Raw genomic sequence first — 288358 nt, 5'->3', positions numbered from 1 at the left:
CATCGATGAACTAAAATCTTTGTATGGCTATGAAGCACCATCCTATAGCACTGTGAAAAACTGGTACAGCGAATTCAATTGTGGCCGACGCTCGCTCAAAGACGAATTCCGTGAAGGTCGTCCAAAAACAGCCGTTGTGCCAGAAAACATCGATGCCGTACGTGAACTGATAATGCAAGACCGTCATGTAACATACCTTCAGATAGAGGCATACTAATATACCGTCGCATACTACATTAATTCTTCGTGAGTTTTTCGTCAAATTATTAATCAATATCGTGCCACAACCACCGTATTCGCCTGGTTTAGCTCTGCGTGACTTGTGGCTATTTAGCAAACTCAAACGACCGTTCCGGGGAAATCGGTTGGAGTCAATTGAAGACATTAAGCATGAATAGCTACGTGCGTTGAAGACTATTCCATTAGTAAAAGGGTATTGTGACCAGGGGGGAACGGCATAGACTTTGAGGAATGGATTAAGAATTTTAATATTATGAACAAAGTCTTATTATTTATTGCTCGCAAGGTATTATCCATTTCAGGACTGCTTTACTGCCTAAGATTGTCACTCTCTGTATAGTATTTTAGAGACAAACATTATGAGAAGTTGCTTCTTTGATCTGAAGTTTTACTTTTACGTTGTCTACTCGTTACTAATTCAATCTCTTTAATGCTAATTAAACTTTTCACTCTAATGTACTCTAATTGAATTCATGAATATAAGACTTTCAACTTTGCTATCTAGTTCCAAACTGGACATAATATCTGTATAAACCTGTTTTGATATATTTTTTCCTGTGTAGAACAAAGTAGTTGCAATATCATAAAATTTATACGGATCAAAATTTGGTTGAAAGCTGGAACTACGTAACTGAAAAGAAACCGTCCTAATATAGCAGGATAGACGGACACCTTCGCAGCGTATCTGAGAAAAATAACGTAATATGTCATTCTATGACAAAGTTCGATACTGGGTGCATAGTAATATATCAATTATTTCGTGAGCTATAGTACTTTTATACATATGTATATCCTTTTGCGAAAAACGGTCAGTGGTTTTCAATATAAATTTTATAAGAACACACCAAATGTTTCATACCCTTAAGCTGCAGTATTCTTTCAAATTTCGAGCCTCAGTACACTCAACTGACGAAGGGACAGATTCGCTGTTAGAGTTTTCATGGCATTTTATTTTTTCCAATTCTCTTCCTGGTTCTTTATATTTTTATCTCTCGCAACAATGTTGCTAACGAGAGTATTATAGTTTTGTTCACATAACGGTTGTTTGTAAGTCCTAAAACTAAAAGAGTCAGATATAGGGTTATATATACCAAAGTGATCAGGGCGACGAGTAGAGTCGAAATCTGGATGTCTGTCTGTCCGTCCGTCCGTGCAAGCTGTAACTTGAGTAAAAATTGAGATATCATGATGAAACTTGGTACACATATTCCTTGGCTCCATAAGAAGATTAAGTTCGAAGATGGGCAAAATCGACCCACTGCCACGCCCACAAAATGGCGGAAACCGAAAACCTATAAAGTGTCATAACTAAGCCATAAATAAAGATATTAAAGTGAAATTTGGCACAAAGGATCGCATTAGGGAGGGGCATATTTGGATGCAATTGTTTTGGAAAAGTGGGCGTGGCCCCGCCCCCTACTAAGTTTTTTGTACATATCTCGGAAACTACTACAGCTGTGTCAACCAAACTCTATAGAGTCGTTTCCTTCAGGCATTTCCATATACAGTTCAAAAATGGAAGAAATCGGATAATAACCACGCCCACTCCCATACAAAGGTTATGTTGAAAATCCCTAAAAGTGCGTTAACCGACTAACAAAAAACGTCAGAAACACTAAATTTTACGCAGAAGGAAGCTGCACTCAGGCTTTTTTTCAAAATTGAAAATGGGCGTGGCCTCGCCCACTTATGGACCAAAAACCATATCTCAGGAACTACTAGACTGATTTCAATGAAATTCGGTATATAATATTTTCTTAACACCCTGATGACACGTACGAAATATGGGTGAAATCGGTTCACAACCACGCCTTCTTCCAACATAACGCTATTTTGAATTCCATCTGATGCCTTCTCTGTATAATATATAGTACATTAGGAACCAATGATGATAGCGGAATAAAACTTTACAAAAATACGGTATTTGAAAAATATGTAAATGACGTATAATGAAATCTCGATTATCACTTTCTCATGCGAGAGTATAAAATGTTCGGTGACACCCGAACTTAGCCCTTCCTTACTTGTTTATCTTTGGACTCAAATACCCCACATTCACGGGTCATTTCACTTCGAAATACTTCTTCGCAGGTTAAAAAAATTTTAACAAACCGTATTACTAAAGGCCAATTAATACACTTGGTTGCGCATATCAACTTAACACCATTTTCTAAATAAGCTAATCTCGAATATGCCAAACAAATATGTATTTCTGCTGACTCAGCGGACGCGCCAGGAGGTCGTTTTCGGGTACTTTGCCGGCGCACAATTGTAAGCTCGTACTAAGTAGACGCCTTTATTGTTGTATTGTGACTCTTGACTATTGGCAAGGCAGCACTTGTTTTTGCTGTAAAACAATGATAAACTCTTTAGCAGCGCCAATAATAAAAGTGAGCTGATAAATCAGTGAAAGAAATGTGTAAATCTGTAATTGTTTCAGAGAAGCTATGGAAATTGTGGCCAAGCGCTGTGGAGCGATTTCGCGTCTAGTGGCTTCCATCATTCACTTGCACCCTTTGAGGCGATGAGTTGTGTTACTTTATGTTTGGTTTTTGATTTGCGGGACTTTTTAATCTATTTTCGTGGGTGAGTTGGCATTTTGATTGTTTCAAAGTGAAAAAATAACGCTTTGTATGAAAGTGTTTGAAGCATAATTAAGCTTTCGCCTTGCGAAGGTAAAATCCGAATTTTTTGTATAAAAATATAGACAAACAATAGTCATTATTTACAAACTCTTATCTCCTTCAGTTAATCTTTAGAGTTTCGGCTTTGTTGGAAAAAGCATCGAGCAATAAATTCTTCACAGCTTGTTAGCGAGCGCCGTCTTTTAAATCTTAATTTTCTTTGATTGTCAAGCGGATAACATTTATATTATTATTTTTTCACTCACTAATTTGATTTGACAAGCAAAACCAATTTTGATAAATCATTTAATGTGACAGCATTAAATTTATTTTAATTTTTTAATTTCTATATTTCTTTAGAACTTGTTGAATAACTTAAAAAGCTTTAGAGTAAGAATTGTGCTAGAACTCATTTTAGTTAGATAGGTGGCTGTCTGACGACGCTCCTAGGTCTTTAGGAGTCCCTTTGTGAAATCACCGGGACTAAAATCTTCTCAGTTTATGGTCTTCTATTTGAACCCCACCGAGCTTCTGATGAAGTTTACCAGTACAAATACACTCCTCTTTTTTACCTTCTGACAATTTCTACAAGTCATTATATGGTGTTCTTAGCCTGTTGGCCTGTCTGCCAATTTGACAGAGCTCTTACGCCTTTCCTTTTGAACTTTAATAGTCGGCATGTGCGGGAAGATTCGGCGTCGAGAGCGATTTTCTACTCGGCCTGCACTCCTGCTCACTCATCAACAACTCGGTATAAGAGAATTGTGGGACGGCATTTAAAGTTCCTTACGTACAGCTTCAAAGGAAACCATTGGTTTTCAGAAAATGCATAAGAACAGCTGATACAATAACGAGTGTCATGTCGAATCTGAGAGAGGTAGACTGCCTACCTCGCAACATAACAATCGAACACAACACTTTCGGGATGGGATAGATACCGAGTGTTAAAGAGGGAAGTGAGACGACTTTTCAGACAAAAACAAAAATAGGCAGGTCGAAATGCGTGAGTATAAAGAGCTTGACAAGCTAGTCGAAAGGAGTGATACTCGAAAATTCTACGAAAAGATACGGCAATAGGTGGCTTCAAGACCTGAGCATATTCTTGGAGAGCTTTCAGAGGTGATCTAGTGATCGATGCCCAGAGCATATTGAAATTATTGAGGAAATACTTCTCCAGCCTGTTGAATGGCAGTGAAAGCATAATACCAAGAGATGGTGAACCTCATTCCCCACTCGATGACGATGCAGCAGATGATCCATTGTCCGACCTTGAAGAAGTTCGAATAGCAATTACCCGTCTGAAGAGCAACAAAGCGGCAGAGGCCGATGGATTGCAGACAGAGCTATACAAACATGGCGGCGAAGAACTGATTTCCTCCGAATGGACAAAAATACTCCAGCTTTGAAAGTATTCGACGCAATACCCGCTGGGGGAAGCAGAGGTATAGGAGCATCTCTCCTCCGTTGGAAGGACGCTTGGAATCACCAATTGGTGCCAAAGTGCAAAAAGAAAAAATGACTACCAGTTAACTCGGTTGTAACCGCGTAAGCGTTGTCTACATCAGTAAGTCTAAGTGTGATCCCCCGCCTTGCTGAGGCGTCAGCCATCTAACCTAATTTATCGTAACTGTATTGGAAGTGAGTCAGAGTTAACTCTGCAACTTTGAGATCCAATGAACTGTGCCGTTTAACAACGGTGATGGATTCAAATTAACATAACAAGTTAAAAGCCAATGACGATATTTAAATAACAATATTCATTTTTTGCTTCTGACTAAAATTCTTTATTTACGTTAATAGTTTGAGATCCTTCTGCGGTTGAGCCGCACGTTACCGCGCTTTGTCCAATCAACCCTAGTGCCTATCATAAATTATATTCTTTTCTAAGCTCCTTTATGTAGGAATATAAAACAAGCTGTCGGCTATTTTCTGGGATTTATATGTATCCCGTCTAAACTCTGATTCGGCTTCAAATTGCACGGGGAAAACTCTGGCAATAATTTTTTTAAACATTCTTATTGAATTTTGATACACTGAACAGGGTATATACAGTTTGCCATGATGTTTGTAACATCCAGAAGGAAACGTCGGAAACCCTATATAACCACACATACTTACCAGGTTTAAGACTATTTAGCCAATATAAACAAGCATACCGCGTAACGGTGGGTTCGAATAACTCTAGGTATTTATTTCACTTTTATCTCTCTCAAAGCTCGCAGCATCTACGCCTAATCTACCACTTAATCTGCTTTCTTTAGCCAACCGCCTTGAGGAAAGATGCCCAGATCATTTGAGTCGGATTGAAGGGGCCACAGATATAATAATGAAATTTGTTTTGATTAAATATTAGTATGATTATCATAATTCCCATTTTCAAAGAATTTTAACTTTGCGCACACGTCTCAACAGTTGGCTCCACAAATACCTGCGCTTGTGAAGTCTGCCATTTTAACGCTACCTATATAATTAAAACAGTTATGCATATTTATTGCTCATTGTGTTGCTACAATAAAAATAAAAATAATTATTGAAGGTCGGCTAGGAGTTGGATTCGGCTTCCATCACACTTTGCTTAACCGATATCAAAGCCAAAAAGTGCTTAATTAACACCTCGAGGGGATATTAAAGCGAGAGCAAAGCCGAAAGTGGCATTATTAGATGGTAATAGAAGCAATAGCAAAATGAGATGCGATTGTACGAGGGTCAAATGAAAAGACAGTTGCTTTTGATATATATCTTAAAATTTACGCCAATCTTAGGTGAAAATAATTCAGGAGAGCTCAGAAAATTCTTCCCGCTGCTATTTAGGACTTTAATCGCATTCTCTTTCACTCAGGGCTCTTGGAGTAAGCTGATTTCGATGCTCTGCTCATATAAGAGGGTTGCCAGATACGCGGTGGCACTTTTCTATAGATTTATCTGCATGTATCTAAGCTTCTGTGGGACTTTACTGCCCTCTTATTGTAATATTCCTTAAGAAGCGTCGTCGACCTCTTCTGTGTCGTCTTCGTCAGCCGCTTTGTCGCTTTGGAATATCTTCATTCTAGCTTTGCGCAGACCGAAGCTGATTTTATTATTTGATTGCTGGTTCTTTCTACTTGATGAGCTGTCAGTCATGTATAACAGGATGGATTTGTTTTTCAGCTTGATTCACATCAGAAACTTTTCGCCTGGCTCCTCTAGAGTGTCAGCCAGATCGAAGCACGAATTCTTCTCGGTATATCTTCGACGGATATAACCCTCTATTTGAGGTCCACGAAAGCGTAGCTAATTTCAGTAACACTACTCATTAAAAAATCCAAGGAGGCCTGGTCTGCGCAAGTGATAACCTTGCAGACCCTGAGGGTTTACGAAGCATCAAACTCAAGATGAGAATCCGCCGGATTATCGGCTACGTAGTTTAAAACTAGACTCAACAATCTGACGTTAATCTCCACCAATCTCTGCTGTACGGTGCTCGGTGAGGAGGAGTTCCAGTCTATGACAGTTACCGGCAGGCTGTCTCTGGCCACAGAACTGATGTGCCTTTTGTGTTACTGTTCTGTTCCTTTTGGGACAGAGTTCACATAGCATTATTCTGTGAACGATTCTTTCTGGGAACTTGCCTACTCCTGGTTTTGACAGGAGGCTTTGATTGATTTCTTCTCAAGAAACTTTCATATTTCCCAACTACCCTCTTCGTCAAATGTGGAGCCGGCAGCCTGATCTTTGATAATCTTACCTAGTATAAAGACTGCCATTTGGTACCGGCTTTTTTCACTTGATTCAGGAATTTTTTCAATTTCTTGCGCGGGTTTTCTTCTTTAGGAAGCATGAGTACCAACCAAAGTACACTGAATTCTTTGGCTGCTGTGGAGGTGGAACTACTGTTTTCACCGGCTGGTACAGCAGGGAGAATTCTTAATCGTCGCTTGGCTGGAATTGAAAAGGGCATTTTCGTCGGACTCTGTTAGGGGTGCTGGAGTCCCATACTCTGTTCTCAAAGTCCTTGTCAAGGTATTTGTAGTTGTGATTTTCAGTATGTTTTTGTTAGTTGTGCTCATTAATGTTCCAACGAGTCAACCTTGAAAGATGGCTCAGTACTAAGATTGAAATTTTGCTTTTAGTGCCTTAAAATTTCTCGGCATATTGTTGGGGTTCCTTCGGTAGTAATGTCGCTTTTTGTAGCTTTGCGAATACCAAACTACTACGATTGTTGCCATTAGGATTCATGCAAAGAACTCGGAGCTCAATTCACCTATCACTGACCCATCAAACTGCCCCTGTAAGTACATAAATTTTTTAAGAATTATAAACTATTTCGAAGCTCTACGATTGCGTCTAAAATGCGACTAATTAACATATATATATGAAGAAATCAACAAAAGATCCAAATTTCTGCATTGATAGACACCAATAACAATAACAATGAGTGTGGGTAAAAAAGTTAAAGAATAAGGTAAAAAAAAATCAGAATCAAAACGAAGGCACCGTGCACAGTCCACATAACCATAAAGGCGAGTAATTTCCATAGCCACAGGCCGTCAGCCAGTTACGAAGACAATCGGGCCGCGCACAACAACAGAACCAGCCAGTCAGTGAGGCAGCCAACCAGCTAGCCAGTCAGCAGTGTGGCATACGAACGCGACGTTATTGTCTTCTCCCCATTAAATCAATCACTCAATCAATCAGTTTCACCAATCAATCACTTAGCACAGCTATAAAGCAACAAAAGCAAATAACAGCAATAACAACAACGAATACTATACTCACTTGCAACCAATGACAATACTGACGGCTTTACGACCTTATAGCTTTACTGTTAACTCTGTGGAGTCTGCATTGACTTGCTCTGGGTAATAATAAATTGAGTTCCCAACACACAGGTTGGCCAACAACTCAGTTGTCTCAAATCATCGCTCTACATCTACAAGTTTACGGAAAATATGCTTGCCTGTTTGTGTGTAAGTTGAAAGCGTACAACAACAGCAACAAACTATACTATCGACATGCACGGCAAACGACGGGCAGTCTGCGATTGTATGGCATTTGGCGGCGCTGATATGGTGCTGGCGTTGGAGCCACCATGTGCGTCCGACGGCTCGGCTCTGAAGTGGCTTGTGATCGGTGACGGTCCTGTGGTGTGTCAGCGGTGTGCTTGTGTGTATGTATGTATGTTTATGGATATGGTGAGTTAGAATTAGAGCGCAAGTGCAGAGAAATAAATAATGAAATAAAAAATATTAAAAAGGTGTTGCCAGATTTTGTGAAATTAAAAAAATAATATATTGGTACGATTGACGGGGAATGAATATTTTTGTTTGAAGATTGCAGATTGGAAGCCGGGGGATCTGTTGACTTAAGGAACAGCCCTTTAAAGACAGTTTACTAACATCAGGTATCTATGCGGGTTTTCCTTTTACCACTTCCATAACTGTTTTAACATTCATAGTTTGCATTCAGAGTTCTTAAGCGCTCTAGTGGTTTGTACTCTTCTTAATATAAGTGTGAGCCATTAGCTGACGGAGCTTATCAAATAATTTTAGTAGTTCAGCCTGGTAGCTTGGTGGGTTTGATAGTGCTTCGACTGAAAAAAAAACTGACATTAAGCCCTTGAGCCAATATGAGATTTCCGAGATAAGTCATTTAAACATTGTAGTTTACATATTTCTCCACAACAAAGCAAAAACTCTCAGAGACTTCGTAAAACTTCTGGTCCTTATTTGTCACCAATCCTTCTTTCATCGATTATCTTTGGTTAATGATTCTATTGATTTTTAGTAAGAAAGATTTGAGTGTACAGTGCTCTTTATTTTGATTCAAAGAACATTTCTGCTTTGACACTATAACCGTGGGTTGGTCAGGGCCGAGAACAAAACACTTTCTCAGTTGCCTCTATCATTTGCGCGGTCACTCCGATTGTACATCCCAAGTGTAGATAGCTCCATTGAATGTGTTGGCATCTTTGCTTTCGTTGTTTATTTTTGGGTCTCTAAGCGAAGGAGCTTTCCGTTGCTTCATCATTTCTTGTGAGTACGACATGACCTAACCACCACATTCGCCGGATTTTTATGCGCTTAACTACTTAGCTATATTCATGTCGTTGCAGAGCTCATAGAGCTTATGGATCCCTCTTCTTTTGTACTCATCGCTCATGCGGTTGGCTCCAAAGACCTTGCGGTCTCTCGAATGCTTCAAATGCCTTCCCATGATGATAAGAGCATTACGTAGCATAACTTTTGTGCGTCGCGAGAAACATATCCTTCTCATTTCCGTACCAAACCAAAGGTAGCAGCTGTTGGCAAGTGTTATTCTGTGGGTTAGATGGTTGGTGGTATTTATGTTGGTTCCGAGATAGACAAAGTCCTTCAGTTTTTTATAGCTGCCAACAGTCATGTAGTTCCCAAGACACTAGAAATCTTTGTATGTAGCCTTGAGATACTTCGTTTTGGACTCCTTCACCAAAACAAAAAACCTCTTTCGCTTCTTTCTGTAGGCTCGAAGAGGCTGGGCTAGCGGCTTTTTATTAAGGCCTAGACATGGCCACTGCCGTTCATATTAGCAGCGCGTATTGCTTATTACAGAATTACATTGTAGAAAGAGTATTACTTTCCTAATTTAACAGTACCGAGAAGTGATTCCTCCAAGTGTATTCTATGTGTCTGTTACCTGCTTTCCAATTCTGTCTTTACAGAAGACGGCTCGATCTTAAAGCTCTTTGTTTGCTGCTTTAATTTTTGAACAAAAAAAGTCTAGTTACGTCCCTCTGGCTCTCACGTGTCTTATTAAAATAGGGCGTAATTTTTCTCCTTTTCTAGCGGATTTCGCCCTTTCACAAACCGCGCCACAATCGGCTGCAGGGTCACATTGTTAGCTCACTGTTCGTATACTACTGGCATGTAGTAATCTACCACTTCTTCCACAGCGGTCCGGGCCGGGGCTCACTGTTCCTATAAATCTTCTCGATGGGAGTTGCTTTGGTCAAGCAGGATGGAGAGTCGGATGCGAAAATTTTTGGCTGTCTGTTGAGATTGCAGCTTATCAACGCCTAGATTTCGATGTAGAACTACAGGCTGACGCACGAATCGTGCTAAAAAAAACCGAAATAAATTTTTTCCTGTGTGAGTAATCGAATTACTTTATTTGGCAGGTTATTCTTTAAATTTTTTAAAAATGAATTTTTGGGATACCGAAAAGAGGGTTTGGATAGTGCAGCGGTACCATACTTTGCAGACTGTCATTTCCATTCAGAAGGGATTTTGACGGCACTTCCCCGAGTAGATGGATCATTATGAGGTTGGTAAACATGCTTGCCGAATCTGAAAGTATCGCAAATATCTGGAAGTAGGCAAGTCCAAGAATTTCGACTCGCAACTTATTGCCGTAACTTGGAGTTAGCAGACGATCAATACTATGGATAATTCATGATGACTTAAACCAGTTACCGTTCAAAGTTCAAATAACAAACCGGTTAAACCCTCTAGACTTGCATACTCGTCTGGAATTTTGCCAAAAAATGTTTGAAATGGCCGAAGAAGACAATAACTTGACAAATTGCCTGTTTATATATGATGAGGCCCATTTTAATCTACACGGAAATGTAAACAAGTAAAATTACCGTATATGGAGTGAACGAAATCCAGAAATAATCCACGAGACGGAACTACACACAGAACGAGTCACTGTGTGGTGCGCAGTTTTATCAAGGTGTCTTGTAGGGTCATACTTTTTTGAAGAAAAAGTAACTTCTACCCAGAAATGCTTCGAAGACGTACCCCTTTCAATAGTGTTTGGTTCCAGCAAGATGGAGTAACTACACACATAGCCAGATCGGTTATTGCGGACCTCTAACGAAAATTGAAAAACAAATTAATATCAAGAAATTTCACATTCTGCTGGGACCTAAGGTGTCCTGAACTGTTTCTTTCAGACAATTTTTTATGGGATGATGTCATGAAAAAGTTGTAGAAAACAAAACCCAGAAATCTGACTTAATTGAAGTAGTCCATTAAACGATATTTGTGGCAATTTTGACTTTAATCCTTCAGACCGCAATGAATAATTTAATACAAATTTTCAAACATCTGGTAATACTGTACTCCCAGGAATTTCACAGATTGATCAACAATTTCCGAAAATAATATATTGACAAGCGAGAACTAAATTAAGCCGGCGCAAAGAAAATTCTATGGATTAATGATTATGCAGGTTGTTGGGCAAACATCAAATGCGCCACATCTGATTGGATATTTTTTTGTTGCAGTTGTTGTTTAATCTTTTTGCTGTTCATATGGATGGTTTATGTCAACAAAAGAATGGACGAGCATAAGAGGAACGAAGCAATAGAAATTATAGCTGACAGCGCATAGATCCAACGAATGATCAATTGCAGACGGTGGCCGCGGCCACAAGTGGCGTCTGAAGTAGAAATGGTGCAAAAGTGGCGAAGTGACGGCTAGGATGTGGCTGACAATTCCGAAGAAATTTTGTTGCCGATGTGTGAGCTTCATTTCAACAATCGAACGGAATTGGTGAGCAAAGTAGGAACATTAAAATATGGCTGGTTTTTGAGAGCATAACTATGTTCGTAGCATAAAAACTGCATAAGTCGAGCAAGACCACAACTAAAAATTGCTGTAAAGTGTATTGCAATCACTCTCACGTCCAACTTAAGAGGTTATATTTTTACTAAATGTTGGATATTTTAACTATTCTAGGTCATAGCACAAGACAAGATAGCCCACTCTTAAATTAATCTCTTCAAAACTTAATAAAATGAACTTAAGCTTTTTAATAGCTCCCTTTTTTGTTTAGTTCGCTTTAATTTTTTATCTTTTGGCTATACTAAAATGGGGCAAACGTTGTCTTATGTGCCACTAAGGAACTACACTCATATGGTCAAAATTGAATTTGGCCTTTGCAAGCTGCTGCTCTCTGCGAGCTTGCCGATCACTTAGGTAGGGTAAGCGCCAATGCGACAACACATTATCAGCACTTGTGATCATCGTTTAGCAACTGCGGTAGTGAGCTTACATCGTCATCGATCACTCGCTCGCTGTCGCTATTTATTTTGGGACATTGCAATCATCATCAACGATCGTCATTCTTTCGTAGATGTCGTCCAATTCTATAGATGAACGAGGGTAGTTTGATAAGTTCGGTGTTCTTTCCTCGCAGTAACAGAACTCGTCTACTATAATTTGTCTGAGTTACAAAGGATGGATAAAGGCTATCGGCGTCTTAGTTGCTTTCGACAAGTTTTCATGACTCATCGCCTTTAAGTCAATTATTAGTATGTCAAAAGGTTTTGAAGGAAACTCCTATAGGTTACAAAGTCGAACTTGTCTATAAGTATGCTCGACAACAATTCACCGAAGATCAAGCGGATTTTTCATAGTTTTTCATGATTAAACTAATTACTAAATTATCATGCGTATGGTCAATGATTACCGCTAACGTAAAGAAAAAGGGTGGAAAGAGTCTTATAAAGCTAAGCGATGGTTTCTAGAGTAAAATCGTGATCTTAAAAGTGCTGAAAAAACTGAATACATACACATCTTGGTTTCTACTTCAATACCATGGGCTTATTCCTGCTCTGAAGTCACATTAGATAGGCCATTTGTTTGTCGATTACTGTAAAATTATAACATATTCCTTATTTTCGGATACTTTTTTAACTAATAGTAAACCTTGACTCACAGTCTTAGAAATATAAAAGGGAAAGTATGATATCTGCTCTGCTTTTGACGGATCAAATAAGATCCGGGTTATATTCTTTGGTGTTTCGGGTGACTCCCAAGAAAATACTTACACATCTACATAAAATGAAGAAGATCCAATTCGACCTTTCTTCTTATTCGTTGGCGTAGACACCGTTTACGCGGTTATAGCAGAATTTACAACAGCACACTAGTCGTTCCTTCTTCACCTGACCTTTTCAACGAAATGGAGGACTTCCTCTTTTTCTGCTTCCACCGTCGAGTACTGCGTCGAATACTCTTAGAGCCGGAGTGTTTTCAATCATTCGGACGACATGACTTAGCTTATTCAGTCTGCAGAAATTAGATGGAGCCATGTGTAGAAGCTCATGTAATTGAGGAAAGTTCTTTGAGCGCTGAGCTTGGGAGTGGACAGAAACGATTCTTTTACGTATGGCTGAAGCAGCTCACAACTTCCGGTATTAAACGAAGTATTCTCTGGGTAGCCAAAGAACATTCGTTTGAAAGCGAGCTAAAGTGAGAAGGCGAAACATCTCTCAATTTAAAAGATGAAAATTGAAAATAGCCTCGGATGAGAGGCTTACGATTTAAGGACATACACCTGGAATAATTGGGAAGGCGTCGCTGCCCAGCTGGTTGATGTCTTCGTAAGAGTAAAGGCTGGCATCACCTCCAAGAAGTGCGATGGACGGGACAAGGACTGAGGCGAGTAGATTCTTGAGCCATTTACTACAGTGGTCATATAAAGAAGCGCAAATTCGGTGTGAGATTCGTGATGGGAGAAAGACTCCTTCGCCGAGTTCTGGCAACCCGTTGAATGAACGTCCAGCCACAATCCTCATAAAAGTGAAGTTCTTCAACATATCGTTGATTTGCGTCTACGACCTGACGGAAGAGAAGAAAGATGTGACCTAAAATGTCTTCAATGAGCGCTTGGAGCGCACCAATGAGAGCTGCTCACTCCATGGCGTAAAAGTCGTGTTTGGCGACTTTAACACCAGGGTGCGCAAGGAAGGTATCTTTGGTCGGTAAATTCAGCCTTCATAATGAAACATCTTCAAATGAGTTGAGGCTGATCGACTTCGCCAGGGCCCAAAATATGGTTGTCTGTAGTACTAGATTCCAGCATGTAAAAATTAATCAAGCTATCTGGCTATCTTATGTTATTGTTAAAAAAAGTCGACCTTTGTCTAACCAAAAACATAAAAAAGGAGGTTTCATAGACTCGGCTAAGCCGTATAAGTAAATTTTGCTCAAAGCTTCAATGCCTTCTCTGGTTGCCCTCGTAAACAACTGCTTTGGATAGAATAAACTTATTTCAGCATGCGCCTCACTATTGATATTGTTGCTACTCCAGGTTTTTGGCTTTTGGGCGTGTGCAGCTTTGTTGCACCGAATCTTCGGTCCTTTTGTAGGCGCAGCGCTGTCTCACAGCACTATTACCAGCGACGAGCCTTTGGCCATACTGCAATTTCCAGTTATTAATTTCGAAATGCGATTGATTGAATGACAAAATCAACAGACAGGTCATCTTTATTACTACTCAATGTATTCGTTTTCCTACTTCCGTGTCAGTGGTGAGCTTGGCTGCCTTACAGCTAACAAGATTTGGCTAAGCGCTTTTGCTTTCTACCTTTGCGACGTTTGAATATTGTCATTCACCGGTATTGCCATAAAAGTTTTTAGCGTCCGCTTATAGCATCCTTATGCATTGAGCTGAGGTCAATCAATTAAGTCAAGCTTTGGTGACGTGGCGGCAGCTGGAATTAACTTTGTTTTTCGGCGCTCAGATTTGGATTTGCAGCTATGTCACTTTATGTCGTTTAGCGATGGTGGAAGATTGCTTTATGGCGAAGAAATTGTCAATACCGAGCCTGAGTGGCGCGACCATATCAGACGACTGTGCAGTCCATCAGTCCACCGTTGGTTATGGCTCTGCAGCGCCTCGCCTCCTTCGGTCATTCTGCCGCATGACTGTTTGTGTGTCTTCGGAGCGCCTGAAGGCTCTGTTGAAGCGCCACACTGATTGAGTGATTTGTCTTAGGTTCTTGACGATTAATGGCGCAAGGCGTAGGAAATAAATAAATTGGCATTTAATGCATTTTATTGCCGAGCTGATATTTGATATTATTGGAATTTAGTTATAGCTGCGGTTTTGGGTATCTACTTTTATGGCTTGTCTTTGCGTGACCCTTTGAATGATTCCTTATATGTGCGATAAAGCTAAGTGGAGAATGGAAAATAATTTGAGAAATTTAGCATCAGTCTTTTATCAGGTCTTCCCAAAATAAACCTTCATAATGCATTCAATGCTGCAAAAAATTGATTTAAGTTTGGAAAACCCTTTGAGATGTTGAAATTACCGCTAAGTGTCTCTGAGTCATAAAGTTAAGCTAAAAATATAAAAATGTGAAATGTTCTTCTCAAGTTCGGGAATGTTGAACTCAGTTCACGGAAAACGCATTTGTGATCGCCGGAATTCCATTCTGTTGGCTCAAACCGTCGACTAATCCCAAAAATATTATATTATTTGAAAATCTTTAGCTAGATCAAGACCTTTTCATTATCAGTAACATGTATCAGGTTTTATTCGGACCATTGATAGTAATTGCTTTGATTTACGATATCTTAATATTGGATTTTTGTAATGAAAATCGAACCGGAATAATCTTTAAGCTCTCAGCTATGATGTTAGGTATATGATTATGGGAAGCTCTTATATATATATTCTTAAGTATGTTACTCGGATCAGCCATAGATACCTCTTATTTCCTTAACTGTTCTCATTTATTTTTTCAATACCTCGGAGATTTATGTCTCTCACTAAACACGTTCCAACTCTGTCTATCTGAATATTAGTAGGGGAACTGTGAATCCAGCTTTCCCCTGTGGTTTGAATATGCTTTGCAATTAAATGATGGTTATGTTGAATCTTCCTCTCGAGAAGTACAGGCAACGTGAGACGAATCATTTATACCATGGTCATTAAGGCAATAGTCAGTAAATAAAAGAATGTTGACACTACTATCATAAAAAACCTAGCTTCGCCTTACTTCCTTAGTAATGCCAGATGAAGGTTCAGTTTAATTTGAGGTCAAGTATTCCTCGTATAGGGCGTTAGCTCATTTTGCAAACTGGAAGAGCGATCCCTTAAACTGCGAGTCGCTTAGATATCTAAGACGATTTCTAGAAAATTCTAGTCAGAGGCATAGGAGGTTTTCCAGTGTCTCTCTCATGCTACTTCTCTGCACTTTCTACATGTGTAGTCGTTACTTATCCCCATTCGGCTCGCACGTAAAGCCAGTAGGTTGCGACCAGTTATTGGGCCAACAACCATCCTGCATTTCGAGGCCGTCTGAGTACAGAGCATGCTTTTCTTCGGCGATCTTTTATGTTCTTAAATCCTCCATGTCCTTAAAGTGTTCTATTTCGCCCCGATCCGTTTGTAAGACCTTTCGGAAATTTCATTGTATATCGTTTTTCCCCCTTTGGGTTCCGGGGGGAACAGAATATACCCGTGGTAAGGCATGACCGTCATAAGAGGCGACTAAAATCCACATGCACTATGTCTGACATTTATCAGGTCTTGGTTCGAATATCAGCATGGTCAAAAGTCAGAGTAAGTGCTATAATATTCAGCTTGAAGTCACATTCTAAGCTTCATATTATTTCACAATATAATATAAAGCATTTGCGACAGCGACAAATGCAGCCAGTCATTGAGTCTTTGGGGACTCAGCTGGCGGTAGCAATAGCTACAAGTCACACCAAAGACTTAAAACTGGTACCACGGGGAGCAGTTAGCTCTTGGTGGTAACTCCAATCTGCTCATTGGGTTTAGCCCTTTGTGGAGATTCGTGGTGGCTGTGGTTCAAGCTTAAATGCAGGCAGGGCATTTGTCCAATGTGGAAGCACGCATTGAACCCCACCAAGGTGGTTACCACACTGCCAATTGGTACCCAGAGTACGGCAGAGGCTTTAGGTCAGCCTCGAACCCGACCAAGGCGGCTAGGGCGTCCCACCCGAACCAATTGGAACCAAGGAATAAGTGCAGAATGCACTCATGCTTTGAGTTGCCTGGCTATCGACGTATATTCTTTATATTTTTTCCTGCGTTGTTAGCTATCTCTTCCTGAGTTTGAAGAGTCGTCTGGGATCCAGCTCCGAGTAATCGATTTCGGCTCCCACTAACCTAGCCATTTTTGATGCTACTGTATAGATGTTGTAAGTTCCGCTGGCGAGTCACATGCTCTTGTGCCATCTAATATCTTTTAATGTCACTTGAAACCTTTTCTCGTGTGTGGTCTATTCTATATCCACCAATTCCCCGCTTATTGAGTTATGCCCGAAGGTTCTGGCGGAGAATTCACATAATGCAGCTGATTTTGTTGCACAGCTTTCCAGGGCAATGTTTGGTAATTGGGATGGTTCTTAGCGCTCCTGTTACGCAGAAAACAGCGAGTGGGTGTATCCGCTCCAATGGATTTCTGTATGAGATTGAACGTTGATATTTCCTTGAGTTAGTATTGGAAATTAATGATCAAGATGTCTAGGCTGTTGCTGGTCCCTCCTTTTCCCAGGTAGTCAATAAAAATTATTCCGTGCGCATCCAAAAATTCAGACCCTATAAGTTTGTCAGCCGACTGTTTGCTTTTCCACGCTCTGGAGTGGGTTCATCGTTTGCAGTCCATTATCACATATCACATGTCGACGCAAAAATCAGGTTTATTATACTTCAACATCTCCACTGCACTGACTCATCAACTCTTCTTTGTTTTTGGTCAAACGTGACCTCGCGTATTATCCACTTTGTACTGAGCTTTCTCATAGCCAAATAATTTGTGCGTGCCATCCGAACCACTTCACTTCATCTTCATGTTTTCGTAGGTAACCACCCATTTTGGTCGTCCACTGCGTCCACCGTCTTCGGTGCTTATTTCACCATGTCTAAACTTAGCATACCGTTGCTTAATGGTTGATTTTCCTGGGACATTGTCCGGAAATTCATCATCAAGCCGGGTTTTTGATTTAACTGTATTTTTCTCCTCAGAAAGTAATATTATCCATCTATTTGCCTATTACGTTTTTAATTGAAATGTGAGTAGGTATCTGACGGAACTTTTTTCATGAATTGTTTTTTACAAAAACTCGATAAGCTATGAGTCGAGTCGCATTGGAATCTTTGTTAGCTAAGTTCCTCTCTTGCTCTACTACAGGAGGCGTTCAGTGCCGATACCGATACCGGTCATACTTTTTATGACTGATCTAAGCAGTAGAGATGTTTTCTTTGAAACATTTCTGCATAGATTGGCGAGCTTTGGAGTGCTTTGGAATTAAACAACTTTTTTTTTTGTTTTTGCTCTTCAAAAACCAAATACATTGTGCGATATATAATCAGTCGAACGTCACGCATCAGGAGCAGGAGCAGAAGCATGCAGCACTGTTGCGCAGATGACAGCAACGCAATACGAGACAATGTCACTAAATTCTCAACTACGATAAACAGTTGGTGAAAATTATTCACAGTAACAATAACAACAACAACGGCATAGCACAGCTGCAAAATCGAAGTACTTAGATTTGAATAACAAAACACAAGAAAAGGCAAAAAAACAAAACAAATACTGCAAATTCTTAGTAAAACATGCCATAACAATAGCAGAAATAATATTTAAAAAGAAAACGCAAAAAATGAAGAAAATAAAAATAAAGTGAAAAATCTGAAAACACCGATTTTCGAATCACAACAGCAGCCACGTTGGAAGCTGCAACCACAAGCGCGACCGTGGCAAGCCAACGTGCACGCAGCCAACAACAAAACCAGCTGAAGTTCATTGTCAGAGGTCAAACGTGTTGTTGCTTAGCGCGCACGCGGACTGACCGGCAAAACCAATTGTGGATTTACCACACAAACCAACAAACCAAAGCAAATAAAAAGTCAAATCGGTAAAAGCTTCTGGGCGTGTTGCGGCCGCTCAACTGCAGCGTTGCACAGACGCGTTACCGAGCGCGTATTGGACACAGTGGTGTTTGGTGTTGGCTGACGCTGCTGTGAAACCCTAACACGAAGCGCAAACAATCAACAGCTGCCGCTGCAACAGTAACCCCATCAACCGCCAGAGCCAGAGCCCCAGCCACGGCAGCCGCCGAACAAAGACGGGCTTCTGGCGCGGGATCGCATCGGATGCAAATTAGCGCAGGGTCAAGTTGCGCTCAATGCCAGACCAAATTGAAAGCGCATTAAGTAGAAAACAATGGCAACAACAATAACGACCTTTGCGGTTGATAACAACAACAGTGGCGGAATAAACGACGAGCACAGCAATGGCAAATACGAGCGCTAATACTGCGAGTGCCAAGCGCTTCGGCCATGCAGTCTGCCAACTTATGCTCCGTTTTTCTTGTGTCAGTTACATGTGGCATTAACAAATCAATTTTGAAAATACTTTAAAGATTTCTTTTTTAATGCTCTTTTTTCTTCTGAGTTTCCCAACGAACTACGCAAGGCTCATAGAGTTCCCTTCGTAGTCGACTGTTAACTTCGTTCGCTTAAGACCCGACAGCCCGCAAATCCAACGCCAACGGTTGTGTTTCTAATCACAAAGCATAGCTTATCGTTTAAGATTCTTCCGAGATAACATTTGTTCTGCACATAGATTTCATGCTAATAACTCTGCCTTATGCCGGGCTTGGGAGGCGGCAAGCAGCAATAATTTCTAGTTGCTTAGTCGTCAGCAATGTTTTTGTACAATTTTTACGCTGATCATCAGCGCTGATGTTGCTGTTGGCGTCGGTTGTCACAGTTAAGCTGGCGCAGTGGCAGTTATGGGAGGCATGCGATGGAGTGGGTTTAGTGAAGATATCAGATTTTGGCAGTAAGATTTGGTGTGGGCGTATATAATTAGTGCGTCTACGGAGGAGTGACATGTGATACGAAGTTGTGTTTAAAGTTGGTGGATGAAAGTCACATAAGCGGTTCAGTCGTCTATAGCCTTAAAATCAAATGTGGAGCTTGAAAAGCAATCGAATGGTTCGCTCAAAGAATACTGGTATAGCAAAAATCGATTATGAATCGACCTTAAAAGTCTGAAAGATGCACTGATGAAAAATTATTCATTAAATCCGGGGTCACTGAGATCTACTGCGGCGACAAGCCTAAACAGTTTGTATTTTCGACATATCTGCAAGCCAGGCATGGGTGGTCAGAAGCTGCTGGAGGACTAGAGTAATGAGCTTTCGTAGAGATGCATCAAAGTGGTCTTGCGTGGCCTCGTACTGAAATTCTCAGGTTCCCTGCTGCGTTTTTAAAGCAGAGCTGCATGTCGCTAGAGTTTAAGAAATTGGGAGTGTAGGCTCCTTTATTGAAGTTGATCAACTGAAACTCACAAATTGAAAATGATAAGAAATGATCATGAGCTCATTTACATTTTGCATCAGATTAAGAAGGAATGCAAAGCTGAACTATCAAAGACATCTAAGTATGTCCGTAATGATAGAAATAGTATGAATACTCTTGGGAACCTCCAGAGTTAATCTAGTGACTGATGTCCAGAGCATACTAAAATTATGAATGAAAAACTTCTCCAGCCTGTTGAATGGCAGTGAAGGCATAACACTAGGAGATGGTGAACCCGATTCCGCAACCGATAACGATGGACCAGAAGAACTGATAAGAGGCATGCACCAGCTTCTTTGTAGAATATGGTCGGACGACGTTCCATTGCCCCACTGACTCCTCAAACTGCTCCAACTACCGTGGGATAAGCCTCTTCAATATCGAATATAAGGTTATTTCGAGCGTATTGCGTGAAAGATTGAAGCCTTCCGTCAGCAAACTGATTAGACTTGATCAGTGTGGCCTTAGACCTGGAAAATCTACAATCGACAAGATTGTCACCACACCTCTCCTTCAAAACTAAGTGTAAGCTGCAAGGGTAAATACCACAGTCGATGGAACGATGAGCTGTACGAGATATACGACGATATTGACATAGTTCAACGAATTAAGAGACAGCGGCTGCGTTGGCTAGGTCATATCGTCCGAATGGATGAAAACACTCCAGATCTGAAACTATTCGACGCAGTACCCGACGGGGGGAATAAGAGGAAGTGGACGACCTCCACTCCGTTGGAAAGACCAGGTGAAGAAGGACCTGGCTACACTTGGATTCTCCAATTCGCGCCAAACAGTGAAAAGGAAGAACGATTGGCGCTGCTGTAAATTCGCTATAAGCAGGTAAGCGCTGTTTATCCCAATAAAGAAGAAGAAGAGTGTTAGTACCAAAGTGGAATCGCCTGAGCTTCTATAAAGAAAATGCACCTCAGTCTCTCTATGAGTAGATTAGATCCTACTGATTACTTGGTCTCACGTAAGCTTGGCCAGCTAATAACACTTGCGCAATCGAAAGATCTTTCTCGTCTAAATAAATATATTTCCTGAAGTCATACGTGTTAATTTGTATTATCTAAATGAAGTGAAATAAGGTTAGGTATGAACTCAGAGATGGCAGATCATACCTGTTACTGGAAATTTTTTTGTTCTCGTGTCTGCTTAAATCTACTAAGGCGATTGATTTTGATTCTAGATAGTTTACCTGGATTTCAGAATGTCTGAGTTACGTCTATGGCTTCCGAAACGTGAGATCTCACCTATCAGTTCCAGGAAAGTTCTTTGTTGTTGAGTCCATAATAAATTTCTTTATGATATTTATTTTGAAAAATGATTGTTTATATGCATTACTGAAGGTATGAGATATGACTACGATTTAAGTGTTGAGTTAGCTATGAAATCCGAGATGGAGGATGGAACCAGTTGTCGCAAATTTGTTGGTCCTTCAATCCATCATAAAGTTGAGATTGTTCTCCTTGATCTCTAAAGATATGAGGTACGACTACGACTTTCGAGACGAGAGATGTTGTTGTTGTGAAGGGTACCTAATCACTGTTAGGATGACAAAGGTTAGACAAGTTGTCGTCGACATCATCCAACAGTTGACCCAAGAAACGTGCTGTTTTGAAAGGGTCGGACCAAAGGGAGAAGGGTGTCAGATGAGTAGGGTTAGCAGGGCATGAATGAGGTGGCTAGTGTCATGCGGGGACTCATCTCCGAGACGGGAGATCTCACCTGTCAGTTGCAGAAAAGTGCTTTGTTGCTGAATCTGCTAAGGCATCTCAATCTGATTTACGATTGATCGTCTGGATTACCGAAGGTATGAGGTAAGATTTGCAGAACAAAAAAAAAATACTTGTAATACCACCATAAATGTTCCTATCGTGTCACAGTCTGTTCTAAGAAGTAAATACCAAAACAAGAACATTTCACACTTGCTTCCCGAGTTGTAAAAACACTAAACTTGCAACAGATGCACAACTAGAACTAGAAACTCTTACAACTCCAACATTCATTACTAAAACATTTAGTGTAAGTTGTTGTTGTCAATTCAACAACTATTAGTTGCCGCTGTATTAGTTGTTATAGCTTTGGTATTCTTATTTCAGTTGCCTGTTGCCCCCAAAGCTTTGCTTCGTTTCATTTCTGCAGTTTTCTTCTTTTCACAAGCCTTTTATCACCTTCATAATAGTTGTTATTGTTAGTTTTGTACTAGTAATAGTTGTAATAATGCTATATTTGCTATCTAAACAAAGATTAATAATTCCTAATGCCGCTACGCATCGATTCTTCTGCGAAATTTGCGCTTAAGTGGCAAATATCTGAGCGCCGAGCAACGTTCGGGAACACAAGTTGTAGAACTTGGTGTTTAAGCACACTTACATAGAAGCTTACAGCCTAGTGAACTTACTATCTACCACTGTCTAATACTAAGTGAGATTTGAGGCGGTTGCTTCGGCGGTCAGTTGCCGGCATTCGCTGGGTAGGAAGGCAGGTTGTGAAGTGTAACACTTACAAGCGCATTGACGCCGATTAAAAAGTTTGTTTTAGCCGGCATATGATGTCTGCATGTAAGAGCACAGTGGGATTAAATATCCATAAGGTTAACGCGGCTCATACGTATTAGACGGCCGAGATAATCAATAAGAGTAACAGTATTATGCAGTTTCATTATTTGTAAAACATTTGTTGGTCTTGAGCTTAACCGGCAAATTGAGGGTTTCTAAAGCACGAATCAACCTTCAAAGATTTTAAATTGCTTGAACTGAATGTCTTTATGAAAAAAAAAAATATTCAAAAGGTTGCCTATGTTTGCCGAAACCGTAACTCGTCTGCCGATCGTCATTCTATAAACCAAATTAAAATTCCTTATTTCTGAAGGTATTCGATGTGGCTTGAATATAAATACTCGTATTTCTAGTCTAGTTGGGTTTTCTAAACTCGACTGTCTTTGCAACGCTCCAACATTTCTTACCTAGTCAAGTTCTGAGGAGTTTAGTTCTTAGTTTTATGCGAAGCCATTTAATACGAGTATTTTATGTTTATTACATTTACAAATAATTTTTTGATAACTTTGAAGAAATTATTCCTACCGAGCTATTAGACAGCAGTATATGTCCCATAGCAGCCTAGAAATCCAACGCAGAATCACTCTTACCACCAGTTACTACTTTGGACTGAATAGGCAATTCAAAAATAAAGTCCTCTACCGATGAACAAAGACCAAACTCTACAAGTCCCTCATCATTCCGGTTCTGCGTATGGTCCAGAGGCATGGACAATGACATTATTTGATGAATCGGCCTACGCAATTTTGGAGCGAAAAGTTTTGCGGCAGTTTTATGGTTCTTTGCGCATTTACAACGGCGAGTACCGCAGTCGATGAAACGATGAGCTGTACGAGAATATACGGCGACATTGACATAGTTCAGCAAATCAAAAGACTACGGCTGCGCTGGCTAGGTCATGTTGTTCAGATAGAGGAGAACACACCAGCTTTGAAGGTTTTCGACTCCTTTTTTAGGGAGTCATCATTAATTCATCTTCACTTTCAATATGAAATTTACAAGTTTTTGCATGAAACGAATAATTTTTGAAGCGACTAAAATACCAACGGTTTTCTCAAACTATTTCTGATGATATTCGACCCGGATTTACAATAGGCTCCGAGGACAATATAAGCATCCCAACGCTTAATCCAACTTTCCAATTGTTATATAAGCATCGGTGGGATGGCCTTCAGCCAGTTTTAGACATTTTTGTTTCGACTTATTTTTGAATCGCCATTGTCTAGATTTTTGAACAGTTTTGTTACGAGTATGTCATTGATAAATTAAACCCAAAACATTAACCAAAATGTGTTGGGTCGATCCAGAAGAGATGTAGAAATTTTCTGCTACCTCTCTGATGCCAACATGACGATTTGAGCAACTATCTTATTACTTTTGGTTAAAATTGTTTATGGACTCGGTTTGCAATTTAAATGCATCAGTTTGGATCAAAGAGTATGTGAGGCCAACTCCTTTTGGCAGAGTAAATTTTATGTCGCATATTCGCCTATAGTACTCTTTCCTTATACCTTTGAATCTGACTAGAAAGGCGCTAGCAGTCTGTCATTTTCAAGACCCTTTCAAACTTTGCCATGAAATTTACACTTTTCAAACCGTTCTTCAATAAGAGCGCTTATCTTGGATCTGATAAGAAGAAATCTTTAGGGTATGAATGATAAATCAATCGATTTTTTACAGGAAAATAGTGCAGCAGTTCACAGTCGCAATAGAGGTGCAAAATCAGAGACCAACATTTCCGCTCCTGTGAGACAGAGTGGTTTTTACCCGGTAATAGCTGTGTGCTGTTTACTAGGGACTTCAAGTATTTCTTACACGGAGTTTACCGCGAATTCCAAAATTAGTAGGCGCAAAAGATTAAGAGTAACTGCTTAGAGCAAGAATCGCTTAAGAATCGCTATACTTGAGAAGCCTAAGAGAGGCCTAAGTAGTCTATGGAACATCTTAAAACAAAGGTTTCAGAGTCTCCAATATTAGATAAGGACATAATTGCGAAAGTTAAATCTTTATTTGAGCCCAAGGAGCCGGTACTTGCGAGTTGCTTGTTCGATTCATTATGCTAGGACTGTCCATTCGAAAATTGCTAGTAATTCTCAGATTTCTGCACCACTGTACCCACTGCGGCAAGTGTATTTGCGCCCCTACGCGGACATATTACATTAGACATGTCGGACTGAAGACTCTTCCACCGAATAAATGATTACAAACAATAATAATAATGAACCAACAAATCAACTTACAACATATAACTAACAGCGAGCAGCGGACAGCAAACGGCAGACAATGAGCAGCACCAACAAGCATTGCAACAGCAACAGAAACAACAACAACAATAATAACAAAATACTATTGTCGAATGTTTATAATTCAACAGTGTTGTGTACATAAACTAAACAAAAATCATACATCAATTTTGCAATGAAATTTGCAGAGCATAATTTCACCGCAAGTGAAGGATGATAAACGGGAAAATCTGAAAGCAGTATGTATGGTATGTATATATGTATGTATACATATTATGTATGGGTTTACATGTAGATGTTTGGCTGACGAGTCAAGATAGAAACGCATGGGAACGCGCTGCGCTGAGGCCAACCGACGATTTGTGGTTGTTGCGCTGTGTGAAGGATATTTGTGAGCGGACATTCGTATACAAATAGATATGCAGATACCTATATACATCTATATATATGTATTGTACATATGTGTGCGTTCCTGGCTTTACTGCAGATTGCTTGCAACAGCAGCCGCTTTACTGTGTTATGTTGCACATGTAACCGTAGCTGCGGCAATCAAAGTTACAAAAAACACACATGCAACCATGCAACTGGCGTAACAGTTATAGACGACAACAACAAAAACTATAGGAGTAATCAACGGAAGATTTGGTTTTGGGGGACAGTGGGTTCATAGCGCTTTTTGACCCATTATGGTGCAAAGCTCAGTATGATCCTTGGACAAGTTCAGATCTCTAACCTCTTACACACTACGTGTTAGAAAATTTTTACTATCACTTTCGTGTTTAGCAATCCAAATTTAGCAGTAAACGGTCACTAACACCATAGTCGCAAAAAGATTGTGAACTTGTGTAATCTGATTTCATATTGAAAAACTTTAGATTCCCTCGATTCCGTGGAAGATCTACCGGAGGAATTTCGAAGAAAGTTGTATGGCAGATTTTTCTATGTCAGATACGAAAACCATAAAAAATATATCAATACATTAGATGTGTACATGTAATGCTGGGAGAGCTAGACAAAATTTTGATTGTTGACAAAATCAAGACTTCTCCAAAAAAAGTCGTATTTGTGAGAACATTCTGAGTGGACTAAAAAAGTGGAAATAATTATCAAAAATCAAATTTTTTAGATCATCACCTGAAAAAAGTGTCGCGTGAAATTTTCAACTTGATCAGTCCAGCCATTTCGGAGAAAACTCGAGTTTATTGTGCATCATGGAACTTATGTTTCCCAGATGCTACACAAAATAGATTTCCTAGACTCATTAGTTGATTATGCCACAACTATCAATTTCTGCGTTAGTAGTGTTATATCCTTTCCGCCCAGACTCTCATAGAATATTAGTTCATAGTTTTCGTTTTGTACTGTAATTTTATTTTCAGTCCTGAAATCCAACGCAGAATCACTCTTGTCAGCAGGTGCTACTTTGGACTGAGTAGGCAATTGAAAATTACAGTCTTCTCTCGACGAATAAAGACCAAACACTATAAGCCTCTCATCATTCCGTTCTATATGGTGGGGAGACATGGATAATATCATCATCTAATGAGTCGGCCTTAGGAGTTTTCGAGAGAAAAGTTTTCCGGAAAATTTATGTTTATTTGCGTATTGGCAGCCGCGAGTACCGCAGTTCATGGAGCGATGATAGAGCTCTACGAAATATAAAAGAACATTGACATATAATTCAACGAATCAAGAGACTGCGACTTCACTGTCTAAGTTATGTTGTCTGGATGGAGGAGAACACTCCAACTTTGAAGGTTTTTGATTCAGTACCTGCCAGTGGAAGCAGAGGAAGAAGAAGACTACCACTCCGTTGGAGAGAGTGGAAAAGGACCTGGCTGCACTTGGTATCTTGAATTGCCAAATTGCGAAAAGAAGAAACGACTGGAGCGCTGATATTAACACGGCCATAATCACATAAGTGGTGTCTACGTCAGCCTCTTCGGGTTCTATAAGGGTATGCTCCGGTCTTGAAACCTTCTGTTAGTCGACGCATCTTTTCGTAGAATTTCCGAGCATTACCCCTGTCGGTAAGCTTGTCAAGTTTTTCGTACTCACACATTGTGGCCTCTCTCTTTTTTTTGTCTGAAAATGTCTCTTTCTTCCCTCTTCAACCCTCGATAATTATCCCATCTCGCACGTATTGTGGTCGATTGTAACATCCACAGCAAAAGGCAGTTCTTTTGCATTTGCCGAAAACGAATGGTTTTGTTTGCAGTTGTACGTAAGGAGCTTGAAACGCGGTCCCACAAATCCCTTATACCGAGTTGTTGACGAGTGCTCTCAGAGAGCAGGAGTGCAAGTCGAGTAGAAAACCGTTCTGCTGTCTGTTGTGATTGCAGCTTCTCGACGTCTAACCTTCCTTGTTGACGTGCATTTTTTGCTGCACAAAGGCGGGCGCGTATATTGGTTGAAACAAGATAGTGGTCCGAGTTGATATTAGGACCTCGGAGCTACGCACGCCTAAAACATTGAATGCGTGTGTTCCGTCTAACAAAAGAAGATCGATCTGGTTAGTGGCTTTTCTATCCGGAGACAGCCAGGTAGGTTGATGAATTTTTCTATGCTGAAATCTAGTACTACAGATAACCATATTTCGGGCCCCGGCAAAGTTGATGGGGAGCGATGATTTACCTTCTCACTTTAACTCGCCTTCAAACGAATATTTTTTGGCTACCCAGATGATTCTGAGTCTAAGACCAGAAGTCGTGAGTTGCTTGAGCCATATGTAAAAAAAAAACGTTTCTGGCCACTCCCAAGTGAATGGCGCTCAGAGAAGTTCCTTCACTTGCGTGAACTTCTACAATAGACAGCTTTCAAGAAGAAATTCCAAAGGTCAGCGCTTTGCCTAAAAAAGCTTGCATCAAGTTGAGCCTTAGATCAGCTTTTAAAGCTGTGCTCGCAAAGAATCAGACATTCGCTGTATTACTTTTGTCGTCTTCCATGCTATTTATACACCTGGAGCTACGTCTCTCAAATTCTCTTAAACCACTGTGCACTTGCCGTTTCCTAAGCCATTATATATGTACATGCGTACACACCGCCAATGGTATTAATGTAGTCGAGTTCGTAAACTTGTGAACGTTTAGAAGCGCGAAAAAAGATGTGCCGCAACGTTGCGCTTGTGCGCCTGCGCTCCGGTATCGCGCACAAAGAGATTTAGAGCGACATTAGAGCAGTCAATCCATCATGGCTGAACATTACCATAAATTACACAGAAATAATTGATTATTACGAAGTAAGCGCATGAGTGTGCGCGCAATGCACCAGCGATGGACTGGCGAATTGGATGCGCGCGCAACATGCGCGTACATGTGTTATTGTGCAGGCGCATGCATGCTTCTTGCGCTGCTGGGCTGGCTACGCATGCGCGAAAAACCGAGTTGTCCGAATGCTATGCTGCATATACATATGTATATATATACATAAGCTTATGCTAGTTTACTTGGCGCATGTATTTCTGTACTGCTAGAGGAACTTGCCTTCATTTGCCGGCGAATTCGAAGGAGTTGCGCACCGATTTACTTTAAATTACGCTGAGAAAAGTGCAACCTACAGTTGCAAATAAAAGATAGTCCATAATAACAGCAACAATAACAATAATAGCGAAAACATATGTGAGCAGCGTTAGTAACAACTTAAAAATTGCATTGGCATGTTGCAAGTGGCGCTTCATGTGTTATGACCCAGGCGTTTTGTTGCAAATAAAACAGAAAATATTTCGTATCGTCATTTTTTGAAAGTTTGGCAGCGTGCGGTTGCAAATATATAAATATGAATGCTTTACTTTTCTATTTCCTTGTGTTTGTTTAACTGCTTTGAATTATGACAGTTGACTCGCTTGCTTGCCACTTCGTTGCGGCTTCTTTTCGTCAGAAAGCAAAGGTATTTACAAAAAAGTACAGGAGTCTGCATTCAGATGGTTCGTTTCTTAAGAGCATGTGCTTTCGCAGAAATCATTCCTGCAGTCACCTTCTTGGAGCGGTATCCTTTCTTAGGACCATCAAGGGGCCTTCCTCAACTATGTCGACGACATAAAACAATGCGCCGACCAGATTTTGGACCCAAAAACTTCAGACATGCACTGACCGCCATTCATAGTGGAGCCATAAACACCTTCACCGATTTCCTCTTAGTAATTGGCGTACTTGTAGTCAAACCACCACCCATCGCAAACAAAGAGCTCGAGCTGTCACGAGAAACGAGAGTGATCCTTGCGCAGCTTCGTTCTAGATACTGCAGCAGGTTAAACTCCTTCCTATGCAGAATTGACCCTGACATATCAAACATTTGCCCATCGTGCAATGAGTCCTCGCATGACACTATCCACCTCTTATCTCCTTGCAGCTTTACACGAAAGAACAGCTACTATTGCGGCGAGATTGATTTTGCCAAGAGCCAGAATTTCGGATGACCTTTTACTGACCCAGAGAGAAGGTTCTCACAGCCGCACAAGCTCTGTTTGTTGAGCAGCGCTTGCTAAGCTCAAAGGAAGTCCGTAGGTTCAACACCAGAACGCAAGAAACCGATTCGGTTTCCATCGGATGAAATTGGGGAAAGGGTGCTCTCCTTAGCAAGCTCGTCCGCGTTGTATCTTCCGGAATTTCCGCTGTTGCCTGTTTGCTTTACAAGTCTACTCTGAGTCAGAAGTATCTAGCAGTCGCACATGTTCTGGTTGCAAAGCAAAGCTTTCTGAGCTGACAGGAGGTCTAAAGGTTCAACACCAGAACGCAAGATGACATCGAAAAACCGACTCGCTTTCTATCGAATGAAACTTGTGAAAAGGAGCCCTCCCTAACAAGCTCGTTGGCTTTGCAGCTTCGGCGATTCCGCTGTTACCTGGTACCCTTACAAGTCTAATAAAGATGAAGCTTGCAGCTATTGCTATTAAGGCCATGCTCTCTTTGTCTAGAGCAGAGTCACACTGCAATTGTCTACTACTTCGATTGCATTGTTTAAATTAGCGTAAAGAAGTCAGAAGTAGATACCTCTCTCAAGTATGGTCCAGACCGTACCTACATATATTTCGAGAACTATGATCTCGATACTAACTTCTCGACGTTCCCGAGAATTTGATCTATGATTTGATGAACTGGAAACTTTAGGCTATGGGTAGAAAACTTTGGAGTCAGATAAAGTTGATATTTTCTAGTCAATCTTTATACCTCGAAGACTTCAATTTAGGCTCACAGCCACCAAGGGTTAACCGAGAACTCAAAGCTTCGTATTTTAGTTCCATCTGACCAAAAGATCGAGACTCATCTTTGAAAACGAAAGATTATATATGAATATTTATAGAAACTTTAGAAATACCTTCCTTTATTGCAGGAAGCTTTGGTCAGCTGTTCCAGCAGAAGGCACCTCAACGAAATCCGTACAAGAGGTTCTAGTGATGATTGGACGGTGCATAAGGCAGGACTCCTCCGAGGGGAGGAAAGCCGAGAGAGCCTCGGAGAGAGCCTTCTGCGGAAATGTAGAGGGCTGTCATAAGTTCTCACGGTTCACGCACATTTTTGCAACATTCTCTAAATCCTTAATACCTAAATATCTAAAAACAAATGCGTTTTTGGTAATGAAAATAAATTTTAAAGCTCTGATAATGCCAAAAATTATTATAAACGTTTCTTTACCCTGTGGTAAAACAAAATTTTATGGCAAAAAAGAAAATTTGCTTGTTTCTATGTTGATTTTGCTTGCGGTCTTCAGAGAAATTACTTTCAAATAGGCATAATTCTTCCAGCCATAACCAACTGTTTACTGAGTTCTGCTAACCGAAAGTTAGTAGAAGATCACGTACATGCGTCTGCTTCTAACTCAAACGGTGACACATACACACATACATAGCATACGAAACGCTCATCTGCAATTACTTCATGAATTATATTTACTCATCTTTTCGCGGTGCTTCGGCACTGCAATCTGCGTGTGGCATCGGCTAGTGGGAGTGGATTATGTAATTTAATAAATGCATACAAATATTTGTTAAATACGCCCCGTTGAAGCGTTCAAGTAATTTAAGTTGAGTAATGAAGATTGTTGCTCGCCAAAGTAAATGTCTTTTTGTGTTGGTTAGAAAAGATTTGCCTCACCAAATTACATGTGGGGCTTAGTTAGTTTACTCAGATGCAATATGGTCCATTTTAAGTGCCTCTTGAAAGTGTAAGAAGAATATTTGAACCTATGTAGGAGTTTGTGTTTTCTTTTCTTCATTGAGCAATAAACATTTTCAGCTGAGAGTTCAAGAATTATACTCATCAAATTGGGATAGCTCAGTGGTTCTCGTAAGCAAGTTGAAATCACTTTTTAATTTTCATTGATGCTGAAAATTTGGCAAAATATTTAGTCGAGTCAAAAAATCTTCTATGAACGTTTTAAAAAAGAAAAGCCTGAAAAGTGATTCATTATCCAAGGAAATTGGTTTTTAAATGTCATTCCTCTCTTTATAGTAATATAATCATAAAGATAGTGCTGAGCTTGAAGGTCTTTATGCAATCCTGAGACCTTTCAAAAGCACAGCACAAGCTAGTCGGACGATTGATTTTTGTAGTTAGTTTTCAGTTACTCTGTGGAGTCCTAAGAGCTTTCAAAGCGCAGTTTATGCTTGTGACATAAGTACTTTCCTATATTACAGTAAAATCTTTCGCAGTTTTAAATGATAATCGTCAACATCTCTAAGTAATCCTAAGAGCTTTCAAAAGCACAGTGCATATACATACATATATTTTTATATTATAATAAGATATGGAAAACTGGCTTTTATGTACTTTTTATTTTACAAAAAGCTCCTTTGGACGCTTGACTCTAATAGTTGTATTTTACATTATAATACTTCAACTTCTCTTTGGAATCCTTAAAGCTTTCAAAAGCACAGTTCAAGCTAGTCGGACGATTGATTTTTGTAGTTAATTTTTCTTAATAACTTTCAATTACTCTGTGGAGTCCTAATAGCTTTCAAAGCTTGTGACATACTTTCCTATATTATAGTAAAATCTTTCGCACGATTGAGTTTTAAATGATAATCGTCAACGTCTATGTAATTTGAAGAGCTTTCAAAAGCACAGTGCAAACTAATGACATACATATATTTTTATATTATAATAAGTTCCCTCGGAAAACTGGCTTTTATGTACTTTTTATTTTAAAAAAAGCTCCTTTGGACGCTTGAGTTTTAAATGATAATCGTCAACGTCTATGTAATTTGAAGAGCTTTCAAAAGCACAGTGCAAACTAATGACATACATATATTTTTATATTATAATAAGCTCCCTCGGAAAACTGGCTTTTCGTACTTTTTATTTTACAAAAAGCTCCTTTGGACGCTTGACTCTAATAGTTGTATTTTACATGATAATACTTCAACCTTGCTTTGGAATTCTTGAAGCTTTCAAAAGCACAGTGCAAGCTACTTACAATTTTTTTTTATATTAGAAAAAGCTGTTTTGTACTTTTGAATTTATAGTTGGTTTTAATAATGTGCTCCAACTTCTTTATAGATTCATGAAGGCTTTCAAAAGCACAGAGCAAGCTAGTCATATCTTTATTTCTATTATTAAAGTTCGGCTTTTAAAGTTGGTTTTTATATGATATCTCTATACATTAAAGAATCTCTGTAGATAGTAATCTTGAAAAACAGTGCTGAGCTTGAAGCTATTTATTATTATTTTCAGCCATCCTGAAAGCTTTAAAAAGCACAGCAAAATCTAATCATCTAAAATTTTAAAACGAGAAGAGTTCGGACAATTGGCTACAGCTAAAGCTTTCTGTATAGATTAAAATATTTGATAAAATACGAAAAAATTGTAGTCAGCGGATGTCAGTTTCAATACTAGAATGTGTGACTGTGTCTTGCTGAATGAGAACTACGTTCGAGTTTAAGTCCCTCGCAACCGATCAGCATAGTCGAACTTAACTGAGCAGCTTGAGCAAAACGTCTGATTAGTACCATGCTCCAGGAGTACAAAATGCGATAACCGATTGATTGATTATATCAAACGACTTAGCAGATCTACTTTTTTCAATAAGTGCTCGAACATTCGATATACATTTACAGTTTAGAATAGTGAATGACATACAAAGGCGTATTGATTTCCGAAAACATAAAACACATCTGTTCTGTCGCTCAAATTGATGTGATCCAAGTTCCGGCGTACCGCCAGCAGTCGGGTCTATATAACGGATTTTTATCCATCTAAGAACTGTCAACTCGGCAGCATTGTTTTTAATTCTTTCGGGAATGGTTTGTGCAGCTACAACAATAACATGTGATATCTCAACGTCTTAAAAGTCTTTAAAGCGGCATCAGCTGGTGTTAGCGTTCTACATTTCTACTTAAACATAATAATTAAATACGACGGTATAGAATCGGCGGACTATTCAGTTATAGGCTCATACGGTTCGAGTAAATAATACCACTAAAGCCTCTTTTCGGTACACATCTTACTCTATGGTCCGACTCCATCGAAAGAGCTCGTTTCTTAGACCTATCTTTAGTTGTTCATGATTCATAATTAGGCTACTTTTCCTCAAAACAAGTCGGCTCTATGAAATTGGAACGAACAATTTACTTAGCAGCATGCCTCAAAAGTATTATATTTGCTACTGCTGTTGCAACAAAAACAGTAAGTCATACTTGTAAAGAAACTAAGAACTTTAGTTTTCTCAGCGTTGGCGTCACCCAAAACTTCGAGTTTTACTCTTATCTAAATTTATTAGAAATCAAGCGCTTGAAGTGAAAGAATCATTCTGCAAGTAACACTTATTGAGCTAGTGAGTATAAAAGTATATGTTATTGGACTACAAGTATCTATGTATAAATTTATTTGTCAACCGAAAATGACCATACACCCCTCGGAAATGCCAAAATTTATACAAAGTTTCAAAGCAACAATGTTCCTTCAGCATGTCTGAGCTGTGCAAAAGGTATTGGACTGAGGGTTCGCAGCATACCGTGTCACAAATAGCCCAAACTGCCAGCGTTGCGACACACAACGCACGTCACACTCCGCGCATCATATCGCCACTAACTTTTCTTACATCCCCACATTGTTGCTGTCATGAGTCCTCTTCAATCCCAGCCTTTGCTGATTTCTACTATTAATTCCTTTTTATTCATTTGCTTTCATTGTTGGTGTTGTTGTTGTTGTTGTTGTAGTCGCGCATTTGCATACAATGAGTTGCACAGCATGTTATCTCTCTTATTGTGACCTACACCAATATTTCTGGGAATGCTGCTGTTCAATACCGCTGGCCCACCCCCACTGCCGCCGCCGCCGCCGCCAACGTCACCATCACAAGCAGCCAGCGCGTTGGGCATAGCGCGCATAGTTAAGTTAGCTTGCGACCAATGTCCAACGTTTAACGTTGAAAAAGTGAAGAAAAGAATACAACAACCACGCCGGCGACGAACCGCGTCATCGCCATCAGCAACGCCATCGCCACCTTCACTCTCGCTGGGCAATACAGTTCAAGCCGACGCAGCAGCAACAGCAGTCACTACAATGCACCACGACTGCGCGGACTGCTGCGCAAAACGACTGTGTAGGCTCAGTGCGAATGCCCGGTGTCCATCTGCCATACGTACGACGCCTGGCTGCCCTTTTTCTGGTTGATTTCGTTTATTTGCTTTACAAAAATTTTTCACTTTATTTTATTTACCTTTTATTTTGAATTTCTTTCTCTCGTTTGGATATTTGTATGATCTTTGGGATCATCGTCATTGTCGTCTACGTTCAAGCGCACCACGCGCCGTGCGCACCGCTTAGGTCTTCCCCCTGGCCAAGCGGCTTTCAGCTGCCTGCCAACGTCATCATGGCAATTCGAGTATCTGTCTTTCAGTTTGTCCGTTTTGTCTGTCTGCTGCTGGCGTCTCTTTGCGTCATGAAGGAGCCAAGCCAAAATCACTGAAAACCGCTGAAAGCGCAGTTTGTGTGTCTGCGCATGCGCAAATGCCACCAATGCCACGAGCGCTTAGCTCCCAAGCGCCTCCAATAGCATTTATTTTGTCGTACAAATGCCACACTACGTATGCTCTGCTGTTGTTCTTGCAATTGTTTTTGTTTTTTTTGTCTGCTTGCATTTTCACATTTATGCAACGCATATGAATTGGTAGCTGTGCTATACCGAGCTCTGGCTGGCAGCGCGTCCGCACGGCTGCTGTCCGTCCCGCGCTGCCAAATATTTCGCTTTTCCGCCATCGTTTCGAAAATACTCGTGCGACCGTCTGTTTATTTATGTAGTTTGCGCATATTTGTCCGCAGTTTTTGGCCACTTTTGGTGGCAAATGCAGTGCAGTTGTCGAATTTGCAGCATATTTTCGCCATTTTTGGTCCGACTAGCATAGGTATTTCGGAATACCAAGGAAAATCTCAGTCTGTTCTGTATAAATAGTGTATTTAAATGGTGTTCGATTAGATTAGGGAGTGTGCTTACAGACGTTTTTGAGTACTTATATTTTATAGGCACAGTTTTTGTTTCATTGTCTTGAATATTATTTTTCCGAAAGTTGGAAGAAGTCAGAAAGGATTACAATTAGAAGTTAGAAGTAGATTGCAGATGCTGCTTACTGATGCAAGCTTTGGTGATCGCTCTTTCAGGTTTCTCCAAAAAACTTTCAAAAGTACTTCTTCTTCTTAATTGGCGTAGACACCGCTTACGCGATTATAGCCGAGTTAACAACAGCGCGCCAGTCGTTTCTTCTTTTCGCTACGTGGCGCCAATTGGATATTCCAAGCGAAGTCAGGTCCTTCTCCACTTGGTCCTTCCAACGGAGTGGAGGTCTTCCTCTTCCTCTGCTTCCCCGGGCGCAGTCCATCCTCCATGACTCAAAAGTACTAGCACAGGGAAATACCACGTTGGGTTGAGAATTCTAAATCTGAACCCGTGAGAAGTTCATTTCTTTTCACAAGCGAGCGTTGAAACTGATGCAACTTTCTGAGAACGCTCTTTCGAACATACCCTCTAGACAGCTTTCAAAAGTACCAGGTTAGGAGGAGTACCATGTTTGGTTGTAAATTCTAAACTTGCACCCGAAATTAGTTAAGGTTAAGGGTCTTGTAACAAGGGTAATACAATAAAAGATGACCTGAAATTCCATGCATTCGATCCATAAACCAAAACGTCCGTAAAAAGTAGGCGTGGCTCGATTTAATATCGGACAAGTTGTAAAAGACATAACAGCAATGATAAACTAGTGTTCTTGTGTAACCGAAACTTTAGAAACTACCTGCACAAAGGGTGTACTACGATGGGTTGTAAATTCTAAACTTGAACCCGACAGAAGTTAAGGTTGAGGGTATTATAAACGGGGTTTCTTGGTAGACAATATTAAATATTATTTCTTATAGTTAATAAAAATCTTGATACAATTGAGCGATGACCTGAAATCACCTCCATCCCATGAAATCAACATCAAGGTATGCGTCATAAATAGTAGGTAACAGTTCCATTTAATATTGGACACGACGCAAAGCGACCAACGGCATTGTTTAACTAATGTTCTCTTGTAACAGAACCTATTATGATGATTTTACGAAAATTGGGGCACTGTTCAATGAAGGTATTATGGAAGAAGACCACTGAGTGAATTGTTTTGATGAAAATCTGTATGAAATATTCTTCCAAGTATGCCAAATCGAAACCGTCTGAATTTAAGTGGTTGTATAATTCAATAATAATACAATTGGAGACTCCAAGTGTATCCAGGTCCTTCTCCACCTAATCTTTTCCCACGGAGTTAAGGTTTTTCTCTTCTTTTGCTTCCCCCGGTAGGTACTGCGTCGACTACTTTCAGAGCAGGAGTGTTTTCATCCATATGGACGACATAACCTAGCCGGCGTAGCCGCTGTATCTTAATTCGCTGAACTATGTCAATGTTGACGTATATCTCTTACACCTCTTCGTTCTATCGACTGCGGTATTCGGCATTGCCAATGCTCAAAGAACCATAAATCTTCCGCCGAATATTTCTCTCGAAAACTCGTAACGTCAACTCATCCGAGGCTGTCCATGTCTCTGCACCATATAGCAGGACGGGAATAATGAGTGACTTATAGAGTTTGGTCTTTGTTCGTCGAGAAAGGACTTTACTTCTCAATTGTCTGCTCAGTCCGAAGTAGCACCTGTTGGCAAAGTTATTCTGTGTTGGATTTCGAGGCTGACATTGTTGTTGGTGTTAATAATGGTTCAAAGATAGACGAAATTATCGACGACTTCGAAGTTATGACTGTCAATAGTGACGTGGGAGCCAAGCCGCGAATGCGTTGACTGCTTGTTCGATGACAAAAGTTATTTCGCCTTGCTTTCGCTTCCTATCGGACCCATTTGTTTCCGCTCTTTTTCCAACCTGCAGAAAACAGAACTAATGGCGCCATTGTTGAGGCTAATTATGTCATCGGCGGACGCCAGCAGTTCTTGAAGAAGATTGTACCTTCTCAATTCTGATTAGCAGCTTGAAGAAGTCGCACGATACGGAGTCGCCTTCTCTGAAACCTCGTTTGGTAACGAACGGCTCGGAGAGGTCCTTCCCAATCCTGACGGAGCTTTTGGTATTGCTTAACGTGAGTTTCTTTCTTCTTCTTTACTGGCGTAGATACCGCTAACGTGGTTATAGCCGAGTTCATGCAACGTCAGTTTACACAGGTTTATTAACTTTGCGGGAATACCAAATTCAGACATCGCGGTATAAAGGCAGCTCCTTGTCGGGCTGTCAAAAGCAGCTTTCAAATAGACGGAGAGGTGGGGTGCTCGATAGTACCTTATATGCGTTGTTGAGGAGGCTTATCTCACGGTAGTTGGCGCAGATTGTGAGGTCTCCGTTGTTGTGGATTGGACAGAGCACACTTAAATTCCATTCGTCGGGCATGCTTTCGTCCGACCACATTCTACAAAGAAGCTGATGCATGCTTCTTATCAGTTCTTCGCCGCCGTATTTGAATAGCTCTGCCGGAAATCCATCGGCCTCCACCGCTTTGCTGTTCTTCAAACGGGTAATTGGGTGGGTATAGGTTAAGTAAATAGACTGATGGTCAAAAAAAAAAACATTAAGCAGCAAGAGACGCTTGTTCATTGTGATGCCCAGAACTCCTAAGTATGGATCAAAAAGCCCCGCCGGAGGTGGCCAATATCAATTTCAGCCTAGCCGCCGGGTTCGTTAAAAGCCGAATAGCTTCAAACTTAGTCCGGCGACAGATGGACAGTGTAGGAAAGTGAAAATGGGACAACGTGCGGAGTTCGTTCACTAGGTGGTAAGCGGTGCAAGTCGACAGTCACCAGTTTTTAGTCGTACTTTTGTGGATGGAACTTCTTCCTCGTGGGCTTCGTAGTCTTTGACTTTCGGGTCGCAATGAAATACTTGTATTTGCAAAAAAAAAACTTGATTTAGGTACAAGCATCATTCGAGAAGTAAGCTAAAGCAGAGGGTTGGTTATTTTTCCGAATTTAATGCGCAAACTGGCCAACGAGGTGAGGTGTTGCCGACGCGCCAAACACTCGGACCTCGTGTCGTTCTTGCGATTGTCAGGCAATTGCTCGCAAAATTCTACAAAGCTGTATGTTGTTATTTTTTGCTGCATTTTAATGGTTTTTGTTGTTGACTGATGTTGTTGTTATTTGCAGCCCACAACAGTCAAAAAAAAGTGGGAATTCTGCGACCGAAACCGCAAATGTTGCAGCAGTTAGAGCTTAAAAGCCTGCAAGATCACTGCTTTGCAATTCTAATTGATAATGACGCTATTGCTATTGTTGTTGCATTTGTTATTTGTTGTTGTATTTGTGTTATTACCATTTGCTGCAGCATTTGCAGAATTTTAGATAAGCTCTACAACGCTCGCTTACGCTATCGACTGCAGTTGTGTTGTTGTTTTTGTGTGTTTTGCGCTTAAGAATGTTTCATACAACAACATATGGCGGTGTATCGGGCCACACCCCCTCGCTGTTGCACACAAATTTACGTACTCATGTGTGTATGACAATAACGACAATTGTTGTTTTTGTTCAATTTTTATGACTACTTCAGCGTATATACATATGTGTGTGCGAGTATGTATGTGTGTGGCTATTGGCTTGTAAGTACATCTGGGCACTGCTGAGCTTCCCAGCATTAAGCTCTTGGCTATTGTTTCGCCTTATTGTTATTGCAAATTCTTAGAATCGTCGTCGTCTGTTGCTGTTTTTTACATTTTATTTATTTGCTATTAAATATTGAACGCTTTTGAGTGGGAAAATTTTTTCAATCAATACTCATATTGCTGTATGTACATATATATATATAAATATATACAGCTAAATATATACATAGACGTTTGTCGAATTGCATTAAATATTTAAATAAATTATAAATGACACCACATTGTTGTTGTTGCAAAAAATCATTGAAAAAGTCCACTTGAAAAGCGAGTTTTTTCGCTGATTTAAATATTTTGCTGAGATTTTTCTTTTAATTAATGAAATCAACAAATGAACATTTTCAATTAAAGAATGAAGTATTTACGTTTATCGGAAACAAGGCTTAGATGCGCGGTTTGCTTACAGAACAATGTTGTGTCTTTAAATTTGAGTTCCGCTAAGCGTCAAAGTTAAGTATGCGAGTAGGGCGGGGTCGCTGAAGAAGTGGCGCAGTGAGCTTGTCACGGATGGATCAAAGCTCAAGGCAAGATTGGAGAGGGAGACTTTTATCGGAAGATCTCAATGAACTCTTGTTTTAAACTGTCAAATCATTGTAGCATCTTTAAAGCAGCAATAACAGACGTAGCAGCAGATGTACGTCTCCAAAGCGGCTTACTTTAGGGAGGTTGTAGAGCTGCTGTAAAGACCTTGAGCTCGCTGACTGGGAGCTCAAAGCTAGTCAAGGAGTGCATGATCTCATTATGCACAATCTCAACCCACCTAACAAACTCAAAAACATATTATTAATCTAGAATAATGTCGCAATGACTGGCCCAACGGAAAATCTGGAAAAAAATAACGAAGTGGCAACTGAAAAATTAAAAAAAAAAATTGTAAAATTTTTTTGGTGGTTTTGGATTGTTTGAAAATAGTAAAACTTAAAATTTACAGATATGGTTAGTTTCACATATAGAGAACAGAGAAAACTCTATACAAACTTGAGGTAAATCAGTCAATTACAGCAGTATAGTGTGTATCGTTTTGAAAAAGATAGCTTCGAGAAAAACGCTTTGGCTGCTGGTGAGGAAATAACTATACCTCCGAAAATAATTTCGTGTACGATAAATCCTCTTGTAGACATTATCTTGAATAGTTAGTCTTCGAAAACACTAAAAAAGTCGATTTTTTTAATTCTAGACCAGACTACCCCTTGAAACTTACCTGCGTGCCTGGCTACAGCAGAATTGTTGGAAAGCTGATAAGCTTGCCAGAAAAGGCAGTTCCACTGTTTCGTGCATTCGGACGCTGTATTAATGGACTTTGCGCGAGCTCCGCGAGCGTTGGTCAGCAATCAGCACTTGTGGGACTTTAGAAAACCGTTTGGCCCAGAGTGAAATGTATAAGTCCCATTGAACTGTCAGCTCTTAGCAAAAAAGGCTCACGTCGCCTGAACAATAGGCGTCTTAAATGGACGCTGTCCCATAAGCACTCACTCAGTGAAGCCAAAGATTTTGGAAGGCGCAACTTGTCAAAGTTGCAATGAAAAAGATGAGGCGAAAACATTTAGGCACTTGCTCCTCCACTGTCCAGCTGACTAAGTTTGAAGGATCTTGTTTGCCATATTTTTTGCGAACCCGGCGAATTGGCTGGAGTTGATATTAGCAGCCTCAATAAATGTGTGGCAGGCTCTAAGTGTTTGGCGATATACGACTGTCTTTTTGATCCATACCTAGGAGTTCTGAGCATCGCAACGAACAAACAGCTCTAGTAGTCTCAGTGCGACTGTTCGTTGTTTCAAGAGAAACCAACCGATTTACATATCCGAACCTTTTCCAAGAGTCACACAAGATCGACTGGACTTCAGTTTTTCGCATTTTCAATATACCAAATGATTTGACCCGTGCTGGGAAAAAACTACATTTTCACACATTTTAGTACAAATCTTTATTATCCCTTTAAACTACGCTCCGGAGGCAACGTTTACTCCAATCAGCCATACACTTGTTATAACCCTTTGTTGGGATTTCCTTTAGTGCCGTCAGTGAATTATGTTTTTTCCGGTTTTAGCTTATTTCTTGTGGCGTAATTCACTAGATTATTGGACCGTTTCGAAGTCATATTCATAAACCCACTCTCGTCATCAATAATGATGCTTTTGAGGAATTTAAGGTTCTCTGAGACGTTGGGAAGCATTTCCTTTGCGACCTCTGCTTGCCGTCGCTTTTGCAAAAGATTCAGCCCTTTTGATAGGAGTCTAGTCTTCTTTCTAGGTTCCATGTAACGGATAAAAATATTTGTTAATATTACCTCATATACCTCTTAAATATATGTATCCTGTGATTGGCACACCGAAGCCTATTCCTTTTGAAAACACCCTCTCTCATACTACTTGTACTTCAAATCGTTCAATTTTGATTTTTAGAGACAGATTCCAAACCGAAGGTTGTTACTATTAAAAGCTTTCTGATTCTTGAGTCGAAGAAGAAAGCGAGACGCATTTGTAGACGCCAATAGAGAGAGGCTGAAATGCGTTAGTACAAAGAGCTTGACAAGTTGGCCAACAGGTAATGCCCGAAAATTTTAGGAAAAGATGCGGTGACTAACGGAAGGTCTCAAGACCAGGGTATACTCTTATAGAACTTCCAGAGTTGATCTAATGACTGATATCCAGAGTATGCTGAAACTATGGAGGGAACACTTTTCCAGCCTACTGAAAGGCAGTGAAAGCATAACACCAGGAGATGGTGAACTCGACACCCCAATCGATGACGATGGAGCAGATGTTCAACGAAGAATAACTTTTGCCAACAGGTGCTACTTCGGACTGAGTAGGCAATTGAGAAGTCCTTTCTCGACGAATAAAAACCAAACTCTACAATTCACTCATCATCTCCGTCCTTCTATATGGTGCAGGGGCATGGACAATGACATCATCATGAGTCGGCGTTACGACTTTTCGAGAGAAGGGTTCTGCGGTAGATTTATTGTCTTTTCCGTTTGACTGCGGCGAATACCACAGTCGATGGAACGATGAGATAATACGACGTAATTGATATAGTTAAGCGAATTAAGAGACATCGGCTATGCTGGCTAGGTCAAGTCGTCCGAATGGATGAAAACACTCCAGCTCTGAGAGTATTCGACGCAGTATCCGGCGAGGAGAAGAAGAGGAAAAGGAAGTCGTTCACTCCATTGGAAAACCAGGTGTAGAAGGACCTGACTACTCTCGAAATCTCCAATTGGTGCCAAACAGCGAAAAGGCAGAACGACTGTCGCGCTGTAGTAACCTCGGCTATAGCCGCGAAAGCGGTGACTATGCCAATAAAGAAGAAGAAGATTACGGAGAAAGAGAAATCCGACAGTTATTGTGTAGGTTGTGTAATATAGCGATTGAGCTCGTCATGTATTTCTATGGTTTCCGTTATTTCCTTCTAGATGCTACAAGTTTCGTGGCAAACTTAATATACAATGTTCAGAGTTTAAAAACCTATATATCAAACTTGAGTTGTGCTGAAGCTCTTAGTATGTAGGTTAAACATCTATCAAAAGTGGTGGTTTGGTATTGACATAGAGCAATGTGCCTCAATTGGTTTAAGAAGAGGGTTTAGTGCTGTTGTAAAATATTAACCAGGCTGCATAAAATTTCGGTAAACCAGAAGGCCATATAAATCAATGTTTATTATATTAGGTTGTCAAAAAAGTCTTGCGGTATTTTCGCTAGTTGGCGCTGAAAGCGCGTAGTTCTAGTTTTATTCGTCGTATCGGGTCATGCTATACCTTTTTGGAAAGCTCATTTCACGCGCTAACACATTGATTGTCGTTTCTTTTAAGTCGTTCGTGAGTTATAGCGTCGCAAATATGGAGCAAAATAAAGAGAAAATACGGCATATTTTACAGTACTACTACGATAAAGGCAAAAATGCATCTCAAGGCGCCAATAAAATTTGTGCAGTTTATGGACCCGATACAGTTTCCATTTCCACAGCACAACGATGGTTTCAACGTTTTCGTTCTGGTGTAGAGGTGGTCGAAGATGCGTCACGCTCCGGAAGGCCTGTCGTCGAAAATTGCGATAAAATCGCTGAATAGGTCGAAAGAGACCGGCATAGTAGCAGCCGTAGCATCGATCAAGAGCTGGGCATGAGTCATCAAAAATTCATTTCAATTTCAATAAAAAAAAAAATTCAATAAAAATACCGCAAGACTTTTTTGAAACCAGAATTATTATTATATAAAAACCCATCTCACATAAGAATCCGGTATTATGGATATCAATGGCCTTTAACAATATTTCTTTATGCTTCTCTCTGTCCCCTTATTTACCATATAAAACTCCACATGAATATCTTTCGAAATATTTAAGAGCGCCGGTACTGTAAATGTTCATTAAAAAATATTACGGCTAGTCATTGTAATGGAATGTGGGTGTTCTATGCGGCCACTCGCTTGAACTGCCAACTCCGGCAAATATTTTATATGCCTTACATTAGTTTACCAAGCCATTTAACGCTCTCGGCCTGTGGCAATGCGTCAGCTTGGTGGCAGAGGTCTCGTTGTGGCCATTACTTATTGCTGCTTTATGACCGAACAGTTTGCTCAACTCTGTTGCACCCTTTTCACGTAACTTTGGCTTGAAATATTTGGTATGCCGGTAAAAGTGTGTTCAACAGGCATTTGCATTTGATTATTTTGGTAATTTTTTATATTTTTGGCAAATTGTGGAGATTTGTGAGTCAAGTACCGGAGTACTTAAACAAAATGAAAGGAGAATGAAGCATTAAGATTTGTTCAAGTAAATGTGGTTTGAAATGAATACGAATACCACGTGTTCATTAAGTGAAGATCACAGTCTCAGTCTCACATTTTTGTAATTATACAAATATTCCCCCTAAAAAAGCTTGTGAAGTTCAAACGCCGTTTTAAAAATTATAACAGGTATAACCTAGGTGTAGGCGAAAAAGGAATAGCCAAAATAAGGTGTACTTTTAGATTTCATGCTCCAATAAGTGGAAATAATTGTCAACTATTAATTTACCTCCTTGTTTATTATATACGTTTCGGGAGAGAGGAGAAAGATCAATGGTAGAAATAATGGTCTCTAGTGGTGGTCTGTTTAATAGCGTAATCTGGCGACCTATGCCCGACTTTATTTTTGTGAATAACCGTACCTTCGTTAACTTTAACGAAGCTAACTGGGTCCGCTTCACAGAATTTACCTAGAGTATCTTCACCGCCCTACCCATTCCTATGGACGTAATCGTTGGCGAACGTCAATTTCGCAAGGTGTTTACAGCTGCTACCGCTCGCTTCATCTCGGTTGGAAGAATCACGGAACTCCGCCCTGATTTCCCACTTGAAGCAGCTAATGAAGGCGATACCTTATGCCATGCCGATCGCTGTGATCTCCGAATAAGGGATCTAAATTTGGAGATTCGGCAAATGGTAAATCAACATAAGCAGACAAAATGGATAGCGCACCTGAAGTCTTGCAACCTCTACACTAGCGTGACTATGCTTCGGACTACTGTCAAGGCTTTGTATAACCAGAAGAGATATGAAGACAGAGTTGAAATTCAATTTAATTGCCATATCTCGTCGAAGAAGTGCGCGAGCTATTTTAGCTGGTAATTCGCATTGCAACTTTCGGTAGGCAAAGACAAATTATGTGTTACCCGACGGCTGCGCAAAATGCCAAAAGACTGCGCACCTCTTACTTTCACTGATGAGAAGGTGCCAGTAAAGCCAAATCCTCTAAATCCATTCGCTCTGATGGAATAAACATGCTTATGCTAAAGCACCTAGCTCCATGGGAGTAAAGTTCCTCACCAAGGTCTTCAACCTGTCGCTGACTACTCTTCAAATACCCGATGTGTGGAAAATCGGAAGTGTGGACTCACCACTGAAACTTCAGAAACCCGCCAACAAAGAAGAGTCCTATCGCCCGATAACTCTCTTTTCCCCAGTAGTCAAAAACGCTTGAGGCCTTGCTACTCCCGACTTTCACTCTACACCTGTGTCTAACAAACCTCCAGCAAATCATAGTGTCATAAACGCCCGTATAGTTCATGACCTATCCGAGCATCGTCGCTTTGGACTTGTCAAAAGCCTTTGACAGAGTCAGTTACACATTGCTACTTGAAGACATCGGAAAATCTACGCCTCCTCCAGGTCTGAAGAAGTGAACTTTGGACTACCTGAGCGGTCGGCAATCATTCGTACTGTTTCGAGGTAAAAATTCTAAATTGGTCCATCACTCCTCATTCAAATGCGATTATTGCCAAGGTACAGTGCCGCAACAAAATCCTCAAGTCTCTAGCCGGAAGCTCATGGGGGAACAGCACGTTGCCTGGGCCTGCCGTTGGACTTATCTGAACCTTATCACCCTAATGGGGACTACATAACCATTACAAGATAAACAACACAAGTTCTTCTGTCTATATATACGCGCACTGTTCCTTAGTTTTGAGATTTGATCTGAAATACTGCACACATCCTTTTTCCTCATGAGGCTATTTATTTGTCGGAACGACCGAAAACTTTTATACTTGATGATATACTTGTATGTATGTATGTTGCAAAATTTTGAATTGATTATGCTTATAGAAAATCAATCTATTTTATAAGTTTTAGTTAAGGTAATGTTTTTTATTTACGTGAAGTATCGAGTTTTTCAATAAAAGCGCTACAAAAGCTCCTTCCTGTAAAAGTAAATTCGATGCCATTATGTATGGAACTAGATTTCTTTTGCATGGCCACCACAGGCACGCTTGCAGAAGTCCAGATGCTGAACCGAATTTTCGACGGTTTTCAAGTATAAATCGGCCGATACTGCTGTAATATTACGTTCGGCTTCGTTAGATTGACTGGGCCATTTCGTGAGACAACACGTTCACCAAACTTAGTTCTCTATAAATCTATTGTGACATACTTTTGAGTGGTAGCAATTCCCATTCACAGTAACGTGCCGGTCTTCATCATCACGGAAGAAGTACGTCCCAAAGACGCCGCCGGCTCATAAGCCGCATCAAACCGTAATTTTTTCGGGACGCAATGGTGACTTATGGAGTACGTATGGATTGTTGCCTCACCAATAACGTATATTTTGCTTATTGACAAAACCATTCAGCCAGGAATGAGCCTCATGAGAGAAGATGATTTTTCAATAAAAATCTGGATAATTTTAAAGTTGTTGCTCAGCCCAATTCACGAAAGATTCTGGTGGTCAAGCGACTTCAGTTCTTACGTCAATTTTATTTTGTAAGGATGTAGGTCAAGATATTTTTGCCGAATTCGCCACAACGACGTCACAGAGATGCCCAACGTTTGAGAACAACGTGTGAGAGACTGATTTGGGTCTTCCTCAATTGATGCGCTAGCGGCAGCAATATTCTCGACACTACAGGCACTTCTTTGTCTCACTGACACGGGAACATTTTGTACTGTGTCTGTGGATTAAAATTTTTCCACTAAACGCTCAATTGTTGATCTGGCAGGACGATTATGATGACCATGAATTGGCGTAGCGCTCTTAAAGTTGAGGCCACTAACTTCGAACTTCGAATTTAATAATTTCGACTCGTTTTTGGATCGTATAACTTTCCATGTTGAAATGGCAAACCTTACTGAAGAAAAATGGCAAAAGAGCGCGAAAAAATATGGCGTCGTTTGCTGTCCCTATCGGTCTACTTTTGTAGCGGCCCTATTGAAAAACCAGTTATCTACTTGGAACGTTATAGTTTCCGTTAACTTTTGAATATCTGTAAATGTATAATACAAGTATATATAAATGTGAAGGTACTTACTGTTTTTTTTATTGCTTGCCATTCATAATTAATGATCTTCTTTTTTTCGTATTTATAAAATTTTATTTATACACTCCTTTATTTTACAATAATATACCGTTATTGCTTTCGAAACTGTTTACTCAACTGTTTGTTACTTTGTAGATATAAATAATTTACTTGTATATTTCATACAAGGCTTATGCTTACATACATACATCTTTATATGTGTTTACATATGTGTATTAGTTATAAAAATGTAAAGTAATAAATACAGTTACTTAAAAATAATATAAAAAATTTAAAACATAAAAATATTTTCCATTTAGTTGCACGTAAAATTGCCACACTCATACATACATACATTTAAACTGCATTGCCACTTAAAAATAAAATTTTCTTTCCAGTTTATTGTCTTTACAATGTTTCCGTTGCTGCTTATCAGCTAACTAATAACTGTATATATAAATAATCTAAAACTTAGCGAACAAATAAACATTAAAAATTGCACTAATTTTCGAATTTTTATCTAAGCTAAATTTAAATTGCAAAAATACATATGTATGCTCTGCACACTAGTGGGGTAGTAAAGATAGAGGCTAAAAATAAATTACAAAAAAAAAATAAAAGTAATTTTAATGTAGAAAAGCTTAAAATAAATTAGACGTCTATTTACGCAAGTGCTTGTGTACTCATATGTGTGTATAACCAATATAAGTTTGACATTAGGGTGGGTAAAAAAAAATACGAATGTTTTTTTTTAAATTAGACGTCTACTATAGCAAGTGCTTGTGTACTCATATGTATGTATAACCAATATAAGTTTGACATTAGGGTGGGGCAAAAAAAATCCGAATGTTTTTTTTTTTAAATTAGACGTCTACTATAGCAAGTGCTTGTGTACTCATATGTGTGTATAACCAATGTAAGTTTGACATTAGGGTGGGCCAAAAATCCGAAAAATTTTTTTACTTGCTGCTCTTTATAATAGGTTCTTAAACAGCTCTAAGAAAATCTTTCGAAGTTCAAACTATTTTTCAAAATTTGGAAGCGAAATGTTAGTTTTTTTTATAATAAGAAGAAAAATAGAAAACTGTAAGGCGGAGCAGCTTTCCGTTACAATTGAAAGCTCATACGTGGATACTTAGAGCTGTCTAAAATTCCATTTTCAGTGTACCGCGAAAAAAAAATTTTATATTTTTTTGATGCACCCTAATGTATATATGTATGTATTTATGTACATACATTTTTTGTGATGTACAGCTAGACTTATTTTGAGCTGTCTACGAACTTATTTTTGTTTAGCAAAGTGAACAATTTTTTTTTTTTAGATTTTTTGGGCACACCCTAATGTTTATACTTATATTCTATTTGAGGTCAAGCTAGACTTTCTTAGGGCTGTTTAAGAACCCATTTTCAGTGTACCAAGTGAAAAAGCAATTTCGATTTTTTTTTGACGCACCCTAATGTTTATACATATATTCTAATTTACGTCAAATTTCGCACTTCGCAACAGCTTTCAATAATTTTTGACGTCTTTGCTAATTTCAATTCCGTCAATATACCATATTACTGTATAGCATAGGTAATACGCACACATACATATACATATACTATGTATATATGTATATGCACATATGTATGTGTGTGCGAAAATTTCAAACCGACATTCTTTTAAACACCCGCGCTTGACGTCGCTAATACCAATTATAACGGAATAATTGGCAATAAAAATTTATTTGCACTTTCATTATACCCGCAGCTCACATGCTTACACAAAAATACACACAAAGGCACACATTACATATGTTATATACATACACATACTATATACATATCATATATTGTTATTTTTATATACTTACATACAAAATTACTTATTCACAGTTATTGCTACAAAAATTTAATAATTATATAATTGCTTTGTTTTTGTTGTTTGATGTGTCACATTGCTCAATTCATTAGCTTTTGCTTATTTAATTATTATTTTTAATTTTATATTGCTAATAAAATTAACATTTGTTGTTGTTGCAATCACTTTTAGAAACGCTGCATTAATTTTCTAAATAATTTTTTGTTGTATTCCATACATTTTAGTCAATCATATTGTCAGCTGTCAAAATTTGTCATAAATTTTTTCCCATTAAATGCATGAAATTTTGACAATTAATCTTTGTGTGCGCTAATAAAATTTGATTTTAATAATTATAATTATACATACATATATATGCCAATATTTATGTTTGTATAAGCCCATAAAGCTTAATTTGGTTTTGTTTGCTCACTTTTATTGCACCTAACTGCTTCATTAGCGGGTTATTTTTAGGATAGGTCTCCGTTAGGGTTCAGCAAACTTTGTTGTGCTGATTTATTTGCGTGGCGATTCTGAAAATGATAATGGAAGAATAATATTATTGAGTTATATAAAACAGCCTAGACGTTTGCCATATACATATTCGTAGACATATTTTTTGCTGACAGTGTTTTCAAGGAAGTCCTGTATTATAAAAATTTGAAATAACTTTTTTTTTTATCAAAATTATTATTAAATTACACTTTTGTTTTAGGAATAAGGTATACTCTTGATAGAATGGTGAAAAAACAAAAATCGAAACAAGTCCACCATTTTTCGAAGCTAAAAACGTACTTAATTTACCGACAAGTCTTATGTAGATAAAAAAAATATTTTTTTCAGTTAGTGCTTAGAGCTATCGCCACGGTGTCTTGGAAAAGTTGATTATAAAGATTGGCAGACTAATATGTATATGCTTTCATGGCTAGGCTCGGTATTATGGAACCTCATGTATGACGGGGTGCTAAAAAAACAGCAACCAACAGAGTGAAACTAATAGCGTATGCGGACGATCTCATGGTGGTAGCAGTGGCCAAACAATTAGTCGACCGAAGAAATCAATGCAATGAGTGCTTAAATGATCTAAGCCAATGGTTCTCTTCTGTGAGTCTGGAACTGGCGGAGTACAAAACGGAAGTTTTACACATAAGCACCAGGAAGGTGGAAGAACGAAGAGGAGAGCTCAGCATGAGGGAGTGCGAGATTACTTCACAGCCGCAGCTGAAGTATCTGGGAGTAATATTGGATTCCAAATAAAAATTTAAAGAAGACCTGGCGTATTCTTCCGGTAAAGCAAACAAAACATAATGCTCTAGCGAGAATGATAATCAATAGAGGCTGTCTGCGTACCAGCCGACGATTCTTAATAGCGAAAGAAAAGTGTTCCGTAATACTGCATGCGGCACCAGTATGGATACAGGCAATGGATATAAAACCGTATGCTAAACAAATAATTGTAGTGCATAGGCTTTCTGCAATTCGAGTAATAACTGATTTCCGGACTATATCAAGCGACGCTGCTGAAGTACCAGCCAGTATGACGCCTATTGACATCCAAGGAGATGAACTCGAGCAATTATAACAGCTAACAGCGTCTAAAACAGTATCGGGTTTGCCGATAGAGCACTAAAATGTGGTAGAAGCGGTGGGATTCCTCATCCAAAGTGCGCTGGACGCACCGACTTATACCGGACGTCCCCTCGTAGATAGACAGATGGCATGGGGACCTGGATTTCCATCTGATCCAAATATTTAGCGGACATGGGTACCACAATGACATTAGTCCGAACTAACCAACGTGTACAGAGTATATAGAAGACTCTGATTATTTTGTTGCCCTCATTTTTCAAATACAAGGGAAAAACTAAAAACCACACTCGGTGGTAGTTTTACGGTCGATTATTTATCGACACGTCATTCGACTGATAAATGGAAAGCTGTTAGCGAAGCGTCAGCCTTCATAATGGCAAGACTGAGACTTTTTCAACAGATTTCCGTCAGTCCGCATAATAGAGGAAACATCAATGCTCTGTCCCTCCCACGAAGTAATACTTATCCGGTGGTTTCGTGGGAGAGTATTGAGTTGGGAGTAGGTTTGGTTTAGTACTCCGGTTTTCTGTGCTTTTTCCTACCATAAAAAAATGATTTTATGGTCCTATGTAATAAGTCCTAAATTTTTGTGTTGTCGTAATTTAGCCATAACGGCTTCGCTATCCTCCAGTTAGTTGTAGATTTCCATCTAGTTTGAGTTATTTGTTCAAATTGCGTAATCAGCTTTCTATTGATCGTCACTTTTGGATACGATATTGTCTGTGTATTTTGAACTTGTGTAGAGAGGCTCCTGACTTAACCAACTCGTCTGCGATTTCGTTACCGAAAATGTTCCTGACTCCAAATATAGACAAGTGAAGTTGAACTGCTAGTGCGCTTAAAACCTTTCTACATTTGCTAACTATGATGGAATTGATCTTTGCTGACGACAATGTTAGCAATGCCGCCTGGCTATTCGTGTATATAATTACTTTTTGTGTCCGCCCATAGTTATTCAAGAGAAACTCACAGGCCTTCCTGTCCTGCCTAATACTTGCGCTTGGAAGATGCTAGTTGCGTTTGGTAGATGACAATATAGAGATATATCTAGATCCTCGCAGTATACATTCGTCCCAACACCGCAGTCCCGTCAGTATAGTTTACAGTACGATCCTCTTACTAAACCTCTTCGCTATTAAAATCTAGTGGGAATTATCACCTAGTAGTCACTATTGATAGTATATAGTCTGATTTATTTACATTCGTATCGAACTTCTTCATCGCTTTGTCAATAACTCTTCCTCTTCCAAGCACCAATCATGTTAATTCTTATGGCAGAAAATATTGCCACTTTCCGCATGAAAAGGCCACGTCTATGAGCAGTTGGTGCAAGAGCATATAAAGCATATTATTGGACACATCTTGGTAACCCATGGACAGGTTACTCTCTGAATACAATAGTTTCTAATGAAATATTGGTTCTTTAATGTTGACCACCAAACCAGCGCATATATTCACATGACTATATTCGTATTCCAGTTCCTGGTGAGTATCCTCTTGCATGTGTAATACGCCATATACGTTTTTCTTAACCCGTTTCTTAATATTCAATTTCAGTTCAGTTTGGTACCTGTCTCGACTCTCATCTACAAATTTTGGAGCTTGGCGAATCGAATAAACAACTTACAAAAATCAAGTAAACTAGCTTAAGCAAGTGGAGGTAGATAAAGATTTAAGTCATTCACCAAATAGCCGAGAAGAGAATCATGTTTTTTGAGAAAGTTGGGCATCATACGTTTTCATGTGGACTTGGTTGGCTTAGAATGAAATTCAAACCATATTTTATATAAGATAAATTTGATGGATGAAAACATTCTTTAAAGAAACTATATTATAAAAATCTAATCACTTTTTAAGTGCAGCAAGTTAGACTGTGTGTCACTGTCATCCCAGCAATATCATGTATAAACTTTCTTAGAATATTAAGTCAAAAATTTTTGACAGTAAACTCACCTTTCCGTTCGGTAACTTCAGGAGACTTCGTCCGCGCATTTCTTGCATCACCGCTAGTTATTACAGTTGACGATTGTTGCATTGCATCCACAGCACCTGTATTTGATAGCGTAAGCAAACGGTGACCATGCGAGGCCAAATGTTGACTCAAATGCTGATGATGTTCCGACGGCGTAGTGTTCCAATGGAAAGAATGCTGCGCTGTCGCTGTTGCATGTGGATGATGAGCGACTACGAGCGGTACACCATCGGGTGATGTAATACAGGACGCATATGGATCTGCAACTGGCACCAACGGATCGGACATCCATTCGAAAGAAAAAGCTGGGCCCAGCGTCTGTAAGCTGCCGTAATTCGAACCCAGTGTGCCTGTAGGCGGTGCGCTTGTCGGTGTAGGTGGTGTAGTTGTAATACAAGGACTAAGCTCCTGCTGTGTGGAAGACGAACTGTCAAGTGAGAGTTTCTGCGCGGACTCCGACCAAGGTGGACTGGGATTCCATTGGTCGATAAAGTCAGGCGGTTCGTTGGGTAGGGACTTTTGTATGAGACGCGGACGTGTCGGCACAACGGTAGCGAATATAACCGAGGCATGCGACTCGGCTGGTGCGCCAATAAGCGAATGTGGTTGCAGATGGTAGGGTGTATCGATTTCGGTGACTGTTGTTGGCGTGTCATCGGTCGCGTCATCTGGTAGGTAGAGTGGTTCTAGTTTACCGATTGCGCGACGCTTGGAGGGCGGCGAGCTGAGGCGCTGATGCTGCGTGGAGCTCGCATTACCATTGGTATTGATATTGGCAGCACTGTTGAGGTTATGATTATGTGTGCTGTTGTGATTATTGTTGGAGCTGCTGTGATTGGCGCTACTGCTGTTGTTGTGTTTATTATTGCCACTGGTATTGTTGTTGTGTGTGACATAATGTGGCGTGGCAGCATTATGACTGGAGACGGAACTATTCGTGCTGCTGCAACGCATTTGTCCATCCACTTGACCGTTAGTAGGTGAACGCGCGCCATTCAAGCCGATCGGTGGTGCACCGACGCCGCCGGGCACTTGACTATAATCGACTGGTTCCGCACCGACACGACGGTGACATAAATACGGACTGACGGCCGCACCATTGATGACACCCGCATGTCCCGTCATCGCCATGCCGCCATTACTTGGCAAATGATGTTGCAACTGTTGGCCTTGTTGATGATGACCACTCAAATGCGGCGCTGGCGAACTTTCCGCGCTACCACAGCTGCCACTCCCCACACTCATGCTGCCACCGCTGGTCGCGCCGGTGGGCGTATGATATGCGCCGCCATACGACGCCGTCGTCATGTGATGATACTGATGATGTGCATGTGTATGTGTGTGTGGATGTAGGTGTTGGTGTTGCGTGTGGTGCAAATGTGTGTGCGTTTGATGCGGATGCAATGCGGCGGCATAACCCGCCGTTGCGGTGGCTGGAAGTGTGGCCGTGGTGCTGGCGGCGCCCGTGTGATGATGATGCAAATGCGAATGCGCGGCATGGTGTGCGTGATGATGGTAGTAGACTGCCGCCGCGGCTGCTGCGGCCGGTGTTGTCGGTGGCACACGTGTGGGCGCATCGAAAGCGAGTCCGAATTGTATCTTCGACTGCACCGAGTAGTAGTGGTAGAGCCACGAATTGGCCAGCATTACCGAAGCCTCACGTTCGCTATGGATTGGAGTGGAGTGAAGAAAATATAATTGCGTTGTGGTGATGTTGTTGATGGTTGAGTTGGCGAATTGGTGTTGCAAAGAAAATAGAAAAAAAAATTGATTAGCATGCTTGCTTTTTGTGGGTTAGATGTAGGTGCTAACAAAGTATGGCTTGTGATTGCGTGAGAAACGGAAATGAGTACGCGAAATTAGTGCAAACGTCTGCCACGTGATTTCGTTAGTGGCGTTTGTTCGAGGAAAAAGTTTGTTGCAAATAAAGGTGGGAAATAAATTGTACTTACCTTATTTCGTCTAAATCTTTGCATATTCTTTTTAATTATTTAATAAGGCAGAGTTCTTACTTACTTTAAAACCTGGTTGGTGCACACAATAACCGGCTGTTGGTTTGTGTCTTGACTATCGCGCACTTGCAGCACCACGTGCACCCAAATAAAATCGCCTTGTCTTCGTTGCATGCGCACCAATAAAATACAAGAGCGATCCTGCTCAGATTGAGTTACTGAAATTAAATAAAATATTAGTTTTAAAAGCGTCCGCTGTGAACAAAATACATTTTATTATTGACATAGATATCCTTTTTAAGACATTCTTAATTCGTTGCTTAAATCATCGATATATAAACTAGTTGATTTTGAGACTGTAGACTATTATAACGATGATATACTAGTATAAGAAATACAATGGGTTTTAGGACTCTCCGTCGTTTAGAAAGATGTATGTATCTACTAGTATATCCTCTCTGTCAATGCGGTCATCAAAGAGCTTTGTATTTCTCAGTTTTTCTGTTATGTTTTGTGATGAAGAGGCCATAACTAAGCATTGAAAGAGAATCAGCTAGACTGAGTAAGATACTGTCTAAGGAACACATCAATATATTTTATTAAAAGACCGTAAGTGTATCCTGAAACACCTCTTGTGGAGAATTTCTTGAGAAATTACTGGAAACACACCACCCTGTTAGTCAGCGAACCAATGTGGTAATCTGACATAGTTACTTGCAAATAGACAGACCGATCCGACTACATAAGAAACAAGAAGAAAATTATATGCGCTATAAACAGCTTCTTGCCACTTAAAGCGGCGGGTCCGGATGAAATTATTCCCATATTGAAGCAGAAACTAAAAAAACTATGACTCTAAGGCTACAAAATATCTGTAAGGCCAGCATTTAACTATCTTACATCCTAAGAAGCCGGAAAGGAGGTTATCCCTAAACCAAGCACAAGAACACGCAAAAGAGATTAGACTTATAAGCATTCTTCATGTTGAAGGTTCTGGAAAGGCTACTAGACTTACACATAAGGTTGCTTGTAGACGTCTTAATTTGGGAAGCAGCAGCAAGTTCTGCTATAAGAAAAAAGGAATTAGGAGGTTGGAACAGCTTACATAAGTAAATTAGGCTACATCCTCCCAAGGTTAGATTTAAATAGTCAATTTCGGGTGAGAATACCCGACGAGAATGGAGAAGAAGTTCAGCAAGGGATGAGGACCTATTTTATCTATACCGACGGGTCCAAAATAAACTACTGAGTGGGGGCTTAGGTATACTCCGATGGTTTCGCTTTCAATCCGCCTAACAAACTCAGTCAGCATCTTTCAAGCAGTGGAATATTAAGTATTGAGAAACCCTGCGAAGTTCTATTGAATAACTACGGGAAGATACAGAAAGCAACCATATACACGGACAGCCAGGCGGCATTGCAATGTTTGTTGACAGCACCGATAATTCCAGCATTTTCCACAACTACAAAAAGCTTTAAGCTCACTGGTAGGTAGAACTCCACTTGTTTATAATTTGGGTTCACGTTCACAGAAATATCTTTGACAACGAGAAAATAGACGAGATGGAGAAACTAGAAGCCTGTTTAGACGAATTCGAGGCGGAGTCAATACCATGCCCACTGAGAACGCTCAAAAGAGATCTTTTTGAACAAATAGCTTAGAACAGATAGAACTCAGTAGTAAGCAGTAAGATAATAAAGCAGATATAGTGCAAATATGACAGAAAGAGGACCAAGGGTCTACTATTTATTACAAGAATTCGTATATACAGACTTACAGCTACTATAACGAGGCACTGGCTTTTTGGAGTGGCAGTACTCCTATCTACCTACCTATCGAGAACAATATGAGATAAAGTTATACACTTTTTTCGTTAACCTACATGGATTTTATGTGATGTCCCCCTAAATGTAGGCAACATATACTACTTTGTAAAGAAAAAATGCTAAGGAAAAAGTAGTATGCTTTTAGGCTCTTAACTAATATTATAACTGGTATCAAACTGGTTCTAACTGGTTAAAAAGTAGTAAATTATTTCTAAAATTAGTAACTCGATTATATACTACATACGAACATATACTACTTTGTAAAGAAAAAATGCTAAGGCAAAAGTAGTATATTTTTAGGCTCTTAACTAATATTATAACTGGTATCAAACTGGTTCTAACTGGTTAAAAAGTAGTAAAACATTTCTAAAATTAGTAACTCGATTACTTTTTAAACATCTTGCTTAAAAATTTAATAATAGTTTGAATTATTACTAACACCTTTTAAAATAATACTTTTTTGAATATGCATTGTAGTTATTCAACCTTAAATAAAGCGAAAATTATTCTTATACAAAGGAAATTAAGCTAAATAAGTTTACTTTATATAAGAATAATTTTCGCTTTATTTTCTCTTTCAACTATTCGTTAACCTTTATCCTAAAATCTTTTTACTACTTTAATTTTGTTGACTTTTAATACTCACTCAGCCGGTGTTTGCTTTGCGCCTCACGCAAATTCTCCGAATGTAAGAGATTGTACCAAGAGAGTCCGTGTATATCGCTTTTGCTGTAACCCAAATGAAACTCGCCGCTGTGGACAAATAAAAGAGAAATAAAAAATATTTTAATTAATAAAAAATAAAATAAAAAACAATATGTAAACAAAAAAGTTATTAAACAGATTGAAAATAAAATAAAAAAAAAAATATTAAATTTATTTTCAAATTATACAGCTATTTAAATCAGGTTACAATTACATAGTATGTATATCTGAATAAATAAAATAATCTCACTTTTTATCGATATGCGCAATTTTCATATCCATCGAATGTATGGTGGTAAACACATTGGTGGCACCCTGCACCACACACTCGCGCGTCTCCGGCATGGCAATGGGTGTGCATGTGGCCAAAAAGACCGGCTCGTTGCGGCTGCAGAGCGGCAGATATGACAGATAGTGACCCTGAACTAGCACAACCTGCAAGAGAACGCCAACAAAATAATAAAATAAATAAATGTTGAATCAAAAATAAAAAATAAAAGCGATATTAAATAAACAATGCCAGCTTGTGTTGCACTTAAAGGTTAAAATATAACTGATAGACTCGTAAGAAAATAAAATTTAACTAAAAGCGAGCGTTCGGTGCGCTTTTCCATTACAAAGTCACTGAGCAAAAACCGTTCGTAACCGTTTTATTTACTTAAAAGAAACACATATGGTTTTGTTGTTGCACTTTTAAATATCTCCAATGCTATGGTGAGATACATATATTGGCACTCCATGCAACACACCCTTCAAATGGCTGAAGTGAATGGCCGCAACGCAGGCACAGTTGGTGGCGTTTTGTTCGGCTTATTGGCCGCCTGCCAGTTTCCGTCGATAGTTCATAATTCAAAATTGTTTGGCGGCTTTTAATTTTTATAAATTACAACAGAACGGTTTATTTAGTAATTTATGTGCCTTAAGCCTTGCAGAGATTGTTAGTTTTTTGCATATTTTTTTGAGTTATTATAATTGCTATTTGTTTAGAGAAGAAAGGAATTTTCGAAACTGAGTTTGAGTTTAAGTTTAAGGTTTTTGAAATTTATGTTTTGGATTTATTCCGCTCAGACAGAAATTTTTAACAAACGATAGCTTTTATTTCGTTTTCCTCATATTTTTTCCTTCATATTTTTTTATAGTAGTCCCTCAGTTTTAGATATGTATATCGTTCTGAAATTTTGCACCCCTCATTTCTTACCAAGAAGCTGCGCATTTGTCGGAAAGGCCGCTATCAGACCACTATGGCATATAGCTGACATACAAACTAAAACCGATGAGGTTTGAGTTCACAAATATTTTATTGAGCGTTGCCACCCGTCCAAAATTTGATATTTTAAAAAAGTTGATAAGGGAAACGAACTTTTTCGTTATGAGCATAACGCCATAGAGATTTGAGATGGCCGATAAACAAAAATTTTATAGAAGAGTTGCCACCAGTTAATAATAATAATAAAGTCTAAATTGTAAATTTAAATAAATGTAAATGAATTGTGGCATCTCACTTAATAAAACTTACAATTGAAATTAATTTTAAGAAATGTTGCCACCCAATTTAAAGCTTTTTATGCACATAAAATTGATAAAATAAAGAAATAATTACAATATAAGTAAACGGAAATTAATTTGGAGATTTTGTAAAGTGCATTATTAAAATATTTTTTTTTTTATAAAATTGATAAAAAAAAAAATATGATAAAATAAAAAATGTGGGTGACATAATAAAAATAATTGTGAATAATTAAAAAATAATAATTTTTAAAAGAGGTTGCCATGAGTTCTAATTTTTTTATTCACTAGAAGTGGCATATCAAAGAGCTATGTATAACAATAAAAAATATATCAATTAAGAGTTGCCACCTATTTAAATATTTGTTTTTTATTAAAAAATTTGTTGTCGAATATATTTTAAAGAAGAGTTGCCACCTGTTTATTAATTTTTTAATTTAGAAATATTATACAATTTTTTGTTTTTTTGAAATATACGCATACAACTTTAAGAAGATTTGCTGTCGAATATATTTTAAAGAAGAGTTGCCACCTTTTTGTTAATTTTTTAATTTAGAAATATTATAAAATATGTGAGTTTTGGAAATCTGGATATATAACTTTGTGATAATATTAGTTGAATATATTTGAAGAAGAGTTGCCACCTGTTTTTTTTTAATTTAGAAATATTTTAAAATAGGTGAGTTTTTGAAATATACGCATATAACTTTAAGAAGATTAGTTGTTGAATATATTTTAAAGAAGAGTTGCCACCTATTTGTTTATGTTTTATTTTAAAATCATAATAAAATAATTAGATTATTGCAATATAGGCATAATACTTTAAGAAGATTCGCTGTTGAATATATTTTAAAGAAGAGTTGCCACCTATTTATGTATTTTGTAATTTAAAAATGTTATAAAATATGTAAATTATTGAAACATAAGCATACAACATTAAGGCTATTAGCTGTTACATATATTTCAATGAAGTGTTGCCACCTATTTAAAACTTTTTAAAATTTTTTGTCTAAAATTTCAAGTAAAACAATTAGATAATATAATAATTTGGCTTCTTAAGCGTAAATCGTATCAACACTATTGGATCAATAAGGCTTTAGAGAAAAATTTGTTTTTTTTTGTTTTAATAACATTTCTGTACAATTTCGGCAGCTTTCAAGCCAAAAGCGCATAATACACAACAACTTAAGACGCCAAAGCATTGCGATTGCATGTTAGAAATGTGGCATGCAGCATGTCTTTTCGGCTGTACGAACATGCACCTGTTCCACATTTTGAAAAGGCACGCAAAGTTTGCTAGGCGCGCACATGGGTATTTGCCTGCCACTTGCTACACGCGCATGCCAACATGCGGCGCCGTGCAACATTTGACTAATTTCGCTTTCAACGCATTGCCGCGCGAATTCCGCGCATTAATTCGAGCGACTAGTTGTCGTTGTTGTAGATTTTGGCGAATTTATGCGTCGGCTTACGCACTTTGACTAAGATTTATGCGTAAAACAGGGTGGCGGTGGCTGACTTTGGCGCTTTGGCAAACATTTTTGAAACCATTCCAGTCAGCAATGGACATGGCTGCATGGCATATAGACAAATATACCGTTGCACATGCGAAGTGAACAATTTATGCAATTCGCTTATATGTCAAGAGTTCGTACATTTCTATATTTCAATAACATAACTACGCATGTGTATGTGTGTGCAAGTCTGCGTTGCATGAAGTGGAGCAGTCGCGGGTCGAAAAATTCGGTTTGGAATTTATTGCTTGTTTTAATTTGACATTTGTAATTGCAGGTTTCGCGCAATATATTTGAAAAATAGTTGTTGGTGTGTAAAAAATTTAGTGTTTATGGTATTTTAACATTCTTTAAGATTTAAGAATTTTGTTTTGAAGTTGAACATTTTTTCAAAGAAGCAGTGGCGCATCCATGCGTTTAAAGAGACTTTATTTTATCAAATTTCAACTCTTGTAAAATTATTTCCAATTTTTGGTGCAATTAGGTGGCAACATTATGAAAAAATCAAGCCACAGATGTGTATGTAAGTATGTTTGCCGTTCTGTAATTTATCAAGTTTTCGATAATCTGTTTTTTGGAAATTCTTAAAATTGTGGCAACCTTGTTATAATTTATATTTTAACTAATTAAAAAAATGTGTTTCGAAAATTTAGTAGGGTGGCAACACTGGACTTAAACTGCTACTCAAACCTGCGAAAATTGTTCAATTTAATATAATGTTTTTTTGGAAAATATCGACTTTACACATTTTCGTGACACAGTTTTTATTTAAACTCCAAAAGGCCCAGTTTTTACTATTCGAAAACATATTTTTTTTTCAAAATTGTTAAGAATTTTTTGTTTTTTTAGTTTTATATAAATTAAGGTGTCAACTCCACAAAGTATATGTATGTACATACATATATGTGTACTATGTCTTTTAAATTTTCAAAAATTTTAACTTTGAAGATTTTTGTTTCTGGGCTTTTATTTCAAGTAAGGTGGCAACACTACGAGAACAAGTTTTAAATATAGTACAAATATTTGTTTTTTAATTTTCAAAAATTTCAATTTTGAATAATTTTAATTTCACATTTTTTTCCAGTGAGGTGGCAACTCTACAAAATTTCATATTTCGTTTAACTATATTTATTCATTAAAACATTCACAAAACCTAGATTTAAATATCATAAAACATATATTTTTTAATTTTCAAAAATTTCAACTTTTGAAGATTTTTGTTTCTGGGTTTATATTTCAAGTAAGGTGGCAATACCACAAGTACAAGTTTTAAATATATTTACATAGTACAAATATTTTTTTTTAATTTTCAAAAATTTCAATTTTGAATAATTTTAATTTCACGTATTTAGTTCAAGTGAGGTGGCAACTCTACAAAATATAGTTTTAACTATAATAAAAGGCTTTTTGTTTTTAATTTTAATAATAATGTTAAATTTTTAACAATTTTTGTTGCAACGTTTTTATTTTAAGTGAGGTGGCACTCACAATTTCTTTTTCAAATATACTAAAATAAATTCTTTTAATTTTTAAAAAATTGAATTTTGAAAAAGTTTTATTTCATTGTTATTATTTCTAGTGAGGTAGCAATTCTATAAAACCTGGTTATAAATAAACGAAAATTATTTTTTTTATTTGGAAAATCTTTAAATTTGATGGAGGTGGCAACCCTAATAATTTAGTTTTAATTATACTTACTAAACACACACTTTTTTGCAATTTTCAAAAAAATTTACTTTGAATAGTGGTTGTTTTACCGCTTTTTTTCAAGTGATGTGGCAACTCCAACATTTTTTTATTTCAAATATCCTGAAATAAATTCTTTTAATTTTTAAAAATTTCAACTTAGCATAATTTTTATTTTTTTTTTGGTGAGGTGGTAACACCTAAGCGGTGGCAACTCTAAGAAATTTGGTTTTAAATATACATATTAAAACACACTTTTTTTTTGTAATTTTCAAAAAAATTTACTTTGAATAATTTTTGTTTTATCGCTTTTTCTTTCAAGTGATGTGGCAACTCCAAATTTTATTTTTTTTAAATATTCCAAAATAAGTTCTTTAAATTTTTAAATATTTCAACTTAGCATCATTATTATTTCATAATTATTATTTTTTTGGTGAGGTGGCAACACCACAAACGCTAGTTATAAATATACGATAATACATTTTTTAATTCGGGACATTTTTAAATTTTACTTTTTTTGCCATTTCGAGTTTTTATTTCTAATAAGGTGGCAACTCTAATAAATTTGGTTTAAATATACATATTTAAACACACTTTTTTTTTGTAATTTTCAAAAATATTTACTTTGAAAAATTTTTGCTTTCTCGCTTTTTATTTCAAGTGATGTGGCAACTCTATAAAAAATTAATATTTAATTTTGATTTAATAGTTCATTAGAATATATCAATGAATACCAAATGAATATATATGATATATGCTTATTATTTTCAGCAAATCAAAATTATAAAATTTGGCAGAAAATTAACGAAAAATTCCATTTTGTTTCTTAGTTTGATAAATTAACTTTTTCATAACTTCCGTGCAGCTATTATAACTACAGTTCCAAACTGAATAAAAAACGCATGTCGAAAAGTCGAATAGTGTATTGCTCTCAATCAAAAGACTTAAGCAACGAACTTGAGTTATGAATACGCAACGTCGCTGGAACTACACACAAAGGAGTGATTTGCTATTTTCTTATTGAATCAGTTAGTATACCCATTATTTTTTGCTATTTTGGCGATTCTTTCATATCTATGAATATGTGTATGTCTGTATGTATGTATTTATGTACAATATACATATATATACTATATACATATGCCGTCGGACATTGTGCAGCCAATTTAATGCGAGTGCGAAATGCGAATGTGAACGCGATCGCTCACTTCGCTTGTCAGCGACATTTTCACCCAATTATTTTGACACCCACTTTTGATTTCAACACGACAACAGCAGCGCCAAAAACGAAGAAAAATGAAGTAAGGGCAACGCGTGTGTGTGTGTGCATTTCGAAGGGGCAGGCAGCGTGAAAACAACTGCAGCGGCGGCTACTAACAAGCAAATAATAGTGGAGGAAGGACAAAAGTGTCAAAGGCGTAGCGCATATCTGCATGTGTGTGTGTCCCCATGCTTTGTGGTGCCACAGACCGCTTCACTTGAGCCGCCTTGCCTTGGTTTGTGCCGACTGCTGCCCTTATGTTTGTTAATGCTGTTTCGTATTGTTGTTGTTGTTGTTTTTTGGTGATTTACTGCCAACGCACGGTGAGTGCTGGTTGTTTGCTAGAAAATACTAGTTGAGAAGTAACACCAACAACAAAAAAAATATTTCAACTGCAAACTGATTAAGTCATCCAGCGGCACAGCGGCAACTTTTGCTGTCAGTTGAACGATTGTGATTTCTTGCTTCAGTCAATTCTTGGTGTTGTTATATATTTTTGCTTTATTTAGCTTGTATGTTGGTCGACTGCTGAGTGTTTTTTATTGTTGTATAATTTTTACTGCGTTTTTGTTTTTCATTTTGTTTTCACTTCACTGTGCAACATTTGGTTGCAGCAACTCAAGTGTCGTTTTCTAGTGAAATTTGCTGCATGTTAATTGGTGCAATGTTGAAGATGCTCCAGACTTGCTTTGGTGGTATGTGTATATAAACATGAGTTTGTCTATTTTGTATATAAGCATTTAAATTTTCAAAGAAGAAGTGAAAGAAATCAAAAATTAATATAAAAGTGCGATAATGATCCCTCAGCTGTGAGCAGATTTTTTCATAGATTTGAATATTCGTTCATAAAAATAATTTAGTTGGGGAAGAAAGATTCTTTTTACAACAAATTTAAATATTAAGCAACCTCATGTACCATTTTTAGTTTGTCTAAACGACATAAGATCTAAGAAAGCTTGTCCTCTTTTGTCCTTAAAGGCAGCTGGAAAGTGCGAAATCGCTATATATGATACCAATAATAAACCTTAGTATATATATGATAGGTATATTCAATACAATACTTTTAGTTCATTTTGCTAAAATATTTTACACATTGACCAATGTAGATGTTATAAAGTCAATGAAAAGTTTGAAAATTTAATAGTTTACAATGTGTATGGGAGATAGGCATAGTAATGACTCAATTTTATCTATTTTTGGCAATACTACTTGTTAACAGAAAAAGATGCTCTCTGAGTTTCATGAAAGTACCTCACATACCATCAACAATATAACAAGTCAATAATATTAAGTCAATCCTTGACAAATAGATTGCGCTACTATAATCAAATCCGTATGATTTTTAGTTAGCCATATCTTTAAAAAGTCGCGTGGATAAATTTGAAAGCCGTCGGATATTTAGTTTGTGAATTATATCATTTTGAGTGAAGCAACTTTTCTTATTCTGAAAAACCGCGTGTTAATGAATCATTGATTTTTGGAGGAAAAAGTATAGTTCAAGCCGATGTTTAGATTGATCAACATTTTTTCGACTCTGCACCAAGGGAAATCAACCGCTAAAAGGTGGTTTGCTAAGTTTGAACGAGGCGAAATGAGCACCAAGGACGATGAAGGTCTTAAATAGCCTGTTACCGACGAAAACACCACAAAAATTCCAAGAAATGTGTTATCTATCATCTTATCATTCACGAATATTTAAATGTGAGAAAGCTCTGTGTAAAGTGAGATGTTCATCCAAGTTTGTGAGACGATATATCAAAATGAATGAAACATGGTCGCATCATTTCATTGCGAAGTTCAATCGACAGTCATCAGAGTGGACTGCAAACGATAAACCCACTCCAAAGCATGGAAAAGTGAACAGTCGGCTGTTAAGGTTATGGCGTCTAAATTTCGGGTTGCGCATGAAATAATTATTATCGAGAAAGGAATGACCATCAACAGCAACTGTTACATAGCGTTATTGGAACGTTTCCAATGGCCGCATTTGAAGTAAAAGAAAGTGCTGTTTCATCAAGACTATGCACCATATCACAAGGCATTGAAAACGATGGCAAAAATACATGATTTGAAATTGGAATTGCTTCCGTATCCACCGTATCATCTAGATCTGGCTCCAGCGGCTATTTCCTGTTCGCAGATCTCAAAAGAATGCTCGCTGGGCAGAAATTTTCGTTGAATGAAGAGGCGGTCGCCGAAACTGAAGCCTATTTTGAAGCAAACTACAAAAATGGTATTATCGAAAAGTTGCAGAGTCGCTCTAATCAGTGTATCACCCTTGAAGGGAACAGTGTTCAATAAAACAATAAACGAATTTTGAATGCAGACACAATTTTATCAAAAAATTATTCTCCCCGAATTTCTATTATTTACCTCATAGTTTTACCGATATTTTCGATAAAAAGTTCGCAATAGGAGCTTGAATAGTTTTCGACCGATTTGGTCATCAATTGCGCACCGAAAACATTGATTGATTATTTGTTTGTAAACTGGAAGGTGAAGGAATCAGACGGAATTTAAAATTGTGTTATGCTTATGAGAAGTAGGCGTAGTTGCAGATCGATTTCGCATGGACGGACTGACGCCTATTCTGTTGTAACTGTCTTAATTTAGTCATGATGGATGTTACAGCTTTCCACTTGTCAGATGACTGACACATACATAAATGCAGTAAAATTTTCCACCGTTAAACTACCATTTAGTGCAGTTTCTAACTTTTCCCTTATGTTTCGAAACCGAGGACACTCATGCCCGATTAATATTTGGTTCAGGTGAAAATGCAAGTCCCCATGTGATCTAGGTATCCACGTAGTATGAATGTCTGGTATAAGGATGTGGGTCCACCGTCCTTCGTTTGATGTTTGCCACCGTTGCTACTTTATAATTATGCTCTTCTTTCTCTCCTCTCTTTTCTCGATTTCCTTAATTGGCGCTGATAGCTCATATAATCTCCTGAATTCGTTTCCATGGATGTCTATGAGTGGAATACCAGCTAGTACTTCAGCTGTTTCGTTGGATATAGGTGTTTATGTACATAAATATAATTATTTTTAAAATATTTTCATTTTATTTTGCTTTTCAATTAAAAGTGTGTTGACAGCATAGTGAACAAAAATCACATATTTTGGAAGCAATAAGAAATCTTAAAAAAAAAATAAATTAATTAAATTTTTAATGATTCTGCTTCAAAAATTAATATTTTGTTACTACTCGTATTTTCATCTCCTTCACATTTGAGTTTATAAACAACTTTTATTAGTTTTCGACATTTATGTAAATGAGTAAAAGCTTGTTCAGCGCACTTACTTCCCAAAGGCACACACGCTACTTAATATGCATGCTCTGATTTCTCTTCAAGAAGTTCTCAGGAAACTTCAAATTGTATTGGCTGCGCCTCGCCAAGTGGCGCCACTACTACACGGAACAACAACAACAAGTCGAACAATTATATGAGAGTATCGTTCATAAGCAGTAAGCCACGCAGACAATTGTTACAAAGAGATTTGCATTTATTACCAGCCCGTGGCATACGGCAAAGGGTCGCTCGTATTCATATGGGAAAATGCAAGCACTTGTGTTATGGATCGTATGTATGTACGTATGTGTTTGTAGGTGTAGTGATATTTAAAACTTTACTCGTACTTATTAGAGTGGTACGCAAAAAAATCAAATTTCATTTAAATTTCATTATTTCATTTACACATTTTTGGACAAGAAAGAATTTAACTGAAATTAAAAGTTTTATTTTTATGTTTGACAGATTTTGCATTTGTTTTCCACGTTTTAAGTTTTTGAACATGTTGGCTACCCTGTTTCACATTTTGTGAACTTAGAGTTCTTCAAAAACCTTCAGTTTTGCATGCATATTCTTATAATGATTTAATATTTACTTTCTTGTTTTTTTTGTAAAAAGGTGGCAACTCTGGTTAACAAATTTTTTATTTTAGCCTTCGTAAGTATATTTTTTAAATGCCACGCTTTGTTTCTTTAGATATACAAGGAACTACTATTTTTTAGGTAGGTGGCAACCCTTCAAAAATATTGCAACACTATAATATTGCTATACATGCAATAAAAAAAAAAATTAAGTATTTTTAGTTAAATTATACTTTAGATTATTTTATTAATTTTTTCCAAAAAGGTGGCAACTCTGGTTAAAATTTTTTTTTTATATTAGTCTTCTTAAGTATATTTTTTAAACGTTTTTTATTTACCGTATGGAAGGAAAAAACATTTTGAAGGAACAATAGAACTATTTTTTTAATTTTTTTAGTAGTATTTGATATGAAACATCAGATTAAAAGTTAAACTTTTTTTTTTTTTTATTAACCGTTAATTTTTTTAAATATATATTTAATGCGCAAATATCATGGATTTTTGTATCAACATTAATTTTAATATTAAAACAAATTATATTTATAGATAGGTGGCAACTCCAGAATTTATTTTGTTATATATTTCATAACAGTTATTTTCGCATTTATTTTTATTTTATCATACTGAATTATATATTACATATACATATCTAGCAGGTGGCAACCCTTTCACTCATTTTGAATATTACAGAAACACGATCCATATTAATACGAAATGAAATATAAATTCCAAATAATATATGTAAGTATGTACATACATATGTATGTCTACGAGTAAGTATCTAAGTATAGTAAATATGGAACTGCTTTACATCTGCTCTCCCACAAAAGCGCTCGTACTTTATTGGCTAAACGTAATTTAATTGGCCTGAAGTTGCTACAGTTTCTGACTTACAAAGCGCTTTCGTGATTTTTTATGCAACTAAAGTAAAACGAATAAAATATATAAAGGGCAAAGCACATTGAATGCAAGCCCATGCAAACATACTATACATATAAACAGATTACTGCAAAGTCTCCTGGCATTTATTCGTAACCCGCAAACCTTTTCGAATAAGCAAAAAGGCTGGTGAACATACATATGTACATATACTACATATGCATAATAATATGCTGCTTATGTATATAGGTACGTACATACGCTTTTGCGCTCTAAATGATAGTAGAAGTCTGCTTAGAAAGCTCTGTCGCCGCTGCAACATCCGTGGGAATTCTATTGCTTAAACAATGGTTTGGTGTACGCGTGAACTTCTTACCATAAAATAGGCGATTTTTGGACAGGAGTATAAAAATAATCAGGTACTTTGAGGCCGAAAGAAAAAATTTCATAATTTTTAGCTCAAAATAAGTATTTTAGCCAATACTTATAAGAGTTAAGAGAAATGACAAAATCTGTAGAAGTGAGCGTGGAGTGGCGAAAATGTATTGTTCAGGATTATTTAAAGACCTAGGAAATTGCAGAGAAAAATTTAAGAGCAAGGCCGCAATCCAAAATACTTAAAGTTACAAGACACACACAACTATTTTATGCAATATTTGCTCTCATATCGTGCAAAATCAGAAATGTTAATGCGCCAATTATAATCACTTTTAATTACGTATACATTCATATATAATTAATTAATTTAGCGATTTTTTAATTAACTTCGTAACATTTTCAATACTCCGGCTGAAGCAGCAGAGCAAAATGGCTCCATCCAAATGAAGTTCGTTGCTTAAGTCTTTCGTACCTTCATTCAGATAAAATTTCAACGCGTGCAACGAGGCAAATGTAGCAGTTAAAGTGCATAAATATGCAAACGCCCACACAATGCCAACATGTTGCATATAAACTAAAGACAACAACAAAAACAACAACGCCAAAATGCTACTAACTGCCACAGTAGCGATCTTGTTAATTCACTGCAGTCGAGCACCCAAACTGGCTGTGACAGACAAGAAAAAGAGTGTGTGGTAAAGTGTTGCTATTATTTTGTTGTTGTTGTTCTTGTCTTGACTTATGTGGCAAATGTGCACAACTTCATTGACGAACGCTTTGCTCTCAAGCTGTTTACTTTGCTTGCTTGTGTGCTTGCTTGTAGTCACTACACAAGTGCGTGTGGCATGCCACCGCTGACAATCGCTCATAAAATGCAACAAGTGACAGATGGATAAAAAGCACAGTAACACTTTGCTGCATGACAAAATGAGCGCGCTTTCACAGTCAACTGCTTACACACACACACGTATAATTTTGCATACACATACATACAAACATGTGTTGCAAGTAAGTGGCAAGCAATGTTTTGCCAAGCAAAAGTTGGTACGCTAACAGTAATAAAAACAACAAGTGTATTACCAGCAATAACGACAACAACAACAATAATAATAACAATAACAACAAAAGTAACAATAACAACAATAGTTACAATAAAAATCACAAGAGCAACAACAACAACAACAACAACAACAATAACAACAACAGTTACAATAAAAATCACAAGAGCAACAACAACAACAATAATAATAACAACAACAACAATAATAAAAAAACAGAAACCACAAGTGCAACTACAACAACACTAATACCAACAACAACAACAAATGTTGCAAGTAACTGTATACATATGTATGTATACGAAACACATCAGCACACATCACTCATCGAAACGATCGTCCAACAACAACAACAACTCAATGCCAACTGCCAGCGCCAGCCACAGCAACAATGACTACTGTCATCGTTTGTCAGTTTATAAATCACTTTGTGGCGGCAACAAACGAAGCGCTCGCATTCGCTCCCCATAATGCCAATCAAACTTTGTCTGCCTTTGTGTGTGTGTGTGTATGTGCGCTTTTCGTTTTTTGCAACGCATGCACACGCCTCATGCATAATTCATTTTCAACGCGCGTGCGCTGGCGACTTTTTGTGTCTCGCGCGCTGTCATACATCCCAGCTGTGTGTGTGTGCTTGTGTCACTGCGATTGCCAGCACGCAACTCGGCGCTATCCTTGCGTATTTGTTGCTCTTGCTGCTGTTGTTGTCATTTAGTTGGCCGCCTTTTTCATTCCCTCGTTCCCTCATTCATTCAGAGATTCGTGCGCGGCCTGTGACAGCTCCGTTGCGTCGCCAATTGGCCAGCTGTGGCTCTGTGATTCATTCATCAATTTTATTTGTGAAAACACAGACGCATTGACGGGAACACAAATGATTGCCACAACAACAACAATAAACCAAGGATGAGCCGTTGTGTGCGCGAGAAGTGGCGCGGTTGGCGAACAGTGATTTTAACACCTTGACATGCGTTTGCATTGTTGCTCCGTTGATGGAAGTGCGTCGACAATGAGAGAGCGAGGCTCGCAATCACCGATTCATTTATTGAATCATGAAATCTTCATCTTTTATATATGAAATTTTTTAGCCATATTTGAATAGTATTCAGCCAATAGGTGTTGATCCTGCTATACTACGCTGGATCAAAAGCCTTTAGACCTTTAGGCGGATAAGAGGAACGACACTAAAATGGCCAAGGAAGTCTGTAGAGGTACTACCCAAGTTGGAGTGCTATCTCCGTTTCTATGGACATTAGTGGTAAATAAACTGCTAAGGAAATTGGAAGGCAAAGCCCCTAAGATAGTTACATATGTGGATCTTCTGTGTTCACAAGAAAGCATATGCTTGGCATAACCTGGGATCTTTCTCCCTCTCTCATGCACTGGTGCTATACAGCTACTGTTAGACCGATTCTGCTGTACGGTGCAGTAGTATGGTGGATAGGCGTACAGAAATCCACCTACTGGAAGCCAATGAATCCGTCAATGACTTCTGTGTATAAGAGGAACTTTAAGAACAACTCCAACGGCGGCTCATCAACGGGTACTAAACATGTAACTTACATACCTCTTCGTTGAAAACTGTGCAGCAAAAACGGCGGGACGACTACTGGCTGCCGGAGAATTAACATATAAAATCTTCGGGCATAGCTCGGTGGGTAATGGCGATTGGATCAACAGAGACTAAATGATCACACTTTTCAACTGGGAAAGAAGATTCAAAGTAAATATAATAAAATATGGCTGGCGCAACGTTATGTTAGCTACGCGCAACACTCTAAACAGCTATACGGATGACTCGAAAATGGACGATGGAGTTTGTGCTGGAATATACTGTCCAGAGTTAGGCATAAGTCAGCCGTTTACGTTGCCGGACCACTGCAGTGTATTTCAAGCTTCGGTCTTTGGTATTGAAAAAGCCGCGGAGCTGGCCTCTAAGGCACCTGCAGGTAATTCCCGAGACAACATCTACATAGGCAGCCAAGCAGCAGTCAATGCAGAAACCTCGTATCGCATATCGACCAGAAGTATCTTGAGAAGCAAGGCAGCAGTGGAAAGTGTTGCCAGAAGCAAGCAACTGCACTTCTACTGGGTGCCAGGCTACAAAGGCATCGAGAGCAATGAAATAGTGAACGAGATTGCCAAGAATGGTGTACGGCTAACATCCGAAAACGTGATCAACATTGGGAAACCCATACACTGTCTATACGACGATTTTGATAGAGGCATGGCAAAGAAAATCAAAACTTGATGGAACGAGCTACCTGTGTGCAACACTGCAAAAGTCATGTGCAAAACGGTAAACCAGAAGTACGCAAAATTCCTATTGGCACTCGAAGGAAGACACTGTAGGAATATGATGGGAATACTAACCGGTCACTCTCGACATACGCCCGCAGGATAGTGCTGACATACCGCGAAAACTGCAGGAAATGTCTGAAGCAGGGTACCAGAGAAACAATGGAGCATCTCTTATGTACTTGTCCCGCATTGGCAAGACTACGTTGTAAGCATCTGGGGTCCCCATTGGTATGATACACTGGAAGATGTATCGATGGTGAGGCCGCAGATTCTCTTAAAATTCGCGTCAAGCACAGGCATTGTAAAGGATGACTACTTCTCCTGGACCTGAACTCCTTCTGGTGCCGCAAAAGATTATTGGTCTACCAGATTAACCTAAGCTAACCGAAATAGTGGTAATGTTTCATAACAAGCAAAAACGCTAAACTAATTAAAAAATATTTTTTATACAAAAAATAAAAAGTGCTCATTAAGTTTTATTGATAAAAAAAAATTTAAAAAAAATTGCCAACGAAAATCTCACAAACTCCCTAAAATTTTGATAGTTATTTTTGGATTCAGCAAAAAATGTGGTAACTACTGAATTAATAGTGCTATAAGCATAATGGTAATGTTTCATAACAAGCAAAAACGCTAAACTAATAAAAAATATTATACAAAAATAAAAAGCAAAAATTTTTTTAAAAATTTTAAGCAAAAATTTTAAAAAAATTTTAATGCAGAGCGTGTTCATTATAAACTCACCTTCTGATCACCGAAGCGCATTTGCCGTCGCGCATTTCGACTGACATTCATGCGACATAAAAACATGCGATGTTCGCCCTCCAAGCTGTTGATCGCCGCTGCTGCCGCGGCGGCTGCGGAGGCAGCGCTCGCGTGTTGACTATGACCCGGTTGTGGTGGCACATTGCGATTCAGTTCGGCTTGTATGGTTGCGTGATCCTGTTTGTCAATGATATCGTAAACGGAATCGCCGTGAATGAGGAGATCTTCCTGTGTGGCGTTGCGATTGCCGGTTGTCGATTGCCATTCGTTGTTATTGTAGTTGGTGTTGCGTTGATTTGGTGTGAGCACATGAAATTAAATACAAATGAATGCATGAAATTAATACCGTTTAAGGCGCGCAGCATTAATCTATATATATTTATACCCTGAACAGGGTATATTAAGTTTGTCACGATGTTTGTAACACCCAGAAAGAAGCGTCGGAGACCCTATAAAGTATATATATAAATGATCAGTATGTTGACCTGAGTCGATTTAAACATGTCCGTCTGTCTGTCTGTCCGTCCGTGTGTGTATATATACAAACTAGTCCCTCAGTTTTTAAGATATCCTTTTGAAATTTTGCAAACGTCATTTTCTCTTCAAGAAGCTGCTCATTTGTCGGAACGGCCGATATCGGACCACTATAACATATAGCTACCATACAAATTGAACGATCGGAATCAAGTTCTTGTATGGAAAACTTTCACATTTGACAATGTATCTTCACCAAATTTGGTATAGATAATTTTCTAAGGCAACAATGTAATCTCCGAAGAAATTGGTCAGATCGGTTAACTATAGCATATAGCTTCCATACAAACTGAGCACATAGTTACTAAAAGAAATGCACCTGTAAAGGGTATATTAGCTTCGGTGCAGCCGAAGTTAACGTTTTTTCTTGTTTTAGAATTATTTGCGTTTGCTTGATTTGATGAAGCAGTCAAAGGTGGCGTTGTGTTTTTAGTAGGAAAGGAGTGCTGGAGGTACTTGGAATAAAGTAATAAAATCGTTAATGTATTAAAATAGCATAACCTTCCTCTCAGTGGCTCTGTATTTTATTGAGGAAGCGCTTTGTTGGTTTCTTTGCAATTTCTAGCGACTTGTTGGAAACAACAAGACGAAAAGGCTATACAAACTGTGGCACTGTTCTGAGATCTGTTGTAGATCGGCAGAATAAAATTCGAATATTATTCTTAAACATTTGACTCATTTGCTTTAGATTAATTGCGCCCTACAAAATAGCACACCTGGCGTTTATTCATTGTATGCCGTTGTGCTGACTAACTCTCAATCTTTCTCAATCAATATTTTTAGTCGAGCAATTAATTGCATTTCCATGTCATTGCGCGCATTAATGTCAATCTGACGAGCGAAATTCTAATGAAATGCAATTTTAATTACGAATGAAATTTATTTTCGTTTGCATGAAAAGCATTTCCTCAATCCATAAAGTGTGTATATTTATTTCAATTATTCGAGAGAAAAAGTGATTCAGAAAAGCGCAAGTACAAAAATATTAAAATAAGCTATAAGCTGGTAAGGCGGTAGTGAGTGCGTTTGGCAGCGAAAGATTGATTAGCTTGGGAGTTGTTGCTTTAAATTTTCGAAATATATTTATACTTTTTTCTCTTTTCATACTCTTAAACATATGAAATTGATGTACTATAAAGGTTATTTATTTAAAACTCTTTTCTGGATGCTTGCTTATAGACCTGTGACGCTTCATACATATACGCGTAGTCCTTTAGTATTTGAGATATCGATCAGAACATGTGTGCATGCTTTTTCTCCTCCAAGAAGTTGCTCATTTGTCGGAATCATCGGACTAATACTATGTAGCATATATGTGGCTGCCATACAATGTGAACGAAAAAATCAAGACGATGTATGAAAAACTTTTTTAGTTGAAGAGATCTCTTATCAAAATTTGCCATGAGTTACTGTCTACAGCAACGATATAATCTCTGAATAAATTTTTTAGATCGGACAAACTGTAGCATGTAGCTGCCATACAAACTGAGCGATCCAGATTTAGTCTTTGTATGAAAAACTTTTTTATTTGTCAAGATATATCCACTTAATTCAGCACGAGATATTGTCTAAGACAATAGTGTAATCTACAAAGAAATTATTGGAATTGGACCACTATAGCATACAGTTGGCATACAAAGGTGACCCATTAAAATATCATTTTTATTTATGAATGGTTTTTATTCATTTTTATTTATGAATGGTTTTATGGCTTTGGTACAGAGCAAGTCAAAATTTTTCTTGTTTTATATTTCTTTTGTGAGATTTTTTGGTTCTCTGAAATATTTACTTTTTTTTGCAAATATATCTATTCTTCACTGAAATAGAGCAAGAAAAGGCACCTAATGCCATTTATTTTTAATGAATATTATGATAATTAGTTTTTCATAGAGCCTTCTCGACGAGTTGTAAGCTTTATCAGGCTCAGCTTTAAAAATGTTTTATATTACAAAACTGAATTAAATTTTCTTTACTTACTTTAATACATTTTGTTCTCATTACAAATCTTATCAACCCAACTACAAGTATATTCTACCTTTTCAACCGCAACTAAGTATTACTTCAAGTAATCTACGATAAGGCTCTATAAGTTTTTGTTGACTTGATATAGCTTGGCTCGCAGCACCTGCCGAGCAAGCATCATGAAGAATGTGCTCAATAGATGTACGCATCGACAGCGATAAGAAATGAAGTCACTAGTATCACAGGCACTCAAAGCAAAATAATGAAGCTGAAGATCGCGTATAATTAAACTATCGACATGACGGCGACATATCTACACTGAAATTGGCAAGCCAGAGCCTAATTCTCTAATATGAACTCTAAAAAAGAGGTATGGCGTTCATCGGCATCCTCTAAAGGCTTTAATTGCCTCAGTGGTGGAGAATATTTGAGAAAAATGGTAAAAATTGGCAAACCGAGGTAAGTAATTTAGCTTCCACAACGATATTCTCCGATTACCTGTCAGTCAAGCGGTAAAAGTAAACCTTGAAAGTACAGTACATGAAGTCTTAGCTCATTCTATTTCATGACAAATCTGCAATGGATACCAGCGCATAGTGATATTCGTGATAACTATGAAGCAAATGAATTATCCAGAGCCAGCACCATCTACTCTCATGACTCTTGCGACTTGAAGATATTTAATCGACAAACATGTTATAGAAACAGCTGAGCCTCAGTGGAGTTAATCTCTAATTTGCTCTACATTCTGCTGGCCACACATGCCGATTATTAAAGTTATTCAAAAAGAATGACATAGGAACTCCAGCAGGACTGTTTACAGGTCACTGTCTAATTGACAAACAGATAAATATGCCAGCAGACTGGGAACACTATACAATAAGTAATGTAGCAGCTCTCAGGCGGTAGAAGAAGGAGTGACTAGAGAAACTTTGTCAAGAGCACAGCGTGGTTTAGAGAGGAATGAATAGAGTGAGGACATTTTAGTCCCGGTGGTTTTACAATGGGTCCCTTAAACGCCTAGCTGCGTCGTCAGACATCCAATCTAGCTACCTATATACCTAGTCCACCAAGATTTTAGAGCACTTCTTGCAACATCACAAGATTGTATTTTTAATCTAGGTAGGTTTTAGGGTTTTATAAGGTTAGTTGTAGGCACGAAAGGTGTAGGTTCCCAGAGGTAGTAAATAAGGAGTAGTTAATGAGTTAATTTACACTGTTCAAAAACCTTTATATAAAGAAAATACTTCTACCCTGGGCGCAACTAATGAGGCACGGGTATAACTGGCATTGTTGTTATTGTCACAAATTGACTAAGCTTGCGCTAATAAAGCTATCTATTAAAATAATCATGGTTTTCCAACAGCTGCGCTGATATTGCATTAAAATAGCAATTTATATTGCTAATATACGGCGTAACATGTGGCAACGACGTCATCAAACTGCGAGCGATGAGAAAGAATTTATTTGCTGACGGCATAAAAATTTCCCAGCGATGGTCATTGCAAGCGGGTATATGCATATGAACTTGCATATACATTTTAATATGTATGCATGTACATATATACATACATATGTATGTGTATATGTCTAACGTGTTTAAGTGTCGCTGGGAGTAAATGTGCGATCAAACAGCTGCAAATGGGCGGTGATTCATTCATCAATATTCATTAAAAAAACAGCAACAACAACAAAAAGATAAAACAAAAACAATAAACAAAAACAAAAAATGCAACAACAACAAAAACACTTAAATTACAAGAATAGATAAAGAAAATAATGGAAAAGTTACAACAACAACAACAATTATAAATATTGCAACAAAAACAAGATCATTTACAACAACAACAACAACAACAATCTCATAGCACCTTTTAATAAATGACAATAATAGCGACAACAATAATAATGTTGTCGTCAGCTATGCTGGTGGCCGCCACTGCAACTGCTGCTGCCTGGCAAACGCTTGCTCTAATGTATGCTTGTATGTGTGCTTGCCTAAACATCGTGAATACGGAAAATTGTTGTCAACTAACTAATGACGACATTTTGCTATAATTAGCAAGCATCGCCAAGCAATACTAATACAATTTCTCAATAAAGGTAGTGAATGTGAACGACAACAACAATTACAGCAACAACAACAACAGCAAAAGTAAAAATATGTTAATGCAACAGGCGTACAACAGAAAAGTGAATAATTCCAAGATAAATGAAATGTAAATTGGAAGCTGTGAAGACAACAACAAAAATAATAATAATGACAATACAAAAACAAACAAAAAACAACATATTGTAATGGTGTTCAGTTGTGGGTGTGCTGCTGTTTTTGTAAGTGAATTTGCGCTGTTTTGTACAGACGACTGTGTTTACTACCATATTTGTTGTACAACAATGTGTGGCATTTGTTTGTTCATTCAGCAGCTATTATGGCCTTAATCAATGAGCAATTGGCGGGTACAAAAAAATTAACACTTAAAAAAAATATACCCTTCACAGCTCTAATACCCCTCACAGTTGCATACATTTTGGCATGAACGGAAATAAAAAGCTATTTTACTTGATTTTGTTCGGTTTGCTTGTATGACGGCTATATGCTATAGTCCACCGATCTGAACAATCTCTTTGGAGATTGTAGTGTTGTTTTAGAAAATACTGTACGTCAAATTTCGTAACGATAACTTGTCAAATAAAAAAGTTTTCCATACAAGCACTTATTCCCGATTATTCAGTTTGTATGATAGCTATATGCTATAGTGATTCGATCTCAGTGATTTGTTCCAAGATTGTAGCGTTGTCTTTGTCAATAAGCTGTGAGAAGTTTCGTGGGAAATCTTGTCAAATTAAAAAGTTTTTCATACAAGGACTTGCTTCCATTCGCTCAGTTTGTATGGCAGCTATATATTATAGTAATCTGATCTGAAGAATTTCCACGGAGATTGAATTTGCGCCATAGACATGGACTACAGCCAAATTTTATCTAGTCAAATAAAAAAAATTTCCATACAAGCACTTGCTTCGTATCGTTCAGTTTCTATGGCAGCTATATGCTATATCGATCCGATAACGATTATTTCCACCAATGATCAACCTCTTGAAGAAAAAAGATTGTGTGCGGAATTTTAGTTCGATTTCTCAAAAACTGAGTGGTTAGTCGTTCTGGGTATAACAATTTTCAATTAGAAATATGGCAAAAATTAAAAAAATATTCGCTACAAATAAATTGCAAACAGCTACAAGCTTAGCGTTAAATAACAATTGTCATTTATTCATTTCTACACGACAGCTGACACTGCGGCTCGACAACAGCAACAACAAAAGCGACAATTACTTATATAGTTATAGACAGTGTTAGAGCTGCGTCTACGCCTCTCCTTGGCGGTGTTGGCAATCAGCGGTCGCACAATTATTATTGGCAGCTGAGCACACCTCTCATTAAATATATTTATTGCTGCCTAATGGTGCTGTATTAGGGGGTGGTATAGCTGTGAAGTTGACTACTTTGCTGGGAAAATAGACAGTTGACTTAGGCGATCAAAGGGGGGTTATGCCGAGTCGAGAAAAAAGAGAGGCAGCCGAAACTGTCAAAGCTTGGTCCTTCATTTTAAGTATATAGGTTCCAGCTGACATTAAGTCCTTGACAAGGCGATGGTACTGCTATTAGCTATTTATTAGTAATATTGCGTAAGCTCATGGAGAGTAATTAATCCGAAGAACTGAAGTCTATTCAGCGGCGGTTTGTGTTCGTTAAAATATTCAGCGCTCGGCGAAGATGGGAATTTTACCAATTCAACCGTTCAGTCTGAACGATAAACTTGAGTTTGTGGTGCAAAGAAATGAACATATCCACTATTCTGTATACAAGAAAGTTATCCGTATAAATGGTATATAATGGATACTCAATTAATGGTCTTATCTGTAAAATTGTTATGGAACTATAAAACCATCTTTCAACAAGACGGCGCCAGTTCCCACACATCAATCAATGGATTTATTGAGAAAATACTTCGGTGAGCGGTGAGCAGAAAATTTTAGGTTTTGGGATAGAATTTTTCCTGTGGGAATATGTAAAGTCTAAAGTCTATGCAAGTCCGCTTCGATTCAGGGCTTGGAGGAAAACATCACGCGTGTCATTCGCTAGTTACCAGTCGAAATCCTCGAACGAGTCATCGAAAATTGGACTCAACGGATGGACCATTTGAGAAGTTGTCACGGTCAACATTTGAAAGAGATAATCCTTAAAAAATAAATGCCAAAAAATGTTCTTTCGAATGATAATAAATATTTCCCATTAAATTTGAAGTTTCTATGTTTTTTCTTTAAAAAATTAGGGAGCCTCAGGTTGGATCACCCAAAAGAATTGCGCCGGGAAGCGAATTTTTGATAACCTGTTTTGAAGTGAATTGTATTTCGGTGCAGACGTTCTGCACTGCATGGAATAGTAGTCAAAAGTGACAAATCCACGCTATAAGCCGAGTGAGGCAATACTTCCACTTCACTTTACCAAATACCGAGCGTTGTCGTAATAGAAAATTATTGCCTCGTGTCTACTCCCAAAATTCGGGGGTTTTTCGGCAAACGTGCGTTTAAATATGATGAGCATTTATTGATAGCATTCCACTTCAGCGGTTTTATATGATTTTAGAAGCTTACAAGTATAACTCAGCATGGCCTTCTGATCCCATCAAATACAGAGCATTGCGTGGGCATTTCTTGTATTTGGCAGCAGTCTACATCGGGTAGTCCCAATTCCACATCGTCAAACCGAAATCCCCAATTTGAAATAATTTTTGCCACATTCGCTTAGCTAGAGCATGTTCACTAACTACTTGTATAAATTGTAAATTGTCACCAAAATACGATGACTTTTGGCATCCCACTTGCCCTAAGCTCTGAAAAAAAGTAAGTTTTGAACACTTGCAAAGTTATTATCATGGGGACAGGTATTGGCTAATAACTTATTATACTAAGCTAGAAAAATTTCACAGAATAGGGTTTAGTGTGATTATGATGTATTATTCACTTTGGCATTTAAATTGTCCAAATTTGCTTCCACCTTCCAAAGCTACTTTTCGATGCAAAATTGGAGAACCCTTTTAAACATTATCAAGCTTTGTTGTTGAGAAAATGGTATGAGCTAGTGGCGTTGACATTAAATTTAACAGTCAATGTGACCCACTACTGGATGCAACAAATATTAAGACTTTTTCATCATTAGCATTTAGTATACGCTTGTCTTTCTGAAGTACGTAAAGTGCATTTGGCGACTTTTACGACGAGAGAAATTATTCAACAACGAAGCTACAATAAATGTTGTGTGCGAAATGAAATTTCGGGTGCTAAGAGTTTAGAGCTTTGTTTGATTGGTACAAATTATTCAAAGAGATTCGAGAACTCATTGACGACGACCACGTTCAGGGTAGCCATCAACATCAACTGATGATCAACACGTCAATAAAATAAAGGAATTGGTGCTTGAGACTTGACGATTAACAGTCAGAGATCTTACTGGCATCGCTGGAATATCGGAGGAATCGGTGAAAACCATTTTGAAATATCATTTAGGCCTAAGAAAAGTAAAAGCACAATTGGTTCCAAAATAACTAAATTTTTTTTAATACAGCGCCGCATTAACGTTTGTGAAACAATGCTTTCCGACTACCAGAATGTCATGAAACGTGTTATTACTGCCGATGAGTCTTGGATCTATGCTTACGAACCGAAAACCGATGATCAGTTGACCAAATATCGTGGCAATGGTGAGCTGAAGCCGAAAAAACCACGTCAAAGCAGGTCGAAAACCAAGGATTCTGTTGACAGTTTTCTTCGATTATCGAATTATTATGATAATTGCAGGCTATTTCAGAAATTAAAACTAACAACTGTTTCAAGAATTGGAAAAAAAGTATGTTATGGTCAACAGAGACTACTTTGAGTGGGACGACATAGATTTTTAAGAATAAATTACAAATATTAAAATTATGAACAAAGTTTTACCATTTTTTGCTCTTAGTAGTGTATCGTAGTTGTTAAAAAAATAAAATATTCTGAGTTCGAAGTTGAGCATATTGAACAGATTGAATAGTACAACATTATCAGCAGAAGAACTAATTGCAATTTTTCATAAAAAAGCATAAAAAATATATATTCTCAACGAAAACCTTGAGCTACCCTAATACTGAAACGTTTGAATATTAAAGCGTTGCTTGCACAAGTATCGTAATGCCAAAAACCACAACAACAACCATGTGGCAACATACATATCAACGTCCATTGCTGGTGACAGCAAGCGATATGCAAAATTTGTGCAAAAATTATGATGCTCCGCCACATTTAGGTTGACCATTTGTGGCTGTCGCACACACACACACACATGCTTATGTGCAAAAGTCAGAAAACAAAATACAAAAAAAAACAAAAAAGGTGCATGTAAGAGCGGCAGTGAGCTGTGCGGCCACCGCTAAAGTAGCTGCGCTTCCAGTATTATTTATAATTGTTGTTGTTGTCGGATTTTAGAAGATTATTGCTGTGATCGCTGTGGCTGCTGTGGCTGCCATGATGCTGTCAATGCTCCCCAATCCAGTAGCGGCTAATATTGCATTCGAACTTGCTTGTCATTATTATTATTACTGCTGCTGTCATATAGCTCTTGTTGCTGTTGTTGTTTTTCTTGCTGCTGTTGCTTTGTTATTTATGCAGCCACTGTGGCATTTGCCGCCATTGTTGCCATTATTGGCAGTTTGTTAATTAACTTTGCTTGCTAAATGTCCGCCGCTGTCTGCCAGCGCCGAAATCGATTGCCTTGCCGAGTCGCCGAGTCGCGCCGGCGCAAGACTAAACGCTTTGGCATACGTACGTTTGGCGTGTTGTGGCAGTGTGTCGTAGTTTCTAATTTGTTTGCAGCGCGTTAGCATGCAACATACCGTACATTATACGTATATGTGTGTATGTTTGCTTGTAATTTGTGGCGCAAAAAACGCTGCCCTCTATGGCAACCGTGAAAATGGCAGTCAGAAAATTAAAAAAAAAAAAAATTGAGCGCATAAGAAACTCTATGTGTTCAACGCTATATGTGCATATTTAAATTTGCTCCCGTACAAGCACATCGAGCATTAGCACAATTGCATGTTAGCGTTTTTTGTTTTGCGGCCCAACAGCTGTCCAATTTGCCTATAACAGGCAGTATTTGCTGCCAATTGTGTTATTCAAGCTTTACATTTTTTATTTACGTATGTTTTTTATTTTTATTTTTATTTTAGTTTTTTATTTTTATTTTGGTTCGCCTTAGTGACACCATTTTTGCTAACTGTTTGTGGGCTGGTTGTCACGGCCATTCCCAACATTTGTTAGATCCTTCGTTTCAGTTCAATTAATCTGATCTTCTCTTTGTGTTTAGTTGTTGTAAAGCTTATGACTTTTTGTTTTTGAAAATACTGTTGCTTTGACTTTTGTGCTATTTTTCATTTCATTTCATTTCTTAAGGCAGTAAGCATTTCTTTGCTAGCTTATAAAACAAGCAGACAAAAACAGTTAAACTTAATTATAGTGTAAATGGTTAAATATTACACTAGTGGCCACGCAAACCTTACCACTCAAAACTTTCAAGTATTTTGCATATTTGACTATGTTTTATAGCGGTACTTTTTCGGTATAGAAATTTTTTATTTAGAAATAAGTAAATGACATGCTATTTATTAAAAATATTAAAAATTAAAAACAAAACACATTCAGCTATAGATAAATTAATTGAAAGATAGTGAGCTTTGCAATATGAGCTCGAAATGAAGAGACTTACATGCGATTAAAACATGATATTTTTTATTTTTTAATTTAATTTCATTTCCACTATAATTGAAATTAATATTTTATTTTATTTTATTTTATTGAAACACGAAGTTTAGTAGGTGTATCACTTTACTTGTAAAAACAATAAAATCGGCCGCTTTTGTATAAGAACAGAAAAGCTAATTTGTGTTTACTCATTAAACGTAATAAATTAAAAACTATAATTATAATTAGATAATATAATTTAGTTTACTTATGCTTACTAAAAACATAAAAAAAAAAACAAAATTGAAGAAAATCCCGAAAGAACGAAAAAGTCCGGAAAAAATGTAAGAAAGTATAGTGGTAAGGTTTGCGTGGCCACGAGTTAATTTTAAGGTTTTAATGAAGGAATTTTGTGAATTATTATTCAAATTCACCACAAAAACAAGTAAGGAAGGGCTAAGTTCGGGTGTCACCGAACATTTTATACTCTCGCATGATAAAGTGATAATCGAGATTTCATTATCCGTCATTTACATACATATTTTTTTATTTTGCTGTAAAATTAATTAGCTTAGTAGTTCCTGAGATATGGTTTTTGGTCCATAAGTGGGCGACGTCACGCCCATTTTCAATTTAAAAAAAAAGCCTGGGTGCAGCTTCCTTCTGCCACTTCTTCCGTAAAATTTAGTGTTTCTGACGTTTTTTGTTAGTCGGTTAACGCACTTTTAGGGATTTTCAACATAACCTTTGTATGGGAGGTGGGCGTGGTTATTATCCGATTTCTTCCATTTTTGAACTGTATATGGAAATGCCTGAAGAAAACGACTTTGTAGAGTTTGGTTGACATAGCTATAGTAGTTGCCGAGATATGTACAAAAAACTTAGTAGGGGGCGGGGCCACACCCAGTTTTCCAAAAGAATTACGTCCAAATATGCCCCTCCCTAATGCGATCCTTTGTGCCAAATTTCACTTTAATATCTTTATTTATGGCTTAGTTATGACACTTTATAGGTTTTCGGTTTTCGCCATTTTGAGGGCGTGGCAGTAGGCCGATTTTGCTCATCTTCGAACTTAACCTTCTTATGGAGCCAGGAAATACGTGTACCAAGTTTCATCATGATATCTCAATTTTTACTCAAGTTACAGCTTGCACGGACAGCACGGACAGACGGACGGACGGACAGACAGACATCCAGATTTCAACTCTACTCGTCACCCTGATCACTTTGGTATATATAACCCTATATCTGACTCTTTTCGTTTTAGGACTTACAAACAACCGTTATGTGAACAAAACGATAATACTCTCCTTAGCAACTTTGTGCGAGAGTATAATAATATGTTGCTTATTTTACAACATTATTCAAGGGCTTCCGACAATATGTAGCAGTTGTACCGGTATGAAGTACGCGTTAAGTGATTACATGGGCTTCCTCAGGTAAAAAAATAGCCCTTTTTCCAACAAATTTTTTCTTAACTAAAAAATGAAATATTTTATTCGAATTTTTTGTTGTTACAAACATACACTATTAGCAAAGAAATTCTGAAATTTGCCATTGCGTCGCCATTTCCGGTGGCTCCTCGGAAAAAATGTGCGCCCGCTTTGGCAGGATAACTCCTTACAGTATCATATAAAGTGCAAAAGTACATGTTTTAGCTAAAACCTTAACTTGAACGAAAGAAAGAAAACTGAAAATTGGATTTTTAGCAGAAATGTTTACAAAAAAATGAAAATTTCAGTGAAAATTTTGCGACATTTTTTTTCAAATAGTTGTAATCGAAAAAAAATCTTTAGTCCAGGTCTTTGAGAATTGTAACTCAAAGGCCTCTGTAAAATTTCATCAAGATGGCTTGAGCAGTTCTCGAGAAGTCTTGCCAACCGACTTCAAAAACACGAGAAAAACGCGTTAAAAGACGTCGATTTATCTACGAAACTATTAATCGAATCAACTGGAAAAAGTAATGATTTGCGGAAAGCATTAATTTTTGGTTTCCTTTAAGAAGTACTAGTAGTGTAGTCATTCTTTAGACTCTTCCATTTTGCAAGCGCGTGGCGCCAACAAACAGTGTCCAGTGAGTATTCTAATCTTAACCTTTGTATATTTCCAATCAACCATTTGACACATGACTTATGGAGTTTGGTATTCAGGTATATTACTCAAACGCGTTTTGATTTTCTTTGTCATGCTTTTGTTCAAATCGTCGTATATACATATAGACATATATATAGTATGAAAACCGTACACCACTCTTGGCAATCTCGTCCACTATCGCGTTGCCCTCTATGTCCTTGTGATCTGGCATCTAGAAGAAGTGAAGAATGCGACACCTGCCGCTGCTGTCCTGCTTTCCAACACACTTTTGGCTCATGCGTGAAACGAGGTTAAAGCCTTGATTGTTGCTCGGCTGTCCACGTAGATTTTAATTCAGAAGTTGAGTTGCCTGTTGACGCAATAGAGGCCAGCTATAAAAGCTCAAAGACCTTTGCTTGGAATATAATATAGTCAACCAGCCGTTTAAAAGGCTGGATTGTGCCTAATTTCGGACACAATATCTCCGCACCAACTCCATTTTCGAGCCTTCCATAAAATTTTGTTAATGTTTTGGGGGCAGCCATCTAACCTATTGAACCATTTTTTCCTAAGCTTACTCTGCATCTTCCTTCTCAATTGAAAAGTGACATCATGTAGCCGATGCTTGCTAATCCACCATTACCCATCGGGCATACTTATAGCTCGATTGTACTATATGTAAATTTTCCTGCTGTCAGTAGTAGTCCCACCGATTTTGCCGCGCAGCTCTCAGCTAAGAAGTCTCTGGGTTGCAATGGAGTGGCGCTTAGAGCTCCCTTATAGTACACAACGTAACGTGCCACCGAACCCTTTCCATTGGCTTTCGTTAGGTGGGTTTCGGAATGCTTGTCCGTCATTTTACTGCACCGCAAATCAGAATTGGTCCATATTATTCCAGTATAGTACCAGTAAATGAGTACAGCACTAGTAAATGAGAGAGGAAGAAAACTTCTAGGTCGTGCTGAGCATTTGCTTGCATGTATAGAGGGCATTCCTGGCGTTTATTACTATTTCTTTCATATGATGCTTCCACTGCAGTTTGCTGTCCAGGAATACTATAAACTAGCTGGTGCGATTCTTGAGTGATAGAGTTCTGTCCAATTCAACGAAGAGATCCTCCATTGATATATTTTGTATTTTTTGTGAAAAAAATCGTTTACTGTGGATTCAACCACAGACCCACTTGTAAAGCGCAATTCTACATAGTATTGAGAGTGTTGTTCATAATGCTGATAATAGTGTATAGAGATTGCTTTGGTCATTCTAGCATCATTCCATTACACTTTCATTAGTTTTTTGTTTTCTTGGTCATAATGGCTTAAAGCAATTTGAAATTATCGGCATTCTAAGCTAGTCTAAAAGATCATCCACTAGATACTGATTTCATAATGAATCTTCATTGATTTTGATCTCAAACTAAAGTGTGATCCATTTCGAGTTTCCCAACTTTTTAAAGAAAAAACTCAGAAATTATATATATTTTATATTCTTACTTGTTAATTTTATAAGGATTTATTAAGATATATGTATTATATATATTATATCTTTCACCATTAAACCAGCACACCCCGCAACCAAAGACTTAAGCAACGAACTTCATATCAAAACTAATTCATTTTGTATTCATTTCATTTTATTTATTTAATTTTTTTGGGTCCGCGGGCTAAGCAATGCCATTATGTCACATGACTATGAAAATTTGACAAGCGATTCGTTATTGGCGCTTAAAGTGTAACGCTGATTGAAAACTAAGTCCATTTGCTGTGCGAAGAATTTTTTTAAATATACGAAAATTCTCAATAGCCGCAGCTTACACACAATCCCAAGCACTCAAAGCACGCTTGTCCAACCAGCGCAAACGATTTCTGAAGCTAATCATATAAATTCGCGAAATTCGCGGCTGAAATGTTGAAACTTCAATTAGTGGCGGCGTGGACAGGCGTGTAAACGGTAGTCTGTAAGCAACAACACGTTGGCAGGCATAAGTTTGATTGCCGCGCAGCTTTTGCGTTTGAATTTGCCATGCAGTAAAAGTATTGAATGCTGCCAGATTGGGTGGCTGACAGTAAACAAGTTGAGTGCACTTTTTTGATTATAGAAATAAATTTGTTTGAAATTTTGAAGGAAAAAAATATAAAAAAATATTAAAAAACAAAAGTTAGTAAAAAAATATTAAAAAATACAAAAAATTAAAAAAAGTTTTTGGAATATTTATTAGTAAAATCTCTATTTTCCAGCTCTATTCGCTTAGTTTGCAGTCATTGCTACAACTTTGGTCCATAAATCCATATCGAAAATTCATTTCAATATACGCTTTACTCTGCGTGTGTGTGTGTTGGTATTGAAAGCTGAAACTGGGTGGCGTTTGGTGGGTGTGTCGCTTAATTGCCAGAAGCTGTGCTAAGTGGTAATTTATGCACGCTTGCGCATTACAAAGTGCTTACACACACACATCTATACGGACATACATACATATGTATGCGCTTGGTCGCATTAGAAGTGTGACATGCCTTTGACCAAAGACCCTTTAGTTCAATGCAATTTTTATGCGGCATACATATATTTACTACATACACATACACACACAAACACACATATATATATATACATATATATATATATAGCTGTAATAATTTATATTTATTTCTTTTGTGACTTTTGCTTGCAAAATTTGACTTTTGACACCTTCTTTTATTAGTCGCTGACGCATGCCCCTCACTCAAGCTGTGCGCGCGCAGCGAGCTTAACGCCAGAGGCCAAGCGAAGGTGGCTAACGAAGGCGCTGTGCACTAACGGTTGTAATATTTAGTATCATATGCGATTACATAATGGGCAAAATATGCAAATTGAGTGTAATGTATATAAATTTACACAAAAAACGGCCTAACTCGGTTTTAGGTAGTATTGATTTTTTTTGAAAAATTTGTTCTAGGCATTATTAAGTAGCATATGAGTTTATATAGTAAGAAAAATATTAATATTGAAGAAAATATAAACACGTGACACGCAAAAACAGCTTAACGCGATTTAATGTTATATTGAATTCTGTTTAGTCACAGCATTTTAGCTTTATTTATAATATTAAATAATATAAAAAAATTATATTAACGAAATATATAGTATTGTTTCACTTAAAACAGCCTAACTCGATTTTATGCAATATAGCATATTATTTAGTTGGTTCGTTTTATGTTCCCTAAGCATTTTGTATATTATATTGTATTTTTATAATAGACCAAATATGAACAATGAGTTTCATACATATATAAATGTTTTACACAAAAATGGCTTAACTCGGTTTTATGCAGTATTGTTTTTTTTTTTTGGAAAATGCATTCGAGGCTTTATAAAGTAGCATATGAGTTAAAGTAGCAATAAAGTATTAATATTGAGCAAATTATACACCTGTGACATACAAAAAACAGCTTAACTCGATTTTATTCAGTATTGAATTTTGTTTAGTAATAGCGTTTTGTATACTCTAGGCATTATTTAGTATTTCATGCATATAAATAATACGAAAAATATTGTTATGAGCGAAATATATATAAAATGTTTCACATAAAAACAGCCTAACTCGATTTTATGTTATATTGCATTTTCTTTAGTTGGTCCGTTTTGTGTTCTCAAGGCAAATTTATATATAATATGCGTTTTTACAATGGACAAAATATTAATAATAAGTGTTATATATACATGTTTTACACTAGAAATAGCCTAACTCGATTTTAAAAAGTATTGAGTTATGTTCAGTGTTATCGTTTTTTGTACTTTAGGTAATATTTAGTATCATTTGCGTTTGGATAATAAGGAAATTATTATTATTTAACGGTATATATACAGTTTAACACAAAAAACAGCTTAACTCGATTTTATGTTACATTAAATTTTGTTCATTTAATACCACATGCGTTTAAATAATAATAACAATATTGGCAAAATATGATTGTTTCACAAAAAAACAGCACAACTAGATTTTATGTAATATTCAATTTGCTTTAGTTTGTTCGTTATATGTTTTCTAAGCATTATTTTATATTATATGTGTTTTTATAAAAGACAATTAAATTAATAATGAGTTTCATATGTATACAGTTTTACACAAAAACAGCTTAACGTGGTTTTAGACAGTATTGAATTTCGTTTAGTAAAAGCGTTTTATGTTCTCTAGACAATATTTAGTATTATATGCCCAGTAAATAATTAGTAAAATAATCATATGATAGAAATAAATGCACGTTTCACACAAAAAACAACCTAACGCGATTTTATGTAATATTGAATTTTATTAAAAAAATCGTTTTGTGTTTTTCAGGCAATTATATTTTTGAAATATGTCCCACTCACATTAAATATGAAATTATTTTCATAACAAGTATAAGTTTTCGGCATGTTGCAGTTACGTTCCACAGCTTAATATGCCACATTAATTCAGCTGTATCTGATTTCGTGTTAAGCGTTTACTTCATGTTGCCACACATATTTATTACGTGTAGTTGAAATATTATTATTATGTATTTGTCTGTGCTATTAAGTTACCGCCGCCATTAGTAGCGCGCTCGCTTCAAACGCTGAAGTCATAAAAAGCGACTCTTTGCAGCTTGAAATTCTGTTTTTTTGCTGTCAAGTTTATGCTTTGACCATTCATATTTGATTAATTATCAATTAGAGTTGTTATGATATTATTTTTTACGATTGAAATTAAGTTGTTGCTCTTGGTTACTCGTGTTTTCGTTAAGTGGAAATTTCATTTGACTTTTTATTATATTTTATTGTGCAATATTATTTGAATTGACAGTTTGTGATTTATGGAATTATTAATATTTGTATTTACGTTTTTATTTTCTTTAATTTTTTGCATTATTTTTTACAAGGTAAATGGTGCTTAATATTTTCAAATATTATTTATTTACAGTCATGTAATATTTATTTATTATATTCTCTTTCTACTATATTTCTACATGAGTGAAGTTTAATATTTTGTCTAGTATAAATAAGGTTTCCAAATTTTAATGTTATTTGCCTTTTATATTTCGGAATTAGAGAACAAAATCAAATATTAATCCTCAAAAATCGTTTTACTGTTCTTTCGAGATATTCTCCATTAAGATCTATACATTTTTGTATGTTTTAGAATCAATTTCCGAAACACTTTTGCTACTCTGATTGATGCACCTCCAAAAGATGTATCCTGAACGCATCAAGCGCCTTTTCAGGTGTCGAAAAACGTTGACCTCTTACGGCAGTAAAAAACATTCGTTGCCAAGTAGGGACCACACGTTATAAGAATCAACAAATCGTTGTTTTGAGCGCTCAAAAATCCGGTTGTTTCGGTCGATGTTTAGGCATTCGCATTATCGTGGTGTTCCCCGTCTTTGGCGATTGGTTTTTTTGATTTTTTGAGAGAAAACTGGCAAACATATGTGTTCTACTCAAATTTTACTGCGCAGCGTTGTTGTTGTTGATTGGTTGCGATATGTTCAATTTTTTCGAAAGAAATTTTGTTGAATTTGTTCATATTGAAACAACCAACAGTCGACTGCTGTTTACTTCCGGACTCATACGCATAAGTTCACTATTCATCACCTGACACGTTGCCAAATACGTGTTTCTCTCAATCAATAGACAAGCGCTCTTTTGAGCGATTAATAACTTGTCTGTGATCTAAAGGGAACAATTTTTTGTCTTACAATCAAAAGTTCATGCAATGTTGAATGTATGCTGGTCCCACTAATTTCTTTAGTTAACTCAATCTTACGATAGGTCGCGTGACATTCTTGGAACATCAATTTAGACACAGCATCAACGGTTCCCGGATTATCGAAAATGATTTTGGACGACTTTCACGAAATTCCTCTTGGAGTGATCTACGACATAGCTTGAATTCAGCATATCAGCGATAAACACTGATCCATAATGGCCTTCATCGTAAAAAATTGAATTAAGTTCATCGATTCACTATGGCTGAGTTAATCTACGTCGAAAGTTGTAAAAAAAATAATTGCGATTTAATTCCATTTTTTGACTGAGATGAATATCTTAAGTTACTGTAAGCAACACAAAAAGCGCTCGTAAGTCAAAACGTCAGGAGCAGCACAACGATCCATTTTAGGCCTAGACTTTTGTAACATTAGATACGTTGCTCTAATTGGCCACGCGGATGACTTTGCAGCAGTGATTACAGCAAGGTATACAGAAGAAGCGCGAGGAAAGCTTAATTAGATCATGATACGGACGCAAGCATGGCTCGACTCACACAACCTCCAGCTCGCAACGGAGAAATCAAAACTACTACCGCTAACAAATAAGCACATAACCCTCGAGATAAGCATGCAAACAACTACGGATATTCTTAGGACACAAAAACCAGTAAACTACCTAGGCGTAAGACCGGATCCCAGACTAACCTTCTGGGTACAAACGCAGCACACCACAGGAAGGACTGCGAAAATCACCTCCCAACTTAGCAGACTAATGGTCAGCATAGGGAGACTCAGCCAAGAAAAGGAAGCTGCTACTAATTAAGTACAAGTCGCAAACTTGGATAACACAGCTGTTTTCCGGTCACGGATACTTGAAAAACTGTGGAGGTACAGATTAGGAAAAGTAGAAGAGCCGCCATGCCCATACAACGACCCGACAGAGGGCAAAGCTGAATACACATTCCTTGAATGTGTGCGATGGCAACGAGAACGCACCGCCATAGAAGACCTGGTTGGCTCGAGAGTGAAGCAAACTGGACCTACCCAGTGCTTTCTTAAAATATTTGCTTCGTAATCTCAAATGCTCACAGAAAAATATTAGCAACCTTAATGATAATATGATGATTGGCAGATGCTATTTTCTGTGGAGATTCGGGATTAGATAGGCATGACTAGATATATTACGTAACGGCCTTATTTTCAGTAAAAAATTATAACTTTCGAATTCTTGTAGAGCATAAAACTTCTTAAAAAAATTACCTCAAGGGAATTTTTTTTTTCAAGTCAAAAATTTATATCTTTGGCTCACCCTAATATGTGTACCTAAATGCATATTTATATATTAACAAAGTGAGTGGTTGAAGTCTCTAAATGCAAAACATTTTTTGCACAAAATTTGGCAGAATTGAATTGTAAACATAAAATTTTCCAAATCCACAGTCGCACGAAATTATTATGTTCACCTTACAACTTGTTTTTGGGAGCGCAGAGTCGCCCCGAAAATGCTGTGTACACGCTTTTAATGGACTGCAAAATGTTGTTTTCTTGTACCGTTAGTGTGCATGTTACCAGCGATGAATGACAACAACATAAGCTTGTCAGTTAAAAGTTTTGAAATTGAATAAAATAAAATAAAAATAAAATAAAATAAAATAAAATAAAATAAAATAAAATAAAGTAAAATAAAATAAAAATAAATTAAAATTAAATAAAATAATATAAAAAAATTAATAAAATTAAATAAAATGAATGAAATTTAATTAAACTAAATTAAATTCAATTAAATTAAATCAAATTAAAATAAATTAAGTTAAATAAAATCAAATAAAATAAAATAAAATAAATAAAAGTTTTGTAAAAAAGACATACATATGTAATTTGTACATAAAATATGTATATTTAAAAAAATAAAAAAATTTAACTTAATCAACCTCAAACTCTAGACACATTTTCTAACATCCAAAAGCGATTTTTGTACAAAAATAACGAAATTTGCCATTTTGTGTGAGATTTTCGAGGTAAAAGCTAACAGTTCAGTGCGCTGTGCGGCAAATTAATCAAAGCTTGGTAGGCAGCGTTTGGTGGCATGCAACCGAGAACTAGTTGCAAGCTGCGGCTGCTGCTAAAACAACTGCAGGTTGCTGTATTGCGCACGTGTTTTTGTTGTTGTCTTCATTTTAGTGCGCGTTTTTGTTGTTATTAGCGCTGCTGTTTTTTGTTGTGCTTGCTTCTGGCAGCACTGACAGCTCACAGAGCAAACAACCTGTGACATGCGCGTTGTAATGTTAAATCCGTCGTCAGTTGTCAAAGATTAGCATCACTTTTTTGTAACATTACATTGCTGGTGTTGTTGTTTTTGCTGTAAGTTGAGCGGCAGCGATTTCGGTTGCATGTTGCTAGGCTGCCGTGTTGTTGTATATTTTTGTTGTTGCGTTGGTTGCAATGTGAAAAAGTGTTCAACGAAACGTACTTCTCAGCAGTTTTTGTTTTTATTGTTGTTAATTTTGTTTCAGTCTACGCTTAGCTTAAGTAGCTTGTAAACTTGCTACGAAAGTTGTTGTTGTTATTTTTTTTTGTTGCGGCTTGGCAACTGCTGACTGTTACTTGGATTTTGGGCTGCTGCTTGTAGGTTTTCTGCGCGAAAATTTTCAGCAGATTTCTTTTTTTTTGTGGGTTTTTAGGTTAGAAGAGCGCAAACAAACCGAAAGTCCTGTAAGAAAAATTATTTATTTTGCTTTTTGTTTCGTAAAACCCATCAGATTAAATGTTGACACAGATGCTTGACATGCCTTTCAAAATTACTAGCATGTCTTGTTAAGTAGTGCAACACAAGGAGTTTTGGAGTGAGTATTTTTATATAAATTTTCGTATAATATATAACATTTTCTATTTTATAATTTATTTATTCGGAAAGGAAAACATAATTTATGTGTAATTCTTAAGAATATTTGCAAAATTTATATTGTGGTAATTAATTTGTTGATTTTATTCAAGGAAAACATAAGAACATCGGACGCACTAGGGTGGTACAAAAGAATTATTCCGCAAAAAAAAATAATAATAAATTTTGTCATCTTAGCATGACAAAAGAAAAAATTTCCGAGGAGTGTGAAAATATTTAAGACATATTTTTCAAATAACTACCTTTCTGCGTTTCCCATGTTTAAGCTACATTTGTGATATATACCTTGCATTGCATACTGCTGATTTTTTAAAAATATTTTTGCATCAAAATCACTTTGTTTGACTTCAATATAGACATCAAACCTTTTTTTACCAATTCATTAGACTTTTCATTTTGATCAGGTGGCAACTCTACTCAAAGTATTTCGACTTAAATATTTTTATATCTGCTAATTGAATACCGATAATTCAATTATTGTAATTGTATACACCATTTAAAAAGGTGGCAACCTTTCTCTTTCAGCTACCCTTCTTTGACTGCATTTCCGTCATGCATTCGACTAATTTTTAAACTTGCTTAATACGATAACATGAGTTTTAAATGAAGGAAATTTAAAAAATATTTAATTGTATACACAATTTTAAACAGCTGGCAACCCTTCATGTGGTACCTTCGTTTCAAATATTTTTTTAAGTCTACTAAATTTTATATCCCTATCAATTTAATTGTATAAATAATTTTAAACATGTGGCAACCCTACTCGAAGAATTTTCAATTAAAATATTTTTAATTTTTTAAATCTGCTTAATATATAATCCTATATTTCAATTGAATTGTATTCAAAATTTTAAACAGGTGGCAACACTTCTTTAAATGCCTCAGACTTAAACATTTTCTAAATTTATTAAATTTGATATCCATATTGCATTGTAATTGTATAAATAATTGTAAGCAGGTGGCAACTCTTCTTAAAATATCTTCCGCTTAAAACTTTGTCAAAATTGTTTAGTTTGATATCCATATTGCATTGTAATTGTATAAATAATTTTAAGCAGGTGGCAACTCTTCTTAAAATATCTTCCGCTAAAACTTTGTCAAAATTGTTTAGTTTGATATCCATATTGCATTGTAATTGTATAAATAATTGTAAACAGGTGGCAACTCTTCTTAAAATATCTTCGACTTAAATCGTTTCTTCAATCTGTTTAATTTGACACCCATATTGCAAACTAAGAAAAATAATTAAACAGGTGGCAATACTCGTATAAAATATTTCCAACTTTAATCTTCTCAGATTTGCTTCCATATTAAATATTTCTTCAATATGTTATAGTCGAGTTAACAACAGCACGCCAGTCGTTTCTTCTTTCGCAATTTGGAGGATGGAGTTATGTTTAAAAGTTGACGCAAATGAGTAAAGTTCTCTCCCATTCACTTGGGAGTGGCCAGAAACGATTACTTTACTTGTATGTATGGCTCAAGCAGCTCACAACTTCCGGTCTTGGATCAAGAACCCGCTGGGTAACCAAAAAAATGCCCGTTGGAAGGCGAGCTAAAGTGAGACGGTGAATCATCCCTCCCAAGGGTTGTGCGCTGGGTTTGGGACTCATCACTTAAAAAAACGCACCCAATGAAAAAATCAATCAGCTGACAGTTTAGGCTTAGTAAAAATTGAGCGTTATACGATAGAAGAACGTGTATTCATTATTGAACATTATTTCAAAAATAATGAAAGCTTGGCGGCCGAAGTTCGAACATAATACAAAACTTCGATTTTGATGTTTCAAACACACATACACCTGCTTACTACGCGTCTCTGTACCAAATATGATTCATATATACATATATGATATTTGAGTTAATAACTCAGGTATGGCCTTTTTGACAATAAACCAGAGCACAGAGCTACGCTATTTGCTTTGAAGAAATACAATGCTTTCAAAAATAATGTCACCACTTACCATTGAATGCCCCAAATACTCGGCTGCATTATCGGAGATATAAAGCAATTTGCCATTTTGCGTCAGCATCATGAGGAAACCTGAGAGCGCCTGCAAAAGTGAGAGAAATGCAAGTTATTAAAGCAACATATAAAGAAAAAAACAACAACAGCTGAACAACTGAAAGGTGTGAATTTCATAAAAACGCTATAAATCTTTAAGTGGTAAGAATTATTTTGCCAAATCGCACAGACAGTGTCGAAATTAATGTCGCATTAAAGCAAGCAACTCAAATTTGCTTAAGCTTTAATGAGCTTTACTAGGGCGTGAGTGAGTAGCGAAGCTCCAAACAGGTTGCTGTATTTAAATTTGAGTTGAAGCGCAGCTGCGGATTAAAATTTATAAATAAGAAAATTGTACAAAAATACTAAAGTTGAAAAACAATAAAATTTTTCGTAAAAGAAATAACAGAAAAATTAAAAAAAAAAATAATTAAAAAGATAAAAAAATTAAATAAAAAATAAATAAAATATTTTTGAGTAAAAGAAATAACAGAAAATTAAAAAAAAAAAAATAAACAACATTTTTTGAGTAAAAAATATAACAGAAAAAAATAAATAAATACATAAAAAATGTTTCGTTGCTGTGAGAAAATCGTATTTTTGCATTTGGCCTTCGCAAGTGTGGTTCCTCAGCACTTATTAAAAGTATGTATACCGCATGCAAATGTGTTGGTGAAGAGTTGTTTTTGGGTCCTCAAATTGTATGCACCTGAGCGTTCGGCGTTCCATTTACAGGTATGTCTTAACAATACAGCGAAAATGCTTGTGGCAAAAATGGTTATCTCTTTGCTCGAGAAGTTGGTAGCTGCAAGTTGGTGCTTGGCAGCGCAAATATCTGCTTAATTCAGTCACGAATATAGATCAATCTGCCGCAAATGGACTAACAATGCCAAGCCGAAGCGTCAGTGTCAAGTGCGCGACAAACAGCACAAACAACAACAACAACAATAATAATAGCAATAAGAGTCAAACTAACTGCATTCAAATTCATAGATATTGGTTAGGCAAAAATCACAGAAAAAAATACTAAAATAAAAAAATTCAAAAAAGTATTACTAAAACAAAAAAAAAAACACAAATACAAAAAAAATTATAAGTTGCAAATATCAAATAGCAGCAATGCAGCACCGAAAAGCTATTAAAGCTCAGCGCTGGCAGTTTGAAATAGTTTGAAATGCACGGTAGCCGTGGAGTCGAACGGTAGCTGCCAGCAAAAGTATAATTCTAGCTCAACGGCATGAAAAATAGATATGTAAGAAAGCGAAAAGCTTATTTGTATATGTTAAATATACAAGAGTAAGAGGGTGGTGTGAGAAGTTGTGGTAGGTGTGATGTTTTTTTATAAGAAATTTCTGTTTTCGTCTACCTGAAAATATGCTTATAGTTCAGTAGATGTTGCTATATAAGCATCAAATTTATTAGCAACGAACTATGAGGATATAAAAGCATTGCACTGGTTCAAATTTGTTATAATCTTTAGAAAGAAAGCCTGACTTAATAACTAAGTTTAGAGATTTTTACTTTTTTTCTTATAGGTGATGCCGCGGCTTGCCTTTGGGTGAGAAACATTTAACTGTGAGCTTTGCTATTTCAAATAATTATTGAATCTTAAATTATCTTAAACTTTTGTCTAAAAATAAATAGAGATTTTAAATAATTTTCCAAGTTGATTTCATGCTACAATCACTTTCATACCCATGTTTAGGTCCACTCAACTATACAGTCCCCGGCCTACCATAGTAAAACACATCTCAAACGAAGGTTTTAGTTTTTTTACTAAAAGAAGAACGGTTTAGGATATCAATAAAATTCTTTATTCCTGTGAAAGTACATTCGCTGTCATTTTGTATGGAATTCGATTTCTTTTGCATGGCCACCACGGACACGCTTGCAGAAGTCTAGACGCTGAATCCAATTTTCGACGGTTTTAGGGCATAAATCGGTAGATACTGCTGCAATTTCACGTCCGATATTCATATGAACTTCATCAATCGTCGCTGGATTGTTGGCATAAGCCATAGACTTGACGTAGCCCCACAGGAAATAGTCTAACGGCGTCAAATCGCACGACCGAGGCGGCCAATTGACTGGGCCATTTCGTGAGATAACACGTTCACCAAACTTGGTTTTCAATAAAACAATTGTGACATTGTGCTGTGTGGCTTGTGGCGCTGTCCTCTTGGAGCCACATATTGTCCAAGTCCATATCAACCAATTCGGGCTTAAAATATTCGGTTATCATTGAGAGGATTCCCATTCACAGCAACGTGTCGCTCTTAAATACTCGTATCACGTAGGAAGTAGGGCCCAATGACGTCGTCGGCCCATAAACCGCACTAAACGGTAATTTTTTCGGGATGCTTTTGTTGACTCAAGGAGTACGTGTGAATTGCTGCCTTACCATATTTTGCTTATTGATGCAGCTATTCACCCAGAAATGAGCCTCATCACTAAAGATGATTTTCGATGAAAATCCGAATAAGTTTCAAGTTGCTGCTCAGACCAATTCACGAACATACAACGATTCTGGTGGTGAAGCGGCCTCAAGTCTTGCGTTAATTCGATCTTTTAAGGATGTAGGCCAAGACCTTTTCGCAAAATTCGCCACAGCGACGTCACAAAGATGCCCAACGCTTGAGAACGACATGTGAGAGACTGATTTGGGTCTTCCTCAATTGATGCGCTAGCGGCAGCAATATTCTCGATACCACGGACACGTCTATGTATCGCTGGCTCGGGAACATTTTATACTATGCCTTTGGATTCACGTTTTTCCACTAGACGCTCAATTCTTGCTCTGATAGGATGATTATGACGGCCATGAATTGGGCGTAGCGCTCTTAAAGTTGAGGCCACTGACTTTGAATTTCGGTAGTAAATTTAAATAATATCGAGATATAGATTTGAAATTTTGCATAAGACCTTGTCTCGCCAAGAAGCTGCTAATTTTTCGGTCCGCTGATATTGGCCAACAGTAGCCCCTGGCTGTAATAGCAACTGAACGATTGAAATAAAGTGCTTGTATGGAAAAAGTTTTCAGTTGATGATCAGAGATTACTTCAAGAAATTTAGCATGGATTATTCTTTAAGCAAATAGAGCAATATCCGAAGAAATTATTTAGATCAAGCCACTATAGAATATAGCCGCCATACAAAGCTGAAAAAAGGGCTACCCTTTCTACTGGTAGAAAATGATATGTGGTTATAATACAATATCTTCATTCCTCGATTCCCAAATAAAGAACATTTTCGCTTTCTACAGTCTTTCTAAAACCTTTCAAATCCACAAAAATCTGCAACCGCACTACTCGAAGTTGTAAACTGACATTTGACAGCTGCATGGTTGCTTTCACCGTTAGATATTGCCAAAATGTGCCTGATCTATCAAACTACCATTGTATATAGCAGTATATTTAAGTATTTGTATACAATTACATACTAGTATATATGTATAGCGCCAAAGTAAGTGCCAAGTTGGCTTGCAATTCAACGCCTCAATTACACTAGTGTGAGCAACTGCAGCAGCAGCAGACGCAGGGGAGCGGCAGCAGCAGTACCAGTGGCTGCCAACCGCCTTTCGCGCCAAACCCACTGCGGTTACATACCGAAAAGCACACGTATGCGCTTACAAAGAAATGCCATTCCAGCAATTCCTGTGCGCTTTACGAGATGCAGCGATTCCAAATGCCAGTCGTCAGCCAAGCCAAGCCAACTCGTCCAAATAGAGACACAATACTTTGGCGATTTGGATTTTCATTTCAATTTCCTAGGAACTCCGCGCATACAAGCCGATTTGTGCCGGCAAGCCAGTAGCCAAGTCAATTCAAGCCAAGCCAAGTGTAGCTGCCGAGCCGCTGTGGCAATCAGTGTGTCTTTTGGTGGACAAAAATAATAACAACAACAGGCGTACAACAATAATAGGTAGCATTAAGATATGAAGTCGCGTAGCCGTACAGCAGTCGGCTCCAGCGACCATTTTGCGCGATAACAGCATTTCACATTTAATAGAGTTGTTTCCGATGAAGACATTTCATTAGTGTCGCAGCCATCAGTTGTTGGCCCCCAGCTGGTTGCTGTGTGCTCTGTGCTGAATGCCGACGTTGTTGTGCAGCGCGAATATTTTCACAAGTAACACACATACATACATGCACATATGTGTTTGTATATACATATATATTTTTGTTTTTGTTGTGTGTAGCTTTGCAGCCGCTGCTCGCGCTGTTACGTCATTTAGTCGCCTTCGGTATGCTGATGAGTTCCGATGACTCGCTGACAAGCGGACACTTTCCGCGCAATTTATTCATGCCACAAATAATGCTTGAGACCGCTTGCTGCGTCGCTTACTGCAGGTATGCTCATTTAAATACAATTTATTGATTTAATTTGGACGGGTGTGTCTCGCTTAGTTGGATGGACAGATGAACTGTTCTGACTGACAAGTTGATTACGAGGTGTTCTTTGCATTTGCTGGCAAAATGTTGGGCGCGAATGGTTTTTGTTTACTTTTTAGCTTATATACAGACATGAGTGTGTTGCAAAAATAAATTCACATACATGCATTTGTATATGTCACTCTTAGATTTTAGTCTTAGTATTATAATTCTCTCATATATGTATCTCTTTATTTATTCTCTCATTTAACATACAATGTGCTGTAAACTACGATTGCTTATGTTTTCCTTTTATGTAAGTTCAGTTGTATTTTGACGTTCAAATAAAGAAGACGCCCAGCGGTCATTCTAATCTGTCTGGTGACATATATGAAATGGTTTTTTGTTGATCAAGTAAGTGTAATATATTTACATTAATATTTATTTATCTTCAAATTTGAATATTTTCTGATGAAACTAGTAAAATCAGTTGGTAAAACCCAACCATAAATAGCATTAAGCCATAAAACGGACCCCAGTATACTTGTATTGTTTCTGTCATCTGTATCTCTAAATATGGTAACGAGAGGCTCGAGAGATTTTGAAAAGTCATCATACGCTCCTGAATACGTCCCAAACAACGTAGATCATATGGCGTTGACATTTGATCCGTACTGATGTCTTTGCGAATTTTAATTAAAGTATTTGCAATCGCTTTCAAAATAAGCTTCTTTGTATGCAGTGTAAGCAAACCAACATTTAAGCCAGTTATGCAAGATGTTCCAAAATTAGAGCAACATTTAAACTTGCCGTCGTTTCAAAATCTCTTCACAGTTGACGAATTCAAAACCCTATTCCGACCATATTTTTATATGCATTTTACTTCTGGCGAACTCATCCTTTATCGTACGAATTCCGCTCCCGAATTCATGGAGAGCATTTTAACTGCCGTTGAGACATGGGTTTATGAGCTTGACGTGCAACAATCATCGGAATAGAGGGGAAAAAACATGCCGAAACCAAAAAAACCACGGCACAGCCGATCAAAAATCAAACAGATGCTCATTGTTTTTTCGATATTCGTGGTTTGATAGATCAAGAATTTGCTCTGGAGAGACAGATGGTCAATAAATATATATATTTGGCAGTATTGTGTTTTCATTCGATCGAAGAGATAAAACAAAATTGCCTGAAGGAGCTGCAGGCCATCCCTAAAAGTACTTGGGAAAAGTGTTTCGATGACTGATAAGATCGTGGGCATAAGTGTATTACACCTGGAGGGGATTACCTTGAAGGCGACAAATACTATTGAATAATTAAATATTTTCCGTTTTATTTACATTTTTTTACCGGGTACTTATATTTCTTATAAGAGATCGGCAATATTGCGATAGATTAATCGCAACCTTGCTAAATGAATCTACGCAATGCTACGCAACCTTGCTCAATATGAATCTACGCCACCTTGTCTGCGAAGATGTTCGGACAGCAGGCGAAGCGGTGACAATCGGCGATCGTTTGTTCGTTTCCAACAACACAATGTTGCCATGCTTATACTGTTGTTGCTTTTGTAGAACAATGTTTCAATTTTTGGTTGGTGACGTATTCAATTGAAAATAAATTATGTTGGGATTCGAAACGTACCTACGTGCTCGTCGTAACTTTTGAAGCGCTTAACCTAGACCACCATTGACACTTGTATTGCGTTTCCTAATTATGGTTTGGTTATGCATGAAAGAAATATACAATGGATCGCTGATTGTTACCCTTTCCTTGTGCTGCTATTTATCAACGAATATGTATGTTTGTATGCTTGTTCATTATTGAAGTTGAAGATCGTTTTTCTTTAGCAGGACTTTTATATTCACACCAACTTAGTTGCCGAAGAAAACAGTAAGCAAACCCAGAAATTCGGTAAAACTTGTCACCTATTTTCCAATCTTTAGCGTTTTTGTGACAGCGTAGTTTTAAGAAGATTCTATACACATATTTTGTCTTGTGGTATTAGAAATGATGTTTCTTCGAAAAAAACAATGGAGTATTTCCTGAGTGGTGATTTTAATGAATAAATTCCTTTTGGGAAAATGGTGCGTTAGATACCACTATAAAAAGTTAAGACTATACTTCTCAAATTCATTCCTTTCATTTCCAAAAAAATTAATGAGCAATTTAAAAATTATGCATTTTCATTGAGTTGAAAATCATATGTAAAAAAGATGAAATTTAAAAATTATAAAAATAATATAATCAATCAATTTGGATTTAATGATGCAGAAAACTGTTTAACAGTTGAAAGTTCCATAAAATTTATTGATTTTCTAACAAAGTTATTCATAAATTAAATACAAATATTGTAAATAATTATTTGTCCAATTTTCCAACAATTTTTTAATTGGTCTACATGAGAATCATGACTTGTCACCACACAACTGCTCAGAGGAGAATGTTAAAATGAAAAGTAGGCAAGATTTTTAAAATGATGGAATATTCATTACTAGTTTTCTTTCATACAAAATGTTATGCATTTCAAAGAATATCACTAAGTGTATGAACTTCATCCGCGTGGGGATCTCCACGCACCTTTTTTTTTTGTCACAATTGCAATATTTCATTAATCGCTTCAGTTTTGGATGTAAGTTTTCGTTTTCTTTCGAAATCTGCGTACGAAGCATAACTATGGTGCTAAATTGCTCAAAATACCATGCTTAATTCACAATACAAACTTAGAGTACGTTTGACAAACCGCAAAAGTTATATCCTTAGAGTATTGTCTTTCGAGATATTGATATAAAAATCGTAGCCTCTTAGCAGGACTTTTATATTCACACCAACTTAGTTGCCGAAGAAAACTGTAAGCGGTTGTCAAAAAGTCTTGCGGTATTTTTATTGAATTTTGTTTTTTTATTGAAATTAATTTTTGATGGCTCATGCCCAGCTCTTGACCGATACTACGGCTGCTACTATGCCGGTCTCTTTCGAACAATTCAGCGATTTTATATTTATATTTTCGACGACAGGCCTTCCGGAGCGTGGCGCATCTTCGACCACCTCTACACCAGAACGAAAACGTTGTAACCATCGTTATTGCGGTGCAAATGGAAACTGTATCGGGTCCAGAAACTGCAAAAATTTATTTTAGATTTATTTTTGCCTTTATCGTTTATATTTATATTTATATTTATATTTATATTTATATTTATATTTATATTTATATTTATATTTATATTTACTTAAATTTATATTTATATCAATTCATAATATTTATATTTATGAGCTTTCCAAAAAGGTATAATTTACCCGATGCGATATTTAATTTATATTTCAGCGCCAACTAGCGAAAATATTATATTTTTTGACAAACTATATATTTATATTTATATTCATATTTATATTTATATATATAGTTATATTAATATTATATAATGAACCCACTAAAATGTCACTATATTTATATTTTACTATTTCTCACTTATTTCCTCTCACTATGCACTTTTGAACTATGGATAACCATAAGTTTACCGAAATTCCAAACTCGTTTCGTGTGTCAAAAATTTTTTTAGACTTCGCATTTATGCGCTTGCGGTTCATAATATGAACCTATACATATGTATATAGAGCTTACATCCAGCCTATAACTTTATAAATTTTGCATGTGTATGTGTGTGCAAGACATGAGTGCCAATCGTTAAAAGGTTTTATGGCGACTGGGCTAAGTCGGGTCAGGTCAGATGCATAAAAAAGCCAAAAAATGAAAATCACTGAACGTGTAAAGCTAATTCCATTGCGCTTCGACAGCAATAAAGTAAAAAATAAAATTCATATTTTGAGCCTTACTTAAATATTTTCAAAAAATAATATCATACATGCAAATTTAATGCCAGCACATTTACTAATTCGAAATACTTAAGCTACGAACTTAGTTTAATATAAAAGTATTATTAAATTGACTTTTTAAGAAAATGCTTCAAATTATTTTAGTTTTAGTAATTTTATTAGCGTAAACAGTTGCAATTGACCAGCTAAAATGGTAGCAAGGAATACACTTATTCAAATTGGTTAGACTAACTGGTTATACTACTGGTTTTACTGGTTTGAAAGTTTTCTACTAGTGAGTCCTAATCAGGCTAAGGATAACTTATGACAAGTTTCATACTGACTCCCGAAAATTTCATTTTCTATCACTACAATCCTTTTAAGCGACCAAAATACAGCGATCTGGAATCCTTAAATTAGAGTTTTCAGAGAGCTCGCAATAAAATACTCGGCGCAAAAATTACTAGCTGGCAATTACTTCTAAAGGGGGACCCCTTACTATTTTAGGTAAATTCAAAAAGGACTAAACGATTCGAGGTCAGGATCAAAAATGCCATATTTCAAAAATTACATTGATTTTGTTTAGATTAGATTAGTTTGAAAGAATCGAGAACCGCGCATATACCAGTTTTGGTGCTTAACTGTGCCAGATGAAGCGCCGGATGCCAACTTTTGACACAAATTTCAATAGGTTCTACCGCCTTACTATCATTCAGGTTATTTCTCTAGAATTACCGCTATTCAACAACAACATACAGGTTTTTAAAAATCAGAGAATTATTTAATTTCATTGAAGGCAAAGGCAAACAGATTGTTCAATTATTCTCACGGCGGAAAAATAATAGAAAATCTCAAAATTTTTTATGAATCGACTCAACACATTTTGGTTATGGTTTTCGGTTTGAAGCTTGACAATGCTCGGCTTGTACCAAATGACCTGAATCTTTTGCAGAACCGAGGACTTTACATTCATCAAATGCTTCATTACCGATAGCGAGACGTGAGTTTATGAATATGACGTCGAAACCGTTCAACAATCTAACATAGCTAATGATGCTCCAAGAATTAGCCTAAATCAAAAGAAACATATCAAAATCTAGGTGCTGCTCTTAGGTTTTTTTGACCACCGTAGTTCGGTTCACCATGAATTCATGCCACAGTATTAAACGGTCAATAAAGAATATTACTTGGACGTTTTGAGCCGTGTGCGTGAAGCGACTCGTCTAAAACAACTCTTTTTGTTGTCAGAAAATTCATGGAGTTTTCTGAACTATGATGCGCTGTCCCATTCTGTCCTAATATTCTAACAATACAAACTAACTTTTTGGCCAAATATTGGGTAGTCGAAAAAGTCGTTTTCATATTTTGTCATAGATGTCGTTACAGTCATACATCTACAGTGCTACCAATCACATTGTGTGATACCATATAGTGTTGAAAAGGTGAGATTTTAGCTTTATTTAACCAAACAAAATATTGAATTCAGAGAAGTTGAACAAAGGTTGCAATGAGTGAAAATAATGAAGCTATTTTTTGAAATTTTTTATAAAAAAGAGGAGAATGCCACGCAAGCCACCAATGAAATTTGTGAAGTTTACGGACACGATGCTGTATCAGTTTGTGGGAAATTTCGATGTGAAAGATGCACCTCGCTCTGGTTGACCTATCGTAGAAAAAGTCGATGAAATTATGAAAAATATTGACCAGGACCGTCAAATAAGCAGCCATGACATTGCTAAGAGATTTAACATTCATCATCAAATGATTTTGAACCATTTAAAAAAGGCTGGCTACAAAAAGAAGCTCGATGTTTGGGTACCACATAAATTGTCTGTGAAAAATTTAATGGACCGAATTAACATCTGCGATTCTTTGCTGAAATGAAATGAAATCGAACCATTTCTGAAGCGAATGGTAACAGGAGATGAAAAGTGGATCAAATACGACAATAATGTGAACAAAAGAGATCATGGTCCAAGCGTGGTGAACGTCAAAAATGGTCTCAAAGCCAGGACTGATACATCGAAAGGTTATGCTGAGTGTTTGAAGGGTTTGGAAAGGAATCATCCACTATGAACTGCTCCAGCCTGGTCGAACGATTGATTCTACATTTTACTGTCAACAACTGATGAGATTGAAGCAAGCAATCGAAAAAAATGGCCAGAACTGATCAACAGAAAGGGCTTCCATCGTCTTCCATCAGGAATGTGGTCTAGACACATTTTTGATAACTCGGCAAAAACTGGGAGAGTTTGGCTGGGAAGATTTTGATGCATCCACCATATAGCCCTGACCCTGCACCATTGGACTACCATTTGTTTTGGTGAATGCAGAACTCTCTTAATGAAGTAAAGTTGGCTTCAAGAGATGCCTGTGAAAATTACTTGTCACAGTTTTTCGCCGAGACACCAGCAAAGTTTTGCACTGATGGAATAATGTATCAAGCGGAAAAATGGCAACAAGTGGTCGGCCAAAATGGTACATATTTGGTTCACTAAAGTTCATTATAAATATAAATATAAAAAGATTAAGTTGAAGTTTGATTAGAAATACGAAAAGACTTTTTCGACCAAAATTGAAATTCAAAATGGTTAGCTTTAGGTGTAAAAATTTCATTAAAATTGGCGCATTTTGGTTCCTTCAAATCTACAAACTTGCATTTATATAAGCGCACAAACAGTTAAAGAAAACACACTCGTACACATACATACATATGTATATCAAATGTATGTAGTTATATATTGATTTTGCCATATGCACGCCACAAATTGTGGGAACAGCGTTGCATTGCTGCGCCCTAATTGTGAAAAATGTGAGTTTGCGCAGAAATAGCGCGCAACAACAATAACAAGCCGTGAATACACACTTTTCAAGAAACCTAACAACAAATGGGCTGCCTACAAACTAAAAAAAAGTTAAAATAAAAAGGAAACCAAAAACTATTAAATGCCACACTTTTACCGGCTACAAACAAGTCCACAATTTGCTGCAATTTAAAAATAAAATAGACACACACACATTTAATCATATATTTATATAGTTGTGTATATACCTATATTTGTGTGTATATGTAAATCGGAAGTTGTGGCAACAGATGTGCAATATGTTGCACGCAGCTTGAATTTTGCACGCGTCTATGCCCACAAAACGCTGCGCGAACGCAATAAACTCCGATCTAAAATAGGCTAGGCGGCCCTGCAGTTGGCCTTATGTAACGCAGAGTGATATTTTGTATGTAGCACACAACGGTGCAGTGTTGCTAGCTTAGACACATGTAATTGCCTGTTTTGTGCGGGATTTCAAAGACGTAAATTGTGGCGTTGCCGCGCTGGATGCGGCAGCTATGCGGTTTATGGCACTGTTGGTAGACAGGGGCTCTCAAATATGAAATTTCCGTAATAATTCGGTAAAGAAATCATATATTGATTTGAAATGCATATGTAGTACTTAAGGAACAATGCAGGTCACATATTCACCAAAAACCAGGAACGCAATGGACGTCCAGAAGAAGCTTTTGTTGATGAAACTACTGTGATTCGTGATTGAAGACATCTTGAGGGCACATTATGGACATATCGTACATGAATATCGTGACAGAACTTCTCGGCGTAATGGTGCCTCGGAGCTTATAATCATTCACCAACAAATTAATGAAAACGTTGGCAAAATCGCCTGAATTTGAATTCGAACGCTTGCCACATGCATGCTACTCCTCGGATCTGAACCTATGCGACTGGTTTTTGTACTCAAATCTAAAGAGAATGATTTTAACGATGAAAAATCTTATACAAGAGGTAGCTTCATCAAACCGAAAAAGTAATCTTTTCATATTCATGAATGCATAGTGGTTTAACAAATCATAAAGAGCATCCATCACTTCTCCCATGATTTCCGGCTTTAAAGATTTACAAGAACAAACTTTTGTTGTTAAGAGAAAGAGTGGTTCCACAGAACAATTTACATTAATCATACGAAAAACACAAGAGGTCCCTGTCCCTCCATTATATGATGGGAAGTTTGGGGATGCCTTTGGCCTGGTTAGGTCTAAACGGTCTCCAGGTTTTGATGGTTTGAACGTAGAGATGTGCAAAAGCTTGTGGAAGTTCGTTCCGGAATACCTGGAGGCCATTTACAATAAGTTTGTTTGGGAGGGATACTTTCCACGCAAGTGGAAATGTGCTACGGTTGTTCCTCTTCTGAAGTACCCTGATAAGATCAGGAGCGATGGCTAGAGGAACATAGCTGTTCGGAAATCACTCTTTGGCGGAGTTATTTTTCGGACAGAAAAGCCTTTCTAGTCAGAATGAATGGGAGTGTGAAAGTTTAAGTATTTTGTGGCGGCCCGTAGGGTTCCATCTGTGTTCCATATATTTGGAATCTTATGATGGACTCTCTGCTGGGGCACCTCGAGCCACTCTGTAAGTGTTGTGCGTATGCGGATGATCTTCTTCTTCTGGTCGAATGTCGCTCGCGCTCTGAATTTTAAATATTTGAGGCTTATCTGTGGGGGTGGGCTTATCGAGAGAAAAAGCGGTCGCAATGCTGCTTATGAGCAGATTGTCGTGTTGTTCGTATCATATATCGTGGCCTGTTTGTGGCCACTTATGGAACCGCTGTATGGTGGGAAGCAGCCACGACAGTCTTCAAGTGCCAAAAACTTCTCTCAGTACTGCGTTGTGTGATGCTTGCTTGTTGGCCGCACCGTCTTAAGAGATGCTATGCAGGTTTTGTTAGGTGTACTCACTCTTGACCTGATTGTCCTACAGCGTGCTTTTGTGTTCAAGTTAAGAGGTGTGACCTCCACTAGATGACGAACAGTTAGGATCGCTTACGCGTGAATTGTTTAGGCGGCAAATGCGTTTAATTGCGAATAAGGGTTAGGTTCTTGTGTGAATGGTGTGTGCGTATGGGGTCCAATCCCTTGTCACCAATCCAGAGCAGTATGGAAGCTCAATAGGTAGTAGTTTCGACTACGAGGTCTGACCGGAGATTTGATTCTAGTACCACGGGCAGCACGAGCCCTTGTAGTTTGCTCCAACTTGCTATAGGTATGGCAAACTGAACGATCGGAATCAAATCTTTGTATGACAAATTAGTTTATTTGACATCATATTTCAGGAAATTTGGGATGTATTATTTGCCAAGACCAGACTACAATCTGTTGGTCAAATCTGAGCCCATTAGCGTATAGCTGTCATACAAACTGACCGATTATAATTACCTTAAATAGCTTTTTATCTGCTTTATGCTGCAAAAAATATAGTTTTGAGGGGTGTATCGATAAGTTGGTCAACAACTGACAACAACAATACCAATAGTTTCAATTTATAATTCCAAAGCCGAAATAATTCTTTTTCACAAAGCCCAGTCTATAATTTGTACCCGACCGCGTCCTAACAAAAAACAAAGAAGGTCTTAAGCTCCAGATTTTTCATCAGTTCGGTTCAAATTTATAATTTATTCAGATAAATAGGTCCCTAATCCACAAAATTAAATTTCTCATAATGTCTTTGAAATTATTCGATTTTACTGGCCGCAGGAGCTATGGAGCTCCACTAAATAGCTTGTGTCCCACTGCAAATTCAAAGCGCTCATATACTAGTATACCACACTCGTCTCTTCTCACCAAGCATCCTCACTCCTCCACTCGCATATCGATATGTGTATGTAAGTTGGAAATCAAAGAGCTCATACAACAATGCAATGCAACATTTGCGCGAAATGAAAATTACTGATTAGAAAATTCATATAATTTCGCAAACGATTTACGTACTTTAATGGATTCTTAGAGGCGGATTGTGTACAGCGCGAAGCCGTCTAGCCATTCAATATGCTGTAAACCAAGGTAAGCGCAGGCAATGGGAAATAATTCTATGAATACACACACACACACACACATGCTGGGAAATAGTGCGAAAGCGAGGGTGAGAAAAGACAGACAGTGACTGTTGATGGACAGCCGTTGAATGGTAGAGGTATAAGAATAACACCAATAACAAAAACAACAACAACAAATTGCATGCAGTGTGGGTAAATGCAGGTGTAATGCCAGCTAAGGAAGTGAGCGGGTGCTGCCAGCGGAAATTAAAGGTGAGGAAGTGTACTTGTAACACTGAAGCATAACAAAAAGAACAAAAAAAAAAAAGAAGAAGTGGAAGAACACAGTGTAAAAGTTGTTATTGAAATTGTTTATAGTTGTTGTTGTTATTAATAGTGGGTGCCGTATGAATGTGCGTCTTATTAAATCAAAAGCATCAACATACACACACATATATATACATATATAAATATGTGTTGATGTTGTAAGTGAAATATTCGACCAAGTGGAATGCAATCGGACAGCTGGGCGGCTGACTCGTTGCATAAATGCGCACTATTATGGTGAGCGCAAGTAATTATTATACGCAACGCTTGGAGTGGGAGCTTAGTTGTCGGATTTCATTGAGTGCGGGTGGGATGTTCTAAATTCTTCGATTGTTTCCTTTACAGTGAACAACTTTAGATTCCGGTGGAGGACATAGAAAGGAGCCCCCACTATTAAGCCCAGAACTTTATTTCGAAATAATATTAATTCGCTACACTGCCCCAGATTTCATTGCCATACGTCCAGATAGGCCAACGTGTTACCTTATAAATGAGCAACTTATTTTTTAGACTGAGGCGGGAACTTGGGCTAAGAAGCCAGCATAGCTGCGTCAACTTTAATCTTAGCTGAGTTTTTTTTTTATTTTTACATGATCTTTTCAAAGGCGTCTCTTACCAATTGTAATCCCCAAATATTTTTCGCATATGTTCGTTGGTAACAACTGGCCATATAAAGCCGCAATCTTTGTATTTGAGGGTATATACTACTTGTGCGGACTTTTCGGTGTTGATATCAATGTTCCATTTGTTGAGCCACGGTTCTAGAGCATTCAATAGCAACTGCAGTTTTCCAGATGCAGTATTAGGGTTGCCACTTGATGCTAGCAGCCCTATCATCAGCATACGTTGCCGTCATTGTGGAGTCAGCGTTGATTACAGGAAGATCTGCTGTATAAAGAATGCAGAGCACAGTGGCGAATACACTGCCTTGGGGCACACCAGCACGAACAAGTCTCAAATCCGACTCAGCATCACGGCATCTAACATAGAACGTACAATTGTGCAAGTAAGACTTTAGCAGAAAATAATTTGAATAACAGGCCTAGATGCGAGACTTTGTCAAATGCCTGGCGGACATCAAGGAACACAGCAGAGCAATATTTATTATTTTCCATAGCATCAGTTATAAAGTATTCCACCCTAGAACATTGTTTAATTGTGTCATGAAATTCTCTGAAGCCAAACTGATAATTTGGAATAAGATTTTTGTCTTCCAACATCGCAAAGGCTGGGTAAAGATATTCCTTCCAATACTTTCGAGATATGTAATTACCAGTAGACTATTTGGTCGATAAGAATTAACCAGATGTGCAGGTTTTGCGGGTTTAAAAATTAAAATAACCTCAGCACATTTGCGACGAGAAATGACAAAGTTTGCGAATTTCGATAAAAAGCTTGACAATCATGCTAATTACGTTTTAAGGTAGCGCTTTCGGTATTAATGCATTAATTCTTTCAGTAACTGGTGACTTTTTGTTTGCCAATCATCTCCTCCTGCACTTCTACAGCATCTATTTCAGCAAACGGAAATTCTATTTGACAAGCAACATCCAAAAATTGCTGACTGTTGTGTTGCTAGATCAATCACTAAACTCGATAGGAGCAAACGTGTTTTGAAGGTGTGCAGCAAACACAGCGGTTTTATCTGCATTGGTGCTGGACTAATCTTTACTGTTTCAAATTGGCGCCTTATGCCTTTGTCCAGTCACATTCCAATGATTGTTTACTAGATCTTCTGATTTGGCAGCAACCAGAAACGCCTATAGGGACTTTCCCAGAGTACATGTTTCAGCTTCTTTGTGGCACGATTGAGAAGTATTTTGTCATTAGGATTTCTACTGACTTACCATGTATGCTGAAGACGTATCTTCTCTTTGAGTTTAGTCATTACCTCATTGGACAAGAGATGTCTGTTCCACTTGTAGATGCTCTGTGTGTTTCTTACTTCTGGCGTACTTATATGGGGAGCATTATGTATGCTTCTGGTCAAGACTTCCGCCGCATAAAATAAAAATAAATTCTTTTTGAAAAAAATCAATTTTATTCGTCATTATAATTGATATTGGAAGTGGTACACTGATTGAGGCGTTCTTTAAATTATTAGATAAAATTTTTTTTCTAAAATTTTTCTTTTGCTTTAAAAAATAGACATCAGTCTTGCCATTACAATGTCATTATCGCTAACTTTCTTCACTACTTTCTTAGTGGTATGAGAATTGAGAAAAACGGCTTGACCAGAATACGGTGAATGCTGAATTGATTCGAAGTTTCTTTGCCATTACTTTTATTGATAAATGTATGTCACGCTAGCTTTTCGCTATATATAGCGTCCAAAATTAAAAAAAAAAAACTAAATACATAATTTGAGGGCGATGGAACTTCAGTAATTTGTTTTGAAAATTATTTCCATTTAATGTAATTCTAAGGGTGTTATGGAGTTATGTTACTAAAACAACACTGCTGCGCCAATACACACATTTTTAACGGAAACAATTCACATATACATATATACAAGGTGCGTTTCAAAGTAAACAAGATTTTTGAATCTAGCGCCTCTGCCATCTTCATGGATTGTCCAGTGCGAATTTCATGACATTTCATCTATTGGAAGTGAAGTTATTGCGTTTTAAGTGTCAGTATGTTTGTGTTATCGGTGCGAAAATGAGCTTCGAATAAAGAGACAACATTAAATTTTGTTTTAAAATTAGTAAAACTTTTACCGAAACGTTTCAATTGATGAAACCAGTTTATGGCGATGATTGCCTATCCCGTAGCGGAGGGCATGATTGGTTTTAACGTTTTCAAAGTGGTCGTGAGGACATAAATGACGATCAACCAAAATCAGTCATCAGCGGAAATTCCAACGAAACTGTGCGTGAATTCATCAAAAATCAGCCAAAATTATCATTGAAATTCATGGAAATGGAATTGAACATCTCCAAAACATCGATTTATCGCATTTTACCGAACATTTGGGCTTACGAAAGGCGTGTGCACGGTTTGTTTGCGCACAAATTGACTGACGACCAAAAATTGCTCAGAATCCAACATTCGAAGGACATAATTAAAGAGGTCAAAAAGGACAAAAATTTCCTTTGCAATATTGTGGCTGGTGACGAAACGTGGTGTTTCCAATATGATCCCGAAACGAAACGCCAGAGTGCTGAATGGAAGGCACCAGACGAGCCGAAACCCAAAAAATCGCGCATGGAGAAGTCAAAAGTGAAGGCAATGCTGATTTGTTTTTATGATTCCAAGAGTATTGCCCACAAAGAATTTGTTCCAGCCGGCCAAAAGGTTAATGCGGTATTCTACCTTGGAGTTTGGAAGCATTTGGTGCACCGTATTCAACGTGTTCGGCCCGACTATCGCGAAGATGAAAGTTGGCGTTTGTTGCACGATAATGCGCCGTCTCATCGATCGACGCTTGTGACCGATTATTTGACCAAAAATCACATTTTAGCCATTAACCACTCCCCGTATTCACCAGATATGGCACCGTGCGACTTCTACTTTTTGGGAAAAATGCATTTGCCTATGAAAGGAGAGCGTTATGCAGACGTAGAGGCCATTCAAAAGGCTTGCACCGGCATACTGGTGGCCATACCGGCCAACAAGCTAAAACACTCATTGGACATGGACCGTGCAAAAAGCTATATTGAAGCAGAAGGAGACTATTTTGAATAAAATAAATTGATTTTGCCGAAAAAAACATTTGTTCTGTTTTTTTTTTAAAGTCCTGTTTACTTTGGAAAACACGGTGTATATATTATGATTTTAGTTAACTTACCTTTGAAAAGCCTATATTTGGTGTTGGTGCATGATGTATTGAAATGTCATGCCGTTTAAAAACTGAAATGAAAATTGAAAACAAAAAAAAATTAACAAAGAAAACCAATAAGAAAATTAAAAAAAACATACTACTATAATCAAAAAATAATAAGACTTTGTTCATAATTCTGTAAATCTTAATTTATTTTTCAAAATCTATGTCCTCTTCTTAAAGTAATCCCCCTTGGCCCCAATATACTTGTGCTAACGTTGTTTTTTTTCTTGTTTTTGTTGGTTTGCCTTTGTGTTTTGTGTGCTATGACCTGCTTAATGCTTTGGTACTGCTTTTGAGGTAAATTTTTTGTTGATCAACCTTAATAGGGGACGAAATTTTTATAATTTGTCATAATTAGTATCACTTTTATATAGTATGGTTGCTTCGATTTGTCAGAAGAGTGGATCAAGTTCTTATTTTCTCAAATTTATTTCGCGACATCGATTCTGTTATTACAGTTAATTTTAGCGCTTGGCACCATGTGTTTCTAAGGCTCGGTTCAGCTGGTCTACGCTTAAATACAACAACACTCCAAGAAATCGACGAATATCTTCATTTGAGCAATTGAGTTCACTTCTAGACTCTTTGTGGGCTAATATATTGGTCTACTTCACAATAAGTTTGATTACTGCATTATCAAAAAAGGTGTTAAAATATTGGTTTAGCTTATTTACTATGCCAATGTCTTCTTCAGACTCTTTCCAAATGACATATTTTTCTCAATTTCAATTGGGATAAGGCAATAATCCCACATCGCATTACGCCAGAGAATGTCTTTAGAAGCAGGGAGACAGTAGATGTAACGGCTGCATATACACTGAGTTCCAGGCCACATTGGTATACCGAAAAACGAAATTGCTGTTTGCCAAATGTTCTATTCGTCTGCCTACTGAACAGGTGCAGTAAATACGAAAGTCACTGAAACTAAGCATAATGCAATTTTCGAAAGGAATGACTGATGGTTCAGTGCGAGTTGGAATGCCTAAAGGACAGGAAGGATCTTCAAGATCATGTGCAAGAGCCCCTAAGAAAAACTCGCATATTTTTTACTCACGCGGTATCGAAAGGCTGGCAGTCCGGTTGTTGACCTAATGACAGATCACAACCTTCGACGATACATTCAGAAAGTGTAGAGAAGTAGATATGAGAGAGACGCTGGAATATCTGCTATGCCTCCGTCCAACATTATCTAGGACACGTCTTAAATATATAGCAGTTCAAGAGACTCGATTTTTTTTCAATACTATTGTATTTATTAGACCTGCTTTTTTAAGAGACTAGATGAAGCATAAAAATTAGATATCAATGATCATAATTTCTCTTCCTCAACTTTGTGTTAATCTCCTTACCACATACATATGTCTTCTAAAAGGAACGATTCAATCTTTTTGTTTCTTTCATATGATTAAGTATTTTTATAGTAAAATTTGTGTACCGTTGCCTACATTTTGACGCATTGTTATTAAGCTCTATTAGCAAACGTGAAGGTTTTTTATTCTAACAGTCTATAAAATCCTTTTTAGCGACGAAATAAAAATAATGCTTTGGGGGTAGGTATTCGCTTTCTTTAAGTTAACTCGAAGCCTGTGTGGTTTAAATTAACTCCTTGCATGAATATGCCGTATGATTTGAGTCGGTATAAGCAAATGCTGATTGTTTTAGGGAATATGATATTCAAGCCTCAAACAAGCTGCCAGTGTACGGGAAAATGTTAAGATGTTGGCTGATGCGTTTTCTTCTTAGATTTGAAAAACTCGGTTCTTTTGACAATTATAAATATATAAAATTTTCGCTGCAGTCGTGCTTAAGTGTTTAGATAGATAGTTACCTATTTTAGGTTAATAAGTTCATAGATATTAAAAACGAAAAATTAATCATATATTATAGGGCTCGGACTGAAATATGTTGATTTCTGAGTATTATCTTTAACCAGACATACTTGTAATAAAAAAATGTTTAAGAAAGAAGCAGAAAAGTCCATAGCTTGGTTGAGTAAAATACAGATTTTGATGCCATCAAGACCAGGTTTTATTCCAGTTTAAAGCCGACGTCCGCTGCGTGGTTCTGTACCAAGAACTTTGCACTTATTTCAAGAACCCGGAATCGATCGCCTTACTGCACGACTACCACGACTGCTATATAGGCAAAGCACTAAATACATTGTATTCAAGAAGCTTCTCTTTTCAAACGCAAACTTTAGAAAAAGCTTGTTAAATACAGTCTAACGTGAACTTGACTAAAACAATCATTAAAGTCGCAAAATCACGCGTGAACAAACAGCAAGTGGTAAGGGTTTCTTACTTCCTGAACAGAAGTGTGAAAATTTGATAAATACGTTTAAGCGAAGAGTGTTTAATACTTTACACATTTGTTAGCGTCAGCATATTGAATATCGCGAATTGATGATAAGCAGCTGCTGCACAAACACACAAACATATACAAACAGCCAAATGTTGGTTTATGTGCAGCAGAAAGACAGCAGAAGCAGGCAAAGGGCACTCACTTTTGATGTTTAAATATTTGACAGTAAAGAACTGAGAGAATACTGGCCAACGGTTGGAAATGTTTGATGAAAATGGAACTAGTTGCAAAAATACTACTTCAAAAGTAGAAAGTTTGAAAATGTATTAGGTCAACACGAAGCAAAAATGTAGCTATCAAAAATTTTGATGGAAGGTATTTATGGCTTCTCTTCTATAAATCTTTAATTTTTTGACTATAAAGTTACACATCGCCACTTAAACTTAATAATCACTTTTCATAAGCTTACCGGCGAAGGAAACGTTATAATAGAAACCGCTCATATTGAAACAAAATTTGAGTTTTGGTTATAAAATGGTTATATATTTGTTATATATCAGTTAAATCTGACAGCAGAAAGTGAAAATTTAGTGAATCGTAAGCAATAAAAACTCAATTTTGATTTTTTTGATGATGCGTTGTTTTGCATTTTACGTGACGTTATTTTGTTTCCAGTTATACTATTTTTTCGGTTTATGTTGAAGTAGTTCGAGACTAGTGCTTTTCTAATTGAAGTTTGAAAATTGAAATCTATTATAATATCAAGTTGTCAAATAACAGTTGTTCAGTTGGAAAAGTCGTGGTCGTTTGAGTAATTGCGCTCACAATATAAGCGAGTGGCAAAAGAACATACTCGACTCGGATAAAATTTTATTTAGAAAATTTTCTTAATTTTCTTAATTTCATAAATATGTTAATTGTTAAAATGTATTAATTATTATATTTTTTTTAATATTTTTATTTTTAATTTTTTTTTATAATTATTTTTTTTTTTACTGTTTACGATAATTTTTTCCCAAATTCTATATCTCCAAAATTGTTCTACCGATTTGAACAAAATTTGGTATAGCAGCAGTATGTGTTCTTAGTACAATAAAAAATACTTTCATCATCACATCCATCTCTCGTTCCCGTTTTGAACTACATGGCTTCAGTGAAAATGTACTATTTTAAATGGTACCGGGATTCGACTTCATTTACCGAAATTATGAACTTTCTGAATCTATATACATTTTTTGATTATACAGTTATAACGGTCTATCTGATAGTTATCGAAGAACACGTAAAAATTTAATTTATATGTGTGTAGTACATGATAAGGATGTAGATGATTTGATTTTCAAGCCTATCTGCTCTTCCGTCTGTAAAGATGAGAACTACTTCTGCAGTTTCTCAGATATCGAGCTTAAATTTTACACGCGTCCTTTTTTCAACAAGATGCTACTTATTTGTTGGAACCGCTGATATCGAATCACTTTAGCATATAGCTGCCATACAAACTGAACGATCGGAATAAAGTGCTTGTATGGAAAACTTTTTTGTCAGACATGATTTCTTCACGAAGTTTTGCACAAATTGTTGTTTAAAAAAATGAAGTATTCTCCGAAGAAATTGTTTAGATCAGACTACTATAGCATATAGCTGCCATACAAACTGACCGATTAAAATTGAGTCCTTACATAGAAAACTTTTTATTTGACTAACGTATCTTCATGAAATTTGGTATAGACCATTAACCAGAGCATGTCTATAATTTCCGAAGAAATTACTCAGATCGTGCCACTACACCATATAGCTGCCATACAAACTGACCGTTCAAAATCAAGGTAAAGGTACTTTTATAACCTTTTATGCTATAAAAATGCAACTGTGAAGGGCTTTATAGTTTCGATGTAACCGAATTCAACTTGTTCTTTATTTTTGAGTAATTTCTCAGAGATAAAAAACCATTTAAACTTTAATTTAAGTCGGAGTCTACGCTCAAACCTTTGTTATTAATTTACTTTCATTTTGTATTAAAAGCGATTGTTCTATTCTCACTTGCTTAAAAGATAATATATAAGTATAACTATACCATAAGGAAGGTAGTTTACAACTAGTTTCCCTTACATTTTTTACCGCAAAAATACATTTGCAAGTGATCAGCGCGCCTTAGTTGTGGTGCGCACCAGAAATATTCTGAAAGTAAATAAATATTTAAAGCAAAAACGTTAAACGAAAAATGATTGCTTCCGCTGTTTAGCTAAGCAGCTAACTAATCCTTTAAGCCAACAATTTTTCAGTTTTTCACTGCCGCACTAATTGCCACATAATACAACAACATACGAGCACACGAATCACAAAACAAGCGCACAGCAATTGTTGGCAGCAAATAGTCGCAGCATGAACATACGTATTGGCAGCAAATACGAAATAAATAAATACAAATCAGAGCAACTTAGCGCGCTTTCGTGCCGTATTTGTCTAATTTCTTGCCAGCCATCTGTTTGTTGTAAGGCATACGCCTAGCTGGCAGTGCTATTCGCTGGCAAACAGAAATTTTCACAGCCACAGAAAGTTTTCCCAGCTGTGCAGCAATATTTGCGCTTCCTTGTGCTTCAGTTTACAGCGAATAAACAACAAAAACATTGTAGTGAAGTCTAAACTGAGCCCTCCACTTATCGGCAATGAGTTGCTTCAGTGCAATATACACACACTCACATGCACACGCTCGCATTTGCAACAGCGGTTTGGCAAATATTAGTAAATGTTACTGACTTTGCTGCTTCACTGCACGCCCCGCCACTTACCCTTTATCAATGGAGTTGGGGTACAACGCACCTTGCTTGCAACAACAATGTGTAGTGTGCTGATTTCTTTTAATTTTGTTGCTGTGCCAAATGTTTGTTATTGACTTCAATAAGAATTGTTTTTAGTTCCACAATATTCGCTATTTATTTACTTCATTTCGATTTCTTTGCTTTTCAGTTGCTTTTAGCTTGATATGACTATATATAAGTTGAAATTGATATTATCACAGTAGGTTGTTGGAACTTTTCGACAGAGAATTTAAGCAATATAAAGTTCTAATGGCAGTCGTGGTAAAATTTTTGTAGTCGCCCGGTAGAATGGAGATCCGAACGGTCGCTAGTTAGATTTACAGAATAAACCTAAAACTACCAGAACCCTGTAGTTGTCATAAATTGAAAGGGAAGCTCGATAATTAAAGATAATCATGACGACCTTTAAGAAAACGCGAAAAAAAGTCGACTTCTACAAGACACTTCCAAAACACAAAATATTCCCGGCAGGAACTTGATTTTGATGAATCAGTTTGTATGGCAGCTACATGTTATAGTTAACCGATCAGAATAATTTCTTCGGAGCTGATATCGCTGCTTAAGTTAAAAGGACTCGCCAAATTTCTTAGAGATATCTCATTAATTACAAAAGTTTTACATACAAGTACTTGCTTCCGATTGTTTAATTTGTATGACAACTATATGCTATAGTTATACGATCTGAACTATTTCTTCGGAGTTTGCACCGTTGCTTAACACAATAGTATGTACCAATTTTCTTGAAGATATCTTGTTAAATAAAAAAGTTTTCCATACAACAACTTGGTTCCGATCATTCAGTTTGTATGACAGCTATATGCTGTAGTGATCCGATATCGGTGGTTCGGACATAAGTGCAACTTCTTGAAGAGAAAAACACATATGCAAAGTTTCAGATCGATATCTTATAAACTGAGAGGCTAGTTTAAGTATGTACAGACAGACTTGACTAAATTGACACTGCTCTTCACACTGGTTATTTACGTACATATATAGTTAATAGGGTGTCTGATGCTTCCTTCTGGATGTTAAGCGCCTAATAAATGAACCTAAAAGGGTGTATGATACTTCTTTATGGATATTAAGCCCTTAAAGACTGTCTATGTAGCTCGAACGGAACGTGGTACTTCCTTCTGGGTGTTAAGCCGCTAATGATTGCCTACCTGTATGAAGCTCGAATTGCACTTATACATAATAGAAGCAGACTAACTATATAAAGCCATAGAAGGATACCTTCAATCGACTTAAATTGATTTAAAACCACGAATGTGGCTAAGCCAGGCTAAAATTGGATATTTCCATTACCTATACTATTGTCAAAGAAATCATTCACTAAAAATATTCTGATGTAAAGAGTCTAAGTTCATGATAATAATAGAACTCTAGAAGCGGTGTTTGAGCACTGGCACTATGTCGATATCTCTATGAAGTCATCATCGTTCACAATTCAAATTAATATTAAGATATAAGGGGTTGTCAAAAAAGTCTTGCGGTACTTTTATTGAATATTTTTTTATTTTATTGAAATTGAAATAAATTTTGATGACTCATGCCCAGCTCTTGAGTGATGCTACGGCTGCTACTATGCCGGTCTCTTTCGACCAATTCGACGACAGGCCTTCCGGAGCGTGGCGCATCTTCGACCACCTCTACACCAGAACGAAAACGTTGAAACCATCGTTGTGCTGTGGAAATGGAAACTGTATTGGGTCCATAAACTGCACAAATTTTATTGGCGGCTTGAGATGCATTTTTGCCTTTATCGTAGTAGTACTGTAAAATATGCTGTATTTTCTCTTTATTTTGTTTGCGACGCTATAACTCACGAACGACTTAAAAGAAACGACAATCAATCAAACACGTATTAGCGCGAGAAATGAGCTTTCCAAAAAGGTATAGCATGACCCGATGCGACGAATAAAACTAGAACTACGCGCTTTCAGCGCCAACTAGCGAAAATACCGCAAGACTTTTATGACAAACTATTATAATAAAAAAAAAAACTATGAAAATTAGGGTAAACTGAAACTGTTTCTGAACTCGAAATCGAGAATTACGTAAATTAATACGACATTTAAAAAATGTTGCCTACATTTGGGCAAATGTTACAAAAAGTTACCTTCAAATTTACCATCTTCTTACACTTTCGTACCACCCTAATACGAATACATCAGTTTTTTCCTCTTCTATCTGCCAAAGTTTATTTTTCCTGGTCTTGAAATCGAGAATTACGAAAATTAATAAAACATTTCAAAAAATGTTGCCTACATTTAGGCGAAGTTTACAAAAAGTTTACTTCCACCACTTTACTTTTTTACCACGTACACACACTTTCGTACCACCCTAACACAAATACTTAAGTTTATATTTTCCTCTTCTATTTGCCAACATTAATTTTTGCTAACTTCTTAGCCAATTGCGGGTAATTACGAAAATTGTTTTCCAAATTAGCCTGCCGCTTATGCCCTGTACTTTGCGATAGTCGCTTGTGCGCTTACGGAAATACAACTCTACATGCATATATCTTATGTATTCTTCAGCAAATTTTTTGCTGTTGTTGTTAAAAATACTTTGTTGTAACAATCGTGAATTTCCTGCCATTTACCAGATTTTGTTGTTGTGATAGCAACACTTTTGCCGCTAGCAGCCCATAACTGTAAAGTGCATATGTGCAGTTACAGCTGAAAACATAATAAATTATCAAATGGTCATGAAAATATTTGCACAGTTGTGTGATTACGAAAACAAGTGCAACAACACATAAAATTATTTATTTATATTATAGAATAAATGGCAATGCTGAGAAGAAGCTTGCTCGCGGTTATTTTTTGCAGATTTGTACGAGTAACTATGCAGCTGAGTGTATTTGGTCACTTGTAGCATAATTGGCTTAAATGAGGAGACTTCTTATTCTTTTTGTGGGCCAACTTTGGGTAATTGCTAAAAGGAATTATTTTTCTTTGTACAAAAATCAGAAACCCATATTAGGAAGTAACAAAGTTAACTGTATTTTACAACTAATTTTTGTTTTATTGTGCTGCATTTTTTTTGTTGTTTTAATAATGTTTTTGTCGTAAGTTTTAGATAACTTCTTTTTAAGTGAAGTAAATTATTCTACGTAAATTTCAAAAGACTTAAGCAACGAACCTGATTGCTAATATTTAATTATAGTGATTGCTGACGTTAAAGGAGCGTATATGTTCGTTTTTTCAGATAGTTGTGGAGAATTCGAGTTATTTTTATATTGAAAGGGAAAATCTTAATTTTAATCATTTATGATCAGTAATCATTTTAAGTAAGCAATTTGGCAACTGAAATAAATTTATACACTCGTGGTCACGCATACCTTACCAGTATACTTTCTTATAATTTTTTCGGACTTTTTCGTTCGTTCGAGATTTTCTTCAATTTTGTTTTTTAATTAATTGTTTTTTTTTTTTTTTTATGAGAAAGCTCTGTGCAAAGTGGGTGCCGCGCGAACTCATTTTGACCAAAAACAACAGCGAGTTGATGGATTGATATGTGGTCTTTATATGGTGGAGGACTCTAGAAAAGACCACGCTTGTAAAAAAAACTCGAGAGCGTTCAACGGACGGCGCTTAACCAGCATGTGTGGTGCACTAAGGTCTATTTATGGCACTTAACGCCATCTTGCACATATTGCCCGTATACATCGTCGGAAGATGAATGGCTGCGAAAGTTGTCAATAGTCTCAGATAGTTTGGGTTTCTAAAAGAGCACGTCTCTGAACATTCGGATATGTCACTCATTTTGATTTCATGTCGGATCACTTTGAACATGGAGTCGCCAAACCGAACTCTGGCGGCTCTATCTCTACCCTTATACCGGCGACGGAGTTGTGGAAGTAGCTGTTGGCGGAAAGGGACAGTGAGCTTCTTCATGTATAGGTCAAAGCTTGGGGGGAAGGTTGATGAAGCGGTTTACTGTCAGGAGGTCTCTATCAACTCCAGTTTAAGATTTCCTGACTATTGTAATGTCTGACAGGCTAAAATTGAAGAATAGAAGTAGATTTACTGCTCCGAAGTACAGTGCAGTGTCTTTAAAAATTAGCAGAGCGGCGATACTAGCCTTGAACTCATTAAAAATGCATTCAGAGCTGCTCAAAGAGTGCCTAACATCGCTATTAATAGCATCGAGTGTCTATGTGATGTGACTGGTATGGGTGCCAGACCAAAGTGGAATGGCAGAAAACTGTATAGCTTATGAGCTAGTAATAAAAGGCACCCTAGAACCGCTATCAGTAGAATGGGCCTGTATCCTTTTGTGTTCTACTACTAGATATCTGGACTATTTAGCAAAACCCTTTTGGTCCAAAATCAATCGCAAGAGATCTGGTGATCTCTTTGCATTCAGTAAAGCTAGCCTCTCCCTAGTTTTGGGGATTTTAACGGGTCATCACCCCATTGGCGTCTACGCCGTAGGGCTGGGAATCCTACTAGACGCCATCTGCAAAAGTTTTATGGAAGAAGATGAGTTGGAAACTACTCAACACTTCCTTCTTGACTATCCCACGTTCGGGAGATCAAGCCTTGAACATTTGGGAGCGCATACATTTAGACATCCCAACGAGCTGGCGGGAATGGAAATTAAACGTCTGTGCAAATTTGTTTTGCCTACTAAGCGTTTTGCTAATCCATAAGTTCGAACACAGAAGTACTTCTTTTCAATGGCTTTACATAGTAGTTCACGTGCGTTCTTTGATCAGCCATCTAACCTAGCCCTAAACTGATGACTCGAAGCAGTGTTTAGAAATTTTCAAGCATAACAAACCCAACATATATACACATATTTATATAACAACAGTAAATTTTAGTCGCAAATTCATTTCTATCCAAATTCACAAATCTCTACTTTGGTAGCAAGTACTTTGCAATCAAACCCTCCCACGCATTATACAAGTCACGTGAAGTTGAAGCAACTGATGCGAGTTTGTCACATAAGTCTAATGTTTACCAATAAAATTCATTATTTACGATTACTGGCAGAAAAAGCGTTAAATAGTTTATAAAAATACGCTAAAAATAGCTTAAATTGCACCCTCTCTAAAGACAGCATACACACACACACACATAAACACAAAACATGTGGTCAGCCGCAGCAGCAAGAAACAACAAAATTGATATACTCAGTCACAAGTTATTCCAAGCATTTCACGTTCACGTGTCAAGTAACAGTACTGTGCCGCCATCCTCACACCCACGCCGTTTGCCGTTTGCGGGGCGCACGCGTTTCGAGGTAAAATCGATACGCTTTATTCGCCCTCCAGTCGGCGCTGCAGCTCACCGCTTCTCACCATGCTTCCATTCATTGTCACATTGTTGTACATAAACTCATTCACACGTAGAAAAGCGTTTGCGCAGCTGTTTACTCACTAAAAATTTGATAAGTCACTTATGTCTCTGCCGAGTCTGCGCCACCTATTGCCTTTCTGCTGATCCCCTTCCGCGCTTGTTTGTTCTTGTATTTAGCGCAACAGATGTCAATTTGTCATTAACATTCAGCACAACAAAGCAGCCAATAGAGACATCCGCTTGATTTGATCGGTGGACAAATGGAGCACCAACTGGCTTGGCTTGTGCACCGTATACATGTGCGTGTGTAGCGTCAGCGGCGTGTGTGTAGTTCAATTTTCGGTGTACCTGACGCATGTCTTGCCAATTTTCAACTTGATCTACGTCATTTGCATATTTCTCGGCGTTTTGGTATAATCAGCCGATATTTGGTACACATTTGACTTTCTAATCATTGCTGTATAAATATTTTCGCTGGAACTGTACTTGGCTTTGAGACACTTAATAAGAAAAATAATAACAAAAATAAAAATCGCATCATCATTGCTTCAGTTCTTTTAATATAAAATTAGAACAGCAACTATAAGTTGGCAGTTAAGTCAACTCGTGATTAATTTAGGAGCGAACAAAATTTAGTATTTATCGAAGAGAAGCATAACTAACAGTAAGTAATAGTTTTTTGACTTTGACTCCTAACGAAATATAAAAAAAAGTTTACTTCTGCTGCATATAACTCAAAAGGATATAAAAATAACTTTCTCTTGATTGTGACGAGTCAGTTTGTATGCCCGCTATATGCTTATGTGGTCCGATCTGAACAATATATTTGAAGATCTGGTTACCAAGCTACCTTGGATTACAATCTGTTAAATTCGCCCAGATTGCTTGTCAAGTAAAAGTATTTTCGTGACTTTAAGCGACCGATATCGATGATTGCGCCAAATGAACAGCTACTTGGGAAGTCATACCAGTTCGCATTCCACTGTTATTAAAACTGAAGTACCAGTCTAAGCAAGCTCATCAGCAAAAAAATGACCTGTAATACCGCTGTGGCCAGGCACCCAAACCAATCCATTATAATATGTAAATCGATGCTAGAGGTAAGATGTCTGACAGCCCTTCACTAGTCATGAGCGTACTAAACCTAATATCGCTGCACTACTACTGCAGTGGATGGTTACCACTCTAAAGGAGGCTGCGCTCCGAAGCAGTGAATCTTCTGTTATTTTTGTGGCAGCCACCACAATTTGAAGGACGCTGCAGTGATCAGGAAGCCTTAAATCGAAGTCCAACAGTATAATCTTGCAGCAACACTACCCGTAAGTTTCGCTCCATCCGTAAAAAAGCTAAGCTCACTCACCGCAACTCTCCTCCAGTGAGTCTTTCACTTCCATGTCGCCAGGAATAGGCTCGGTGACTTGATAATTCAAGCCTTTTGAAATGAAATTAATGATTGTCAACATTTCAGAGTGCCCGTCCTCGAAGTCAGCTAAGTACGCAGATTCTCTGTGCCCGAGGGCAGCTTGCGCAGCCTAACAACTTGCAGCTATATCCTCCGGTGATATAAGCACCAAGACGTTCAATGACATATTTGGTGTAGTTCATAGTGTACCACGAATACTGACGAAAGCATGCCACTGAACAATTGCCAGTCAAAATTTCCATTATTTTGCCAAAGAACTGCCCCAAAGAATGAAGAAGAATGGCTCCCCTACAGCAACGCCAGACAACCGATTCCTTCCTTGCTTTTTCCTCAATGTTGTGTTTGCGGGAGAGCTTCCTGGCTAGGATGGGCTCTAGACATTTAACTCTGTCAACAGATCGAAGACACGTTCCTTCTGATTGTGGTAGATACGCCTCCTGGATGTTGTACTTCCTAGTGAATAAAACCAGTTTGGTCTTACTAGGATTTATGGAGAGGCCCTTTTCAGCAGCCCAATTGCGTACGTTGCTTATGTATCCTTGAATTAGCTCATACACGTTATTCAGAAATTTCCCTTCAATCATGAGGGCTACGTTGTTCACAAAGCCAATCAACTTTCCAGCAGATCGTTGACAACCACGATCCATAGAAATAGCTAAAGAGGTTAACCATATGGGGTGCCTCTACTCTCATTCCGATGTGCCCGCTTACCGCCCTATCATCACTCCACAGTCGTTGCATTCCAGCGATATCAACTAAATATTGCATTTTGGCTTGATGATGTCATGGGTAAAAAAAATTGGATTATAAATAATATGGCTGTGAGGACGATAAAAAATGTTCCAGTCAATTTATTAGTACTATAAAAAAAGAAATAATGAAGAGCGTTTCTACCTAGTTTTTCCTAGTAAATACAGCACTGATGATGCGGAAGGAATTTTCCACCCTCTCACCACAAAAAAAATATTCTAGTAAGTAAATTGTAGTTTAAGGGTGGACAAAAACGCAAATTCAAATTCGAGCAGATGCTTAACTTGTAGAGTTTTCACACAGATTTTTAATATATTTACAATTATCCTTTCTTTACAGGCAACTGAAAAGCTCCTTACAAATAAATTAAATAAAATTATTTCAATAAATATACCAGAAAGCTAAGCGTCATCTCGTCTGGCACCATAAATGACTAATTTTATATTCTTATGACTCATTCAAGCTTAAACATTTGAAATTAGTTCATTTCACGCCTAACTCTGTGTCATTTAAACCAAAGACTTATGACACGAACTTGTTTACAAACAGTCGCAATTTCACTCGCCAATTTACTTGCACAAACACGCACATTCAGCAATATATATTCAACACAATAACTTTATAGATATATTTATATTTGGTATATGCCCACATATATATATATATATATATATAAGTAAATATATATATATTTATAATGACAGCCGTCATTTGAAAGTACACCCACTTAATTGCAAGGTCTCCATACGCCAATTAGTGCATCATTTAATGCAAAAATCAATGTGTACGCGCCATAAACATGCTCAGGGGCAATGATTTGAGCAGCGCAGCGCGGTTAGACAATTTGTTGCGCTATCTCGAAATTGATTTGCGAAATTTTCCCAATTGCATAAAAGTGCTAGCGCATCAAAGCGATTAAAATGAAAAGTATACAGTGTTAAAAAAAAATAAAAATATCAAAAAAATCGTTAACTACAGTTGCTCAGATGCTATGATACCCTTCACAAAATTAAATTTTCCATAGAAGAAGCTATAAAATCCTTCACAAATATTAATTATTCAATAGAAGAACTTGATATTGACCGCCCAGTTGGTATGACAGCTATATGCTATAGTGATCCGATCTGCACAATTTTTTCGGAGATTATATCATTGCCTTGGAAAACAGTTCATGTCAAATTTCGTGAAGTTATTTCGTTAACTAACTTAATTTTTCCATACAAGAACCTTATTTTGGTTATTCGCTTTGTATGGCAGCTATATGCTATAGTGATCCGATCTGCACAATTTGTTGGGAGGTCATACCGTTATTTTAGACAGTGATATTTTTCAAGTTTTGACAAGATATCTTTTTATATAAAATACTTTTCTATACAAGAACTCGATTTTGATCATTCAGTTTGTATGGCAGCTATATGCTACGGTGATCCGATCCAAACAATTTCTTCGGAGATTGTACCAATTTTTAAGGCAATAACTCGTGTTAAATTTGATGAAGATATCTCTTCAAATTAAAAAAATTTCCATATAAGCTCTTGATTCCGATCATTCAGTTTGTATAGCAGCTATATGCTATAGTGCTCTGATCTAAACAATTTTTGTGGATATCGTACCTTTGCTTTAGACATTAATTTGTGCCGAATTTCAAAAAGTTAACTTGGCAAATAAAAAATTTTTTCAGTTTCTATATCCGCCATATACTTGTGGGTAGTAAAAGACGGCTGAATAATTCCAAACTTTTTATCAAATATAATATACACTGTTCAGTGTATAAAGATGAATACAATTCAAAATAAAAACTATTTAAAAAAACAACAAAAACAATTGCATTGAATAACTAACAACGCTGACAGCAGTGAGCAAAGTGAAGCTCACAATGTACGCGGCCCGCTGCAAGGCATTCACTCTACGCTCGTTTGTGTGCATGTGTATGTGTATACGCGACAAAATCGCTTAAATGCTGCCGTTTGTTATTAAAATACATTTAAGCAAATATTTTTATTGTTTCGTTTTCGAAACTATAAATTTGAATTGGAAATTTTGTGAGTTTTCAATGTTAAGTTCAATGTGTGTAAGCGGCGTGTACTTGGGCACACCCAAGCCAACACCTGGCCGTCAGCAAATCACAAATGCAACGCAAATGCTGTGCGTTGGTGCAATAAATACAAAATATTTAAAACTTCATTGAGACAATTTGGAACAATAATTCATTCAGGTGCAATATTCTGCGCCGCGGATTTTTCTATATTTGTCTAAGCGAGTTAGAAATCACTCGCTGCAATTCGTTTGGCATTAAATGCGCTTATTAAAAGCAATTTGGTATGTTTTACCAGCTATGCGCGCAATTTTACACACACATATTTGTACATGTGTTCGGAAGGTAAAAAGCTTATTGGGTATTTATGTAAATGTTATAAGGTAAATCATGCCGCAAATTATTTGCATGAAACATTTGGCATGGCATGGAGTAAATATTTTGAATACCAACAATTAAAGCAACTATTGAATTTTTCAGCAAAAAATTATGCTTCAGATTTTTTGTAGATAAAATAGTTGCTTCATGAATGGATTAATTTATTTTATTTATCCACTATAGTGTAACATATGTAAATGCTTAACCAACCGAACAAAAAATAGAAAATATTTCCATGTTATTTATATGGAAAATCAATGCACACCGCACCCTCTTAATATAAATATTAAGAGCTCAAAGTCTATCGGAATATTTTCGCCATATCGTACGATATTTTCATGGCATGGAAAGAAAAACATAAAAAAATGTCTTTTTGACTCACTCTAATGTGCATACATTTGCATTCACTAAACTTTGTTACGAATTTTCAACGCTTTCTTTTACTTTTATTAACATTCCATTTTATGTAAGTTTCGAAAAACACTAAACGTGTTTTTTGGCCCACCCTAATGTGAATACACATGCGTTCGATAAACGTTGTTAAGAATTTTCGACGTTTTCCTTCAGTTTTATTAACATTTCTTTATATGTAAGATTCGAAAAAAATTAAAAATGACTTTTTGGCCCACCCTAATGCGCATACATATGCGTTCGATAAACGTTGGTACAATTTTTCAATGCTTTCCTTCACTTTTATTAACATTCCTTTATGTACATATGTATATGTAATTTAGGAAAAACACTAAAAGTGTCTTTTTGGCCGACCCTAATGTGAATACACATGCATTCGTTGAACTTTGTTACGAATTTTCAACGCTTTCTTTTACTTTTCTTAACATTCCATTTTCGAAAAACACCAAAAGTGTCTTTTTGGCCCACCCTAATGTGAATACACGATAAACGTTGTTACGAATTTTCAATGCTTTCCTTCGCTTTTATTGATAGTCCTTTATATGTAAGATTCGAAAAAAATTAAAAGTGTCTTTTTAGCACACCCTAATGTGCATAGATATGCGTTTCAACGCTTTCCTTCACTTTTATTAACATTCTTTGATATGTAGCTTTCGATTTGAATTCAATTCCTGATTTTTTCTTAAATTCTTAATATTTTGACCCTTTTTGTTTTTTCTGTCAAAATATACTCAAATATCCTCATATCGAATACTTAAAGAAAAACTTCTTTAGATGCTCGCACATATTTTGTAATATTTTAAATTTTTTCCTTTCACAGGTGGCAACTATGTTCCAAAATATGTTTAAACTCTAAACATTTTGAATACTTAGCGTTCAGATCTTTCTAACATTTTGGCTTTTTTTGACAGATGGCAACCCTGTTCTAAAATAGATTTAAATTAAAGACGTCTTAAATTTTTAAAATATTTTCTTCAACTACGTTTACGTTGAGACATCTTTAGTAACTTTTCCAATTTAACTACTTTCGACAGGTGGCAACTCTGTTCCAAACTATTTTGCAGCTAAATGGCTATAAAATACTTTGAAGGTACTTTTTTCAACGGTTGAACGTTGCCAATTTTTTTTAGTTTTATGAAATATTTCGATAAATGGCAACTCTTTAACAGATCCTTTGCTCATATATTATATTTCTAGGTTTATGGGAACATGAAACTTTTAGCTACTTCGGCAAGCAACTTAGCCCAATACTTCGAAAAGTAAGCTACAGCAATTGGTCAGTCAATTGAAAAGTTCCCGGTCTAGCATAGTAAACACATTTTTTTGGCAAAATTCGTTTTTTATTCAATTTTGTTCTCTTCAGGGGTGATTCACTGATTAAAGCGACCTTCAAACTATTCGATACCATTTTTGTAGTATGATTTGTGCTTTACTTCAAAATAGGCTTCAGTTTGGGTTATTACCTTTTCGATCGATGAAATTTTCTTCACAGCGAAAATTCTTTTGAAAGCTGAGAACAGAAAATAGCCGATGGGGGCCAGATATGGAGAATACGGCGGATGTGGAAGAAATTCGAGACCCAAATCATGGATTTTTGCCATCACTTTACTGACTTGTGACACGGTGCTTTGTCTTGGAGAAATAGCACTTTCTTTTTTTCAAATACGCTGCTTTTTCGGCGATTTCGTCCTTCAAATGCTCCAATAAGGCTATGTTATAGTCTCTGTTTCTTCTTTTTTTAAGGTAGTCAATAAAAAATATTCTGTGCGCATACCAAAATACGGACGCTATAACTTTGCCAGCCGACTGTTGCGTTGTTTACGCTTTGGAAGCAGTTCATCGTCACCGTGCACTCGAATGACTTTGGATTGGACTTCTTCGAGAAACGAAGGGTTTATTACGCTTGAACATCTGCAAACACTGCTCCGAATCATCAACTCGTCGTTGTTTTTGGTTGAAAGTGAGTTCGCGTCACTTTGCACAGCACTTTCTCACATCCAAATATTGGTGAATGATAAGATATATTCATAGCTTTAGAGTGCCTGCTATCTCAAACAACTTCACTTTACGGTCATCCAAAATTATTTTTTAAGCCCTTTTAATATTTTCGTCGGTAACAACCTCTTTTGGGCGTTCACTCCATTCACTCTTCGGTGCTCATTTCAACACGTATAAATTTAACATAGCAATCCTTGATTGTTGATTTTCCTGAGGCAGTGTCCGGAAACTCGTCATCAAGCCAAGTTTTGTTGCAACTTCAACAGAGTGAGACCATGCTTTAAGCATAAACATTTGTTCTCCGAGTCTCAACAAAAAGTGGATCATGCGATTGTCTGCTGGGTTATGTGATTTGATACCGTTATACTCTTTTTTTTTTGGGCGCGCAATAAATAATGGTAACAAAACCCGCCTTCCGGCAAGCACACCCTTACTGAGAATCTGCACTCCATTTTTTACACCGGATTTCTTGGCTTGAACTTGATTTGGTTATACAAAAAGTCAGATTGCCTCTTCATAACTGTTATTGCGAACATATTTATATTTATATTTTGATTTTCTTTTATTTTCTTACAATTTTTCTGTTAAAAGTGCGATTTTCTAGTGAAGCGCTCTCTTTGAGCACAACAACCTGCCGCGCACCCACACCCACACACCAAAGTTATGCAACGCGGCAATTAGTTTAGTGTTCTTACACACCCGCCATACCGCAAATACTTTGTTTTTGTTTTTTTCTTGTGCTCTAGCGGTGCTTCCTTTGTGTTGCCGTTGTTGTTGCAGCGCTGTATGTGTGTGTGTGGCAGTCTTGTGGTGTTGGTGTGGTGTGCTCGCCGGTGTATTGTAATTACCGCGAATTTTCGATTATTAACGGTGCGGTTGATTTGCTCATTTGTTTAGATTGCGGTTGTCTATAAGCATTTATTATTAGTTTAATGGTTTCTCGATTTTCCTTTGTTATTTTTCAGCATTTCTGTTGCACAATAATACTCATTGCTGCGCTGCATTAGCGTTGTAGTTCAAGGTGGTGAACTTGAATTCATTCAAACTCAAACTCAAACTCTGTGTGTTAAGGTGTGTTTAGATGGTGGAGAAGCATTTACCCAAAGTTGCAAGTTTATTTGCATAATTGAAGCACTTCATTGAGCAAGAATTATGAATTTTTTTTTCTAATATTCTAATTTGTTTGCGAAATATTTCTAGGAGTTAATCTAGTTTTGCTTTACTAAAATAAAAATAATTAATTTATTATTTATTTGTATCTTAGTACAATCCTTTTCAGAATTCAGTACTTTGTACTAATTCAATATCTTTATATACCCTTTTATATTATCTGATTCGGACATTCCAGAATCGAACCGAAGGATATCACGAATTTAACAATGTAAGTAGTCCTCGCACGGCAAGCGAGTCAAAGTCATAAAATAAAGTGAATGGCGGTTCACCCGTCCAGTTGGCTCACTACGAAGCGGTCGTGCGTGGAATTGAATATAAATAATATTAAGAGTTTGATGTTCACATCTTATCATCTACCTATTTGAGGTCCTCATCCCCCAAGTTGAATCGCAAATGGAGAGAACTGCTAGTTTTTCATATACTGACAAATTTATTATGAAATATTCCACTGTATTTTTTCGTAGATGGGGTCAAGTTGCTGACTTGTAAATATATAGAAATTCTGATCCTTTCCGATTATTTGTACTCTTATTCCACTGTCTTGGAAACAATCAAGTTGGTAACTCTATCTTTCCAACAGCTCTATTATTTCACCGCCATATAAGCACAACTTAATTGAAATTTATTACATTGCATTATTTCTTCGAAGAAATTATAATTATCATTGTAATTTACGAAAGCGCTTTTATTGTTAATAAATTTATTGAAAGTGTTATTTTTTTAAATATATAATATATATACATGCATATTGCAGGACTGCAAAGATTTACTTTCACTGATAAGTTATTTATTGGAAAATTGCCTCAAGCGAAGCGCATTCATTTGCTGGCAAACGCAAATATTCTTTATATATACATTAGGGTGAGCAAAAAGAACTAACCTAACGAATTTATGAGTTAAAATCTACATGTAAATATATACAGAAACTAGTAAGGAATGGCTAAGTTCGTGTGTAACCAAAAATTTCATACGCTTGGGACTTTGCTGCATCAAAACTGGCGATATCACTTCAGGCGCAAAAGGTTTGTGAATTATATTTATACAGGGCAAGTTTTCAAGTATTCAAAGTAGTCCCCACCAGTTGCAATACACTTTTATAAAAGATTTTTACAGTCCTCGAAACACTTTTTGGCATGGCCTTCAGCTACTTCAGCGAATTTTTAGTTTTATTTTATCTCTTCGATCGACTGGAAACTGTTACCACGGAGCGCGGATTTCAGTTTTGGGAACAAGAAAAAATCTTAGTGAATACGGTCATTGATTGATGATATTCTCCTTATTGACCGTCTGTCCAAATCCTTCACTTTTTTCAATTTTCATCAGTTGAAGAGGTCGTCCAGAAAAAGGCATGTTTTCCGACTTCTCGACCATCTTTGAAGGCTTTGTAGCACTCGAAGACTTGTGCCTTGCCCAATATTTACAACGATTCCACACACGAAATCGGGTTAGAAATACAAAATTTTAGGCAAATTCTTTGTTCCATATTTTTATCCATTGTAAAAATCGCAACGCACTACTGAGGTGTACCGACTTAAGCAGCTGCTGTCAACAAACTGGTTGACAATCGCACTCATATTTGGCACAGTAATTAAGGACAGTTCTACTAATTTAGCAAAATACAATTTTTGAAATACCATTTATCCTGGAAATTTAATTAAAATTTTCGGTTGCCATTTTGCAACAAGTTTTTCTATCTGATAAAAAAATAGACAACTGTAAGGCGCAGTACCTTCCCGTTACAACTAAGAGCTCATACTTGCAGAGATTTTCGTAGAAATGTCTAAGCGCATATTGTTCAGAGTACCAAGCAAAAAAATAATTATTCTGTTTGTGCTTTTAACCACCCTAATATATACATCTACCTGGATTGTAAAAGAGAATGCAATAGTGACAACTGCGCTTTTGTAATCCCTTATTTTGTGGCATAACCCGCTGATTTGCATATTTTCTCATATGCAATAAAATAAATCAATTCAAAAACGTTACGAGCTACAATTAAATATAAATAAATAAATAAATTACGTAACGAAATGCAAGTGCTTAGATTGGTAAGTATAATACAGTATTGTATACTAAAATTCGAATTTGAATTGGTGCGCTGGAGTTGAGGTTAAGCTGCATAGAACATTAGTCAGATGTGTGTGGCAGGATTCTAATTTATTCGCGATTTTGAGTAAAAGCATAGAGAAAGCAGAATCAAACGAAAATAATTTTTTTGAAGTCTGCTTCTGAAATTCGTTTCAAGAAAGAGAAAAAATCGGGGAAATCATAAGTTAATCTGTTGTTTGGACCAAGCTGGTAACATTTTTAGTTTAGGCATACATACATATGTGTACTCCAGATTGAAAGGCAAATGCAACTATTTTTCAGATGACTTGGTAAGGTACAAATACACAGAAAATTACTTGAAGAATATAGGATGTTTAATAAATAGCTATTGTAGAGCTGTCGTCACCATACTCATATTGAATTTTCATTTTTATTTTTCAAATAGGTGGCAACCATTCTCAGTTATATCTCAAAGAATTAAAGCAGTTATATTGAATTAAGATTTTTGAACTGTTAACTCCTCTCAACAATATCTTTGATGGAAATATATTCATATTGTAATATTACATTTATTTATAGATAATTAATTTTGAAAACATTTGGCAACACTCATTTAACAAATATTTTCAAATTTAAGCAATCTGATATCTTTTTATGTTTTTTATTTATATTTTTATATTTTATTTTTCTTATGATTTATCCAATTAAGTGTTTAATATTTTTAAGCAATTGCCAACCTTCCTAAAAAGTATTGCCTGTTTTTTAAAACTGCATTAGTTTGATAAACATATTGTATTGTGAATTTGTCTTCTGTTTTTTTATGACGAAACATTCAAATAGGTGGCAACTCTCCTCATTAATATTTTAAATTATACACATTCTCGTAACTCTTTATTTTTATGCTTCTTTCTAACATTCTAATTACTCTAACATTTATCGTATTAAATTATTAATAAATGGAAACAATTGGCAACTCTCCTCAAAAATAGTGTGTGCATTTTAAAACTACGTTAATTTGATAACCATATTGTTTTTTATAAATTTTTAATACCTCAACATTTTCAAAAAGGTGGCAACTCTGCTCATTAATATTTTAAAGTATAAGCATTTTCATATCTTTTTGTGTTTTTAATTTTATTACAGTATTTTACTTATTTCAGGAATTTAATTTCAATAGTATTTTGAAAAAGTTGCAATTCTTAAAAAAAAAAACTTTTAAAACTACATTATTTGATAACCATATTATTAAATGACTTTTTATTTATTTTAATTTTATTTTGTATGATATACTGATATCAACAATTTTTCAAATAAGTGGCAACTTTTATTTAAAATATTTTCAAATTTAAGCATTCTCTTATCTTTTTTTGTTTCTTCCTTTATTACAGTATTTTATTTCTTTAAGGAATTTGATTTCAGTAGTATTTTTAAACAGTTGGCAACTCTTTAAAAGAAATAAAACTATTTAAAACTACATTATTTTGATAATCATATAGTATTGTTATTTTAGTTTATGATTTTTTTATTTATTTTAATTATATATCCTCAAATTTGCAAACAGGTGGCAACTCTTACTAAAAAAATTTTAAAATTTAAGCATTCTGATAACTCTTTTTAAGTTTGTGCTTTTATTTTGGTATTATGTTTATTTTAAGAATTTAATTTTCTTATTACTTTTAAATCTCTGGCAACTCTTTAAAAGAAATAAATCTTTTAAAACTACATTATTTTGATAATCATATAGTATTGTTATTTTAGTTTATGATTTTTTTATTTATTTTAATTACATATCCTCAAATTTGCAAACAGGTGGCAACTCTTACTAAAAAAATTTTAAAATTTAAGCATTCTGATAATTCTTTTTAAGTTTGTGCTTTTATTTTGGTATTATGTTTATTTTAAGAATTTAATTTTCTTATTACTTTTAAATCTCTGGCAACTCTTTAAAAGAAATAAAACTATTTAAAACTACATTATTTTGATAATCATATAGTATTGTTATTTTAGTTTATGATTTTTTTATTTATTTTAATTAAATATCCTCAAATTTGCAAACAGGTGGCAACTCTTACTAAAAAAATTTTAAAATTTAAGCATTCTGATAACTCTTTTTAAGTTTGTGCTTTTATTTTGGTATTATGTTTATTTTAAGAATTTAATTTTTTTTATTATTTTTAAACCTCTGGCAACTCTTAAAAAAACTTTTTAAAACTACATTATTTTGATAATCATATAGTATTGTTATTTTAGATTTTTATTTATTTGAATTATGTATATATCATCAAAATTGCAAATAAGTGGCAACTCTTACTAAAAATATTTTCAAATTTAAGCATTCTGATAATTCTTTTTAAGTTTGTGCTTTTATTGTGGTATTTTATATATTTTATTAATTTAATTTCATTATTATTTTTAAACCTCTGGCAACTATTTTCAAAAGTATTGTCTGTTTTTTTAAACTACATCAGTTTGGTAATCGTATTGCATACTTTGTCTTATAAATTTTTTGCGCCAAAATTTTTTCAAACAGGTGGCAACTCTCTAATTTTTGTTGCGTTTGAAATGAGTTCAGTGAGTGTTATTTTCATGAAACCATCACATGTCACATGCAGTGTGGTTGTGCTGTCTGAAGGGTTTCATACTTTCACTAATAATTATGGCCTTTATTTTAGTCTGTTAATTCAATGAGCCTCGACCTTTAAATTACGCACAATATTTGGTATATTTTATTTTATTTTTCTTATAAACCAATTCAGATTTTTACACGCTGTAAAAGATTTTTTGAATAATGTTCAGGTTTCCTTGAGTCAAATTTCATGACATTAAATTGACAGTATTATGACAAGTGTTCTCATTACACCAAATAAAACTGTTATGGTAGACAAGCCAAAAGAGTCCAGGTTCCAGGTTCAGAGAAATTGTGTTCGAGTTAAATTTGTTCAATTTAAATGCCATAGATAATATAAAAAAATGTAAACTCCCCATGCGTGAGCAATAATTTCTTTTTTTCTGCTTGCTCTTTAATTATAATTATATAAATATAATTATATTAATTTTAACGCATAACTGTACTCTTATTAATTTCAATATTGACAGTTAAGAACTAATTGTGGAGTAAGTCCCCAATATGCCAGCTCTTAATAACCACTAACTGCTATTGCTATCATTATGAAATGTCATGTGACTCACCTTGTTGAAAATAGTTAGCCTTACGCACATACACACACACCAATGCCATCAGCTGTAGCTGTGATAAGCGCTGACGCGTCGACTGCGGCAGCGGCAAAAGGTCGCGCAAATTGGCGATTTCGGCATTGATTAAATCGCGGCGCAGCTTCGAGGCGCCCTTTGTCGATTTGTTGGCGTCAAATCTGGTAGGAGAGAGAAAAAAATATTTTTCTTTATTAAAATAAATTTATAATTTTTGGAGGCAGAAAAAATATTTTTATTTTTGTTAAAATAAATTTATATTTTTTTTGAAGATAAATGTTATTATAAGTATATATTATCAAATATCTCCCTCCCGCCTTTTTGTCTATTTGACAACCTAATATATATGTATAAATTAATTTTCTTATATATGTATGTGGTACTTATAAACATACATACATTATATAATACAATATTTCCACTGAACTTTTCCTTATTTTTTTCATATTTTTTCTATGAAAACCATGCACGTGCCACGCCACTAACACTCAATGTTGCCCAAGGTTGTGTCGCCTTTAATCAAACAAATTAACTGTTACTCCAATCGCCACACAAAAACGTCAATTAAGTGAGTGAAAGTTTATGACTTCGGTGTGTAATCAATTTGTATGAGTTAACAGTAAATATTGTTTTCCCCCCATTTTATTGTCGTTTTTTGTTGCCGTATTTTCCATATCGCACTTTTAATAATTTATTTTTATATTCTGTATGCTAATTATTGCAACTTAGTCAGTCAGAAAGAGTTAAGAGACGTCTAACGGGAATTTTCGCGCACAACGCTAATTACAGTTATTTATGCGTTTGTATAAAATGAATAACAACTAATTACAAGGAAATCATTGCCATATTGCACAGACTTTATTTAATTATTAACTTGAGCGCAAATTAATTTTCTTTAATTGAGTATTTATTAATTACAGTTTATTGGCAATTTATTTATAAATTTTTTATTGACATTTTTTATGACTTTTTATTGACAATTCTATTGACACTTTTATTTAAACATTTATTTATACATGCCTTATTGACAATTTTTTAATGAATTTTTTTATGCAATTTTTTATTGAAGATTTATGACTGGCGGTACAAGCTCTTTGTTCACTAATAATCATAAATATTTAGTATATCGTCACCTGAAATACAAAATCACGTAACACAAATTTTCATAAGTTTGGTGGCGAAGGAAAAACGATTTATAGAAAACACTCGTGTTGAAACAGAATTTTGAGTTTTGGTTATAAAATGGTTATATATTGATTATATAGTGGTTATATCTGATATATGCATACATACATATATGTAATAAGATGTAGCGAATAGTAAGCATTAAAGAATTCAATTTTAATGTTTTGATGATACGTTCTTTTGCATTTTATGTGACGAAATGTACAAGTTTTTTTTAGGGTTTTGTTGAGTTAGTACTGCTCAAAAGACTTTAGCGACAAACTTGCTTGTGTGAACATTCAATTTAATTATTCTATGTAGCTATTCTGATGACAAGTCAATAAATCATGCACTTATTTTTGAAGCAGTTATATGCAGAGCGTATTTATAAGCCACCTAACATATATATTTATATATGTGCATATATATTTTCAGAGAAATACTGAGAACGAAAAAAAAATTTTGAAATTTAATGAGTAATGCTTATTATCATTCGAATAAACATTATTTGGCATTTAATTTTTGAATACCACCATTTTCAAATGCTGGCCGCGTCGACATTACAGATGGTCCATTCATTGAGTCCAACTTTCTATGACTCGTTCGAACATTTCGGCCGTTTACCTGCGAATGACACGCGTGATACTTTGCTCCAAGGCTTGATTCGAAACGAGATTGTCCGCATAGAATAAAGACTTTACATATCCTCACAAGAAAAAGTTTAACGGTGTGATATCATACGATCTTGGTGGCCAATCAGCCGGTCCAAAACGCGAAATTATCTGCTCACCGCAGTGTTCTCTCAATAAATCCATTGATTGATGCGATGTGTGGGAAATGGCACCGTTTTGTTGAAACCAAATGTCGCCGAGATCACGATCTTTAATTTCAGGCATTAAATAGTCGGTTATCATGGCGTAACAATGACCGCCCTTGACGGTTCCGTACTCACGGGCGACATTTTTGAAGTAATATTTAATGATGATTCCACCGGCCCACAAACCATATCAAACCGTTGTTTTTTCTGGATGAAATGGCAGTTTTGAATCTCTTCAGGTTGCTCTTCGTCAGAAATACTGCAATTTTTCGGTCTACATACGCATTGAGCTAGAAATAAACCTCATCGCTGAACAAAATTTGGCTCGAAAATGTCGGATCTTCTTGAAACTTTTCAAGAGCCCGTAGAGCGAATCGACTGTCCATGGTCTTCGTGTACAATCTCAGCTGCGGCTGCTACAGTATGTTGTTCACTGCGTGTGAATGCTGGGTCTCAGATGGGTATTGCGAATAGTATGCTCAGTATTCCGATTATTATGACCATAAGTTGAACGATTTTTAATCGCAAGGAGAGTATTATAGTTTTGTTCACATAACTTATGTCCTAAAACTAAAAGAGTCAGATTTGTAAACATTGTTCCGTCCGCGTGCAAGCTGTAACTTCAGTAAAAATTGAGATAATGATCTTGTCCATGATGAAATTCATGGGCAAAAACTGCCACGGCCACAAAATATAGTGTCATAACTAAGCCATAAAAAAGATATTAAAGTGAAATTGGCACAAAGGATCGCATTAGGGAGGGGCATATTTAGACGTAATTTTTGAAATCCCAAAAATCTTGAAAAAGAATCGTTTCTTGGATCCATACATTCATAAATGGTGTCTTCGGATATTAACCACGATTTCATATCTCGATAAACCAGCAATTGTTGCAGGACATTTAAAAATATTCTTGGTATATAAAAAGTCTTAACAGATGAATTAGTCAGTGATTCAAAAAATATAAAGCTATTTTGAATTCATATGCCTCTGGCTATTTGAACCAATGATGATAGCGGAATTTGAAAAATATATAAATGATATAGCTGATTGTCACTTTGGAAGCGAGAGTATAAAATGTTCGGTGACACCCGAACTTAGCCCTTCCTTACTTGTCTGAACTGTCAAATAAAGACTATTGGAAAAGTACCTCTACTTGGATCAGCCATAGTAAAATCTCGATCAAAAGGACATAGTGAATCTGTGAAAGATGAATTAGTCTACTTTACCACAGGAGGGAATTCATATGCCTCTGGCTATTTGTAGATATATAATCGACAAACATGTTATAGATATAGCTGAGTCTCGTTGGAAGCAAATGTGGCAGGAACGCCGACTAGTAAAATTCAAAAGGGATGATCCGTATAGCGCTCTAGTAGGAGCTAACAGATCGCTGTCTGATTGGCAGACATGCTAGTAGACTGAGAATAACATACAATAACTATTGTAAAAGCTGTCAGCAGGTAAAAGAAGAAGATAATATAATACATTTTCTAAGCAACACCTTGCTAAAGGAAAATAATCAAACTATTAATAAATTTCATCAAGAGCACTGGGTGGTTTTTGCTTTTCTTTTAAGTAAAGAGAATCATAAAAAGTCGGAGCGCGAGTAAATCTAAACTACTCTCAACTCCAGCATCTCCCACGGAACCATTTGACTAAATATTATTTCGGACTGACGGACTAATTTGCTCTATATGTCTCAGTTTTTTTATGATTGCGGCTACCGCTTCGCTGACAGCTTTCCAGTTCTCAGTGAACTGACACATGAGTGTTGTAAAATTTTCCACCGTAAAACTACCACCGAGTGTAGTTTTAATGTTTCCCTGGCACTTAAAAAGCGAGTGCAATGAAAGAATACATGCTCAGACTCTTCAAAGCACTCTGAACACGTCGGACAATTCGGTTTAATGTCGTTCTGGAATATGTACAGGTAGCTTCTAAAGCAACCCTGCTTATAGTATTAGGGTTAGGTGGAAATCCATGTTCCCATACCGTTTGTTGAACCACGAATGGATGTCCGGTAACAGTCTGTGGGTCCACCGTCCATTGAGTGAGGTTTGCCAGCTCCGCTGCCATATTGTTAAGCTTTTTACTGGCTATTACTTCACCAGGCCCTATGTTCCACCTAGGAGTTACGGGAAAATATGTATATATACTTAAGCAGCGCTACTTGCTTTTGCCGACAGACTTCCACTGTGCTTATTTGTCCGGTATATCCTTGAATGCCTACGCCTGGATCCATATTGAAGTCGCATATAACATAACCGATCTCACTAACTTTGCGAGTAAAAATCGCCGGCTGGAACGCATTCAGCCTTTATTTGCCATCATTCTTGATAAAGCGTTTAGGATTTTATTCGCTTTACCTGCAGTGTATTCTAGGTGATCCTTAAATTTGAGCCTTGAGTCTATTATTACTCCCAGATACTTTAGTTGCGGCTGTGAATGAATCTCACGGGGAGTGTGATGATATACTTTCCTTCCCTTTTCTAGAAACTACTTATAAGCAAGACGTCTGCTCAGCCAGTTTTAAACTCATTGAGAAGAATCATTGGGCAGTTCTGAGGGGACATTATAGGTCGCCTAGGCATTCCGTTAGACAACCACTCTACTTATGTGCTTACTTCTGTCGAGCATCCAAAAGCTTAACTTCGAAATAAACTTTTTTCTTCCAGTGTGTGGTTTCACTAGTAAACAATTTTCACTGAAATATTTGCAGTTTTATTGTGCTTGCTATTTGGTACTTACTAGATGCTAGATCTTAATCGAAACTGCGCATTATTGCAACGCCGCTTGCTGCACATCGGCAGCCGCACAACTGATGATCATCGGCGATGGGCGCGCATCATAATCATCTAAATGCACATCAGCTGGCTTATACTCAGAGTACGGTGAAAAACAACAACAACAACAAAAGAAACAACAACAAGTATATATACTTCATTTGCAAAAATAACAACAACAACAAAAACAAATATGCGCGCACACAGGTCAGCTGGCAGGCGAGTCGAGTCAGGAGTCACACGCACACATGATTTGATGCGCAATTATCAACAACAACAATAACAACAAGAGCGTTGGCGGCTGTGTGCGAGCGTCCAGCTTCTGCAGCAACTGTTGCCGCTTGGCGGCTGCTGTTGCTACTCTTCTTCATGTTTGTTGTTGTTTGCTGTTGCTGAGGTTGTTGTTGTTTTTACTGCCTGTACAAATAATGCATTTGCTGCACTTAAGTTGTTACTCATCTGCCGCTTAACAGCCCATTTCATGCTTTTCAGGCATATTTGCTGCCTTCCATACATACATATAGCTATGTAAGTGTATGTGTGTATTAAAATTCATTTTAGAGTGTGTGTATGTGTGTTGAAATTATTCGTGCCGTTTTTGTTGTTGCTGCGCGATTTGGCTTTTGGTTTGCTGTTGCACACAATTCTCGGAAATGCAATTCAATCTTCAAGTGAAAATCTACACTCAGCGCGATGAGCACAATTTTCTAACCTCCCATAAGCCCCCCAGCCCCCACTAACCACGTAGTACGGCGTCTGCCAACGGCTGTAAGCGTTGCCAGAGGGAGAAGCGCTGCAAATGACTGCCATGTGCTTAGTCCATTTCGTCGATTTCTCTGCTTCATTCTATCAGTTGGTTAGCGCAGATCTCCATCCACAAAGATTAGCATATTTTGTTAGTTTTGTTGTTGTTCGCGCACACTTAACACATTTTTCCTGCAACTATTTGTTTAAACATTTCTTACTTCAATTTTTTTTATTTTTATTTTTTTTAATCACTTTTTACTTTTCATTTTTTACATTTCTCTTTGTTTTTGTTGCAGCGCACAGTGTTAGTGATTTGTCAGTTGTCGTTGTCCCACTGTCGTACTTCGTCTTTTGTCGTACTTCGCGTATTTGCGCATTTACGTCTTTAATGTGTCCAAAGTTAATTTCTCATTTGTCTTTCTTGTTGTTGTTGTTATTGTTTTCTTTTTGGCTATGGGAAATTGCCATTGCAAGTATGTAAATTAGCTTGAGTTAATGTTTGGTTTAGTTAATTTGGGAAAACTTGGTAAATTGGCGCGATCTAGTGATGCTGAGGTTGGCAAAAGGGCACTTAAGTGAAATTATATGGCAATAAAGAGAGGGGGAAAGTTGGAATAATGTATGACAACTTAGATAAGTGCCATTTTTCTTTAATTTTCAAAATAATAAAATTAAATGATTTTTTTGGTTTCTCAATACAAATTATTTTTATTGCTTCCTTCCTTAGAGTTATCCTAATGAAGCCAACAAAAACTTAATCTAATTTTCAAACTTATCCTCCATCGTAACTAGTTGCAGTGATTTTCTCTTCTATGTAATCCCAGTTTAGATATTTGATTTTCTGGAGTTGAACAAAGTCACCAAAGCCAAATCCGGCAAAAAAATGCTCTGAGTGATAGCTTTTGCTTCACATTTTATCGAGAGATCTCTGGCTCGGCTGCGACCATTTTTCAATGCAATATAAACACATGATCGGTAACAAAGGTTTGCTAAAAATTAGTATATATATATATTCTGCGACCAAGCAATAAAATAGATATTGAATCATACTTTCATAATAAAGTAATGGTTTAAAACTAGGTGGCAACCCTTATTGACAAATATTTAAATTTAATTTTTTTTTTCGATTTCTATGCAATTTATAAGACATTGATATTATTAAATGTACGAATATATTCTTGTTTTAGGGTTGCCATATAAATAAATAACACAAAGTGGCAACCCTTTTTTAACTCATATTTTTATTTAAAATATTTTACGTTTTCTTTGCAGTTTCTAATGCATTGAAATTAATAAATGTTTGAAGATATGCTATTTTTAAAGTTGCCACGTATTTAAAAAAATTTGTAAACTCTTTTTAATAACTCTTACATCTTTTTTGAAACTGCTAATAAATTGATAATATTGAATGTACGAGTATATGATATTTTAAGGGTTGCTATATACTCAAAAAAAAAAAAACAAAGTGGCAACACTTTTTATAAATATTTAAATTCAAAAATCGATATTATTAAATGTACGAGTAGATGATATTTTTAGGATTGTCACATAATAAAAAAACTCGTTGGCAACCCTTTTTTAAAAAATATTTCGATTAAAATTTTTTACGTTTTCTTTTACAGTTTCTAATACATTGTTATTATTAAATGTACGAGTAAATGATATTTTTAAGGTTGCCACGTAATTAAAGAAACCATTTGGCAACCCTTTTTTAATTGGTATTTTGATAAATTTGCTTACGATTTCTTTGCGATTTCTCATACAATGATTTTATAATATTTACGATTATATGATATTTTTAGGGTTGCCACGTAATTAAATAAACTAACTACATAAGTCTTTTAAAAAAATATTTTAAATAAATTTTTGTTACGTTTTCTTAACAATTTCTAATACATTGTTATTGTTATATGTACGAGTATATGATATTTTTTTAGTATAATAAGAAAAACAAAGTGGCAATCCTTTTTAACAGATTCTTTAATTTAATTTTTTTTTTTTGCGTTTTCTTTACAATATACATACATGTATTATAATGATAATATTAAATGTACGAGTATGATATTTTTAGGGTTGCCACTTAATTGAAAAAAATATCTTTTTAATAAATATTTGAATTTTATTTTTGTTACGTTTTCGTTGCAATTTCTTATACAATGATATTATTAAATGTACGAGTATATGATATTTTTAGGGTTGCCACGTAATTAAAGAAACAAATTAGCAAGCCTTTTAAAAAATATTTTAAATTAAATTTTTTTACGTTTTATTTGCGATTTCTAATAGATTGGTTTTATTAAATATACGAGTATATGATATTTTCAGGGTTGCCATATAATCGGAAAGGCAAAGTGGCAAATCTTCTTAACAGATTCTTCAATTTAATTTTTTTTACGTATTCCTTGCAATCTGTATTATAATGATATTATTAAATGTACGAATTTATGATATTTTTAAGGTTGCCACGTAATAAAAAAATACAAATATTTGAATTAATTTTTTTTTACGTTTTCTTAGCAATTTCTAATATCATGATGTTATTAAATGTACGAGTAAATGATATTTTTAGGGTCACTATAGCATATTATATATGGTATGGGTGTATTTGCCATACAAACTAAGCGATCGGGATCAAGTTCTTCTAATGAATTTTTTGTGTTTATGGACTTATTGTAGCTTTGATGCAACCGAGGTTATCGTTTTTTAGTTGTGTTTTTTTATTGATTAAATAAAAATTATATTCTCTCGATTATTTTTAGTTTCCGTAAGTTGATATTCTTGATTTCACTCCCATACAGTTCCTCATTGCGCTCTTGAACCATTAAATACTAATTTCAGGCGCGCACTTTTCTGCGAATTAATTTACGCAATTTCAGCATTTTTCAATTTCCACAAATTCTTTATGAAGCTTCACACGCCTGCTCCGCTCTCCACCGCCATAGCTTATGGTAACCACCCACAAGTGGCCTAATTACACAAATTTGTGCTTACAACCCATAAAATAAAGTAATTTAAATTGTTGCTCGAAGGCAAGAAAAAAGGCAACAATAATAAGTAAGACAACAACAACAAGGGAGACTTTGGTTGCCAGGCACAAACGTTGCCAGTGCATTCGAAGCGATTTATTGTGAATAATATGCACAGTATGAGGAATGCAAACACATACACACATACTTGACATACATACATACATGTAAGTGCAATATGCCCAACTCCTGCAAACGAATTTAGCCTGCTGCAGTAGTCGGCTGCAAGCCGCTTGAAGGCCTCCAAACAACCAAGCAACGGAACATACAACTAAAGAACCAGTCAGCCACCCAGCTTCACTCAGCGGGCCTAGCCACCACCCTCTACGAGGAAGCGATTGCCACTATGATCATATTCTGCACACTGATGCAAATATACATTCATACACATGTATGTTCGGATGCATGTATATACGTTCCTTCGCCGAACTGACACTAACAATGCCAAGGGCAAAATTTGTGAGCAATGTGGAGAGAAAAGGCAGACAAAAAAGCGTTGCATTGAAAATTTGCCTCAGTAAAAAATCTGTAGCGTGGGAAAGTTGCTAATAAATTTCCCATTATCAGTGAAGAAATGAAATCATTGCCAAGAGAAAAATGCAAATAGTGGTTTAAGGCGAAAAAATAAGTAAGTATTGGCGAAAAGATTGGGCAAAAATCCATAGTGAGCTTGCAGCTGCACAGCGAGAAACGAAAGCAGAGAATTGATTTGATTTGATGTTGAATTTTTCGATTGAAAATTAGAATTTATTTCCATTAAATCAAATTATGGTGGAAGATAAATATTTCGCATCAAAAAATTACAGCATGTTTGAGATATAGAAAGATACTTCATCCCAAATTTCGGGGAAAAAAGAAAAATAAACAGCTGAAAACTAGATTTTTCGGAGTTTTCACATACATTTTGAGGTTATGTGTAAAAAGTTTGTAAAAAAATAAGCAAAAAATATATAGAAAATAATTTTAGATCTTTTCATTATTATATGTATACAATTTTTTCCAGAGGACTCTTAATTTTTCCGGTAATCGTTTTTAACCCTGAAAAATTCAATCATCTCACTTATTCATCTCTTCTAGACGTCAGCTCACAGGTAAACTTTTTTTCTTTCATTGTTGTTATTTATCTTATTTTTTCAATATGATACCCACAATTTTTATTTTTTTTACTAACAACAAATACCAAATAAAGAATTTTTTAAAGGGTTTTATGAGTTTACGGGTTCCAAAAAAATTTCACCTTAAATTCAGAAGATCTTATTAAATTCTACAACATGAAAAATATTTTAAGGGTTTAAACGGTTTCCATTAATTCAAATAATTATTTATTTCGGATCATCTTGAAGAATATTGTCCTAAACTCTAGTAATAGTAATAGTTTTTTTTTTCTCGAAACTATGTTTTTGAAGTCGGTTGGCAAGTTTTCTCGAGACTGCTCAACCGATCTTGATGAAATTTTACACAGGTCTTTAAGTTACAATTCTTAAAGACCTGGACTAAAGATTTTTTTTCGTTTACAAATATTTGAAAAAAAATGTCGCCAAATTTTCATTGAAACTTTAATTTTTTTGTAAAAATGTCTGCCAAAAATTAAATTTTCATATTTTTTTGCTTCGTCGGATTCCGAAGTTAAGGTTTTAAGTAAAACACGTATTTCTCACTTCAAACGATCCTGTAAAGATTTATTCTGCCAACGCCGGCGCGTTGTTTTCTGAGGGGTCACCGGAAATGGTGTCGCAGTGGCCGAGTTTAAAATATTTGTTTCCAAAACTTTCAGAAATTCTTTGTTAAACACATTATTTATAACAATAAAAATTCTAATAAAATTTTAATTTTTTATATCAGAAAAAATTGTTTAAAAAAGTCTGTTTTTATTCGAGGAAACCCATGAAGCCCTTAAGTAACTTGGTTACGATTTTTAACTGAAAAACTACATATGTACATACCAACATCTTTTTAAAATCGTTTCCGAATAATTTTAACTTCGATATAACAAAAAATTCAGTTTTTTCTAGCCTATAACAAAACATGTTTCATCAGCAAGAATTCTTCAAGTTTTTATTTAAAATTGCATAACAATTTCTCCCAGTGCATTGTCTTTGCTGCAGTGCCTTGCATCTGCCACAAACAAACAAGAAGAATAAAAAAATTCACAGGAAAAAAGAGCAAAAATCGAACCATATTCAAATAACATAGCACACCATAAGCTGCAATTGCGAGCGCGTAGCTTGTGCCTGTATGTATGTGTGTGTTATGCGCCAGCAAACGAAGCGTTGAGCCAACATAAGGGCCGCAGGGCGCCTAAATTTCAGAAAAGCCTCACTTTTATTACACAACAGCGCATATTTTTCGGAATTATGATGCTGCAGCGAAGGCAGGAGCTAAGTTTGATGCAGTTGTTTTGTTGTTTTTGTTATTTTGGGTTGCTTTCAAAGCAACAGTGTAATAGAAATCAGCAGAAAAGCAGTAGTAAAGCACATGCGAAGGAAAGGCAAGTAGAGTTTGGTGATTTTCTGATTTTTTTTGTTTTTGTTGTAATTTGTTAGTGCATTTTTTTGTGTAAACTTTTTTTTTTTTGCTCCACAAGTGCAGTCCAACTCAGCTTCTTTGTTCTGTTACCCATTATATCTCCACTGTTGGGTCTATGCCGCTGTTAGATATATATACATATATTATGTATTCTCCGTTTGTGTGCGTGCACCAACCGCGGGCGTTCGCTTTCCAGAAAACTTTTTGATTGATTTCTAACCATTATGCAATAGTTATAGCCTCGCTGTGTCTATATTCTTCCACCATTACCAGAGTAGTTACTTTTATTGCAGCTTTTGTTGTGTTTAGCTTATTTTTTACAAGCTTTTTGTGTGCGATTCTTAAAAGAAAATGTGTGTTCTCAAGCCTCTCAGCAGTTCAGCCCCCGCTCACTCACTCGCTTGCTTCGCTTTTTTCAGCACTAGCTGATTGCCGCTTGTCGCTTTTCTGCTTAAATTCCATGCAGCGCAGCTTTCTTCATCTAACTCTTCGTCTGCTGCCTTTTCTTCTTCTTCTTCTTCGACTACAACAATCATATCCTGACGGTCATACTCAACGCCAAGATCGTAAGTCGGTAGCAATATTGCTTTGTAATTGATACTTTTGCTGGTTCGGCCCCTTTTCACTTGCACGGTTTCGATTTCGAAATGCCTGTTAGCTACCGAATTTGGCTCCAAGCAGCGAACCCTTACTACGCGTTACCCGCTTGTAGTTTCTTCTCAGTTTTTTTTTCTTTTTTTTGCTCGATTTGCCCGCTGCTGCCGCGTGTGTGCCTTGGTTTGCCGCCAATTTTATGACTCATAAAATCCATGCCGCTTTCGGTGTATATTTGTGTTGCCACTCGGTGTTGTTGTATTGTTTAAAGCCCGTACAGTTATGCATAGTTTGGTAGTGTTGTTTTTGTTGTGCTTAAAAATGAGCATCTCATTTTTGTTTACATCTGCATTTCACACTTTTTATATTCGCTTAATTTGTACTTATTGTTATGGTTAATTTAGTGGTTTTTATTGACGTTAATTGGCACCCTCGATGTCTCAAGCCGGTTGGCTGCTGTCTTCATACTTGTGATGCTCAATAGTTAACTAATAATGACTGAAATATTAATAAAGTTTTATTTCTCATGAAACGTTGTTCTTTCCACCTTACCAAGTTTGTCAAGAATTATATGTTCGAAATATTAGGAATTTACTAGTGTAAATTTATAAATTATTTATTGTTTCACAGTTCTTAGTTTTATACTTCACCTGTTCTCAGTAACTTTCAGTAATAATTTTCCTTATATTATACTACTGTGGGAAAAAAGAAGTAAAACTTTTTAATTACATTTTCGCGCGAAAACACATTTGTTGAATTTTTTTTTCCTTGGTTGGTATTTTTAACCTAGGATATTTTTCCAAAATTATTTTTACTTCGAAATTTCGCATGTATAGTATATCAGCCTCAAAGGTTGAAAGTGTTCCAAGTAAATATAGGATACTCCACCTTTCTTGTAGTTATACACACTATTTTAATCTTATTTGTACTTTTATGTTTTATAAAAAAATTATAAGGACTTCTTTTTGGATACAAAAACAATCAGGTTACTTCTCTAAGTATATCAGCTAGTATGACGTTGTATTTAGCATGAAAATTTCTCTCAAATTCATGAATACTGAAAACTGAAAATTACTATAAACTCACAAAAAGAGTGAAGTATAAATAAAATATATAAATCTGGATAATGAGCCAAAGCCTACTGCTGACACAAGTTGAGAAAATTTTTGTGCATTTGGTAGCAGATATATTGTGCCTACTTCCATGTACATACTATATATCAATATCCATCGATTGTTTCATTGATTTTGAATAGTTTTGGTTTAAAAATCTGCTTAAAAATAACTCATGAGAATTACGCATAAATTTTGTTGTTTGCCGAAGTTATAAGTGTACGGTCAACTTATCAGAAAAGCGAGAATAGTCAAAAAAATTAGGAGATTTTGACCATAGACACTAGAAAAGAAGCGTTAAAAATCCTTGAAGGCAAGCAAGTATGGTACACTTCATGAAAATTTAGTTGGTTAGTTGAAAAGAAAGGCACAAGAGCACCAGACCGTTGGCGACCACAGTTAGGCCGTCATTAGGCCCTTAGAGCTCCCAGGTGATTAACAAATTAAGCTTTATCCAGCATCTAAGGGCTGTAAAATACCTAATTTTGCCTCATAAGTTGGAGCATTCAGAACTGTGTCATATATCCTGTCTGAAGGCTGGACATTCGCAATGCGTTTCATCATCTTCTGTCCATGCTCTGCATTTCACCAAACTCTTTTTTTCAATTTTGCGAAGATGGAATGTAAAGGTGTTGGGATTGCAGAAGGTCAAGTTTACTTCAGAAAAATGAGATAAATTCTTATTTCTCTTTCCCACTAATTGGAGATTAAATAATTTGAATATGATAAAATATAAAAATATTGTCTATTTACTACGTCTATAAATACTTTCTTCGAGGCAAATTTGTATTAAAAGGAATAAAGGCAGGTAAGCAACGCTGATGAAAACAGTACTCTTGAATGGCTATTAGTATTGTGTATATCGAATATTTTACAACCTTACAATGCCTTGGGCCAAATTAGCATTTATTTGTGAAGAAAGTGATCGCATTTAATGAAGAACTTATTGCTGTTATCAACTTTTTGTGTAATTTGTTGCAATTGCATTGGGGTGATCGAAAATCAGTGCCTATTGAGTTTGGGTTAGGTTATGTTTTGTGAATAATTTCTAATGGGGAGTTTTTATGTGGACCATTATGTAATAGTTTCTTTACTGATGGCCAAAAATTCTAATGGATAGGTTAAGTTATGTGGCTGCTCTCTCAAGCTGGCGGGAGGATCACACTCAGCGCGGTCGCAAAGCGGACGCTTAAAGCAGAGTAGCGCATTTTCCCATTTACGATACAGGCTCATTTACGCCCGTTTCGGCTTTGAGCAGCCACTTTGCACTATCTTTAGACTGCTGAGCACAGCCATTAGTGAAGCCAGAGAAAACGAACTTCTGTATTTGAATATTATTTCTCGACAAAGCGCCTTAAATCCATCGCCAATATGCGTACATACATTATTTCTGCTTCTATTATTTCAACTGAATGTCTTAAAATGTGAGATCTGAGATATCTTAGGCTTGATTTGACACAGATGGAATATTCAACAAGTAAGGAAGGGCTAAGTTCGGGTGTCACCGAACATTTTATACTCTCGCATGGTAAAGTGATAATCGAGATTTCATTATACGTCATTTACATATTTTTCAAATACCGTATTTGTGTAAAGTTTTATTCCGCTATCATCATTGGTTCCTAATGTATATACTCGTATTATACAGAAAAGGCATCAGATGGAATTCAAAATAGCGTTATATTGGAAGAAGGCGTGGTTGTAAACCGATTTAACTCATATTTTGTACATACCATCAGGGTGCTAAGAAAATATAACATACCGAATTTCATTGAAATCGGTCTAGTAGTTAGATATGGTTTTTGGTCCATAAGTGGGCGACGCCACCCCCATTTTCAATTTTTAAAAAAGCCTGGGTGCAGCTTCCTTCTGCAATTTCTTCCGTAAAATTTAGTGTTTCTGACGTTTTTTGTTAGTCAGTTAACGCACTTTTAGTGATTTTCAACATAACCTTTGTATGGGAGGTGGGCGTGGTTATTATCCGATTTCTTCCATTTTTGAACTGTATATGGAAATGCCTGAAGAAAACGACTCTGTAGAGTTTGGTTGACATAGCTATAGTAGTTTCCGAGATATGTGCAAAAAACTTAGTAGGGGGCGGGGCCACACCCACTTTTCCAAAAAAATTGCGTCCAAATATGCCACTCCCTAATGCGATCCTTCGTGCCAAATTTCACTTTAATATCTTTATTTATGGGTTTTCGGTTTTCGGTTTCCGCCATTTTGTGGGCGTGGCAGTGGGCCGATTTTGCCCATCTTCGAACTTAACCTTCTTATAGAGCCAAGAAATACGTGTACCAAGTTTCATTATGATATCTCAATTTTTACTCAACTTACAGCTTGCACGGACGGACGGACGGACAGACGGACGGACAGACAGACATCCGGATTTCAACTCTACTCGTCACCCTGATTACTTTGGTATATATACCCTATATCTGACTCTTTTAGTTTTAGGACTTACAAACAACCGTTATGTGAACAAAACTATAATACTCTCTAAGCAACTTTGTTGCGAGAGTATAAAAAGGTAGTCAAATAGGAATATTCAAAAAGGTATCTCATCTTCTTTCGAAAAATTCCAATCTTACAGCATCAATTGCCAACGAGCAGTTAGAACTCTCATAATTGTAGAAACGTGAACTTTGCTGAGTGAGGAGCTCACTAAACATCTAACGTTTCATTTTGAGCTAGAAAGTCCCTCCGATCATGTAGGTGTAAGTATCTAAGGCCTAAACCTTACTTAACTATTCAGTATAAAACCTCGAGAAGTAAGTGAAACTCCTGCCAGTTCTCATACTGCAGCTTGTGAAGCAGAAGCATCTGAAAAGCTAACCTATCCGCATAGAAGTTCCCTGGAATCGCGCTATAGCCAGGCACCCAAATTCAGCTAAACCTGAAGTAACTCGATGTCAGAGAGAAGGAGTAGAGACATTCCTTCACTAGTCTCGACGGTTAGCGAGCTCAAGGCTGGTATCGCCATGCTACTATTGGAGTGGATACCACTCTCAAAAAAAGTTGCGCTGTGAAGCAGTAGAAAGCCAGAACCTAGAGCCTGAGCCTAAAAAATCCTGATGATAGATAAATATCATTGGATATACGAGACCTCTTGGGTTTATTCAAAATCAATATGCTGAAACTATTATACTTCGAATTTTTTTGAACACCTCGACCTTGGTTTATTAGCCTTATTAACGCTTAACTTAGTTGTCGTCAATGGTTACATAATTCTGCAAAGCTCGGTGCTTAATACCCCTGTTTTCATATGAATTCAAGGTTGTTATATTGGATATATGTATAGTACGTTGGTATATACATATGTATGTATTTACGGATAATTATACATAGCTTCATTTGACCTTAAGAAGGAGCTTTCGCTTTTTTGTTTTTGTTGTTTTTGCTATTTCACTTTCGGCAACAACGTGCAATGAACCGCAATATTGAAGGAAATTCCGAGCAACAGCGGCAGAATTCCAGGAATGCTAAAATGCTCGGCCAGCAAGCAGCAAAGAATGTAATAAAGCACACGAGCTAATCAATGATTGAAGAAGGAGCTGCAAGAGCAACAACAAAGCGGCGAACGAAACTAAAATTACACACACACACACTCACAAACAAATTAATTGCGAAGAGGGATAAGCCAGGTAATATTAACGCACGTATACATATATGCGGACAACAACAACAAAAACACTCTGACAACAACAATAGCTGTAACAACAACAAAAACAGTGACAACAACAATGTAACAGTAACAACAACAAAACATTGACAACAACAATAACAGCAACAACAACCAAACTAGTAACAACAACATTAACAATACAACAACTAAAACAGCAACAGCAAAAATTCCAACAACAGCAACAAACAAATAATGATAGAGCTTTGCGTTGCCAATAACATTTGCAGCGTACGTATACTGTTGCTATTGTTGTTGTATTGCAGTTAGTGTTTCTCTTGCCGTTCGCATTGGCTTAGGAATTGCTGTTGTTGCTTGATTATTGTGGCGACACTATAATTTAAATTTCCCATGCCTTGGTGTTGTTATGCACACAGCGCGCTGGCCAACAGCAAAAGTAGCAACAACAACAGTTGCACACAGCGCTTCAGAAGGTGTAGAAAAGGTATACGGCATATGCGAGTGCAGGCGATTTGGAGCAGTGCTCGGCTATTGATCGTACGTCAGCTGCTGCGTCCAACTGCACTTTGACGAGCTTTTGTCTTTGGGCGAGATGCTAAACTTTCGCCTGCACGTCTACGCCTTAACACCCGCCGGCGTTGTTGTGGAATGTAGCAGACGATGTGGCAGTAAATTTCGAGCGTAATAGAATTTTAAGGGATATATATGCATTGAAAAAAATACTAAAGACTACCTTATATTGGACATTGTTGAACAAAAGTTGATTTATTATAGGTTAGGTAAGGTTAAATGGTCGATCCGAGAAAGGGGATCTCACTTGGACAGCTTATAATGCTGATGCGTTCTGGTACCTTGTACTCCCATACAATTTTAGCATAAAGACCCTCATAAATCGACAAAACACTTTGAGCCGATCAAAAATGCTTTCAGACGGCCAATGTAAGTTTCGGTTATGTCTACAGGTTTGCTGAAAGTAGGACTGAAGAGTTGTTTCGTTCTGAGCTTTTGGAGGGCTGGACTTTGGTTGAGTAAGTGTCTGGATGTTTTCACCTCTCCTCATCCATACAACTTTGACTATTTACGTTCGACTGGATTTTTAGGTTTACTATATGAATGTCTATTAGACAATGTCCAGTAAAAATCCTTCCCTATGACTACAGCAAGATTAACTTTTCTTAGAGCTAGCAGTTAAGCAGATGTGTTTTACATCCTACTCTATGTCAGAGGACCTCTCAGACGCGCTTCAGTTGGTCTTTGACCAACGTTCAAAAATATTATTACCTAGTTGCTGCAATAAATATTGCCGACTATTCAGATAGGTTTAACTTAGCAAAGGGGGAAATAAAATGGAAAAAATATTTATTCGGTTTGGCTTAACAACTAAATGAGCTTCAACGATCAAATCAAGAATCACAAAAAAGAAGAAAAATCTCGAGATATTAGTAGAGCAACAGCGGTGGAAGCTAACAGATAATTGCAAGATATGTTTTCACTATCTTTATAATCCCATACCACATGAAATATTAAAAAGGTTATGATAAAGTTATAAACTTTTTGGCTTGACTAAGCCGCCAAGATGAAAGTTTTACATGATTAATTAGTATGCTATACACACTTTTGATTATAGGAATTACTTTTTCTTTTTGTTTCTCTCGAAAAAATAAACTATTATGCCTTCTATAATAACAGCTTTCCCAAAAATGTTTCTATTCTACTGACCTTGCATCTTTCACGAGTCCGTTCGAATGATTTTGGTTGATATTTTGGGCATGAAACGCGTTCTTGCTCGACTCCTTCCGATAAAGCTGATTTTTTTTCAAAAAAAGTATCGTAGACATGTCTCTTCCGAGATAACGCATTCATGGAGAACATTTAACTGCCGTTGGGTTTATGAGTTTGATATGCAAACAAGTCAACAGTCATCAGAATGAAGGGGAAAAACAGCTGAAACCCAAAGAAATCACACCAAAGCCGCTTAAAAATTAAGGTGATGCTTATTGTTTTATTTTTCAATATTCGTGGTTTGGTGTAATAAATTTGAACATTCGTCGAAAATGTCCGGATTGCTGGAAGAAAAATTCATGGATTTTACAAAGATGATAATATATCCTCGCATCGAGCCATGTTTGTGACCGAATTTAAAGCAGAAAACGCAATAAATACCATCGATCAATCACTGTATTCATCAAATTTATGTCCATATGATTTTTTCTTGTTCCCCAAACTGAAGTTTCTAGTCAAGAAATTTGAAAAAATCGAGAATTTTTTTTCATAATTCGATAGTTTCGATATTCAAAAATATCTCCATAAAAAGGATTTTTCAAAACTCAAATTATTTTCAAAGTTATAGCCATTTCAGTGACGTGGCAACTAGACCGGTTGAGTGAATATCGTATAACGTAAAACTTTAAACGCGTTTTTCTCAAAACTCCTTTTTTTGATGCGGTAGCCACAATATCTCAAGTTCTAATAAGTCGATTTATTTGAAATTTGGCATGAATATTCTTTAAATATATCTCTATCACTAGAAGCAAAAGAAAATAAAAATTTGAAATTTATAATATTTAAAAAAAATCGACAAAACTGAAAAATTTGTGAAAAAATCGACCTTTTTTTTGAGTAGCCGCCATTTTATGAAAATTTTTTTTTTTAGTTTTCCTACTTTATGACAAAGCGACATTCGTACTCATTAAGAATCTGTCATTGTTTTATTTTTCAGATGACGACAAGAGTAGAAATCATGGCGATAAGGACACGGTCTCTCTCGGACGCATAACTCGATGAAAAAAATTTTTTTTTTTTAATTTATTTTGTGATTCTTCTAAGTTTTTATGATAAAAACGGCTTGTAAAAATAGATATTCATTGTTGAAAAATCGAAATTCGAGCCTCTAGACTAGTCTGATTGAAGCAAGCTTTGAAAAGTATTTCGAGGACTGGAAAAGTTGTCCAGAAATCTGGTGAGGATTACTTTGAACTAAATATTGATGAATAATTAAATATATATAGTTTTTTTATAGATTGATTTACACATCGTCTGATTCAAATGTTATGCTGCTAATGGAATGTTATGCTGCTAATGGAATTACGACTGCCGGATCGTTGAGGATGTTTCTAAGGTATTTTGGGGAATCTTTTTCATCACGAACACAAGTATTTGAGTGACACAAAGCATTCAGTGAAGTTTATTATGACATCGAAAACTTCCTTTATGCGAATTGTTCAGCCACCTCAGTTATAACAATGACATCCACAATTATGAAGAAACAGGCTCTGAAAATCATCGTGCTGTCATCGGAGATGTAGCAGAGTTTCTTCATTCATATAGGTCATTCATTAGTATCTTCTTTTTCTTTCATAAATTATCCTTCAACATAACCTAATTTCCTTAGTGAAATTGCTTTATTTATATCGGTTAAAAGATTCATTTCTAAGCATATTGAAAAAATTCATTTATTTATACATTTTAATTTCTTACATATTACTTTGTTTAGAGTTTTTATATATATTTTTTGTAATATTAAAAATAAAAAACAATTTTCACCAGCCACTTAGAAATATTTCAGAGTCTCATCCTCTCAATTTTGCGCTCTTTCTTCGCATTTCCTCATAATCCGCGCATAAGAAAGTGCGCGCAAATCGATCAGGCTTTGCTTAGCCACTGAGCCATATAATTTTCTTAAGCAATTATTTGCTGCCCAGCTACTGGTCTTCCGCGTAAAATAATATTGCTGCAACATTTTCCATACCTCACTTTAGTTATAATGCGCGCCCCAGCAAATTTCTAAACCAGAAATTACTTTTTAGCCTAAAACCAAACCAAAACGCAGCGTCGAATACAAAAAAAAACAAAAAAAAGTAACAACAACGAAAAATGAGAAATGTTGCTAGCAAATAAGTAGCAATAAACGCAAACGGCTACTGTGGCGAGTATGAAAATTTCGCTGGAAGAAAGAGTAAAAAAAAAAAAAATAAATAAAAAATAGACGTTGCAAGAGTAGATACTACAACAACAATCATGCCTAAATAGTGTTTGTTGTGGTAAACGTGAATTTGACGCCGAGCAATAATGCGTGATTTAGATCGATGTTGCGCACATGGCTATGCTTATACACATAGTAGACATATTGATGTTGGCATGTATTATATGGAACTTTGTATATAAATGTGTGTGTGTACATATCCTTTTGGTTGTTTCAGTGTCTACTTCCACCTATTACCGTTGTGCGTTTTAGTGCTACAGTTATTGTTGCTTGCATACGTTTTAGAAATTGTTGTTTATTTTGTTGTTGTTATTGTTACGTTTTTGTTGTTGTTGTTATCTTTATTGGAATTGTTGTTGATGCTTGTATTGTTCTTATTGTTATCTTTTCTATTAAAATATTTTCGTTTATTATTATTAGTAGTATTTGCTGTTGTTGTTACTGTTAATATTGCTTCTGTTGATGTTAGTGTTACCGTTTCTGAAATAAATATTTTCATTTTTATTATTAGTATTATTTATTATTGTTGTTGTTACCGTATCTATAATAAATACTTTAGTTTTATTATTATTATTATTTGTTGTTGTTGTTGTTGTTGTCACTTTTCTGTTGTTATTATTACAGTTTCTATAAAAATATTTTCGAATTTTATTATTATTATTATTGTTTGTTGTTGTTATTGTAATTGTTGTTGTTGCTTCTGTTGTTGACGTTTTTATAATAAATATTTTAGTTTTATTATTATTATTTATTGTTGTTGTTGTTATTAGTAATTTTTGTTGTTGTAATTGTTACCGTTTCTATAATTAATATTGTGTTTGTTATTGCTAACATCATTATTGTTATTTGTTGTTGTTGTTATTATTATCAAAGTTTTTTTATTTGTTGCCGTTTTTGTTGTTGTTATTATGACTACCTCTCATACTCATACTATATACATGTGTACATATATCATCGGCTACGACTTAGCATTTTTCATATTCAACCAGCAGCAACAACAACAACCACCATTCAATCAAATGCTGCCAACAACCAACACAACACTGCGTTGTTGCCACAGCGTTGAAATTCGCCTGCTACCAATTTATTGCTCGCTGGCCACTGGCACTTCGAAGCTACTGTTATTTTAATGCCAACAACGCTACTACATACACGCTTGCTGTGGCTGTGTGGCTAGCACATTTGCCACTGTTGCTGTTGCGCGTAATGTTGTTGCATGCCACAGGCATTGGCAGCGATTTGCCGCAACAGCAGCGGCCGCAGCAAGAGCTTCGATTATCTTAATTTGCGTGCGAAAGTTGCAAGTTAGCGCACAAAAAATACAAAAACAACAAAATCAAAACACAGTAGTTGTAGAATAAGCAAACAAAAACAAGAACAACAACACATGAAAGCAAATTCGCTATTCGCCACTCGAATTTTTCCCATGACTGACATGGTTGCCTGCTGGCGCTGCTGCAACATGCGTGCCGACGCTTTAGCTGCGGGTGATTTGATATATGTGCTTGTTGTTGTTGTTGTGGTTGCTGGTGTTGCAGCTACCGCCATGCACGCGCTCGCGCCGCTGCAACCGGTGGCAATTAGCCGAAGACAAGTTGAACTAATTCGTTTTGCCTTTGGCTGCGCTGACCTGCAGCAGACGCTTTGCCAATTTTTTGCCACACTTTTTGTTGTTTATGCCTTGTTTTTGTTGCTTTTTGGTTTTATCTCATTTTGCCCGGCTTTTTATGCAACGCTTAGCCGCTTTTTATTTAATGTTTTTCGTGCGCATTTAGCGTTTACAGTTCGTTTGATGTTTCGCAGCCTTGCAACATGTTGTTTTTGCTTTTGTTGCTGCGGCTTTTTACACGCATTCACCGTTTTATCGGCGTTTTGCCGGCGATTTGGCCGATTTAGCGGCGAAACAATTGCAGCGTGGCCGCAAAGAAAAGCAACGGGACACATGTTTGTTGGCAGCGCATGCGTGCATGTTGCAGCTGTCAGTTGTCTGCGGGCAATGTACCGTTGTTGCAGTGTGTTTTTTTCTAAAATTTCATCTATGCTTTTGTTGTTGTTTCTTGGTAGCTTTGTGTGTTTTAAGCGGCTGAGTGGCGTTTCGTGGGTGTGGTGGAAATTAGAAATGTGCAAAATGGCCGCTCTCGGCTTCACCCTAAATGCCGTGAAATTATTTGAATATCGGCAAGCAAATAAAAGACTTAAGACACGAACTCGCTGCGCTGTTGGCAGCAAGTAAAGTGATATAAATGAGCTGTAAGTGCATAATTTATGTGATTGTGAGTGATTTATGCCAAGTATCTGCATAATATTTTCAAGGAAAATATCATTAAAGCCATAGAACACACAAATTTCGTTTCTTAATAACTCAGGCGTAAAAGATTCGTTTGTTTCTCACTAAATTCGTTTTTTTTTTCAATAGAGTATAGATTCATTCACAGCCACAACTGAAAAAGAAAAATATTTAAGGACCACCTAGAATACATTGCAGGTAAAGCGAATAAAATCCTAAATGCCCTAGCAAGAATGATGGCAAATAAAGGCTGCGTGCGTTCCAGCCGGCGATTTTTACTTGCAAAGGTAATGAGATCGGTTGTGTTATATGCGGCAACATTATGAATCCAGTGACGCTGCTGAAGTAATAGTCAGTATGATGCCCATTGACATTAACATTGAGCCGTATTTTGGAGTTAAAAGAGAAGAGAGAGTCAAAAGCTTAACAATATGGCAACAGCATTGGAAAATCTCACGCAAAGAACGGTGGATCGACAAACTGATACCTGACTTATATTCGTGGATCGACCTGGACTTCCACCTAACCCAAATGCTAAGTGAACATAGGTGCTTTAGAAGCCACCTTTACAGATTCCAGCACGACATTAGTCCGAATTGTTCAACTTCTTCAGAGTGCTTTGAAGACCCTGAGCATATATTATAGTATTGCCCTCGCTTTTTAAGTACAAGGGGCAAATTTAAAACTAAACTCGGTGGTAGTATTACGATGGAAAATTTGACGACACTAATGTTTCAGTTCTCTTAGAACTGGAAAGCTTGAAAATTTTATTTAGTCACCATTGCATTGAAATGGCGAACAGCAATTTCGATATTTCAGCCCTCATAACTATGACTCTAAGACACTGTGAAGGTATTTTCCTGTACACAATTATTTTTCTATCCGAGTGGCAAAGTATACTGCTGAAATGTACATATATCAAATTCTCTTTTAATCTGAACGCAGTGAGATTTTAATACATAGAAGCTAAAGTTACTATTATTGGGGATCTTCCACAATCAAGAAAACGCCAAATTTCAGTTTCCATACTAACGTTTCTAGAAGAAAAATCTGCTAAAGGTATTCCGTTGAAGTGTCTAGACTTTCTAAGGGGAATCATGGCTCCGTATGCAGCGATAATAAGCATGGCTGCACCTTAGCTGAAAGGTATTTTGATACTTTTGATAATGTTTTTGAACCATAAACCGACGAAATTTTCCACTTGGATAAGTTATAAAATACCTAAGCTTCAAAAATTTGTACTTCTTATGGAATTTTACCTTCGGAATAGTTGAAAATATGGCGGAAGAGTTTTGTGAACTGTATTTTTATCATGGATACAATAAATCATTCAGTAAAGGTCTTGAAGTTATCGAAGACTTAAATACTGCTAAGGGTTATAGCAACCAAAAATTTTGAAAATAGAGAAATAGTGCTTGATAATGGTCTAGTTGGCAGAAGATCTGAACATATCTTATGGATCGAACCAGTAATACTTTCCACATAACCAATCCAAAAATCCATTTGATTCATTCACTTTATAGTATAAAAATCTGCAAGAAATTAATATATTGACTAAAAATTGTTGAAATCGAACTATAACTATTTAATCCCCCAGATAACGGATATGTTGACCGCACAGAACAACCTTCACTTTTTGGCGAAAATATCAGTAAACGTGACATTTATAATATAAATTAGAAGAGAATCCTTTCCTGATAATAACGTAGTCACAAATCAGTAGAAATGGGTCAGTATTTCCCTTACCCTTCATATACCTAATTGTAAATTTTTCGAATTTCCGGCTAAATTTATGCCACATATATCGGCCAATATGTAAATTATCTTAATTAAATTTAGGGAACGTATTTTTCTCCTAACTAAGCGACTTTGTGCCTAAATTGGGTAAAATGGGGTGAAAACTTGCCTTAGTTTCATATAACTAATATCAGGACTTTCAAATCTCCTATTGACCTTACTCCTTATATATTGTTAACGGTATGTGTGGTACCTTATTGAAACTCAGAGAGCATCTGTTTCTGTTAATATATATGTAGTAATGCCAAAAATATATAAAATCGGGTCGATAATACACCTATCCCTCACAAGCCCTTAAAAAAAATTTTTAGACAATCAGTTGACTTTATTCCGTATATATTAGACAATATCAACAATTACAATCTTCTGGTTGTCATTTTGTACATCAATATATTAAATTTAGCCTCTTCGGTGAAGCTCATATAAGACAGATCTCATTTGAGTATGATTTTAATATAATTTTTTCTGTCAGGAAATGAAATATAGTTATTAAACTAAATAATAATACTAATAACTAAAAAACAAAAATAAATAGTAATTACTTATGATTTCGTCGAATATTGAAAGTTGAATTCATTAGCAAATTTTCCAATATTGCCAACAATTCAAGGTATTTCCCCGGTTTTAATCATAGCAAGTTGAAAGACTATGAAAATTTCGGTTGCACCCGAACTTAACTCTTCCTTACTTATTTTCATATATAACAAGAAAAAACGTTAACTTCGGTTGCACCGAAGCTAAATACCCTTCACAGGTGCATTTCTGTTAGTAACTATTTGTTCAGTTTGTAAGGAAGCTATATGCTATAGTTAACCGATCTGATCAATTTCTTCGGAGATTACATTGTAGCCTTAGAAAATAATATATACCAAATTTCGTGAATATATCTTGTCAAATGTGTAAGTTTTCCATACAAGCATTTGATTCCGATAGTTCAGTTTGTATGGCAGCTATATGTTATAGTGGTCCGATATCGGCCGTTCCGACAAATGAGCAGCTTCTTGAAGAGAAAATGACGTTTGCAAAATTTCAAAACGATATGTTAAACACTGAGGGACTAGTTCGTATATATACAGACAGACAGACGGACATGGCTAAATCGACTCAGCTCGACATACTGATCATTTATATATATACTTTATAGGGTCTCCGACGATTCCTTCTGGGTGTTACAAACTTCGTGACAAACTTAATATACCCTGTTCAGGGTATAAATATGAACCTCTCTCTCACTACACTATACTAAAATCGAAAGACTCAAGCGACAAACTCGATTGCTAGTTTATTTTCCCCTTCATGTACATTGTACAAGCCGCCATTTTAAAATTACAGCCACTGATAAGCTTAAGCATAAACAAAAAGCACAAAAAACGAAACAGTAAAAGTAATAAAAACAAGAAACAACAACAAAAACATTAATAAACCAACACTCCGCTATTTTAGCCTTCAGCATTAATTAAGCAAAAATGGTGGACGTTCCAGCGTACCGTAGCGTTTACAGCAAGTCAACGCACTGCGATTGGTCCGCTGGGCTTTGGCGACCGTCAAGCTTCGCTGGCGAAAGTCGTAAAATCAACGAAGAAAATGCGCAACAACGAATGAGCGGCAATGTTTAGTGGACATAAAGCATAAACACCATTCACATTTTTTTTCATACTAAAATGTGGCATGAGGTATGCCCCACAACAGGCAACAGCAACAAAGGTGACAACAAAGTGAATGGAGTTATAAGAGAAACGCACACGACAGAGCGACAGCAGTGGCAATGAGAAGCACATACAACTTACGCACACACACACATACATAAATACAACAATTAAGCTGTTAAGACAACAACAGCGCAGAAGTGGTGAGGACGGTAATAGATTTGCTTGAAAGAAAGTGCTTAATAATTGAACGTTGAAAGCCGGCTTGCGCTGGTTGTCAAAATAAGTTGCACTTTGGGGAAAATAGTTTCATTAAGGAAATAAAAATAATAATATAATAATTTTTTATATATTTGAAAGAAAAGATAATATGAATGCAGGCGACTTGAAATACTTAATCTTCGGACTAGCGGCAAAACCTTAAAACTATGCCGGTAATTAGAGATACAATTTTATTAAAATCGGTTTGACTGCAAAATCATGAATTGTTTTGAGTTTTGTTTTTAGAGAATGACTGTACTTTTTTTTAGATTTTACTTTATTTTATTTATTTTTTTTTTTGTTTTTTAAAGAAGCAGTAAAAATAATTTGATTTTTGCATTGGCCGACTGGATTCTGAAAATTTAGTTCCGAAGAAAATTTGAAAAGTTAATTTAATATTTCGTTGTATTTTTCATAACCAACTCATTAACATCGGGTTTACAGCAAGAAAGTGGCTGCTTTTAAAAAAATGCACTGCAACTCAATTAATATATCCGGAAAATGCAATATAATCATTTATTATACAAGTACAAGGTGGCGCAAAAATAACCTTCCGATGTTTTATGGCTGTAATTAAAAAAAAAAAGTTAAAAACTTTGATTCTGCTTGTGGATTATTTTTATTTTATCTTTTAAATTTTTCTACAAGATGTCGATAGTATGATATCATGTAAATGGCTGCCGCCACAGTTGATTGTCATTTGAGCCCTTTTTATAGCATTTTCCATCACTTTGGCCAGAACTTCCGGCGTTAGGTCCTCACATTCTTGACGGATATTGTTTTTAAGAGCTGCAAGAGTCTGAGGCTTTTTGACATAAGCCCACGACTTCACAAAGCCCCACAAAAAGAAGTCTGGAGCGGTCAAATCCGGCGATCTTTCTGGCCAGTGCAAATCGCCAAAACGGCGAATGCGAATGCATCTTTCAGCATATCGCTTGTGGCACGTGCAGTGTGTGTTGTTGCACCGTCCCGTTGGAACCACATGTTTTCCAATCCCCATTCATCAAGTTGAGGCAAAAAGAACTCGTTGATCATTGCTCTGTAGCGCTCACCACTCACAGTAACCGTTTGGCCCACGACGTCTTCGAAGAAAAAAAGTCCGATGACTCCTCTAGCAAAAACAGCACACCATACAATGACTTTTAGTGGTCGTAATGGCTCTTCGTGGGTTACACGCGGATTTTCAGTGTCACAGAAGTGTAAATTTTGCTTATTTACGTACCCGCTAAGATGGAAATGGGCCTCATCACTCATGATTATTTTTGATGAAAAATCATCTTCCTCTTGGTGGTGATTAAGGATGGCTTGAGCGTATGTTAGACGCGATTGGCGGTCAGCAGCTAACAGCTGATGCACCGTCTGGACTTTGTACGAAAACATCTTCAAATCTTGTACAAAAATTCGCTGTAAACACCGTCGACTGATATCCATTTGCATGGCACGTCGTCTGGTCGATGTCGACGGCGCTTCCATGACATCCTCGGCAACAGCAGCAATATTCTCTGCTGAACGGCTACTCAGGGGTCTGCCACGCCTGGCAGCTACTCGTGTTGTGCTAGTACCAGTCGAAGCAAGCGGCTAAATGTCGCACTTGTTTCACCAGTAGGTGTCGGACGGCTAGGAAATCTGCGACGAAATTCACGTTGTGCCAAAGTCACCGACCGACCCAATAAAATAAAGCGTATATATACAGTTCGGACTACTTCCCATATAGCACAATTTTTAATTCTATTTGACTCTTTCACTTTCCAGTACACAAATCAAGAAGTAATTAATATAATTAAAATCGTTACAATTCTTTAAAAACTTTAAAAATAGGCCCCTTCTGCGGCGATGAAGCGCTGCCAGCGCCATTTCCAAGCATTGAAGGCGTTACGGAAGGCATTCTCTAGAGTAGTCTTGAGAGCCGAGTTGCATACTGCTTGGACCTCTTTCATCGAACTTTTCAAGCAAGGAAACAAAAATGTCCAAAGGACATCTGGGCTGCAGGGTGGCTGAGGAAGCATTGAAATGCCGGCCTTGTTTAGGTAACTGTTCACAAGAAAAGCGGTGTGAGCCAGAGCGTTGTCGTGTTGCAACCATATTGACCATTCGTTTGAGTCTCTTGATGTCTTCCGCGTATAACTTTGCGTTGACGGTTTGTCCAAAGGAACAAATTCATTGTGGACAATGCCTTTGACGTTAAAAAAGAAAATGAGCATCGTTTTCACTTTGGATTTGCTCATTTATCAGCGACCTCTGCCCAGCCCTTCAAAAAGGCCTGGTGCCACCGAAACACACCACTTCCATCGATTGAAAACTATCTCTAGTCCTCATATAACTAACAAGTCATATGCACCTGAAGATACTTCCCTGGCTTTAATCATAGTTAGTTACAAGAGTATGAAATGTTCGGTTATCCCGGACATAGCTCTTCCTTACTTGTTGTAGTGCAATTTGTCAATTGCTTCAAAATAGGCCTCAGTTTCGCTATCACCTCTTCATCCAATGAACATTTTTTCAGCGAGCATTCTTTTGGACCTGAGAACAGGTAATCACTGGTGGACAGATCTGGAGAATATGATGGATGCGGAAGCAATTCGAAGCCCAATTTGGATTTATACGTTTTCACTGTGACATGGCCTTGGCGAAATAGCACTTTCATTTTCTTCAAATACGGCCGTTTTGCAGCGATTTCGTTCTTCGAACGATCCAGTAATGCTATGTAATAGTCGCTGTTGATGATCCTTCCCTTTTCAAAGAAGTGAATAAAAATGTTTGCTTGAACTGTATTTTTTCCCTTCAAAAAGCAATATTTTATCAACATGTGAGACTTCATTCTATCCATGTTTCATAATAACAATAGTTGCTTCGCTAAAAAGGATATAATTTACGAACTAATAATATGACAGCTGTCAAATTTATACGCGCGTTCTATCCCCCTACCCTGCCCTATCCTTCCGAAGGTCCGCATATAAATTGATGGAATAATATTCGCATGGATTTAATTGTAATAGCGCGAACCATCTGTCAGGCCAGTGAATATGCAATTGACCTGTTACTATGAATGTCTTTCACTTTTTACCATTTGCAAAGGCTTCTGCACAGGTCAAAAATGTTTGAAAAACCAAAACTGTATAAATTTTCAGTTTTCGAAAAAACAATGTTCCAAATAAAGACAATTTTTTACGCTTAACTGTTATTTGGTAAACTCAAGCCATATAAAATTGATTGGGTTTCTATGTTCAAAATAAATATTAGAAAATATTTCGTTGAAATTGAACTACTTCAACTTCAGTACAGTACAGTAATTTAATCATAATTTTCTCCCAAAAGATATCAATTTCATTTGCTTTAGAGTATTCTATAAAAGTCCAGGTGTTGTGAGAATTTGATTTTTAAATATAGCCAATTACAAAAAAAAAAAATTACTAGCCAAAGTGGGCTAAAACACTTTTCAAGAGTTGCCATTTAATAAACATTAGTTCTAGATGTAAGCTCTAAGGAGCAACCAAAACCTACTACGGAATCGAACTTTGAATGCATTCAGCAAGAGCTTAATTAAATTGAAAACACTTTGTCACAAAACTGTATCCATTTAAATGGTATTAATTTCGGATACTACAGCAAAAATGAAACACTTGATTTTATTTGTGACGTTCATGCTAATTAAATTTCTTTGACACCTTTTCACATTGCGCGTTTTTACAAAAAAAATATAATAATAATTAACAAAGTTGAGAGAACAGCTGTTCAATCCTTATGGATGAAAGTAAAGCCGAAATATCCAAAAATATACAACATTTTAATTAACATTAATTTGCAATGAAACTTTAATGAAAGCCACCAGATGGCAAAATTAGGAATGAGATTTTCAAAACGTATCCTAAAGAAGTTATATGTATGTATGCAATTGAATATAGTCACGCTGACTAAGACAAATTAATTGTTATCGTGTTTTATCTGCAGTGACCTGCTGTTTGAAGTCTATCAAAGTTTAAATGGAATTGATAAACCTCATTGAAAATTTAATGTTTCTATAGCTCTGACATATCCCGGTAGGTTTTCTGGCATGTTTGAAATATTTTAAATTTATTTTAAGGATTAATTAGTTTCAAGTTTGAAAAGTTTACTGTTTCCTTACAATATGCAGTGTGAACAAAATTCTTCTAGTTTAATTCCAGTTGTCAAAGCTGTTTGTTTATTTCTTACGCATCTATGGTAAAGTTAAAACATTTGGGATTTATATCTTAGCCATTCAAGCGAACTATTTGGATTAGAAATTGATCATCTAAGTAGTTTTGTGCTTGGTTTCAGGCACTTTCCTGACACATGAGGGTTAGAATTGATCCTCAGAAATTTTATTTTATTATAACTCAGGACTTCTCTCTCATACTAAGGTTCCAAGTCTGCACCTGATTTATATTAATAAACGCCTAAACTTTAAGAAGAAGCGCAAACATGTCAACAGCTGCAAAAAAGCTATAATACCCTTCGCAGCCATAAGGTAAGAGTTAGGGTTTCAAGGTAAAAAAAAACTTTATATACTTAATACCTACAGTGAAACATGGTGTTGGAAACATCTTAGTTTAGGGGTGTATGGCTGCATCTGGTTCTGGCTTAATTGGAGTTTGAACAGATAAAATAGACAAGTATATATATCTGAATATTCGGAAGCAAAATTTGCGTCCAAACGTGCAAAAACTGCGACTCGACAGCAGCCAATTTCTTTTTCAACATTTCAACATAATAACAACCCAAAACACATGTCCCATCTAGTACACGAATGGCTTCTTTATAACTGCAAGCAACTTCAAACACCAACGCAAACACCCGACATTAATCCTACGGAGCATATATAGAATTTGATAGAAAAAAAGGTTTCGAAAACACATAGTATTTCGTCCAAGGATAACTTAAAAGCCGCTTTAGAAATTGAATGAGCCAAAATTACAAAGTCTGACACCAATTACGTAGTAAAAAGCACAAACTTTAATTCCCTTTCGTTTTTGTACCAAAACTTTTTTTTGTCTTCAAATCAAAAGAATTAATATTTTTCTTGTGTTTATATTAGGTTGTCAAAAAAGTCTTGCGGCATTTTCGCTAGTTGGCGCTGAAAGCGCGTAGTTCTAGTTTTATTCGTCGCATCGGGTCATGTTATACCTTTTTGGAAAGCTCATTTCACGCGCTAACACGTGTTTGATTGATTGTCGTTTCTTTTAAGTCGTTCGTGAGTTATAGCGTCGCAAACATGGAGCAAAATAAAGAAAAAGTACGGCGTATTTTACAATACTACTACGATAAAGGCAAAAATGCATCTCAAGCCGCCAATAAAATTGGTGCAGTTTATGGACCCGATAAAGTTTCCATTTCTACCGCACAACCATGGTTTCAACGTTTTCGTTCTGGTGTAGAGGTGGTCGAAGATGCGCCACGCTCCGGTAGGCCTGTCGTCGAAAATTGCCATAAAATCGCTGAATTGGTCGAAAAAGACCGGCATAGTAGCAGCTGTAGTATCGGTCAAGAGCTGGGCATGAGTCATCAAAAATTCATTTCAATTTCAATAAAAAAAAAATTCAAAAAAAATACCGCATGACTTACATATATGACAACCCATTATTTTGCAATAAATTCATATAAAATATTGGGTAGTGTCCAAAAGGTCTTTTCGTATTTTGTCAATAGATGTCACATTGTGTCATACCATATACTCGTAGCGTTGGAAAAGTGAGATGTTAAGCTTCATTTAACCAAAATTAAATACGGAGAACTTGAAAAAAACATACAGCTGTTCAAAAGTGCGTACAAATAATAAAGAAATTTGCTATATTTTGAAATTTTTGTATAAAAAGGAGAAGAATGCCACGCAAGCCGCCAATGAAATTTGTGAAGTTTACGGAGACGATGCTATATCAGTTCGTGTAGCACAACAAAAGTTCGCTCGCTTCCGTTCTGGAAATTTCGATGTGAAAGATGCACCTCGCTCTGGTCGACCTATCATTGAAGAAGTTGATGGAATTATGGAAAAGATTGACTAGGACCGTCACATAAACAGCCATGACATCGCTAAGCAACTTAACATTCATCATCAAATGGTTTTGAACCATTTAAAAAAGGCTTGTACCCAGCTCGATGTTTTGGATACCAGATGAGTTGCCTGTGAAAATTTAATGGACCGAATTAATATCTGCGATTCTTTGTTGAAATGAAATGAAATCGAACCATTTCTGAAGCGATTGGTAACAAGAGACGAAAAGAGGATCAAATACGACAACAATGTGTGAAAAAGATCGTGGTCCAAGCGTGGTGAACGTCAAAAAATTGCCTCAAAGAATTGACGCCTCGAAAGGTTATGCTGAGTGTTTGGTTGGATTGGAAATGAATCATCCACTATGAGCTGCTCCAGCCCAGTCGAACGATTGATTCTACATTTACTGTCAACAACTGATGTTGCATTGAAGCAAGCAATCGAAAAAAACGGCCAGAACGGATCAACAGAAAGGGATTCGTCTTCCATCAGGACAACGTTAGACCACACATCTTTAATAACTCGGCAAAAACTGGCAGAGCTTGGCTGTGAAGTTTTGATGCATCTATCATATAGGCCTGAGCTTGCACCATTGGACTACCATTTGGTTCGGTCAATGCAGAACTCCCTTAATGGAGTAAAGTTGGCTTCAAAAGAAGCCTGTGAAAATTACTTGTCGCAGTTTTTCGCCGAGAAAACAGAAAAGTTTTACACTGATGGAATAATGTCTCTAGTGGAAAAATGGCAAAAAGTGGTCGACCAAAATGGTACATATTTGGTTTATTAAAGTTCATTATAAATATAAAAAAGAATAAGTTGAAGTTTGATTAGAAAAACGAAAATACTTTTTCGACTATCCTACATATATGGACAGACGGACATGACGCAATCGACTTAGCTGGGAACTCTGACCAGTTATATACCTAAAGGTAGTTCATTCATAAAAATGTCTACTTGCAGCACTGCCTAAATAAATATTAATATGTTTTTGTTGCTAAAATTAAAACCATAAACAAAACTGTTTTTCACTTCGAAATTTCTCCGCGTGCTAAGCAACGGTTCTACAAGTCAATTCTATTAATAAACCAAAACTCGAATAGACGTTTGCTTGCCAAATAAATTATGAGCTTACTGAAATTGGTGCAGCGTCAAGCAAATATACTTCTACAAGAACGCAAACACATACAAGCGGACCTTTTTTAGAGCGCAGAGTTGCATTTGCAGCGCATTCTAATCTAAAGTAAATTTCAGTAAAGCGCAATAACAATACATTTTCTGACGAAACGAAGGCAAATACAACGGCAAAATCAACAACAACTGTAGTAAAAACCGCTGCAACAACAACAACAACAATAATAATAGCATTTAGCATTTACTTGCCTGATTGTATGTAAATATGGCTTGTATGCTGCTTGTCTTATTGTTGTTTTTACATTATTGCTGTTGTTGTTGTTGTTGCTGTAACAGCGTTAAGGTGTTAATGAAATTAGCAGCAAAAATAGCTACGAACCGTTGCTCCGACGACTGAGTGCTACCGCTCACCAGCTTACCACAAGACTGTGCTGTTGTTGTTGCTATTTTTGTTGTTCTGCTATTGTTGTTGCGCGTCTAGCAAAGTGTAAACATTTAATTTGACTGTACACACAGCGCTGGTGTTTAACCTTTGCTTTCGGTGCGCATGCGCGCGCTTTGTCTACGGCAATTGCACCGGCGATGCCGCCAAGCTCAGCCATTGGCAAGTGTACGCGCGGTCCAGGCAACAACAATTACACGAGCGAACTGCAGCAATAAGCAACAAACAAATACAAAATGTAAACGCTGAATTTCACCTCGCCAGCCAATGTCGCACCCTTTACAAGCCGCACACACACACACACACACACACACACACACAAACATGCATACAGCAAGAGTTAGACATACAGGCAACTCACACTCCACTTGAAATCAGCGTTGAGTTGCATTTTCGGTGTTAATTGATAAAATTAACACAACAGCTGCCGCGCTTTTGGAATTTCTTCGCACTTCAGTTGCACCACCGAAAGCGTCTGCCGCTTGCTTCAGTCCTCCCTTTACCCCTCAACCCGCTTGTGTAACGTTGGCAAAGCGCTCGACTGTTGCTGCCACTTCCTGTTGCCGTCTACCTGTTGAACACTACAATAAATATTTGCGGCATTTAGTTCAACACACTTCACTTCGCTTAATATCTTTTATTGTCTCTGCTCTGCTCAGTTTGCTGTTGTTTGTTGTTGTTTTGTTAGCGTTTTCTATTTGTGCTAAGTTTCTCCATTTAATTAGTGCAATTAAGTATTTAGAGCGCAATTGGCACTTCGCTTTGTCTTTTTAATTTTTAGTAATTTTTTTTGTTGTCTTCAATAATATTTTTTTCTCTCTATGTACGTCGCTAAATATTTACATATGTATGTATATATATTTTTATCTGAAACGTCTATCTTATATTTCTAGTTCACTAAATTAGTCGAGAAATTCAAGCATGTTTTTAGTTTTAAGCAGTTTTAATCAGATTGAACGAGTTATTAGCGAGCATTAGTTATGTTTCTAACGAGGGAATAGTGAACGCAGTCTTATCTTTTAGACCAGGTTAAATAATTTTGGAAAACAAAAAAATCATAGTAGTTTGAAATCTATAGGAAACGAAATGTAAATTAATAAAAATAAAATGACATATAGTTTCCGGCTGATCTAAGGTCAGGAACAGCAAAGGATGGGTCGTGGTTGAATTTTTAAGGTTAAAATGGTTTATCTCGATTACCGGCAAAACTACAAGTTCTATAGCAAAAAGTTATATGGCAATATTGTAGGTAATGAAAAGGCCTATAACTTTTGTATATAGACTTTTTTCACATAACCTCAAAATTTAGGTGAAAAACTGGAATAAAACTTGATTATAATTTTTTTTATCTTTTTTTTGTACAAAAAAAATTCTTTCACGAAATTTGGTGTAAGCTTACACATTGTGTTTTTTAATATTAAGGAGGAAAGCTTATTTTGACTTAAAATTCGTCCTTCTGATCGTGCAAGATGCAACTTAAATAGAAATTGAGACATCTTGATGAAATTTGCTACACTTGTTCCTTGGTAAAAAAGGGAGGGCGAGTTCGCAGAAGGAAGTAATCGGTACACTGCCAATCTGTGAGATATAGTATACGACTTCGAAGAGGATTTTTTCCTGATAATAATATCTCTGAATGCCAAAAACTGCTTGAATCCGGTCAATATTTCCCTCATCCCACATATACCGAATCGAAGGATTTTCGAACATCCAGCCGACTTTACACTCCATATATCGACCAATATGTACCTGTATGTGAGTTATCTAAATTAAATTGAGAGAGCGTACTTTTCTTCAATCGGTGAATCTCTGTGTCTAAATTGGATAAAATTGGCTGAAAATCTGCTGGTGCAAATCCATATAACTAATATTAGCATTTTCAAATACCCTTTTGACTTTACTTCTTATATTTTGTTGCCGGTATGTGAGGTACTTTAATAAAACTCAGAGAGCATCTGGCTATGTTATTTAATAATATGTAGTAATGCCAAAAATATATAAAATCGGGTCAATACTTCGCCTATATCCCATATACTTAATAAAATATTTGCAAACTTCCAGTGGTCCTCTGGCTCTACGACACCATAGTCCATAGCCCATTATGTTCAAAGGAGTCTTTATGTGGTGGAGGGCTCTAGAAAAGACCACACTTGCAAAGAAACTGGAGAGCGTTTAACAGACGGCGCTCATCAGCATGTGTGGTGCACTAAGTTCCATTCCAGCCATGGCACTTAACGCCATCTGGCACATTGAGAGAATTTGGGTTCTCAAAAGATCACGTATCTGAAAACTCGAATATCCTCACTCACTTTGACTTCATACCGGATCACTTGGACCATGGAGTCGCCAAACCGAACTCTGGCAATTTATAAGTTCGAACACAGGGGTACTTCTTTTCTATGGCCTCACAAAGGGCTACACATATCACGTGCGATCTCTGATCAGCCAAACCTAACCCAACCTAACTTAAAAAATACGTCTCCAACATTATATCTCCAGGAATACAAATAAATGTTTTGTAGAAAATAATAATGGGTTGTCAAAAAAGTCTTGCGGTATTTTTATTGAATTTTTTTTTTATTGAAATTGAAATGAATTTTTGATGACTCATGCCCAGCTCTTGACCGATGCTACAGCTGCTACTATGCCGGTCTCTTTCGACCAATTCAGCGATTTTATCGCAATTTTCGACGACAGGCCTTCCGGAGCGTGGCGCATCTTCGACCACCTCTACACCAGAACGAAAACGTTGAAACCATCGTTGTGCGGTGGAAATGGAAACTGTATCGGGTCCATAAACTGCACAAATTTTATTGGCGGCTTGAGATGCATTTTTGCCTTTATCGTAGTAAAATATGCCGTATTTTCTCTTTATTTTGCTCCATGTTTGCGACGCTATAACTCACTAACGACTTAAAAGAAACGACAATCAATCAAACACGTGTTAGCGCGTGAAATGAGCTTTCCAAAAAGGTATAGCATGACCCGATGCGACGAATAAAACTAGAACTACGCGCTTTCAGCGCCAACTAGCGAAAATACCGCAAGACTTTTTTGACAACCTATTATTTGGGTATATAACTTTTAATGTACGTGTATGTATGAACATTGTATAGTTTTGTGAATTCACTTGATGTAATTTCGCGTGTGGTGATTTGAGATAAGTTAGTTAAAGAGTGAGCAAGGAGTTTAAATAAGCAGAGAAAATGTGTAATGAGTATTTTATTGTTTTCATTCCAGTTTAAGTGAGTTACTCACGATTTTTGTTTACTAATAGATTCATAGAGTAACCATTTGTAGTTATATATGTGTAATACAGTAGGTAAAAAAAATGTGTATTATTATTGAACAAATTTTTTTCACTGGAACCTCTGAAGTTTCTTCCAAACCTAAGAGTTTTGCATTTGAAAATTATTTTCTTCGCTGTGTTACACTTGTAGAAACTTTTTAAAGATATCTAAGATATTATTTTTCAGAGTACCAAGCGAAAAATATTCATTTTTTTCACCCACCATAAAGTGTATATAAAGCAAGAGATAAAAAAGTTAAAGTTACCTCACAAGTCAAATTTTGAACTTGATATATGGATATAATTTTTAAAAATCATTACTCATTCAACATTTTGCCGCAATACTCATTAAATTTATAATAAAATATATGCAATTTAATTAGAAAATATTTCAAACATATTTCAATCAATTGGCCAAGTCTCACGAGCGCACTTGTGTTCACCTCGCATTGTCGGCAATGCCACTTTGACACTGTCAACTGGTTAAACGTGTGACATTTGACGCTGTCACATGCGCGCATAAAAAGATTGTATGTTGTTGTCATAAATATTTGTTGTATTCTTTTGTTTTTCTAACGTTTTCATATGAATTTTTACGCGGCTGCAGTTGTTGTATTGACGCGCTGCAAAGTACGAGTGCGGCTCGTTATAATGATTTGTACTTACATTGTTACAACAACTACAAATACAAGTCGACAAGCGCCAATCAGCAGGCAGTTGTAGCGGTGAAAAGCGCAAAAATGTACATTTGTATGTGTATATGTGCGTGTGCGTGTGGCTACTGTTCGGCGAACTGTCACACGGTCACTTTGACATTTGGCGTTTGATATCAAATTAAAATACCAGACAATAGACCGAAAGTATTGTTGTGGATTTATGATATGTCGCTGCGTTGAATTTAATAAGCTGGCGCAAGAGTATAACCAGCATTTGTATGTATATATGTATATATGTATGCTTAGTTGTGAAAAATATTATTTTTCTTCGAACTAAATTTGAGCTCCAATCTTTATGAGCACAAACTCACATATTTATAAACATATACTTTTTTGTTCGCGTTTTAATTGACGCGTGTTTTTCACGCTCAACTACATATATACATATACTCACACATACATACATACATACATATATTATATATGCCTGTACCCTTGCAGTTGCTGCAACAGCCAGCCAGCCGCAAATGCCAGCCACGCAGTGTTTTCATTTTTTTTCGATTTTGATTTGTGTTTACACGCCAAATTCGTTACGCTCAATCAGCGTTTTGAAAAGCATAAACGAAAAAATAATTAAAATGCTTATGAATGCGTATGCGCTTTTCAATATTAATATATGTATGTTTGTTCATATGAAAACGGCTGCATTTTGTTGCTGTTTCCAACAACATTTTATGTAAAAGAAAATCATTCTGACTAGAAAGCCATTTTTAAGCTTAGAAATGTTTTAAAATTGTCTTAAAAAAATAAAACAAAAGGCAAAAAAAATAACCGACTCCGATTTGCTACTTTTTTGCTTGCTAAATTGGAGGGTTCTGTACTTCTGTCTAATTTTTTTCATAAGAACGATTCAACGAAGACAGCTAATTGAATTTGACGTAAGAGATAATGTTGAGTTAATAATTCTTGGCTCATTAACAATCCAGGTCCATTCTTCTTCCTTTTTGGCACCACAAACTTGGGTTGGTCTGGGCCGAGAACACAAAACTTTGACAGTTGTGTCTTTACTAGGTCACGCCAGTTATACTACTGTGAGTCTCGATTTGAAGTAGCATAGAGTTATAGAGCATTCTAGAGCAGCAACTTCCATGCGAATTACATGTCATAACCAGCGCATTCGTTGGATTTTTATGTGCTTAACTACAAACTACGCCGTAGAACTCAGACAATTCTTAGTTCCATCTTCTTCGATATACATCACTCACGCTGAAAGCTCCAACGATTTTGCGAAGAGTAACTCTTTTGAATGTTCTAAGTGAAATCTCATCTCGGGTCGCCATCGTCCACGACTCTGCGCCGTATAATAGAACGAGAATAATGAGCATCTTAAAGCGAGCCTGCAAAACTCAAAGTAGCAACTGTTGGCAAAAGTTATTCTGCGTTGATCTCCAGGCTTAGAATATTGGTGGAATTTATGCTGGCTCCGAGATATTTAAAATTATTTTCAAGTGTATCGCTGGCAACTGTGGCATAGATTCCAAGACACGAAAAATCTTTTAATGCGGTCTCTAGAACCTTTGTCTTCACCTCGTTCACCACAAGACCAACCTAAACCGGTAAAGGCTGCGCTCACGGCTCTGTTGTTAATGCCTACGATGACAATATTATCTATATCAGGGGCATTATACTTTTAGAGTATACAGTGCTATAGCAGTTTAGATTAGCAGTACGTACAACTTTTTCCAGCATTATATTGAAAAAGACACACAATCGAGATTCACCCTATCTAAAACTTTGTTTAGTCTTTAATGGCTCGGAGAGATCCTTCTCGATTTTGACGGAGTTGAGAGCTGTGCTCAACGTCATTCTGCGTAACTGTATGAGGTTTGCAGGGATTCCAAATTAAGACATGTCGTCGAATATGTAGCACCTGTCAGTGCTGTGGAAAGCCTATTTGAAATCGACAAAAAGGTGATGGTTGTGGATCAATTTCTCAAAGGTCTACTGCAGAGTTTGACATATTACGAAATTCTGGTGTATGATGAATTTGTCAGGTCTAAAACCACCCTGATAAGATGCATTAAGCTTATTTACAATGGACTTAAGTCTTTCATGCAATACTGTCGAAAACCTTTATCCTCCTTTCTTGCGAATAGGGCATGTATTCATGCAACCACCTGAAGGTGCTCTTCAGTTGTTCGCCACCGGCTTTAAACAGCCCAGCAGGTAATCCATCGGCTCCTGAATCGTTGTTATTCTTAAGCTGTTTTAGAGCTGTTTTCACGTTGTCTTGGTGGAGTGGTGGGACGACAATGCTTTCGCGGTATATTGTTGATGCGGGTTCTCCTTCAGCCGTTGCAGCACTGTTTTCGCCATTTTGCAGTTTCCAGAAGATTTCCCTCCCGCCGTCCGGGTCCACTTCGGTTACATATAGTCGATAATTCTGATATTGAATTCAATTCATATAATCGCTTGCCATTCTTTCTCTATTCGATTATACCAATATATCTCTTTTACACCAGTTGTTTGTTTGATCCACCACTCTTCCTGACTTTGTGAATATTATAAATAATAAACATCCAAATTTCTCTATAAATTTAGAAAGCAATTGGCTCTTTGATTTTCGTTTGACTGACGCTAGAAGACCCACAATTTTTCAACTTCCACAAGAAGTGTAGTTAAGTAGAACGTGAAGTAGAAGATGACTGTATTGATGTTGAGATGTTGAACAATGATCAACTGGAATCTTTACGAGAAAAAGATGAACAGAGCCAATAGAAAGTTGCATATGAAATCACTTGCGATCTACTCTAAAAAGTATTTTGTGGGCCTGGAATTCTTGGTAGTTACGTGATCAACTTTACCGACCTTTAATTAGACGTAAAACTAAGCTGCCACCAATCCTCAGAAATTTGTCCCAATCTAAAAAATTTTAAAATTTTTTAAAACATAATTTAAGTTACAACCTTCTTTTAGACCTTAAATCAGGCCATTTTTGAGCAGAATGTGAAAAATACTCGAAAGTTGTACCACAGCGCCATCTAGCAAAAGCTGCATGTTAAAGAAGAACCGAAAATTACATTAAGAAAAAGTTATATAAAAGAACTGTCTAAACAAATTTTAATTATGGACGGTTTTTACTCAATTGTTCTGGACAAGCATAAAAATCTGGAATAGGGTGGCTCGAAAAAAAACTAAATCCTGGAAGAAAAGGTTAAATAAAAGAGCTGGTGAGACAAATCTTATTTATTAGACGACTTTTACTTAATTATTCTGGACAAGCATAAAAATCTGGATTAGGGTGGGTCATAAAAATCGTATGAAACGAGATATTTTTTGAGAAGTGGGAAGCGAGTTATGAATTTTTCTCCCTGATAATAACAAAAAATAGAAAATCGTTGGGCAGAGGACCTTCCGAAGCGAAAAAAGTATTCGTTTTTTTTTACCCACCCTAATATGTATACCTTATGTATCCATAAAAATATAAAATCTAAATCCTAATAATTCTTTTTGATATTATTATGGTATATCCCGGGCAGTCTTCCAAGAAGTAGCACTCAGAAGAAAATGAACTCTATAAAGTAGATATATGGTATAAATGATCAGCATGGGGAGCTCAGCCGATTTATCCATGTTCTTTCCTATGTCAATATGTCTGTATTTGCTATATGATATGGTTGCATTAAAAGCTCGATCAAAATTATGACAAGGATCATTATATGCTATGAAAATACCCCCGTGAATGGTATTTTAGCTTCGATGAAGTCGAAATATATTTATATACATACATACAGCTGTTGACAGCTAATTAGAAACGCTATATAGTTTGAAGTAAATGATATTATTTTCAAATAAATCACTTATTTTTACTGCTTTTTCACTCATTTTATTAAAACTTACGTTAAACTAAACTCTGATAGTAAAAGTTTTAATTAAAAATCATTTTTTTTAAGATTTTAACAAAAATGTTTAGAATCAGCGATATGAGTGCGACAGCTAATTAGAAACGAAAATATTTTATAAGTAAAAAATTCCGTTTTATTGTTACTTAACTCTTTTACTTTAATACTGCTTCACATCGATTGCGAATTGACGTTATAAGACTCTGACAGCGCACCACTAGTGTTGCTTGCCATGCCGTCCTAATTTTATCAATAAGGACATCCATTTTTGTGATATTTTTGGTACCTGCAGCTTTTTTGACATCAACAGAGATGTATTCTCTTCAGGCCACTCCAAAACATTCATGGAATTTTTAACAAAAAACTTTTGTGTTGACTTTGCCATATGCTTTGGATTGTTTTTTTGTTGGAATTTCCATTTAACAGGCAAATTGTCTTTAGTCCATGGCAGCAAGACATTTTTTATGTTGTCGACGTATTTCTCCTTATTTAAAATTCCATCAATCATATGGAGCGGACCTACACTACCCCAGGAAAAAAATTCCCACACCATGATTGATCCTCCACCATGCCTCACTACGCGTGAAACATAGCGAGGATCAAATTCTTGTTAGATTGGTCGGCAAACATACCTTCGACCATCAGGATCTATGCGATTTATTTTGTTACATCGCTCCAAACAACATACTTCCATTTATTTGTTGTCCAAGATCAATAAGCGTTGGAAAAGTCTACACATTCTTTCTTTTGAATTTTAGTTAGAAGTGGTTGCATGCGTGCTGTTCTGCCGTGAAGTCCAAATTCGACCAAATGCCGGGAAATTGTTTTCTTGCATATTTGGACATTATATTCGTTTTGAATTTTATGTAGAATGTCAGTGGAACTCTTTTTTTGGGTCTCCTCGGGAGATGGTAGTAATTCAGCGGTCTATTTCTGTTGCAGTTTTTCGGTTTTTTTTTTGCGTGTAACTTTGGAAATAGTTTTAAAATTCTGCATATGCTTAAGGGCATTGAAAACATTTTTTTTTGACCTGATTCAAAATTTCTTTGTACGTCTTTCCAAACCGACGAAGGTCAAAAATGTAACCAAGTAGGGCAGGTGTACAGCTGCAGCTTTTTCTCAATAAAAAACTTGATTAATATATTTTAACAATAGGTTGTCAAAAAAGTCTTGCGGTATTTTCGCTAGTTGGCGCTGAAAGCGCGTAGTTCTAGTTTTATTCGTCGCATCGGGTCATGCTATACCTTTTTGGAAAGCTCATTTCACGCGCTAACACGTGTTTGATTGATTGTCGTTTCTTTTAAGTCGTTCGTGAGTTATAGCGTCGCAAACATGGAGCAAAATAAAGAGAAAATACGGCATATTTTACAGTACTACTACGATAAAGGCAAAAATGCATCTCAAGTCGCCAATAAAATTTGTGCAGTTTATGGACCCGATACAGTTTCCATTTCCACCGCACAACGATGGTTTCAACGTTTTCGTTCTGGTGTAGAGGTGGTCGAAGATGCGCCACGCTCCGGTAGGCCTGTCGTCGAAAATTGCCATAAAATCGCTGAATTGGTCGAAAGAGACCGGCATAGTAGCAGCCGTAGCATCGGTCAAGAGCTGGGCATGAGTCATCACAAATTCATTTCAATTTCAATAAAAAAAAAAAAATTCAATAAAAATACCGCAAGACTTTTTTGACAACCCATTATATTTTAAACCACAACTTTTAAACACATCCTCACCAGAAATCAATAATATTATTAATAAAAATTAGCAGCAGAAGAATTTTAATTCTTTCAACAACTGTTTCTAAAGCTGTCGCACTTAATTCACCTTCTATATCGTAACGCATTTACCATTTGGGAAAAAATTAACAAAACTTCCAACTGTGCAACTACAACACTGAGCGAATTTAGTAGTACATAGAGTAACACAAATAATGTAAGGTTTTTAGCAATATAAATAACGGTATATCAAAACATTTAATCATTATACTCATCAGCACCTTACAAAAAGGTAGCGTTTCTAATTAGCTGTCAACAGCTGTATGTATATATTTTCAAATTTAATTCTATAACTGCCCTAAAGCACCGCTTGTTCAACCAAATTAAAATTAGAAAAAAAATCATATGAAATATTCGCGCTGCTTAACGGATTAATAACGGCACAGCTGTCACTGCTTTTAACATACATGAGTCCGTATGTGTGTAAACATGTGTGCGCGCGGCCAAACAAGTGCACAAATGCCCACTCATTGTAACATTGTTTAAACCGAACCTAAATGCATTTGTTTTTATAGAGTTCAGACTTTTTTGTTGCAATTTAATAATTTATTGCATTTTTGATATGCGATAAATATGCCACAACACTAAGGTCACAAAGCCAATGCATAAGTGCAGCAGAGTATCTACTCGCAAGTGAGGCAAAAAAGCAACAACAGGGTGGCAATGTTGTCGTTGTTGTTATTTCCAATTATTTACACATATTTAAAAAAAGTACAGCAACATACATACATACATGGAGTGCTTTGAATGCTTGTGCCTTTTGTGCGCTTACACTTTGACCCCTCCCTCCCCCCACATCGGCTCTGTGTGACTCTCACGTGTTTTGCGGTGACTGGCTTTGGCCAAGTCAGTATTACACATAAAGCATAATAATAATAACAATAATAGCCACCTTGCTTGCAACTAACCGCAGCAAGCACAAGCACTACACACATACACTCACACACACAGCAATTTAACAATTTCTACTTGGTGACTTACAAAGTTGCCTTCGAAGCCGCCAACTCGCCACAACTGTATTTTTTATTATTATACTCAATAACAGTTAGTTGTTTGTGCTATTATTATTGTTTGTGTTGTTGTTGTCGCCACAGTATGCTTATGCAAGCTGTGCGGTGCCGCGATCTAAGGTTAAATGTGCTCACGGGTTTTATTTGCTATTTCTCCGTACGTGTTGTTGTTGTTGTTGGCGTTGTGCCTGTTGTACAGCATTTCAATGCGCTAATTAGGCAAAATTATGTGCGCAGCCAGAGTCACAGGTGCAATCGATGGCGGATCTCAGTATCCGCATTTTATAATGAAAAATTAGCTTGATGTTTGTTTTTGATTGAAATTTTTTAATTAAATTTAATTATGAGGAGATTGATAATTATAAAATTCAAATAAACTTTGAAGATTTGTATTGCAAAAACAAAATTTGAAATTTAAAACGGAGATTTACATACATAAAGCTAAATGCGACCACTGTGAGACTTAACTGTCCGCTTCAAATACAATTAATTCAATAGGAAGTGTGATAAAAATTGCCCATATTTTAAGAGTAGATAATTTTAAGCATGTGGCAACCACTTTTAAAATTTTTTTATTGTTGGGCTTTCTCAAGCTCTTTGGTTATATATTTTAATTTTTTCTTTTGCTATTAAAATAAATTTAATTTAAACAGGTGGCAACCTTTCTCAAAATATTTTGAAATTTAAGTTTTCTTAAATATAATAACTTTTTTAAAGCTCCTTAGTTATATATTTTAATTTTTTCTTCTATTATTACAATAAAATTAATTGAAACAGGTGGCAACCATCCTAAAAAAAATACGAATTGTAAGCTTTCTGAAATATTTTAAGTGTGATAATAAGTAATAAATGATAATTCGATCAGCATATAAATTCTAATATTTTAAAAACTTTATGCAGGTGGCAACACTTTTCAAAAGATGTATTTAAATGTATGTAAGTGGTTTAAAACTTTTTAAGTGTGTTATTAATATCATAAAAAATATTTTATCGTATATATTTTATTTAATTGTAAATTTCAAACATGAGGCAACTAATTTTTAAATTTTTTTTACTTGTTAAGTTATATATTTTAATTTTTTCTTTTATCATAAAATAAATTTAATTTAAACGGGTGACAACCTTCATACAAAATTTAAGAATTGTAAGCTTTCTTAAATAAATTCAGTGTGATAATAACTAATAAATAAAAATATGGTATTCATATAAATTCTAATATTTTATAAACTTTACGCAGGTGGCAACACTTTTCGAAATATGCATTAAAATTTAAATGTTCTTAAAAAATGTGTTATTCATAACATAGCCAATATTTTATACTATAAATTTTTTTTATTGTACATTTCAACCAGGTGGCAACCTTTTTTCAAAAATATTTCGAACTGTGAACTTTGCTAAACTTTTGAAAAGTGTTATTAATATCATAACCAATATTTTAGTGTTTAAAAGTTTTATTTAATTGTGAATTTCAAACAGGTGGCAACCTTTTTTCAAAAAATATTAAACTGCAACTTCCATCAAAATTTCAATACAATACTTATATCATAATAAAATTCTGAACTCATCAATTTTATTGTACTATAATTTTACCCAAGTGGCAATGCGTTAAAATATAGTTTCAAGTGAAAGATATTTGTAAGATTTTCAATATTTTGATTATATTGCAGTAAGTCTTTACCTCATATATTTTATTGAACTTATATTTTTAAACAAGTATTATATTGATTTAACATTTTCAAACAAGTGGCAACACTCCCCAAAAACTATATATTTTACTGAAAGTTTTCTTAAATTTTTAAAGTTTGATACCCTTTTTGTGTTAATAACTGAACTTAACTACATGTTTCGCTTACAATCTTCAAAAGCATGGCAACCCTTTACTTTTTTTTCAGTTACATTTTACTAATACAGTAAAAATATCCATAATTAATGCAAAGAAAATATTAACGATCAGTCGATTTCATTCTGATCATAAAAATTTGGCATCCAATTGTATAAAGGTTGGCTAAAAATGGAAAGATTTAGGAGTTCCTATCTACTAACTTATAATAAATTAAAGTCAAGTGCTGCCATAGTCTTAGTTATCCAAGTTTATCTACTCATATGCCGCCTGCTTCATCTGTTATCAGTAAAGTTCCCCCTTATGATAGTGTTGCCATGCCTCAAATTAAGATAGTCATGCCAAATCTGACTCTCACTTTTCTTAAAGAGTAGATCGCTCTTTTCTTCTCAATACTGCCCTGTTCCACTATTTCACCATAGCAACCTTATATAACTAGTGTTTCACCATTATTCATTTAGTTCGATAAGTTTTTCTCACTAAGACATCGTTGAAACTATCTGGCTATGGCGAGATATAATAGTCAACATACCAGGGTAACATCTGATATACGAATTAGTCAGCATTGTGAAGAGTTTAAGATCTTTCATCGATCATCATAAATCTTCATGCATATTTCTATCGCAAAAGCCGGACCACAAAATGCTAACTAATCTAACCTATCAAATTTTAACGGAGTAATGTATTTTCCGAGAGCCTAAGAATTTGTAAGCTTTTTTTTTAAATTAATTGTATTCTTCCAAACAGAAATACCATAAAAACTTGGCAAACAACAAAACAGGGCATGTCAAGTAGTATATATTTTGCTCCAATATAATTAATTTTGAGAGTTCGAAAGTTTCCGAAAAATCCAAAGATTTGAGAGGACGATAAATTCGAGGAAAAGTTTCCGTACAATATTGTTGTGCTGAATTCAACTGGCTGACCTAGCCTGGATACCGCGGCTATGCTACCGAAGCAAAACCTTCCACAAGATACAGCTTTTAGCAAAAAAAAAAATATTGTCTTTAACAAAATCGTTGCAAAACGAGCTCATTTAAGCTTTCTCTAAAATAGCTAGCAAACCAAATCTAAATAGTCAGACTAATAACGAAAAAACAAACTTTTTTTCCACTAAAATGCTTGCTGATTCTCAGTTTACGCAAGTGTGTTACAATTTATGACCAATTTCTACTACATTAATCCACAACTCTTTCGCCGTTTCATCCGCCACATTCACCATGCGCTGTGTTGCCTTCAAATCAACTCATTGATTTCTGTACCCCGCTTTCGAGCGAGCGAGTAAATCATTTTTTAATAACGAACATCTTTTACGCACTGAAGCCTATTTTTGCTTGCCACAATTTATGCCTGCAACAAAGGCATTAGAGCAACAGCCGTAGCTGTGTTAAATGCGCGTTGCAACAACTTGTTGAACATGCGCGTACTTGCAACAAACAACGGCACACCGCCGATTTGAGCAGCTGCCCTCCGACTTCGCAGCCGATATTTCTGCGCCTGCCACAACGATTTGACGCCGTTTGACCATTCGACGCATTCAAGCGGCAAATCAGCGTATCATCTGCTATGGAAAATGCGAAATGTTGCATGTGCCACATATTGCCAATGCGCTACTCTATGGCAAAATGGCTGTGGTGTTGCATCGCTGCACTACGTACACGTCGCACATTTACTTTGCTACATTTTGCTATGAACACTGAACACTTTTTGCTTACTTGCAACATTAGTTGCGCCTTTTGATTTGTTGAAAATTATAGCGCATCTGCAACGAGCAATACACCGCGCAGCAAGATGACCGCTATAAGCAGCAATTGCGAGCACTAGTTTAACGAAAGCTCACGTACGCGTTCTCGCAACTACGCGCGCACATAAACATGCGAGTACTTAACTGATAGAGGGTGCTTCAATGGGATCGGATTGATGTTGTTAGGAGCTTGGTTGATGTCTTATTGCAGCAGCGCCTACAGCAAGTCAAGGTTTAGATGGAAAACTGCCTATCTTATAAATTAAACAGGCTGAGGTGCCCACCTGCGATCCTTCAACAGAGACACATTTTCTTTTCAAAGCTTTCTATAGCATCTAAAAGGTGCATACCACAATGATTGGATTTCAGTTTGATCAAACATCACCTTTTTTAGAGAAAATAGGTAACAAAGGAAAATATGCCGAAATGGATATTCTAAAAAAGGTACAACACAGCTCTGAGGTTCTAGGTCGAGAACGCATTGACGACGAACCACGTCCAGGACGGCCATCAACATTAACTGATGAGCGACACGTCAATTAAATAAAGGAATTAGTGCTTGAAAGTCAATGATTAACAGTCAGAGATCTTACTGGCATCGTTGGAATATCGCATGGATGAGTGAAAACATTTTGAAAGATCATTTGGACCTAAGAAAAGTGAAAGTATGTTTAGTTTCAAAATCACTCAATTTTTTCGAAAAACAGCGTCGCATTAACTTCTGTGAAATAATGTTTTCCGACTACGCAGATGCCATGAAACGTATTTTTTACTGGCGATAAGTCTTGGGCTAATGTTTACAAACTAGAAACTGACAAACACTCGGTCGAATATTGTAGCAAAGGTGAGCCGAAACCGAAAAAAGCCGTCAAGGCAGGTCAAAACTTACGGTTATGTTGACAGTTTTCTTCGATTATCGTGGTGTGGTGCACTCTGAATTCCTTCCGACCGGCCAAACTGTCAATTCGGACTACTATTTGAGTGTTATGCGACGTTTGCGCGAAGCTATTCCTAAAAAGGGGCCAGCTATTCAGCGAACTCAAGCGACCGCTCCTGGAAAACCGAGATGGGGGATGTATAGCTTTGCCATTGCTAATGAGGAAAGTGAAGGAAAGAGATGGGCTGAAGTATTAGCTGAAACATCGGTGGAAGAAAAGGCTACTACCACCGGCGTTCGTAATGAGTCTACTTGCTATATTTTCTTCTTCTTAATTGGCGTAGACACCGCTTACGCGATTATAGCCGAGTTAACAACCGCGCGCCAGTCGTTTCTTCTTTTCGCTACGTGGCGCCAGTTGAATATTCCAAGCGAAGCCAGGTGCTTCTCCGCTTGGCTATACCACCAGCGGTCATATCACTGCTGTAAAGGGAGCAGTTCACGGCGGTTATAGACTACTGCCAAACTCGCTTCACAATGCAGAGGTGCCACTGTAAATAAAGACTTGGACCTCGAAAGCATTAGAAGTGTTAATATGATCGAAAAACCAAATTTGCTACAATTTCCTGGAGATGTCAAAGGTGGTGTTTCGGTATTAAAGACTAGTCCCAGAGCAAAACAGAGGAAGGAGGAGTTGGCGGGAAAGCTAATTACAAAGCGACGAAAAAAGTCCATGAAAGACATAGTTGAAAGTCCAACCGAACGAAGCACGAGGAGGAAAGGTTGGCTTGGGGTAAGGGAGAAATGGAGGAAGGCTAAGCGAACTACGCATCGCGACCGTAATTCTCGCCACAGAATCTGCAGTTTGCGAACCGGAACCCAAAGGAGATGGCGACCAAAAGGCAGCTATACGCTGAAAGCAAACAACGGGCTGGCTAAAAGACCGTAGCGAAATGATGGCACTGAAAAGTCAAACGTCAGGCTCAATCAGGAAAGAGCCTTAACCTCCAGTGCGAAAATTACAGCTAGCGAGGTAGCCAAGAGGCTCTTAATCATAGCGATCATTGATCGGAGCAACCCTCTGAGGCAGATCATACAGGAGCAGTGGAACTGAAACTACGCACTTCGCGAAAATAGTTGGAGGCCATTCTGCTTGACTACGGAGCCAGTGCAAGAAATGCAAAAGTCGGTAAAAACGATACATAACAAAATTCCCGAAAGGGCTGACAGACGGTTCTGGGTGAGATCGAATACCTTAAAGACATACAGAGTTGCGAAGATCATGTTCAAGTGCTCCCAAGATAAACTTGTATAGTTTTTACTTACACGGTCTCGAAAAGACTGCAGTATGGTCGTTAGCCTTGTCACAGGTCACAACTAGCTGACATCACATGCGTGCTGTATGGGCATTATTAACGCTGACAAATGTAGAAAGTGCGCCAGTTTATCTAGAACTCGGCTAAGATATCTAAAAGCTTCAAGGGGCTTGATAAACTGGATGAGGTATCAGAATTAGATATCAAGCCTAAATTAAACTTCGTAACAGGCCTTGACGTCCTGCGCGACATATTGAACTAAACCTCCATCTGGTCTAACAAAGCACTTATAAGTCTATGTACTATATGTCATAACAGCCAATCAGTATGACCCCCTTTCATATATATACGTATCTATGAGAGGTTCGATGTAACTGACTACAGTGAGTGAATAACTCGAACTTCATTTTGATCCGACAGAACATTTTAATTCCAAAAAATTTACCACAACGATTGTATGTAAGTGCATGCACTACATAGCAACGCATACGTAATTCACTTCCACAAGCCCACACAGTTGTATTTAAATTAAAAGCCAAAAATATATATATTTTCGTATGCGCCAATCGGAGAATGGACACAATTCAATTGGCATTCGATCGCAATGCGCTAATCAAAATTAAACTAAAGCAATTCATTATAATATTTTAATTGGCATTTTTCCATAAATTTAAACGATCGACGAGTTAATGCCGGCAAACGCCAACTACTGGCTGCCAGCAACAACAACAAATGCGGTGTAAATAAAATAAAAGCGGCACATGCGAGCACTGAAGGAGGCTGCTTTACGCGACCAGCGAAATGAGACTCGCTACGCAGAAGTCATATAAACCGCCTCCGCAAGACGCACAGACGACTCACAGAAGTACCGAAGACACCTACATTAGCACGAGTAAGCCAAAACAAAGCAACAAAAAAGCATTTAAAAGAAATCTCGAGAAAAAGTACGAAAAATTTAACGGCTAGATAGTACCCAACGCAAGAGCAACAACCACAACAACAACAACATGAAGACAGCGTAGGGCGCGCACGCTTAAACGGAAACCAATGAAGCGTTTGAGTGAGCCAAGCAAGCAGCCAACCGAACAGTCAGCCTGCCAGGGCACCACTGCCTAACCGAAAGGGCGAAAAACTAAAAAAACACACGAAAAATACAATTTAAAGAGAACAAAGCAAGGCCAAATGTTAAACGTAACGAAATTAAATGTGTAGGAGAGAGGGGATGGGGGAAAGCGGCAGTGGCGAGCAGAAGGCGCAAAGCCGCGTTCTTCACCGTAAAACAATTGCAAATTACTGGCGCCCTAATTAGTGAGGCGTTTTCTACTTGACCAAAGAAGGATTCTCGAAACACATAAAATGCTTATATATACATATATATGTTTGTATCCGTCTGTCTGTGCGTGTTTGTATGTGTTTGTGTGTGTGTGATGAATGAATTCGTTCGGGCCAAAAGGGCGTTTAGACACTGGAAGCGCCGTTTGGTTTTGTCAGCCAGTCAGTTTGTATTTGATAGCAAAGTAATGAGCTGATGAATCTGCGTTTCAAGTGAGGACTTAGAAGCGAGTTAAAATGGTAGAATGGCTTAGTGCGATTTTTTTAAAATATTTTTTGAACTAGAGAGTCTGATTTAGTATGGTAAGTATTTGGAACGAGTCTTACTTATACTATATATCCTCACAGACAAAAATTGCCTGAAGTGGCTTTATATGGTCAGTTATTACCAACAAATACATGCCAAAATATTTGGGGATAACAATTGATAAGAGGCAAACTTGGACAGATCATGTAAAAATAAAAATAACTGAGCTAAGATTGGTTTTAGAGCATCTGGGGCAGAGCAGCGGATTCAAAACTAAAAGTAATTCAAGCTTTTTTTAAAAAGCATCATGAAAATATATTTGCGATTCAACTGCTGGACAATAGCTTGCAACGTAAAAGATTGAAAAGATACCACTCGCTAGATTTCTCCTTTGGATTCACTTCATTTATAAAATTTAACTCTACCATAATTCAACCTCATTATATTCTCATGAAATTGAATTATTAATAGTTACAACTAAGCAGATTTTAAATATATTGAAATATAAATAAATAAAAAAATCTGTAAATAAAATTACAATTACAATTACAAATTTAGATTCCCTGTGTAAATGATATTTCAACAAGATGCTTTTTCTAAGTTGATAGAGCTGTCCTTAATTACTATGCCAAATATGAACACGATCTGTTAACCAGTTTGTTTACAGCAGCTGCTTAAGTCGGTACACCTCAGTAGTGCCTTGCGATTTTTACAATGGATAAAAATATCGAAGAAAGAATTTGTCACAAATTTTGTATTTCTAAACAAATTTCATGTGCGAATATTGATAAAGGCTTATGGTGATTCAGTTTTACCAAAAACATAAGTCTACAAGTGCGACAAAGCCTTCAAAGATGGTCGCGAGATCGTTGAAGACATGCCTCATTCTGGACGCTCTTCGACCTCTTCCACTTATGAAAATATTAAAAAATTGAAGGATGAAATTGGTCATTTTGTTTTATACCACGGTAGGAAAACATGACTTGCCACATGGGGATGAATCATGTACCAGAAAATACACTATGGCATTCTCATAACCATGTAAACAAAAGTAACTGCCTACATACCTATAGATTTACATATGTAACTACAACGAACTTCTGCACAAACTTTCTGTGCTCAAGCTCCATGTGTGCTTAACTAGGAAGTGTTAAATAAGCGTTTACATTCACAGTTTTGTATGGACAAATCTACAGTAGCAAGCATTAAAAATGCAGTTTTACTTTATGCAAGTATGAAAGTGAAATAAACCACAAGTTTCCCTTTGAGGAAAGGCTGCTAAGGATTTGAAAATGTGGAGAACTTTTCATCTTATAATTTTGTTATATTTCTAGTATATTGATGAGTTCAGTTTCTCAGTTATTTATAAATTTCAGTTCATTTCAGTCGTTTAGACTCAACTAACTATCTTGCGAACATCAAAAATGTGGGTGCTTTCGTAAGCTTCTAACAATTCTAGTATCACAATATCAGCACAATCAAAGCACTATGGTAATTCTTATATCAAATGTGGACCTCAGTTTCTATTGCGAACTTTTTATCGAAAATATCGGTCAATGATATATTACAAAAATTCGAAGAGAATACTTTTCTAATAATTATAGGCCTGTATGCCAAAAATGGGTTGCAATGGATCAATAATTTCTGTAGCCACCATATAACTAATTGAAATATTTTCAAATTTTCAGTTGACTTTATACCGTATATAGCGGCCAATATGTGAGTTATAACATAACTTAATATTATTGAGAGCGTGTTTTTCTAATAAATGTGCATTTCTTTGTGACTAAAATGATTACAATGGGGGGAAAACTTGCCCTGGACCCCATATAACTTGCAAACCGGATGCACCTGAAGTTATTCTCTGGCTTTGACTTAATATTGGAAAAGGACTCTAAATTACTGCAAATTCTCACGTCAATATATCAGTCTTTTTAAACAGTCGGCAGATTTTTTCTTTTCTGAATACTTCCAGCTTCAGTTGGTGTAAAAATATATTTAGATATAAGATTGCATATATACTTGTAGGAAACTTACATTTTTCTCAGAAAAAGTAAGGACGTACCCAGTAAAAGATTCAAAGCTGCTACTAAGAAATACCGGATCGATAAAATATAAAACGATTTTTATCCAAAATTTTAATTAAAATTTTAACCGAAATTTCAATCAAAATTTTAACCAAAATTTTTATAAAAATTTTAACCAAAATTATAACCAAAATTTGAATCGAAATTTTAATAAAAATTTAACTAAAATTTTAACCAAAACTTTAACCAAAATTTAACCAAAATTTTAATAAAAATTTTAACCAAAATTTTGAGCATAATTTTAACTACAGTTTTAACCGAAATTTTAACCAAAATTTTAATCAAAATTTTAATTAAAATTTTAACCAAGATTTTTATCAAAATTTTAACCAAAATTTTTATCAAAATTTTAACCAAAATTTTAATCAAAATTTTAATTAAAATTTTAACCAAGATTTTTATCAAAATTTTTATCAAAATTTTAACCAAAATTATAACCAAAACTTTAACCAAAATTTTAACCAAAATTTTTATCTAAATTTTAACCAAAACTTTTATCAAAATTTTAACCAAAATTATAACCAAAATTTTAACCAAAATTTTAACCAAAACTTTAACCAAAACTTTAACCGAAACCTTAAACAAAATCTTTAGAAATCTTTTTTGACCTCTAGAATAACATACTAATTTTCACAACCCGATTGCATTTTGTTTGCTTGCCACTGTACGCTGCAGTAGCATGTAACATATGTATATGCTGGTGTGTAAGAGCACATATTGGCACAGTATGGTGCATCACATTTTCGTTGTAAATCGACTTTTAAACACCTCAAAAAAGAAGCAGGCGAAAATCTAAAGCAACAGAAGTGCAAAAAATAAAAATCAACGTTTGTTAAAACGGCAAGCCAATGCGAATTTAACAGTTGCAAGTGGCAAGAAAGTTGGAAAAGAGTGGAGAGACACACAGATCACACGTATGGCTAGTATTTGAACTCGATGCGAACACTGATACATACATACATATGTATGGGTCGAAAGTCTACTTGACTATTTTGAACACTATAAATACATACAAACACACACATATTTATATACACATATTTATATATTAACGTATGTGAGTCACACAAACACACATTGAAAATAATGTTTTTTTTTTCCTTTTCCGTGTTGTGTATTTTTTTGGTGATAACATAAATTAGCAGCAGAACCATTTAACTTACACAAAAACAACAAAAACAAGGAAGAATGGCAACAATGAAAGAAGCACCAAGTGGCAGCATAAAAAACTGTTACAAGTTTGCGAACAAGAAAGTTAACAATCACAACAGCAGCTACAACTGCAACTGTTGGTACCATTTAGCACCAACATCAACACCGCCAACAACAACAGCAGCTACAATTGCTGCTCTTTACATTTGTACCGTATCTAGTTTGTCTTTGTTGGCTTTGGCAAAAGTTTGTTTGGGCTTAATTAGCCGCAGGCAGGTAAGGTCTAAATGAAATGACCAGCGATAAAGGCGCAAAAAATTTTAGAAAAGGGTTTTCACAACGTAGCTGTATTACAGGGTTGCAAGGCGGGAGAGCGGGGAAGAGATGTGGATTGTACTTCGCATACACTAAATGGTGCATTTGTGTCTACTTCACGGAGATAGTCTACACATTTGCCGAGCTACTCGATTTTCGGCAAGTAGGTGGCGGAATATAAAAATAATTACCGTTATATACATACAAGTATAAATATATATAGAAGGTGATCCATTTCGAGGTTCCCTACTTTTTAAAAGAAGAAACAAAGAAACTTCAAATGTTGGCCGCGGCTACGTCTCAGATGGTCCATCCGTTGAGTCCAATTTTCGATGATTCGTTTGAGCATTTCGGCTGGTAACTGGCGAATGACGCGCGTGATGTTTTGCTCCAACGCCTGAATCGAAGCGAGATTGTTCGTCTAGTTTTTAGATTTTACATATCCTCACAGGGAAAAGTCTAACGCTGAGGTATCACACGATCTTGGTGGCCAAACGACAGGCCCAAAAAGGTGAAATTATCTGCTCACTGAAGTGTTCTTTTAATAAATCCATGGATTGATGCGATGTGTGTGAAGAGTTGGCGTCTTGTTTAAACCAAATGTGGACCGATGATTCCACCGACGCGCAAACCACACCAAACCGTTGTTTTTTCTGGATGAAATGCCAGTTCTTGAATATCTTCAGGGACTTCTAAAGCCAATTTGAATAAAATAAAGTCGTTGATTCGTGTTTTCGTTGTAGCGGCAGAATTCTGCCGAGCTGAGAATCATTAGCCGGATAAAAAATTCGGGTCCGTTCCGGTTACGTAGACCCGACTATCGTGGGAACGTGGGAATAAAGTCTTTGGCCTATACAAATCGTCGAATAACATCACGAGAGTTTGCTGAAAGGTTAGTTTTGTCTAACGTGATAGTTCACAAGCACATGAAACGCCTAGGATTCATTTCGAAGTTTGACACATAGGTTCTTCATATACTCACAGAACGAGATTTGGGTGTTGTTTACAAGTATGTGCAAGCGCAAGAGTTCAAAGTCTAAAAATGATGAACCAGCGCAAACCACTTCGAAATCCGACAGATACCAAAAAAAAGGTTATCTTGTCTGTTAGTTGGGATTTTAAAGAGAACGTTTATTTTAAGCCACACAATTAATGCGGAAATGTATTGTAATCAGTTGGACAAAAGGAGTTTTGCACTCACACAAGAGGCCCGCATTGATCAAAAGAAAAGATGTAGTGTTCCACGAGGATAATGCAAGACCTCATATAAGTTTGAAGGCTTGCCAAAAGCTTTTGCAGCTTGAATGGTATACTTGTATGTTATCGCACCCACCATATTCTTCAGAATTGGTACCTTGGGACTATTACTTGTTCCGGCGCCTGCAAAATTTTTTTGACGGTAGAATTTTCACCTTAAATCAGCACGTTAGAAACCACAGGGAGTAGTTAAATCAAAAATTTTATGAGCGTGTAATCAATCTGTAGCCTGAAAGATGGCAAAAGGTTTTGGATCAAAATTGAGAATATGTGGTCTAATTTTTATACTCTCACAATGTTGCTAAGGAGAGTATTATAGTTTTGTTCACATAACGGTTGTTTGTAAATCCTAAAACTAAAAGAGTCAGATATAGGGTTATATATACCAAAGTGATCAGGGCGACGAGTAGAGTCGAAATCCGGATGTCTGTCTGTCCGTCCGTCTGTCCGTCCGTCCGTGCAAGCTGTAACTTGAGTAAAAATTGAGATATCATGATGAAACTTGGTACACGTATTCCTTGGCTCCATAAGAAGGTTAAGTTCGAAGATGGGCAAAATCGGCCCACTGCCACGCCCACAAAATGGCGGAAACCGAAAACCTATAAAGTGTCATAACTAAGCCATAAATAAAGATATTAAAGTGAAATTTGGTACAAAGGATCGCATTTGGGAGGGGCATATTTGGACGTAATTTTTTTTGGAAAAGTGGGCGTGGCCCCGCCCCCTACTAAGTTTTTTATACGTATCTCAGAAACTCCTATAGCTATGTCAACCAAACTCTACAGAGTCGTTTTCTTCAGGCATTTCTATATACAGTTCAAAAATGGAAGAAATCGGATAATAACCACGCCCACCTCCCATACAAAGGTTATGTTGAAAATCACTAAAAGTCCGTTAACCGACTAACAAAAAACGTCAGAAACACTAAATTTTACGGAAGAAATGGCAGAAGAAAGCTGCACCCAGGGTTTTTTTAAAAATTGAAAATGGGCATGGCCTCGCCCACTTATGGACCAAAAACCATATCTCAGGAACTACTCACCGATTTCAATGAAATTCGGTATATAATATCTTCTTAACACCCTGATGACACGTACGAAATATGGGTGAAATCGGTTAACAACCACGCCTTCTTCCAATATAACGCTATTTCGAATTCCATCTGATGCCTTCTCTGTATAATATATGTATACATTAGGAACCAATGATGATAGCGGAATAAAACTTTACACAAATACGGTATTTGAAAAATATATAAATGACGTATAATGAAATCTCGATTATCACTTTATCATGCGAGAGTATAAAATGTTCGGTGACACCCGAACTTAGCCCTTCCTTACTTGTTATTTTTTGTGTCTAGTTGTAATAGAACTTGGAAAAATCTTTCAAGCCAACAATGATGCAGCACCTCTTTGGAAATTTTAAATTTTATAAGTCGTCTAACTACCAGAGCTGAAAAGAACTATGAGCGTTATATTCCACTTACTATTTTGAACCGAATGAATTAAGGGGGTATTCTAGTCTAGAATTTTGAAAAAAAAAAATCGTTTTTTTTTTGCATATTCTTAAAGACTGGACCTTTAAGAATATATTCCCCAAAGGATTTTTTAAAATTCCTATTATTTACCGACTTATAGCTATTTTAGTAATGTAAGTATAGACTGCCTGCAGTTAGACTCAAATCTTTAATCGCGTTTTTCTCGAAACTACTATTTTCAACACTTCTGACATGATTTCTCAAGTTCTAATAAACCGATTAACTTGAAATTTGGTGTGGACCTTCTTTATATATCTCTCTATGGTTGGAACTAGGATTATTAAAAAATTTTGATTTTTACTATTTTTAAAAAATTTTGATCTTTGCCAAAAAACGGGCAAAAAATTCAAACAGTCGCCATTTACTGAAAATTTTTTTTTTATTTATCCTAGTTCAGACGATAGCGGCATTTGTACTGATTAAATTTTTTTTTTTTTCAGATCACCCAAAGTGTTGGAATCGTGTCAGGAAGGGCGCACCCTTATTTTCAACCCCCGCCACGCCACCACGCCGCAATTAATCAAATTATCACAAAATTTTTTTTTTTTTTTTTTGTATTCTTAAAATATCAATAAATATCTGATAAAAAATTGGATAGTAAAAATGTTCTTAGTTTTTTTTTATTGGACTTTAAAAAATGCCGTTAAATAGCATTTCTAGACTAGAATACCCCCTTAATAATACAAAACTGTTCCACAAGTCCATTTCGATATAAATACTATAAAACTGTTCCACAAGTTCATTTCGTTATAAAATTGTACCGAATAATAAATCATACAGAACTGTTTCACAAGTTCATTTCAATATAAAATTCTACCGATTGAAATAATAAAATAAGACTGTTCCACAAGTCCATTTCAATATAAAATTCTACCGAATGAAATAATAATCACAAAACCGTTCCACAAGTCCATTCCGATATAAAATTCTAGCTCTCATATTTACTTGAGGGCTGTAATGAGCACAATATTTCTCAACAAACTGGAAATTAGAAGATTTACTATATATGTACGTACACAGCCTAATCGACAGGCCACGGAATTATTCAAGTTAGATTAGCTCACACAAAAAAAAATTAATTTTATCTTAAATATTATAATTTGGGTTCGTATTTCAGTCCGTTTGCACTGATTGATTCTAAAAGAACTATCTTTCTAATATATGTATCACTCTCCAATTAAAAATAATATATTTTTCTTCTTTTTGAACGTTGCATGTCAAGATTGCATAACACATATCAGATGTTTATGTTTTTATAGAAGAATTACTCTTATACTTGCATGTACATATGTACGTATGCGTATGTTTTATACTATACATACTAGAGTGGGTCAAACCAAAGTATTTTTTGTTTCGCTTGGTACTATGAAAAATAGGTTTTTAGGTATCTCTCCTCTCTACTTGGATTTTTATTGTAAGGGTAGGGCCTCCGTTTTACAGTTTTCTATTTCTTTTTATTATCAGATTGAAAAATTAAAATTTAGAAAATTGAATGCTCTACAAAAAAAGGCTCTTCCGATTTCTCGTTTCATTATTTTAAAGCAAGTTTTATTTTTCTTATGAGTTTTATAACTCAGTGTAAAAACTTATTTTAAATCGCAAGACTCAAAGTTTCATTGGAAATTTACAGCACTTATGGTGTCTGAGAACTTACTTTTTAGAGTACCAAGCGAAACAAAAAATTATGTTCTTTTACCCATCCTAATATAAACTATACAATTCTTCAAGTGCACTTGCTACAATTGTTTATCATTACTTATATCTTTGTTTGTCCTTCTGTTTGATTTTTTTAATTGTAAATCTTGTTTTTTTTTTGTTTTATTTTTTTTTTTTAATTTTTATTTGTAGAACATTTCCATGTAGCTTGACTCCTAGACAATGCCGTGTCAGTAATCTAAATTTGTGAATCTTGTTAAAAGCTTAGAAAAAGTGGGTTAAAATTTGCATAGCTTGCAAATTAATTTAGCATTTTTGCAATTGATTTTGCTTTTTTTGTCTTGCAATTCGATTTGTTGGACAAATAAAACTACAAACTGAATAACACTTTAATTTAGAACGCAGCAACACATTGTATACGTCAGTGGTTGTAAGCTGGGATATTCTTTCTTATTGTGTGCGGTTTAAATAGTTAAATCAAATATGGATAACCTCGCTGAGACGCTGACTCATTGGTCACTTGAGTTTCCAACATCGAGGTATGATATCGTAAATGTGGGTTTTGTGGCTTGATGAAGCCAATCGTAAAGGTATGATTATATACTGGCATAGCTACATTAAATCGATGCTAAGGTAAGTGATTGTGAACAAAATCTGATTTAAATAATTTTCCATTCACGAAAAAAAGATGCCAAACTGCTGTCATTTACTACTCATTTAAGTGTAATAGCTCATTGAAAGGAATATTTGCAGAAGCATTTCGTTCAACTGAAGACCAACTTAATTTGGTTTTGATGTCAATATATTTTAGATAGATTTCCATGGCATAACTTCAGGTATTTAACTAAGCAAATTGCATTATGAATCGATTATATTCTGTTGAAAACAAGAAAACCTAATTTTCTTGTTGTAGAGCCATCTCTTATGCACTTCTGAAGTTGCTTCGATTCGGCGCCGTTCACAGCAACTCCGACTTAACGCATTTCAAAACATTCAAAGAACAACTTTTGCAAGAACTGAAACCAGTCGACCTTGTTCTAAGAAGATCCGACGTTTTCCAGCCAAATTTCTTCCATAATGGGTATATAAACTAGCAAAATTGCCGCATTTAGGACAAAGCAAAACCTGAAGAGATTCAAGAGCTGACATTTCATCCAGAAAAAATAACTGTTTGGTGGGGTTCGTGGGCCGTGAAATCGTCGGTTCATATTTCTTCAAAAATGATGCCGGTGAGAACGTAACCGTCAATGGCAACGAAAATTGAGAATGATAATAAACATTCCCCATTAAATTTGAAATTTCTGGGTTTTTTCTTTTAAAAAGTAGATAACCTCGAAATGGATCAGTCATTATAACAGTAATAGTACTCAGGAAGCTGACTGTTGATTTCAATAATTAAGATGGGAACCATCTTTGTATTGAGCATTTTAAATAACTCCATTTTATTTTTTTACTTTTTACTTGCGAGTTTTCTTTTACTATTAAAGAAATTTCTACAGGGGCAAGCATTTTCCATTAACTTAACTAAGAAAGCTATTGATTGAAAGCTATTTTTCAAACTTTTAAAAACACAGTTATCTGCTGAACTCAGCTAGAAATAAGAAAAATATACATACATACATATAAACATAAAAAAGCATAAAATATACCAAATATTCCAATAAAAGCATATCGCACATTCTATTCTTATAAAAATAATTTCAGAGACATCTAATCATCTGTATGCATGTAGAGGTATGTATGTGCATTCATTTGAAGGTGCAGTCGCTGCAACTATTAAAGTCTTGTCAGTGCACACCTACTTTTGTAGCGCTTCAGGTGCCATATTCAGCTCTAATGCGGTTGCGCAGGCGCACACGAATAAGAATTTTCCACTTTCTACATATGTATGTATATGTGTATATGTGTGCATCTAGCAATGATTATGAACGTATTGCGGAGCAGTTCATCTGCGCATGTCAAAAGTGTTGAATTTATTGACAATTTGTTGAACTGTGACAGTAGCGATTTGTCATGCCACTTACACCCAATAATCAAAAGACAAGCATGCAGGGACATAAATGAGGAGAAATGTGTATTTATACAGTTATAGTTGAAAAATATGTGCTCTGGTGCGTTAATGTAAAGTTGTTTCAAGATTTTCAAACTATATACATATAAACGCTATCGAAGTAGGTATTGAACATAATTCTAAAATTTCCTAAGACCACATTACCAAAGGCATTGAATAAATAAAAATTCTTATGAGAAAGTTATTTATGTACTTGTGTGCATATTAGGGAGGGTCCAAAAAAATTTTAAATTTTTTCGCCTGGTACTCTGAAAAATATGTACGTATTAGGTTGGGTCAAATTATTTTTCATTTTTTTCCGATAATACTCTAAAAAATAGCTACTACCCACCCTAATATGTAAACAAAAATTGAAATTTTTTTCGCTTGGTATTCTGCTATTATTCAGACATATTAGGGTGGGTCAAAAATTCAAAATGTTTTTTTCGTTTATCAGTCTGAAAATAGTGTACATATTAGGGTAGGTTAAAAAATCTAAAATTTTTTTCGCTTGGTGCTCTAAAAAATAGGTTCTTAAGGCATCTCTAATGAAGTCTCTCCAATTACGAGTTCCTAGTTGTAAGGTCCTCAGCTTTACAGTTTCCTTTTCTTCTTGTCATCAGAAATTCATATCTCCAACTTTCCACCAACTTAAAAATAATATCTTGTTTGATAAATTTTGTAGACAATTGAATGCTCTACAAAATGATCTCTTAAGAACTTTTCGTTTATAAAATATTAACGGTTGAATGTCCCAGTGGCACTCACGGTGTAAAGCTAAAGATTTTGACACAACTTGTTAAAGTGGCAGTGACTAAGATGAGGTGGAAACATCTACATACTTTCTTTTCCACTATCCAGCTGACGCCAGACTAAGGTTGAATCATCTCGGTCGACATATTTTTTACGATCCTGGCGAATTGGCTGGAATTGATATTGCCCTCTTCAATAAATTTGTGACCGGCTTTAGGTATTTTGTTGATATCCAATGGTCTTTTTTGAGCCATACCTCAGAGTTCTGGGCATCCCAACGAACAAGAGACTCTAGCAGAACAAGTGGATCTCATGCGTAGTTAGCCCATTTACATGACCTTACATGCAAATTTATCACTACAATTTACCAAGGAAATATTCGAATTTAAAGCACCGGTTCAAAAAATCTCATTGGCTCTGTTCCTCGATAAGTCACTCTCTTTTTCTTTCTTTCTCATTTTCTCTCATTATCTCTTCCTTTTTTCTCCAACAATTTTGTTCTTAATTTTCTTACGCCTTCAAACTTTTAAAAATTTTAAATTCTTACAACTTTAAAGTCCCAGATTTCTACCAATATTCCTTTATTATCGCTACTTAATTTTTTAGAAATGTTCCGCATATATATTTGCTCAGCGGTCACTTGATTTCACATGCTCTACGCATTTTTAAGCTTTTAATTTTCTTATTTTATTTTCTTTTTAATTTTTATTTTCTTTTGTTGTAATTTCTGTGTGGCATGCAACGCGCCTTAGTGGCACCTACCCAAAGTACACCAGGCAACAACAAGAAGCGTTGTCTTTCAGCCTTACCATTCAGTTATCTATGGCTCATAATCAGCCAAAGCTGGCAGCTTCACAGCTACGCCCTTCGTCGTCTTGCGTCTTAGCACTATATTTATATATAGCAGTGTGTGAGTGTGTGTATAATCTCACATAACACTGTATCGCTTATTGCCTGCTGTTTTTGTTTTGTTTGGCTTTTCGAAATAAAACGATTTTAGCCATTTTTATTTAGTTCCAATTAATTAGTGCTTGCAATGCGATGCCATAACTTTCAACTGCAACACGGCTAAGTGGCAGCAAGTGGCAAGTAGCAGTTAATACTCATTGCAGAAGTGTTTTTAATGCTGCCAGAGGTTAAGGTAACTAGCTACTGACTGCTTGTTTGGCGTATTTCTACCTCATGTGAGTGGACAACAGCAAAGTTCGGCAATAATTTTTACTTACTTTGGACATTTTGCAGTCGTTACCTGAGAAGCCATTTATGTGCTTGTGTATGTAAGTGCTTTAGAAATAATTGTTGAACTCAAATAATTGCTAAAGTAAACTAATTATCTGTTATTAATGACGAAATAAATATATAGTGCAAAAAATATAAATGTCCTACAAAAATTATAGTAATTGGAACAACTTGGTTCCACACAAGCCATTATGAATTTAGTTTAGTTCAACGAAAACAAAATTTATTCATGACTCTGAATTATTGTGGAATTTTTAAAAATTACTCATAGTTTTCCATAGAAAATGCTCACATTTTTTCAAAAGTTAATTTCATCGATAAATTTTAAGGTTTCCAGTAATAACGTTGTTTATAATCATTGTCTTTTAGTAAAATTATTTTAAAGAAAATATACAGCTATTTTACGAGAACTCAAAAAAATCATTCGATAGCTTAAATCTACTATCGATCAAAGATTTTTCGATAACTTTACAACTTTGCTAGTTATATTCCACCATATTAAAACCAATATGAAAATAAGAAAAGTGATATAATAGAGAATATGACATAATTATGGAATTAAAAAATAATTCATTATTGATCGATTTTTTCTTGTGCTTATCGATAAGTTTAGAAAGTTTATTTTAACAAGAATTTTTTTTTAATCATAAATGATTTCTGAACAAGAATACTAACAATGCAAAATATGCTTGTGGCAGCCTCTTCGATAATTAACTTAGAAATCTAAGACTCACAGACTTTGTGGAATTTAAAAGCGTTCAATATTATTATTATTGATTATTAAGCCGTAATCATCTTACTTATTTTTTTCGAACTCACTTAAAACATAATTCCAGAAAACTACTTTTATTGACTTTTATCGCGTTTTTCGATAAGTTTTGTCGATAATTTATCGATATATATTTTTAAAGCATATTTTAATTTTATAAACAATAGTGTTAACTAAAAGCGAATCATAGAAATCTAGACTCACAGACCTTGTGGAACTTAAAAGCGTTCAATATTATTGTTATTGATATTTTAACCAATCTAATTTAATCTGATTTAACCATCTCACTAATTTTTTTCGAACTCACTTAAAACATAATTGGCAAGTAAGAAAATTACTTTTATCGCTGTCTTCCGATAACATTTATCGATAATTTATCGATATATTTTTAAATTATATTTTAATTTTTTAAACAATAGTGTTAACGAAAAGTGAATCATATTTTTGATTTTTTTTTTTAATTGAAAAAAATTTAAAAGAAAAAATTAATCGACTATATTAATCGATAATTTAAAATTCCAAATATTTAGAGCTAATCAGACGTACTTATTATTATCTTGCTTAGACTTTTTCAGTCATATGTGTTACTTGACAACAATACTCAAGGGGTCCCGGTGGTCTAGAATTTTCAAAAAATCTTTTTTTTTTTTTTGTAGTTCGAAAGTATGTTTTTAAGAATATACTGTAAAATTTTGAAAATATTAGATTCCGAGCCGTTTTAGCATTTTTAAGAATATACTGTATGTCATTTATCTAACTTTGTTTTGCCGTTGATGAAAAAAAAAAACACTATCCATAGATAGCGAATTAATTAATCGAAAAAAATGCATAAGATTATATTATCTATCAACTAACGAAATCAAATTTTAAGAACTTCGATTTTTTTCGATCTAAAACTGGTCCAAAAATATGTTTTCAAAATCTGAATTTCAAAATTAGCCGTTTTAGTTAAGGTAGCGCGCATAATTTATTTGATTTTTATGTTTCAGACTGGGGGCTTAAGATAATTTTTTGGATGCCATTTTTAATATTGTTAAAATTTTTTAACACAAAAATATTAATTAAAGCTCTTTTTTTTAAAACAGCGAAAGGTTTTGAGGGTTCTAGACCACCAAGGTTTTCGTGATATTGCATGAATTTTTTTTATGCAAAAAAAAAATTAATTAAAAATTTATCGATTATTTTCGATTATATTGATCGATAACTAATTGTTTATCGATATGTTTCTGTTTTTAAATTATCATAAATATGCGTATAGCGAATCTAATTAATCGAAAAAATAAAGTATTTAGAGTTTGCGGCAATAAATTCTAACTGTTATCGCAAAACAAAATTAAATTAAATTAGTTAATGGTATTAGTATACCAATTCGCAACGCATCGATTCATCAGTGAAACAAAAAAAGAGTGCTATTATAACATAACAGTAGGTAGGCCACAAAAATATTAATCAGAGGAAACAGCGAAAGGTTACTGGCTGATCAATTCTCATGACTGGTAACGTTAAAAAAGAAATTTTGACTTTTCGTCATCAAAGATTATGGCTTGTGCTATGGAATTTATCGATAAAATTTTTATGATCTTATTAAGTATAGAGAATCAATAGAGTCTTAAAGTGAGTCAGTTATCAAAAAAGTAAGCTTCTGAGGCAAAGAATTCGGTCTTTAGAACCTATATATACATATATATGTATATATGTATATATATATGTATGGATATCTGTCTATAACAGAAGGCTGCCTTAAAATCCATTCTTAGGGTAACATAGTAAACTTAGTATGTTTTTAAAATTCTTCTTAAGTTTCTACTATTCAGTTAAAAATCTTCTCGTCGGTTTTCAATTAAAACAATATAAAAAATATATATAAGAAATAATTTGCGACCCACTAACGTACCACTCTCTACACAATGCTACAGTGTCATTTAAATAAATATCCAGCATTTCAAGGCCAAACTACAGCTAACTGTCTGTTGCATGCTACCAAATACAATAATATTGCCACTACTCACTGTCATTGTCACATAAACGCCACACTTTGCCATTGCGGCAGCGCACACACTGTGGTCAAACGCTGGCACATAAATTAAAAAAAAATAAAAATAAAGACTAATTTAAACCAAAGGAGTTTCCAGCTTAAGTCTTTTGTTTGCTACATGAAGCGATAACCAAGCGGCGCAGACATGCCACAACAAAAGGAGAATAAGCGGTGAAAAGAGAACAAATGAGCTGCATAAAAACAAAGTGGGTGCCACGGCAAGATGTCGCTGTGACTTTTTAGTTAATTTCGGTTTTTTAATGTTATTTTGTATTTTATTTGTTATTTTATTTTTTAAATTTTTTTTTAATTTATTTTAAATATTTTTTTTTTCATTTAATTTTTTTTATTACTTTTTAGCGTTCTTTGCCTTGCTGTCATCAGCCACAGCTCGGCAACAAATGTGTGGCACATTGGCTGTCGATATTTGCACCAAGCGCAACAACAACTCTAACTGTGCGCCACTCCAATGTGAACTGTGTTGAGTCAATATCTGATTGTGTTTCTCTTATTGGCATTTTCTTTTTGTACTTTTTCTTTTCTTTTTGTACTTTTTTCTTCTTGATTTCGTGTTTTTCTTCGTTGTATTTGCCATTACTGTGCTTTAATTTTGTGTGGCAGCGTAGTTCTTGTAAAATTTATCTAGATCTTCTTGAAACAAATAAACAAATGAGTTTGCTTGGCAACAAAAAACGGAGATTAGCGTTAAGTAAAAAGCAAAAAGCGAAATAAAATTGCATAGAAAACAAAAGTAGCAAGTAACAAAATCGGCAATGACAAATGAAGTCAGTTACAAAAAGAAAACATATTGCAATTTCAAGGCGTGCAGATGTGAGCGCCACAATTAAAAGTGCCAAGCAGCTGGTTTGTTTGCTTAGCCGGAGGTTTTATTTCTATGTGTTTTTAAATTTTTTATTTTATTAGTTTTATTTTATGATTTTTTGATGTTGATAGGTGTTGGCTAATCACAGCTGAGCTGCAACTGCCATGCAAACTTCCATAGCTGATTTAAAAAACTGGCTTTAAACTCGTCGAGCTGGGTAAAAAGTTTTGCGATTCCAGAACTAAAAATTTAATAGTCTGGCAGCATAAACATAACTGCTAAAAAAACGCCAGAAAGAAACCAAAAAAATATTTATTCTCTATTAATTTTAAAACAAAAATTTTTAATTTTATAAGATGACACGTATGTTAGAAAATTCTGAAGTACTTATTGGGAAATTAATTAAAATAAAAATGTTAAAAAATTAAGACTTTCAATAAAATTGAATAAAGCAAGTATCTCGATTTTTATTTTCAACTTATTTTTCATACTATATATAACATTTTGTCAACATGACCTTGCAGTAAAACAAGGCTTGCTTGCATTTAATTACGATTGTGCTCAATGATTGCCGCAAATTCTGCATAAATACAATATATACTTGTATGCACATATACATACACATATATATATATGTATATACATATATTTGTATAAACATATATGTATAAAAAAACTATAATAAAATTATTTATTATTTGCATTGTTCAAGCGCAAGTTCGTTGCTTAAGTCTTTTGTCAGACGGTCATTGCTAAACTAGAGCAATATGTACTAATAATCTGTGTGTATTATTGAAGTGACTAAATGTGAGTGGCTGCAGGTTTAAAAATTATAAAAATAAAACAAAATTAAAATAAAACTATAACATTTATTAAAAAATAGTAAAAAAGCTTTAACTACATGCATATGTATGTGTACACACGCATTTATATTCTTGGTCATTGTATATAATCATTAAAGAATCGTTAATTAACGTTCTCTAAACTTCCCACTAATGCGCATGTAAACTGATTTTATTCATTTGGCGCTACGTGGGTGAGCCACAATGGTTTTTGAAAGTTAATTAAATAAAAGTGTTCTCATTGAGTGGCTGGCATTGGCATCGAAAAAATAAGAAACAAATAAACACGCTACAAAAAAAATTAAGTAAAATAAAAAAATAGAAAAATAATATTTTTTATTTTAGAATTTTGATTTTGTTATAGAAAATTAAATTTTTTTATAGATAAATAATATTAAAAAAAAATAAAAAAAGATATACATATAATAATATATTTTTTTATCTTTGTTATAGAAAAATATTTTTTTTTTATAAAAAAATAATGAAATTAAAAATAACTTATTTTATAGAAAAATAATAAAATAAAAAATATGATATAAAATAAAAAATATTATTTTCCTATAAAAAAAAATTGTTTTTCTATAATATAAAAAAAATCAAAATTCCTAAAAAACTTATATTTTTACACTTTTTGAAAAAATAATTCGCAGTATAATCAGTATTTTTTTAATATAGTATAAGCTGACAGCCTGATGAAAAGTTGTATGTAATCTTAAAGTTTGTAATATACAGATATATATAAATAAGGTTTTAGTTTAATAGCGTATTTATTGCTTTTAGTTTATGAAGTTCCGTGGCTTACTTGGAAGAAAAGGGCCTTGAGCCTGTTTCTACAAATTGCTGCGTAATCTACAATCAGGTGTTCTGTTTCATATGCATGATTCTGGTTTCGTCATCCCCAAGGCTGACGGAGAGAGGGCTACTTCGCTAGTCAGCTCATTGCCGGCTATCGCCCTTTATGCCCCGGCACCCAGATCAGGGGTACTCGATTTCAAACTGGTGAGTGGTTCAGCCTTCCTATACACTCCTCCACTAATAGCGATTTGACTTCATAAGCTGAGACCGCTTTTAGTGCCGCTTGACAAATCGCTGCAATAGTTGCGTCGAAGATTAATTCCTGCACGCTGACTTATAGCAAAGACTTCTGCTTGAAAAGTACTCAGGAAACATACTATTGGTATGGATAGCTTGGCATGCGGTCCCGCAATGCCTGCTCAAATGCCTTCTGGTGTTTTCAAGCCATCATTTAGTGCTGCTCCTCAACAGTATGTCAAGCGTGGAGTCATTTCACTTCGCCTTACTGCTGAGAGTAACTCTAAAATTCTTTGAAAATTTACTCTTCTTTGTAACGTCGTCCCTTGGAAGTAGGGCCAGTGGCCTCTAGAGCCTTCATTTGTTGAGGCGACATTATCTTCCCTTTGCCGAAACCCTCTGCTGCCATTAGCAGCATGGTATTTTTCGCTACCTGTTTGATGACTAGATGCAGCGGTGTGAGTTCCAGCATGATTTCAATTGCTGCAGTTGGGCAAGTGCGCATTGCTCCTGAGGCGCAGACGCAGGCGAGTCTTTGCAGCTTCGATAGTCTACGATAGAGAGATATCTTCCTTGCATTCGATGCTCAATCGACCGCTCTTTGAGTGATAATAGGCCTTACGACCATGGTATACAACCAACTGATGATTGCTGGCTTGCAACCCCAGCATAACCAATACTATTCGATCTCATAGTGGGTGTCTTAATTTAATTAAATTCAGTATTCACAGTCACTATTAAATAATATGATTTTCTGCGCCACGGCTTACAATTATTTATTTATTTGTTGGTATTTTTTTATTCATTTTCTATACCTTTAAAAGGGTGCATAATATTTGCCACGAAATTTGCAAGATCCAGAAGAAAACCTGGGTGACCCTATACGAGAATTAGTCCTTTACTTTTTGAGATATCGGTGTGAAATTTTGCACGCATCACTTTATACTTAAGAAGCTACTTATTTAACGGAAAGGCCAAGATCAGATTAATTTAAGTTCCAATTCAAGTCCTTATATTTTTTTGTTTTTTTTTTTTTAATATATTTTATTTGCACTCTATTTTAAAAAAATAATAAGCAAATAAGATAACAAAATCATAATCTGACTTATATTATTGATATCCTTATATGAAAAATTGTTTTTATTTGTCGAGATGCCTTCATGAAATTTGACCCTGATTATTTTCTAGGGCAATGGTATAGTCTTCGAAGAAATTATGTAAATCAAGTAAGTATAGCATATAGCTGCCATACACACTGACCGTTCAAACTGGTGATATAGACGATTTTATACTCTCTCATGCTGTAAGAAATGCACCTGTAAAGGGTATTATAGCTATTATGCAGCTAACGTTAACATTTTTGCTAGCTTTTTATTATTATTATATGTATTTTTAACGCATCAACAGGCACTTCTCGTTCCTGCAGAAATTTTAAAAATGAAAAGCCAACAAATCTGAAAGGCCAAATATTCAGCAGTTATGTAGACGTCACCAAGTTAACTTGCGTAAACTCAAATGACGTCAAAAATATATTAGCATATGACTACTGTGAATGATTAATTCTTTGTGGTTAGAGTCAATGGTGATTTATAGCAAATTTTTTTACACTTTATACCAAAATAGTATTTTATAGGCCTAGTCATAACCATAAAAAGAAGAAAAACGTACCAAAAATAACAACAAACCGTGATTTGAGCGGCAGTTAGCTTCTATTAACGGCATAGCGGCCAACCATTTACTGTTATTAATGTCAATAATAACCAGTAAATAATAGAAAACCACAACAATCTGCCAAAAAGCCTAATAAATTTGCGGCGTCCGACTTTGTTTGGCTATTTAAATTAGCTTAATGGATTTTTGGTCAATTTATTATTAACAAAAATAACAAAAACAAAATGTGAAATGCGTGATTTTTGCCACAAGAAACGGCAGGCGTTGATTACTAATTGAATAAGTCGCTGAAACGCGACTTGTAAAGCAACAACAATGCAAGTGAAGTTTAACACTCACCTGGTAAACATTGCCGATTGTTGTTGTTGTTGCGCTTGCGTTTGTTGCTGCTGCTGCTGTTGTTGCTGCTGTATGTTAACATGCTGTTGATGCGCATGCTGTTGTTGTTGTTGCTGGTGGGGATGTTGCTGCTGATGATGTTGTTGTTGTTGTTGTTGCTGCTGCTGCAGCACGGCCAGCGTTGACTGCGACTGCTGATGCGGATGTTGCACTAAATGTTGCGCAACATGTTGCTGACTAACATGCGTTTGTGGCTGCTGTTGTTGTTGTTGCTGCTGCAGGTGCTGTTGCATTTGCATATGTTGCATGTGTTGCGCGTGCAACGTGTGCAGATGTGGATGCGCCAGCGCATGTGTGTGCGCATGCGCATGCATCTCCGCAATGGGCGTGGGCAACATCGCCGTGGGCGTGCCTGCGCTCAACGCTGTGGGCTTCTCTAAATGTTTATCGGCGTACATTTTTGTTGCTGTTCGTAGTTTGCGCTTGTCTATCTTCTATTTGAATTAATCAGCGTTTTTGTGATTGGTTGAACGCGTCACTTTTGTTGCTGTTTGGGTGCCTGTAATGATTGGATATATTTTGTACATAAATTTTGTTATGATTTTAGTTGTTATGTGAAAGAAAATCAGTGTCATATGCCAATATTATACTAAATCCAAATTCTCAAGGGTTTGAGACTACCAACCAAAAGGAGTCCTACAACAATGGTGGTTTTCTTATAGCGTATAAAACTATGCTGCTTCTCTTAGCGCAGTTAAAATACATCAAATCGAGGTTTCACGTTATCATAAGATATCTTCCGTCTGCTTGATTAACTCTCTGCTTTTGAAGATATCATAATATCAAAAGAATTGATCACGAGTTTCCGGGCACCGTTCCATAAAAATCAACCATCAAGGATTGGTATGCGTACGGTTTAGATATGGAGCAATGAGCACCGAAGACGCTGAACATAGTGGACGCCCAAAAGAGGCTAATTTTTTTGATACGGACGAAGGCATCAAGAGCTCCTTTGTCTCGAGTAAAGTACCCCAAGGAGCAGTGTTAGGCCGACTATTATGGAACCTTTTGTTTGACGGGGTGCTTAGAAGACAGCAACCAACAGATGTGAAATTAATAGCATATGAGGACGAATAAATGCAATGAGTGCCTATTTTGTCTACGCCAATGGTTCTCTTTTTGGTTTTACTCATAAGCACCAGGAAGGTGGAAGAACGAATAGAGCTCACAGCCGCATCTGAAGTATCTGCGAGTAATATTGGATTACAAAATAAAATTTAAGGAACACCTGGCGTATACTCCAGTAAAGCAAACAAAATGTGTAATGCTCTATCGAGAATGATGACCAATAGATGATTTTTGATAGCAAAAACAATGAGTTCCGTAATATTGTATGCAGCACCAATATGGATACAGGCAATGGATATAAAAGCAAATGCTAAACAAATAATTGCACTGCATAGGCTTCCTGCAATTCGAGTAAAAAGTGCTTTTCGGACTATATCAACAGACGCTGCCGCAGTATTAGCCAGTATGCCGCCAATCGACATCCAGGGAGTTGAACTCATGCGGGAGATGAACATATCGGCTATCAGCACTAATTGGCAAAGACTTTAAAGAGGAAAAATAGCACCAAAATGTGGCAGCAGCGGTGGCAGTCCTTATCTAAAGGATGCTGGACCAACAGACCGGATATTCACTGGTGGATAGACAGACGACATGAGGACCTGCATTTCCATCTACCACTAAAACTTAGTAGACATGGGTGCTTTAAAAGCAGACGCTCTAAAGATATCAACTGTATGTAATGTAATGCGTACATCATATAATTCAAGAATTTTTGGTTATGAAATAGCTCGGCGTAAAGTGGATGCCGTACGAGTTCACTTTTGACCAAGACCAAAGAAGAGTTAATAAATCAGAGCGGTCTTTTGAGATATAGAAGTGTAATAAAAACGATTTTTTGTGTCGACATATGACAATGGCTGAAACTTGGCTACATAATTTGACTCCGAAATCCAATCGATAGTCATCCGGGTGAACTGCATGCGATGAACCCGCCCCAAAGCATTGAAAAACGTAACAGTCGGCTACCAAATTATATGTATAAAGCGATGTCTAACGGCCAAATCGCTACTTTTATAATAATATTTTCAGAAAATTTAATTTTTAAGAATTTACCAGGAAATATGCGAGCTTATATCAACATAATTTTCTTTACCTACTCGCTTTAAAATTTTATAGAAATACCACGGGATTTTATATTATTTTGGTGGGTATATGAAATAAAAAGTTTGATCTTTTATTGACATTTCGTAAAAATTTTAAGACAATTAGATAACTACAATCGATGTTATCGATCAAAATGTGACAGCAGCTTTTGGTCATCGGTCGTAAAAAGCATTTTGAACAAAGAGCAAATATTAAATTTTGTTTTAAGCTTGGGAAAACGTATACTGAAACATTTCAAATGATGAAAAAAGTTTATGGTGATCAGTGCCTATCCCGTAGTAAGCATGAGTGGTTTAAGCGATTCCAAAAAGGTCGTGAGGACCTCTGTGACGATCAGAAGTCGGTCGTCTTCAGAAGTCAAAAATAAAGACAATGCTGATTTGTTTTAACGATTCCGAGGATATTTTACACCGAGAGCTCGTCCCACCTGGCCAAACGATTAATGCTGTGCTTTACCTTGGTGTTATGAAGCGTCTTTTGTCACGCATTCGTCGTGCTCGACCACAATACCGTGAGGCAGGGTCCTGGCGCCTGTTGCACGATAATGTGCCGTGTCATCTGTCGACGCTTGTCACTAAATTTTTTGACAAAAAACTCCATATTAACCATTAATCACTCACTCTACTCACCTGATCTGGCACCCTGTGATTTTTACCTATTTGGAAAACTTCATTTGCCCATGAAATGACACTGGTTTCTGGACATTTCAGCTGTCCAAAAGGCGACGACCGATATTCACAAGAGCATTCCGAAAAATGACCTTAAACACTCATTTGAAATGCTAATTGACCGAGCTAAGCGCTGTATCGAAGCACAAGGAAACTACTTTAAATAAAAAAATATGAAAAATATTATTTTTTTGTTTTTTTTTTTAACAGTCCTGTTTCTTTTGCGACAGACCTTGTATATGCACTCCCCAACTGACCCAAAAGACACTTTACTAACACAAAAAAATTGGAATACCATACTTTAATTTAGTCAATTTATCAAATCTTGATTTTGGCAAGTAATTCAAGTGCTGAGCACACGTTTGATGCTTTTGAATGTTGTGAGTTGGTTCCGAGAATATTAAATGTTTTTAGCTTACATTTGTTTAGTTGAGAAATGGTGAGTTTCTTTTATACTTATATCTCATCTTTCTTTTCCTTCCTCGATATTTATAACTTTCACCTCATCTTCAATTGATATTCATATGTTCATCCTCATAAATGTATATTTCCTCATCTTTAACCTTATCTATATATTTAGCTTAGCTTTGTTCGCCTCTCTGTATGTACGTGAACTAATCCCTCAGTTATTGGGATATCGATATGAAATTTTGCACAAACTCTTTTCTCTCCAAAAAACTGCTGAATTATCGGAAGCGCTTATATCGGACTACTATAGCATATTTGTAGTTGTCATTTAAACATAACGATCGGAATCGAATGCTTATATGAATAATTTTTTCTTTTGACGAAATATCTTCACGAAATTTAGTTTGGATTTTAATCTAGAAATTACTACAATCTCTGAAGGAATTGTTGAGATCGGGTCACTATAGCTTATAGCTGTCATACAAACTCAACAATTGCAATCAAGTGCTTGTATGGAAAACTTTTTTATTCAATGAGATATCTTCGCAAAATTTGGCACGAATTAAAAGTATTTACAAAAGCAATGCTATTTTCACAGAACATATCGGACCATTGTAACATATAGCTTGCTTGCATACTGATCACAAGAGTACACAAGTTATTTTTCTACACTTTTTGTTTTAAGAAATGCAGCTGAGAAGGGTATTTTAGCTAGGATATAGCCAAAGTTAACGTTTCTTCTTGTCATTTTTATTTATATCCAATATTTATATCTTTCTCATTCTCATTTAGAGAAAAATATCTCTGCAACGGTGTTTATGATGGAGTTTAAGTGGAAACGCTAAACGAACAGCCACAATTTTATTCATTTATGGAGAAACATATTTCACTTTTTCTAAAAAACTTTGACGCCAGTAAAGTCAGTTATCTTTAAGTAAGTCAGTTACTTATTTTATGCGTAGATATAAAAAATATGATCTCTAAACGTGTTTGAAAACACATGTAATAAAGAAATAATAATAAATAAAATGCTAATAATGATAAATTGAATATATAATCAACAAACTGACTTATAAAATTAGCTAATTTGAAAAGAAAATTGCAAAAAAAATTATAAAACTTGCAATTTTCAACATTTCTGAGCAAAAAAACAGGAACCCATAGAAACGGCAAGGAAAGTTCGTTGCTTAAGTCTTTCGATTTTTTTGTCTTTTATTGCAGACAACAATTTAATGCAGTTATTAGCAACAATAATGGCGCTTGCGCACATAATTGCAAATTGCAATGACAAAATGCAACAAAATCTGAATAATGCTTAAGTGCCACAAATTGTTGCAAGCGAACAAAAATAAACTATTTGTAAAAAAAATCTGAGGCAACAACAATAGACGGTGGCAGGAAAAAATTGTCAAGCAAATTACAACAAAACCCAATAAAAATAGATGTACAGCAAAACAACAGTGGCGGCAATTTGGGACTGGTGACTTTTTAGAACAAGGCACAACAACAACAGTCATACAATAGCAGCCAAAAAGTACATAAAAATAAAAATATTTTTTTGAACAAATAATAACAAAGCTGCAAAAAAAACTGCAGCAACATAACAATGGCGATCAGCAATGCCAACAACAAGCAGCAAATGTTGCTTAGAGGAGAATGGTGTGCGGAAGCGGCAATAAGCGCATTAGAATATCGTGGTCATTATCTGATTATTGTTATTATAAGTCATTATGATTATATTTACGTTTTTATTGCCATGCAGATTTGCAACTGCCACAAAAACAAATACTACTTAGGCATGGAAAAAAATACAAAAAAAAAATGTTAAATACACAAAAATAAGAACTGAGTTCGAGTAATAAAAGCAAATGACCAAGCACACAAAAAGTGCGCAGTAACTTGCAGCAGGCAGCTCACTTGATGCTTAGCGATTGTGGCCGCCAGCGAATTCTATGCGACAAGTGTGCTTTGCGCTTGCCACACTGCTGCTGCTGTTGCTGTTGTTCTTGCTTAAAGGACGCCTACAACACGGCGCTGTTTCAAGCTTGCATTGTTCTGCTGCCACTATTGTTGTTGCTTACACTTAAGCATATTTTTGGTGGCATTGCGGCTGCTGTTTGCTTTTGTTGCACGGCCGCTGGCGGTCAATGCGATGGCGTTGCAACTTTTTTCACTCGCAACGCTTTAGTTAACAATGACCAACAATTATTAATTTCTGTTGTCGTTGACTTTGAATTGCCTTTTGAATTTCGCACTGAATGATCGTAAATAAAGCACAAAAAGCAAACAAATTTATTCTGGCAAAATTGAAAGGTTTTAATGTGGCGGCAAATTGCTGGTGCTTGCATTATAAGTAGGAGGTTTGTTGGTCTATATATTGTCATATGTACATATTGTTTTTTTTTTTGTGGCTAAAAATTAATTTGAGTTATGCCGCCACCCAGATGTAGGCGTTTTGTTGCTGTTTTTGCAAAATAAAATTAATATAATTTCAAGCAATTGAGTGATCTCCACAGACACGATATATATTTGATCACTATAAATCAATTTCTATAAATATAAACAATTTCAAAGCGAAGCTCAAGAAAGGCAGTAGTATTTTTATATTCTGAACAGGGTATAATGTTTGTAACGTCCAGAAGGAAGCTTCAGAGGCCCTACACAATATATATATATACATAGTCAGCGTGATGAGCATACTTGATTTAGCCATGGCCGTCTGTATACACGTGAGATAGGTTAGGTTAGGTTAGATTGCTGACCAAAGATCGCACATGGACTGCTATATGTAGTCCTTTGGGAGGCAATAGGAAGAAGAACTCGTTTCTTGCTAGTTCACTAGCTTTACAGTTTCCTGTGACTCCGCTGTTGCCTGGCACCTATACCTGTCTTATCACAAATACACTGTATGCTATTGATAGCGAGGTGACGCACTCTTTGACCAGCCCTGAACGCACTGTTAATGAGTTCAAAACTAGCATCGCCAGAGTTCGGTTTGGAGAACCCATGAAGTTAAAGTCAGGATTTTCGAGTGTTCAGACACGTGTTCTTTTAGGAACCTAGACTCTCTGAGTCTGATAGCAATTTTCGCAGCCTTCAACCACATAAGGACTCCTAGAGCATAATGGGCTTAATTCTGGTGTCGTAGAGCCAGAGATCCACTTTTGCTGAGAGACCCCACCTTTTGCTATTGGCTCCTCTAAAGCAGTATAAAGCAATCGATACCTTAGTGACCAGGATCCATAGAAGAAAAGAGAAAACTCCACCTTTTGGGGTTCCCTACCCATATTTCGTCGAGCACGTGCATTTCTCCACTCCGTTTCAATCACTTTGTCGCACAGAAGACTGAAAATGAGATGTTTGCAATTTGACTCAACCTAAAAACCGTCCAGAGCAGCTACGACTGCTTCTGGCCGGACGTTATTGAAAGCTTCCTCTATATCAAGGAAGGTTCCAGCAGCGAATTCTTTAAGCTTAATGGCTTCCGCAAGCCATGACACGATATTATGCACAGCAATATCTACGGACTTGCCTTGTCAATAAATATGTTGCGTTCCTGACAAATGGTCTCTCGGAATAAGCCCCCTTATATACCAGTCCATCAGTCTGTCCAGAGCTTTTAGTAAGAAGTAAGAGCGCCTGAAGTCCTCGCTCATAACGTGGGAGGCCCTGCCAGCCTTTGGATGACTACGGCTCGTCTCCAGGCCGCCAGTTTTTGAGATAACGATCTAAAAATTTAGCATATAGCTGTTTCATTTGACGTGGTTTCTTCAAGAAGTTTGGCTTGGATTATTGCAGAAGAGAATGGTGAAATCTCCGAAGAAATTGTTTACATCGGATCACCATAGCATGTACTTGACATACAAACTGGTTGATTAAAGTTCTTATTCTGTTTTGAAGTGTTTGTGAAAGTCATTTAGAAGTTTTTTATTTAAACTAAATTTTTGGAAGAGTTGCCACATGTCGAAAAAAATAAAACTGAAAAATTTGCAGTATCAAATTGAAGGCGTTCCGAAAAATTTTCGAGTAAATTTGAAACTTTACACATGTTTTGGAATGGAGTTGCCAACCATTATACGTTTAAAACTAAGCGGGATATTAAACAAATATGTGGCAAACGCTAAAAATTTATAAACATTTATCTTTTCTTTCAAAAAGTCTTCAATTTGAAAATATTTTAAAGCAGAGTTGCCACTTAACACATATGTATAAATATGAGCCACTGTTTTGTACACCAAAAATATTCAAAGAGGCTTCAAATATGTTTCGAAAAAGAGTTGCTACAAGTAGATAAATCAAAAATATAAAACTGTTTCAAATATTAAGAAAATATGTATCTTACGTAAAGCCCTAAATTTCGTATTTAGGTACTTAATATATAAAAAAATAATAAAATATTTATGATTTGAGTAATTTTTTTTTACCATAAACCAAACTCTAGTCAACTTACTTAAAAACATATCAAGGAAAATTTCCAGTTTTTAAGTGTTCTACTTATTATTATTTCTCATTCTTTGTTTTTTTTTTTTTTTTTTTGTTGTTTTGTCTTTCCTATAAACCAAAATCTTCATTATAATTTTATCTCGATATAAACATAAGAACGGCTTCTGGGCTGAGTCTGCTAGTTAAAAAAATATTCCAATTAAAATTAGTATTGCTTTCATATCATTTCTGTCAATTCGAACTGAATCAAATACTAAATATTATATAAATTTATATATAATATTTCAGTGCTATCGCCACTCCGCCTGTGAGTCGTTCCCCAACAATATTTGATTAGCTGCTCATCTGCTCATCTCAGCCTTCATTATTTAACACAAAAATTTTCCTAGCATTTTCAATTTCATTTGCCACCCTCTCCCCACAACTCACGTGCTTTCTATGTAACTTCCCCGGCCGCAAATAGTTATATACGAGCATTTACAATTGACTTCGCATCAACAAGTTCGTTGCATAAGTCTTTCGTATTTCTAATTAAAAGTCCAACAAAGGCAGGTAAATAGCAACTCCTTACGTTTGACTGACAAATGAAATGATGCACAAAGCTGAATTATTGTGTTGCTTATCAATTATTGTAATCGTAATTCAATCGCAATTGTAAGCGTACAACTACAAAAGCTTACATGAGCGCTATGGCATACTTAACTCGCTTTAAGAGAACTATGAAAGCGTATTTGTTTTGTTGAATAAGCGATAATGATGCTGATGTTATGCACGGGTGAAAAACAAAAAATAAACTTAAAAAAAAAAACAAAAACAACAAAAACTCAGTATAAAAAACCGATCTTGATAAATGAATATTCAAGTAAGAATAATATACATAAAACATAAGCAGGCAATAATAGAAAATTTGGATTAGAAAAAATTGTTTGATGGATGACTGAGCGAAAAGCAACAAAAATCAGAAAAATAACAGTAATAACAATAATAAAAATATTAAAAAGAAATTAACAATTTCTAAAGTGCTTAAAATAATTAATTTAATTTAATTTAATTTAATTAAAAAAATAAAATAAAATAAAACCAAGTTAAATTAAATTAAAATAAATTAAATAAAATTAATTTACATTAAACTAAATTAAATTAAATTTAATTAAATTAAATTAAACTAAATTAAATTAAATTAAATTAAATAAATTAAAATAAAAATAATAAAATTTAAACAATAACAAAACGAAATAAAATAAAGTAAAATAAATTAAATTAAAAGTTAATTTATAAAAAAAAAAATTAAATAAGCATTGAAAATGTTTAAAATAATTTAAGTTTAGAAAAGGATTTCTAAACTTCTAAATTATTGTAAACATTTTTAATACAATGTGAGAATATGAGCTATTTGAAACAACCCCTGTCTGCCATAGAAGAAAACATTATGAGTCGCAAGCCATATTTAATGTGTTAATGCTGACTGTTCTGCACGTAAATATTGACAGATTGCTTCACACATCCATGCATGTATATATGTGTTTGTGCATAGATATAAATCATTAATCATATTTGATTGGTATTGATCGCACTTCAATGAAGGTAAAGGCAATTATTTATTGTTTGTAGTTAAAATTAAGCAAGAAATAGAGTAAAAAGGTATAATGATACATAATGTGCATATGTATGTGTACATAAAACGAAAATAACGGAGGCTAAAAGTTACTTTTTTTAACTTAGAAAAAATAATAAAAATTGTATAATATTACTGAATTGAAGTTTGAATTTGGCATTGAAAAAATTAATAAATTAATTAAATTATATAAAAATAATAAAATTAAATATAACTAATTTAATAAATAATTATAAAGTTTAATAAAATTAAGTAAAATTAAGTAATTTAATTTAATTTAATTTAATTTAATTTAATTTAATTTAATTTAATTTAATTTAATTTAATTTAATTTAATTTAATTTAATTTAATTTAATTTAATTTAATTTAATTTAATTTAGTTTAATTTAATTTAATTAAAATTAATTTTACTTTATTTAATTTCATTTATTTTAATTTAATTTCATGTAAGTTAATTTCATTGTTTAATGTTTGTATTTATATTTTTTTATATGAAACCACCTCATATCCTCAAAAACGTACAATAATTCTCTAATGCAAACTAGAAATTCCACACCCTTTTGTTGTATTCAAAAAGTGTTAAAATATAGGAAATCCCACGATGAAAAGTTCGGCAGCACTCAATGAATATTAATTTAATCAACCAGGCAAACAACGATTCTGATAGCTCTTAAATGTTTCAAAACACTGGAGTGTGCCTCTATTATAATCTTACAATGTGACTTAACGCTAAGTAATTTAGTAAATAAATTTACAAATAAAAGTAAAATCGCTAAAATTAGATAGTCTTAAACTAAAATGTTATATTTTTAGATAACTGTTGAAAGGATTTTTCACACTTGTCAGGCTTTTGGCATGAAAACATAAAAGAGAATGGCGAAAAAACTTATTCGTTTAGATATACTTTTTAACACTAAAAAAAAACAATAAAAAAGTCAGTTAGCAAATCAAATAATAGCAAATAATATAAATAATTACAATTTTTAGCATATTAGTCATAACTAATATATATTAGTGCGAAAAGGGCCTACTGAATTCGGTTGGCGTAGGATAAGTTGTCCGTTCACACGACTTTTGGGTATACATAACTGATACTGTACAACATTTTTATCCTACATAGCATGAACTGACATCTCGGCAGCAGTCTTTACATGTAACTTTATGATTAAGGTGGGGAAGGTTTTTTGGCGACACAAAAATATACAAGATACCTTCGGACCCTGAGTATTTTTATACACTGAATCCATGTGTTTTTGTAATAGAATACGCACCATTACATGAGCAGAACTTTGAAAAATTTATGAAACCCAGAGATAAGCAATAATTTCAACTTTGCATTAATATAATAACTTATTCTATAAAAACCATAATGGATCTTTTCATTAGTTTACAAAAACAATTTGGTACCAAAATAGGCGCGATAGCCACCAGAGCAGCCAGCACAAGAAAAAATAAAACTCGAAATATTTTTTTCGGCACAATGACCAACAAATTCAGCAGCCTCCTTAGCTTGGGAAAAGCCCAAAGTAAAAACCAAAACTCAAAACAAAAAAAAAAAAAAAAAACGAAAAAACACAGTCAGTAGGCATATAAATAAGCCTCGAGGAATGTGAGTAGTATTCTCAAGTACTTTGTAGTACTACAAGTGCACTTTTACTCTTTTGCAGCTAAACTCATCTCACTCATTTGTTTACTTATTTGCTGCTTATGGTGGAGCCAGATACCAAGTATATATGTATAGTACATTAACAACAATGACAATAGCAACAATATAAATAACTTATAAGCATGTAAGTGGGAGAAGGCTTGAAAGTATTTATTTTAGAAATAATTGAGAAGCGTAAATAAATAAAATTACTAAATATTAACAAAAAAGTGAATTAAATATGGTTATAAATAACACACTTATATAATAACCGATTTGAGTGTAACTGCAAAACAAATGAATATTAATGGAAGCGGGCAATATGTTGTTTATGGAGGTCGGATAGAAGGTAACACAATGTGTACTGAGGCTAAAAACTGACGCCTAAGTCTAAGTGAAAACAGTTTTATATGAAAAAATATAGCTGCAATTTATAATGTCGGATAATATTCTGCAACATATTCACGAGTACATAATATATAAAATCATGAATGTATAATAAAAATAAACATATTCTATAGTAGTTCATAGCTCAATTTAATAAAAACAAAATCGGTATTGAAAACTTGCAGTCTTGGAATTCCGCAATTTGTCTTGGGATTTTCCAAAGCATGCTTGTCAAGACTCTATTCTCTCTTCTAAGCATATTCAAATTCTAAAAATTATTTAATTAATGCCTATATCCAAATAGTGGGAGAAACGAATAGCTACTAAAAAATTTTCTCAGAAAGAATATACATACGTAGATATGTACATAAATATGTATGTATGTACATATGTACATATATAATACATACATACATATAACAAAAAGTCATTTATATTTTATAGTCCATAGTAATTTATAGCTCAATTTAATAAAGAATTTTTTTTTCGGGATTCAAAAGTGGCAATGCCGGGATCCCGAAATATGTTTCGGGATTTTCCAAAACATGCTTGACAATACTCTAATAATTCATCTTAGCATATTTGCATTCTAAAGATTATTGTTCTTAATAAAAATTATGTCTATAACCAAATGGTGGGGGAAACGAATAGCTGCTAAAAATTTGTCTCAGAAAAAATATATGTATGTAGATACATACATATGTATGTATGTATGTACATATGTATATAATACATATAACAAAAAAGTCCTCTATATTTTACAGTCCATAGTAATGTATAGCTCAATTTAATAAAGGATTTTTTTCGGGATTCAAAAGTGGCAAAGTCGGGATCCCGAAATATTTTTCGGGATTTTCCAAAACATGCTTGACAACACTCTAATAACTCATCCAAGTATATTTGCATTCTAAAGATTATTGTTCTTAATAAAAACTATGTCTATAACCAAATGGTGGGGGAAACGAAAAGCTGCTAAAAATTTGTCTCAGAAAAAATATACATACATATGTAGTAGTAGTTAAATACATATAACATGTTATATACATATAACTACACTTTACAACTTTAAAAAATACCAGCAAACTTTTCTTTTGAAGAGTTTTTTATACCTTAAATTTAGATTCGTAAACCATTACAGATTTCGGGATCCCGAAATTTTTTTTTTTAGATTTTCTAAAACCTAAACTGGTAATACTCTAATATTTCATCTACGCCATTATTGGCAATCTAACAGTTATTGAATAAATCTCTACATTCCCATAGTATGGAAAGCGAAGAAATGCTTTTACTTTCATCAGATGAAATACATACATACTTATGTATGTATGTGTATATGTACATACATATGTATGTATGTATATACATATAACCACGCCTTACAACTCTAAGATTTACCTGGCGAACTTTTCTTTTAAGAGCGTGTAGAATTTTGTTTTATTTTATATTAAGTTTACATTCGGAAACCAATACAGATTTCGGGATCCCGATTTTTTCGGGACTTATGTTTTATTTTCGATAGGAATTTCTCTAATTTTTGTTTAAAACTCTCTCTTTCTTGCAAAAAGTACCTTAAGTTTAGATTTAGAAACTAATACCGATTTCGGGATCCCGATTTTTTCGGCACTTATGCTTTTTTTTCGATAGGAATTTCTCTCACTTTTATTTAAATTTCTTTCTTTCGAAAAATGTGGTGCAAAAATTAAAAAAATCGATGCCACAGTTCACCATTTCCAAACACCCAACGTCTGGCTAGCGCCACCTTCTTTAGAATTCCAATTTCTATTCCAAGATTTTCATAAAAACTTAAAAGAAACATTAAAAACCTACGATAACAATATCAAAGCGATAAAGAGATAAAGCTCACTAAATGTAGGAGTGCTGTAACAAGAACAAGAAAAAAACTGAACTGAAACAACGTTTGTGGTCTCTCAACAGCCAAAGAAAAGCAAGAACTTCAAAAATAGAAAAAAGGAATTTTATATGTAGATAAGTTAAAGATTTATGGAAAATGCAACAAAAAACAAAAAATGCAGAAAAACGTACAAAAAACAAATACAGTTGGCTCCAGACACAATCATAGATCACACAAATGACACTTGAAACTTCATATCGAACAATGTCGATGAGGTTACTTGACAAAGAAGCGCACCTCTGTGTATAAGTAGCTGCGCAGACAGGCCACATTTGCATACATACATACATATGTATATATATTTGTTGTATATATACATAAATATACATGCTTCGGTATGCTACTGATATACATATATTTGCTTACATATTTATGTGTATACTTTTAGTTTGCTATATAAATGGATGCATATGAATTTAAGTTTATGTGAACTTTCTTCTTATAACGGTAAACGAATATACGTAGCCATGACAGAAATATTGTGATGCTTGTATATATGTATGTACATACATATTATAAGGCACTTTGTGGTAGCTTCCAAACTTTTAAAATGCACAGCTTCAAGGAACGTCAAGGCCAGTCTTTTCTGAATTAGATTCCCGACATAATTATAGCGAATATAATATTATTTGAAGCTAAATTTCTTAGCAGTCGAATCATTTTTCTAACCTTCTGAGCTGAACGCGTTGATCGCTTTAGTTTTCTATATTAAGAACGGTTTTATCACATGGAGTATTTCTGATAGTTGAATTTGAATGTTAGACTGATTCTTTGGTACTCCGAACTACCCCACACACTATTTCTTAGATAGCATTTTTCACGTACGTAATTAACCTCCACATAACTATAGAGGAATCAATAATGCATTGCAGTACAAATAGTAAATAATCTCATAGTCTAGCAGAATTATAATGTGAATGTGTTAAAGCAGCTGTTGAGGTATAGAGTGGTACTGGTGTTCAACAAAAATAATTAACGGGTGTCTATATGATTTAGATCTTAATCCAAAATAAAATTGTAAAATTATAAAATTTGGTTTCAGTTGAAAGTTTATTACCAAATAAGGCTCTCATACTTCACACATGATCATTAAAGAATGATTCATGCTGGGCATGCCTCAATTTACCGCTAGAAAGTTCGGCTGAAATGGTTATTTCGGTTACGTATCAGCCTTAGACGTTTATGATAAAAGATCTTCATAGCGAAATTAAAAAGTTATACTTGGAAGATATTTTGTCTCAGCGTGAGATTATTCCTTACTGCATACTACAGAGTTCCAAAGTAAACAGGACTTTTTGAATCTAGCGCCCCCTGGTGGCGCCATCTATATGTGTTAGAATCTGCGTGCGTTAGAATCTACTATCTTTATTGATTGTCCAGTGAGAATTTCATGACATTTCATTGATTGGAAGTGAAGTTATGCCTTTTAAGTGTCAGTATGTTTGTCAGTTATCGGTGCGAAAATGAGCTTCGAACAAAGAGCCAACATTAAATTTTGTTTCAAAATTGGTAAAACTTTTACCAAAACGTTTCAATTGATGAAACAAGTTTATGGCGATCCCGCAGCAGAGTGCACGAGTGGTTTCAACGTTTTCAAAGTGGTCCTGAGGACATAAATGACGATCAACATGTGGGCCAATCAAAAACCGTGATCACCGGAAATTCCATCGAAACTGTGCTTGAATTCACCAAAAATCAGCCGAAATCATCATTGAAATTCATGGAAATGGAATTTAACATCTCCAAAACATCAATTTATCGCATTTTGACCGAAAATTTGGGATTACGAAAGGTGTGTGCACGGTTTGTTCCGCACAAATTGACTGACAACCAAAAATTGCTCAGAATTCAACATTTGAAAGACGATTGTTTGACCAAAAATGAAATTTTTACCATTAAACACTCCCCGTATTCACCTGCTACGCTCCAAGCGACTTCTTCCTTTTCGGAAAAATGCTTTTGGTCATGAAAGGAAAGCGTTATGCAGGCGTAGAGGCCATTTAAAAGGCTTGCACCGACATACTTGGCGACCATACCGGCCAACGTGCTAAAACACTCGTTCGACATGCTTTTGGACCATGCAAAAAGCTGTTTTGAAGCAGAAAAATACTATTTGGAATAAAATAAATTGATTTTGCAAAAAACCCATTTGTCTTGTTTTTTTTTTAAGTCCTGTTTACTTTGGAAATCATCTTGTATGACTCCAAAGTTGTATGCCATTCGTAAAGTACAACGTTTTTGATTTTCCATAAAAGGCCTTCATGCCAGATCTTGTCGAACGCCTGAGCTACATTTAGAAATATTGCTGAACAGTATTCCCTGTGCTCAAATGCTCTCCTGATTTCGTTGGTTATTCAAGTTACTTGCTCTACAGTGCCATGTTTAGCACGAAAACGGAATTGTTGCGTTGGTATTAGATTATTTTCGTGGAGAAAAGGAGTCATCTTTGATAGCAACACTTTTCCAAATATTTTAGAAATACAGGATAAGAGACTTATTAGTATGTAAGAAGACGGCTGGTTAGGTCTTTCCCAGGTTTAACTATCATGATCATATGAGACTTTTCCACGAAATTGGATTGTATCTGAAACCAAGAATTGCATTAAAGAGCGAGGAGAGGAGTCCTCACGAAAGTTGGCAGAAATTATTATCCGAGATATTGCTACAATCTCTGAAGAAATAGCTTAGATCGGATTAGTATAGCATATAGCTGCCATACAAACTGACCGATCGGCATCAAGTGCTTGTAGGGAACATATTTTTGTTTAACGAGATATCTTCCAGAAATTTGGCATGAGTTGTTATCTAAAGCAACGCTACAATCTTTGAATATACCTTTTTAGATCGGACCACTATATCAAATAGCCGCCAAACAAACTGTTCGATATTTGCTTCAAAACCACTGTTGACCAGTGCAAGCAAAGCCAAGCTAATTTTAAATTACATTTATCTACGAATAATTCTCTTTTATTGAAGTTAAAATCAATAACAATACATACACCCAAACATATGTATGTGTATGTGATTTACAACAGCTCAAATCCAGCACTAACTCAGTGTATCGCCGCTTTTGCGCTCGTATGCCACACACTTAGATAAACCGCTTATCGTTAATTTATTTATCAAACTTTGTGAAATAAATCTGATTATAAATAACAGTTTACACATGCAATTTCACACTTACAACTTAAACAAATAGCAGTAAGAACAAGAAATACACACTTACACGCACACACACGCGGAAATGAAAAATGAAAACATAAAAATTAAATAAAATGTGGAGTAAAATAAATGAGAGTGCAAGCAAATAAACTGGCTGGTGAGTGCAATGTATCTTTACATATATACAAATATGTATGCATATATATACAAAAGTATGTAAATAAACAGTTACAATTATTTGCTGATGTGCGCGCATTTAGGTATGTAGAGTATTTGTATGAAATCAAGCGTGTAGTTACGTCTGCAGCTAGCTTGCAGTGTCCACCAATATGCATGTATGTGTATGTGTGTATATGGATGTAAGCAGTGCATAATAAGTATGCAGACATATTTACATAGTAATTAGCATAATGTCTTATCGTCAACGAGACGGTTGGGGAATATTTGAAAAAAATTAAATAAGTATATACATATACATACATATATACCACATATCACAACTATGTAAGTATGCTCATATATGTAATATACGCGCATACCTTGCCTTGCCTTACAACAACATCAACAACATGATGTCAGCATGAAACTATTTCAATTGTAATACAACAACAATAATTAAAAAAAAAACAAAACAACAATATATTGTTTGTTATAACAATATATGTTATTTTGTTTGCTCATATATATAAATATCGTTTATTTACATATTTACACTTATACGTCCATTATTCTCTACATATAACTATATAAACGTTCATCAATTGCATTTCGCTGGCAATAAAATGTATGTGTTGCATGCAACGCATTTGTCTATTGCATTATTGTCAATTTGTTTGCTTATCGCTGTCGCACTGTTTAACGCGTTCACTTCATTTGTCTTTAATCCAATTAAAATTGACAAAAAACTTATTGAAAGCCTGGCAAAAATTAAGTGTCGCACATTTATTTTTCGGTGCATGTGTGTGTGTGTGGCATGCATTTGGCGTTTGAAATTGAGCGCCGTTAAAGCTCAATTGAGCGCAAAATCGAGTTGTCATTTTGTTATCTCTTGATTTATCAATTGAATTGACAGCGTTTTGAATTGCTAATGCGCTGTTTAAATTTGGTGTATGTACCTAACACATACATATATGAAGCACATATCTATTAAATTTATATTGGCAAACGGTTCGAATTTAAGGCACAAAATAATGCAAAATAATATTAAAAATATTTTTTTTTGTAATTTTTGTTATTATGAATCTTATATGTGGTTAGAAATATAGATATATACATATACATAATATATATAAAATTTAAGATTTATGGTACCAAAATTTGCAAAAAAAAATGTATATATACATATATATATGTATATTTATAATTATTTTTTCATAACAAGTCAGTTAAAAATTCCCGGTCTGCCACATAGATGGCGGTACTAGAATCAAACCCATATTATTTTTAGTTACCCCTAACCTTCAACAGGCATGTGCATAAATTTGAGAGCTGTCAGATCATTAGTTTGTAAATTATATCGAACTCACTTTTGTCCAAAAACATCGATGACTTGATGATTCGAAGCAGTGTTTAGAGATGTTCAAGCGTAATAAACCCGAGTTTTTGCACGGATATGTGGCAATAGAAGTAACCTCCATCACTTTGCTCCGAAGTCCAAATGACAGTCATCCGAGTGGACTACACTCGCTGAACCTGATCAAAAGCGTGAGAAACGCAACAGTATAAACTGGCAAGTTTACGGCGTCTGTATTTTGGGATGCACATGAAATAATATTTATAATTGAAAATCAGCTATCTGGCCATCAAGAGCAGGCTCAAAAAAATGGTCGCTGGAAGAAATTTTTGTCGAATGATGAGGTGATCGGCGAAACTGAGGCCTTTTTTTAAGGTACTATAGTATTCATATGCGTATCACCCTCAGAGGGAACTGTGTTGAATAAAAAAATTAATTTTGCAAAACAAAAATGTGTTTTTCTATGATAAGCCGGGGACTTTCAATTGACCTGATATATTTCCTTTTAAAGTGGCTAGGTGCGGTTCTCAGAACGAAACGAATAAAGGAATATGTAGCATCCAACTAACTTCGCGGGTATAACCTCGAACTACAAATGAGATATGCTACCCTGGACATACGTACCATATACACCATGATAGTCAGGCCAAGAGGCTGATGAGATGATTCTGGATCTTTTTCTGCTCCACTTTATTGTGAAAAAGACAGTAAAGTGGTCTACCTTGAACTTGTTGTTATCAGCACTCAGAAACAGATTAACATTCCGACGATATCGCCAGGAGAATATACTTGGAATTAGGATTCAACGTTTTATTCGCAGCTAAAGTGAAGGGAGTGCTCGAGAAGCCCGTAGAAGCACAATGAAGTTATATAATGACGAGTCGAAAACGACAGATGAAATTGGAGCTGAGATAGTGGGACCATGCATCAAACTGTCAGTGTGCATGGGGAGGATTTCAAGCATTTTTCAAATAGAAGTCTACGCCATTAGCAGGTGTGCAGTAATTATTCTAAAGAAAACTATCACGTGAAACGAATTATCGTTCTCGGTGTTAATTAAGCGGCTGTTAAACAATTTTGTCCGTTGAAATCGAATCAATGGCACTGAAGCGCAGTCGCAAGAAGAAGGATTCACGCTAACGGGTAAATGAATCCATTGAAATCCTTTAATCCAGGAGTTTTACTTAATCTTTTTAATTCAACTGGGTGAAACGAAGTGTTGTAATAAAAGGAGAGGACACAATAGACCACTTTCGCTATATATTATACAAGTATATTTGTCAAAATGATTAGTAGGCCGGGACAAATATCTATCTGTCAGCCCTATAATGTCCAGTATATCATCAATTTGTCAAATGTTCCAAAATTTGTGTTATCGGTTAATATCTTTCTCTTCTTCCACAATAATATATAAGGAGTCAATTTCTCTCTCTTAAAGTGGTATCTTAATTAATTTGTGCGGTAAGTGAATATAAATTGGCTCTTGCCATAAATTAAGCAGAAATTTTGTCGGATAATAAAGCGTTTTTGTAGACAGCTTTACATAATATATATATTTCACAACCCTTTAATGCATCTGGTTCTGCAAGAGCTCAGTTCCGCCTAAATTTCGTTTATTACTCAAATTCAAGATATCTTCCTGAACTCAACTTGTCATTTTTTTAAATTTATTAAAATTATTAGTTTAAGTCTTTTATTTTATTCTATTTTATTTTGTTTGTTTTTTTTTATGTTTAATTTTTTTTTTATTTTATTTTATTTTTATTTAATTTAATTTAATTTTAATTTTTTTTTAATTTAATTTTATTTTTTTATATGTTTAATTTTTTTATTTTATTTTATTTTAATATATATATATTTTTTTATTTGTTTTATTTTATTTTATTTTTTATATTTTATTTTATTATTTTTAATTTCATTTGTATTTCCTTAACTATTTGTTATTAATTATATACCATTTTTATCTGTTAAGGTCAGTTTTTTAAAAGCTGACTTCTATTAACTATTTTTCACGCTCAATTTTGCCAATTAGTTCTAATTACAACTTTTCTTGCTTAGACTGTAGATTAACTATGCTCACCTTTGTACGCTCCATCATTGCAGTTTTTATTAGATTTTTCTTTGCTAACAATTTGATTACAATCTGTTTGCTTTTAATAGCAAAATAAATCATTTTCACGCCAACACTCTTATCTCACACCGCTACAACGGCAATTAAGCAGAGTAAATGCCTGAAAAGTGCTGGGCGTTACAGGCAATGCACGCAAACGCGTAAAAAAATTAATTATTGCAATAAATGAACCAAAAATTGAAATAAAATAAAAAATATGAGACTAAAAAATTGTTCACTACAATATTTTAAGTATGGAATTGAATAAATATAAAAATATTTGTATATATATTTACTGAAATTTTTTATTTTTAATTTTATTTTATAAACTCTAATTAAATCAATGACTGAAAATATGCCACTGTTAATTTTTTATTTTCTTGGAACTTCAATAATTAAATTTTATTTTTGAAACCCTCAAAAACTGCTACTCTTCCTTTTTTTGAAATTTATTATTTTGCAGGATTTTTTCTATAAAAAAATTTTAATTTTCTTTTTTTAAGGGGTTATACGAGGGCTGCTATATATATTCTGGTCTAGGGCAACACTAAGTGTTGCCAGGTGCAATCTGACATTTCCATTGGAAAGTTTGACATTTTTTAGCATAACATCACTCAGAACGTTTTGTCATTTAATCGTGAATTGTTTTATTTACAGGGAATTAAAAAATTCATCTCGGCCAAAAAATGGAATTAACTCGTGAACATTTTCGTGCGATCATTTTTCACAACTTTCGACGTGGATTATCCCGACAAGAGTGCATCGATGTACTAAAATCATTGTATGGCTATGAAGCACCATCCTATAGCACTGTGAAAAACTGGTACAACGAATTCAATCGTGGCCGACGCTCGCTCAAAGACGAATTCCGTGAAGATCGTCCAAAAACAGCCGTTGTGCCAGAAAACATCAATGCCGTACGTGAACTGATAATGCAAGACCGTCATGTAACATACCTTCAGATAGAGGCATGCCTATGCATTTCTCCCACCAGCATACATTCGATATTGCATGAACACCTGGTCGTAAAAAAGGTTTGTTCTCGTTGGATCCCGCACAATTTGACAATCGCTCAAAAAAAGACTCGTGTGGATTGGTGTAAAGAAATGCTGAAAAAATATGATCGCGGTGCTTCAAAAGACGTTTATAAGATCGTCACAGTTGACGAATCATGGATCTATGGGTATGAGCCCGAAACAAAACAGCAATCGACAAAAAAAAAAAAATAAAATAAATAAATAAAAAAAATAAAATAAAATAAAAAAAACATTTTCGTTGATAAATATGCCTATTTACATTATTAGGCCAGAAATATATATAGCAACCTACGTATACAGTTAGAATTTTCAAAAATTGGATTTTTTTTCATGTTTTTTTTCTTAACCTACATGTATTTTAAAATACACATAGAAAATTTCGTATCGTTCCAAAACCACCACTTTGTCAAAAAATTTTAGTTTACTTCTTCCTTCAATTCATTACTAGATTTAACATTACTTCAACGAAATCTGTTTGGCTTTATAATTTCAGAGGATCCAGCTCATATAAATAGTGGTCACCGCAAACCGTGTGTTTTGAGAAGAGCTGCCAGATATCAGCTGTAGTTCCATGCCAAATAAATGGTTTCACTACTAATACTAAGTTTTAAAATATAGTTAAAAGATATCATAATATGTGTACAAATTTTTTAATCAATAAATTTAAAAGTTTTCTCGGAAAAGGTTCTGGAAAATTCGCTTTTTTCGGCCTTCTAACTATATATAAACCCTGAATATTTATCATTACTATTGCAAAATCATTAAAATTCTTTTCGGGGTTTCTATATTTATTTTTCATATTCTTCTTTTTTTCATACAAAAATATTTAATTATTGCTTAAGATATTAATATTCATTTGGAAGTCAGAAGAAACGCATTTTTTGTGATTTTCTTATTTTCTGAAGGGCATTTTATTAAATAAATAAATAAAAAGAAGTAATCGAAATTAATGTAACACTGAATGGACTTCATTTCCTCATACAGAAATAAAAGCAATACACGACAAATTTCTGCTTTTCTAAAGCAACCTTCAACCACAAAAAAAAATCCAGTTATTTTTTTCCACTCTAAATTTTATTTTTTTGTAGAAGAAACCGAAATTTAACATGCAAAAGTCAGACCCAAAAATCGTGTCGACCGGTGTAACAAGTGATTCATTTTACAATATTTTTGACTCCATTGATCGCGTAGCCGATCCCTAGGCGCACCACCGAACAAAGGTGTTTGCCGGAGAGGAAGATTTTTCTGCTTAAAAATATTTCGAAACCAAAAACCAAAAATATTTACTATTGCTTTAGATGAAAACAAATAATGAGCAAAGAAAAGCAATTTTTTATTTTGACAAAATGGCGGCTTATAAAAAAATAGCTGCTTGTAACAAAATATACACTTCGGAAAGGCTTAAAATATACAAATTAATTAATAAATAATCATATTTCCTCCATCATTACCTGGCAATAAAATGTATCTGAGAAGGTGGCGTAAAAATTTCAAGTTGCTTGGTTCAGCCGCTTCGGCGATGATTCCTTCAATGTTTCAGAAAACAGACTTTCAAGAAAAACGATCTTAAAGTTTTGAGAGTCGATTACATTTAGTTAAGGGGGTAAGTAAGGTTTGTATAGTAAAAAATTACTTTTTTTACATATTTATTATTTAAATATGGATTGAGTAATTTTGTTCGGTTCTTTTGTACATTATTGATCTCACTTTTGAGGTAATTAATAAATACTCACAAGTCCGCCCATATTTCCTAAAAGGGTCAGTAGGGTAATCTGGCCTGTTTTTTGACATTTTTTTTCATAGAAATTTTTATTCTACAATAGAACTTTTTTCACATATCATGAGGTATGGTATATCGTAGAGTGTATAAATAAATTTTTTCAGACACGATTTCTCATGTTTGGATCATCTGAAACACAAAAACCCAATTTATTCTTAAAAAGTACGTGAATGGTTATCGTTCCTATTAGAATCACGAAAAAATGTTGGTAAATAAAAAAGTTTTTTTTCCCATGTTTTTACATAAATTTTGTCATAACATTGTCAATAAATTATAAAAAATTATGAATCTAGTAGCGACGATAACCAGGCGTTTTGTGAACATTAAAAAAAAATCTAAGCAAATCGATGAAGTAGTTCAATCGGAATGCTGTCCGCCAGTTCAAAAAAGTGTGTTTTGAGAAAAACACGTTTAAAGTTTGAGGTGTGCACTACGAGCGTTCCCAACGTCGAGCGGTATTATGAGTTTTGGGCCTTTTTCGAAACCTACCAATGGTAAAGTGGGTTTCTACATTAATTCTAAGGATACAGGGGAACAGAATATGCCAAAAAAAAAAAAATTGCAAAAAGATTACCCTACCAACCCCTTAAATATTTGCGTGATCAACTTATAAACTTCGTAAAATATTCTAAAGTTTATAAAGAAATAGTTTCAGAGAAGCAGCCTTGAGAACTTGTGCACGCGATGCTAGCTAGGCTAAGTATGCGTCTTTACACGCGTTTTTCTCGAAACTGTATTTTTGAAGTCGGTTGGCAAGATTTCTTGAGAGCTACTCAACCGATCTTCATGAGATTTTACACAGATCTTTGAGCTACAAGTTTGAAAGACTCGGACGAAGATTCTTTTTCGATTACAACTATCGAAAAAAATGTCGCGAAATTGTTTCTAAAATTTTAATTTTTTTGTAAAAATGTCAGTCAAAAATCCAATTTTCAATTTTTTTCCTTTATCCAAACTCTCACTTAAGGTTTAACTAAAACACGTATTTTCTTGCTTCAGGTGATCCTGTAAGGAGTTATCCAGCCAACGCGGGCGCGTCTGTTTTCCGAGGGGACACCGGAAATTTCAGAATTTCCTTGTTAATAGTGTATGTTAGTAACAATAAAAAATTCCATTTAAACATTTCATTTTTTATATAAAAAAAATTGTTCAAAAAAGACTTGCCAAGAAAACCCATGTAACACCTTTTGCCAACTTATTTATTTAAATTATGTATAATATTTTTAAATAATATTTTATTCGTTTTTTAATAATTTTCTTTTTTAGCTATTATGAAATTAATAACTATACATTTAAATATTTTTATACGGTTTGGTGTTTTGTGTCCTTCATCTGATTTTTTATTTTTATTTTTTTATTCATTATTTTTTTTTCTTTGGTCTCAATAATATAAAACATTTTAAAACTCTTTTAAAGTTAGAAGAATTAATATTTTTAAATATTATTTAAAAAAGTTGGCAATATTTTTCTTTTGCTGTTATAAGCATATTAATTACAAATATTAATATTAAAAAAAATATTTTTTATTGTATCATACTATTTATAAATATATATTAGTTTAACATTAATATTTTATTTTCAGTTAACTTTTGCTATATTAAACTTGAAAGTTTAATGTTTTTAGCATTTTATTGATTTTTTGTTTAATATTTGCTAATATTTTTTATGAACTTTATAATTCATATATTTTTAATAAATTTATTTTATTAACAACATTGTCATATTTTAAATATTTATAGACTTTATAACAAACTTCAATTTCTTTTTCAAAATGATTGATAGCCCACAATACCCATAAATGATTAAGTCATTATATTTACACCGTTTTTTTTTTTTATTTCATACTATTTTTCAACTTTTTCGCCACAAAATCAAACAACTAACAGCATTTGACGGCGCGCACAGCTTGATGCTGCCGCCGTCGCTACTTTACTACTACTTACTTCCACACATGCGCACATTTACCTGCAAGTACAGCACACATGTTCCCACAGCACACACACGCAAGCACAAGCGCGCAGCTTCAGTTATCACGGCGCAGCGCCGGCCACAACGAGTGATTGATTGATCGTTAACTGCCTGCAATTGCCACTGTCAACAGTTTGACACCAACATTAGCTACAGTTATGCACACGCACACACACATAGCCACATGTGCGCATATGAGCGTCAACTTGCTCACATGTGTGTATGCTCACTGCACTTGCCGCTTTGTTGGCCGCCTTTGACAAAAGACTCCAGCTGCGAACTCGCTGCGGTCACACGTGTGTGTGTGTGCAAATCGCAATGGTTGCAAATAATTGCAATCAAATCAAAGCATTCAATGCAATGCCGCCTACACAGTGTAAATGTGATAATCCTGTTGTTTTTACTGATTTACTTAACTGTTTTAAGATATGTATTTATAAATTTCAGTTCTTCAATGAAATGTCTGCAGCGCGAGTAACACTTGTGATTATTGTAGTTTTTTTTAACTGTTTATATAATTTCTATTGCCTTTTTAACATAACGCTGACAATTATGATTTATGCAGGAATAGTTGGGGATTTTAAATATTTTCAGTTTTTAAGCAATTGAACATGATTTAGAGATGGTTGTAGCCTCAAAGACACGAAAACAACGAAAATATAAATAAAATAAGGGAAAAGAACAAAACATAATTATTTAGTTATTTTATCAGTGTTTGAAATACATACTAAAAACGAGAAAAATCAGTTAAGTTCACGGGTTCACAAACTCCAAAAATTTCACAGAAAAAACAAAAAACACTTCCAAAAAAGTATTTAAAGAATTCAAAAGAAATTTCCTTATTTTGTATGCTGTTAATTTCTACTATTTCTATTGCGTTAATCGAAAAATCTTCTTCTCAGGTGCGGCTCATTTCTGGCTTAACGGCTTCGTCAACAACCAAGCTATAATATTAGGGTGAGTATGAAAACGACTCTGACGACCTCTGTTTTCGACAAAATGTTGCGACGCCTCATGTTTCACTTCTTAACATGGACATATGGCATGGAAATTATCGTCACTTATTAATTTCGAGAAATGGACCAGCCACGCGGTTCCGTTACAATAATTTTGCGTATATTTTGGGTATGAAACGAGTTCTTGCTTTTTTTTCAAAGAGAGTACTGTAAACAAGTCTCTTTGCACATGCTTCTTATAACTGCCGATGAGTTTCACATGCAAAGATTTCAACAATTATCGGAATGGAGGAAGAAAATCGGGTCGAAACCAAAAACACCACGTCAAAGCCGCTCAAAAATTAAGATGATGACGAGCATTTACTTGATGTTTCATGAATTTGTTCCCAAAGGACAGACGGTCAATAAGGAGTTCTATTTGGCAATATCGAGGCGTTTGTGTGAGAACATCCTTCAAAAACGGCCGGAATTGTGAAAGAACAATTCATGGATTTTACACGATGATAATGTACCATCGCATCGAGTCACGATCGTGACAAAAATGGAGGCCAAAAACGCAATTAATACTACCGTATTCACCAGATTTGGCTCCGTGTGATTTTTTCTTGTTCCCAAATTGAAATTTCCGCTCCGTGAAACCCGTTTTCAGTCGATCGAAGAGAACATAGTTTTAATAGAATTTTAAGGAAAAAAAAAATATGAACGTTGGAAATAAGAAACGATACCTTGAAATAATGGCAAAATTGTTGGGAATAAGGACGTCATGGCAGGTAGTCGGCAAAACAAAAATGTAAAAGAATGGACTAGCAAAAAACATGGCGGTGAATGGACATTAGTGGATTGTTATACTACTCAAACGTTATATGAGCGTGGATATTTTATGAAATATTTTTATAAAATGGGACAAATCAGAGAGCCGCCTTATATATGCAACGAATTTATGATTTTCATCGTTATATTTTAATTTTTATTTTTCTTTACAAAAATGTTATGGAATAACTTTTATTTATTGCTCACAAAATAATAGTTATGCAATGAGTTTTAAACAACTTTTACGCAATAGGAGTTGAAGAGTAAGCTTCTGCTTTTGCCTTGACCAATAATAATAATAATAATAATAATACTCACTTCAACACTTTCAAATAACAAAAGTAAAACAAAAAGCTTACTCTTCAATTCTTATTAGTAAGAGTTATAAAAAACTCACCGCATAAGTATTATATATTATTATAACACAAAGTTTACCCTCCTTTCGTCCAACCGACGTGAGGGGCGCATCCACCGTACGCATGAGGCCAAGTCATTGAAGGCATGAGAGTTTTTTTTAGAACTGCTCAGCTACAAAAATAAATATTTAAACAGCTAAGATTTAAAATACATTATAAGCAATTGTTACGATTTAATTTATTGAGAAAATCCAATATTTTTTTATTTTCGAAAAGTGACTCAGATCAATCAGAATCAAATGTGCAGGAATGAGCACTAAACTCTGACTTAATTGACGGAATGGTTCATTAAGTTTAAAATTTGAGCTGCAAGATTTTAATAGTAAGCGTCTAAACTGCCTCGAGAAGCTAACCGGCATATTAAATTTAACTTCAGCAGAAAAGTACTGCAAACTGTTCCCTACAGAATTTTTACTAAGAATATAATACTAAGCATTTCTTTAGGATGTGAAAATGTAGGTAGATTTATAAGTTTTAAACGACTAGTGTGTGACGGAAGACTTAACCCAGTACCCCGCGGAAAATGCCCTAAGGCGAAAAGTAAAAATAGTTCATGAAACGTCTCCAATTTGTCAGAATGGATTTGATAAACAAAGTTGTACAAAATATATAAGATTATAGTAACATGCGTATCTCTACATTCCTTAGACCAACATTTAACAAAACTGAGGATACCTTTTGCTCTCAAGATTATATCATCAATATGAAGACTAGAATTAATTTAGTGTCCATAGTAACTCCCAAATCAACAAGGTTAAAAACTTGCTCTAATAAATAGTCTTTTATTACGTAAGGAGAGTGGAACCCAGAGCTACGAGAAAAGTACATTGTTTTACATTTTATGAGATTCGATAGCAAAGCATTTCTAGCCCACCAAGCAACCAAATTGTTTAAGTCTGTTTAGACACCTTTCATTAGTTGAAGTACATGATATAAAAAGCTTTACGTCGCCTGCATATAATAAATCGATGGTATTCATTGCGTTTTTGGCTTTAAATTCCGACATAATCGTGGCTATTTTTGAAAAAAAAAAACCTTTAGTGGATCGAGCAAGAACGCGTTTCATACCCAAAATATCCACAAAAGTTACGCTTGCCAACTCTCTAACACTTCGCTGACGATTTTCAAGCACAATATTCTTAATTTTTTTTAATAACTTCGTCAGTTGAAGAGATCGAAGATGGTCTAGAACGCGGCATGTTTTCAACGATCTCTCGACCGTCTTTGAAGACTTTGTACCACTCTTAGGCTTATGTTTTTGATAAAACTTAATCCACGTAAGCCTTTCCCAACATTCGCAACGATTTCGCACACTAAATTTGATTAGAAATACAAAATTTGAGACAAATTTGTTCGATATTTTTATCCACTGAACAAGACGCAACGCACTACTTAGGTGTACCGACTTAAGCAGCTGCTGTAAGCAAACTGGCACAGTAATTAAGAACAGTCCTACCAATTTAGCAAGATATATTTTTTTGAAATATCATTAACCCGAGGAATTTAATTACAATCTCCGGTCGCTTTTTTCTCCCAATATATTTGTGTAGCCCTCAAAATTTTCGGTCCCTTCCTTTTTTCACATAACCTCAAAATTTATATGAAAAACTCAAATAACTAATTTCTATTTTTGTAATTTTACCTTGCACAAAGAAAACACATTCTTTCACGAAACTCGATGTAATTATTTTAATTTAAAACAATATGGAGGAAACCTTATTATACTTAAGGGGCTATACCAGTGTGACACTTTTAAACAATTTTTTTTTTTTGCCTTTTCTATAGTTTATATATTCAAAAATATCCTGTGAAATCGGCGAGGTCGTATCTTAAATAGTTTTTGAATGGCAGCGTTCTAAACAGCGACCGCTCAGAGGTGCAAACATATATAAGTGAAACTTTAAACGCGTTTTTCTCGAAACGACATTTTTCAAAATTGCTGACATTATAACTCAACGAGAAATTGCCCGATCGACTGCAAATTAAAACTGGATATAGTTGAAAACATTTGCTATACAATAGACTACGATCTTTTTGATTAGTTGAAAATTGTCAATTTGGCATTAAAAAAACGACCATTTTTTTCGTAAAAAAACGATTTTTTTTTTTCAAAATTACGCCATTTTCTTAATTTTTGATATTTTTCAAAGATCGTAGTTCATTGTATAGAAAATATATTTAAGTTTAATAAACATTTTGAATTTTCTGTTTCAGCTACTCAATCGACCGGAATCATGCCAGCAGTTGAGGCACTTTTTTTCGGCACTTCCGCAGACAGCACATAACTCCTTTATTTTTCAATATTTTTGTAAAAAAAAAAATTTTTAATATAGCTAAAAATATACTTTATTTCGTCCATAGAATGTCGAAACATTCAATCTAGTACTTTCTTTTAAAAAAATTCACGAAAATCGCCTAATTTTTCATGCGTCACACTGGTATAGCCCCTTAAAGTCAAGTAAACCCTAATATCAAACAAAAATTTTAGCGTTAAAAATTCACACTTTCTTCAAAAGTCAAAATGCTTTCTGATGGTATTAAAAATTTGTACATTACAATGGTAAATTTTCACGGACTGCATTTTTTAGCGAAAATATTTTGTTTTTACTAAAAATATTTTGCAGAACGAAAACATAACTTTAGTTTTTGAAAAATTTGCTTAACTCAAATTAGGAGGAAAAATTATATGAAAAATAAACTTGTGAAACAAAAGCATCAAGTTGAAAGCTCTTATACTTGGTATCGATATTGAGAATAATAGTTGTATTGAATCGGGTCAATACTTCCCGCATCCATTAGCCAATATGTCAGTTAGCTTAACAAAATTACGCATTTCACTATATTTGCTGGTTATCACGACAAAGTCTTATAATGAAGTTTTGGAATTACAATTAAAATAACGAAAACTCAATTTTTTTTAACATTAAAACCAAAAAAGTTTTGGCACGAACACTTTGTATTTAGACCAGGTCACATATGTCCAAATGCTTGTTATAGCAACAAAGTATAAAAATTATTTTGAAATTACAAAAAAAACAGCAGAAAACTCCATTTTTTTCGGGAACACATTTTTCTCCTTATTCTCTATAACTACATTACTCTTGAAAAAATAAAACCAAAAAAAATTGGCCCGAACACATTGTATTTAAAGGCAATACATGTCCAAACGAACTTCTTCACTGACAAAAAAATTTAAAAAAAAATTATTAAAAATTATCTCATATCAAATAATTAGCAAAAACATTTTTTTTAATTTCTTTAAATATATATAGGGTTCTCACAATTTGTCGTAAAATCATAGAAACAAAAATTTTTACAAAAAAATAATTGTTTAAAAATTAATAAAGTACTCACAACTTGTTGTAAAAACATAAAGTTTTACACTTATTTAAAAATTATAATTCTCAACGCTATGTTTTCGGTTCGTTATAACTTACATATAACTTTATGAGACTATATGAAAACCTTAATATTAAGGCAACATGTTGAACTGGAACATATAATTACCTATAAATCACATGATGATAACATCATTATCATTGTTTCAATTTGCCTTAAACTTTGCACTTGAATTAGCACTTGTGTTTGGTTTTTAACATAAACGTATTTTTTTTTTATAATTATATTTTTAGCACAAATGCAGCATTAATTTTTTTAGCACTGTATTTTTAAGCAATTTTTGCCGTTAATGCTTCTTTTAAATAACTTATACAAATATATGTTTCACATTTATATACATATATTTATTCTTTTTTTTTTGTTTTGTTTTAACAATTTTTTTCTTGCAACATTTATTCCAATTTTAGTTAAATTTATTCATGCACTTGCTGCTCGAACCACGGTTTCTTAGTATTGCCGTTATCACTTCACGGCAAAACGATTTTACACATTCGCTAAATGTCAACACAAGCCGCACTTATCTGAAGGGCTCTCATTTTTTTGCCATAACTCAAATCCGCTTCGTTACTTTTCGGCCAAACACCTATGAACACTGTCACTCTCAGCACAAGTGTGATCCTTTGAGTGCAACACGAATGCGCATGCGACTCCGTTGCACGAAATGTACTTGTTTTTTCCGTAACGTTCTAATCGGCATGCGCCGCACACCGACTGCTTGCGTTCAAAACTCGTCACACACTACCGACACGATCGCGCGAAGAAAGCAAAGCTGCCCCCAAAAAGCAGAGCCAAAGCGCAGCACAACCGGCAACGATAAGACCGGCGAGAACCCTTTAACTGGCGCAAAAGAGGCGAGCAAGTACATACATACATACAAACAGAACAGAATAGCGTTGAACCGAGCTGCAGATGAAGAAGAAGCAGCAGCGCAAGCCGTTGAAGGAGACGAAGAAAAGCAGTCAGCAGCGCATTGGCAGGTATTGTTTAAGAGCGGTGAATGCTAGAGGCAGTAGTTTGGAGCCAACCGCATGTAAAAATGCTGCCACTTTTCTTATGCACTTTTTCCGCTGCTGTTACTGTTGTTGTTACTGTGGGTACTACTCAACTTTTCCTTATTCCAATTTTTTTGTATTTTTTGGTTTGTTTGTTATTACACTCTTATTTGTTTGCACGGCTTTTCATGTGAATTAGTTTTTATTTGCTTGTCTTACACACAATTTTCACATACACACAAACACACTAAAACGCACACTAATCCCGTAAAACGCACGCGCATACGCTTGTGTGTGTTATTTGTTCACTAGTAATCCACCACCGACGGGCGCGCGACCTAAACGTTCAACACGGCGCACTCAAGCGTCAAGCACGCAAAATAACGACGGCGTACCACACGCGCTCTGCAAGTCCAGTTCAATTTAAGCGGCGCTAGTCCCCAAGCTAGTGCGTTACGCTGCGGCGGCTAAGCGTTCGAGTCGTTTGTGTAAACGCGCGTACATATTTAGTACTAACTACTAACTGTTATAGCATGCGCGCGCGCATTCAGCAGCAGCAAGCGATAGAACTTTAACGGCGTAGCGAACGACGAACAATAACGAAGTAAACGCTGCGTTTGGCGAGCGCTATAGTAGAAGCACCGCTGCTTAGAGCCAAAGAAAAATGCAAATTGAAAAAAACCAGTTCGCGTTAGTGTGACGAGACCGCAAGCAAATAAGAAGCGAGCAGCTTATGTTTATTGCGCGCACATGTGTATCTGTATGTGTGTCTGACTTTAACACCCACTCAGCAACGTGTGTGCACACATATACATGCAAAGCGTGCGCGCGCATTATTTAAAGCCATTGCGGTGGTGGCGCGCTACGGCAACTCCCACTTTTCGTTTAAGCCAGCGCGCAACTGAACGGAGAGCGCCACAATTCGTAGTTGCACTTACGTCGTTTACGTTTGCTTGCGCGCGCGCTTACGTCACGTAAGCTCATTTCGGTTTGACTTTGACTTTCAAGCGCGCTCACTCTCAACCTGTACACACATATACATGCGCGCCGCCGGTTTAATATGCGCGCTCACTTGGTTCGTGGTGTGCGTTTTTACCGCGCCGCTGATTGGTTGTTGTGGCTTGCGCTTAGCTTACTGGCTGCTTGATTTACTATTATGGTCATAATCGTTCGCTTTCTGGCTGTAAAAACTTGTACCTTTTTGGTTGCTTTGTATTTTAAGTAGTCTCAGTAAGTTGTTTTTGTTTTTTTATTCCTGTTATTAGTTGCGCCCGCTTTGTTGTTGCCAAGTCATTGCCATTTTGCTTGATTTTTCTATTGTTTTGACTATGCTCCCCCGCGCGGCGCCTTCCACTTTGTCTAATTAACATAAAAGGCGTGTTTGTTTTATCTGGAAACTATTATTGTTATATCAGCTATAAATCAGCGAAACAAGTTTGTGAATTATGTAAAATATTTTAGAGCCTAAAGAGCGGAAAATAACAATAAATAAATGCCAACAATAGTAGAATATGGTGCGCGCCGCGCTGTCTTGCTTGTCAATATGTATTTAAAAAATTACATTCACATACACATACCATAAAGATATATTACTATGCAGTTATTGATGGTTTTTATTGAGAAATATACTAGAGACTTCAAGACATATAAAGACTACTCAAATTAAAATAAATAAATCTGAAATTTGAAATTCTGATTTGTTTTTTTTTTTTATTTAAGGTCGAAATCAAGTCTGCTCATTAATTTTTTAAATTAAAAAAACAGTGTATTTGTGACATAAGCAGATAATTTTACTTTAAATTTTGTCAAAGACATTTTTTTGTGATTTTTTTGTAAATAAGATAAAGAACCAAAACTTTAATACGTGAAATTTTCCATATAAATTTTTAAGTTATGTGCAATAAGTGCTGACACAAAAGTTTTAAATTTTTTCATTATCAACAACATTGCTTTATAATTATACCCTGAACAGGGTATATTAAGTTTGTCACGAAGTTTGTAACACCCAGAAGGAGTCGTCGGAGACCCTATAAAGTATAAATATAAATTATCAGTATGTCGAGCTTAATCGATTTAGCCATTTCCGTCTGCCTGTCCGTCTGCCTGTCCGTCTGTCTGTCTGTATATATACGAACTAGTCCCTCAGTTTTTAAGATATCGTTTTGAAATTTTGCAAACGTCATTTTCTCTTTAAGAAGCTGCTCATTTGTCGGAACAGCCGTTATAGGACCACTATAACAAATAGCTGCCATACAAACTGAACGATCGGAATCAAATGCTTGTAAGGAAAACTTTCACATTTGACAAGATATATTCACGAAATTTGGTATATGTTATTTTCTAAAGCAACAATGTAATCTCCGAAGAAATTGATCAGATCGGTTAACTATAGCATATAGCTGCCATACAAACTGAACGATCGGAATCAAATGCTTGTATGGAAAACTTTCACATTTGACAAGATATATTCACGAAATTTGATATAAATTATTTTCCAAAGCAACAATGTAATCTCCGAAGAAATTGATCAGATCGGTTAACTATAGCATATAGCTTCCATACAAACTTACTAACAGAAATGCACCTGTGAAGGGTATTTAGCTTCGGTGCAACCGAAGTTAAAGTTTTTTCTTGTTTTTTTTTATAAGACTCGAAGATTTTCCGGAAATTGAGATAAATCAATTTAAGGGGGTACTCTCATGTGAACGCATACATTTTACCACTTTTTACGAAAATTTTTTTTTATGCGACAACAAAATTCAATCATTTTAATTTTAAATATATTTTATTTGTATTTTGAAATGTACAAAATAAAATTTTTTTTCGTTTTTCACATTTTTAATATTTTTTTTTAATCAAAATAGTCCCCAAAAAAAAAGTAGTTCACTGGCCATGGTGATAGCGGCTCTTCATGTTGTCTGAAATAAAAAAGTCGAATGGATTATTATTCAGTAGTTCTGCGGCTATCGTCCCTACCAAATATAATCAATTTTATTAAAAAAAAAAATGTCGAACTTCAAAAAAAAGTCACGAAAATCTTGTTTTTTTTCGTTAAACATCGTTTAAAAAAATATGAAATCGTTTAAAAAAATATACGAGGAATCGTATTAAATTCCTTTTTGATAATATTATCTCTATGTAACAAAAATGGATTGAATCGGGTCAATCTTTTCTGAGTCTACAGACAAGGTTTTGCACCTTAAGGTATTTTCTTGGCTTTGGTACTGGGAACTTGCAAGAGTAGGAAATGTTCAGGTACACCCGAACTTGTTTTTTTCTAAATATATAGCCAACATTTCATTACAATTTAGCAACTTTAAATTCAACTGAAAGTGAATTATTTATGAAAAGTCGAACGATTGGTGCCAAATTAAACTCAAAAATAGGAAACGGTTCAATTTATCTATAAGATAGAATAATAACAACATGAAATAATTAATTTAACTATTTAGACTATTTTGGATTTCCTACGAGGAATCAAGATAAATGGTGGTTTCCACATAAATGTTGTGTAACCTTTGTGAGACTGATGTTAGGTTGAGTTAAACAAGAGCTCCGGCATATGCCATTTGCTATACCAATGATTTGGACCGAACTAAAGGGACATATAAGTAATGGGTTCTCAAAAAAGTCTTGCGGTATTTTTATTGAATTTTTTTATTTTTTTTTATTGAAATTTAAATGAATTTGTGATGACTCATGCCCAGCTCTTGGCCGATGCTACGCCTGCTACTATGCCGGTCTCTTTTGACCAATTCAGCGATTTTATCGCAATTTTCGACAACAGGCCTTCCGGAGCGTGGCGCATCTTCGACCACCTCTACATCAGAACGAAAACGTTGAAACCATGGTTGTGCGGTGGAAATGGAAACTGTATCGGGTCCATAAACTGCACAAATTTTATTTTCGCTTGAGATGAATTTTTGCCTTTATCGTAGTAGTACTGTAAAATATGCCGCATTTTCTCTTTATTTTGCTCCATGTTTGCGACGCTATAACTCACGAACGACTTAAAAGAAACGACAATAAATCAAACGTGTTCGTGCGTGAAATGAGCTTTCCAAAAAGGTATAGCATGACCCGATGCGACGAATAAAACTAGAACTACGCGCTTTCAGCGCCAACTAGCAAAAATACCGCAAGACTTTTTTGACACCTTTATTATTTATTTATTTTTTTTTTTGTGACTGAAACACAACGCATTGAAACCAAGTCCAAATACATACTCGGTATCCAAATTTGTTTTCGACCAACAAACGCATCCTACATAGTGCCGAAGACATGCCGTTGTCAAAGCCTTTAATTCAATCCGAAAATATAGATTATACTTTGGAACTTGTTCCACTAATTCGGAGTGGCAAAAATATTGAGGGAATATTTGTAAATGATAAGAGATTTGAAAATGTTTTGTGAACGTTATTAAAAATTTTCTAGGGGAACATAAAACGGAAAATTACAAAGAAATAAATAAATTTATAATATCCAAGGTGTAACATGTCCTTATAAAAAGTATCATAACTATGCACTAAATTAAGATATAAAACTGTAATTTTTCAAAGGGGATCGCCGTAGCAAGAAGCACCTGCGAATAAAAAATTTTGAAAGAGTGGACGTGGCCACGCCCTCTAATATGTTTAATGCGCATATCTCCTAAACCACTTAAGCTACAATAACCAAATTTGCTAAGCTCGAATATTATAAGAACTCCTACCGATAGTGAAAATTGATGAAATCGGAAGATAACCCCGCTCACTCCCCGTACAACGCTACTGTTCAAAACTACTAAAAGTGCAATTAATAGTCATTGATTAATACGCCAAAACATTAAATTTTACCTTCGAGATGGTGTGAGAGCGGTTTATGCGAGCCGGTTTGAAAATTGTACGATGGACGTGGCACCGCCCACTTTTTGGTGAAATCCCATCCCAATCTACACGAGGATAAAATGAATCGAGCCAATTTATGATATCCTCATGCGATGTGAACTATATACCAGTGAGAGCGTACTGCATCGACCTAAAGAAATGGTATGCTGAAGGGGCATGATTTGGGCTATAAGACAGTTCGAAAAATATTTGAATTTGTTTTCCAACAAATTTTTAATCCATCTTGCAACAATAGTTAAAAAATTCAGAAGTTTTCTAGCAATCGATTGAATTAGTTTCATAAAAGGCTATCGGTAGAATTTCCCTTCAGTGATTTCAACCAGTTTTAGGAGCTTATAATACCGCTCGCACTTCTGATCCCACCAAATACAGAGCATTAATATACCTTGGTGACTTGGCTTTGCCGTTGATTTAGGTGGTGGGTCAGGTTTCACATATGACATTCTGTGATTAGGGTTATCGCAATTTTTTCAACACCTGTCAGAATACGATGCTAAAACGACTTAATTTTTTAGTGTTCAAGCAGCATTTCTGGCTTGTAAAATAATCTTTAGGCATCTCATTGCTTCATTTCATTGGACCCCCCATTTTTTGCTATTGAAAGTACCCGGTTGCTTTTATACGTCTTGAAATAGCTGCTTGAGTACCTCCCTAAAATTCGGTGTACTCTTCTTTTATTTGACGACAGTCTTCATCGCATTATGCTTCTAGTTCCCTGTTTTCAAACTTTTTTGGTCGCTGACTACGTTCTTCCTCTTCCACGCTAAAATCATCACTTTTAAATCATGCAAACCACTCAGCTAGCTAGAGCATGTTCACCAAAAATTTCCACCAAAATAAATTACTTTCTGGAATGATTTGTTTTTTAAAATAATGTTATGTCTTCTTTAAATGGGACAAACCACGTCAAGTAGTCCATGAAAATTTAGAAAAAAAACTCAGATTTTGAAAATTAGCAGTTCATCTGGAAGGGGACCAGACACATACCCCGATATAAATATTTCGTTAAAATTCTTCTTTTTTTTTTTGTTAAAGCTATTGAAGGTTGAAATTTAGAGAACGATAAAATTGTAAAATTATTTTCTCATAAACTACTGGAGATAAATCGATGAAATTTCGTATGGTCAAAGAAAAGTGTTCATGCTATGTATGTTATAAATATTTTTTTATGATTCATTGTTTAAATAATAAAATTTTACATAATTTTTTGTTAAACAATGCTAATTTTCAAAATGTGTTTTCACGCCAAAAAAATTTTCATGGTAACTACTTGACGCGTAAAATATTGACCCTTTAATAACCTGGAAAAAAATTTTTTCGATACCATTTCAAAGATATTGAATTTTGTGTCCCCCTAATTTTTTAAAATTTTAATAAAGTTGAATATTTTTTGTGTTATTCAAAATTAAAATTTAAATAAAATCGCTTTCAAAAGTATTTTTAATATCATAAACATTTTGTAATAAAATTTTTGAAATTTTCATGGAAAATCTTTGAATTGACACATTTTTTGTTTGATATAGAGCTTTTGGCTATTAATTATGTAAGATGCAAAAAGTCATATTATAATTAACAGATTATGTCACTACTCTAATAATGTCTGAAAAAATATTCATTTCATATATAAATTTGTAGTACACTATATATAATCAAACAATAATTTATGTATATTCATTACCTAAACTTTCATAACGATCCGTTCATCACGCCTAAGCACAGCTTTTTCACAAACATAAACTAACAACAACAATCTATAGACGCCAGCTGTTATTGATAATCGCCAGCCTACAAGTGGATTTACAGCCAATTATGGTAATTAAAAAGCCGCAGCAACCAGTTGCCTAACGGACTACTATAATGCCAACCAACTGTGGCCATATATGCACACATGATATAAACATACAAGTATATAAACATAGATATGCTTAAGTGGTGTTTTTGTGTGCAACTCCAGCAATTAATTCATTAAAGCACACATTTCGGTGCCATTTTAAACATTGCCGACATTACAGCCATTTTATAAATGACACACGCGGTATTTGAACGATTCGAAGTGATTTTCCAATAGTCAAGTGGCGGCAATAAACGAGGCAGCTACAAGATAAGCTTGCCAATAAAATGTCCAACTAGCTGCAATGAAAACAAAAAAGCGAAAAAATCAACAATAAAAAAATGAAACTGATTCAATCAATTAAGCAAAGCAACTGGCGCGCATGCGCTAAATAGACGTGGCGTCATAATTTGCATTGAATTTCTGAATTTCGTGCGCAGCTGTGAGCTGTGCGCTTGACGCTGACGCCGCCGCATGGACATAAATAAATATGATCGCGTTTGGTTTGAAAATGTTTGCCTTTCTGTCGCAATCTCTGTCATTTTTAATGCATGCAATTCATTTATTTCCAATAACCATTAAGCTACTGTGCTGCGCTGTTGTTCTTCAGTTCGACGCCCGCGATTTTTGTTGCCGCGCCGCCGCTTAAGAGCCAATTAAATGCACGAGGCGCGTACGAAAGACTTAAGCGACAAACTTTTTTCCCATTTAAAGGGTATTCTAGTCTAGAGGCTCGAATTTCGAGCTTTTTTCAACAATTAATAAAAAAGAAGCACTAGATATTTTTACTATCCGTTTTTTTATCATTTGTTTATTAAACTTAGAAGAGTACACAAAATAAATTTCAAAAAAAAAAATAATTTTTTTCATCGAGTTATGCGTCCTTGAAGAAAAGAGGCTGTGTCCTCATCGCCATGATTTCTACCCTTGGCGTCATCTGAAAAATAAAACAATGACAGATTCTTAATGAGTACGAATGTCACTATGTCATGAAGCAGCAAAACTACAAAAAAATTTTTTTTTTTCATAAAATGGCGGCTACTCAAAAAAAGGTCGATTTTTTCACTAATTTTTCAATTTTGTCGATTTTTTTTTAAATATTACAAATTTCAAATTTTTATTTTTTGTTGCTTCTAGTGATAGAGATATGTATATTCAAAGAATATTCATGCCAAATTTCAAATAAATCGACTTATTAGAACTTGAGATATTGTGGCTACCGCATCAAAAAAAGGAGTTTTGAGAAAAACGCGTTTAAGGTTTTACGTTATACGATATTCGCTCAACCGGTCTAGTTGCCACGTCACTAAAATTGCTATAACTTTGAAAATAATTTGAGTTTTGAAAAATCCTTTTATGAAGATATTTTTGAATATCAAAACTATCGAATTATGAAAAAAAAGATTTTAGATTTTTTTCAAATTTCTAGACTAGAATACCCCCTTAATTCTTATTTTTATCGTTTCTTTTTATTTTTTTTATAAAAGTGCCAAAGTCTCTTTAACACATTATGTTTTCGCAATCACACATACATTTTCCATAACTGCTATTTGCACTTTTGCAAAATATCCGCGATTTCGTTCGACAATAAACTGCGCTGTGAAATATTTATGTTTGTTCAACAAGTAATTAATAATACGCGATTGTTATCTTTCACCTGATTTGCATGATTTACAGCTGTGGACACTGCTTATTTCTAATATATGAATGCGAAATTGTATGTTTGTAATTATAAATTATAAGTTTAAATGTTAGAAAGGCTCATGCATATAGCTGTATACTAACACATATGTATGTACAAATAAATATATACATATGTATATAAAAATAAATAACTGCACATATAACTAAATCTCTATATAACTATAATTTTTACAATGCTAAATGGCTTGGGAGTAAAAATTTATCTTCGCAATAAATCTAAGTTAATGTCATTATATGAATATGCTAATAACGATTACTTATTGAAAGCAGCGAAGAAATATCGCCATTGAAATTATTTTAAAAAGAACCACCATAATAGTTGCAGGATGTCTGTGCTTCCATAAATTAAAGAAGGCTGATTTGTATGAGCAGATAAATTAAGCATTCATAATAATACCAAAAATATTGAAAAATACTAAAGAATATAATTGGCAGGTTAGTTAGGGTTGATCACCATGGGCACATATTCGTTCATTGTGTTATCCACAAACTCCTTAAAGTGGAAGACCAGATCCTCTTAAAACGACAAGCATTTTGGACTTACTAATAAATATAATATTTATTTATTAAGGCGGTTAATATCAATCTCAGCAACCTTCTGACTTTGCCAAATGTGTATATACCGATAACTGAGTCTAACAAAAGCCGGCAAAAGAGGAGAAAGTGACAAGAAGATTCCACTTCGCCTTCCTCCATACAACTTAAGCAAAGGGCGTCCGACAAATATTTAGTCGCACTGCATGAGTACTTATTGGACAATATCATAGTCATAACACCTGTTAAAGTGTACATTATAGTGACGTTGGCTTTGCTAAGATCCAGTAGACCAGCGCTTTTGAACTCGCAGGAGGTGCAAAGGTCCAACGTCAGAACGCAAGAAAACATTGAGCAACTGACTGACTCGCTTTCAATCGGATGAAAAAGGTAAGGGCGCTCTCTAGCAAGCACATCGGCTTTGCAGTTTCGGCCACACCTAAAAATCTAATTTGGAAAAGCCTGACGTCAATGCTAATGAAGTCTTGCACTATATGTAGTACATATTCTTTGACGGTAGCCACCTCTGCGTGAAAGATGATACAGTGGTCTGGTAAATTCGAGTTAAATTAGAACTTCCGACAGAAAAAGTTGTCACGCCTCTTTTCCAACGGCGTCTAACCACCCACAAATTACAAGAAGCTGTGTGAGCTGAGAAAGAATCATCAAAATAAGATTCTACGGTGCATAATGTAGATTAGAAGGAATACAATCGCAGCAGGTGAGATCTTCATTGTGTACCCGCCCACGCCTCTCAAATACCCAGCTTCCCTAAGCCTATAATGTTTTAACCACGGTTTCAAAAAGCCAGAACAACGCTTTTGGTGAAAGGGTCCACCTCTTTCACTAGCTCATAATGACAAGCTTTTCTACAACAGTATAAGGCGGCTGATGCCTTTCTCCTCTCTCCTCGATGTTTAGCTTCCATGAGAGCTTCCTATCTAGGATATTCAAACTTAAGTAATATAATAATTATACAAAGATTAACAAGTAAGGAAGGGCTAAATTTAGCTGCAACCAAACATTTTACACTCTTGCAAGTTACAAGAATAAAAGCACAGGAAATACGTTAAGATGTAAACTTCAACCAGAGAATCGGAATCCAATCAATTTTATATACTATATACCTATACTTTATATAGCTCATAGACTGGCCGACATATTTGCCATAAGATTTATTAGAAAATAGAAATTATTATATGTAGTGTGTGGGAGTAGGGATATCAGCCACCCAGTTTTATCAATTTTCGCCAATATCACATACTAAAACAATGTTCCGTGGGTTTCATTAAGGTAGCTCACATACCATCACCAATTATATGGAGTAAAGTCAGCCGGAAGTTTGAAAATCATTATATATGAGAGATATAGGCGCTAAGGAAAGTATTGACCCGATTCAACACATTTTTGATAAACAGTAATACCATTATCAGGAAAACATTTTCGCTGAATTTCAACCGTATATCCAAAACATTGACTAACATTTTCGGTGAAAAGTCAACTATAAATGCTGGGGTCCACATACTCGTATACGATACCTGAAGGCTTGAACAGTTTTGATTGGATTTGAACTATTTTTAACCATAAAGTAACATACTTCAAAGGTGTCATTCATGCAAAGTCTTATCCGGTAAATTTAATGCTTCTTTGTGTACTGGAAGATGTCAAATGAAATTTAAAATTGTGCTACTATATATGAAGCAGTTGCGTGGTTGCAGTATGGGATTTCACCTAGATGTGGGTGGTGTCACGCCCAACGTCCAATTTTTACTCCGGCCCCATAAAGCACTCTCATGTCATTGCGAGTTTGATGATTATGTAAAGTGGATGCGTTTTTGTGCGGTCCAGTGTTTTTCATAGATTTTCCAAGTTTTTAAGGCAGCTTTGGCTAAATTTGTTTCCTCTGTAACAATCAGGTGACGGACGCAAGTGGGCAATTGAAAGCGAAAAAGATAAGTACAATTTTGTATCTTACAATAAATTATTTTACATACCTGCCCATTTCTCCGCGGCAAATTTGTTTTCTTAACAAAACTTTTTCCCCTAAGAACAGCAATCCGGGCACAACGTAGTTATAAATTTTGTTTTGTCTTTGTGATTGGAGACATCAGCTGTTTTCCTCTTTCTTTTCTTCTTTCTCTTTCACTTTTTTGTTTTGTTTTTTTCATTCCCTTTTGGTTTTGGTATTGCCAACCATCAAAAATTGAAATTAGAAGGACTTAGAGCAAGAGACTCAACAGACTAGTTGGCAGGTGTTCCCAAATATTTTCGAGTGAGGTATGGCCTCTGAGGATAGTTCTGGGTGTACACCAGAAAATCCTTTTCGGAGGATTTCAAAAATTGCAAGAATGCCGCCAAATGGCAAAAATAAGGAGTCCACAAATGTCGCAGTCTGATTCACGACCACAGTTGAATTATTTAGGGGTAATATTGGACTCCAAACTGAAAAGGAAGCAGCAGACTTCTAGTCGCAAAAGCTATGAGCTTAGTTATACTATATGCAGCTCCAGTATGGATACAGGCACTAAACATAAAAGCGTATGCCAAACCAATAAATCCGGCGCATAGACTCACAGCAATAAGAGTAACAAATGCTTTCCGAACTATTTCCAGCGAAGCAGCTGAAGTACTAGCTAGTATGAGCTATCAGCGCCAATTACAGAAATCCAAAAGAGAGAAGAGAGAAAGAAGAACATAACTATATGGCAGCAATGGTGGCAAACCTCAACTAAAGGACGGTGGACCAATAGACTTATACCTGACATCCATACGTGGATAAGTAGACAACATGACAACATGGGAATATTAAGCAGGCTTCAGAGGCTATCTATCAAGTTTCAAAATGACGTCAGTCCGTATTGTTCGATGTATACGGGGTCAATAGAAGACTCTGAACACGTGTTTTTTCCACTGTCCTCGGTTTCTAAACATAAGGGAAAAGTTAGAAACAGCACTAGGTGGTAGTTTAAGGGTGGAAAGTTTGACTGCACTTATGTGTCAGTCCTCTGAGAAGTGGAAAGAAAGCTGTTCGCGAAGTGGCAACTTCCATCACGACAATATTAAGGCAGCTACAGCAGAATAGGCGTCAGTCCTGCCGTGTTATAGAGGAGACGTAAAATGTCACTCCCATGAAGTAATACCATATCTGGTGGTTGCGTAGGAGAGTCGTTAGGAATAGGTTAGGTTTAGCGGATTAAAGTACCGCACTCCGGATTTCGATGCTTCCTCCTACTGCCATCTCATGTCGGGTGTATAAGTTTATGTCTTTGGCATATTTATGATTGATTTATGGCACTTGTAGAAGTTTTTAACAGAACCATTATAAGGGTTCACTAAAACAATATGGCTTTGGAACCTCCGAATCTCTATAATAATTTTAAAGAATAATCTACGAGTAATCTTTTCAAATAATAATCAAAAATTGTCTTCTTTAACATTTAAAATATCAAATCAATGCAGCCGTATTGAATGATCGATCAGTAAACAAGCTGAGGATGGCGTCAGGAATTTCAAACCATCAAACTGTACGCTAAACGATAACTGAGTAAACTGGATGTATGGTTACCACCCAAAAAAATGTTGAAACAGAAACTGAATTAAAAAAAGAGTATAAATTTTTTTCATAATGGCAATGGTCTCGCCTGGAATAGTAATGTTAAGCTCTCGACAGGCTTTCTATATTAGAAAAATATTAATTTTCATACAAATATGCTTTTTATGGAAAATATGTATTATTTAACTTTCAGTTCCGCTTTTGCCACACTATTTAAGAAAGCGCTTACAATTATATTTATTCATTATATCTTTTATCTCTTAAATGCATTTTTGTTCGATTTTTATTCGCCGGCATGCATATCCTTCACTTTGTGCGGAGTTTTGCTGTCGTCAAGTGACTAAAACTAATTTGCATGCAACAACATTTTGCATTTCACTTCTGCTTTGTAACTGAAAACAGCCAACATGTCGACTGGCGACTGGCGTATGAGCAAGCGAGTGAGTGAGCGGTTGACTGCATAACAAACCGTTTGGGATTGTGCGCTTTGCCAGCCACACTGGCGGACTTTAAATGACTTTAAAATGTCTTAAAAGCCACAAAACGGTGTTATTTTCGCACATATGTGTGTATGTGTGTATATTTTTGGTCTGCACATGTGTGCGTGGTGGCGCACATTTTCAGCAAACCGATTTCGAATTGCACGCTTTTCTTGTAATTACAACTTAATGTGCCTTTTTGTCGAGCAAATGCGATTTATTTTACATAAAATTGGACTTTTTCCTACAAAGTTATGGCAATAAAATTCGCTTTTTATAGCATTTATTTGTGCAATGCATTTACAATTACAAGCTCTTTTAATATTTTTTATTGTTGGTATATTTAATGTGAATGTTTTGGTATGGACTACCGTTTTAAAGTCCGCGTTAGTTTCTGAAGTTTCTGGTGTGCTGATACTTTTTCGCTTTTGAATTTGTGGATAGATATTTTTATACCCTGCACAAGATATATTCAGGAAGTTTGCGACACGCCGAAGGAAACCTCGGAGGCCCTCTAAAAATATATAAGTAAATGATCAGTATGACGAGCTAAGTAGATTTAGCCACTGTCTGACTGTATATACAAAAACTAGTCTCAGAATTTTGGAGTTATAGCCAGAAATCTGGCATACATCTTTTTCTCTGCACTTGTTGGAATCGCCACTATCGGACCATTATTACATATATGCAGCTGCCATACAAACTGAACGATCGGAATTGAGTGCTTATAGGGAAATATCTTTCATTTGAAGAGATATCTTCACGAAATTTGGCATGGATTATTTCCTAAAGAAATAATTCAGTGTCAAAAAAAATTGTTCAGATTGAATCACCTTGGTATATAGCTGCCATGTAACGTGACCAAACCTAGATCTTCTAATTTTTATAAAGAAATATATGTACATATATGGAGCTAATAAGTACAGTTACCTAGTATTATTATCCAGTCGAGATATCATCTAGCAAGACTAAATTTCGCAGCGAATCTATGTAACCAAATATATTTTCTAATACATTTTCAGAATATTTTAATATAGTTCAGGAAAAAACAATAAAATTGTGTTTTTATACCCTGAACAGGGTATATTAAGTTTGTCACGAAGTTGAGCTGAGTCTATTTAGCCATGTCCGTCTGTCTGTCTGTCCGTCTGTATATATACGAACTAGTCCCTCAGTTTTTAAGATATCGTTTTGAATATGTGCAAACGTCATTTTCTCTTCAAGAAGCTGCTCATTTGTCGGAACTGCCGATATCGGAACACTGTAACACATAGCTGCCATTCAAACTGAACGATCGGAATCAAGTTCTTGTAAAGAAAACTTTTGCATTTGACGTGGTATCTTCACGAAATTTGACATGGATTACTGCTTAAGGTAATAATATAATCTCCGAAAAAATTGTTCAGATCGGATTACTATAGCGTATAGCTTCCATACAAACTGAACACATAGTTACTGAAAGAAATATAGCTGTGAAGGGTATATTGGCTTCAGTGCAGCCGAAGTTAACAATTTTTCTTGTTTTTTTCTAAATTTTAATATATTTAGAATCAGTTTAATTATAAAAAGCAGAAACTAAATTTCATGAAAACACGATTAGGATGAATTATGGTAGTATGATATTTAATAAAAAAAAAAAACAAATTAAATTCAACCAAAAATATAAAAAAATAATACATTAATTGAGAGGTAACTTTAGATCCCGGTGGAGAACATCATTTCTGGCATCCAGATTTGATTGCCATATGTCCAGATCAGCCTGAGCACTACCTTATAAATTAGCAACTTATGTTTTGGACTGCGGCGGGATCTTGACCTAAAGAGCCAGTATAGCTGCACCAACTTTAATCTTAGCTCAGTTCTTTTTATTTTTACTTGATCTTTCCAAGTGCACCTTTTATCAATTGTATTTTGCGCATTGGTTTGTTGGTAACAACTAACCTATATAAAGCCACTTGAGAGCAATTTTTGTACTTGAGAGTATATACTGCTTGTACAGACTTTTCGGAATATTCCATTTTGTGAGCCACGGTTCTAGAGTATTCAATTGCATCTGCAGTTTTCTGGAGGCAGTATCAAGGTTGCCACTTGAAGCTAGCAGTGTAGTACCATCATTCATGCCTTCATAAACAATGTAGAGCACAGGGGCGAGTGGGGCGCGCCAACGCGATCAGGTCTCAAATACAACTCAGCATCACGGAATCTAACGTAGAACGTCCGATTCTGCAAGTAAGCAGCAAATAGTGAAGCATTGGAAGTTTTTCCCTTAGAGCGGCATTTATTATTTTCCACAGCATCAGTTATAAAGTGTTCTCCTCTATTGTGTCATGAAATTTTGTCTTTTTGTTTTCCAATGATTTGAACCTCCTGCAATACTACAGCATTTATTTCAGCAATCGAAATTTTCATTTGACAAGCAACATTCAAAAAATTTCTAACTGCAGCATTGCTAGATCCATCACTAAATTCGTTAGGAGTAAATGTGTTTTGGTGGTGTGTGGCAAACACCTCGTCTTTCTCTGTACTAATGGCTTCTGGTGTTTAAAATTGGTGGGTTTCTAGATATCGGCTTATTATTTTGTCTAGTCGCATTCCAAAGATTGTTTACTTGACAGCAACCAGACCAGAAATATCTTTAGGAACTTGTTGCGAAGATTCCAGAGATTGAGGAGGAAGATATAGATTTTGAAGAATAAATTAAGAATTTTAACATTATGAACAAAGTCTTACTATTTTTTGCTCATAGTTGTGTATATATGGTTATAAAAAGCTCTTAGCTTCGTGAAAAGTTCATCTAGTAGATAAAAGGAGCTTTCTTTTTTAAGCAATGATATGGGTAAAAGAGGTATAAAAACATGGCCTTGATTGATAGACGCTTTGATAGGAAAATTCGATATTTTTCAATATTATAATTAATAACTGCGATTTAAAGTTGTTGGACTAAAATTTGTAATACATGTAAAAGTTTTTATTTTCTTCGGAAACAAACCGCTTTGTTGGCCCCGATTTTTTCTTTCACTATGCAATTTTCGTATTGTTTCCGTAAGAGGGGCTGCTTGGACAGAATTATTGAAATTAAAAAAAAAAAAAAACAGTACAATTATATACTCTTACAACATGTTGCTACAGAGCAGTATATGACTACAAGTCTTGCCTATGAGCATGAGTTCAAATTCGCTTAAATGGCCGCAAAATTATAGAAAAATATGTTCTTGTAATATCTTCAAACCTTTTAAGGAACTCTAAATTTAGCATATTTTATTAATTTACTTATTTATTACATATTTAAGATTTATTTTCGGCCACTACAATTACCGTCTTGTTCACAGTTTAATGACCCAGTAATAAATTCCAGTTCGTTTCTCAACATATCAATTCGCACAAAATGCAGCCGAGAAAACGCGAGCAAAACACTGAAGGCAACTAAAGACTTAAGCAACGAACTCGCATGAGCAAGACAACGAAAAAAACGCAGCAAACCTTTTTTGTTTTTTTATTTATTTTATATTTTATTATTTTTATTTATTTTTTATTTGATTTTTTTTTTATTTTTATTTTTTTCTTTCTTAACACATTTTCATGCAATGGTCCAGGCTGGCTGGCGTCAATGTCACAGCAAAGAAAAATGCTCGCTACAGAAGCAAATAGAGCCAAACAAAGCACGGCGCACAACCGAACAAAGGCGAAAAAAGGCAAAACACTAAATATTTGAAGAAGATAAAGGATTGAATGCAACATTGAAATTTGTATAACAACAAAACAGTAGCAGCAGAAATGGGTGTTAATGTCATGAAATCATATACCGACAATAATAACAACAATAACAAGCAACAGAAACACAACAACAGCAACATGAGGACAAGAAACGCACGTACATAAAAGAAATGTAGAAAAAATGTGAAAAATATTTATATAAATGTGCATGAAATACAACACAGTGAGGTGAGAAAAAAAAAACGCATTTGTAATCGGCTGTGTGTGTTATCCGAAACAATGTGGCGCTACTTGCGACACGACGGCGTCGAAATCAAACTCTTTCCATTTATTTTTATTTATTTATTTGCAGGCTTTGTTAGTTTGGCTACCGAAATGGAACCTGAAGAAAGAAACAGCCAAAACCAAATATGAAAACAAAATGAAGAGTCAAAGTAAAGCGAAGTAAAGGATTCTCGGAAGGGGCAGCAGACAAATGTGGCACCTACAAAAACACAAACACAAACAAAACAAGTAAAATGTTAAGTACGGTTGCACCGAAGCTTAACACCCTTCACAAATACAGAAAGTTCCTGACAAGCACTTGATTCAGATCGTTCAATTTGCTTGACCTATATGCTATAGTGAGCCGATTTCAAACATTTCTTCACAGATTATATTAAGGCTTTGCATAATAACCCAGGACTAATTTCGTAAGAATATCTCGCCAAATGAAAAAGTTTTCCCTGCAAGCACTTGATATCGATCATTCAGTTTGTATGGCAGCTATTAGATATAGTAATCCGATCTGAACCATTTCTCCGGAGATTATACCCTGTTTTAAGGTAATGACTCGTGCCAAATTTCATGAAGATATCTCTTCAAATTAAAAAACTTTCCATATAAGCCCTTGATTCCAATCGTTCAGTTTGTATGGCAGCCCTATGCTATAGTGATCCGATTTGAACCATTTCTTCACTGATTACATTATTGCTTTGTATAATAGCCCATGCGAAATTTTGTGAAGATATCTTTTGAAATGGATAGATTTTCCATATAAGTACTTGTTTACGATCGTTCAGTTTGTATGGTGGCTATATGTAATAGTGGTTCGATATCGGCGGTTCCAACAAATAAACAGCTTCTTGAAGAGAAAACGACGTGTGAGAAATTTCAGATCGATAACTCAAAAATTATCTAGTTCGTGTATATACAGACAGAAGGACATGCCTCAACCGACTTAGATCATCATGCTGAACATGATGTACGTATTTTCTTGCCAAACATACATCCTGTTCAGGGTATGAATATACTTGTATGTATATCTACATCAACAAAGAATATAATATAACAAAAACAGGAGATAAGCGTTACCAAGTTGCGGGAAAATAAAATAAAATTAAATAATTACTACATAAAAATAATATATATTCTAAAAAAAAACAGAAAAAATACCAGAAAAATAAGCAAGCAACAAAAGCAACCAACACACAAAGAAACGGCGCCTAAATAGCATCAACATTAACAAAATACACTTTAATACCATCGACTCCCAATTGTTGTTGCAACAAAGGCGTCAGCAGCAGCAGCAGCAGCAATCACTAAAATTCGTTCGCTTTGCTGTTGGTCCACTCGTACGCCGCAGTTTTGTCGAAAATTAAAGTGTGCAATAATTTGTCTTTAACAACAAACGGCAGCACATTAATTTTATCCTTACACCAGCGTAGCTGGCAGCCACTGCTGCGGCCACAGTTATCGCTTAGTCAACGTGCTTGCCAACTGTGTGTTTGTGGCGGTGTGCAACAAGTTGCTTAAGCAGCATGTTTCGCCGGCAATTTAGACAAGCAAGTAACAGCTTTTATAGCAGCAACAACTGCAGCATCCTGCAGACGTCGTCCAGCCATCCTGTATGCCTCGCTTTCGTTTTATAGCGCCTTTTGTCTGCCATTGTGTTAATACAATGGGCGCTGAGGTGGTGCTATGTTTAGCGCGCTGTCTGCCATATGTGTGGTTGTGCTTTTAAATAGCACCATGCCACTGCATTGCCCCATCGCTAGCCGGAGTTTGGTGGCGATTTCTTATTTTGCGAGCGAAGAAGGACTTTCAAGGCTTTAAAGTCTTTCTTACGTGCGTTTTCAAAGCAAAAGATCTTACACTCATTTTAACTCAACACTAGAAATCAATAGTTTCAACTGACTGTAGAAAAATCTGAAAATATCAACGTCGAAGCAGAATTCATTGAAAAACCCAACAGAACCTCTAAGGGTTCTGGAAGTAGTCTCAATGGGTTATGTTCACTTGCAAGTCAGCAAAAATGCTTTTCTTGTAAATTATTTTAAGAACATTTGAGCATTTTGAGTTTTTCACAAATATTTCAAAAATATCCTGGCAATAGAGGAGAAAGCGACGAGATGATGCCATCTCGCCTTCTCCCACAAAGCTTTGGTAAAGATCTCCCGACAACATATTTAGTGGCACCGCTTATGTACCTATTGGACAGTGTCCAGTCAGAAAACCTACAATAGCGGCGAGATCGATGGAGTGGTTCGTAGGACTTCTTACGGTTCAATTTGGGCTAGAAAAATCTCGTAGTCGCACAAGTTCTGATTCTTGAGCCAGCTCAATGGAGGTCCAAAGATACAGCGCTAGAACCAAACAGGACATCGGGCAACCAACTCACTTCCAATCGGTTGAAATTAGTGTAAGGGTGCCCTCCTTAGTAAGCTAATAGGCTTTGCAGTTTCCGACGATTCTGCTGTGATCGAATATCCGTACAAGTCTAATATGGAAAAGCTTGAAGATGTTGCTAATAAAGTCCTTGACTATTTTTAAGCGCACGGCAACGTCAAAACCAGTATATCCCCTTAAGTACGGGAGTAAAAGCATAACTCTCTGAAGGAGGCAGCACTTCGGAACTGTATATATACCGATGCCTTGAAGGCAGCCATCTTCGCTTGAAATACATTACAAATTTTAATGCAGTTCTTCTTCAATGTCCTTGCCTCGCACGCAAACGCCACACAGGTCAGTGAGCAGAGAAAGGATTCCTCCACCAGACAACTCAGAAACAGCTTTGCTCATGGCCTCATTCTTCTAGAATTTTCCATATCTAGAATTTATTCAAGATATGCACCACAAAAAAGGTAAGCAGCTTGGCTAAAGATCTAATAAATTTTACTTAAGCATCATTCCGTAGCTCCAAATATTTAATTATTTTGACCTCGGCAGAAAATTGTTAAAAGCTCAGCTTGAGATGATGAACTTTTCCACAAACTTTCGACTATTTTTTCATTCTTTGGCTGTGCAGAGTTGCTTTTTACGAAAATCTGGCAACCTTGAAATTGCTTTGCCTGTACTTTTTTTCGAAATTCCCGATGACACCTTTGTCCTCATGGCCTCATTCTTCTAGAATTTCCATATCTAGAATTTAGTCAAGACATGCACCACAAAAAAGGTGAGCAGCTTGGCTAAAGATCTAATAAAGTTTATTTAATATTTAATTATTTTGACCTCGGCAGAAAATTGTTAAAAACTCAGCTTGAGATGATGAACTTTTCCACAAACTTTCGACTATTTTTCATTCTTTGGCTGTGCAGAGTTGCTTTTTACGAAAATCTGGCAACCTTGAAATTGCTTTGCCTGTACTTTTTTTCGAAATTCCCGATGACAGCTTTGTCTGCTGTATCGAATATGAAAAAATAGCATTCCCAATTGATGATACATGTTTGTTGTTTGTTTTTTCCTTCTTTCTTAAAGCAGCTAATATGTTTACTGCGCATAATTTACATACAAACTCTGAGTCATTACTAATTTGATCACTCTCTAACTTCAATTGGTCTGTGATAAATTGAGTTTTTTAATAACAATAAAAAGCATAGGAATATTATGTAATTTTATGGGTAAGCTGTGACGACACAGACGCTAGAAACGCTTTTTCCAGCTTTTTATGACTTTATTATCAAAACGCCTATCAGCTTATGCTTTAATTCGCTGCTCAACAATAAAAGCAATGCAACTAATGCACTTTGTGTTTACCATATACATACTTATATGCTTGTATAGTATACTAAGCAGGCATAAAAGACGTAATCGGTAATAGTTAGAATGTTCGGCTGAGTAAGTTAAGGAGACATTGGGTTGGTATCTAATAGTCTAATTGGACAAAGCATGCTTAGAATATCCAGCTTATGTGACCAGAGTACTTAGGGACAGATAAATAGCAGCCATCAGCGAAGTCAAGTAGCTAAAAAGTATATTATATTACAAAATTCGATGGAACAAGCTTACTGAGAAAGAATTTTATAGAACCAGACCATACATGGGCAGTTATGGAGGATACTGTCGACCAGGAATCTTTAAGTGAATGTGTAAAATAATGATGAGGCCAAGAAGTGCCTATTGAGCAGTGGAGAGTTTAGTTGAACATCAATCCTTACAATATGAGGGAATTCGCACTGAATAATGCGCCATTCATACAAAGGTTTAACAAACTGCGAGATGAATGAAAACTCGATTGCAAACAATCGACAGATGCGAAGCAAACCATTTTTGGAAGAATATAACCAGTAAAGGGTCAAGGAAGTAGTCAACCTCTCTAGAGACAGAGTCAGCACTATTTTTACCTAAATTATCTTAACCAATACGACCCGGTTCTGTCTATTTAAACTGCGCATGCAAACAGAATCGATAATAACATTTTTCCTAGATTGGTATACAATTTTTTTTGTTCGTGTCGAGTCTGTTCTGCATATTTCTCCATACATATGTGTGTGTTTGTCTAACAATTTTACCAAAGATTAAGCGACAACTTTTTTTTTGAAATTTTGTGTTTTAAAGGGGGGTAAGGTTTGGCAACTTTTTATTTTCCATTTTTTTTTTAGTTCTTTTTCTGAACCATCGACATCTCAAGAATATTGTGTTAAAGTTTTAGGTCATTCGGAGAAAAACTAACGAAGTTACAGCAGGTTGAATAATGGTACCTTCCAGCTACCTGCGCTGAGCGGTAAAAACTTTGAATCGATTTTCCCAAATATGTCATTTTTAAAGTCGGTGACCAGCCTACAGAAAAAACTACAGCATCGATCGTTTTGAAATTTTGTACAAATATTTTACATACATAAGTATATATAGCTCTCGAATGACGTTGAGTTAATTTTAATTTTACTAACAATTTTACAATAACAAATAGGTAGATTTTTTCGTCTAAAATCGTCATTTTGGCTTGAAATGGTACCAAAAATTAAAAAATTAAAAAAAGACTCGACGTCAATTGAAAGATAAACTAATAAACTAAAGAAAGCATTTTGATTTTTTGATTTCAGATAATCCAGTGATTCTGTAGGCTGGTCACCGCACAAAAACTTCTTTTCGAGGTGCCTGCAGAGATCGACGATAAATCCGTTATTAATAAGTAAAATGAACCTACAGCAATAATTTTTTTTTTTAAATTCATGAAAAAAGCTTTTTTCGACGAAACAAACTTTTACCCCCCTTAAATGGCATCACGGCTTCGGAATCTTTGCAAACCTTACTGAAGTATTTTGAAGAGTCTACTTTATCACAAACACTACTATTTCAATGGCGCAAAGCATTCAGTAAAGGTCGTGAAGTCTACGAAACCTTACCTAATCGATCCATTAATCTTACTTAAAGACGATAAAATCGAAAAATTTAAGGAAAAGGTGTTTGAAAATCATCGCTTTGGCATCAAAGAGAGAGATAGCAAAAAGTTTCTATGTATATCGTTTATAGACTTACTCAACTATTTTGGTTAATATGTTGGGTATAAAGTGTGTTAACTGAACCATTTTGATGTCAACACAACCATTTCGGTTAAAGTTTTGGATATGAAATGTGTCAACACAATGTTTTGGAGATGAAACATTGTAGCTTAAGGCTATATTTTGAATACCAGAAAGACTCACATGAGAATCAATGATTTATTAGGAAGTGTTTTAAAATTTATAATTTTAATTATGAATTATTTAATAATTTGATTTATTAAGGCACTTGACAGTTCAAAGCAAGGTCAATTGGTCAGTTTTGTGAGCTACTTCATCTAATACCACGCTTAAAGCATTCACCTGAAAACAATGTAGTTATAACCAAAAAAAATAAATAAAAAGTACTAAAGGGTATAAAAAGATAAAAATAATATAAAAAAAAAAAATTTTTTTTCATGTTAACTCAGCTTCGCGCTTCAGCATCTCATCGCTCTGGCTGCGACTGCTACTAATGAGCAACCGCAATACGACAACAGGCGCTTAAAGAATTTGTCACCCGAAATGTGCTGTCGCATTTTTATCAATGAATTCTCTTATTGACAGCAATTTGGAAGCTGAAATTGAGGCTGTAGTTGTTGTATTGTCTGGCGCTGCGTACACAAGTGTGTGTGTGTCGCTTTGTTCACCTCTTTGTGCTCAATTATATGCTTTTACGGCGTTTAACAGTGGGGCAAGAGTAAAAGGAATAAAAAAGTAAAAAAATAAAAATAAAAAAAAATTAAATAAAAACATAAAAACACAAAAATATAACAATAAACGAAATAAAAGTATAAGAATAATGGGAAAAGAAAACCAAATTAAGATCAAATGAGCATAAAAACGGAATATAAAAATTGAGCAAAAAATTGTAAGCGTTGACAACGATTAAAAATACATAAAAATGTTTTAAGTGCCTGTCTGCAGCGATTTGGTTGTGGAAGCTGTGTGTGACTTTATTGATTTGCTTGTGTTGTTTTTTATATGTTTTCGTTGACTTGTTTGTGCGCTTCAGTCGCTTTTTCGCTGCTTTGCTTGCCTTTCATGGTTCGATTTCAATGTTTTTCTCATATCGTTGGCGTCACATTGGCTTTGTCTTGCGGCTGCACTTATGCCACACACTACCAAGACGCATTGTGGCAGGTGACTTGGCGCTCTTACCGCCAATCTGTCGCGCTTGCCGTCTATTGGCTGCCGCACTGGCGCTTATTAACGCTGACTCATTGCTACTAATTTGAATAATTTTGTCTAACGAAAATATTTCTACTCAAGTGGTGGGCTCACGCACACACAAACACATGCATACTCAAACGGTTGCATTGTGAGCGTGCCACTTGTGTGTGGCATAAGCGTTGCATATGAGTTATCATTGTAGGCAATTTGTTAATATGAAAATGTGAACAAGTTCGGCGCTTAAGTCTTTTGTAACAGCGCCACATTTCTCATGGTGAATAAAGCATGCAACAAACATAAAATATACAAAACGGTAATTTTTCAAACAGTTATCAATGAATGTGAAGTATTCTCTCAGCGCTTAGCTTTGCTTAGTTTTCTTTTCGATTTTTTCTATAAAAATAAATTTAGTTTTTTTTCTGCATTCATTCACCATTTCCACGTCCAGCACGCCGTGTGATTCATGTATTTGCGGCGCGTCCGAGTGAGGCGTGTGCGACGTGCCATGCCACTCGCGACTGCACTCGCTCGTCCGTTGCACAAATGAATTACGTTTTGCCGCAAATGCGAGTAGTTGTGGCATTGTTGCTACTGGTTTTTCGCTTTTCACCAACTTTTCACCCACAACGCTCAATTAACCACCAGCCGGCAATCGAACACACGAATCAAGCGGACAATTTTTGGCTTACCGCAAATAAAAGCGATTATAGCGATGGCAGTGGCAGCAACATTTGCAGTATTTTCATCATTTTCCCATATTGATCCTCTATACCCAGATCCAACACTTCACTTGGGATATTATCACTTTATGCACTTAATGATTTTTTTGCTTTTATAGTGCGTTGCATATTGCTTTTATACTGAAGACCGGAAAGCGCTCTGACGTCGGTGCCAAGGACCGCGTTCTCGGACTTCGTTTTTGTTCAAAACATTGGATAGGCTCATGTCTATTTGGAGTAGAATATCGAGGGGCTAACTTTTAAGGCTGCAGGGCGCCCTTATGCCTAAGGAAGGCACTTCTCACGACATCGAAGGGGCCTTCAATAATGAGCGGCCGGAGACGGTGGTGGAAGACTTCGAAATGTTTGAAGTGGAATCGCACCTCAAACACCTCATATTTAGTCTTCTTTGCGACATCTCGAAAAGTTAATAAAAGTATCCCGTAGGGTGCAGTTTTTTCCGTACTGCTTTGGATCTTGGTAACCAACGACTTTAAAGAACTGAAGGAACGAGGCTTTCGAGTGATAGCCTACACTGGCGACTATTTTCTTGTGATTAATGACAAATTTCAAAATATCGTCTACAAGCTAATCAAAAATACCTCAACGTGATAACCAACTAGGCGAATAGAGTGGCTTAGCCGTCAACCCAAGTAAAACTGAAATGGTTGCATTACTTTCCACAACTTGGTGATGGGCTCAAATACCTTGGGCTTATTATTGATTGAAAGCTTTCAAGGAGGCCATATAATAAGGAGAGACTAAGGAAGATATCGGTTGCCTTATATTGCTGTAAAGAAGCTATAGGAAAAAGGAGTGGAGACTATCACCAACAGTGGTGTTTTGACTCTACGTAACCATAGTCAAGCCAACAATCTTCTATAGTTTATTCATCTGTGAGAGGACACTCGAAGAGGTTACACATGCTAAGAAGCTTAAACGTGTTCAAATAGCGCGCATCTTGACGGCATCTCCGGTGCACTGAGGACTAAAAAATAATAGCACTTAATGGCATTTTAAACATAGCAATCGTGGTCATTGCCGGTAGCTGTATTACTGCGAAGTGCGCTCTAAGGCTCAGGGAAGCTAGGTATATGAACGGGCCCGAGCAAGGCCATGCCGAAATTTTGTTCTTCTTCAACTGCTTTCCTGAAAACTTAGATCACTGAGCCGCTGAGGACACTCATAGCGGCTTTTCCTCTGTTCACATACAAACAAAGAATATGTGGATGGGAAGAAGATTCGCAGTAAGCTTTTTTACGAATGGGGTGGAAATAAGAAAGAACATTGGAGGGGAAGTTTTCTGTAAGTAGCTCTGCGTCAGTGGGCTTAAGATTACCGGACGACTGTAGTTTTAACAGGAAAAATGGCTGCTATTAAGATGGCGGTAGACATACTGCTACGAAGTGCATCCTTTTTTAGAGATTTGAACATTCACTTTGGCAACAGAGCGACACTACTAGCGCTGAGCTCGCTAACTGTGCGCTCAAAGTTAGTCAATAAGTATCTGACCCCACTAGAAATAATATCAAGGTGCTTTATTATCATACTCGTAGGAGTGCCGGGTCATTGCGTTTCCATTGGAAACGAGTTTGATCTCCATTGCGGTTTGCGTTCTAGCTCTGTACCAATGGACCACGGCTGCGCTTAGCAGATGCTGGTCGACGATCAGCTATTGACAGTCGCCAATAGCCTTTCGGTCTACAGTAGATCGGAGGAGATTTTCTGAACTACTTTCCCTTAGCAAAGTTCATCTTGCCGCCATCGTGGTACTGAACATTTCCAAATAGACATTAATGCGGTAAGGCTAAACATCTTGACAGACTCAAGTTGTCAAAATTGAAGACTTGGAAGTCTGAGGATGAAATATATCGGTAGCTTACCTTCGGGGTAAGTTTCGACATAACCGGAACTGACATTAGCGGTCTCAACATATTTGTGATAGATGCAAAACGATTTGTAAAGTTCCTGCTATATTATATAAGAGTTATAGGTAACACAACGGACCGGCATTCTAAGATGTCCAAGTGAAATCCCTGTTAGAATCAACCTCTTATACTAAGCTAACCTAAGATTCATACATATAAACTACTGTGGACAAAATATAGTAAGACTTTTTATTTTAAATTATATGCGAAAACCCATTCGTCTGTGCGAAATGTCATACGAAAATAATGATTAGTGTCTAGCATACACTTGTGTTTCTGAAGTACAAAAAGGGCATTCGGCGATTTTTACGATGAGTGAAATTATTAAATGAAGAAATTCCTTTTTTGGAAAAGACTTTCGGTGATAATTGTTTGACGGGAGCAAGTATTTTTGATTGGTGCAAGTTTTTCACAGAGGGTCGAGAACGCGTTGACGACGAAACACGAACCACAACATCAACTGATGATAAACACGTCAATAAAATAAAAGAATTGGTACTTGAGAATCGACGATTAAAATTCAGAGATTTGCATCGTTGGACTATCGGAAGGATCAGCGAAAACCGTTTTGAAAGACCATTTAGGCCTGAGAAAAGTGAAAGCATGCTTGGTTCCAAAATAACTAAATTTTTTCGAAAAACAGCGTGGCGTTAACGTCTGTGAAAACATGCTTTCCGATTACCACGATGACATGAAACGTATTATAACTGGCGATGAGTCTTGAAACTATGCTTATGACCTGAAGCCCAAAAAAACACGTGAAAGCAGGTCAAAAATCAAGCTTAAGTAGACAGTTTTCTTCGATTATCGAGGTGTGGTCCATTCTGAATTCCTTCTGACCAGCTAAACTGTCAACAAGGAATACTACTTGAGTTTTATACGTCGTTTGCGCGAAGCTATACGGAAGAAGAGGCCGAAATTATGGCCCGACAACTGTTGGTTATTGCACCTGGATTCATTTTTCGTGAGTTTTTCGCAGAATTTTAAACCAATATCGAGGTGCAACCACCGTATTTGCTTGATTTAGCTTAGTGTGACTTGTGGCTATTCAGCAAACTCAAACAAACGCTTCGAGAAAACTGTTTTGAGTCATTTGGAGACATTAAACGGAAGTTGAATTTAACAACTGTTTAGAGAAGCCAAGTAGATTACGTTGAGGAGGATGACATAGATTTTGAATAATAATTTTAAAATCATGAACAAAGTGTTACTATTTTTGCCCATAGTAGTAGTACATATACATAAGTATTGAGGCCATCTTGGTTGGAAAAGCCTTAAATTTCATTAAAAAGTTTAACTCGGACGTACGCAAAATTATCTCAAAGACTGAGAGCTGAATTGAAAATTTCTAAATAATTTTTTAATCGCAAAAATTGGAATAAAAGCTGCAATATATCGCGCTTGCGTACTTCGAAAAGGAAAGCTTATTTTCGATAAACTTACTTTTTCTTTTTTTACGCGAAATTTTATCAATTTTAAAGTCTGATATTGGATGCAAAAATTAAAAAAGTAGAAATTTAATTTTAAACCCGAAATAGAAACTAAAAATCCTGTGATATTTAAGTCTAAATCGTTTAACCAGAAAATTGACATTTTACACTTAGATATTTTTGCGTAAATATTATACCGAAAACCGATGTATTTTTCAGATGTAAGCACTTAGAACTGCAACCGAAGAAGTCAACACGTCACAGACGCTAACTTGGCTACATTCGTTTACAGTTTTGACCGCGACCGAATCGTGTGCTCCCTTACTAATTTTTTACGCCATGCAAAGCATAATTCACAAAGCGAAATTGCATTTCCAACAAATATTTCATTCATTTGTTCATTCATAAACCACAGCGGCGATACCAATAGAGTTTGTATGTAGGTATATGAATATATGTATATATACACTGTATATGAGAAATATTGTCTATGCATATTAGCGTTCGATTCAAATTTGATTCTTTGGTTTGCAATTTCGCCGCAGCGCGCAAAACCAGTAGCCAGCAACAACAAAGGCAATAACAGCTATTGCTCGCAGCTCTAATGCTAGTACAAATAACTAAAATATGTATATACACTCGTACTAGCTTTACGCTACGTAAATCAGCTTATCCCACTCTGGTGTGCTCGGTGTACTCCATCAAAGCCGCAGTTTATTGGCAAGTGGGCGCGCGCACGAAAATTATGATTATTTTGCGATTTCAATTTCTGTTATTTATTTTTAGCCGCCTGTTCTTAGCTTTGGTGTTGTTTTTGTTGTGTATGGTTTTTTCGCTTAATCAATAACTGTGTTTTCTTAGTTGATTTTCGTACTGCACGTCGGCGCTGACTTTGTGGGAAAGCGTAAAATTTCCTTGCCAACTGGTTAAACCACGACAAAAGCTGTCAAGCGGATGTGTTCAAGGCACGTTAAGATTTAGTCATTAACTAGTGAGTTCGACTTCCGTTAGTGAGTAATTTGCTTCGTTTAGTTGTAGCGAAGCTTCTAGATATCTGCTGTAGGTATCTCTGAATTATTTAAGTAATGAATCGGCTGACTGGGTCATATCGGATTAACATTAGACTGTCCGTTCCCACGACAGTCGTGTCTATGTAACTCGGATTTTTATCGGGCCAAAGAGTATCAACCCGGCAGAATCCTGCCGCTACAACGAAAACAAAAACAACATTCGACTATGTTAAACGATCGAACACCTGCTCTTTTCTGTCTTATCCAAGGTTGGAAAGCTGGGTCATGGAATTTATGAGCGTAAACTTAAAGCAAAAATTGCACAGCGTGTTATCCACACCCAAATTTTGTTTAAGTTCGGAATTTCAGCAGTTCTTCAACCGCCACAAAGATTCTCAAACACTGCATAGGTTCAAGACTTTATGCAACCGAAAATAAATATACAAAATCACCAACTGCTCCACAGATATTTACAATTTCTTCACTAAAAGGAGCCTAACATTCTCCCCACGAAATTCTCGGGGGCAGATTCTACCAACTTGACGAAGCAGTCTCGGAAGCATTCGTTTGGCCGGCTATTAATTACGATGCTTTGGCCTCCGGAACTATTGACTTGCTGATAAAGAGACTATATCGCTCTTCGGACAAAATCAGAATGCCTATTAACATCCCTAAAGGTAATTTATTCAATGAAACTTATATCCTGATTAGGAGCTTACCTGATATAACCTACAAGTGATTCACAGAGTGTTAATACACACCTTCCCTATCACTCTGTTTGGGAATGATGTCTTAATAGTTGCAATGGCGCAAAGCCAAGAACATGAGCAGAAGTCGTCTTGAGAAATCAGAGTAATACTCGAACAATTGCGTTCTGAATATTGAAGCAAGTAGAAAGTTATACCTGATAAACATATAAATGCTGCATTAAAAAGAAACTTTACCTGAAGAGATGCAAATCATCACTGTACATGCCGAACAAAGCACCGTTATAACATTCACCGAGAGTTGATGCCTATAATTGAAGCTCGTAATCTCGGCGACATTTGGTTTCAAGAAGATGGCGCCACTTTCCACGAATCGCATCAATCAATGGATTTATTGAGAGAACACTTCGGTGAGCAGATAATTTCACGTTTTAAGCCGGTCGATTGGCCACCAAGATCTTTCGATATCACAGCGTTAAACTTTTTCCTGTGGGGATATTTAAATTCTAAAGTCCTTCCGAACAATCCCGCTTCGATTCAGGCCTTGGAGAAAAACATCACGTCTGCCATTCGTCAGTTATCAGTCGAAACGCTTGAACGAGTCTTCGAAAAATGGACTCAACGGATGGACCATCTGAAACATAGCCGCGGCCAATATTTGAGAGAGAGTGTGTCAAAACATAAATGCCAAATAATGTTCCTCCGAATGATAACACATATTCAATTTGAAGTTTCTGTGTTTTTTCTTTAAGAAAGTAGAGAATATCGAAATGGATCACCTTTTATTAGTGTTTTGAGCGATATAAACAGGATTGTCAAATAGGCCCAATGGCGTAAAAATCGACACCTGGTTTGCCTCTCTGCAATTCTACAAAATAACAACAGGAGCTCTTTGAAGATGAAACATATGAAACAGCCAATGACAATAACCTTAAATCTACCCAATATCTTCAAATGCATAGTAATAATTAACTCCAACCTTATTTCGTCAACCATTCAAAAAACATATCCTGCAACAACTTACATAATCAAATAAAAAAGAGGTTTAATAGAATACAACACTACACCTCCAAGAACTAAACGCACTCCATAGCCATTTCAATTATACACCGCAAAACGCCATCAACTCAGTGCACAAATCGCCACAACTAATCACAAACGCATCGAATGAACACATAAAATATGTAAAATCAGCGCCAAAGTTGCAATAAATGCGTGTCCGCCTGTGTGAGCGCGCTCGTAGATATCCCGGCTAGGCGCCCACTGACTTTCGCACTTGTAATCTGACACCAACACTGTTGCCAATGCGATGCCGCGCGCATTCAACTATGAATAGCTACGTGAGTATATTTCACCAAGCAGCAACAATTAAAGGTTCTCCCTTAGCTTTGTAGCCTTCGGAGCCACGCGGTCCAGAGAAAAGTGGCGCGTATCGCCGCGCTGCTTGCGCGCCGCTTGGAAGAGTGTGTGCCTTCATGAGCGCGGGCGCGCGCGCATCCTCTTAGTCATAAGCGTAAATATTGTTTATCGATCATTAGTTACAGCAGGGGGTCGAGCAATCGTTGCGCCGCATCAGCGCCAATAAGCCGCGAAACGATGATGACAACCGGAGACAAGCGAAAGGCGCTGAGCGCGTACTGCTGGACGCGTTGTGTACTTCGTTCGAGCCTCGCGCCCATGCGCGGTGTGCATGTGTTCGCGGCGACGGCAGCTAATGGCGATGAATTACGCGCCGCAATACCTCGTTCGTGTTAAATTTCGTCAGTGCGCACCTGCGCTGTGATTTCGCAACGATTTGTATGTGTGTGTGTGTGTGTGTTACATAGAAACCTATAGTCGGTACTACTGTGGTGGTGCGGCAGCAACTGGCACTTGCGGTTGCGGCATCGTGTTGAAGCGTAGTTTATTGAAATTAATTGAAATTACAAGAACTTAAGTGTTTATTAATAATTTTTATGGGAATTTATGTGGCGAAGGTTATTGGATAACGCGTAACGGTGGCTTATATTGGTGTGTTTAGCTAGTTTTATGTTAAGATAAGACGCTCCTTCACACTTTTTACTTTTGAGCGGTATAAGTGCTTTCTTTCAAAAGCAGTCATATATCCTTAGGCATTGGAAGTTAACAAAAATTAACAAAAATTTAGCAATTTTAAAGTTTTACTTTGTGCTATTATTGGAGCGCTTCAATAAATCAGCCATTGCCATCGCTGTTATTATGGTCTTATATGGATATATAAGTGATTAAAAGATGTAGAGTTAATTCACCCCAAAAAAATCATCCCCATATAATATTTAAGCCTGTCGCCCAGATGTGATATGCCTTGGTATCTTGGTTTTCTTGAAAGACTATTAAGTATTCTTAGTTAACAATCTGGTCGACAAGGGTAATCCCCGAAGGTTTCAAGACCAGAGAATATTCTTGTAGGTTCCAAAGTGATGATCTAGTGATTAATGTCCAGAGCACAATGAAATTATTAGGGAACACTCCTCCTGTTGCAGAATGACAGTGAAAGTATTACACCTGGAGATGGTGTACCCGATTCCCCAATCGATGACGATGGAGCAGACGTTCCATTACCCGACCATGAAGAAGTTCGAATAGCAATCACCTGTCTGAAGAACAACAAAGCGGCTAGGGTCGATGGATTGTCGGTCAAGCTATTCAAACACGGCGGTGAAGAGCTAATAAGGAGCATGCATTAGATTCTTTGTAAAATATGGTCGAAGGAAAGCAAGCCCAACGATTGGTCTCACAAAAAGCGAGACCCCACAATCTGTGACAACTACCGTGGGATAAGCCTCCTCAATATTGCATATAAGATTCTTTCGAGCGTATTGTGTCAAAGATTAAAGTCCACCGTCAACAAACTGATTGGACCTTATCAGTGTGGTTTTAGACCTGGCAAATCAACAACTGACCAGATATTCGCCCATGCGCCAAATCTTAGAAAACCCGTGAAAAGAAGATCGAAACACACTACCTGTTTGTCGATATCAAAACTGCTTTTGACAGGTACGGAAGGAGCTGCCTTTATGCCGCTATGTTTGATTGGTATCCCCGGTAGTGTAAACAAACGTAGAGCAACACCAAAAGCGCCGTCAAGATCGTGAATGACCTCTCCGAGTCGTTCGATACCAAACAAGGCGACTTCCTATCCTGCGAAATCTTCTATCTACTACTGAAAAAAATAATTCGAGCTGCAGATGACATCGATATTAGTCATAACAACCGTGCCGTTAGTTCTGCTTTCTCCACACTAGATAAGGAAACGAAGCAAATCCGTCTGGTTGTGAACGAAGGCAAGACATTTCTCCTGTCATCAAATAAACAGTCGTCGCACTCGCGACTTGGCTCCCATGTTACCTTTGACGGTCATAACTTTGAAGTCGTAGATAATTCCGTCTATCTTGGAACCAACATTAACACTAACAACAATGTCAGCCACAAAATCCAATACAGAATAAGTCTTGCCAACAGGTGCTAGTTCGGACTGAGTAGGCAATCGAAAAGTAAAGATCAAACTCTACCAATCACTCATCATGCCCGTCCTGCTATATGGTGCAGAGGCATTGACGATGACAACATCTGATAAGTAGACGTTCAAGTTGTCGAGAGAAAGTTCTGCGGAAGATTTATGGTCCTTGGCCATTGGCCTCGGCGAATACCGCATTCGATAGAACAATGAGCTGTACGGGATGTTGATATAGTTTAGCGAATTAAAGACAACAGCTACGCTGGCTAGGTCATGTCGTCCGAATGGATGAAAACACTACACCTCTGAGAGTATTCGACGCAGTACCACTAAGTTGGAAAGACCTTCAACCATAAATATAACATAACCTCGTTTAAATGTCCAACAGCTTAAGTCATCGCGTTGAATTCGGTTATCAAACATCTCTTATATATAAACCCATTGAAAATTAAAAGAAGTCATTGGCAATTAAGGTTTTATAACAGGTCAATTGAAAAGTCCCCAGCCTACCATGGTAAAACACATTTTTTGGGCAAAATTCGTTTTTTTTTTATTCAACTTAGTTCTTTTCAAAGGTACCTCAAACATTAATACCATTTTTGTAGTACGCTTTGTCCTGCTTCAAAAGAGACCTGAGTTTCGGCGGTCCTCTTTTCGTTCGACGAAAATTATTTCCCAGCGAGCATTCCTTTGAGATCTGAGAATAGGAAATAGTCGCTGTGGGCAAGATCTGGAGAATACGGTGGATGCGGAAGCAATTAGAAGCCCAATTCATGGATTTTTCTATCGTTTTCACTGACTTATGACAAGGTGCACTCGGATGTCTGTGGATTGAACTACGGAGTGAAATGATAAAACCTTGTTTATCCATTGTGGCATATTAATGCAAAAACTCGGGTTGCCGAGAGCTATCAAATGTGAATGTAAAAAATGTCATGAAATTTTTACTGAAATTTTCACTTTTTTAAAAAAATGTCTGCCGAAAATCCACTTTTCAGTTTTTTTCCTTTGCTCAAATTCTAAGTTAAAGTTTTAACTAATACACGTATATTTTCACTTTAGATGGATCCTGTAAAGATCGCGGGCACACCTTTTTTCGAGGAGTCACCGTAAATGGCGTCACAATGACCGAATGAGTAGGTTCCTCTACATATTTGTCGGTAAACGGACTAGAAATCGGTGGAGGATCTCATTTAATCATGCAACAAAGAAATAATAGGTTGTCAAAAAAATATTGCGGTATTTTCGCTAGTTGGCGCTGAAAGTGCGTGGTTCTAGTTTTATTCGACGCATCGGGTCATGCTATACCTTTTTGGAAAGCTCATTTCACGCGCTAACAAGTGTTTGATTGATTGTCGTTGCTTTTAAGTCGTTCATGAGTTATAGCGTCGCAAACATGGAGCAAAATAAAGAGAAAATACGGCATATTTTACAGTACTACTACGATAAAGGCAAAAATGCATCTCAAGCCGCCAATAAAATTTGTGCAGTTTATGGACCCGATACAGTTTCCATTTCCACCTCACAACGATGGTTTCAACGTTTTCGTTCTGGTGTAGAGGTGGTCGAAGATGCGCCACGCTCCGGAAAGCCTGTCGTCGAAAATTGCGATAAAATCGCTGAATTGGTCGAAAGAAACCGGCATAGTAGCAGCCGTAGCATCGGTCAAGAGTTGGACATGAGTCATCAAAAATTCATTTCAATTTCAATAAAAAAAAAATCAATAAAAATACCGCAAGACTTTTTTGACAACCCATTATAAAACCTAATCTTTAGAAATTAGGTCTCTGGAAGTTTTAAGATTTTATTTTATTTTATATAGAATTAAGAGCACAAAGTGTAGTTCTCCGGGCAAAAATACTTTTTTATTATTATCAAGAGGTAGCTTCAATTTTGTGCTTCTTCATCTAGCACTTTCCACACTGATATATTTGAAATCGAAGTCTGAAATTTAGTCTTAGAACTAAAGTGTTTCTCTGCAAATGTTAAAGAATACAACTGAATGAAATGGTGTGTAAAACTTATGCCCGAACCAAGCAAAAAATCTCTCCTTAAACAAAATATTAAGATAAGACCATTAGCTTTCTCAAAAGCTCTCTCAAATTACCGCCCTTTACTTACAATTTCATTTCCAGCAAAACAATATAAAAAAACTCGCACGTGAAATTCCTGCGCATGCCTATCCAACTGCCAACAGCGTAAATCACACGAGCTGTCATTACTGTCTACGCGCGGCTGGCCAAAGCGACGACAATAACACAGCGCCCTGATTGTCTAATGAAACAAAGCATCGAAAAATCAGCAAAAAGCAAGAAAATGCGTACAAACAAACCACAAATAAAGTCTGCGCGTTGCATTTTTTCGGATGTAAATTTTGACAGCGGGGAAGGTGCAACCGAGAGGTGGCAAGCTGTTTAAAATGCAGACAGCAAGTGCATGGGCGTTTAGCGGTGTCTGTGAGTGCGCTTCCAACCACGTATATGTTGAAGAAATACCGTATATATGTATATAAATAAAGCCTACAAATATTTTTATTTAATTTTTAAAACAATAAAAGTTAAAAACACTTATGCAAGCCATATTGCCAATGGCAAAAATTATTTGCACAAACTGTTGCATATGATAAATTCATTGCAAATTTCTAATTTTCTAGGAAAATTCAACCCAAGAGTCGATAAAAGCTGCGTTGTGACAGTGGGTACAACTCCAAATGAATCAAAACTTGCTTAGAAAACTGTGGAACTAAATTTTCATCGTACATTGAGAAAGTTAAAAATATAATCTAGTACAAATATTTTTATTTTTGGAATAAGCACTTTGTTATTTTACAAATTTTTTTTTTGATAATATTTGTATATTTATTTATTGAATCTTATTATTCTGAGCCTAACAATAAGTAATAAAATCTTAAGTCTAACTAAAACTGAACCGAAATGCGTGAGTACGAAGAACTTGACAAGCTGACCGCCGTCTGCTCCATCATCATCGGTGGAGTTCTACAGGAGTATGCTCCGGTCTTGAAACCTTCTATTAGTCGTCACATCTTTTCGTAGAATTTTCGAGCATTACCCCTGTCGACTAGCTTGTCTAGCTCTTCGTTCTCTCGTATTTCGGTCTCTCACTTTTTTGTCTGCAAATGCGTCATGCTTCCCCCTTCAACTCTTGTTATCTATCCCATCCCGCAAGTGTTTTGGTCGACTGTAACGTTGCAAGAAAGGTAGTCTGTTTTCTCTCTGCTGCGACACGGCACTCCTCATCGTACCAGCTGTTCTTTTGCTTTTTCCGAAAACCAAGGGCTTCGCTTACAGCTGTACGTAAGGAGCTTGAAATGCCATCCCACAGTTCTCTTATACCGAGTTGCTGAGGAGTGCTCTCAGAGAGCAGGAATGCAAGTCGAGTAGAAAATCGTTCGGCTGTCTGTTCTGAGAGCAGCTTCTTGACGTCGACCCTTCCTTGTGTTTGTTGGCGTGCGTTTTTTGTTGCACAGAGGCTTGTGCGTATCTTGGCTGCAAAAAGATAGTGGTCCAAGTCGATGTTAGGACCTCGGAGCGTACGCACGTCTAAAACACTGGAGACGTGTCTTCCGTCTAGCACAACATGATCGATCTGTTTGGTGTCTTTTCAATCCGGAGACAGCCAGGTATCTTCATGAATTTTCTTATGCTGGAAGATAACCATATTTCGGGTACGATGAAGTCCATCAGCTCTACCCATTGGGTGATGTTTCATTGTGGAGGCTGAATTTAGGGACCGTAGTGCCAAAGATACCTTTCTTGCCTTAAAGTCGCCAAGCACGATTTTGACATTGTAGCGGAACAGCTTTCATAGGTGCCCTCCAAACGCTTATAGAAGACATTTTTTGTCACATCGTTCTTCAGCGATATGTTGAAGAACTTCGCTTTGATTGTAGCTAGACGTTCTTCTACCGGAGTGAATGACAGTACTCGGTGACGGAGTCTCTTTCCCATCACGAATCCCACACCGAACTTGCGCTCCTTTATATGGTCACTGTAGTAAATGCCACAAGGACCTACTCGTCTCAGTCCTTGTTCCTGGAGAGTGATACTTCGCCTTCTCACTTTAACTCGCCTTCAAACTGATGTTCTTTGGCTACCCAGAGGATACTTGATACTTCAGACTGGAAGTCGTGAGCTGCTTGAGCCGTATGTAAAAGAATCGTTTCTGGCCACTCACAATTGAATGACAATCAGAGAACTTTCCTCACTTGACACAGCCTATAGAGAGCCAGTTCTAGGTAAACCTTTTTGTAAACGATAGGTTACCTAGAAAACGTAAAAGTTTTACGGCCAGAAAAATTAAGTGGCTGACGCCTGAGTTAATTTCGAAGAAGAGGACTGTCAGCCGATTGAGGCGAAAGTTTCAACGCGCCTGACGTTCCAATTCTGACAGGCTGTCCAAGCTTAGGTATGAATTTAGTTGCGCAATGAGAGAATATAACGAAATGCTACTTAAAATTAAAGAAGATGAATGAAGGAGATTTTTATGCGATATTAGGGATGACGTGGGGTCAGGTCTGTTAGGATATAAATTAAAAAAATATATCATTTTTTAACCACCGAATTATGCGCTCACATATTCACTCCGCACAAATGCTCCATTAAAATTACATAAGACTATTGTGCGGTAAATTCTTGAGTTTCGCAAATTAAAAACTTGCCAAACGATCTCAATGAACCTAAAATTCCAGTATCCCTTATATACGTATGTATGTATGTCTATACAAACTTCTGATACCCACACACACTCACACATGCATACCTGCCAACACTGCCCGGCGGCCACGAAATGAGTGCGTATTAAGATTTTCATTTATTTAAAAGTTTTACAACATTTGCGCGCTTTCAACAGCCAGCCACAGCGAACCACTGCACCGCGTGCCGCTCCAACGCCCCAACACCACCAATATGCAGTTTATTATTTATTTATTGTTCTTGTTTTATGCCAATGTGCTGCGCGGGCCAAGGCATTAGCATTGGTTGCGCACCGGCCGCAGCGCTGCGGCGGTCGATCATCTTCGCCGGCTGGCCATGGTGTGGCATAATATCCTGTTGCGCATGCGCAAATGTAAATGCAAGCATTTGCAACTAAATATTTGCTTGCCACAGCTGGCGTAAAGCGCACATGTGCAACATGCAATGTGGCAGCCAACATGTGTAGGCATGTAGGGCGGCATGGTTGTTATTGCTATTGTTTTTGTAGCACATGCAATATTAATTTCAATGATGATATCGATGTCGCCTGCGAGCACGTGCTGTGAATTTTATTAGGATATTTTAATTATGGTCACTGCGCGTTGCCCGGTGACAGACGCGGCATCGCGAGCAGTCAACAAGGCAATAATAATAACAATAACGTGTGCGTGTGCGTGTATGTGTGTTTCTTTTAGAAAGCCTTGCTTCATTTCACAATTATATATTTTCTTTTCGAAACCCTCGCTTTTTGCTACAATTACTTCAATCAAAAGCTGCCTTTAATCGATTTCATGCCACAATTCGTTGCATATGCAACACTCAGAAGCATTGATCAGCACACTTTGATGCCAATATCGTAGATAGTATATGGCAATAGTTTTAAGTTTCTTCTGCAATCTTTTCATTTGAGTTTTTTTCCATTTCATTTAACGCCTTGGCGCATAAATTTCCACAAAGACCGACGCAGACGAAGGCGCATTCATTAATTGGGCGTTAGTTAAGTGCTGGAATTGGATTTACAAAGCAGCGATAAATACAAGGACAGTTTGTTAAGTCGGCGAATTAATAGAAAAAGATTTGATTTCAATTTCAAATCCAACAATGGATTATGTATTTAATTATAAGGTGTAAACCATTTCGAGGTCCCCTACTTTTTTAAAGAATAAACTCAGATACTACAAATTTAATGGTGAATGTGTATTATCATTCGAAAGAACATTATTTTACATTTATTTATGTTTTGCTCCAAGGTCTGAATGGAAGCGGGTTTGTCCGACTTTAGACTTTACATATCCCCACAGGAAAAAGTCTAGTGGTGTGATATCACAAGATACCGGTGGCCAATCGACCGGCCCAAAACGTGAAATTATCTGCTCACCGAAGTGTTCTCTCAATAAATCCATTGATTGAAGCGATGTGTGGGTAGTGGCGCCAACTTGTTGAAACCAAATGTCGCCGAGATCAAGAGCTTCAATTTCAGGTATCAAATAGTCAGTTATCATGACATAAATCGGTCATCATTGACGGTTACCTGCTTACCTCCTTGCATTCGAAGACATTTGTGTGAGTTATTTCCGACGAAGTGGATTCGTTGTCGTTGAGGGCAAAGACCAAATTATTTTGCCGAAAGTTGCGGAATTGACAGTCTGTGGTTCCTAGAAAACGAGGTTGGTTGTGATTGCGTATATTCTCATAACTGTTGACTGTACCTGTATTCTCCATTAACTTTCAGGGCTGGCGCTAATGATACAATTTTACTTAGCTGCTTTTGTGGGTGCAATTTCATATATTGAGCCTTATGGATATTTTTCTTTCTTTCCCAATGGATTACATATTTCTCACAAAATATTTTAAATCCCTATACACTGAACACCCATGAAATACATTAAATTAACTCATTATATTCGATATTAGAAATTGGAAATCGTTTCGTGATCGTCGCCAAACATGGCTCATTGATACACACTAGCGACCAAGTCATAATCGGAAAAAGTGGACTTCATCTAGCGAACTAGCTCCGAAAAACACGTATTGTTTTCTATGGGTCAAAAGCTTAACGACGACTACAAAACGAATACAGGGTTCTACTATGTCCAACTATTGGGTCAATTCGATGCTGAATTGGAGAAATACTGACCTCATTTGGAGAGGAATCTCATTATATATGAAGTGCTACAGGTACATCCATCGTATTCCACAGATTTGTCTCCGCACAACTTCCTTTTATGTCCAAACTTGAAAAAGCCACTAGCAGAGTGAAGGTTTGAGTCGAACGACTGCTTATCGACGGAAGTCTACTTAGAAGACCTTCAGAAATTATTTCATACAGCTTAAAGAAGTTAAAGCATCGCATAGTCAAGAGCCACTGACGCAATATTACTTAGCTATTTAGTTTTGTGGGGGTCTCCTGGACTGACCTTATTGGATAGTTTTCTTATTCAATTTTATATTTCCTACTGCGAATAACCCATTTCTCATTTAAATACTAAGTTATACTACTGTGAGCAAAAAAATAGTCAGACTTTTATTTTAAATTTCGCGCGAAAAACCATTCGCCGAAATATTTTTTTCCTACGTTGATATGACTATCGGTGGCATCTGTGCCAAATGTCACATCAAAATAATAATTAGTGTTTAGTATACGCTTGTCTTTCTGAAGTACATTGAAGTGCATTCGGTGATTTTTACGATGTGATAAATTATTCAACGATGAGGTTCCATTAAATTTTGCGTGTGCAATCAAATTTCTGATGCCAAAACGTTAAGAACGTTCGAAAAGGCCTTGGGTGATAATTGTTTGTCGCGAGCAAGTCCAGGCGGGTCATCAACATCAACTTATAATAAACACATTAATAAAATAAAGGAACTGGCGCTTTAGTGTCTACGATTAACGGTCAGATGTCTTACTGGCATCGTTGGAGCATCGAAAAAATCAGTGAAAACCATTTTGAAGGTTCATTTGGGTATAAAAAATTGAAAGTCCGATTGGTTCCACAATCACTCAATTTTTTTCGAAAAACAGCGTAGCGTTAACGTCTGTGCAACAACGTCGTCCGACTACCAGGATCTCATGAAACGTATTATAACTGGCGATGAGTCTTGGATCTATGCTTACGACCCTGAAATAGGTGATCAATCGGCCGAAAATCGTGGCAAAAGCGAGCCGAAGCCAAAAAACCACGTCAAAAAACCATTTTAAAAATCAAAGTTACATATGTTGACAGTTTTCTTCGATTATCCCTCCAATCAGCCAAACTGTCAACAAGGAATACTATTTGAGTATTATGAGTCGTTTGCGTAAAGCTGTTCGTAAAAAGCGATCGGAATTATTGGCTAACAACTCTTGGCTTTTGCACGACGACAATGCATCGTCGCATACTGCATTGATTCTTCGTGAGTTTTTCGCCAAATTTTCAATCAATATCGTGCCGAAACCGCTGTATTCGCCTGAACAAGCTCCGGGTGACTTCTGGCTATTCACATAGCTCCGGGGAAACCGTTTTGAGTCAACATAAGACGTGATCTCTAAATGCTCATAGAATAAATTCTTATATAGACTCACTATGTAGGTGTATCAACGGTGAAGACGTCAATAGGGTATAAGTCGCATAGTTTAATGGTTTACTCATTTTGATGAGTAAATACACATATCTTCATGAAGAAACCAGTTATAAATATACTCTACGAGTGCTGGTTGGGACCCTTTTTTCTACTAAGATGTTTCCGTATTTTCTAAATGAGATCCCAGCAAACCGCTGCATGTTATAAAGCTCTCACTTTGTCGAATATATCGCCAATAAGAGACCAGGATTGGAAAAGCAGTAATGGTTGAAGAGACCTATTTAGTATATGCATATATATTTCAAAGAGTAAGACTCAATTTTATTGGAACAAAATTATATACCGACTCGAATTACCTCTTTATGAACAGTCGCCAACATATTGGAAACATTAACCAATTTGTAGTAGTAAAGAGACACCCCTGTAAAATTTTACTACCAAAGGAACAAAGTCCCCAATTTTGAAGTATAAATTTAAGCTCTTGCAAGTATACCACCACAAACTACCCTCGTAAATAAATATGCGACTCATCAGCAATGCGTGGGTTGTCATCGCCACTTCAACAATTCAACGCACAAAAGACTTAAGCGACGAACTCGTTAAAAGTTCAATGTATGTATGTAGAATATGCTCAATTAATGAGACTGCCGCATTGCGTTTACTAACGATGTTCGATGATTTTAATGAAATTCTGATGACTCAAGCCAGAAGCGCTAATGCTAAGACAAAGTACAATAACAACAATGAAACAGGACAACACTTTATCGCCCCAACGAGGCAACGCCGAGTTAAAGTGATTAAAATCGATGTGCGTGCGTGCGTCAATGGTAAATAGAAATCGAAGAAAATTCAAAAATGGAAATGAAGGCAGTAGAAAACAACAACAAGAGCACAATTACGCATTTAAACCAAAGTCATAACACATTAGCGCACGGCGTGATGGCGCGTGTCGCATCACAAACACAGACAGAAGACAGACGAACGGTGGCGGCATCAGGCCAAATGTCTTTTTACTCATTTTTATTACGATTTTCCAGCTACTAGCACACACGTCACGCATTTGCGACCGTCTAATTTGAAAATGAACAAAAGTCTAACAGAAATCATCGGCTTTTCGAGTTGGAGACCAGAATAAATGATGTGCGCTTGGCTTGCGTGCGGAAGAGCGGAAGTGTAACGTCGCGTCACGTTTGCGACAATTCTTTTCTTAACTCTTTGCTCTACACCACTTATGCACTTATTGTTGTTGTTTTCGTACATTTTGTTGCGGGTGTTAAATGTTATTGATCGTGTGGCAGGCCTTGCATGCGCAAGCGTATTTGCTTTGTGTCTTTGCCGCGCATGTTCCGACAAGCAATTATTTAAGTATCGTCTAATAAGAAAATTAAATGAAAAATAAATTGTTTAAAAAAATTTAAAATATTTTCAGCACGCGCTTGAATTGGAACTGTGCTCAGCGCGGAAGTCCCACTTTTGCTGGTTGTTTAAATGTTCAGGCGCACTGTATTTCAAAAATGAAAAATTAGGGAAATCATTTATAAATGTTCAGCACCGAACTATAACTCTTCATGGCCCTCAGACACCAAATATGAAGGCCTCAGTGTAAAATATTTAAATGAAACTAGATACCATATATGTATCGAAATCCCAGTTCACTTATAAATATGTAAGATGTTTTATTGAAATTAAATTAAATTAACTTATTATCTCTGATCCTGTTGACTTTGCCAGCGCAGAGTATAACTTGACCAAAATCTATGATCCAAGGCAGTGGGTCTCTCAAAAGACCACGTGGATAATGTCTTGAATGACAGATGAAAAAATCAGTCAGCGCGATGAGTGTGGTTTGCTCACTCCAAACAAGGAATGCAACCGTGACCCCGTCTCAGACCATTGTCTAAGACTTCCACGATATGACTACAAAGCGAGTTCTACTATATCGTTTTATTGGGCAGATTTGTCATCAAATTGTTGAAAAATTAGTCCCATTCCGTCCCATGCGTCTCGATTGGCTTACACCGCCGCTGTCACCACCGCAAAATTTCTCAATTCAATTTAGGTTATGAATTTCAATCGCCTCCACTATATACAACAAATTTGGCTCCATGGGACTAACTTTTGGTTTCGAAACTTGAAAAAGCCACTCTCTAGACAGACATTTTTGTCATTGACCTTAACGGAGGATGTTTTGAAGACCCTCAGAAGACGTATTTTTCAAGCGGGTTAAAGTGTTTGAAGGGTCGCGTGGTCAAATGTATTGAGGTAAAAGAAGACTATGCTAAAAAATAATTCGTCATTTTCGGAAAATAACCTTTATAAACCTTTGACTGGGAAAATAGCATTCCCACCATTTCAAAATAATATTTAATTATTCTGAACCATTTCTTTTTACGGAATTAAAAAAAAAAACAATATTTTATAAATTTATTAAGAATTATCAAATAACTGTTTATTTTTAAGATAAGGTGGCAACTTCATTAAATATTTTTCAATAATATGTGTCGAATAGCATCAATTTCACAATTGTATTGCATTTTAATTTTTTTGTAACAAAGATAATTGAGTAGGGTGGTAACTCCTTTTAAAAATAAAATTTAGTTCGTGACTCAAAACGCATTCAGCGCATTTTAGTCATAAAATATTGCAACACGTGTTATCAAATAATTGTTTATTTTTTCGATAAGGTGGCAACACCTTAATCTGTATCAAATAGCATTAATTTCACTATTGAATTGTATTTAAAATTTTTTTTGTAATAAAGATAATAAAAAAGTATGGCAACTCTGTTTAAAATTACGCTTTTAAAGAAGTATTCAGATTATTTTAGTCACACATTATTACAAAATTTTTACACAAGTTACCAAATAATTGTTTTTTTCGATAAGATGGCAACTACATTCCTTAATTTTTCGATAATCTGCATCAAATAGCATTAATTTAACCATTGTTTTGTATTTTAAATTTTTGGTTAATAAAGATAATTTAAAAGGGTGGCAACGCCGTTTGAAAATAAATTTTATTTCGACCTAAAAAGTATTCAGAACATTTTTGTCATACAATATTGCAAACATTGCATACAATTTTTAATTTCATTATTTTAAATGCAGGTGGCAACTCGGTTAAATAGGAATTTTGCAATAAAGCATATTTATACAGATTTACTAAGATACTTGTACAATGTACATATCTATATTACATGATTTTATTTAATTATTTTGTTGTGCCCAATTTGCTACCAATAAATATATGGCAACCCTTTTTATCTTGAGCTTAAAATTCGCCAACATTCATATAGAATATTTTTATTTTTGTTGTGTGCCAAATAATATGTGGTGAATTTTTCCCATATTATTAAAGCTAACAGCAAACATATTGATTGCCTCAATTAATGCAAGTGATTGCCCGCGGCTAAACCAAATAATGCCTTCAACAATTTTTATGTTGATTTGAAACAGTTATTAAAGTCATAAGGCACACATAACCCTACATCCTTACGTCTTCCACGCAGAATGCAGTCAAAAACACCAACACCACGCACGCACGCATACACACACACACACGCGCGCCTACGCAGCTGATAAACGGCGAACGGCGTGAGCCAAAGCGCGCGCGAGCTCAGCTGACTGACTTATTTGACAGGCTGCACTTAATTTAGCGCCACAATTTGATTATTTTCCAATATCGCAATGAGAAAATTGAATTTTTTGCACAACAACACTCATACATATGCAATACTTCTATACAAAAAAGAGGGAATATTGCTTGCATATCGTTTACATATATTAAATAATATTAGTATATATGCGTACTTGGCCACAGCTCTGACCACTGCATAGTGCGCACGGCTTTTGTTGTTGGTTGACCACTCAGCGCCGAGTTCATTGCGTTCACGTCGCTAGCGGTTGGGGCACCCTGCGGCTCCAGCTGTTCTCTGCGTTCGCCAGCTCATTTATTTGGCACTCGCGCTTGGCCGCCAAAGTGGGAATACATGCGTTCGCGCCGCACCGCCCTGCGCCGTTCGACGTTCAGCGCGCGTTCTGCGGCGGCGCGGCACACAGAGAATTGGCGCTGTTGTTTTACCACTTAATTTTGAGTCAAACAAATGAGTGCGTTTAGCGGCTATTTGGTATGAAAAATCTGATGCTCGAAGGAACAGCACAAAAAACAATAACAACAAAAATAAAAATAAAAAACTTAAACGGAATATTTTGAAGTCTCAAGTCGCAAGCTTTGATATTTAGTTTTTGTGTCGGCAAGCGGCTTTTGAACGCTTAGAAGACATACATAAGGAGCTTTTGTCACAATTTATTTGAAAGCAATGAATCATAATGCTGCAAAAATAAAAGTGTCAAGTTAGAAACTCTGTCTTACCATTTATAGCGTGCCTTTTTGTGTTAAATATTCGTTGGCCGTTATTTTATTGGGTGGTAATGCTGTACCCGTTTATTTTAACTTTTACAAAACAATACTAACTGAAAGAATTGCCACCAATTCAAAATAATATTTAATTATTCTTAACCATTTTTTCGCAGATTTAAAAAAAATATTAACCTTATGCCATTGCGTATTATCAAATAACTGCTCATTTTTAAGGTGAGGTGGCAACTTCATTAAAAATTTTATTAACCTGTATTTGATTAATTTTACTAAAAATTTATAAATAAATAAATAAATAATATAATAAATAAAGTAAATAATAAATATATTTGAAAAGGATGGCAACTTCGTTTGAAAATAAATTTTAATTCCCGACTCAAAAAGTATGTAAAGCATTTTAGTCATACAATATTGCAAACTTTCCTCACATGTTATCTAATAATTGTTTATTTTTCAGATAAGGTGGCAACTTCGTTAAAAAAGTTTTGGTAATCCATACCAATTAGCATTAATTTACTATTGTATTGTATTTAATAATTAATAAATATATAAATAAAAAATAAAATAAATTAATAAAGATATTTGAAAAGGGTGGCAACTTCGTTTGAAATTAATTTTTTATTCAAAAAGTATTCAAAGCATTTTAGTTACACAATATTGCAAACTTCCCACACAAGTCATTAAAAAACTGTTTATTTTTAGATAAGGTGGCAACTTCATTAAATAATTTTTCGATACCTTTATAAAATATCATTAATTTTACAATTATATTGTTTTATTTTTTTCTTAGTTAAGTTTTTAAAAAAGGGTGGCAACTCCCTTTGAAAATAACTTTTAATTCGTGCTTAGAGGTACAGAAAGGTATATTTCAAACATTGCATACAAATTTTAATTTCATAATTTTAAATACAGGTGGCAACTCGGTTAAATAAGAATTTTGCAATAAAGCATAATTACACTCATTTATCGAGATATCAATATTTTAAGATTTTATTTAATTTTTTTGGTGCATCCAATTTTGTGCTAACAAACATATGGCAACTCGTTTTACTATTTTAACATATTACTCTTTAAACAGAGAAATTTTATAGAAAAAAAATTAATTTCATAAAAACACGGCCCAAATCCGACTATTTCTTTCCTGGCCTCCGATCGAACATCAGGAACTCCTTGCATGAACTGCGAAGCTCCGAGATATCTAGGACGAGTTCTGTATAATGCCTGACAGCAGCAAAGGTGGTATTCCAGCGTCTCTTTTATTTCTATTTTCCTTTAATTTTTGTTAACATGTGATCAATACTTCTGCCCATCCGTCGTTCACACTCACGCGACTGATGCCGTATTTTTCTTCGGAGCAGTGTTTTGGGATCCAAGCGCGTTCTACCTCGTCTCTAATCCGTTTGCGAGACCTTTCGGAAATTGCATTGTGGATATTTTTATTGATATCTTTTTTTTTTATTGACTGGTAGCCAGAGGGATGGCACTTTTAGCAATCTCATCAACTATTTCGTTTCCCGTATATCCTTTGTGACCTGAAACCCAGGCTTTCCGGCAGCCGCTAAATCAACTACCTCTCTGCTTTTAAAGACATTCTTTGACGTAATGCAATGTGATATTATTGCCCTAATTTCCACCTGGCTACCCACGTATATAATGATCTTTGTTATTTTCTGCGTTGTCAGCTATTGGCCGCTTTCCCGACCACAAAGACTTCCACCCGAAAGATACTTCAGTTTTCAGGAAGCTTGAAGAGTCGCCAGAGGTCCACCTCCGAGCGAGCTGCCGGATCCCGCCCCATTTTTTATCCGGCTATATAGATGTCGTAATAAGACTAGTATGAGTAACTGGCTAATGGTCACTGAAAAGCTTATGAGCTGGGAAGGAAATACCCTAGCCCCGTTAACAGTAGAATGGGAGCGGGTCGGTTCTTTAATCATCTCGTGTGTTCTACTACTTAATGGTTGAACTTCGCGGGAACTTGGACAGCGCTGGGCTACCCTCAGTCCTCACGCTGACGCAAGATTTCTTGTCCGATCGTAATAGATTTAGTGCCTTCTTTGCCCTTAGTAAGGCCAGACTCTCCCTAGTTGTGGAAATTCTAAAAGGTCATTGCCCTTTCGGCGACAATGCAAAAGATGGATAAAAGGCGAAAGAATGAAAACATCTTAAGACTTTCTTTTATATTTTCGTGCTTTTGCGAGATCAAGGCCGACTCCCTACAAATATCCTAACGAGCTGCCGCTAATAGGAATTAAAGGCATGAGCAAATTTTTTTTGACCACAAGGCGCTTTGCTGACTTATAAACACGAATACAGGAGTTATGTTTTTTTGGCATCACAACGGAATGCTTATAATAGTCCAAGTGCAATCTATCCCATTGAACTTGGTATCCCCACAAAACTAATATGGCTGTGTAAAGGACCTCTCCGAGCCGTTCGATAAACCAAGTTTGACTGGAGTTGAGCAGGTACTATCTTCATAAAGTGTCCTGCTGGCATACGCTGATAACATTGATATCATTGGCCTCAACAACCGCGCCGATAGTTCTGCTTTCTCAGAATGGATCGAAGCAAATGAATTTGGTAATGAACGAGGGCAGGACGAAATATCTCCTGTCATCAAACAAATAACACTCTCGACTTGGCTCCCACGTCTCTATTGACAATCATAACTTCGAAGTAGTGCATAATTTCGCCTATCTTGGAACCAACACTAACACCAACAATGTCAGCCTCGAAATCCAACGCAGGCTAACCCTTGCCATCTTCGGACTCGACGAACAAAGACCAATTTAAAGATATGACTTCTTACATATACTATATGGTGCAGATGTATTTACGATGACAACAGCTGATGAGTCGGCGTTACGAGTTTTCGAGAGAAAAGTTTTGCGGAAGATTTATGATCCGCGCGTTGGTCAGGGCGAATCTCGCACTCGATGGAACGATGAGCTGTATGAGATATACGACGACATTGATATAGATCAGCGATTAATCAAGAAGAAGAAGAAGAAGAGGTCTCATTTTCCGGTTTCGTGAACCCAACTCAGCAACCCAGCTCACTTCTTTGCACGGGCAGCACATCATCACTCTTCTCACCGGTATCTAAAGCTACAAAAAAAAGATTGAATT

The 288358-nt window shown here is 35.9% G+C and overlaps 1 protein-coding gene across 1 annotated transcript; it reads right to left on the bottom strand.

Moving 5' to 3' along the window:
* Positions 1 to 46749: 46749 nt before the first annotated feature.
* LOC126750886 (protein single-minded) lies at positions 46750 to 240206 on the bottom strand. Its single transcript, XM_050460658.1, has 11 exons — positions 238812 to 240206; positions 208242 to 208800; positions 136705 to 136886; positions 112831 to 112892; positions 94673 to 94762; positions 71745 to 71993; positions 56795 to 56979; positions 56486 to 56592; positions 54077 to 54230; positions 52042 to 53726; positions 46750 to 49031 (listed from the first exon to the last, which is right to left on the bottom strand). Exons 2-11 carry the CDS (start codon positions 208697 to 208699, stop codon positions 49015 to 49017), a joined length of 3189 nt encoding a protein of 1062 aa, XP_050316615.1. The 5' UTR covers positions 208700 to 208800; positions 238812 to 240206; the 3' UTR covers positions 46750 to 49014.
* Between the last annotated feature and the right edge of the window lie 48152 nt (positions 240207 to 288358).

This window comes from Bactrocera neohumeralis, chromosome 2 (assembly GCF_024586455.1).
Source record: "Bactrocera neohumeralis isolate Rockhampton chromosome 2, APGP_CSIRO_Bneo_wtdbg2-racon-allhic-juicebox.fasta_v2, whole genome shotgun sequence".
NCBI lineage: Eukaryota > Metazoa > Arthropoda > Insecta > Diptera > Tephritidae > Bactrocera > Bactrocera neohumeralis.
Note: the sequence above shows the minus strand (reverse complement) of the source record. Positions and strands in the feature narration are given on the sequence as shown.

Excerpts from the sequence above, each read along its gene's own strand:
- LOC126750886 (XM_050460658.1), bottom strand. The coding sequence starts at position 208,699 with ATGTACGCCGATAAACATTTAGAGAAGCCCACAGCGTTGAGCGCAGGC. Across the intron at positions 56,980-71,744 it reads TGCGCTTCGGTGATCAGAAG|GTTGTGCTAGTTCAGGGTCA; the intron begins GTGAGTTTATAA and ends GTTCTCTTGCAG. Across the intron at positions 53,727-54,076 it reads TGCACCAACCAGGTTTTAAA|CGAACGTGAGGCTTCGGTAA; the intron begins GTAAGTAAGAAC and ends TCCAATCCATAG.